The 260,369-nt window shown below is 40.6% G+C and overlaps 3 protein-coding genes across 9 annotated transcripts in view; 2 read left to right on the forward strand and 1 right to left on the reverse strand.

Moving 5' to 3' along the window:
- MOB3B (MOB kinase activator 3B) overlaps positions 1 to 61,612 on the forward strand; it is a 239,842-nt gene extending 178,230 nt beyond the window's left edge. For 3 of the 4 annotated variants that reach the window (XM_057548768.1, XM_057548767.1, XM_007176841.3), the window contains 2 exons: positions 1,050 to 1,252; positions 35,013 to 36,457. In XM_057548768.1, the coding sequence (XP_057404751.1) occupies positions 1,050 to 1,252; positions 35,013 to 35,042 (233 nt within the window). In that variant the 3' untranslated portion in view covers positions 35,043 to 36,457. Of the gene's footprint in view, positions 1 to 1,049; positions 1,253 to 35,012; positions 36,458 to 61,537 lie in introns of those variants that run through there. The other variant, XM_057548769.1, reaches the window with a different exon arrangement.
- A 12,295-nt stretch (positions 61,613 to 73,907) lies between these two features.
- Positions 73,908 to 120,670, forward strand: LOC103015293 (uncharacterized). 2 transcript variants are annotated; one of them, XM_007176996.2, is made up of 12 exons: positions 73,908 to 73,951; positions 75,526 to 75,753; positions 78,547 to 79,712; positions 80,145 to 80,234; positions 82,386 to 82,590; positions 83,057 to 83,175; positions 101,643 to 101,739; positions 107,202 to 107,302; positions 110,087 to 110,160; positions 111,933 to 112,048; positions 114,372 to 114,510; positions 117,476 to 120,670. In XM_007176996.2, exons 2-10 carry the CDS (start codon positions 75,573 to 75,575, stop codon positions 111,967 to 111,969), a joined length of 2,070 nt encoding a protein of 689 aa, XP_007177058.2. In that variant the 5' UTR covers positions 73,908 to 73,951; positions 75,526 to 75,572; the 3' UTR covers positions 111,970 to 112,048; positions 114,372 to 114,510; positions 117,476 to 120,670. The 2 variants fall into 2 exon arrangements, with proteins under 2 accessions (XP_007177058.2, XP_057404749.1); XM_057548766.1 differs by lacking the exons at positions 73,908 to 73,951; positions 107,202 to 107,302; positions 110,087 to 110,160; ... (1 more) ...; positions 114,372 to 114,510; positions 117,476 to 120,670 and adding an exon at positions 84,581 to 84,732 and having other exon boundaries at positions 75,187 to 75,753; positions 101,643 to 101,720.
- An 859-nt stretch (positions 120,671 to 121,529) lies between these two features.
- TEK (TEK receptor tyrosine kinase) lies at positions 121,530 to 224,772 on the reverse strand. 3 transcript variants are annotated; one of them, XM_007176836.3, is made up of 23 exons: positions 224,513 to 224,772; positions 181,195 to 181,506; positions 174,468 to 174,578; positions 173,435 to 173,587; positions 169,360 to 169,491; positions 168,744 to 168,884; positions 165,572 to 165,700; positions 162,338 to 162,489; positions 160,207 to 160,351; positions 155,296 to 155,457; positions 153,352 to 153,486; positions 149,324 to 149,611; positions 147,217 to 147,516; positions 139,003 to 139,157; positions 137,257 to 137,467; positions 134,792 to 134,902; positions 132,496 to 132,686; positions 131,826 to 131,939; positions 127,105 to 127,175; positions 126,089 to 126,129; positions 125,094 to 125,190; positions 123,433 to 123,532; positions 121,530 to 122,583 (listed from the first exon to the last, which is right to left on the reverse strand). In XM_007176836.3, the coding sequence occupies exons 1-23, from the start codon at positions 224,562 to 224,564 to the stop codon at positions 122,509 to 122,511; spliced, it is 3,378 nt and encodes a 1,125-aa protein (XP_007176898.1). In that variant the 5' UTR covers positions 224,565 to 224,772; the 3' UTR covers positions 121,530 to 122,508. The 3 variants fall into 3 exon arrangements, with proteins under 3 accessions (XP_007176898.1, XP_007176899.1, XP_007176900.1); XM_007176837.3 differs by lacking the exon at positions 153,352 to 153,486; XM_007176838.3 differs by lacking the exons at positions 153,352 to 153,486; positions 155,296 to 155,457.
- Positions 224,773 to 260,369: the final 35,597 nt, after the last annotated feature.

Genomic DNA, 260,369 nt, shown 5'->3' on the forward strand with positions numbered 1-260,369 from the left:
ATTTAACTTTGGAATCCTTGACGTCACTACTTAAGAACAGTGTAAATGCCAAGAGTTTAAGCAGTGTCTGAGAGGCAGAAAGGAAGTGGGCTTGGGATTCTATTTGTTGCTCTGACCAAGCTGGGAGTAGTGGTCATCAGACAGGAAATCTGGGTGATTCCTCTGCCCCCTCACCCAGTCTGTGTTATGAAGAACAACCCCCAACTCTTACCTTCCTCAAGGAGATGAGGTGACAATAAGTGTAATGTGAAGTTTCCATGAAGTTTTGTTGCATTTGCCCACCTCAAAAACAGTGTATCTCAGAAAAAGTTTGGATCAGAATTTGCAAACTGGTAGTCTGCAGGCCGAGTTATCCTGGGAAGATGTTTTGTTTTGACCTGCGGTATTTTTTCTTTTTTAAATGTCAGGTTAATTGCTATCATTTTAAAACTAGAACTCCAGATAGTTCATATAGAACCCCAGATTTCTGAATTATCTTGCGAAACCAGATCTCGCAGCCCCAGGCCTCTGTCGCCATCTGACCACCACTGACTGAGTTGTGCAGCGGCTGCTTCCTTTGATGAGAAAGAGCTTTCTAATTTGCTGCAGTCCTCACCGCTCCCTATTACTCTGTGTCAAGGAGTGCCAGTCTCCCTGGATCATCGCCCTCCTTCTACCAGTTTTCTTATATTAGAGATAAGAAGAAAAAGAACTTTCTTGGGCTCTAAAAAGTGGGAAAAGTAAAAAAGCAAGAAGGGAGAGTGCCTGTTTCTATCTAAAAATAAATATTTCTGCGTGTTTATCTGCACCAAAAAAGATATAACCAAAGAAACAAACCTGGCCCTCTTTGTTCATTTTTTTTGGTCTTTTCGTGGGTGTTGGTGTTTGAATTTAACACCGTTTTAGCCACTTTTTCAGACAATGTCCAATGCAGCTGCCCACACAGAGCCAGGCATCTGCAGGCTGGCCCAGAAGCCCGGGTCCAGGACTGTTCTCCAGCCTCACACGTGTGCTCGGGGCCTGCCAGAGCTTCCCCATCATGGCTTTGTTCCCTTTTTCCCTTTCTCTAGGTGTTCCCTTCCCGAAGAACTTCCTGCAGATCTGCAAGAAGATCCTATGCCGCCTCTTCCGGGTCTTCGTCCACGTCTACATCCACCACTTCGACCGGGTCATTGTGATGGGCGCGGAGGCCCACGTCAACACCTGCTACAAACACTTCTATTACTTCGTCACTGAGATGAACCTCATAGACCGCAAGGAGCTGGAGCCCTTGGTAAGTGTCACTGTGCAGTGGCGGCACCCAGCTTCCCCCAGGAGCTCAGCCACTTGTCACAGAACACTGCCTCGCCCGTGCAAACTGATGGCCAGCTCCTAACCAGAGGATTGCAGAGTTGAACAGGAGTTAGAGGTCAGCTAAAGGGCAGGAGATGCCAAGATGTGCACGGCCATCAAACAGAGGTCTTACATTTCTCCCTGGGATTGCCATGGTTTGGGCCAGAGGAAGTAGCTTTAATTCTCAGCTCCAAAACCAGTCACCTATTCACTTAACCCCTTAAATGGGCATCTTTGAGCTCTATGTCATCTCTTAGACTGTTTTCCAAAGAAGGTAAGAAACGTTTCTTCAGTCAGTGAATAAATGTTCAGCACCTACTGGGTGGCACCTGCTAGATACACAAAGTCAAGTTAAACTATTTTTGAGTAGCTTTTACTCCAGAGATATAGAGAGAGGTGGGCCCAAGATGAGAATACAGTATCATGGGGACTTTGCTTTTCATACTGAATCTCCTGCAATGCAGTTTTAATGGAATATATGAGAATCCAGAACACTTGGTTAAAAAACTTTACTATTATTGTTTAAGTGAGTGGGGAGTCCTTTCATTTGCTTTATAGGCTATCTTTACAGTAGGACTCAGACTGTGCTTTGGAAGTCAAGGGCCCCTAAAAACCCTACATCTTTTGTGACATATATCATACTATGGTACCCTCATCACAGCTATCCCTAGCAACTCTATCTAGTACCGTCTTATCCAGTATAATCAGTGCTTTATCGTAAAATCATGCTTTTTTCCTGAAACAGTTAAAAGTGGTAGTTTTGCTAAATATAAGTGACAGAGCAACTAAATTTCATCCAACTCCATTTGAACAATGGCCTGAGCACAGGGGCCAGACCGGTCTTTTGCTAGCCTGTCTTCCTTTCTCTTGATGTACATGTTTTTAAATTATAGGTTTTTAAAATTATTTATGTATGGTGAGGCCAACAGATCAAGAGATGACTGCCAAAGCAGCTCTACTCCAATAAAAATGAATTAAAAAAAAAAAAAGAGATGACTGCCATTGAAAAGAGAGTTTGTTTTACTCACAGATCCCAAGAGAAGGGGGTATACCACAGCATGAGGACCACATGGGGAAGGATGCAGACTGGTCAGGAAAAACACGGGCAGGAGCCTTTGTTGTGGTTTCCCTGGGAAGGAATGGGCGAGGCAGTGTAAGAAGGCTAAACATGGACTGATTTGAGTAATTTCAGCAGGTTCTGGGGCAGGGGGTCTGCCCCTAGCTGGTCACCTGGTGCTATGGTGATTAGGGCCAAGGGATTTTAGCCCTAAGAGTAAGAGGCCATAGCGGAGGTGGTTGGGGGAGTGGGTTCTGGATTGGTCGGTTTTTATTGATTGGTGAGTAAACAGCTCAGGGACGAGTTGTCTACTATCTCTAGAAATTGGTCAACCCTGGAAGGGGCCATCCCTCCATTTTCAGCAAGGCCCCAGATATTAAAGAATCAAAACACAAAAACCAAAAGACATGTTTAATACAGTAGAGTGCCTGTATCTGGCAAAGAAGATGTTGGGGAATTTTATATATCACCCTCAGAGTTTCTCAACTTGAAATCTATAATTACGCTTTGAGAATACACGGCAAAAAAACACATTTTTTCTGTGTGTCACTCAAGAGTTGTGGAACAAAGCAAGACTCGCTGGGTACAAGTGAGATATATCATTGGCTAAAGCATTTATTTTCTTGATGTTCTTTTGCAACCACTTTCTAGAAAGCTCTTGGCAAGAACTAAGTTGTCTCTGAATTCAGTTGGACGAGTAGTGTGGAAAGAAACTAAAACATATCATGGTGAGGTTTTGCTCATTTGTCTTGTATAAGGGCTGTTGTGGGTAAACAGAAAAGGTTGTGCAAACAGCAAAAGGGAGTTAAAGGCCTGAAAGGAGCTGATAAAGCTAATTTCAGAAAATGTTAAGGACAGAGTGGATAGGGGCAGGTGAACGAAGAGGGTGGAGAAAGCACTCTGATCTCCAGGAGAACATGGGTCCTGCTTCTGGGGAGTTTGGTTCAGTTGCTTTCAGTTGACATGTTCAGGTGGAGGGGAGACACCTTCCCTAAAGGTCCACTGGAAGGAAGAGGCTCTCCTCAGCACTCAAGTTTGGGTTTCTCTGAGTTAAAGGAGCAGAAACATCTGATGGAGAGAGCTGAATGTTCATTTCTTCTCTACGTACAGAAGCATGAAGGCCATTGTAGGACTAAGCCGAGTGTAAGTTAACAAGTAGAGAAAGCCTTCCTTTGCCGTCAGAGCACTCTCAGTTACAGCGGACCCTTGAACAACATGGGTTTGAACTGCACAGGTCCACTTATACGCTGTATACTGCATTACTGCACCATCCAAGTTTGGCTGAATCTGTGGATGCAGACCCGTAGATACAGAGGAAACTCAGTCATGGAGGGCCCAACTATAAATTATACTCAGATTGTCAATGGCATGGAGGGTCGGGGCCCCTTACCCCCATGTTGTTCAAGGGTCAACTGTATTTTCTACAACTGAAGAAGGGCCCCAGGGGTTCTAACACCTGGCAGTACCGGGAACTGACTTGAAGTCTGAGTCACAGAAAGGGCTGGAAAAACCCAGTTATTCTATCAATAGATAAGAGCCTGTTTCGGGGGATGGGGAACAAACTATGCTTGGATTAACCAGGAATTATAACAGTAGGTGTGAGCAAGAAGGGATATCATTTTTTTTCCCAGAAGCTTATAGTTCTTTAAATTTTGCTTGAAACAGCCTACCTTTATGTTTTGTTAATTTTAATTACAGGGAGATTAATTTCAATGCTTGTACATATTAATAACAAGTGCTTTTAATGCTTGACTGTCTGAAATTATGTATTCATTTTACACAAATCAAAACCTATAAAGTAACAGAAAAAGATATTGAGAATGTTTCTGAAGACAGTCATTATCTTAGCACAGTTCAATGTCCACTAAGAATATTGCACTGGTGGATTGTTATTACTGAAATGAGCACTTTCAACATTGAAAGTGCTGGAATACCTAACTTCCAAGTCTACTATTGCAGTGCTGTAGTATTAAAATCAGTCATATTATATCAAATCAATACATATGTATTTGATTTGCATATATCAAGTACCCTATATATGCAAGGCAAGTTACTCAGATGTTCTAATTGTATGAGAAAGATAAGCTTTTGAGAATTGACGAATGCAGTCTAAAAAAATATAAAATAATGACTGTCACTCATCTTTGGTCCTTGAAGGATGATGAAGAAGTCAGGCATTTGGCTTCCTGTTCTAGTACCTTCTTTAGAATCTAATGCAGCTAGGGGCCAGAAGGGCAGCACTTGTCAGGCCAGTTTCCTTTTGAGCATCAACAGCTCCAGAGTTGCTACACCTCCAGTGGGACATTCCCGATGTCATGCCTTGGGATTCCACAGTGTAGGATGCAGAAGCCCCACCTCACGTTTCTCTCCGCCATGTTCCCGCCACGCACAGCCATGCTCCTCAACCTGCCCTGTTACTTTTGTCTGATGTTGGCTGAGTGCCCAACACACTGGTTGTGTTGAGGGTACAGCACCCCACAAGGGCAGGAGACACAAGGCTCAGACTCTCTGGGTTCGAACCCTGGACCCTTCATTCACTAACTCGCGATTTCGAACAAGGTTTTTCAAAGCCTCATTTTACTCATTTGTAGGATAGGTATAATAATAGAATTGTAAAAACTAAATGGGTTAGTCATACGATAGGTGCTTAAGAAATGTGGGCTGTTAAATGAGATAACGAATGGACAGTGGCTGTCCTATAGTAAGCAGAGGTACCCTAATTCTCCCTTCCCCAGCTCCCATGGCCTTTTGCCATTTGGGGATCCCCTAGGTAGCCTTGTAGCAGATATAGTTCATTGTATTTGTATTAGTGTCTCCCACAGGATTGTCAACTCTTTGAGGGCTGGGAGTAAACGGGACATATGCTTGTATTGCCTATGTTGCCAAGTACCTAATAAATGCTTAGTGTGTTTTTTGAATCCGGAAGAGTACTTTGAGGATGATCCCCATTCAAAGGGATTACACACTAGTCATTCCTTCTTTGGTGCCACCTTCATCTCAGAACGTGCCTGCAGACCTCCACTTATCCACAGTTGGAAATAAAGCTTCATGCTATCGGATTAGCAGTAGAGATTAAAAGCAAAATAAGGTGCAGAGCAGTAAAGGGACGCATCCTCAGCCTCAGGCCTGACAGAGAAAGCTGGGACCCCGGCTCCGTCAGTTCCCTGCTCCAGATTCCAACTACATCACCTAGGAGGATGTTGAATGCTCTCACACTGTGTGTCCTGGTGGGCCAGGTGTACAGTGACCAAACCTCCCAGATTTAGCACAGAAGAATCCCATGTCTCGGGAAAACTCTGCTCCTGGCAAACGGGGACAGTTGGTCACCCTATCAGGCCTCTGAGGGGGGATACAGCTTGGAATTCAGAAGCTGGGAAGAGGTCACCCTGACAGCCCAGTGAGGAAGGCCAGCACGTCCATCTGTCCACAGGGTTTGCCTCATGGCTCCCGTTGGGACCTGCTGGTCAGCAGCAGCCTGGGAACCCAGAGAAATACATGATTTCATTTGGTCTCCAACAGGGAGGCGGAGGCTGGAGCATTGACAGACACAGACGTGACAAATGATCTATTTTTCATGTAAATGCAACAGCTGAAGATGACTTGAACTCGAGCAAGTTCACAGTTGGAGAAAATGAGCCCAAATGATAATTAGCAAATGGGCCAGGCCCTGATTGAATAAGCAGGCTGCTGTTGGCCCTGGGCAGCCTGGGAGTCAGCTGACAGAATGGAGCTAATCAGGATTATCATTAGCAAGCACAGAGAGCAGCAGTATTTTGTTAGCCTTTCACTAAAAACAAAAGCAGATTCAGAGGGCTGTTAGCGATACAGAAGCTGGCGAATAAAGAGCAGATGAGGGAGGAGGAGGAGGAGAGAGGTTGGCGAGGCAGGGGAGGAAAGACAGGAGAGTCCTTGTTCACCCTAAGGCACCTGCTGACCCCTGGGTGACCTTAGTCCAGCAGTTTCACCTTCTCTCTCCAGGGATCCATTTCCTTATTTCTAACAATGAAAGTGATTATACCATCACCTAGCTTGTAGAGGTGCTGCCATGAAACCAAATGTTAGCACAGGGCTGTTCGGTTACCTTATAGCAGGGCACTTGGGCCATAGGAGCTTTTTAATTAAGTCAGTGTTTCTCATTAGGGCTCCACACACCAGCTGCATCAGAATGTCCTGGAAGTGGTATTTTAAAATGTGTGTACCCGGGCCTCACCCTGGATACACCAAATCAGAATTATTGAGGTTAGTGCCTAGTACCAAGCACCCTCGGTCTGCATCTCAAACTTCAGTGTGCATATGAACCACCTTGGCATCTCGCCAAACTGCAGCTTCTGATTCAGTACCCCTGATTGCAGTGCAATTCATTTTGCTCCCAGGTGATGTCAATGCTGCTGGTTCCCAGACCACTCTCTCAGGGGCACGACTCTACATGACAATTACTCTCAAATTTGAAAATTACTATTGTTAGCACATCATCCCTTCTTCTTCTCTAGGATTGGGGGGTCAGCTCAGTGAGGTGGGAAAGTAAAGCAAAGAAGAAAAATCTACGGATCAGCACCGGCCAAGAGTATTCCTCAAAATGTCAGTCCCGAGTAATCAGTGAAAACAGTTTTTCTTTTCCTGATCAAATGAGTTTTCGAAATGCTACATCATCTCCACCCCTGAAGACTCACGATGGACAATCATAGATCAAAGGCCTTGCGAAGTCATCCAGTGAAGAAACGGGTTCGGTTTTGTGTAGCGCCCCCTGCCCCCCATTTAGCTGCGTTTGGCTGCTGAAATCTTTTTTCTTTTGTCATCACTCACTGACATCTTATGGAGATTGTGATCTGTGGAACAAAGCGGGGACAGTACTATTCAGCTCTGTGATGTGTTTCTGGATTTTGAGTTTTCCCTCCGTGCCTCCACCCCGGCCCCAGCCGTACACTCCCCACTGCTGCATGGGGTGAGGAAGAAAGAAGCCTTGGAGAGGGAGATGGGAAGGAAGTGAGACTCCTCATATGGGAGGGCTTCACGGAAAGAAAAGTAACTCAGCCTCGTTCATCTTCGCTCCTCAACCCCTCCCACTTCCCTGTATGACACCCCATCACTGAGTGTTTACCGTGTGCCTGGCATGCACACGTTTTCAAGAAATAAAGGTTAGCTCCATTTCTTGAGTTCCAGGTGTTCCCTTACATTCTTCACGTAAATTGTTTCCTCTGTTCCCCACACTTATTACCTTTACTTCAAACAGGTGTGGTGGGCAGTTTCTCAACCTCCCTCGTTATTCTCGTTACTGACATCTTATCACGCCCAAGCTTCCCCTCCTCCCCCAGTTTGTAGGCAGTGCCTGCTGGCTAATGATTGAGGTTCATGCACCAAATGATTTTAGGCTTCAGCACCAAAACCACTACTTGAAAAATGGGTACTTTAGGGCCAGATGGAAGAACAACAGTTTGCAGACCAAAGACTTGGAAAGCCTTGCCTCATAAAGACCCAGCACAGCCCATCTAAGCCCAGGTATATGATGACCTTGCGTTCCCATAGGAGGTGGCCAGGTCATGCCCACGCTTCCCTTGGAGACGCTTGGGTGAGTGCAGTAGCCAGGATTGGCCAGAGCAGGTCAGGACTGTGAAAAGAAGCAGAGCCTGTCACATGAGCCAGAGCTGCTCCCCCAAATAGCCAGCAATGAAGAGCCATTGTGGGGCTTTTGAAAGGATCTTTTCTTTTGAAACACCATCTGTGCAAAGGCCTCTGGGCTGCTTCTTGTCAGGCGGGTTCTTTCACTTCCAGCCAAATGGTTCCAACATGGACACAGGCATTGAAGAAGAAAGAGCTTCAGCCTGTGAGTCTGAAGCCTGGCAGTTTGGCCTTTACAAGGATGCTTCCACTATTATGTTACCACATTCGTTGTCTGATGCTGAGCAAGGCATTTAATATCTCTGGACCTCAGTCTTCCATATTATGAACAAGATCATATCAAGAGTCCCCCCAGCTTGACTTACTGAGACTATGATCTTTGACATGGTGTGTCAACAGCCTTATTGTCTTTGGTCCAAGGTGACTTTCCTTTTTGCTTAGTGAGGCCTTCATGAATTAAAGCCCACCATGCCAGCAGAGTGGGTATACCTGGCACAGAGGGTCGCTGGAGTTGAGTTTGCATTCGTGGGACTTTGTCAAATTAGGTGGTGTGTGTGTGTGTGTGTGTGTGTGTGTCTGTCTCCAGCATGGCATCAGCTGGGGGTGGTTGTTCAGGGCAACCAAAATGCCCAGGACTGAGTGGGAGAGCCTACCAGAGACCATTTTGGGAGCTTTGGCAGACATATTTTAAAGTGTCAATTTGAAAAATAGCAAAGGAATGTGGGATTATTTTCAATGAACTGCATTGTGCTGCGTTAGCGGGAATGGAGCAAAATCAGCTGCATGTCTTTGTGAGTTCTACTTATTCATCTTTTGCTGATGTCCAGTGAGCTTTTGCTTCTGGTTTGTACGATGGGAGATGATTGGTTTTTGTTTTGGGGTTTTGTTTTGTTTTTTAACTGGGTCAGGGGTGAGATGTGGTCTGCTTTATTTCAGGGCCTAAAATATAATCAATTAGAGTTGAATACGATGCCCACGGGAAAATCACAACACATAATATTAAGTAATAAAAACAAGATTCAAAACCGTATTGGAAAATCACTCTAATCATATGTCTGTCTATTAGTATGTCTACTAGACTCATCTAATCATAGATGAGAAAGGAAATATGGCAAAAAGAGTCAAGAGGGGCTTCCCTGGTGGCGCAGTGGTTGAGAGTCTGCCTGCTAATGCGGGGGACACGGGTTCGAGCCCTGGTCTGGGAGGATCCCACATGCCGCGGAGCGGCTGGGCCCGTGAGCCACAACTGCTGAGCCTGCGCGTCTGGAGCCTGTGCCCCGCAACGGGAGGGGCTGCGATAGTGAAAGGCCCGCGCACCGCGATGAAGAGCGGTCCCTGCACCGCGATGAAGAGTGGCCCCCACTTGCCGTAACTGGAGAAAGCCCTCGCACGAACCGAAGACCCAACACAGCCAAAAAAAAAAAAAAAAAAAAAAAAGAGTCAAGAGTAGTTCCCTCTTGGTGGAATTATGGGTGATACTTTTGTATATGTGTCTATTTGGACTTTTCAAGTTTTCTGTAACAAACATGCATCACTTTTATAATAATCAGAAAAATCAAACCTTATGCTTTAAAAGGCCTTACCAACAAAGACCAAAGCTAAACATGACAAGTGGCCTGTGTGCCCAGGACCAAGGGTTTTGAGTGAGCTCTTTCCTGTCTCTGGCCGTGCCCTCTCCTTCCCCTTCTCAGAGCTGTGGTGATAGAGATGCTCAGAGGAACAAGGTAGTCTGCAGGTGACAGAGATGCTCAGCGGAGCAAGGTGGTCCACAGGTGACAGGGATGCTCAGAGGAGCAAGGTGGTCCACAGGTGACAGAGATGCTCAGAGGAGCAAGGTGGTCCGCAGGTGACAGAGATGCTCAGAGGAGCAAGGTGGTCCGCAGGTGACAGAGATGCTCAGAGGAGCAAGGTGGTCCGCAGGTGACAGAGATGCTCAGAGGAGCAAGGTGGTCCGCAGGTGACAGAGGTGCTCAGCGGAGCAAGGTGGTCCGCAGGTGACAGAGGTGCTCAGAGGAGCAAGGTGGTCCGCGGGTGACAGAGATGCTCAGAGGAGCAAGGTGGTCCGCGGGTGACAGAGATGCTCAGAGGAGCAAGGTGGTCCGCGGGTGACAGAGGTGCTCAGAGGAGCAAGGTGGTCCGCGGGTGACAGAGATGCTCAGAGGAGCAAGGTGGTCCGCGGGTGACAGAGATGGTCAGAGCAGCAAGGTGGTCCGCAGGTGACAGAGATGCTCAGAGGAGCAAGGAGGTCCGCGGGTGACAGAGATGCTCAGAGGAGCAAGGTGGTCCGCAGGTGACAGAGATGCTCAGCGGAGCAAGGTGGTCCGCAGGTGACAGAGATGCTCAGAGGAGCAAGGTGGTCCGCAGGTGACAGAGGTGCTCAGCGGAGCAAGGTGGTCCGCAGGTGACAGAGATGCTCAGAGGAGCAAGGTGGTCCGCAGGTGACAGAGGTGCTCAGCGGAGCAAGGTGGTCCGCAGGTGACAGAGATGCTCAGAGGAGCAAGGTGGTCGGCAGGTGACAGAGGTGCTCAGAGGAACAGGCTAGCGTTGGTGCATCCCTTTTGTGAATGTAGTTGGAGGCGGATGTGCACAATCACATGGGCTAAACAATTAAGCTTTCCCTGGATATGGGGTGATCGCTCCTGGAGTGGGGAGTTCAGCATCTTTGTAAACACTGAGGTGATGTTATCTTTATAATAGGTAACACTTTTTTTTCATTTTGAAGCCTCTGTTTTAAGTGGGCAGATCTAAAGTACATGACGAAGTCTGTGGATCACTCACATGGAACGCATCCAGCCCTGCAGGGACAGGCTTTGTCTGGGCACCTCACTGCAGAGGGTACCATGATCTTGACTGACGGTTTTGGTTGGAGTTTCTCCCATCCAGATTCCTTTACCTAACTAGATCTGAAGAGATTCTTGTTTTTTTCTAACTTCAAGTTTCAAAAGAGAATAGGAAGGATTTATTGAAAAGAGATTAACCCATACCATAGAATGGTCTATATACAGTGTTTTTTAAAAAAAATAATTACTTATTTATTTATTTATTTTTGGCTGCATTGGGTCTTCGTTGCTGCGCACAGGCTTTCTCTAGTTGCAGCGAGCAGGGGCTACTCTTCGTTGCAGTGTGCGGGATTCTCATTGTGGTGAGCTTCTCTTGTTGCGGAGCACGGGCTTTACGCACGCAGGCTTCAGTAGTTGCGGCACATGGGCTCAGTAGTTGTGGCTTACAGGCTGTAGAGCTCAGGGTCAGTAGTTGTGGCACACGGGCTTAGTTGCTCCGCGGCATGTGGGATCCTCCCAGACCAGGGCTCAAACCTGTGTCCCCTGCATTGGCAGGCAGATTCTTAACCACTGCGCCACCTGGGAAGCCCTATATATAATTTATTAAACTTAAGCGTAAGTGTATGTACAATAACTACAAATAATTTTTAGCTGAAACTATGGTGTGGGTCTAGAGTTAATTCCAGTCCCTTCTTAGTAAGGCACTAGCAAAACTAAAGACCAGAAGTGACTAAGGAAAATGTTTCTGTCCTGGTCTCAGTCAGGTTCTTGTTTTATCATTTTTCTTCTCAGAGAGGACCATTCTCTTCTCCTATCCCCAGGGACCCATGCTTCATCCTCGTTTACACCACCTGTATCTCTGGATTGGTCATTCCTTTGTATGGGTGTTGATATTCTAATCACAACAAATTCTCAGTGTTTAGCTGCTTGGTTTAAATTTTTAAAGTACAGAATCTTAAAATATTAGTATATTTCAATAACTCTTACTTTTTCTGTTTGCTATTACATGTAATAGCAAACAGAGCTAGTACATGTAATTTGCTATTACATACCTCTAATTCATACATGTCAGATTATCTTCTAGTTCAGCAGGTACCCAATACGGCAGCCTGAGAATACCTAGATTTGCCAGCTACACTCTGCCTTCTTTCTTTACCTTTGCTGAGTGGGAATGGTTTGTAGACTGCTTCTGATTCTGATTGGAAGTGAGACATTTCTAGACCATTCAATAAATATTTATTATCTGCTGACCATGTGCTAGAAATCGGGGACCTTACTTTTCAAGGAATTCATTGGAAGTCTTCCTCTTACCCTGTCATTATTTCAGCATCCTCCAAAGTATTTTTCCCGGAATCTACTAGTTCTAGGGGATGTCAAAGGTATTATGTGAAAAAGGGGTTCCATGGTCAAATGACTAGGGGAGACAGTGAGTTAATAAAGCTATTCCAGTTTCTTTAGTACCCTGTCATGCATCCTAATCCCCCAAGCAAGATATAGAACATACAGATATATTTGATCAGGGAGTTCTTTCTTTCCAGAGCATTTTGTGGGTCTAAGCCTTTGAAACACCCTTTGAGAAATACTAACTAAACAGTCTTAAACAATCTACGTTCCGTATTATAAAGGCAGCCCTCTTCTAGCTTTCAAGAAAACTTGAGTTTAGTGTTAGGGTTAACTGAGGGTCTGTTAATAAGCATTTATTGAAAACCTACTATATGTCAGACGTGTGCTGAGTGTCAGTGTAAGATACATCTCCATTCTTCAAGAAGCTCATGGTTTTTAAGAATCCATGAAACCACATTAATTAGAGCTGCACTGTGCAATACAGTAGTCACTGGTTACCTGTGGCTATTTACATTTAAATTAATTAAAATTAAATAAAAAGTAAAATTAGTTTCTTAATCTTACTAGTCACATTTCAAGTGCTCAAAATCCACGTATGTCTAGTGGGTATTGTATTGGTTAGTGAGCCTCTCCATCATCATGCAATGTTCTGTCGGACACCACTGACTAAGAGGTTCTAGCCTCAAGTGTTACCTCCTACAATACTCTGTTAATACCCTGTCCCACCAATGGCTGCCAGATGTGTTCAGAATTGTCCCCCTGCTGCCTCAATGAGGCATTGCCATTTAGCTCTTTAAGCATCGATCATGGTCTGCTTCTCTTTGCTAGACCACTTCTCTCCCAGTTTACAGATGAACAGATAAAACTCAAAACTGTATGCTCAATGTTTCTCTCTAGGTCTCATGTCAGAATCTCCATCTCAGGAGCTGCTCAGTTCCTCAGGAATGCTCATAAACTACAAATCAATTACAAATCATAATTACACTTTACTGTGTCTGCATTTTTGGAAATTGCTGCAGAATGTCAGTCACAGCAGGAATTAATTTATCTTCGTGAGCATTTGAATAAACGTGTGAACAGTCAGTATGGCTTGATGCCCATATATAAGCCTGCCAAATTTTGTCTGCTATGAGTGGTCTAGACTAGTTCAAATTTCCCGGCAGACAAGAGTAGATTCTTTGTCAAATGAGTATTAGCTTGGGATTTGAATGCAGGAAGGTTTTACTTACTGAAATATAACAATATATCTTCTCTCACCACTCACCAGTCTTATCACAATAAAAGCATGAGGATAAGGTTATAGGCAGTCCTTATCCTAAGGACTTGTGTAGTCACTGTGTGGTCTTCAGGACACCTCTTACCATGAGATAATTTTGTGCATAAAGGTTAGCTATCCAAGCCACCAACAAGGCCAGTTAGGCCATAATGTCATACTAGAACACGGTACTAATCAGTATGAGTTTCATGAGGTTAGTGCTAGCAGATTCCTACTGTGTTATGAATCTGAGTGTAACTGGACCAGTAATTTAGAATAAATGCATACAGGTAGATCTGGATGAAGAGAGAGATGCAGATGACTTCAAAAGGGAGCTTCCTAGAGTTCCCTGAAAGCTCCATGTCCCTTCACCTCCAGGCTATAAGTACATGCCAGTCCCTCGGCCTCCACATCTCCTAAGTCCTGCTCGTCCTGCAAGCCTCCTCTCCCTCAGAGATGATGTCCCTTCACTATTCACCACGTTAGGTCCCTGCCGGCTGCTCCCAGAGCTCCCTGACCCTAAAGAGGGCAACCACGATGGAAGCTACAGTATCTCTAAGGCTTAGTGTCAGAAGTGACAAACCACCCTTCCACCACTTGCCATTCATCAGAAGTGAGTCACTAAGTCCAGCCCACACTGAAAGGGGAAGAAAATTAAGTTTTCTCTCTCTTGAAAAGAGGAATATCTAAGAATTTGTGGTACTTCCCTGGTGGCACAGTGGTTAAGAATCCACCTGCCAATGCAGGGAACACGGGTTCCAGCCCTGGTCCGGGAAGATCCCACATGCCACAGAGCAACTAAGCCTGTGCGCCACAACTACAGAGCCTGTGTTCTAGAGCCTGCAAGCCACAACTACTGAGCCTGCATGCCTAGAGCGCATGCTCTGCAACACAAGAAGCCACCGCAATGAGAAGCCCGCGCACCGCAACAAAGAGTAGCCCCTGCTCGCCACAACTAGAGAAAGCCTGCGCACAGCAACGAAGACCCAATGCAGCCAATAAATAAATTTATTTATTTATTTAAAAAAGAAAAGAATTTGTGGGCATACTACTATGTATAAAATAGATAACCAATGAGAACCTACTGTATAGCACAGGGAACTCTACTCAATTCTCTGTGGTGACCTAAATGGGAAGGAAATCTAAAAAACAGGGAATATATATATATATATATATATATATATATATATATATGTGTGTGTGTGTGTGTGTGTGTATATATACACACATATATATATATATATATATATATATACATATAGCTGATTCACTTTGCTATGCAGCAGAGACTAACACAACAGTGTAAAGTGACTATACTCCAATAAAAATTTTTTTAAAAATGGACATATTTTTAAACCACCACAGAGACCAACATTTTTTTAAACTGGTGATGTTTGTCTCTGACCCTTGAGTTTATATCCCTTTCTTCTCTCATTTCCCACATTCTGCAGCTCAGGTCTGCCACCTCCCTGACATGCTTCTTCCTCCAGAAATCACCTGCCTAGGTGAAAACTCCCCTTACCTCAGTGTGGTCACTTCCTCCTCACCTTCCTGGCCAAGCTCCTTGAAGAAGGCGATCTATCCAATGGTCTTTACTTTCTTTTTTTTTTTAATTTTATTTTTTTTTATAAATTTATTTGTTTTATTTATCTTTGGCTGCATTTGGTCTTCATTGCTGCGTGCGGGCTTCCTCTAGTTGCGGCGAGCGGGGGCTACTCTTTGTTGTGGTGCATGGGCTTCTCATTGTGGCAGCTTCTCTTGTTGCGGAGCACGGGCTCTAGGCGCGCAGGCTTCAGTAGTTGTGGCACGCGGGCTCGGTAGTTGTGGCTCGCGGGCTTTAGAGCACAGGCTCAGTAGTTGTGGTGCACGGGCTTAGTTGCTCCGCGGCATGTGGGATCTTCCCGGACCAGGGCTCGAACCCGTGTGCCCTGCATTGGCAGGCAGATTCTTAACTGCTGCGCCACCAGGGAAGCCCATGGTCTTTACTTTCTCACTTCCCTTTCAGTTTGTTCCGGAAACCTGCTCTTTCTCCGGAAGTAGTACCCAGAAGCCCTATGCACTTATTTTTGAAACAGAGAAGAAACAATGAACAATTTAATTCACTAATAATTCATGTTATGGATGAATCTTAAAAACATTGTGCTGAGCAAAAGAAAGCAGGCATAAAGTACATACTGTTTGATGCCATTTATATCAAATTCTAGAACAGTCTAAACTAATCCAGTGTTAGAAAGCAGATCAGTGGTTGCCTGGGCCAAGGGTGGGGTTGGGGGATTGACTGCAAAGGAGTAAAGAGGGAATTTTCTCAGAGGTGGTAGAAATATTACGTATCTTAATTGAGGTGGTTACCTGGAAGCATATGTCCATCAAAACTCATCAAACTGTGCATTTAAATAAAGCATTTTATTAAAAACCAAATATACCTTGATAAACTTTAAAGTATGCTTGGTAAATGCATCCCCAACATATTTTAAAAGCAACTTCAGTGTTTGCGAGAGCAATGTTTTGACAGGTCTTTGCTGAAAACTTTTGTCCTCCTGCTGCCTGGGTGGTTAACGAGACAAACCGAAGGGAAAAGTAGCAGCTTATCTCTAAGGGCCAATTAGAATATCGGCAGTTTTCAGTTGGTTGTAATAACAGAAGTGATTCATGTCACAAAGACAGGAGGCTCTCCCTCCCCTCTGGCAATCAGTTGTGAATGATTATAAACCACTCTGCCCTACAACCCTGGGGCCGGGTGGGGGGGAGGTGGATTTCAGAAAGCATCTCAATTCTCAGGCCCCACCTCAGACCTATTAAATCAGAATCTCCAAGGGTAGGGCCCAAGCAAAGTAAAGCTCTCCAGATGGCTCTCAGTTGACACCGTGGGTGAGCCCCAGTGAGATGGAGTATGGTGCTTCTCAAAAAAATTTTTTTTTTGCACAAGAACATCTGGGAAGCTCGTGGAGGATGTAAGTGCATGGATTCTACTACTGGAAATTCTGATTGAGTAATTCTTCTTGGGGGTCATGAATTTGCATTTTTAATAAGCTTCCGGGCAGTTCTGATGCAAGTGGTCCAGGGATCACACTTTGAAACTAACATTATCTGTTCCCAGATTTCTGGGCACAATTGGAGTTCAACAAGATGCCTTGGCTGAAAAGTGGCTCCTTCATCTTGGGTTTTTTAGATGGCATCTAGCCCTACTACTTTTGTTTGCTTAAGTCAGGCTTACTTATCCCCGCCCCATTCCTTCCCCCAGAATCAACCCCACACCCAGTACCCTGTCTAGACCATAATGGCATTTTTGTCACCCCTTACCGGCAGCAATCATCACCATACCCTAGAAACCTATCCCTCCAGACTTCACCTCTTCAGCCTGGCACCTCACCTGTGTTAGAGCCCCCATCACACAAGCCTGAGTGCTACTAGGGTCCTGTGCTCCAGCCACATGGCTAGGTGCTGGGGATACAGTCACAGGTCAGTCTTGGTCTTTGACATAAATCTTCTTATCTAGGTAGAGATATGAATGGTCTTAATTTTCCACTGGTCAAATGAGAGGGCTTAGCCAAGGTCCGTGGTCCTTAGCAACAGGTTCTGAGAACATGCTGGGTGAAGCCAGAGCCCAGTTCTGGGGCCTCACCTCCTCTTCAACCAAAGCTGCCACACTGCTGTCATTAATGGCTTTGGTGTAAGACTGCATTCCAAGAAATGGTTTCTGCTGCTAAAATAAGTTGTAAATCCACTGGATTAGGGAAGGCTTAGCTTTCCTTCCAGTTCTGGCACATTGTGGATCCAGAATGACATAGATTGTCACTGCCTTTCCCTTTACTTCATTTATTTCTAATAGTATAATTACTTTAAAACAGAGATTTATGGTAGTGATTTATGTCTATGTCTTATGAAAGTATTTCAGCATAGAAGAATGCTGTAAATGGTCTGTAATAACTGTATACTTTTAAAATTTGGTATGTTCAGCTTCTGAAGGTATAATAATAGGGAAATATTTTGGGTAAAGCTATGACCGAGGTGCTGTAGGAGATATGTTTATATATTACCTCATTTAATCTGCACACAGTCCTATGAGATAAATACTGTTTTGTTTTGTTTTGTTTTTAATTAATTAATTAATTTATTTATTTATTTTTATTTTTGGCTGTGTTGGGTCTTCGTTTCTGTGCGAGAGCTTTCTCCAGCTGCGGCAAGTGGGGGCCACTCTTCATCGCGGTGCGCGGGCCTCTCACCATCGCGGCCTCTCTTGTCGCGGAGCACAGGCTCCAGACGCACAGGCTCAGTAGTTGTGGCTCACAGGCCCAGTTGCTCCGCGGCATGTGGGATCTTCCCAGACCAGACCTCGAACCCGGGTCCCCTACCATTAGCAGGCAGACTCTCAACCACTGCGCCACCAGGGAAGCCCATAAATACTGTTTTTATCTCCACTCAAGAGAGAAGGAACGTCAGGCAAGGAGGTGAAGCAACTTGTCCAATGTCACACAGGTCTGGGGAGGCAGGGGTTGAACACATGCAGTCTGACTTCCAATCCCAGACACAGCCTCTGCTGAGGAAATCCATTCGAGGTGGCTTTTTTTTTTTTTTTTTTTTAATGTATTTATTTATTTTTGGCTGTGTTGGGTCTTCGTTTCTGTGCGAGGGCTTTCTCTAGTCGCGGCAAGGGGGGGCCACTCTTCATCGCGGTGCGCGGGCCTCTCACCATCGCGGCCTCTCTTGTCGCGGAGCACAGGCTCCAGACGCGCAGGCTGAGCAGTTGTGGCTCACGGGCCCAGCCGCTCCGCGGCATGTGGGATCTTCCCAGACCAGGGCTCGAACCCGTGTCCCCTGCATTGGCAGGCAGACTCTCAACCACTGCGCCACCAGGGAAGCCCTCGAGGTGGCTTTTTGCTTAAGGAGGACTCACTAACTCAAATGGGTTCTGATGATCTACAGCAGCTGGATGATTCCCAGGCTTCTGTCCATCTTTCAGCAGCATCCAGCTGTGAGGCCAATGTCACGATACCTCAGCTCTCTGAGCACGAGGAACGTGCTTTGCTGAATGACTCAAGTGAGATGACAGTGCATGAAGAGCTGGTGCTGAGTGTTGGCGCAGCTCAGAAGACACCACCCTTGCCTTAGGAAGTTTAATATCTCTAGATGACCCAAACCCAAAGCCTTCAGAGGCCGGGCAGGTAGCAAAGATGAGTTCACAAGCAGGTAGTGAGAAAAAGCAAGTTGTGGGAGGAGCCGCCATGCAACAGCCAGCTAATGGTTTCCCTGGAGGGTACAGGGTGTTGTGGAGGGTAAAAAGCCAGTGTTTCCAAATCAAAAGAACCTGGTGAACTCTCCAGGATTTAATTAGTTAATTTATTTATTTATTTATTTATTTATTTATGGCTGCGTTGGGTCTTCGTTGCTGCACGAGGGCTTTCTCTAGTTGCGGCGAGCGGGGTCTACTCTTCATTGAGGTGCGCAGGCTTCTCATTGCGGTGGCTTCTCTTGTTGCGGAGCACGGGCTCTAGGCGCGCAGGCTCAGTAGTTGTGGCTCGCGGGCTCTAGAGCGCAGGCTCAGTAGTTTCGGCACGTGGGCTTAGTTGCTCCGCGGCATGTGGGATCTTCCCGGACCAGGGCTCGAACCCGTGTCCCCTGCATTGGCAGGCGGATTCTTAACCACTGCGCCACCAGGGAAGTCCCTCGCCAGGATTTTAAACGGTGGCAACTGATTCGAACAGTTCTTGTATTTTATTTTATTTATTTTTATATCTGCAGACCTAATAAGCTCTTTCTAGGAGTGCCATTTGCCTAGGCGCCATAATTTTGCATTCCTGCCTTATATAGATTCTGCAGTGGGCAGGAGGGGTCTGGCCCATTACAACCTGGCAACACATCGGCAGTATCTGCACTTACAGAGTTATTTTTAGAGTTTTCCCTTATCTTGAAAGCCCAGCACTTCCAAGCATAGGAAGTGAAGCATCAGTGCGTGGGTGTGTGTGCATGCATGTGTGTGTGTGTGTGTGTGTGTGTGTGTTGGGGGGTGTACAGGGTTTGTCTGAAGCAGACGAGACAGTGGGCATTTGACTGAGTTGGTGTCAGCGTCACACCATGCTGCTCCAAGCTCCATCACCATGGCTGGTCTGCAGTAACTGCATTGCAGCAGGCACCAAGGACACAGAGCACATCTGTCCCTTTGTCGCAGGCTTCACTTGACATGACCAGTGTCATCTCCAGTTGGCATTTAGCTCATTGACTCCGTCGCTGCCAGGCCCGGGCCGTAAGCAGCTATTGTTATTGTATGTACTTATTCCAAACAGCAGAGCCTTCAGAAACCCCGCCATACACCACCTCAGCTCGGGGAACTGGCAGAAAGTCCCACAGTACTCACAGCACACACTCAAAGGATTTTATCTTATTAATCTTTGAAAAACATTGGCAAATGGACAGTAGTCAAATACGAAGTTTGCCCACATCTAACATAGGCTGGTTTTAGTTTTACGACCTAATGATTGAAGAGGAAGACTTTTTTTATTAAGGTTGGCACTCCTGCTCAGATCTCAATTCCATTTTTAGGATAAGGTTTCTATTGTGGTTTGCTGTTTTTTTTGGAGCTCGCTCTCTCCCTGGTGGGTACAACAGACTTTGTACGTACACGACAGGGGAATCTTAATAGGTGTTCACTGGGTGTGGTTTCTTTCCTTTGGTGTCACTGGTGAAAGATGTTAGAGCTCTAAGAGGTTCCCAGACATAGTTACTCCTTATTTTGATTTCTGTTGCTGGTGCAAGGGTGCTTGGTATTTTGCATTAATAGATTGAGATTATTCTACATAGAAGGACTCTTGAAAACATTTTTATTTCCAATATTGATAGCTATAACAGAGGGAATATAATTAATTGGACATAAATGTTTTCTTTTTTTTAGTTTATTTTTTATTGAAGTATAGTTGATTTTCAATGTTGTATTAGTTTCTGGTGTACAGCAAAGTGATTCAGTTATATATATATATAATATATGTATATTATATATATTGATATATTCTTTTTCATATTCTTTTCCATTATGGTTTATTACAGGATATTAAATATAGTTCCCTGTGCTATACAGTAGGACCTTGTTGTTTATCTATTTTATATATAGTGGTTTGTATCTGCTAATCCCAAACTTCTAATTTATACCCCTCCCCCCCTTTCCCCTTGGGTAACCATAAGTGTGTTTTCTATATCTGTGCGTCTGTTTCTGTTTCATAAATAAGTTCATTTGTGTCATATTTTAGATCCCACATATAAGTGATATATGGTATTTGTCTTTCTCTGTCCGGCTTACTTCACTTAGTATGATAATCTCTAGGTCCATCCATGCTGCTGCAAATGGCATTATTTCATTCTTTTTTTATGGCTGAGCAGTATTCCATTGTGTGTGTGTGTGTGTGTGTGTGTGTGTGTATACCACATCTTCTTTAGTCAGTGATCTGCTGATGAACACTTAGGTTGCTTCCACATCTTGGCTATCGTAAGTAGTGCTGCTATTAACACTGGGGTGCATGTATCCTTTCAAATTATAGTTTTCTCCACATATATGCCCAAGAGTTGGGTTGCTGGATATGGCAACTCTATTTTTAGTTTTTTGAGGAACCGTCATACTGTTTTCCATAGTGGCTGCACCGATTTATATTCCCACCAACAGTGTAGGAGGGTTCCCTTTTCTTCACACCTTCTGCAACATTTGTTATTTGTGGACTTTTTAATGATGGCCATTCTGACTGGTGTGAAGTGGTACCTCATTGTAGTTTTGCTTTGCATTTCTCTAATAACTAATGATGTTGAGCATCTTTTGACATGAATGTTTTCTTGAAAGCACACACACACACACACACTAATGCTCATTTTTTCCTGAAAAAGCTTCAAATCTTTCGAAACCCCTTCCCTGGGGATTTTTTATTTTCCATTTTCTTAATGGAATTGTCTATAAAAATCTTCCTTGAAGCTTTTGAAATTGTTTTTTTCTAAAACTGATATCTGTGGGGTCTTTTTTGTTGTTGTTTGGTTGGTTTTACTTTAAATTATGGTAAAATACACATAATATAAAGTTTACCATCGTAACTGTCTTCGAGTGTATAGTTCATGGGCATTAAGTAACCCACTTTGTTGTGCGACGCTTACCACCATCCATCTCCAGAAATCTCATCCTGATAGGTATGGTTTTTAATTTTTGTTTTATTTTATTTTGTTTTCACATATAAGCCAGGTCTTTAGGAGGTGCAGTAGAGGCCAGAAAGGGGAACAAAAAGTATTCAAAGGAAGAAGATATCTGCTTTCATTTCTCCTCAGCTGAAGCAGTGCTACTACCTACCACCTTTCAATACATTGGGCGACTTCCTCTTATACTGAGAGCAAAACACATTGTGAGAACAATAGCACATCATGACCTCTGTTGCTAAAATGTCTAAAATTGCAGCTTCATAATCAAATATCAAGACCAAGTGAGGAAGGAGCCCTAACAAGTAAAAATTACTTTATTCCTACAAAGCACATTCCCTTTATGTAAAATTCATGTTGTTTTCATGGTTCATTAATTGGGAATCTGAGAATAAGAAAAAAGCCCTTTTCCTCCTCTCGTACGCTGAAAGCCATCGAAGTTTAGTTATCAGGGAGGCAGGCACGTGCAGAGTTTACTCCATTCTTATTTCACGTGCGTTTTCTTTTTTTTTTTTAATTTTTATTGGAGTATAGTTGATTTACAATGTTGTGTTACTTTCTACTGTACAGCAAAGTGAATCAGTTATGCATATACATATATACACTCTTTTTTAGATTCTTTTCCCATATAGGTCATTATGGAGTATTGAGAAGAGTTCCCTGTGTTATACGGTAGGTCCTTATTAGTTATCTATTTTATATATAGTCTTACTGATGTAGCATAACTGCTGTCCCAGGATAGGAGAGATATTGGACTATTTATGGCCAGGTCGATTTTGGAAAGGCAGCTGGGGGACCGTTTATAACCACATGGGCTTTAAAACGATAGAGTCCCACTACTCGAGGTACCCATGGGGTGCAGACCAGCGCTAGCAAACTTTTTCTGAAAAGATCCAGATATTGAGTGTTTTGGCTTGTGGGCCACATCTACTCAGCTCCGCCATTGACATGGGAAAGCAGCCCTAGACAACACATAAACAGAGGGTGTCACTGGGTTCCAACTTCACCTTTACTGATGGGGATTGAAATTTAAATGTCATGTAATGTTCATGCCTCAGGAAGTATTACTCTTCTTTTGATTTTTTTTCAACTGTTTAAAAGTGTAAAAATCATTCTTAGCTTATGGGCCATACATAACAGGTGTGGACTGGATTTGGGCCAAGGACTGCAATTTCCAGGTCCCTGAAGTAGAGGAAAAACAGGATTCCAAGGCCAGTGGACAAGATGCCAATGACAGATACTGGTTAAAGTTCTCGCTCTGCCAAGTATTAACCATGTAACCTTGGGCACGTCGCTAACCTCTCCAAGTTTCAGTTTCTTCATAGGGGAAGCACAATGACCACCCCATAGAGATGAAAGTTACAAAGTGGGGCACAAAATGGTGATCAGGCCCTAAAGCTCTGAAGAGGCTACATTTCTGTCTTTGGGAGCTTGAGAACATGTTTCAGTTGGTGGTAGTCAAACTCCTAGCAATAGGTCTTGTTTTATTCAAATGAAAATTCAATTTGTTTCATGTTTATTTACCCCATCAACATAATACTTTGTTTCTACCAAAAGAATGAGATTGCTAAGAAACTACAAATTTCCTAAATCACAGGCTGACTGAGGAAGAAAAATCTCCGTATGTTTTCATCAGACACACAGTAGAGGTCTTATTAAGTGATGGCAAGCTCTGTCCTGTGGTGAATTCAGCCAGGCTGACCCTCTTCTATGGAATCCTTTGTTTTCCCCAGGGGAGGTCAATTCTTCCTCCAGGGACTCATGCCCTTGAACTTCAGGTCACACCCAAAATGACAAATGATGCTTCATCAGGGTGTTTTGAATGTCATCAAGAGCTGGACCCATTAAGCTTCTCTCAGGATAACTAAAAGTCTGTGCCTGCAGCCTAACCTAGATTGGGAATGCTTTCCCAGACTGTGCTCTTCCTTCCCCACCCCTGACCCCCATGAAAAGGCCAAGTGACAGAAGCAAATGGGGGAGAGTTCCTTACCTGCCTTCCCACAAACAATCCTCAAAGAGCCGGGCAACCCGAGAGGTGGGCACTGGGCCATGTTGAAATCTGTTCCATCCCTCCAAGGGCATGTGTGCATTGAGTTACCCGTGGCTCATCCCAAAATAAGGGGCTTAAGGAGCATCTACCAGAAACCAGTCCAGCTGTGCTGACAAATGCAGGGTATGGGAGGCAGGGAGTCAGACCCCTTATGGCTGTGTGGACCCCAAGCTAGGCTGTGGAGGAGGTGGGCAGGCAGAGGTGGAAAGGAGGAGGGAGAAGCAACGGACCACGAGAGAGGACCAATACTGTGTCTTGTTGGGTTAGAAGTAGCATCGCTTTGAGCAGAAATCAGGCTGGATCCATGCACTGCCATGGTCAAGTGCTAACGAACACGGCACCAGCGAGAGGGATGGGATGGGATGGGATGGGATGGGATGGGATGGGATGGGAGGGGATGGGAGGGGATGGGAGGGGGGAAGACATGGTTGGTAGATCTGCAGAGAAATCAGGATGTTAAAAAGAATGGAGTGGCAGATCGGGGGCTGGCAGCAGTCTGCTGAGTAGATCTTGAGAAATGCAGTGATGACGAAATGTTTTCAATTCATTCTCTTGCTTTCATGACACGCCATGAGGCAGCCCGCCGTGCGTCCGTATCCCATCTCCTGTGGTTAAAGGACAGAGCTTCAAAAATGTGCAGCTCTGCCCTTGTAAGAACAAGTGTAAATCAAGAGACTGAATGTGTTTACATAATGTGACTTATTTTTAATGTTTGCAGGATTTGGGAAAAGAAGAGCAGTTTGATTCTTGCATGAGTACGAATAAATATTCTCTGTGGGTGGCAGGTCTTTGTGTTTATCTATCCATACATGTGTATACATGTACTTGGGGGCGTGCATATGTGTGCACGCATTCACACATACACACACATGCACACACACACACACACACATACACACCCGCGTGGGGACCGCCCTCTGTGGCAGTGATGTGGGCTGCTGTTTAGGAACAGAATTAATCAAATAAATATTTTTCTTTCCTGTGTAGGGCGGTCTGGCCTGCCATGCTTCTATTTTTATTTCTTTTGGCTTATTGGCCACCCACATTCCTAAAAGAATGCAGAAAGAACATTTTTAATTTCTGTGTGATGGTTGGATCATGTGTATACTTAAATTTGGGAGAATTTTTTTAAATGTTTGTAGTCTGGCTGCCCTGCCTGCCTTAAAGGACTTCAGACTTGGGGATGCCAGCAAGGAAAGTCAGCAGCCCTGGCTGTGGGCCTCCCGTGGATGGCTCCACCGGTCATGGCCCTGTCCCGTCCACACTGCCCTCCCCCACCCCGGCGGCCAGGGCTGGCTTTGTATGGCTGCCAGCTCAAAGACTCAGCTGAAAGCACATGCAGATATGAGTGAAGATCTGTTCAGAGTGATGCCTTGGGCTATAGTAGACCGGCTAGGAAGACAGGTTTTCAAGTTTCAGCCTTGGCTACCCTAATGAACTGTGTGGCTTTGACCAAGGTACTTAACCCCAGTTCTGTCGTCTGTAAAATGAGGATAGTACCACTCACCCCATAAGACTGCTGTAAGGACTGAATGAAGCCATGAGTATAAAGCATTGAGCACAATCTGGCACATAGAAAGAAGGGCCGGAAGTGTAGCTACTGCTCTGTTAGCAACAAAATACACTTCTGTCGATTCGTTAAGGCTGGGGTACTACTGCCCCATCTTGCGCACTGCATCTTTTGTGACCTGGCACTGCTTCATTTATTCATTCATCAAGTTATTAATATGTATAAAGCGTGGTTCCAAAAATCATTTAAGGTGGCTGTTGTCAGTCTCCCCCTGGAATTCTTTCTCCGTCTAACAGACACAACGACGTTAAGAAAAAGAGTTTTTCAAAAATGTTCAGGCCAGGTGCGCGATTCTCGCCCAAGGCACCTGCTCTTCACTCCGTGGTCTGTCTGTTCTTTGGAACAGAAGCTTCCGGGCCCAGAAGCCCCGCCCACAGGATCACTGGGGAGCAGCCGCACCCTCAGGGCTTCGAGGCCCTGAGGGCAGAAGGAAGTGCTCTGCACCCAGGGGGCGGGGCGGGACCCCAGAGACTCCAGGGCGGCTCGCAAGTGAAGACCTCCAGCGATCTCCATCTCTGGAACCAGCTCTGAATGGTCCAGTTCACCCGAGGAGATTGCGCTGGGCTCGCGTTTTTGGGGAGCGTATTGGGTGGCCCTGCTGTAGGCGAAGGCCCGGTCATCCTCACTGGTTCTGCCCTGCGCGGTGGGCGGAACCGAGGGCTCCTTACAAAGTCCTGCCCTGGGAGGCCCCACCCATGGAATTACCTGCTCTTCCCCCCGCCCCCCCACCCCGCCCCCGCAATTGTCAAGGCACTTGGGAAAAGGTCAGTGTCATTTCCTCCGATAGGTGCAGCTTTGTGGATTCTAGAAAGCGAGAGGAGAAACACTGCAGCAGGGGAGAGCTGGTCTCCGCTGGGTGGGTGAGACGCATGGCCGCCCTGTACCCGAGGGTGGCAGGAGCTGCCCCCCTGTTTCTGCCTCCTGAAGACTAGCTGCCCCACAGGGATTGGGCAGGAGAGTGGCTGGGATGTTTTGTACTTGCGTCTTTGCTTTTCTTTTCTCCTCCTCTCTCTTGTTCCAGGGACTTCCCTGCAGCAAACAGCCTGATATTTTACTGGGCTCCCCCTTGAAGTGAAATACTGCCCTTCAGAGCTAAGGGAGACGCTATCTGAGGGAGAGCTAACTGCCAGGCCACGTTCTTAGCACCCAGCCCTGGGGCCCTCCGGGATCCTCTTTCTCTCCTTCCTTTTCCCCTGAGGCCTGTTCCCTTTCCCTGAGTGCTCTGTCTCCCGTCCGGAGACACTTACACAGAGCGTGAAAGGATGAACAGGTGTGTTCTGGGCAGGCTCAGGAAACGGGGCTCTCCGTGCAGAAACAAACAGAAGCAAGGTGTGTGCAAGGCTGGAGGGGGGCAGGTCCCAGAGTCCTGCAGTCACTTGAACTTGCTGAGACTTTTTCTGGTAGGAGCTGGAGGGAAGTGGAAACAAGTTTCGTGCGTTTTTGGATCTTCAGCAGCAGCTCTCCAGCCTGCGCTGCTGATGATACCAGCAGAGATTAGAGAGCGTAGGCCTTTGGCCTTGTCTACACGTTGGAATCACAAGGCAGCATGGTATCATGGGAAATTCTGAGTCCTCCAAACTGGATGATTTGAAGACAACAGCTGATTTTGATCCTCTTAGTCAAATACCTAGCACAACACCACTTCCTCCCTAAAACCACCCCTGCCGCTTCCTCGAGTCCTTCTGACACCGGTGTGGCCCTGCTTCTCACAGCGTCACGATGCTAGAAGAGTCCTCCTTGAACCCTTGCCCCTGCCTGCACTCAGGAATCACCCCATGTTGCCCCGTGCGGCTCAGCTGACCATCATAGCGTCCTCGCTGACGCCAGCTCGCTTTTCTTTTGGTTCTCATCCTCCTTTCTCCTCCAGGAGAACTGCCGTTTCCAAAGGGACTTGCTTTGCTACCCGTGGGTTAGATGCCGAGATGAGGAAATAGCAAGATATCTGCTTGACCTCTGGTGTAGAAAGATGGCCAGAGGGAAATGGTTATTGTCAGGAGCTGAGGACCCCAGGGGGCAGGTGGGTTAGGGGTAGTTCTGGTGAAATCCTAGCACAGGCCATCAGCAGCACTTTGTTTGGAATGGGGTGGTGGGGAGAGCAGACCCTTGAGAAATGGAATTTTCGAGATGGTCAACATTTTCTATCCACACACTTGTTAGGGGAGGGGAAAATAGCCAATAGCAAAAGAAACAAATGGATAATATGGATACAACTTGGAGGTTTTAAAGTCTTTAAGAAATGGAATTTGTAGGACGCAAGGCTGCGCAGAAAGTCATTTTTCTGACCTGGCTGCCAACCCCCCGGGGGCCTAACCATGTTGTCGGGAATGAAGAAGTCTTCTCAGTTACAGGGTTTACTCATATCCCATCCCCCCGGCCCAGCCAGAAATGTGGTCCCTGTAATTCACGCTGCAGTTCAAACCCACTTTCCCAAATCTGTCTTCATCTGAGAGGAGGCTGAGGAGAGGTGAGGTGTGGCCGTGCTCCAGCTTAGGGAGCTGCCGGGAACTGGGGGGCCCTAAGGCTGTGCGGCTGAGTGGTCGCAAAGAAGCACATTAGAAAAGGAACACCCCTCCCCCCGGGCCCCCCTCCCCCTCCCCCACGCCTTGGCCCTTTTTGGTGGACTCACCGTTTTCCTTTGTCTTTTTGGCAACTATCACCTTAACATAGCGCCTTTAAAATGTGTTGGTGAAGCTCCGTTACTGGAGAAGGAAAGTGTGTGTGTGTGTGTGTGTGTGTGTGTGTGTGTGTGTGTGTGTACCTATGCTCTGTTAGATGAGAGGCAGTTGATTGAATACTTCCCTCTTTGTGCCCGATCTAACGATATGCTGTGTGTTTCAAGCGACCCTGTTTTCATGGTGGCTGGTGGTGGGAGGGACCCGCTTACACAAAGGTCATTTTCACGAAGCGCTGGGCCCAGTGTTCTCATTCTTACCACACTGCTGCGCCTTCTATACCCACCTTCCTTTCATCTCTTTGTGTCCTGTTCTTCCTAAATCATTGCTTTATTTCCAATATTTCTTCCTCCCCTTTCTCCTTCTTGTTTCTCAGAATTAGCAGAAAATTGGTGAATTAAAAACAAGATATTGGCTTTAAAATGCTGTTGCTATAGCACTTCTATGCCCAATATATGTTAAAACACTAGAAAAACGAAGAACCTCAGTCCTTTTCTTTTATTTCTCCTCCCAGTGGAGTAATAGAAACAAGATGTTTTTTGTCTGCTTACTTGTTTTTGTCTTTGAGGCAACCAGATCTGACCCTTATCCTTCCACTTGCTAGCTGCGTGAACTTGGGCAAGTTACTTCAGTTCTCTGAGCCTCTGTTTCCTCATCTGTAAAGTAGAAGGAGCAATGCCTACTTCACAGAGTTTTGAGCAAGAAGTACACACAATAAATATAAGTGCCTCCACCATAGTAGGTATTCAGTTTGTATTTTCCTCTACCTCTCGTTTTACTGGGTCTTTAAGACCTAATAATCGTTCATCTTCATTGGATTTTCGTCTAATTAGCAGATATTTTTACAGCCCCTTGTATGTGGCAGGCCTTGTGCACCAGGGTCCAAACAGAAACAAGATATGGTTCATCTCTTCCAGAGCAATCTCTTGCTGGAACCAGGAATTAATAAAGTCTCATAGAACAACGTGAGAGGTACTGTGGGCACAAAGGGAAACCAGAAGAGGAGCACCTGAGACTCCTTGGGGACGGGGTGGGGAGGGTAGGAGATGGTGTTCCTGAGGGGGGAAAATGGTCAAGGGTCTCGAAGGATGCTGGAGTTGGGAGAAAGGTGTTTTGGGAAGAGAGGAGCAAAGGAAAGCATATATAGGGGCATTGCTATGGGTTCAACGGTAGAGAAGGAGAGTTGGGGAGTGACGGCTGAGTGACTGAGGAGTCCACACCAATGCTAGATGCTAGAGTTGGGACTTAGTTTGAAAGCTGTGGAGAGCCATTTAGGTTTTAGGTTTATGTGGAGGAGAGCCAGTAATGCAAGAGGTATTTTCCTGAAGCACACTGAGGTGACTCTAAGAAATCCTTGTGTACACAAGTTGCCTCTCTGAAATCAACATGGAGTGCAGAGTCCACAGGTCAGGAGTCCTGGCACTGCCATTTATCAGTGGTCCCACCTTTGGCCAGTCGCTTCCTCCCTCACGGCCGGGTCTTCACATCTCTGGAATGAAGGTGTTGGACTAGATCACATCCAGATGTCCTCCCAGCTTGAACAGTAGTCTGTGATCCTGTGATTTTGTCACTCCTTTTTGGAGCTCGTTTGGTAATTCCTAATGTTAACTTATTCATATGGTTATGCTAGCATGATGACTGACACCTAGCAGACATCACATTTCTTTCTTTATTCCATGTGAAAATTCGATTACTGGAACGTGTCATGGTATGGTGTAGTAAGCTGAGTCAGTTGGTTTCTTTGTAGTCTTGATCGGGTCAGAAATTATTTGCGTGACCTGGAATAAATCATTTTACTTCTCTGGACAATTTATTCTCTCCGTGGCCAGTTCTCAAAATGGCTACACTGAGAGATAAGAGTAAGATTTGACTCATAGAATTCACACAAGTTTGTTCCATGTATATTCAAACAAACAAACAAACAAAACTTTCAAATGCTAGCAAAGATCTCTATTTTAATTTTAAATGTTTTAGATCAGAAGTGGCTGAGTATCTTACGCAGAAGATATGCTGATTTCATCCACCACCACCATTCCCCACAAAGACTAGGCAAAATCATTTTAACTTCATTTCCAAAACTAACTATGATTTCAATGTGGAGATTTGGTCTACTTCTCTTTTTGTTTTTTAAATGACTGAAGCTTATTTTTTTAGGAAAAATTACATGTATATTAAAAATATCTAAAAAGCTAGAGAATATGTAAAAGGCAAATATCAGAAATAGAAAACATATATTATTCCATTCACCCAGAGGTAAACTTATCATGCTGGACTCATACTTTATATTTTTTCCTAATATAATTGGATCAAACGATACATACTGTTATGTGACTTGACCAAAATATCCCTCATCATATATTAATATATAACAAAGTTTTAAGGGTCTGTTCAGATTCAGGCAAGATGAAATGGTGAGTTCCAGTGCTGGTAGAAAGCAGTGTGATGCAGGTGTGTGCAAAGTGATGGAGGAACCCGGGAAGGGAGCTAATTAACCCTTTCTGATCTTGAAGGATATCAAAGTTTGCCAGGCATAGAAGGGCAGAAAGCATTTGCCAGATAGAAGAAACAGCCGATGAGAAGCTACTAGAAACGTTACAGACCAGGGCTGTTGGAGAACAGGGAGGAGTCTAGTTTGCCTGATGGGTGTGGTGAGTGGGCTGGGCTTCAACAGGAGGTGAGCAGGGTGGGTGGATCCAGTTAAGAACAGCTTTGTTTGCCAGGCTGCAGAGTGTGGACTTTGTTCTGCTGAGAGTCGGGAATCAGGGACTTTGCAGAATCAAGTTCTGCCTTACATTAAAGCAATGGTACCAACTGGGCACAACCAAAACCTGACTTTACTCTTTTCTTAAGAATGGATTTGGGGCTTCCCTGGTGGCGCAGTGGTTGAGAATCTGCCTGCTAATGCAGGGGACACGGGTTCGAGCCCTGGTCTGGGAAGATCCCACATGCCACGGAGCAGCTGGGCCCGTGAGCCACAATTGCTGAGCCTGCGCGTCTGGAGCCTGTGCCCCGCGACGGGAGGGGCCGCGATAGAGAAAGGCCCGCGCACCGCGATGAAGAGCGGTCCCCGCACCGCGATGAAGAGTGGCCCCCACTTGCCGCAACTGGAGAAGGCCCTCGCACGAACCGAAGACCCAACACAGCCAAAAATAGATAAATAAATAAATAAATAAATAAATAAATAAATAAATAAATAAATAAATAAAAGAAGTAACAGAAATCTGAATTCTCTCCTCCAATAAAAAAAAGTATATTCATTTAAAAAAAAAAAAAAAAAAGAATGGATTTTTAAAAATCTGGGTGCTTGCAAAGTCTTCATGTACAAGCTAAATACAGCCTTTAGGAACATTTCTCAGAAAATTCACACCACCTCTGCAGAAACCTCTTAAGCACCTGTTGGAGTTCTTTAGTGGACTTAATACATGGTGGGTTCAGATAACTCCTGCAATGGCAAATTCATCCCTAGAGAGCAAACTGCATAGGAGTCGTTTAAGCCACTCTCCCCGATAGGAAGGAACGTGTTTGGCCCTGCTGGATGCCTGCAGGAGGGCTCTGATGAAGAGGAAAGCCATGGAACCTAATATTGTCTGGTTTTTTTTTTTTTTTTTGGTTTGGGGTTTTTTTCTCAGAACCAGTTGGTTTTTAGCCAGCCCATTGGCGCCACCCAGTGGGAAATCGCTAGAATACAGCTGTGAAGGCTTGTAGGCTTTTGCAGGGCGGATCCAACTGAGACGTCCTTCCTCAAGTTTTAGATCTATTTCAACCATTCATTCCCTGTAAGAATGTTAAGAGGCCTCATAGTAAACAGTTTTTCTCCTGCATTTGAGGCTGCACGGTGTGGTGAGGAAAGCAGTGGTCCTGGCTTTTCACAGGCTAACTCAGTGGCTTTGCTTAAGTCCCATATCCTCTCTCAAACTTTTCCCTCTTCTGCTTTCCTTAAAAAAAAAAAAAAAGTCTTCCATATTTCTAGTGTCTGTAGTCTTTTAGTGGCATAATTGTTTTAGTATTTACCGATTGCACTTGTAACTCTAAGTGGCATCAGTCTGGATAAAGAAAAACTATCTCTTTGGCATTTTGAAAATTCAGGAACGATTGCAATTAATTGTTAATTAATATAAATCAATATCACTCAAATGCATATTCATAAGAATGTCTCAGAGGCTTTAAACCATGGTCATGTGGTGTAGTGGAAAGAGCTGGGCTTTGCATCCAGATAGACCTGAGTTTAGATCTCTACTTCTGCCACTTTCTGTGTGACTTTGATAAGTTATTCTCTGTCTCTGTGCCTGTTTCCTCATCAGACCAATGGGGATGGCAAAGCTTACTTCACAGGATCAGGGTAAGGGTTACATGAAGTGATATCTGGAGAGCCGTGAGGGACACCGAGACTAAACAACAGCAAACCTTTGTTTGATGGAAGCAACTGTTACCATTTAAGCTCGGCAGCTTACCGTTCACCGTACCTGTTCACCTTGAGCACATCACTTCTGCTCTGAGGCCTGGATTCCTCTTCTGTCAAAGTTTTACAGAGGCAATGATATTAATATAACCACCCAAAGCACCTGCAACTCGTAGGGGCTTAACAAATGCTAGTTCCTTTCTTTCTGTAATCCTGACCCATTGCAAATAATTATGAGAATTAGTTATAAAGGCAAAGCTGTCTTCATCCCATGATCTCTCCTTCACTCTCGTGCTCTCACTCTTTCAAACACACCCGCACACACCCGCGCGCGCACACACACACACACACACACACACACACACTTTGTATTCCCACCTAATTTTTCCCATCTCTGTCACAAAAAGTTAACCAAAAACACAAGAACCTTTGGAAGCTTGACAGAGGAACAGCAAATTCCTTTTCAGGTTGTCATCATCTATTTCCATCCCCCCACACCAGGTGCCTGGGTCCTTATTCAAATAGGTGTGCGCTTACCTGTCTCCCCGCCCCTGCGTCCCCATCCTGCCCTGGCCCCTCTGCTCCAGCCAGAGCAGCATCAGATCCCTGGCGGGCTCCACCTCGACTGTGCGTCCCTCCAGCCACAGCCCCACTTCTCCCGTCCCCCTTCTCCCACCCTCACCTGTCAGACTCCTCCTCCTCTAGGTTGTGGAGTCCATCTCCGTGGGTACGTTATCAGAGAAGTCCTCTCAAGGCTCTGCCTTCCCAGCACAAAGCTGCTGCCATGTTTGTGCTTCTGCAGAGATCAGGAAAGGGAATGAATGCATACTCTGTCCATGAATACTTTTTAACCTTCCCACTCACCTCAAGTAGGCCTCACTGGTCTGCTTCACAGATGAGGACACTGGGAGCCCATTCATTGCTGGATTACACAAACATTTTATCCACCATCACTTACCAGGCACTGGGGACACAGCACAGACCGCAGACACAGCCCTTTTCTCTGTGGGTCTTACAGGATCTTACAAGGCATGAATCCAGGAGGCAGGAATGAAACAGAAAGACTATCCTGGTTGTGAAGAAGGGTGCTATGAGAGAGCAGAAGAGGAGGTGATGCCCTCTCTTGGAGGTTCGGAAGGGTATCCCTAGAAAGGGGCCACTTCAGCTAAGACCCAAAGGCTCAGGGAGGTCACACAGGGTGGTAGTCAGGGCAGAGTGGGATGGGTGGATTGGGTTCTACCACGCGTCATCTCCTCCTCTAAATATTAACATTTATGTCATTGTATTCTATGTCGTTTTCTCCCTGATAGACTGTAGTTCCTTGAGAACATTGACCCGATCTCCCAGGCACCTGGTCTGTAGCACAAGTACTGAGCATAAGTAAATGGTCACTTAATTTTTCAATATATGTATCTCTACATAATTGCCTTACTTAATATTATAAGGGTGCAAAAGTACCTAGATTCTGTTCTGTACATTTGGTTATTTTTTTAACCAGCACATTGGTGTGGTTTTCTAACAGAGTCTCTGAGGAGCTGGCACGCCTCTTCTCAAGCTCCTCTTGCTCAGATGTTTCCTGTTGGATGGGGGGGGCGCTGGAGGGTGAGCGGGGGTCAGCGTGCAAGAGAGGTAGCAGCTGGCGTCAGCTCTGCAGCAGGTGGACCTCAGAAGCAGCTCATTCATCTCACTAAAATATATGAAACGTGTCCTCCTAAATGCCACAAGGCACAAGTCTCCTTCCCCAGCCTGCGATCCAGGACATTCCTGGGGATGAAAGAGGAGTTGCTGCCCCATGCCAGGCACTGTGACAGCGGTGGGGAATTCAGCGAGGGTTTCTTCTTCCTGACACCTTGGAGCTCACAAGTAGAGCCAACACACATGCCCATCGCCCGTGTGCGTGCATGCGCGCGCGCGCGCGCACACACACACACACACACACAGGTGTACAAACTGGCTCCTGGCACGCAGGCCTCCAGGTGGGCACAGGTGGAGGGCGTGGCTGATCCACAGTGGGAGGGGCGGGAGTGCCTGAAGGCCTCCCAGGCAGATGAGTCATCTTGCTGGAGTTGGGAAAATGAATGGCAATTAGCCAAGTAAAGAGAGCAGGGCGTGGTAGGAGCAGGCCACGGGCAAGGGTCTCGCCTGTGCAGAGACCCAGAGAAGGAGAACAGATGGCACATATGGGATCTATAAATGCCCACAAGAGCATTTATAGAAAGGCCAGCTGGTTGTGGTTGACTGTCAGGCACGTTGGGATAGTCTTCATTTCTATTAAGAAATGTCCTTCCTCCCACTTTTCTTGACTTGTACCTATCCTTCATTTTTTCATCTTTGATTGAAACTTAGGTAAAGAGAAATTGGGCTCTACTCTAAGAAAAACAGCCGTCTAAATCCAATTATCATATCAATCTGTAAGTGATACTCGACTCCTGATGGGGAGACAGCTGGGAGTGGTGGAGACTGGGGCAAACTGGAGAGTGTATTCTCCATCTGAAGAGGACAGCAATTCTCAACTCAGCTGCCCAGTGGCTCCAGATCTTGCAATTTTTCCAAAACACAGAGCAACCTGGATTTTTGGCAAGTTAGCTGAGGTTTTTAAACAGTGCTTTGATTTAAAAAAAAAAAAAAAAGCCTGTAGCCAGCGGAACACATCTGTATGCTGAGCCTTATTCCTGGGCCATGCTTGCAACCTCTTGTTTAAAGGCTCCAGAGGTTGCCAGGGTATTTTCAGAATCCTTCAACAAGTCATTGCTCTGCTTATAGTTACTCCTAACCATCCTTCTCCCCCTGCTTTCCAGAAAGAGATGACGAGCAGGATGTGTCACTAACGCCCCATCTTACCCTACGGAAGAAAGAGGAAAAGCTGTTTCCTCCTGGAGTCCCGGGCCGGCAGGAGAGAGACCTCCCTGGCTGAAAAGGCGCACCTACTTCCAGGAGCAGGCAAGCTGGAGACCAGCGGTGACTCCTGAGAGATGTTCCCCGCTCACTTCGTGTGCTCTTAACCCTCTGAGTGCTGCTAGCCGTGACCTGTGGACCTGGCCAGGAGAGAAGGACGGCCCCTCACCCATCCTGGAGGAAGGAAGCCTCTGCACTTACAGGCGTGTCGCAGTTCTGCCTGTGACCTGCCACCTAAGCTTTACTGGAATTCAGGTTTTGAGACTGAGATACTTAACTTGTACTTTTCCACTTACCTGTCTCGTCAGCCGGCTGCCTTTTCTGTAACGTGTTTTCTAAGTACCCAGTGAATTTTGGAACTCTGGATACACAGCCAGTTTTTCTCTAACAAGCCTTCCTGTGCGGTCCCTGCAGGCTCTGGCCCTGATGCCGTGGTCTTGGCTGGGAGGTCTGAGGCCCGTCCCACAGCATCAGTTGCAATTTCCCCCATAAGCAGTTTTACCAGGGACCACTCCATGGGGTGGCTTGTCTTGCCCCAGATAGGGTCTGCACACTTTCATTGCAGGGAAGAGACTGGTCTCTAGCCTAAGGCTAACTTAGTTACCAGTTCACCCTCAACAGAATGTGTTTTTTATAACCACACCATTCCTTGTCTCTTCCGTTCAAGATATTTTTTTTTCCCTGTTTCCGCGAAGAGAGAAATAAAAGGAAGTTATAAATGACCAAGAATGATCAGCAGATGCCCTGAGCCAAATTAGTGCAGTGTTTGTTCATTATTAAAGGGTGTGGTGGCTGTCTTCACACAATACTGAAATTTCAGTGAAAAAAAAAAAAAACAACAACAAAAGTACAATGGGTAATTTGGTGCCTGTAGCTGAAATGCCCAGCCCATTGATTCGTAATCTTCCCAGCCGGCCCTCTGAGCTTCTAGATCCAGCCGATGTTTTCTTCCCCTTCCTCCACGCTCTCCCTTCCTCTGCCCTATGATACTATGGCACAAAGTTAATTTCTGCCCAGATGATGCTTGTGCCACAGTTGCCAAGGTAACAGTGGAGCTGGAGCCAACTCTCTTCTCCCATCCTTCCCGGTGTTTCTATCCCAGTAGACAGAATCATTCTGTGCTACATCCTGCCTTTTGAAAGCTAAGTGACTTTTAGCTGAAGCAGCGTTGCCTTCTCTGATTCATTCGCAAAACCGTGGTGGTCCTGAGAGCCTGTGACTAGGGGGTGATGGTACTTCCAGGGAGCGTTTGAATTCGACAAAATAGCAGTTGGTGGAGGGATGTAGATAAGAATGTATTAGGGCATTTCAATGTAATACTGATTAAAGAATAACTCAACAACTCTGATTTTGTTTCATTGCATGTAATGTGTTAAAGCCATTTGGAGCTGCCGCGAGAGCCTAGAAAGGCATGAAGTCTTTCTTGGTCCAAACTGAGAAAGGGTCAACTGTCTGGGCACCATGGCATTCTGTGTTGACCTAACCCGGCAAACCAACCCTTGCTTTGTATCTCGTCAAAGTTGTCTCATGGAATCCAAGTGCTGCTACCTCTCTCCATATTATTGTGCTCTGATCAACAACAAACATACCTTTTTTGTTTTTTGTTTTTCTGCTTCCTAAGTAACTTTGAGAGGACAAGATAGGCAAAGATTTTTCTCAGCGTCATTTTTGGCTGAAAGGATATCTGACTGTCCTAAGGATCCAGAGATCAGACAAATGAGCCCGTCTTCCCGACCTATGCACGACGCAGTTAGTGCCACATGGGAGTGTTGAGCAGTGAGACAGAGAAATGACAGCATGAAGCCCAGGCCCTGGGAGGAACTCTGAAGCTCTGCACGATGGAAAAAACAGGAGTTTTGCATTAAAAAGTTCCTGCATTTCAATAATGCCTGATCAAGTAGGATGCTGGACTCTGAAGACTTTTGTTATGAAGTCTTTTGAAGGTTATTTTCTGTTAACTGTTCATGCATATTCAATTTCCACTCGATTAAAAAAAATCCAGATTTTTTTTAAACTTCTTGGAACAATTTCCTCCTGGTTATATTGCTTGCTGCACTAATCGGCACTTCTAGGATAAGTGCTGGCAAACCACTCTTACGTTTTAATTACAGACTGTTCCTATTCCCGCAGAACTTTGGCAAATTCTGAAGAAAATCATTACAGACGATCTTTTATCTCTTTGGCCTGACTACATCCTAAGTACCTCTCCTGGCAAATGGAGATCTGAGCTCCTGGCAGCCCTTCAGGCATCTCCTACTCTCTGGGTCTGAGATTGACATCTTGCTTCTTCCTCCTAACCTGGCTTGCTCTCCCTCTTTTCCCACTATTTTTTTTTTAGTTGAGTAATACATGTATCCATGATTTTCTTTTTTTTTTGAGAAATGTCAAAGTGGAAATTTCAAAAAGGAAAGATTACAGTGACATCCATATACCCTTAGTTGTCATTCTCTTTAGTTAATGGATTAGAGTCCTTCTTTTATGTATGTGTGAGGTGTGTGTGTGTGTGTGTATGTGCGTGCGCATGTGTATGTGGGTCTTTCACGACACTGACATTAGTAAAGAGTTCTGGCTGGTTTGTTTGTAGAATGTTCCACAATCTGGCATTTTTTTCTGATTGTTTCCTCATTATTAGATTCAGGTTAAACATTTTTTAGCAAGAATACTATGTCAGTGATGTTGTTTCTTTCCTTTTGCATCGTATCAGGAAGCATATAATGTCTAGTTGTCTCTTTTTATGATAAATATTAAGCTTGATCAGTGGGTTGAGGTGTTATCTGCCTGATCCATTCACTATTAAGTTCCGTAATTCATTATAAAGATCTGAAATTCAGTATGCATACATCTTATAGAGTGTGAGACTGTACATATGTGCTTTCCTTTCCTAATATTCACAAAGAGGTCCAGGATCTCCAAAAGATTACAGCCATTGCAGTTAGATGATATAGCAGTGACAGAGAATTCATCTTTTCCCATTTAACAGAAAGAAGAGGACACAAAAAGTTTCCCTCTGCAGGTAAAGCATGAGTATGCTGACTAATGAGAATTTGTGTAGTCCCTGAAGCCAGAGTTAAAATATATATAACTTTTTTTTCTCCCATCCTCAGTGACCTCCCATTCAGACCGATGGTTTATTTTAGAGAGCGTGCATTTTCATTGATGGTGATTGCCCAAGGGTGCAAAAATTGATTTGGGTGGGGAGGAAATCTTATATATTACACTGGGTCATGGCCTGACCATAGTACATATACAGATACGAAGTATGTATGTAGTATTAAAATTCTGTAGGGATAGGGAGATGATTAGGAATAAAATGTCTAAAAAGGCTCTTTAGGAGGGTGATAATTTTTAAAAATTGAGAAATACCCATCTGGAGTCAGTTTCTACTTCTGAGATTTCTCATTTTCTCTTCCTGGGTGTTTGCTCATTTCTGAGGGCCAGCATGAATGGAAGCAACTTCGAGAGATTTCTTAAGCTATTCCTTCTACCCTCCCAAACCACATCAGTAACATTCCAGGTGAAAAACCAATTCTCCTCTCAATGATCTTCAGGCACAGAAATTCTGCAGCAACCTCTGGTATAACCCACAGACCAGATTCCATCTGAAATCCTTCCATTCAACTTGAGCTAAACTATTATCTTTGCATTTCAGCTCACCTTTTCTAGTATCCTACATTAAGATCCAAAGACTGTATAAGTAAAAACATACTAAATGAGAGCTTTATTTGCACGTCCACTAAATATTTGAAGACTGTTACCAGTTGTCTTTCACCCTTCCTCCATTTATCATCTCCCAATGGCGGAATTCTCTTGGAAATCTTGTTGCCCCACTGCTAACATTTCTATACTTCAGCCTGAAACCTTCCCAAAGCTCTCCATGTCACTGTGCATTATGGATGTAACTAGCAGTGAACATTAAGAAATTACTGCATGCTTTCTCCAAACTATGTTGTGTCTTTGCTAACTCTTGACTTGATTTTATACACTTATAAATTTTCTTTTCTATTGTATTTGCCCACACTAAATCCTTATCTATATTCTGTTCCGCCATTTTGCTTTATCTTCTTGAGCTTCCTTCCTTCCTACCTTTAGCATTCCCTGTAAGATCACACTGAGTTATTTTGTTTTACTCCCCTCTTAAATTGGCAAAGCATTAGGGGACGTGGATAGAATTTCTCTTATCTGTTTGTGGTGATTATGTCATTCTGGTCATTAATGGAAGCACATCACTTCCTATGGTCTCTAAACTTACACCACTTCCACACCCTATGGGTATCACACTGTGAGAAAAAGAAATATCATAGGAAAAGTACAGCCACCAAGGAATGTGTACAAAGGCAAAATCACTAAAAGGAGTCTGATGTGTCACTTGGATAATACTGTTGTCCTTTGTGCTTTGATCATTTTAGTTCTTAATGAAATAGGTGATTCTCTCCTAGAGTTAGTGAAACAAAGCGTGTTTTGGAACTAATGGTTTTTTTTCCCCTGCTTTTAAAAATATATCAACAAAAAAACTTATAACAGGTTGTTTCCCTCTGGGCAGTTATTAATTCTGGGTAAGCATTTTTCAATGAATAAATAAGGAGTTTTGTAACTTTTAGAGGGAAGAGTCCATTTCTAATCTGACAGTTAAGCTGTTTTACTAGCTTTTAATGTTCTAATTTCAAAGTTTTTCAGTATCTTTTCTAATTGCATCAGAAAAAAGATTTAGCATATTTTTAGTTCCATTTGTGATTAAATTAAGGGTTTGGTTATAAGAACAGACTAACAATTAAGAAAAATTAAAATGCAAGATAAAACTAAAGGATATTTATGAAATCAGTTTTATGTGAGCTTAGGAATTCAAATGTTACAAATAAAAGACACATAACCATCTTCTATTTTGTCTTTTTTATGTGTTTGTTTTATTTCTTTAACAAGCATATTCTTCATCCTGCAACAAATAAATGAAAAGAAAGGTTAACTCTACAAAAAACTACTTCAAAATTTATTTTAGACCCCATGCACATCTTTGTATTTTAGCAGAAGTTCCTTTATTCTATTACAAATTTTCCCGGGAGGGTGTCACGCATATTGTGTAGCTTCTCAACAGATTAACGTTGTACATCTTTTTTCTTGCAGTAGGGTTCAGTATTAAGTTTGGTAACAACCTGGCATATAAAGGTAATAAGTCTAGATTATAGAAAAAGCTCATCAACCAGAGTAAACAAACCTGAGGTTTAATCTCAGGTTTGCCACTACCTTATTTGTATGACCTTGGGTAGTATATTTAATTGTTCTGTGCCTCAGATTTCTGAACTGCAACTGGGGTCCTAGATTTGTTCCTATGTAGCTTATACTTATTTTTGGACACTGATGTAAGATTAAAATATTAACATATTTGGAAAAGCAGAAATATGTAAATTCTATATACTTATATATTATTGATATTAGTACATTTACAGTCACTATGTAATAATTGTAAATGACTCCAAAAGTAGCCCCTGTTCCTAATAGCAACAATAGAATACTATGTCTGACAAAAGCTGTTTGTGACGAGGTGATTTCTAGACACAGGGCAGTGAGGAACGAGACTTCTAGAACTCAATCACACATATAAGGGTTTCTCTGTTTCTCAGTTCCACTGTCTGAAATGTATACCAAGAAGTGACAAAGAGGCGGGCTATGGACTGAATTTGTCCTGCAGGCATGTTTTGTTGGACCTACGTAGATTGTAGTTGTTGTTGTTTAACTAGCTACTGACATTTAAAAATTGGAAAATTTGACACATGAAAATCAGAATTTCTGGCTTCTCTTACAAAATCAGAAGATCTGGCCACACAAGGCTGTTGTTTCCAGGAATTGGCTGAGAAGTGGCTGACCCATTTTGATGGAGTCGTCTCTCTAATGTACCACTGTCCTCACCACTCCCTGTTGCCGCACAGACATATGGCTGGTTGTCAGTTACCACTGTCCTCTTACACTGGGATGCTTCACTCATGTATGTTTCTTGCCACTCCCCTAACGCATTTCAGGTCACAGCCCCTGCTTTACCATGTCTAGAGAGTCCCCTGAGGAAACCACTATTTTAATTTTCAAATGTATCCCCATACACATTGAATACCTGCTGTATTATTATATTCTCCCTAGTAACCTACATTGTATTAATGATAATTAATGGAAAACTGTCTTAGAAGACAATAAATTCAAACCAGATGCCTTCAATCCTTCCACCCAACAACAGCAAAAATTGATACTCCCATAAGAAGCTTGCTTCCCATGGAAGCTAAGCCGATCATTAAATCTATGCAATCTTTCAATATCCTAAATTCTTAAATTTCAACTTTGCTTCCAAGCAGACTTCATTGCTACATTGACCAAAATGATAAAGAACTGTCATTGGGAAGCAATCGTAGTGTCATTTATAACAATTACATATTTTATCTGATTTTTCTATTTCATTGTGAAGTAGATTTTAACAGAACACGTTATTTTAACGGAAACTTCTTGTTTTAATGCAGCATTCATCATCTAACTGAGTTTTCATGAAGACAAAAAAACAAACAAAAATTTCCAGTACTTAATAAATTAAAACCCCAATGAGGACATCCAATTCAAGCTAATTAAACTTTGATTGAGCTTATAAATATTACTGCATACTAGATTAAGTTGAATAACTGCTCCAGAGGAAATCGTATCATATAACTGAGATGTGACCTCACCTATAACCAAATCAGCAAAGGATAAGAGTGTAAGCATTTTCAAGAAATATATAGAACATAGAGGCACAAAGGTATCAACAGAATCCTATGTTTATTAACCCAGAAACAATATTTTGGATAACTGTTTCTCCATAACTGTGCATATAATGTCTCTACAATGATGTATTTAGTATTGCTAAAAACTACATGCTGACATCCATCCGTAAGAGGCAGCAGCATTTAGAAAAATCGTACATGGTGACTTGTTTATTTATCTAAAGGCTAATTATTTCACTTAGGGCAGAGATGCTGAGGTCTTTTAGACAGGATGAAGTTTGGTGGGAGAAGTTAACATTGGCGGGACATGAGGAGCTGGGCCGCCCACCCCTGCCCGGTCTGTGGATGAGAATATAGTCCCTTCTTTGCTCCAAACCTCAGATTAAAAGCCTCAGTTCCCCTCTCTCCCTCCACTCCTTGCTGGCGTCACACGTGCTGGTCACATTCACACTTACGGCCTCTGCGCTGGCTGTTCCCCTGCCTGCATGTTCCGCCCCCAAATACCCTCATGTCTAATTCCTTCTCCCCTCAAGTCTTTGTTTGAATGTCACCTTCTCACTGGGGCCTCTGCTGGTCACACCTGCCCACCAAGACCCACAGTCCCCCTTTCTCTGGTCAAATTTTCTTTCTCCCATAGCATCTATGTTGTGTAATTTATTTACTAGGTGTATTGTGTATTGTCTGTCTCCCCCAACTAGAATATAAATTCCATGTCATCAGGGATCTCTATTTTGTTGATTGATGTATACCTAGCACCTAGAAGAGAGTGTCTGGCACATAGTAGATGCTCAATAGACCTTTGATGAATGAATGAATGAATGAATGAATTCACATGGCAGACACGTGCCTAATTAAGATCTGCTATCAGAGAGAGATTAATTAACAGCAATGTATAATAATGATAATATTAGATGCTACTAACACCAGAAGTATACATTTGAGTGCATACTCTTAGCACACGCTAAGCGTTTGACTTGGATAATCTCATTTAATGGTCATGGTGACTCCATGAGGTGGGTTATCTATGTTTATCCCCATTTTAAAGTCAGAGTTACCTAAGTAATTTGCCTGAGGTCACAAGCAAGAAAGTGATGTCACACGGGGGTGCTCCAGAGCCCACACTCTGCACTAAAGGAATCACCCCCCCCCACCCCACCCCACCGCCATGAGGCATCAGGCTCTTCTCACATTGTCTTCCTCTCTGGAGATACCGGGGCCATGTCATGTAGCAGTTCAGCCTTCAGTTTCTTTCCTGGCCATTTGTTAACGTGATTGCAGCAGTGCTTCTGTGACCAGTCCAGCTGTGGTCAGAAAGCATTTCTATTCACAAGATGCTCATTCACAAATACAGAGTGGACCCTTAGTCAGAGATTAGGTGGGACAACAGATCTAATGGGGACACCAAGAAGGTCAGAGTAACTGGTCCACAGAGTGTTGAGTGGTGTGAAGCCAAGACCAGAGGCCACAGTGAGGTCCCTGAGTGGGCAGGGGACACAAGTCCAGGAGGAATCACCCAGGTTGGGAGCAGGGTGTTCCTATGATCAATTGAAATGGTACCTAAGAAACTTCTAGGTCTTGCTCCCTGCTGTGAAATGGGAAGAATAAAAGCATGCATTTCACTCCTCCTTAGAGGAAAACAAAAAGACTTTTAAGAATTAAAAAACAGGACTTCCCTGGTGGCGCAGTGGTTGGGAATCCGCCTGCCATTGCAGGGGATGCCGGTTCAAGCCCTGGTCCGGGAAGATCCCACGTGCCACAGGGCAACTGGGCCCATGTGCCACAACTACTGAAGCCCGTGCGCCTAGAGCCCGTGCTCTGCAACAAGAGAAGCCACCGCGATGAGAAGCCCGCACACCGCAACGAAGAGTAGCCCCCGCTCTCCGCAACTAGAGAAAGCCTGCGCGCAGCAACAAAGACCCAACACAGCCAAAAATAAATAAATTTATAAAAAGAATTAATAAACAGAAACACCCAAAGCAGAAGATTAGCTTTGACAATAAGAAATTTGAGAAACTATCACAGTTAATTTTTGCTGATTTTTCTTCTCTCTGAAAAAATTTATGCATTAGTTCTTCAGCCATAATGTAAAATATGTGGTTACATGAACTATTAGAAATATACAGCCGAGAGGCTAGAGCAACGAGCGGCTGAGGGATTTATTTATGCATGTATTCCATGGGCTAATTTAGAAATGAATAGGAAACACACTGAATTTGAAAAGCAGCCTCTATTCCATCCACCTGACTTATGCAGCTTCCTTTGAGGTCACCAGGAGTCGTGCAGAACATAAATGTTTACAAGTTCCTGGTTCTACTGGGAGATCTTTAATATGTCAGGACATAATGCTGGCCTATGTTTTAAGGCTGGATGAAATTAGTATGCTGCAATGAGATGAATGACTTTTACCTTCCCGTTCCTAGGGCTCCGTGGATATTATCTGTGAAACGATTCAATCTCCAAACATAGAGGCAGCATTTGTCAAAAGAGGAGTGAGTAGTGGGAGTATTTTTTTAATAGTAAATCATTAGATTCAGCAACTATTGAACCAAGTTAAAGAAAATTCATTCAAAAGGTGAGCCCCATTTCACACTCCCAGGAAGAATTTTTAACACATTTCCAACCTTAACATGGGCTTCCTGCGGTTGTGCAGATCACACCAGGTGTAGCTTTGGTATTAAGTACTAACAGGGCATTATCTAGACATTGAATTCAGTAAAACCCTGTGAGCATATGGATTTGGAATAAAAGAAATAAACAATTGCAAGTCTAGAAAGTTCCTAAGAGCTGTAAGCTGTAAGTTATTGCCATGTCAGCATTCAGAAACAAAGATTGTGCTGCCCTTGGGTTCATGGCATTGCATTGAAATTTGCGTTCTCTCTCCTAAGTGACTGAAAAAGGACTTCTGTGCGACTCAAATAGAGAAACATGAAAGGAAGGTACCCAAGCCCCTCACCCACTGCCAAGAAGAAGAGAAAATAAATGAGGGAATTTTTACATGAACATTCTCTGGTGCTCATAGATTCCTGTTACCGTGTGGGAAAGGACTAGAAACAGAACACATGGGTGTGCTGAGTGCTTTCAAGGGAGTTAGGAGGACATTTTTGGGGGAAGAAGGGCTAGGCATTAATTTACTGAGAATCTACTTTGTGCCAAGCACTGTGTTTGGTACTTGACCTATCTCCTCCCATCCCCTTCTCACAACTGTTCCCTGAGGGAAATATTGGTGACAGCAACCATCCTTAATCCGTTGCAGATGTGGTGACCGAGTGCAGTGGCTGGGGGGCTGGGATGAGCTCACCCAGGGACAGGCCTTGCTCTCATCCAGTGCTAGGCGTCGTGCCAAGCATTTTACTCTGATTATCTGAATTAATCCTCACTCCAGTCCTTGGGGTAGATACTATTGTTATTATTCCCATTTTACAGATGAGGAAACTGAGGTTGAGGAGCAAGAATCTTTTTCAAGGTCATGCAGCTGGTTAGTGGTGGAGCTGGGATCTGAACCCAGGCAGTCTGTCTCCAGACCCCCTGCTCTTCATCACTAGGTTAGATCGCTCCAACACACACACTTCAGCTATTAAAAAGTTATTCCTCCTTTTACCTTGTTCACTTGCTACCCTGGTGACAAAGTTTCTTTCACCATGAGGGTCAAAAAATTAGTCGCCCCTGAAAAGCCCAAAGGAATCTGGGGAAGCAGCAATGAGGAAGTTACACAGGTGAGAGGAATGCCTCCAGCACAGAACAGAAAGGGTGAATCTGATGGAAATGCCCCTGAAAGTTAAGATCGTCAAACTGACGGGTCAAAGGGAGGAAACAAGTGGGCTTAATGCCCACGCGGCTGACGATGCTCAGCCAGCTGCTGCCTGGGGGAGAAAACCTGGCTTCCAGTCTCTGCCAGCTTCAGAAGAGCAGCCAGGGGTACAGTCGCCCCTCTGATTCAGAGGGGTTCACACCTTCCAATTGTCCCCCAAACAGTTTCCTTTCTGATCAGACTTAGTCTTGCAGGGATGACTAGTACATACCAAGGAACAGGCAAGACTGGAAAATAGGGAAATTGAGCCCAAGTCATCAGGCGAGCCCCTCCCTGCTAGTGCTGAACGCTCTCAAGGGCCCTCCGTCAACATAGTAACCGACTCACAGATGCAGTCATCTTGCAGATTTCACTGGGGCGGGAGAATGGAAGCCTCAGCTCCTTTGCTTTGGGTTGGGTGCCCTCATCTGTCTTTGCTTTTTCCTATCCCTGGGTTCAGAAGCCCTTAGAGAAGAAATAATTTTCCCCATTTATGTGCAATCCTTCAGCATCCATCCTTGTACCAATCGTGTCTGATAACTACTAAGATGTGATTTGCCTTAAGGCCAGCTGGGGGAGATCTATGGACACGAAGGAGACATCTGATAACTACTAGATTTCAAATACAGCCAATCCGTGAATACAGAGTGGAGAAAGTAGCTATTTCCAATGGAAAGCTTGCCAAAACGGACTATGTAGTCTGGCTAGAAGAAAAGGAAAGTTTTTATTCAGAAAAATTGGAAAACCAACTGTGCCCTTTTCTCTACCACTCTTAGATTGTCCTGAAGGGGAGATTTATTTCAATGAGATTATGGAAAGACAAAATAGCAGATAAGATTCAGCAACTTAGGGGAAAGATTTGACCAAACTCTTATTAGAAAATTAAGGACTTCCCTGGCTGTCCAGCAGTTGAGAATCCGTGCTCCCACTGCAGGGGGCGCGGGTTTGATCGCTGGTCAGGGAACTAAGATCTTGCATGCCGCGCAGCGCAGCCTAAATTAATTAATTAATTAATCAATTAATTTAAGAAAAAGAAAATTAGCCTCAGAGACACAGAGGCCCCTCTTCCTCCGCTGGCACGGCCTCTGCCTGTCCTTAGGCTCCCCTTCCTCGTGCCCCAAACTCTACAAAAGCCAGGAGACACTCTCCTTGCCTCCAAATCCCCTCTCCCCTCCCACTCTTCACAAACTGAAGCCAGCCTGCTCTTTCTAAATCCCAGACCTGTGCCCCTTCCCCCCACCCCTCAGTGCTCTTCCCTGGCAGCCCACCGCCACCAGCAGGAACCAGACTCTTTAGCGAGGCCCTGAGGCAGGCTTCTCACAGGGTAGAAAGAATGACCAACAGCCCTTGCACTCATCCTCCGTTTTTTGGATTTCGTGGCCTAGGAAGTTTAAAATGCAACAACAGAGTGATTTAGGGATGCTCTCCTCACCATCTCTCCTCACCCTTATTTCATAGAAGAAAGGACATTTCAACGCCAAAAGAGGAGAAAGGGTAGATCTCAGAATAAAAGCCCATCCTTCAGGTTTCCCTAGCGTAGTGAAAGCGTCTACACCTGCAGCGGCCCGCTGGCTGATGCGCTGGGGTTGTAACGCAGGTGTTTTAAATAGCCACATGCTGTTTTTGTGAGTCTGTTTGGTGCTGATGGTGGCAGGTTTTCCTGGCGAGACCTGAATGCCTAGAGGCACTTGATTGCTTGGGTAGCACAACCTTTCAATGCCTGGCCACTCTGCCTGTGATCCTGCCAGCCTGACCGTCTGTAAGAAGGGGTACGGGGAGCCTGCTTTCCAGGACAGCCTGGGGACAAGCACACAGCCCGCCCTACCTGCTACCACTGCCTCCACGTGACCTGAAGGACAGAACTGCTGTGGCCGCCCCTAGAGGTGAGAAATGGCCCCCTTTCCCTGAGGCCCTCAAGATTACCAAGATTTCCTCACCCTCCCTTCCCTGCCACTAGCCCACGCCTGCCTAGAGGACCAAGAACTAGAATCAAGCCTCCTCTTTGGCTAAGGAGCCTCCCCACGCTCCAGCCACACCCCTAGGTGATCTCAGGTAGGAGACAGGCAGCAATAAAGATAGTTTGGGGGGCTTCCCTGGTGGCGCAGTGGTTGAGAATCTGCCTGCTAATGCAGGGGACACGGGTTCGAGCCCTGGTCTGGGAAGATCCCACATGCCGCGGAGCGGCTGGGCCCGTGAGCCACGGCTACTGAGCCTGCGCGTCTGGAGCCTGTGCCCCGCAACGGGAGGGGCCGCGATGGTGAAAGGCCCGCGCACCGCGATGAAGAGCGGTCCCCGCACCGCGATGAAGAGTGGCCCCCACTTGCCGTAGCCAGAGAAAGCCCTCGCACGAACCGAAGACCCAAGACAGCCAAAAATAAATAAATAAATAAATAAATAAATAAAATAAAGTAGCTATAAAGTGTATTTAAAAAAAAAAAAAAAAAAAAAAAAAAAAAAAAGATAGTTTGGGGGCTTCCCTGGTGGCTCAGTGGTTAAGAATCCACCTGCCAATGCAGGGGACACAGGTTCGAGCCCTGGTCCGGGAAGATCCCACATGCCACAGAGCAACTAAGCCCGTGCACCACAACTACTGAGCCTGCGCTCTAGAGCCCACGAGCCACAACTACTGAGCCCACGTGCCACAACTACTGAAGCCTGTGCACCTAGAGCCTGTGCTCCGCAACAAGAGAAGCCACCACAATGAGAAGCCCGCGCACCACAAAGAAAAGTAGCCCCCGCTCACCGCAACTAGAGAAAGCCCGCGTGCAGCAACAAAGACCCAATGCAGTCAAAAATAAATAAATAAATAAGTTTATTTTTAAAAAAAGGATAGTTTGCGTGCTAGCCAGAGTCTGGGTCTGGGTTTCTCTCTAAATGTTTCCAGAGGAACAATTATTTGCTCCATCCCTGGAACTGAATCCTTAATCAGAATAAAACTCATAGGATCTAAGCTGGATATTGAAGAAGTTGAGAGAGTAGAGGGCTGCCAGATACGGAGGAAGCAGAGAGGGCAGGAAATGAGAGAGTCCCATCGGGTGGAAGAACAAGGAGGGCAGGAGCATTTGAATTAGAGCATGGCCAGGAGAAAAGGTTGTGCTCAGAAAGTGATCTATTTGAATTTTTTTTTTTAATTTATTTTTGGCTGTATTGGGTCTTCGTTTCTGTGCGAGGGCTTTCTCCAGTTGCAGCGAGCGGGGGCCACTCTTCATCGCGGTGCGCGGGCCTCTCACTGTCGCGGCCTCTCTTGTTGCGGAGCACAGGCTCCAGACGCGCAGGCTCAGTAATTGTGGCTCATGGGCCTAGCCGCTCCGCGGCATGTGGGATCTTCCCGGACCGGGGCTCGAACCCGTGTCCCCTGCATTGGCAGGCAGATTCTCAACCACTGCGCCACCAGGGAAGCCCCGATCTGTTTGAATTTAAGGTTCCAATTTTATTTATTGCTGAATAACTAAATACACCAACACTTAAGTGATTTAAAAGCAACACCTCTCTTATCCTGTCTCATGATTTTGTGGGTCATGGATTCAGGCAGGGCTCAGCTGGGCAATTCTGCTCCACGCGATGGCAGTCTCTTGATGAGGTTCAGCTGGTGGCTGGGCTGATGGGTGGAGCCAAGATGGTGTCACTCAGGTGCCTGATGCTTTGCAGGGATGGCCAGAAGACTGGGCTCAGCTGGGCCCCTCTCCTTCTCCATGTAGTCTCAGGTCCTCACCATGGGTGGTCTCCAGTAAGGTACCCCTTACGTGGCAGCTCAGGCCTTCAAAGCTAACATTCCAAGAGACAGGAGTGAAACTGCCAGCCCCTTAAGGCCTGGGCCAAATTTTCCTATTAGTTCTAATACTTAGTAGACTCTTAAATTTTCTGAGTAAACCATCATGCCATCTGTGAATAATGACAGTTTTGTTTCTTCCTTTCCAATCCTTACATTTTCTATTTTGTTTTCTTGCCTTATTGCACTAAATAGCACCTCTGGTACAGGTTTAGTAGAAGCACCTACATATTTACAGTTTTATCTTTACAGAATATTTACCAATCTATGCTTTAGACCACAGGTTTAAGTGTGAAAAAAAAATCATGAAAGAACTAGGACAAAAAGGTTTATTTTTAAAATAACCTCAGAGTGGGGAGGGATAAACTAATTTAAATAAGAAATGGCATGGTACTGCTTACAAAAAAAAATAAATAGATATGAATTGAGGGGAGGGAGGGAAGATGGAAAGGGAAATAAATTAAAGAGTGGAGGAAGGTTGATTGGATGGAGCTTGTGGGATGACAAAGAAGAGAGTTATTTTAGGAGACACTAAAGGAGTGTTGGGGAGAAATTTGGATAAAGATTTTAAGGAAGTTTTACACTGTATTATATTATGTAGTATTTTGTATTCCCTTTCCGTGGCCTCTTTATGAGACTTCACTCAAGGCACACCTTACTTTACAAACTTCTAATAAGACATTAGACTTTACAACTAAGCTTTGTTTACTGTGTGCCAGTCTCTGTGCCAAGTGGTTTACATGCCATGTCTCATTCAGTGATTATAACAACTCCAGGAAGTGAGTGCCAGAATTTCCCCCACTTTACTGATGAAAAAACTGAGTCTCAAAGAGATGAAATATTTTGCTCAAGGTCAAACTGATAGTTAGTGAAGGAGCAGAGATGTGAACCCAGATCACCAGACTCAATGCCAGGACTCTTAACCACTATATATTTCTCCTGGTACTGGCCTTTTCATGGTACCAGAGAAAGGATATGGCAGCTTGTGAGTAGCTAGATGCTCATTCTGAGCTCCTGGAATGGAACCAGGACAAGGTAAGTGTTGACCAGGCTTTCCTGGAGGCAGCTGGCACACTATTCTGCAGTATTCATCTGGAGGAAGGGAATGCATTAATGTTAGTAGGAGTTTATAAAGTAAATTAATTCAGAGGCATGAGTGTTTGTCAGCAGGACACAGAAGAAAAGAACAGGAGACTGCAGAATATTGACCTCCTTGCAACCACACAAGTGAGGTGAGCCAAGAGCAGGCAGGAATCTAAGTAAGAGTAGAGCCTGAACTGAGCAAGTGCTCCCCTTGGTTGCCCTGACAATGGGACCTCCTTCCATTAAAATGTTATTATCATGTGGAAAGGCACATGCATACAAAGTAAACAGTAATTCGGTGCAGAGCAAAAGTGTCAGGGAGGAGTTTGGGAGGAGTCTGTGTAACAGATAGAGGATCAGACCTTAAGGGAAAGAATTTCACTTATGTATTAAAAAGTTGATGTTCTCAGGATGTCTTGGGTTCTGCAGACCTATTGTGCAGGATGCTGTCCATGTAAACAATAAGCTGTACACCTGCGGTTTTATGTTGCCTCACCTCTCCTGCCTGATGCCCTCTCTGTACGGAAGGACAACCCTAGGAAGCAGAGTGGGCAGGTCTATAAGAGCCATGCACCAGGGTCCATTTCCAGGCTCTCTTTGTTCCATTGGACAAAGGACAGGGCAGCACAATCCTACCGGGCCTGTAGCATGTTCTCCATGAGTTTTTGTTAGGATGGCCTTTTGCCAATATCCCCAACTTAGTCTCCAAATCACTCAGGCCTTCAGCTTATAAAATGGGTTGTTATAAGAAACAGTCCTATGAAATTCATTAATGAGCCTCACAGAAGTTTTTTTTTCAGCATTTATTTTAGCACCTACTATGTGCAAGGGTCTGGGGATACATCAGTAAATAAGATACACTGAGTCTCACAGAGCTTATATTCTAGCAAGGGGAGACTATCAGGAAACATTATTTGCATGCAAATAACTCCTTATGATCAGGATGAATCCTCCAAGGGTAAGCTCAAGCTCAAGGCACTATATAAGAACAGGAGAACCTGGATTTGGTTCAAGATGGTGGAGTAGAAGCACGTGTGCTCACTCCCTCTTGTGAGAGAACCGGAATCACAACTAACTGCTGAACAATCATGACAGGAAGACACTGGAACTCACCAAAAAAGATACCCCACATCCAAAGACAAAGGAGAAGCCACAAAGGAGAAGGTTGTCCTTCCATACAGTGAAGCCACAATGAGACAGTAGGAGGGGCACAATCACAATAAAATCAAATCCCATAACTGCTGGATGAGTGACTCACAAACTGGAGAACAATTGTACCACAGAAGTCCACCCACTGGAGTGAAGGTTCTGAGCCCCACGTCAGGCTTCCCAAACTGGGGTCCAGCAACAGGAGGAGGAATCCCCAGAGAATCAGACTTTGAAGGCGAGCAGGATTTGATTGCAGGACTTTGACAGGACTGGGGGAAACAGAGACTCCACTCTTGGAGGGCACACACAGAGTAGTGTGCACATCAGGACCCAGGGGGAAGGAGCAGTGACCCCATAGGAGACTGAACCAGACCTACCAGCTAGTGTTGGAGGGTCTCCTACAGAGGCAGGGGGTGTCTGTGGCTTGCCATGGGGACAAGGACACTGGCAGCAGAAGTTCTGGGAAGTACTCCTTGGCATGAGCCCTCCTGGAGTCCACCATTAGCCCCACCAAGGAGCCTTTAGCCTCCAGTGCTGAGTCGCCTCAGGCCAAACAACCCACAGGGAGGGAACTCAGCCCCACCCATCAGCAGACAAGTGGATTAAAGTTTTACTGAGCTCTGCCCACCAGAGCAACACCCAGCTCTACCCACCACCAGTCCCTCCCATCAGGAAGCTTGCACAAGCTTCTTAGATAGCCTCATCCACCAGAGGGCAGACAGCAGAAGCAAGAAGAACTACAATCCTGCAGTCTGTGGAATGAAAACCACACTCACAGAAAGATAGACAGAATGAAAAGGCAGAGGACTATGTACCAGATGAAGGGACAATATAAAACCCCAGAAAAAAAACTAAATGAAGTGGAGATAGGCAACCTTCCAGAAAAAGAATTCAGAATAATGATAGTGAAGATGATCCAGGACCTCGGAAGAAGAATGGAGGCAAAGATTGAAAAGATGCAAGAAATGTTTAACAAAGACCTAGAAGAATTACAGAACAAACACAGAGAGATGAACAATACAATAACTGAAATGAAAAATACACTAGAAGGAATCAATAGCAGAATAACTGAGGCAGAAGAACGGATAAGTGACCTGGAAGACAGAATGGTGGAATTCACTGCCATGGAACAGAATAAAGAAAAAAGAATGAAAAGAAATGAAGACAGCCTAAGAGACCTCTGGGACAGAATTAAATGCACCAACATTTGCATTATAGGGGTCCCAGAAGGAGAAGAGAGAGAGAAAGGACCTGAGAAAATATCTGAAGAGATTATAGTCAAAAACTTTCCTAACATGAGAAAGGAAATAGCCACCCAAGTCCAGGAAGCACAGAAAGTCTCAAACAGGATAAACCCAAGGAGAAACACACCAAGACACATAGTAATCAAACTGGCAAAAATTAAAGACAAAGAAAAATTATTAAAAGCAACAAGGGAAAAATGACAAATAACATAAAGAGGAATTCCCATAAGGTTAACAGCTCTATGCCCACTTTCTGGAGAGTTTTTATCATAAATGTCGTTGTATGGAGACACAAAAGACCCCGAATAGCCAAAACAATCTTGAGAAAGAAAAATGGAGCTGGAGGAATCAGGTTCCCTGACTTCAGACTATACTACAAAGCTACAGTAATCAAGACCGTATGTTACTGGCACAAAAACAGAAATTAGGTCAATGGAACAGGATAGAAACCCCAGAAATAAACCCACGTACATATGGTCACCTTATCTTTGATAAAGGAGGCAAGGATATACAATGGAGAAAAGGCAATCTCTTCAATAAATGGTGCTGAGAAAACTGGACAGCTACATGTAAAAGAATGAAATTAGAACACTCCCTAACAGCATACACAAAAATAAACTCAAAATGGATTAAAGACCTTAATGTTAGACCAGACACTACAAAACTCTTAGAGGAAAATATAGGAAGAACACTCTTTGACATAAATCACAGCAAGATCTTTTTTGGCCCACCTCCTTGAGTAATGGAAATAAAAACAAAAATAAGCAAATGGGACCTAATGAAACTTAAAAGCTTTTGAACAGCAAAGGAAACTATAAACAAGACAAAAAGACAACCCTCAGAATGGGAGAAAATATTTTCAAACGAATCAACCGACAAAGGCTTATCTGGAGCCAGCCAAGCAAATAGAAAGAAAAGAGCCCTCCAAGCAAAAGGGCCAGATGGAGAAAGACCCTCGGGCAGGAACAGGTTCTTTGAAGCACTGAAGGAACACTAGGGTGCCTGGGGCCCCGGGAGGGAGGTGGTGGGTGGCACAGACACAGCCGGAGAGGTAAGCAGGGGCCAGATCACACAGAAAATGAGCCTGTCTGATTCCAACACCAAGAATAGGGGTCCACCCTCTGAGAAATAGTTTCTTATTTCTCTCAACACCATGGGTCGTATAATTGACAAGATTCTCTTTTTTGTATTATCTCTTTCTATGAAGGATAGACCCAATTCTATGCCAACCTTGAACATGGTCATAGGACTTTACATTTTAAAGTTGCCTTTTAAAGCTGATTCCTGCTTAACTGAGTCCCTGAACTTGCTTTTCAATCTCCGCCACCCCATATTTTATTATTTTTATGTTATGCCATTATTTTCTGTACCTCTTATAAACTTCCTAAAATCCTTTCTGGGATAAGATGCGCTAAAGTTCACATAAAGTAAGTGTAAATATCATGGTAACTTGTTCATTGAGTCAGGCTTGGTCACTGCTCAAATTCCCGTTGCATTTGAAAGTGAACTTCACATTCTCACTTTTGTGGAGGGCAAATCATTTAACTTCAGTGTATGTTTAGAGGCCTCCAAGTTTTCATTCATTCTGGTGTCTTTATTTATTTATTTATTTATTTTTGGCTGTGTTGGGTCTTCGTTGTGGTGTGCGCACTTCTCACTGCGGTGGTTTCTCTTGTTGCGGAGCACGGGCTCTAGGCACATGGCTTCCATAGTTGTGGCTCACGGGCTTCAGTAGTTGTGGCTCATCAGCTTAGTTACTCTGCGGCATGTGGGATCTTCCTGGACAAGGGCTCAAACCCTTGTTCCCTGCATTGGCAGGTGGGTTCTCAACCACTGCACCACCAGGGAAACCCTATTCTGGTGTCTTTAATCTTTTTACTGTGTAAATTTCCCTTTAGAAGATGTGAAGATGGATCGTCACTTCAAGTTGAATGAGAAGATATAAGATTATATCTTATCTCTTATATAAGAAAGGAATTAGAGCAGGATTTGGGGCAAGGGTGACCATTGAGAAGAAAGAAAAAGATGACAGTGTTCAGAAGTTCTGAATGTTTCTGAGTCAACTAAATTTGAAAGTAGCTACATTGTCACTTCCCCCTTCATCTTCCTGAAAATTCCTACCCCAAAGCCTTAAGTAGGGTCACTCACAGTAGGATATGTGCCAAAGTGGGGTGGAGGGAGCCATGTGGCCCAGAATGTGGTGTCAGAGCTCAGGCAGGATGAGAAGGGCATCTGAGTAGGAGGAGGGATGCTCGGTTTGGAATATTGGAACTGAATCAGGATCAGGAGGGAATCCATGCAGGAGTGAGGTGGGAGAGGGGTAGCCTGGCATGGTGTATTGGAGCCCAGGTGAAATGAGGTGGGCATCTGTGTAGGAGGGCTGCCTACCATGAGGTGGCAGAGGCCAGTGGGGTGAGGAAGCCATCTATCTGGGAGAGCAGCCTGGCAGAGGGTGTCAGAGCCTGAGTGGGTTGTGAAGGGCATCTAGGCAGCGGGAGGGAGGTAGCAGCAATGGAAGGTTGATTCTTTACCACGGGGAGGAGGGGGAAGTTAATCAAACAAGTAAATATACTCCATTAAGTATAATGGAAGCCAGGTTTCTCACCATCAAAGAAGGGGGTTATAAATATGTAAACAGGTGTTGCTCTGAAATTAAAGGTAACTGTTTGAACCCAGGTTTTGTTATAGATAGATATAGAAGTAAATATAGATGTAAATATGTGTATGTATGTATATGCGTATATTACATACACATATACACTTGTACATACACTGTATTTCTGTCTCTGTCCACTGAGAGGACCTGACCACAGTGGTGTTCTGATTCAATGAACACATCTAGTGTCCACATCTTGGCATGTAGATACTATTGTCCCCTGAAAGGAACCAGGAATTCTTAGAGATGATGGTTGGTTCCACGGCTGGGGCTGGGAAAATCCAAGATGAGTGTGGAACAGTGAGTATCAAGCACCTGGAAATGTTCATATGCTTTAAGGTAGAAATTCCTCATTTAGGAAACTATCTAAATGAAATCATTATAAATGCTGAAAAAATTTTAGCCATAAATATGCTCATTACTTTACTGTGTGTAATAAGGAAAATTGGAAACAACCTAACCAACAATAAGGTAAATGACCCAAAAATGTAATAAATATTCACTGAATTGGATGTTATAGAGATATTAAAATTAAGTGTGTCAGAATGCTTATAATGTTAAATTATAAATACAACATCTAGATTCAGTATGAGGACAACTTCTCACTGAGATCTGGCTCTTCCCTGCAGCCTTCTAGAACCCCTTCTCCTATATCTCATGTACCCCAGTGTATATCAGTGCCTTGAAGTGTGGTTGGCATTCTTGCTCTTCAATATCTTGACTTTTGTGCTCTCAAAAACCACCTATCCTCCCAGGTTTATGCCATTTAACAATACCACTCTCTACCACCCTACCCACCACCATCATCTTTTGTCATTCTCTACACCAGCCTCATTCACGGAAGACCAAGGTACCACTCTCCCACAGTTCCTCTCATTTCCAAGTCTTACACGTCCTAGGGAGCTTCATTGGTCCCAGACAGCACATCATGGTCTCTCATTTTACTTAATTTACATCCCAACGCCAATGTTCTTCTTCCCTTCTAATCTAATTTAGCAATCTGAAGCCAGGCCCTTTGGACCTCGTTATGACACAGCACTGTGTTCAGCTTTGAAGTGTTACACTTCCAGACCCGACTGTAAATCAGTTTTTCCACTCTTTACTTAGCAGCCTCAATGTTCTTGTCCCTCTGTCCTAATGCAACCACTGTGTTATCCTGAATCTTTGGATAGCTGTTAATTAGCAACCTCCTTAAGACTTAGGTTAAGTGGCAGTTTTTAAATAGCAACCTAATTAAACAACTTCAGCCTGGCCAGATTCCATGCAGTCTTCCCTTGCCTCTTCTATTAAGTTGTGAATGAAAGATCTGGTTTTAAACCCAACGTTTTAATATCAACAGATATTTCTCTTTTACTACATGAGTCACCATGTTAGTAAAATACCCTTACTTCAATATTTCTATTTATCTAGAAGCTAAAAAAAGCTTTACCTTAATAAAAAAAATAAAATAATATAAATAAAAAGGATCTGGACCTGGGGAAAAAAAGCTCAGATACTCAAAATGATACACAAAAGTACACATTGATAATCAAGGTTCTCACTTAACCCAGAGGGCGCTATAAGTTCTTGACAGTCCCACAAAGAAAAGAGATTACATTCTGTTCAAAAGAACTTTCTTATATTTTATTGAAAGATTCTAGTTCTTTGAAAATTAGCAATCCTGAATGAAATGGTAACTTCTGTTTAGTTTGAGAGAGTCTGTTAAAGAGAACCTCAGTTCCCTAACCATTCCGATGAAGCGGAGTTCATTGTTCTTGGTTTTACAAAATTACAGTGATATAACCAATCATTTATTTTATTTTATGTCGTGTGTAAACTTACTATTTAGATTTAAGGAAAGTAATATTCAACTTAATATTTTAAGCAAGGTTTGAGGCTTATGTTCATGAATTGCAACAACTAATGTACGCTTTGTGGAACTATCTGCGTTTAATGGATTCTCTCGAAGATTAGGGTGACTCAACTGACAGTCTCTAAAATACGTTTGGGGTCATTTTACAACATGGTCTCATTTCTTAATGTCTGTGTGTCTTCTACTGCATCACTTTTTCTACTTATATTTACTTTCCTAGTAGGGTACTGGTGTGTTATGCCTCTTAAAAAGCTATGTATATGAAAATCTCACCAGCGCAAATCCTTTTAGGCATGAAAAAATTTTTTCTGTATAGAAAGTAAATAAATTCTTTATGAAGTAAATAAATTCAGGAATAAATTCAACCCAGTAAATGCCTCGAATATCTACTTGGTATGATATCTAATTTACTTATTTTCCAGATGAGGAAATTCAGGGTTAGAGAGATGATTTGCTCATGATCACATAGGTAGTAAGTGATGGAGCTAAGACCCAAATGTATTCCTTGTTACTCCTGGCCCAGTGCTCTTGTTGGAGAAGACACCAAAATGGAAGGGGCTTATAATCCAGACATGGTCAAGAAACAAGAAATAAAATAAAATCATAGATTAGAAAGTATATCTAATGACATCCTTGGTATTAGCAATGGATCCTTCTTAGGGCATCCTTCAAAGACATAAAATATAGTTTAATATATAGAAAGTAAATATATACTTTTTTTAAAGATAAGTTTTTACTCTATTGAGTAATAGAATATTTACATTCATGGAAATGATAACTATAGCCTAAAATGATGGTATCCAGTGAGGACACATCCAATTTTAGTTTCCATAATCTCTTCCCAAGAACCCAAAGAGTTTATCTAGTGTTTGCTTGCTAAGGCTGCCATAATGAAGTACCACAAACTGAGTGGCTTAAACAACAGAAATTTGCTGACTCACAGTTCTGGAGTCTAGACATCTGAGACCAAGGTGTTAGTAGTGTTGGTTCCTTCTGAGGGCTGTAAGGGAGAAACTGTCCTGTGCCTCTCTTCTAGCTTTTGGTATTTTCTTGGCAGTCTTCAGTGTTCCTTGATTTTTGCTGCATCATCCCCATCTCTGCCTTCATCTTCACATGGCATTCTCCCTGTGTGTGTGTGTGTGTGTGTCTGTCTGTCTATGTTCAACTTTCCCCTTTTTATAAGAATAGCAGTCATGTTGTATTAGGGGCCCACCCTACTTTAGTATGACTTCATCTTAACTAATTACATCTGCAGTGACCCCATCTCAAACCGGGTCACGTTCTGAGGTACTGGAGGCTTAGGACTTCAACATATGAACTTGGGGGTGGGGAGACACAGTTCAACCCATAACACTAGTGATATACTCTAGGAAGAGTACTGGTCATGGGACAAAGGAAAGTTAAAATCAATTTTTAAACAAATTTAGTTTCATAAAATTGAATGTTTAAAAAAAAAATCTACCAATTCACTCTACCAGTTCCATTACACGTAGAGAGGGTTTGTCACATCTGAAAATAAGAATAACTATTCTAGGAATATAAGAGGATTCTGCAGAGAGAACAACTGGTAATTCCACTGGCTGCCACCTCCTCCCCAACCCTGGAATTTCTGTCTTCTGCTAAGTTTCATCATGGCTGAGCTCCATCAGCCAAAGCTGTGCAGTGGTTCAGGGCAACCAGGGGCATGCTTGCTCCAAGTACCTCCCCTTTTCTATGTTGCACCCTGTTAGGGAGATGCCAAAGTAAAGGGCTCCAGAAGCCTGCTAGCTCTTTACTCACACCTCTTCTCCACTTCCCAGCACCCACGGAAGAATGGGCTGGAGGGCCTAAAAGAAAAACAGTACTATACACAGGACCACCTCCCTTTGGTTGACCAAGGCTGTGATCCTGACCATCTTTTCCTTTAGGATAAGTCCTTTAGGATAAGGCTGTGATCCTGACCATCTTTTCCTTTAGGATAAGTCCTGACCATCTTTTCCTTTAGGATATGTCCTGACCATCTTTTCCTTTAGGATACACAGGACCACCTCCCTTTGGTTGACCAAGGCTGTGATCCTGACCATCTTTTTCTTTCCTTCTCTGCTTCCTCTCACCCTCTTAAGCAATTAGACTCCTGCTGAGTTTACTCTTTAGTACCTCAGGTATGCCCAGTCAATGCCACACTGGCTGGACTTCATTTGTGAGCCGTCATTATACTGAAAAAACATTCGAGTCTTTTTAAACTCGTGCGCTTTTTCTCCTGATGCTTGTGTCATTTTAATTATGAATATTGTATAGAGCTGAGAGACTCCATCAATAATAATTCCAATTGAGGGAGGGGATGTTAGGTGATCCTTTAATATGCAGAGCAATATTGGTGGTATTGTCCATTTGATTTCTTGCCTTTATTGCTTATTATATGAGTTATTATATGAAAAAATGTATGGATAATATTATCCAGGCCTAAGTCCTCTTCTGATGGTTAGATAATTTTCTCAATCTGTATGATGTGAGGTAAAAGATGGGTTTCACTGATAAAATGTTTTTAGCAAAACAAATATTTTATATTCTATAAAGAATATAGGTCTTAAACCCCCCCAAAAGGATGTTTCAAAAACCTTTCCCCTAAAGAATTACAGTTAAGATAGCCCATGAACCACAATTTGCAGGGCATTTGGATTGAATTTTGGTATCTGATTAGTTTTTTAGGAGATACTTTGTAGTTATCCAAAAGAACATATGGTATTGTAAATGCTTTGAAAACCAAAAAGGTCTGTTCTCATCTTTCTATCAGCAATATTAATTGTTCTTTAAAATCCAGGAACCAATAATTTACATTACTTCATGAAAACATACCTCTTAATTTTCGAAGAAAATCTTATAGTGGTTTATTAAAAAAAAAAAAAACACCTAAAAACTATTGTAGGACCAAAGATAAAGACATCAGACTGAGTCACAAAGCTTTTGGAAATTCCTCCCCAGAATTCTGATCTCCATTTGGCAGTGACATCATAATGTCCCTGCTAGTTATAGGACCTGCTGGGCAACAGGAAGGAAACTCTGAGACACAGCAGAACACTGGATAAATCACGTCATTTTCCCAATGAATTTTATATTGTTTATTTTTTTATGTGGGGTTTTTCACCCAGAGATTAGTGGTACAGATCCCACCGATGAAGGTGAGCATTTAAAACTTTCATTGAAATAGCTGATAAGAAACATGATCCATTATCCTAGAAAATTGGTCCATAGCAATTTTTAAAAAAATTTTATTGAAGTATAGTTGATTTACAATGTGGTGTTAATTTCTGCTGTACAGCAAAGTGACTCAGTTATACACATATATATTCTTTTACATATTCTTTTCCATTATGGTTTATCATAGGATACTGAATATTGTTCCCTGTGCTATACAGTAGGACCTTGTTGTTTATCCATCCTATATACACTAGTTTGCATCTGCTAATCCCAAACTCCCAATCCTTCCCTCCCCAACCCCTTGGCAACCACAGTCTGTTCTCTATGTCTGTGAGTCTGTTTCTGTTTTGTAGATATGTTCATTTGTGGCATATTTTAGATTCCACATGTAACTGATATCATATGGTACTTGTCTTTCTCTGTCTGACTTACTTCACTTAGTATGATAATCTCTAGGTCTATCCATGTTGCTGCAAATGGCATTATTTCATGCTTTTTTATGGCTGAGTAATATTCCATTGTGTATATATACCACATCTTCTTTATCCATTCATATGTCAGTGGACATTTAGGTTGTTTCCATGTCTTGGCTATTGTAAATAGTGCTGCTGTGAACATAGGGGTGCATTCATCTTTTTGAATTATAGTTTTGTCTTGGTATATGCCCAGGAGTGGGATTGCTGGATCATATGGCAACTCTACTTTTAGTTTTTTGAGGAACCTCCATACTGTTCTCCATAGCAGTTTCACCAGTTTACATTCCCACCAACAGTGTAGGAGGGTTCCCTTTTCTCCACATCCTCTCCAACAATCCGTGGCAATTTCCTATAGGATGATATAAAGTTTATTGTTGGAAATATGGTCTAACTTAGATTTTAAATCTCTGACTCAAATCCTTTGTGAAAAAATGCAGTTAGAAAAAGAAAGTAGTCAAAGAAATCAACATATTTCTGATCTCTGGTCATACTTTTTTTCAGGGCCTGAGATGACGCCCTTACCTGAGCAGCCTGTGGCTGAACAACCGCATAAAGTGGAAGAAGAAAATAAGGAGAATACTCCTGCTAATGAGAAAACTGGCAATTATTATAAAGATACGAAACAATGTAAGCTTTTCAAGTTAATAGCAATACATATACAAAAGCTGATTAGACTGGTTTGATTTATTTTAACTCTAAAACTCCTATAATCTTTTTATTTCCTACTTACATTTTAACTTACCTTATAGACGTTTCAGTGTATGAGATGAAATCCTTATTTCCTACAACTTTTTCCATGAGGTGTTATGAAGTTTAATAAGATTCTCTTGGTAATTGTCTATAATTAACATAGGGTTTATCATAACAGTATGGTTATTTATTCACATTAGTAAAAATTGACCTAATTTTATGGTGAGTTAACCAAAATTTATTTGGAGGTGTGTGTCAGCTTTCTAGGGCTTTTTGAAACCAAGTACCACAAACTGGGGCTCAAAGCAAAAGAAATTTATTCTCTCACAGTTCTCACAGAAGCCAGAAATGCAAAATCAAAGTTTTGGCCATGCCAGCCTCTCTCCAAAGCCTCTAGGAGACTATCTTCCCTTGCATCTTTCAGCTTCTGGTAGCCCCAGGAGTTCCTTGGCTTGTAACAGCAGAATTCCAATCGCTGCATGTCTTCACAAGTTCTTTCTGTGTTTCCATGTCCAAATTTCCCTCTTCTCAATAAAGACACTGTTTTGGATTAGGAACCCACCTACTCGCATGTGACTTTGTCTTAACTAATTAAATCTTCAATGACTTAACTTCCAAATTAGGTCACATTCTGAGGCACTGAAGGTTAAGACTTCAACATAGCTTTTTGGGGCAAACAAAATTCAACCCATAACAAGATGACTTTGAGATGTTTGGAAGGTCCACTGAACTTCAATTTATTCACCATTCATCGTATGGGCTTTCTTTCCATGTCCTTACAAGGTCCACCATTCTAAAATGTGAAAAATTCATAAGAAACTCTTGTTAAAACTTAAATATAATTGAGATTAAATCTAATTATCCTGGAATCTTTAATAATATTAATCAAAGAAAAAATAGAAATACAATTAAGATATACACATATACATACACTCAAGTACTTTGAAAACTATAATACGTAAGTTGTATTTCTGTATGTTCTTTGATGAATCACTGTCCTCTTTTGTAGGTTAAAAAAATCCCTGATGCTCAGAGAGGTCAATTGCCAGGTTTCATAGCTACGAAGAAGCAGAGTCAGGAGTGGTGTCCAGTCTGTTCACCACAGGCTGCCTCTACTATATGCAAAATGATGCAGTTATTTCCTTTTCAGGATGTACCTCTGTTTTGAATTACCAGAGGGTAAATAAATCAAGAGCCTGATAATTACTTTGATTAAAGAAAAAAAATCTTTCTTACACACATACATATATATAAAACATAAATGGGATTATACTAAAGGATTGTATTATGACTTGCTTTTTTCATTTAATAACTCCAGAGCTCTTTTCACATCTACCTCATTATTTTTAATGGATATATACTATTCCATAAAATGATATGTTCCATAATTTATCCACTATCTTATTAAAGAATTAGATTATGTGCAGTTTTTTCCCTTGTACATTCTTCTCATGTACACTTGGGTGTATCTCTCTTTGGATAGATCCCTAATACTGGAATTTTTGAATCAAGGATAAATCTTTTAAACTATTGATAGATACCACAAATTGTACTCCAAAACTTATCTACCAATTTACATCCCCCAAGAATGTGCCACAATATCACATCACATACAATGAATATTGTTAATCATATTTTGTGAATAAGTGAGAATTTTTCGTTACTGTTTTAATTTGCACTCTGATTACTTGTGAAGCTGAGAAGTTTTCTCTGTATTTATTGGGCATTTTTATTTCTACTTCTGTGATTTACCTGTTCATATCCTTGGCCCATTTTTCTATTAGGTTGTATTTTCATTTGTTTGTAGGGGTTCTTTTTATATTTAGTATATTAATCTTTTCTCTACAGTAAAAGTAACAACTATTTTCTCCCAAGCTGTTGCTTATCTTTAAACTTATTTAGGTATCTTAATCACAGAGAAAAATTTAAATTTTATGAGATCAATTCTTGATTAATTTCTTCTTCATTTTGTATCTTATTTAGGTAGGCCTTATTCAATCCAAGATTTTAAATTATTTTCCAATTTTTGGATAATTTTATATTTTTGTTAAAACTCTTAGGTCTTAAATCCAATTATTTTTGTATATGGCATAAAATATGCATAAAACTTGACATTTTTCAAGGAGGATTGCCAGTTGTCTAACACTAGTTCCCTACTGATATGAAACTCACATTTAATATAATCTAAATTCCATTTGAAATTGGTCAGTTGCTACCTTTTTATTGTTTCTTTGATCTGTCTTTCCCTACAAAAATACCACAGTGTTTTCATTTTTATACTTTCATAACTCATAACGTGAATATTGAGCTGTCATTTCCTTTTATTTCTCCATAGATCTAGCCCAGAAATTCTTCAAAATTAATGGCAGTGTGTGTGTGTGTGTGTGTGTGTGTGTGTGTGTGTGTGTGTGTGCTGGGGAAATGAATATATATATTTATATACTAAACACACATATACTTTCATGTGTGTAAAACTTTCTGTCATTTCATGAGATTTTGGAAAGAGGAGACATGCATATGAATGTTCAGTCTGGCATCTTGATCCAATTTACTTTGACTCTGTTTGGGTGGGTATGTCCATTAGTTTTGAATTACAACCAGCCTCACTGACAACTCTTAAGAGCAGGATTCTTTATGTGCATATGTAAATGTGAATGTATTGGGGAGATCTTGATTGTTATTGAAGTATGTGCTTTTTAAGCTGAACTATTACAGTCTAACAGAAGGTTCAAGGGCAAGTGAATGCTTCTTACTTGGCTAAAATTTGACAATGTTAATACAAACAGTGATAATATTACACATCTACAAATCCTTTGGCACCTATTATGAACCTATATATGTTTTTTTGTAATTTCCTTAATAATTTCTTTTCAGAAAGAGTCAGTTAGCATAAGGATACTAGTTTGGCATTGTTCCCCATGAATTTTATTTTTGACCCTTGCCCCACTTGTTATTTTGTAGCTGAAGAATGTCTCAAATACTTTATTATTCTTTTCTTGGAATTAGTTAGTGCATATGTTTTAAGAAAAAAAAAATCTGGTGAGGAAAAATGTAAAAGGAACAAGAAGTGACTTAGCTAGCTGCTGAAAACTTTTTTTTTTTTTTTTTTTTTTAGCAATTTCATGTATCTTTATTTATTTATGGCTGTGTTGGGTCTTTGTTTCTGTGCGAGGGCTTTCTATAGTTGTGGCAAGCGGGGGCCACTCTTCATCGCGGTGCGCGGGCCTCTCATTATCGCGGCCTCTCTTGTTGCGGAGCACAGGCTCCAGACGCGCAGGCTCAGTAATTGTGGCACACGGGCCTAGTTGCTCCGCGGCATGTGGGATCTTCCCAGACCAGGGCTCGAACCCGTGTCCCCTGCATTGGCAGGCAGATTCTCAACCACTGCGCCACCAGGGAAGCCCCTGCTGAAAACTTTTGATCTTATGTTTTTAGATGTGTTTACAACGCAAAATCCAAATGGCACACAGTCTGAAATATCTGTGAGAGCAACAACTGACCTGAAGTTTTCTCTAAGAAACTGTAAGTACTGAAAGGCACCATTGCAAATATGAAGAACCCTTAAAGCAAGATTTCAAAATAGCACTACAGAGTATTGGGTAGGAAAAAGGTCTTGGTGGAGCTAATATCATAAGGGAGTCTTAGTTCCTAAAATAGGGAGACTCCACCATAGCCATTGCGCTGATAGATTCAGAAGGCAAGGATGTTCTTATATTTCTTAGCCTCATATTTTTGGTTTGTGTGGAAAGAAAAATGAAATAACTAAATTTAAGACTCTAGAAAATTGTTTTTTCTTAAGCCCACATTCTTACTTCTTTCTGCTTTGTACTTTCAGCTTCAAATGTTATTTCGTTTTTGCGTCTTTCCACCAAGTGTAACTATTGATAGATAAAACTGTTGCCAGCATGTGACTCTGGAGGCCATTAAAAGTCTCTAAAGTACATATACCACATCTTTCACCTTGAAGTGTCAATAGCTCATATCTATGAAAGACAAGAAGACAAGGAAAAGGGGAAGAAAATAAATAAGGCAAGAGAGCATATTTCTGGCTATGACAATATTCAATATTGGGAAAAGCCAGACTCAGCAATGCCTAATTATTAATAAAGCTACTTGACAATAATGAAATATTTTGAGCAATTCCAAAATTTGGGGTGTAAATGGATAGGGACATTTCAAGGGTATACATTAATTAGACAAACCTCTCATAGGAATTTTGCTTGCACACAGCAGACAACATCTTGAGCTGTTTGGGATAAGACACACAGAGCCAATTCTTAAACAGACCAGGTACCACAAATTCCCTTAGGAAACGGATTATTGAAGACCACAGGACCCATGGAAGAGATTCCAAAACCCTAAATTCTCTTCCTACAATTCAGGTCCCCAAAGGATTGTCAAAGTTGTATTGGGATAAGAAATTTTTGCCATTTTTAAAGGGGCCCTAACAGAGGGAGTCATGTGGACATGGCGGGGACATTCTGGAGGAGCAAGCTCCCCAAGGAGATGGAAATCTCCAGAAAAATTTTGACTAACAATTCTTTTAGTCCCTAAAACGATGAGAACAAGGCAGTAGTGAGACAATCCAGACATTTTTCTCCAAAATCAAGTCTGAGGGTTGCATAGCAAAGTTAAAGGATTACTTACCAATTGTTCCAGCCCTGCCTGAATCTGTGTCAACTCTGGTAACGGATTCTTTTTTCCATCCTTCCTTGCCAACAAGATACCTGTGCTGTTTGTAGGCTCAGTAGAAATCTTCCTAGAAGTGGGGTTGCCTGTACTTCATATGGAACTTTATTGACTCCTGTATGAAGCAATTTAACTGAAATTGCCAACTTCGTGGGGAGAACAATGGTCCCTCAGTCACAACTGTTCCCAAATACACTCTTGCTGACATACCTCCAGATGGACACATTGTAGACTGAGATATATACTAAATCAGGCCTGAAAATCCTTGATTTGTAGCCCCGAATCCTTAGGGCCAAAATTCTGTTTTGAGTAGTTAACATGCATGTGTTTCCAGTTTGCAAGGACACTGATGTTACAACTCTTTCATGTCACCACCCTGACCAGCAACCAACTTGTCCTGAAGTGACAGTATCACTTCAAGGCTTGTTCAGGGAGCCATGTGAAGCCAATGTCCCTCATCCAATAGATCTTCCGTACTGTCAAAGGAAGCCTGTGGCCCCACACTCCCAGTTTTTCCTCACTCTTGCAAATTATAGGCATATTAATCCCACCTCAGGCAGCCCATTATCACACAAACATCATTCTTCAAAGCCTTCCTCTTTCCCCTCCTTTAAGATATCTCAGGAAAATGTCAACATCTTTCTCTTTGTTTTTTTTTTTTGTTTCGATATTTTTTGTCTCCTTTTCTTCTACTTTTCTAGCTTAAAAAAATGCCTAATCACAAATGTTGAGTCAATATTTTTATATGCTGATAATCCATTATGCCTTTTCGTAGATAAACTCGTCAACGAAACAACGACATTACCACCTCCTGAAACAGTCAGCAATGAAGAAGAAAGTAAAGAACCTATTGAAAAAACTATTCACAGTATTAAAGTTACAACACTGTAGTCAGACCTGGAGCATATTATTATATGATTTAAAAATTTAACTTTCATTAATCTGAGTATTTCATAAAGTAATAACATGCTTAAAGAATTTGTACTACTACAATTTAAAGTCACTCTAAAATCTTTTAAATGGTAAAAAAATCTAAGACTCAATTTTCAGATTTACTTGACAAGTGATAGGAAGTGAACTCTTTTTAAAATACAACTTTATTTTAGTAAAATGTATTACATTTATATTTATATAAATATATATTTATCTAAAATATCATGTGTGTATAAATATATATTTATATAAATATAATTAATACATTTTAATATAATTTTAAAATAATGATGTAACAATCACATGCTTGAGAAATAAACTTGCCTCTGCTTAGAGTCAATTGTTGGTGTTTCCTAAGATTATTAATGGGGGAAAGTTCAGAGTGAGAGTTTACAAAATCAAAATTATCATTTTACTTTTTCTGACAAGAATATTGTTCCTTATAAAATACTTGTGAAAACATAACAACCCAGGATGGCTCTCCTCTAAGGTCTTGAAAGAGGAGTGGTCTAATTGAAGACAGTGGACTGTCATTACATGAAACCCTATGTTCTCCAGTTCATGCAATCCAAGTATGTTTCTCATATGATTACTCTAATATTATTCACTTTCTTGATATATTTAAATATAGAAATCTGATCATCCTGGTTGGCCCCTTCTTAAATACCTTCAGTAATTTTCTACTAGGTTTGGGGTCATATTCTAAGTTCTTAACCAGACATTCAAGTCTGAAATGATCTGACCATTGAAGAACTTGCCAGTCTCATCTCTGGTCACATTCCTCACCCACATTCTCCACTCCAGACTACCTGAAGCTCTCAGAGCTTACCGAACCTGCTTATGACACCTGAGTTTGCTCACAGTGGAATGACCTCTCTCTTACATAGTTTGTCTGGCAAACAATTTCTAGTCCTCTGAGCCTATATGGGAGCATCAGCTCCCTCTCAAAGTGTTTCTGGCTTTTGGAAGTTGAATTAGATCCCTCTGTGCATACCACCTGTGCATTGCTATGAAAGCCCTCATTACCCTGCAACATAATTAACAGGATTCTTGTCTGCCTCCCAAATTGAGAGTGTGTTCCTTGAGCATAAGACCTTGTTCATTTCTGTAACTTTAATGCCAACCACAGGGTCTGGCACATGATAGGAACTCAAGGTATAACTTTTAGATGACTAAAGTAACAAACGAATGAATGTTCTATCAAAAATTTACTGAAGCCAAATTACCTTATTTTGTTATCATGTTCTATTTTGTTTTTTAAACAGAACCAACCCAGAGTCCAAATGAGCCTGCATTTTGGACAATGTTAGCTAAAGGTAAACTCATAGTAGTTAGGTAACTGGGAAAATGTTTTGGTTTTCTGAAGTCTTCTGTAAGAAAGCCAAGATCAGTGTAAATTGTTCTAATACTAAGAATTAATAAGTCAACATTTTGCTGCCATCACCACATGTAATAGCAAATGCAAAACAAACCCAGAAAGCTGATCAGTGTCACACATTTTCTGATTCTCTCCCCCAAACTCTTATTTTCCTACAAATGTTGCAATCTAGTCATTTAATTTATGATTAAAAATGTTAAATAAGGCTCTTGCTCAATATAATCCCTCTTTGTATTTGGAGCAGTATGCACATGGAGAGGCATGAATGAATGCAAAGTATATATCAAAATATATGCATGCATAAAAGTAATATATAAATCATAAATGTACAATCATGCATGTATAAATGTAACATGCACAGCATTTGTATGTATGCATGTATAAATGTAACATGCATATCATCTATATATGCATACATGTATAAATATAATTCATGTATCACACACATATATGCATGTGTTATAAATGTGAAATACATACCGTATTCAATGGATCCTAACTTGCAGATTCTGTATTTGTGAGTTTACCTGTATCTAAAATTTATTTGGAACCCTCCACTTGCAGAACTTTCACAGTCATTTGTGGACACACACAGAGTAGCAAAAAAAATTTAATTGCCTGATCCTCTTGTTCCCAGCTGAGGTAGAACAAAGGACTTCTTTTTTCAGCTCTCATGCTTTAAACAAGTTCCTTTTTTTGTGGTCTACTTAGTGCTAGATGTTTCGCATTTTTGTGCTTTCTGTTGGCAATGTTGCTATTTTAAATGCCCCCCAAGTATAGTAGTACAATGCTGTTTAATGTTCCTAAACACAAGAAGACTGTGATGTACCTTAGGAGAAAAATGTGTGTATTATATAATCTTCATGTAGGTGTGAGTTCTAATGCTGTTGATTGTGAGCTCAATGTTAATGAATCAGCAGTATATACTAAATAAAGTGTCTCTAAACAGAAACACACACATAAAACAAGGTTAGATATTGATTGGTTGATGAAAATGTAGTGACCAGAGGCTCACAGGAACCTAACCCTGTATTTCCCTTAGGAACAATGACGGTTCAGTATTTACTAATTCAGTGCTCACATAGCTTAACTACCATGACTACCATGAACAATGAGAATAAACTGTATACACACACACATATACACACACAATAATTTTAATAAGTGAATTTTGTTTACCGTAACACCAATTTATTGTTTTAACAGCTATAAATGCAACCACCAGTGAGGACAACAAACGAGATCAATTTTTTCACCCAATTCCAAGTAAGAACAAAATACTTCAATTAAAGGGATACATAAATACTTTCACACATTTTAGTGTCTACACGGTGATACTGTTTTCCTCAGTACGGTATAGAATATGTAAGAAGGTAGCATGGTGGCCGACATCATACCAGAGAGGACATTTACAGTTTTAGGAAAGTTATGGTTCCTAAACAGTGTTCTTCAATGACCACATTGCAGATGACTATTTCCATCTCCCTGTTTTGTAACTTATATTCCTGAAACAGTAAACCAAATGGAGGAGTAGGCAAGTGAACAATATTTAGGATGCAGTTGTTTTAAATTGACAGACTTTTTTAGAGCAGTTTTAGGCTTATAGAAAAATTGAGTAGAAAGTACAAAGTTCTCATATATTCCTCCTGCTCAGTTTCCCCTGTTATTAATATCTTCCATTGGTGTGGTGCATTTTTTTTACAATTTATGAGCCAATTGCTATTGCTAATTTTTTTTTACAATTTATGAGCCAATTGCTATTGCTAATACATTGCTATTAACTAAACTTCATAGTTTACATTAGGGTCCACTCTTTGTGTTGTACAATTCTACAGGATTTTGACAAATGCATAATGTCTTGTGTCCACCATTACAATCATACCTAGTAGCTTCATTGACCTAAAAATCCCCTATGATCTACGTAGCCATCCCTCCCTTCCCCAACCCTTGGCAACTACTGATCTTTTCACTGTCTCTATAGTTTTGCCTTTTCCAGAAGGTCAAATCATTGGAAACATACAGTATGTATCCTTTTCAGATTGCCTTCTTTTGCTTAGTAATATGCATTTAAGATTCCTCCATGTCTTTTTGTGCCTTGATGGTTCACTTCTTTTCATCACTGAATAATATTCCATCATATGGATGTACCAGTTTGTTTATCCATTCACCTATTGAAGGACATCTTGACTGTTTCCAAATTTTGGCAATAATGAATAAAGCTGCTAGAAACATTCACGTGTAGGTTTTTGTGTAGTCATAAGTTTTCAACTCATTCGGGTAAATACCAAGGATCATGATTGCTGAATCATGTGGTAAGACTATGTTTAGATTTGTAAGAAACTACCAAACTGTCTTCCAAAGTGGCTATACCATTTTGTATTCCCACCAGCAAGGAATGAAAGAATTCCTGCTACTGAATGTAGTTTTTCATTAATGGATTAATTTTATTTATATGAGTAAAAGAACTCCTGACTTGATGGAAAATTTCATAACGAGGCAATATATTAATTTCCCCCAAACCTCTGTCCTACAAAAAGACATTGAAAAAGAAATAGCATCTGATAATACATGTAAGGCCTGTCACCTCAATTCTGTACTGGATTATTTGACAAGTACAGCCACCTGCCTTTCAGTGTGTCAAGAAAACAGAGTCAGTCTTCTTTGTTTAGAAAAGTGATATACAGTAATGACAAATGCTTTAGAAATATTTTGTCTTTTCAAGTAATTAAAATGAGCATCACTGATTTTCTATTACGTATTGAGCACATACTACACTATACATACATTATTATGTCAGCACTCACAGCAACTCCATGAAAGTTGGTATTATCTCCATTTTACAGATGAGGAAACTGAGGCTTAGAGAAAAAAATAAAGCTGTACAAACTGGTAATTAGCTTTTCTATAATTTCCAGTGGTTAGGAATTTCAAGCCCTTCTCTAGTTTTGACCACCACCTTGATAAACAAAATGTACTGTAAGCACTCCTATTTACAAACACCCTTTTAAGGAGTAGCAAATCAATTCAGGAGCACAGTCCATTTTAACATAATTTGTTTATTCCCAAAATAATCTGTCTCAAAGTCAAGATATCAGTCATTGACAACTGTGCACATTTCACTCCCCTTGGCCTAGGATTGCACTTGGACAATTACAAGTTTTTTAAATATCAGAGAGTTAGACATGGGAGCTTGTCATTGCTTATTACCAAAATATCATTACCTAGAAAATCATGAAAACCCTTGGAACTTTTGGGTGGGAGGAGGTTGGGGGAAAGGGGAGAAATAGCAACATGGTTATTTAAAGTCACCATTAAATGCCTACTAAGTCAGACATATATTCAGGAAGATATAAAATTTGGCAGTAAAGATATATTTTCATTACTTTAGTAAAAAGACTTTTGACGTTTCTGGATCCAGACATGATTTTTATTATATAATGTATTTTAGAAAGTTAACTAAATTTCCATTTCTTTAACATCAAGTACACTAGATTTGATCACAGTAATAAAATGGCAAATTCAGTTCTTTATTTTTTATAAATTTATTTAATTTTAGCTGTGTTGGGTCTTCGTTGCTGCACGCGGGCTTTCTCTAGTTGCGGTGAGCAGGGGTTACTCTTCATTGTGGTGTGCTGGCTTCTCATCGCAGTGGCTTCTGTTGTGGAGCACGGGCTCTAGGCGTGTGGGCTTCAGTAGCTGTGGCATGCAGGCTCAGTAGTTGTGGCTCGTGGACTCTAGAGCTCAGGCTCAGTAGTTGTGCTGCACAGGCTTAGTTGCTCCATGGCATGTGGGATCTTCCAGGACCAGGGCTCGAACCCATGTCCCCTGCATTTGCAGGCAGATTCTTAACCACTGTACCACCAGGGAAGCCCGCAAATTCAGTTCTTAAGACTTGTGGAGAAAGCATTGTAGTACATCATCCTTTTAGCTTAAAAGAAGGTCAATGCATGTCCCAACAGTAGAATTGCATCTTTCTCTCTTGAAGGACTAATCCCTTGTGTGTAATTTCATCATATTTTTAATAGTAATCTCTTCAGAGTCTTGAATTGATTTTTTTTTATTATTCAGGGAGGAAGTCTGATACATATTTTAACATCTGGTAACCTGGGTTTGATACAAAATTTTGCCACTTACTAGTTATGTACCAAGGGCAAATCCATAAACTTCTGTGATCCTGGAAAATGGAGCAAAGGACAGCTCCCCCAAGATTGCTGTGAAGGGGAAAGGTAAAAAAGTTAAGAGTACTTGGCCATAGGGAGTGGTCTATAGCCTTCTCCTTTGCATTGCATGAGGGTAGCAAGGAGAACTTGGTGAAGACTCCGGGTGGTGAAGGCTTCTCTTCAGTTGCTTTGCGATCCTTATTCCTCCAGGAAAACGTGCTGAACAGAGTCACTCTTTCCCATTGCATTTTCTTTCTTTCCTCTCAGACTCTGATCTGAATGCTACAGATGAAGACAACCTGGCAGAACTACAGGAAGCCAAATTAAAGTTAATGCTGGGCATCTTGTTGATGACCCTCTTCCATTTTGTCATCCTCTTGGCAATCTGTAGTGCCGTGCTGTACAAAATGAAGACAATGAAGTAAGTCTACAGACCTCTGGAGTCTTTAAAACACATGAGAGGAAACACCCACCCTCCTCTCTTTAGTAGAGTGCTAGGCAAACTTGACTCCCAAGTTTATAAGGTATTCATTTTGGCTCCATTTCCCCTATTTGGAAAGGATCATGGGGCTGTCTCTCAGGGAATATCCTACTTGAACTTTTCCCCAATATTTTAAATAGTCATCTAGAGATAAAAACAACCCTAGTCAATTGGAAAGGATATAGAGAATCTAGAAATGCATTCTTTTTTAATAGCCTTGAAACAAAAGGGCTATGAACTCTGTTCTAAATAGCACATCTGTGTAGGGTCTAACATTTTTCATTCATTTATATAGTGTTATAATAAATAGCTAATACATTGGACAGAATTCATATATCACTTTAAGATGCTTTTCTAAGCCAAGCTGCAAACGTACACAATTAAAAACAATTTTTGATGTATGTTTTTTTTTTCAGATATAAAAAAGCTTGTCAGAGTGGTGAATACTCTGTCAACCCAGAGCTGGCAACTGGTTCTTACTTTCATCCATCAGAAGGCGTATCAGATACATCTTTTTCTAAGATTGCTGAGAGCAGCACATTTTGGGGCACCACTTCTTCAGAATTAAGGAAATCAGACACAAGGTCAAAATCTAGGACAACGGACATGGTTTCCACAGGCTCAGATGAGACAGGCATGAATGATGAGTCAGACTTAATTCAGAGTGAGGAACAGAGAGAGGAACCCACTGATGAATAGACAACTTTAATTTTTTTGTCATAAAAAATATGTTGGTGACACTCATGTTATGATTTGGAAACTCTGCTGAGACCTTCAAATTTTCTGGTGTTTTAAAAGGAGGGCATAATCAATAAAAAATCTCTCAGCTATAAAAACTATTTAATGGAAAAAAATAGAAGGAAATAACTTAAGGTGTGGAAAACTTCATCAAGTAAAAATGATCCTGGAAAGTGACTTAAGGAAAGTATTCATTCGAGGCTGGTTCTTTTTAAAATGAGAACATTTAGTTTTTTACCTTACTTGGGGGCATTTTGAGGACTTTCAGGGTAATCACTACTAACTACGCCCCTCCCCGCCACCAAAGCAAAAAACAACACACCTGTTCATGTTTTACTGGCAAAACAGGTGTGCCGTATCAAGAGACAAAACTAGCACTAGAGACTCTTAGCATTCTTCAATTGTTTCCAAGTCATCAGGGTCCTCTCATAGGACAGTAAGATTTAGGACCTTCTAAAGTATCCATAACCATTTGAGATAACATTGTTTTTCAGAAGAAAAGAAAGGAAGGAGGGATCCCAGCATGTAATTTCCTAGAGGGGAATCCACGGACCCTGAATCTTTTAGAGCTGGAGGACCCTTCCTTCTCTCTTCCCCCAAGCACCCAGGCTCAGTATGTGCTATTGGAAGAAAAGCAAACATCTCAAAGACTAACTGAAGTTATCAGTGACTTATGAGCCTATCTATCCTAGGAGTATTTCAGTTTACAAAGAAGAACAATGGAATAGGGAACTGTTTCCCTTTTAGGAATCAGTTTCAACTGGAAGGATTTTAGGGACATATACCAGGTCATTTGTGGATATGTGTTGATGATGGGAAGGGGAAGAACTTGTCCTCCTAAATTCTCACCTACTTTATGCTAGGCACTTTGGTACATTACAGCACACTGAATTCTACTACCCTATGAAAGGCAAGTTTATTTTACAGATCAAGAAAGGAGAACTCGGGTAAGTCAGATACTTTGCCTAAGATCACCTGCTAGAGAGAGGCAAAGTTTAGATATGCTTCACAGCTGAGATTCTCTCCATGACCCATGAAGGTTAATAGCCAAACTTATAATAAGTCAAACGATGTTGTTTAGAGGCAAGGTAGGCATCCACAAGGCAGGAGATTCCTTAATCCAAGGGTCCTTTCAGCTCTTGGGAAATTGTTCTCCCTACCTGTAGGTTAGGTCTTTATGAACCTTCTTCCCCATGGAGGACAGACACACTACACTCACCTGACGCAGCCCTACCATTCGTTCTCTGGGTCATTCTCTCCCTCGTTATTTTCTCCCCTGACGCCAGCCCCGACCTCCCCATTGGCTGGGAAAGCTATGAAGCTCCGCCTTCGAGTAGCAACGGACTATATAAGGCGGTACCCTGGCTGGAGAAGAGGTGGTAGTGTGTGTGTGTTAAGCTTTGCTTGCTTTCTCCAACAGTGCACACGATTTTCGGAGCCAGAGGAGGTGGCCTTGAGCAGTAGCCCATGCTGCCCTCCGCGGGTTACTTTTGCCATTTTCCATGCCCTTTTGACAGCCCCGGGGGTCGGTGCCAGCGTTTGTGCTGCCACTTCAGGCACCGGGAAATGCGGTGGGAACTGAGTGAGGCAGCTCGTTGCAGCAGCTTGGAGGTGCTCGGAGTGCGGCGGAGCCATGTTGAATCCATGGGTGAGAAGAGGCTTGTGGGAAGAATGTCAGGTGGGCTTGGGGAGGGGTTGGCTGCCAACCGTTCCCACCTTTTTACTCCACCCACCCTTGGAAGGGACCACGAATTTTCTTGATTGGAAAGAGGTGTAAGGGTTGCTTTTGTCTCCAGTACTAACGTACTGTACCTTGAGAAAGTTACTCAATGTGGCTTTACTATGCCTAAAATGGCCAAAAGAGATGTTAACTATATATATATTTTTTTAAATTGGTTTCTCATCCTCAGTTGGCATAACTTGCAGATGCCATTGTAGGTATCGTTGTAAAGTGCAGTCATGGTATTGGGGGCGGGGCATGAAGAAGGTCAGGTAGTCCTTACTGAAGTTCACTTTCTTCTACCCCCTCCCCTAGTCTAGAAGTGAGGAGAGGGTCATACAGCCCAGGCTGGTGTGTATGTGTGTTGGGAGGGGGAGTGTCTTTTCATTTGTCCTCTGCTGACCCTTCATGCCATTACTAAACCTGGATTTCCTAAACAGGTTGTCTGGACCTCTGATGTGTTTGTTTCCTCTTAAAGGACAAAATTAAACCAGTTCCTTTTTAACTTGTTTCCCCCCATTCCGAAACACCCTTGCATTTCCTTTCTCTGATGCCCATAATCTGTCTCTTCCCCAGCCCTCAGAAAGGGCTGTTTACTCCCACCTACCTACTTAAGGGCAATTCCTATAGAGTGGCTATTATGGGCAAGAGGGAAACAAGCACTTGCCTTCGAACGAGGAACCAAGTTGTTAAGAGTTCCCAAGAGTAAATCTTCCCAGCATCGCACACCCAGGTTCAGGAGCCTTAAGGGCTAGTCCTTAGTCCCTCTTACTTCGCCCCTCCCACGTCAAGTGTGTTCGACATATACCGAGCAGTGAGGGTGCTATGCAAGATCCTGTTTGAGGACGTTCTCCGAGAGCCTTTTGGGTGGTCATACAGTTCCTGAAACCGTGGAGGGGGGGCGTCCCAGGGCCATTCGGGAAGATGGTTGGCTTAGGCTGGTCATCCGCAGAGAATCTCCGCCCCAGTAACAGGGAGCTCAGCTTCCAGGCCCGGCTCTACGTAGGTAGCCACCCCGCCCCCAAGGCTCCGGAGGGGGGGAGCGGGGCGGGGCCAAAGTCACGTGGCCAGGGAGGCAAGGGGAGGAGCGTGCTGTGGACCGGCGTGTGCGGACCGGTGATGCCAGCTCCTGGGAACGTGGGATCCTAGAAAGGCATGCACAGTAAGATGCACGTGCGTGGTCTTGTGTGGTTTTATCCTCGCTTCCTGTCACCCATCCCCAGTATGGAATTACTCTAAGGAGCTTTCTGTGCTCTGGGGAAAGGTGCTGGGTGGGGTGGGACCCCAGCTGTGGCGAAGAGGATTTACAAATCAGAAGGAGCTGTTTCCAGTCACCTGTAGCCTGAGCGAAGGTTATAAGTGTGCCTCAGACTTCAAAGTTTGCCCTCCAAATCTAGCCTCTGATGGAGCAAAAAAATTTTAGACTTATGACATGGAGAGAATGTACAGTTTTTTGTTTGTTTTGTTTTTTCAATAGCATCCCAACGCACTGCTTAAATAGCCTTTCCTGAATCATGGCAACCAGATAAAACCCAGCTTATGCCAAAATGCAGTTCTAGCTGGTTACCCAGAGTTTACTCCCCTTTCCAAGTTTATTTAAAAAGAAATTAGATCCATTTGTTTATGTTTGGAACATAGGGTAGTTCTCATTCTTGTGCCTGCTCTTCGCCTTTTTTCCTTCTCCCTCAAAATGTCCTACACCTGTGTTACACACATTGTTTTGGATTTCAATAGAGTTGATTTCTTAATAGAAAACAAATGATAAATTGAAAAGCTAGTGAGCCAGGAGAAAGCTCATTGTGTAAAGAGGAAGCACATGTGTGTTATCAAAACATGTAGGTTATCTAAAATAAATTCAGAGTTTTAACGAGTATAATTTGGACGACATCTCATATCCGAAATGTCTTGTTTGGGAGAAGAGAGAAGTATGTAAATTATCCCATAATTGACAGAGAAAAGTATATCTTGGAAAGAGGGAAGAGGTGGGGATTTCCTTAGTAAAAAGTCAGGAAGGAGCTGCCAGGTATTGTGAAGAGCCATGACTGCCAGCCTGACCTCTTGTTGCTGTCCTGGGTTTCCTCAGGAGTGTGGATCCAACAGGTCTGGAGTTTTATTTTTTTGATTTTTTTTTTAAGGTTTTTTAATGGTTGCTTGTGGAAGGGTGTGTTTTGCTTAATTTGGTGTTTGAGGCATTCTGTAGACTATCAGGGACCTTAGTGAGACTGTCAAGAACCACTAAATTAAGAAAAGACTAATGTTTTAAAAGAACTTTCTTATGACAGAGGAGATGTATTGGTGTGTGAGACTATGTACAGTTCTGTGTAAGAGGCATTCGACTATTTGAACTATTACCAAACTGTCACTGCTTGGTAAATAATAAGGTGAATAGTGTATATCCAAACCGTGTCATGTCTGACACAGTTTAATATGTATACACGTGGCCTATCCCACAGATGTATAGTTACTCTAGTAATAAGACACGAATGTACTTTAATCAGTCATGGGAATGAGCTAGACATTTGAAAGACTTAATCAGTGATAGCCATTGACATTCTCATTCCAGGAACTGACCTGTTAGTCAACAATTCCCTGCGTCTAAGGCTGGGTTTGGAAAAGTTAATGTCCTTGTGATAGGAAACTCATTGTCCAGGATATTCTGGAGTCCACATTTCATCTTAAGTGATGTTTAAAGATAAACTCATCTTCCATTAACAACACTAGGCACGACTACGGAAGAATTGGAAAGAATTAACAAAGAAATCGAGTCAGTCAAGGCTGAGGTTGCAGAAAAGCGGAAGAGGCTCTCCAGGTTTACTTTAGCACTTGAAGAGCTATCGCAAAGCCCCGTGGCCTCCTTGAGCGACACAAATGTGAGACAAGGTTTTCCTGAAAATAGCCTGCTCCCAAAAGAACAGTGGAATGAACCGTCAAAGAGCAAAGAGAGTCAGCCTAGAAAGTACGTGATGGACCACCGATGTCCAGCAACTGACCTTGAATATGATCCCTTGCTCAATTATTCTGCAGGGCTGCTTGGGGCATCTAAAGCAAAGCAGGGTGAGACTGACAGGCAGCACTTCTGGAAAAAATCTGTGGGTGGAAATTGCCACAAGTCCCTGGAGAGCCAAAGACCTTATGTTTCACCAATACGAATTAAAATAAATCTTCAAGATTCTGATGAAGATGACCTTGTAATGGATGTACCTCCAATCATTCCTACTTCTAAGAAATCTAAACCATTTAGAGGCTTTAAATATCAGAATATGGATGAAAAGATACAAGTATTGCCCCCGGAGGACAGAAATCTTCAGATCACTGGTATAGAAGAGGAAAAGATAGATGAAACCCAACTAACCACACAAACAGATGATGAAAGTAGCAAGTTAGAACCACCAAAATCACACATGAAAACCTCACTAGATACTAAAACTAACATAAACTTGTGTGGTGTTAAAAACCACATTTCTAAGATGGAAAGCTTCGATGGTGAGGAAAAGCATGTCTGTATTTCAGGAGAAAGTATAACTTGTGCACCTCTCAGTGACAAAGAAATACAGAAGGAAAGTCATAATGAAAGTTACCCAAAGAGCAGAAGACATGTAAAAACAATTGATGATACTCAAAAAGAAGAAACTGAATGGCGATATTCACCAAGCCAACTCCAGTTCTCTTATTCAGACGATCATGTGAAAGACAAAGTTCTGAGAGTACAAGACGACAGTCAAGACTTCACTACTTTTGAAGACAACAGATTAGTTGAATTTGATTTTGATAAGGAATGTACTGAAGATGACACTCCCTCTGACTCTGATGACACTGTGAAGGAATGTCTTCGAATTTTCAATAAGTTCACACGAAGCAAAGCTCATAAGGGAGAGACTGCTAAGCAGGTTGGTCACTTTTTAAAAAATCCTTTTCCTAAATCTAAAGGAGTTTCCCTTAAATATATATTCTCTATATTCTAAACTCTATAGAATATATATAACATCTATTATATGTATTTCTAATACTTATGATTAATAATGTATTAAAATAAGGCAAAACCTTGGTAATTGGCCAGCTATCATGTCTTGCAGACTTGACATTTTCCAGAGACCCTGGTATTATGTACAGTAACTTATAGTTGATTTCCCAAATTAGAGGTATCTTATAGGAACCTATGCATGTCAGATTATCCAAATTAAATTATTTTTTCTGAATTATTTTTTAACAATTTGCCTAGTATTTTGTAGCTTGGATTCCTGTGGATTCCTGTGGCTCAGGAAACATAAGTTTGCTTTTACTACACTGAAATTGGATAAGTCTTATCTTTTTCCCATTAGCCTTCAGGAAAGCAAATGGAATTAGATATGCAATATTACCAAAACATTTCTGGACCAAAAAGGAGAATTGCACACACTGCCAAGTTGGATGTGAGTCATTTTGTTTCTCTTTCTCTCCCACTTCCCACCCTCCCTGTCTCTCTCAGCAGTTTATGAAGTACCTACCTTGTCATTTCAAGCTTTAAGTATATTGCAGTACTTGTTATCCTATTATCCACTAGGGGTCACAAGTGGGCAGTCAATAAATGTATTGCCTACTTGTAAGCATTTTCTGAAACCTTCATTTTCCTCCCCCGTTATCTAACGTTTTCATTAAAAGAAGGTATGTTGTTTTTGTATAACCTTTTAACTATAAATTAATATGGTCAATCCTTATTATTTTCAGATTCTGTATTTGCAAATTTGCCTCTTCAGTAAAATTAATTTGTAACTTTAAAATCAAGACTCATGCTTTTGTGGTCCTCTGTACACAGGCGCAGTGGCAAAAAAAAAAAAAAAAACAAAAATTGAATTGAATCGCCTGACATGCACGTTCCCAACTAAGGTTGAACAAGGCAACACTGCCTTCTGTCATACTGTTAACCAAGGTCCTTACCTGAGTCTGTCTGGTGCTATGTTTTCTGCATTTTTGTGTGTTTTGTTGGTGATTTTGTTATTTAAAATGGTCCCCAAGTATATGCTGTCTAGTGTTCCTTGGCGCAAGAAGGCTGCGCTGTGCCTTACAGAGAAAATGTGTGTTAAACAACTTTGTTCAGGCACGAGTTATTAGTGCTGTTGACCACAAATTCAATGTTGATGAATCAGCAGTATATACTAAATGAAGTATCTTTAAACAGAAACACGCATATAACAAGGTTATGTATTCATTGGTTGATGAAACTGCTGTGACCAGATACTCACCTGCACCTAGGAGCAATGCTTCAGTATTTGCGAATTCATTGTTTGCGGGACTCTATAGAATTTAACTAGCGTGAGTAAGGGGAATTGACTGTAGTTATTCAAAGCAATTTGAACCTCTTGTAAATTTATATTATAAATGCTGAATTTCTTTTATGACATGTAAAGAAACTGTACAAACACTGCAGCAAGTATTATTCCTTTAACACTTTTGTGTTAAAAAGTGCTGTTTAACACAAACTTTATTTCTCTGCTCTAGTCTCTGTATTATTTTTACTTGGTACATACTGACAGCAGAATCTTCTGCATGGCATAAAAAGACTTTATGCTTCCAAGTCGCAGATAAGACCCTGAATTCCAGTTCTTAACAGAATAGTTGAACGTCCTTGAGCAAATTATTTAATTTCTCTGTTTCATTTTCCATATCCGTGAAATGGAGATAGTGAATACCTGCGCATCCCGGGGTCCGATATTATATTTACTAAACTAGATTCGCTCCCCTTCTCTCTTATGAAAAAAGTTTTTAGGAGGCTAACCTTGTTTCTCTTTAATTGCAAGTGGTGTGGTGTTTAGTTTTCACATTACTGTGCTATATAACTTCCCCCCAAATTCTTATATTTAAATGATTGTCGGTTTCATCAGCAATTTTTTAAAAATACATTCTCACAAATAGAAGTAACTGGACAAAAGAAGATAAAGATTTTTCTGATTTTAAAAATATGTTACCATATTGCCTTCTAGAAGGGTTGTGACAATTTACAGTCCTACACAGTGTTCCAGGGTTTTCTTCCCACAAACCTTACAAAAAATGGGTATTATCATTTTTTAAACCTGTAAATATGAGTGAAATTTTATTTCCTTATTTTATATTACATTTCTTTGGTTACTAGTGAAGCTGAACATTTTTTCGTATGTTCCCTTCTTTTCTCATAATGAACGTTGCTGTGGAGAAGTCTAATGCTAGCCTGCTACTTCTCCCTGTATGGGTCACCTGATACGTCTGCGAGGTTACCTAATGGATTCTTGTCTTAACTTTGAATTTCAATAACTTCAGTAGGATATGTCTTATTACCACTTCTACCTGCATACAAATGTCATTTTCTTATAAGATTTAATTTTCTTATTTCAAGAAAAAAATGTCTTAAATTATATGCTTAAATAGTTGTTCAGTTTTATTATTTCAGTTTATTTCTGGGAATATTCCAATTATGTGTGTATTGGACTACAGGTAGTATTGTGAATGTAGTCAATTCCAAAGAGCTTTTGTGCAAAAGGAAAGTGAAATTATCCATCTTATCCATTTTTAAAATCAGGATTTTTTTGTTTTATGTTGATGCTCTATAGGTTCCAACCAGTAAAGAGATCACTAGCCCATTCAGGGGACCAGTCCCATTAATTAGTCACACTGGAATCCTTCAGGCCCAGCAACAGGCAGTGCAGATAATGGCTGCCATTAAGGGTGGGCAGGCTTTTGTTGCTGACACTTCAGAACAGAAAAAAAATACATTTGCATGTCCATCCTCTCAGACCCAAAGGAAAGCCTCAGGAGGTATGAGAAAATCTTTTTTTTTTTAGTCACTTATTTAATAAATGGGGTTTTACCTTATTTTAAAAATGTTTCTTATGAAGTCCATATATTCCCAATTATAGTTAAGTCAATCACCTAGAGCTTTACATGAAATAATATGATTAGCATATCTAAATCATTTATATTGTTTATCTCTATATGCTAGGCAATAAATGGTAGTATTTTGCATGCATTCTTACATGGAGCAAGTTGCTTTATAAATTATTTAAATTTGTTCTAGGTTATACTGGAGTTGGTTATTGGGACCCTTTTGTGTTTGCATTTTCTTTTCTTCAAGAAAAAAAAATATATGTATATATATAGATCAAGCCTATAAATGAAGCGTTGTGAAATTTTGAGTTGATGATTGAAATAAACTCATCATCTGAGACTAATGACATTAAAATTTACCTTTTCCTTTTTCTCTCGTTCATTTTAAACTTCTTAGAAAATTCATGTACATCAGACAGCCTTCATGTGGATGTAGCTCTTTCAAAGGAAAATCCAACTGCAAAGCCAAACAGATCACACATTCCTGTGAAAAGTATTGCTTCTTTTCCTGTAAAGGTAGTATAAACTAAGTCTGAAGATCAGAATTTTATTTCTAATAACCATCATATCCTATCCATATATAGAGCCCCTTGGAGAGTGGGTATATTCTTCTCTCTGAAGACCCCTAATTCAGATAAATGCCAAACCTACTGAAGAGAAATTTCAACCTTTTTTGGTTACCCTTAGATATAGTTATTTTCATATTATCATGGGATGTGTGCCTGTGTGTCACTTTTGGTTAATTTGGTTTTCCTATCCTTGGAAACATTAGGCATTTTTTCAGACCTAAAATATCTGTAGCTATGATTAAGCTGCCTCAGATTTTTTCAGAGAAAAGTTTTACACTGGAATATGCCTTTCAAGCCACATCCAGTGAGGGGTGTATATGTGTATATATGTGAGAGAGACAGAGAGAGAGACCTTTAGAAAATAATGCCCACTAGTAATATGATAGTACAACCTTACCTCTTTAGTCAATTTTCCCCTACTTGTGGCAATGATTTTTTTTTTTTCTTTTTACCAAATATTCTTTAGCAGAAAACTACCGGTCAGTTTTAAGGCTTTGTCCCTCCCTAAAAGTGAGGTAGTTTAACTCATCCTAGAATTCTTAGTCTTTTTAAGTCCATCAAAAGGAATGCTCACCTTGTTTCTAGCTGGGATCGTTTTAATATTGAATATGCAAAGATTGTCATAAATTTAAGTCCAAACGTTTTTCTTAATGAAAAGGTAACTGAAAGGCATTGGGACATATATTTGTTTTAAGAATAGTAAACTGGGACTTCCCTGGTGATGCAGTGGTTAAGAATCCGCCTGCCAATGCAGGGTACACGGGTTCGAGCCCTGGTCCGGGAAGATCCCACATGCCGCGGAGCAACTAAGCCCATGTGCCACAACTACTGAAGCCTGTGTGCCTAGACCCCGTGCTCCACAACAAGAGAGGCCACCACAATCAGACGCCCGCGCACCGCAACAAAGAGTAGCCCCGCTCGCCGCAACTAGAGAAAGCCCGTGCACAGCAACGAATACCCTATGCAGCCAAAAATAAAAAAATAAATAAATTTATTTAAAAAAAAAAAAGAACAGTAAACTACACACCTTCCTATACGCTGATCAGAAGACCAAATCATGGTTCTAAGAATCTGGATGTGGAAACAGCAAAGGGATTAGATGAATAATCAGATCAGCCTTAATAATGGTGGACATACAGGCAGCTGTCCCACTTCTCCCTTTTGTGAGTGTAGATAATTTATGGCTTGCATTTATTCTACTTCTGATGAATTTAAAACTTGAAATTATTTTTAAATTTAATTTTGGATATAAAACTTACCTAAGATAGTTGTACTTTCATACACATAGTAGGAATGTTAAACAGAACACACATGTGTTCTTCTTTTCTCTAATCAATTTTATATTTAACAAGATGTTGAAACAAAGTGGCTCATCGGAAGAGGGCTGTAGGAGCATCAGAATCCTCGTCCAAAGTACCTGATGAAGTAAGACAACGCTCTGTCAAGCTCTTTTTTTGAGAACTATTTGAGAGTTTATAAAACAGAGGATGAGGCTTTTAACAAGGTCAGTACTAAATAATGTAATTTATCTGAAAACACACACACACACACACACACACACACACACACTCTTAGTAACTATTACTTTGACTAAAGAACTCATGGGGCACAACTAGCAAACAATTTTATTCAATTTCTTTCCACTACTTTTTTGAAGCCAGGCTGTGGACCTAGTTTTTTCCTCCCTCTTGAATGACTTTTCTGGTCTTGGTAATTTGTAAAAAGCACTCTGGTTACTTTTTTTTTTTTTTTTTAATAATTAAACTCTTTTTTTTTTAAAGAGCTCCTGTCTTATTTATTTATTTATTTATTTTGCTGTGTTGGGTCTTCGTTTCTATGCGAGGTCTTTCTCTAGTTGTGGCAAGCGGGGGCCACTCTTCATCGCGGTGCGCGGGCCTCTTCACTGTCGCGGCCTCTCTTGTTGCGGAGCACAGGCTCCAGATGCGCAGGCTCAGTAATTGTGGCTCACAGGCCCAGTTGCTTCGTGGCATGTGGGATCTTCCCAGACCAGGGCTCGAACCCGTGTCCCCTGCATTGGCAGGCAGATTCTCAACCACTGCGCCACCAGGGAAGCCCTCAAACTCTTTATGTTGGAGATTCATCAGTTTTTTTTAAATTAATTTATTATTATTTTTGGTTGTATTGGGTCTTTGTTGCTGCATGAGGGCTTTCTCTAGTTGCAGCGAGCAGGGGCTACTCTTCGTTGCAGTGCACGGGCTTCTCATTGTGGTGGCTTCTCTTGTTGTGGAGCACGGGCTCTAGGTGCACAGGCTTCAGTAGTTGTGGCACATGGGCTCAGTAGTTGTGGCTCGCGGACTCTAGAGCACAGGTTCAGTAGTTGTGGCACATGGGCTTAGTTGCTCCGTGGCATGTGGGATCTTCCCAGCCCAGGGATCGAACCTGTGTCCCCTGCATTGGCAGGCGAATTCTTAACCGCTGTGCCACTAGGTAAGCCCCTGGTTACTTTTAGTGGTAAAACTGTCTTAGTCAGTCCTGCGATTTCATATCAAAGCAAGTGGTTTATTAATCTGAGTTGTGTCTCCCCCTTTATGTACTGTCTAGTGAGCCACAGTCCCCACCACTCCCTATTCGGCACACCTGCTACACTCATTTATAAGCCATGCCTGGTTTCTTGGCAGCACCTGTACTTGCAGTTCCTACTCAAAACCTTTTTCCCAAATTGAAACCTTTCAAATAAGTGGCAATAGCTGTAGCTCTCACCCCATGCATATTTTCAAAATCCAATGTGGAGTGGTGAGGATGGTGGCTTACTAGATAGAATAAGTTCCATCTAAAGGTGGGCACATACCTCTCGCCTCCATCTGATTATTGCAGTTTGGAAATTCAAGTTCAAAATGTACAGATTTCTAATCTTCCAATAATTTTTATCTTTTTTTTTTTTTTTTAATTTTTTTTTTTTTTTTTTTTTTGGCTGCGTTGGGTCTTCGTTTCTTTTTTTTTTTTTTTAATTTTATAGCTACTTTATTTATTTATTTATTTATTTTTGGCTGTGTTGGGTCTTCGGTTCGTGCGAGGGCTTTCTCTGGTTACGGCAAGTGGGGGCCACTCTTCATCGCGGTGCGGGGACCGCTCTTCATCGCGGTGCGCGGGCCTTTCACTATCGCGGCCCCTCCCGTTGCGGGGCACAGGCTCCAGACGCGCAGGCTCAGTAGTTGTGGCTCACGGGCCCAGCTGCTCCGTGGCATGTGGGATCTTCCCAGACCAGGGCTCGAACCCGTGTCCCCTGCATTAGCAGGCAGATTCTCAACCACTGCGCCACCAGGGAAGCCCAATAATTTTTATCTTAAAATCTCTACTTAAAACACTGTTAGACAAACACATGTCTGAGCACTAGGTTTGGGCTTTGTGCTGCCCTTCCTCTGATTGAGGTGAATTCAGATGGCTCTGGAGGTTATTTTAAAAGACCATGGGTGGATGAAACAAGAGGCAGATCTCAGATCAACATGAAAAAGACCTTTGTTACTGATATGCTGTCCATAAAACAGATTCACAAAACAGTGAGCTGCCAGTTGCTAAAAGTGTTTGGGATATAAGCTAAATTGTCATCAGAACAGGAGATTCATGCATTAGGAGTGAGGAAGGATCAAGTTAAGAATTCTTTTTATTAACAGCTTTATTGAGATATGATTCACATACCCTACAATTCATCCATTTAACATATATAGTTCAGTAACTTTAGTATATTCACAGGGTTGTGTGATCACTGCCACAATTAATTTAAATACATTTCCATCGCCCCCAAAAGACACCCTTTACCCTTCATCTGCCATTCCCCCACTCCTCCATATCTCCCAGCCCTAGGAAACTACTAATTTACTCTCTATTTCTATTGATTTGCCTATTCTAGACATTTCATAAAAATGGAATCATATAATATGTGGTTCTTTTGTGACTGGCGTAATGTTTTCCCTTAGCATAATGTTGTCAAGGGTCATCCACGTTATAGCATGTGTCATTGCTGAGTAATACTCTGTTTTATGGATATACACATTTTATTTCTCCATTCGTTAGTTGATGGACATTTGGATTATTTCCATTTGGAGCTATTATGAATAACAAACATTTGTACAGAATGTTTATTTGTATTTGTGTACAAGTTTTTGTGTGGACAAATAGTTACATTACCCTTAAGCATATTTCTAGGAGTAAGATTACTGGGTTATATGCTAGCTCTACATTTAGCTTTTTGTGGAACTAACAAACTGTTTCCCAAAGTGACTATACCACTACATTCCCACCAACAACATACAGGGGTTCTGCTTTCTCCACATCCTTGTCATCACTTGTTATTGTCTGTCTTCTTTCTAGCCGTCCTAGTGGGTATGAAGTGGTAGCTCATTTGTAGTTTTGATTTGCATTTCCCTACCAACTAATGATGTTGAACATACTTTCATGTACCTGTTGGCCATTTGTATATCTTCTTGAAGAAATGTCTATTCAAATCCTTTGCCCATATTTTGGGTTATTTGTCTTCTTACTGTTGAGTTATAAGAGTTGTTTATGTATTCTGGATACAAATCTCTTAGATAAAACATTGGCAAATATTTTTTCTTTTCTGTGGGTTGTCTTCTCACTTTCTTGATGGTATCAGTTGCAGCACAAAGTTTTTCACCATGCTGTATTCCAATTTATTTTTCTTCTGTTGCTTGTGATTTTGGTATCATATGTAAGAAAACTAGGTCACAAAGAATTCTTTTTTTTTCCCTAAGAGATTGAAAGTTTTAGTTTTTACACTTAGGTGTATGATCTGTTTTGAGTTGAGTTTTGCATAATGTGTGAGGTAGGGGGTCCAACTTCATTCTTTTGAATGTGGATATCCAGTTATACCACCATTTGTTGAAAAAACTATTTTTCCTTATTTAATTTTTGTGTCACTTTTGTCAGAAATCAGTTGTAAATATAAGAGTAACTGACCATAAATTCTGAGCTCTGGTTCTCTTCCTTTGATCTCTATTTCTGTCCTCATGCCAGTACTACACAGTCTTAATTACTGTAGCGTTGTAGTAAGTATTGAAATTAGAAGTGTGAGTTCTTAAAATTTGTTCTTTTTCAAGAACGTTTTGGTCCCTGGCATATCCATATAACTTTTAGGATCAGCTTGTATTTTCTGCAAAAATATCAAGTTAGGATTTTGATAGAGATTGTTCTGAATCAGTAGATCAATTTGTGGAGTATTACCATTTAGCAATATTAAGTCTTGTGAGCCATGAACATGGGCTGTCTTTACATTTATTTAGATCTTTAAATCCTTTCAACAGTTTTTGTAGTTTTTCAGAGTACAAGTCTTGAACTACTTTTGTTAAACTTATTCCTAGGTATTTAAATCTTTTTAATGCTATTGTAAATGGAATTGTTTTTGTAATTTTATTTTCAAATTATTCTTTACAAGTGTGTAAAAATACAATTGATTTCTGATCTTGTATCTTGCAACTTTGCTGTACTTGTTTATTCTAATCATTTTTAGTGAGTTCCTTGGAAGTTTCTTTATAAAAGATTATATCTTCTATAAATAGAGTTTTATTTTTTCCTTTCCAATGTGCGTACTTTTATTTCACTTTTTTGCCTAATTTCTCTAGGCATAAACTCCAGTATGATATTGAATAGAAGTAATAAGAGGGGCCATGCTTATCTCTTTCCTCATTCTAGGAGAAAAACTTTCATTCTTTCTTCATTAAGTACAATAGTAACTGTGGGTTTTTTGTATATGTCCCTTCTCTTTCATCTAAATTTTCTAATTTATTGGCATATAGTTGTTCATAGTATTCCTTTATAATTCTTTTTATTTTTGCAAGTTCTATAATGATGTCTTCTTTCATTGATTTTATTTTTTTTATATATATATATTTATTTATTTATGGCTGCATTGGGTCTTTGTTGCTGTGTGTGGGCTTTCTCTAGTTGCAGTGAGCAGGGGCTACTCTTCATTGTGGTGCACAGGCTTCTCATTGCGGTGACATCTCTTGTTGCAGAGCACAGGCTCTAGGGCATATGGGCTTCAGTAGTTGTGGCACATGGGCTTAGTTGCTCTGTGGCATGTGGGATCTTCCCAGAGCAGGGCTCGAACCCATGTCTCCTGCATTGGCAGGTGTATTCTTAACCACTGCACCACCAGGAAAGCCCTCATTGATTTTAATAATTCGAGCCTTCTCTCTTTTTTCTTGGTCAGTCTAGCTAAAGTTTTATCTATTTGGTTGATCTTTTCAAAGAATGAAATTTTAGTTTTTTTGATTATCTCATTTTTAATTCTTTATCTTACTTATTTCCACTCTAATCTTTATTATTTGATTCCTTTTGCATTCTTTGGGTTTAGTTTCCCATTAAAATTCTAGTTGCTTAAGGTGGAAGGCAAATTTACTGATTTGAGATCTTTTTAATATAGCCATTTACAATATTAATTTTACTCTAAGCACTACTTTAGGTGCATCCTATATGTTTCATTATGTTGTGTTTCCATTTGCATTCATCTCAAAGAACTTTTAAGTTTCCCTTTTATTTTTTTAAGTTTTATTTTTTTATACATCTTTATTGGAGTATAATTGCTTCACAATGTTGTGTTTCTGCTGTACAACAAAGTGAATCAGCTGTATGCACACACATATCCCCATATCCCCTCCCTCGTGAGCCTCCCTCCCACCCTCCCTACCCCACCCCTCTAGGTGGTCACAAAGCACTGAGCTGATCTCCCTGTGCTATGCAGCAGCTTCCCACCAGCCATCCGTTTTACATTTGGTAGTGTATTTATGTCAGTGATACTCTCTCACTACATCCCAGCCTCCCATTCCCTGCTGTGTCCTCAAGTCTGTTCTCAATGTCTGCATCGTTATCCCTGCCCTACCACTAGGTTCATCAGTATCATTTTTCTAGATTCCATATATATGCGTTAGCATATCATATTTGTTTTTCTCTTCTGACTTACTTCACTCTGTATGACAGAGTCTAGGTCCGTCCACCTCACTACAAATAATTCAGTTTCATTCCTTTTTATGGCTGAGTGATATTCCATTGTATATATGTGCCATATCTTCTTTATCCATTCATCTGTCGATGGACATTTAGGTTGTTTCCATGTCCTGGCTATTGTAAATAGTGCTGCAGTGAACATTGTGGTACATGTCTCTTTTAAAATTATGGTTCTCTCAGGGTATATGCCCAGTAGTAGGATTGCTGGGTCATATGGTACTTCTATTTTTAGTTTTTTAAGGAATCACCATACTGTTCTCCATAGTGGCAGTATCAATTTACATTCCCACCAACAGTGCAGGAGGGTTCCCTTTTCTCCACACCCTCTCCAGCATTTATTGTTTCTAGATTTTTTGATGATGGCTATTCTGACCAGTGTGAGGTGATACCTCATTGTAGTTTTGATTTGCATTTCTCTAATGATTAGTGATGTTGAGCATCTTTTCATGTGTTTGTTGGCCATCTGTATGTCTTCTTTGGAGAAATGTCTATTTAGGTCTTCTGCCCATTTTTGGATTGGGTTGTTTGCTTTTCTGATATTGAACTGCATGAGCTGCTTGTATATTTTGGAGATTAATCCTCTGTCTGTTGCTTTATTTGCAAATATTTTCTCCCATTCTGAGGGTTGTCTTTTCTCTTGTTTAAGGTTGTTTTTATTTCCATTTCTCTAGGAGGTGGGTCAAAAAGGATCTTGCTGTGATTTATGTCATAGAGTGTTCTGCCTATGTTTTCCTCTAAGAGTTTTATAGTGTCTGGACTTACATTTAGGTCTTTAATCCATTTTGAGTTTATTTTACATGTAGCTGTCCAGTTTTCTCAGCACCACTTATTGAAGAGACTGTCTTTTCTCCATTGTATAGTCTTGCCTTCTTTATCAAATATAAGGTGACCATATGTGCGTGGGTTTATTTCTGGGCTTTCTATCCTGTTCCGTTGATCTGTATTTCTGTTTTTGTGCCAGTACCATATTGTCTTGATTACTGTAGCTTTGTAGTATAGTCTGAAGTCTGGGAGCCTGATTCCTCAAGCTCCGTTTTTTTCCCTCAAGATTGCTTTGGCTATTTGGGGTCTTTTTTGTTTCCATACAAATTGTAAAATTTTTTGTTCTAGTTCTGTGAAAAATGCCATTGGTAATTTGATAGGGATTGCATTGAATCTGTAGATTGCTTTGCGTAATATAGTCATTTTCACAATGTGGATTCTTCTAATCCAAGAACATGGTATATCTCTCCATCTGTTTGTATCGTCTTTGATTTCTTTCATCAGTGTCTTGTAGTTTTCTGAGTAAAGGTTTTTGCCACCTTAGGTAGGTTTATTCCTAGGCATTTTATTCTTTTTGTTGCAGTGGTAAATGGGAGTGTTTCCTTAATTTCTCTTTCTCATTTTCCATTGTTAGTGTATAGGAATGCAAAAGATTTCTGTGCATTAATTTTGTATCCTGCTACTTAACCAGTTCATCAATTAGTTCTAGTAGTTTTCTGCTGGCATCTTTAGGATTTTCTATGTACAGTATCATGTCATCTGCAAACAGTGACATCTTTACTTCTTTTCCAGTTTGGATTCCTTTTCTTTTTCTTCTCTGATGGCCATGGCTAAAACTTCCAAAACTATGTTAAATAATGGTGAGAGTGGATATCCTTGTCTTTTTCCTGATCTTAGAGGAAATGGTTTCAGTTTTCCACCATTGAGAATGATGTTAGCTGTGGGTTTGTTATATATGGCCTTTATTATGTTGAGGTAGGTTCCCTCTATTCACACTTTCTGGAGAGTTTTTTTTATCATAAATGGGTGTTGAATTTTGTCAGAAGCTTTTTCTGCATTTATTGAGATGATCATATGGATTTTATTCTTCAATTTGTTAATATGGTGTATCACATTGATTTGCATATATTGAAGAATTCTTTCATTCCTGGGATAAACCCCATTTGATCATGGTGTATGATCCTTTTAATGTGCTGTTGGATTCTGTTTGCTGGTATTTTGTTGAGGATTTTTGCATCCATATTCATCAGTGATATTGGCCTGTAATTTTTTTTGTGACATCATTGTCTGGTTTTGGTATCAGGGTGATGGTGGCCTCATAGAATGAGTTTGGGAGTGTTCCTCCCTCTGCTATATTTTGGAAGAGTTTGAAAGGGATAGGTGTTAGCTCCTCTCTAAATGTTTGATAGAATTCACCTGTGAAGCCATCTGGCCCTGAGCTTGTTTGTTGGAAGATTTTTAATCACAGTTTCAATTTCAGTGATTGTGATCTGTCTGCTCATATTTTCTATTTCTTCCTGGTTCAGTCTTGGAAGGTTGTACTTTTCTAAGAATTTGTCCGTTTCTTCCAGGTTGTCCATTTTATTGGCATAGAGTTGCTTGTAGTAGTCTCTCTCATGATTCTTGTATTTCTGCAGTGTCAGTTGTTACTTCTCCTTTTTCATTTCTAATTCTGTTGATTTGGGCCTTCTCCCTTTTTTCCTGATGAGTCTGGCTAATGGTTTGTCAATTTTCTTTATCTTCTCAAAGAACCAGCTTTTAGTTTTATTGATCTTTGCTGTCGTTTTCTTCATTTCTTTTTCATTTATTTCTGATCTGATCTTTATGATTTCTTTCTTCCTGCTAACTTTGGTTTTTTTTTAGTTCTTTAATTGCTTTAGGTTTAAGTTTAGGTTGTTTATTTGAGATTTTTCTTGTTTCTTGAGGTAGGATTGTATTGCTGTACATTTCCCTCTTAGAACTGCTTTTGCTGCATCCCATAGGTTTTGGGTCGTCATGTTTTCATTGTCATTTGTTTCTAGATATTTTTTGATTTCCTCTTTGATGTCGTCAGTGATCTCTTGGTTATTTAGTAACGTATTGTTTAGCCTCCATGTGTTTGTGTTTTTTACGTTTTTTTCCCCCTGTAATTAATTTCTAATCTCATAGCATTGTGGTCAGAAAAGATGCTTGATATGATTTCAGTTTTCTTAAATTTACTGAGGCTTGATTTGTGACCCAAGATGTGATCTATCCTGGAGAATGTTCCATGCACACTTGAGAAGAAAGTGTAATCTGCTGTTTTGGGATGGAATGTCCTATAAATATCAATTAAATCTATCTGGTCTCTTGTGTCATTTAAAGCTTGTGTTTCCTTACTAATTTTCTGTTTGGATGATCTGTCCATTGGTGTAAGTGAGGTGTTAAAGTCCCCACTATTATTATGTTACTGTCGATTTCCTCTTTTATAGCTGTTAGCAGTTGCCTTATGTATTGAGGTGCTCCTATGTTGGGTGCATATATATTTATAATTGTTATATCTTCTTCTTGGATTGATTCCTTGATCATTATGTAGTGTCCTTCCTTTTCTCTTGTAACATTCTTTATTTTAAAGTCTATTTTTATCTGATATGAGTATTGCTACTCCAGCTTTCTTTTGATTTCCATTTGCATGGAATATCTTTTTCCATCCCCTCACTTTCAGTCTGTATGTGTCCCTAGTTCTGAAGTGGGTCTCTTGTAGACAGCATATATATGGGTCTTGTTTTTGTATCCATTCAGCAAGCCTGTGTCTTTTGGTTGGAGCATTTAATCCATTCACATTTAAGGTAATTATTGATATGTATGTTCCTATTACCATTTTCTTAATTGTTTTGGGTTTGTTTTTGTAGGTCCTTTCCTTCTCTTGTGTTTCCCACTTAGAGAAGTTCCTTTAGCATTTGTTGTAGAGCTGGTTTGGTGGCGCTGAATTCTCTTAGCTTTTGCTTGTCTGTAAAGCTTTTGATTTCTCCATCGAATCTCAATGAGATCCTTGCTGGGTAGAGAAATCTTGGTTGTAGGTTCTTCCCTTTCATCACTTTAAGTGATGCCACTCCCTTCTGACTTGCAGAGTTTCTGCTGAAAAATCAGCTGATAACCTTATGGGGATTCCCTTGTATGTTATTTGTTGCTTTTCCCTTGCTGCTTTTAATATTTTTTCTTTGTATTTAATTTTTGATAGTTTGATTAATATATGTCTCAGTGTGTTTCTCCTTGGGTTTATCCTGTATGGGACTCTCTGCACTTCCTGGACTTGATTTTTTTTTTTTGATTCTTTTTTTTTTTTTGCTTTCACACACACACACACTGTATTTTATTTTTACAAGAGATAAATAAACTGACACCAAGCATTGTAAGTGGATGACCACAACCTGGACTTGATTGACTATTTCCTTTCCCATGTTAGGGAAGTTTTCGACTCTAATCTCTTAAGATATTTTCTCAGACCCCTTCTTTTTCTCTTCTTCTGGGACCCCTACAATTTGAATGTTGGTGCGTTTACTGTTGTCCCAGAGGTCTCTGAGACTTTACTCAATTCTTTTCATTCTTTGTTCTTTATTCTGCTCTGTGGCAGTTATTTCCACCATTCTATCTTCCAGGTCACTTATCCGTTCTTCTGCCTCAGTTATTCTGCTATTGATTCCTTCTAGAGTATTTTTAATTTCAGTTATTGTGTTGTTCATCACTGCTTGTTTGTTCTTTAGTTCATCTAGGTCCTTGTTAAATATATCTTGTATTTTCTCCATTCTATTTCCGAGATTTTGGATCATCTTTACTATCATTACTCTGAATTCTTTTTCTGGTTGACTGCCTATATCCTCTTCATTTGTTTGGTCTGTTGGGTTTTTACCTTGCTCCTTCATCTGCTGCATATTTCTGTGTCTTCTCATTTTGTTTAACTTACTGTGTTTGGGGTCTCCTTTCTGCAGGCTGCAGGGTCGTACTTCCTCTTACTTCTGTTGTCTGTGCCTAGTGGGTGAGCTTGGTTCAGTGGCTTATGTAGGCTCCCTGGTAGCGGGGACTGGAGCCTGTGTTCTGGCAGGTGAAGCTGGATCTTGTCCCTCTGATGGGCAGGGCCGCATCTGGTGGTGTGTTTTGTGGTCTCTTTGAGCTTAGTATGACTTTAGGTAGCCTGTCTGCTAATGGGTGGGGTTGTGTTCCTGTTTTGCTAGTTGTTTGCTGTGAGGTGTCCAGCACTGGAGTTTGCTGACCTTTGGGTGGAGCTGGGTCTTTGTGTTGAGATGGAGACCTCTGGGAGAGCACTCATTGATTAATATTCCATGGGGCTGGGAATTCTCTGGTGGTCTGATGTCCTGGACTTGGCTCTCCCACCCCCAAGGCTCTGGCCTGATCCCCGGCCAGACCACCAAGACCCTGCAAGCCACACGGTGTGGAAGAAAAGGAAGAAGAAAAACAAAATCAAAAAGAAAAAACAAACAGGAACCCAAACAAACAAACAGACAAAACCCCAAGACAAATGGTAAAAGCAAAGCTAAACAGACAAAATCACACAAAGAAACATATGCACAGGCACCCACAAAAAGAAAAAAGAAAAGAAGAAAAAGAGAAAATAAAGAAGAGAGCAACCAAACCAATAAACAAATCCAAAACCAAAACAAACACTAAAAACTAACAAAAACATAAAACCAGAAACAAATGAAATGCAGAAAGCAAACTAAAAAAGGCACTGAAAGCATAAAACAAACACAAAAACGATAAAAAAATGTAAAGACGAAAGATGAAAACAAAAGGAAAAAAATACAAAATGACAAAGTAGTAAAGTAAAAATAGAAAAATAGAAAATACAGTGAAAAATAAAAAGAAAACAAAGCAGAAGAAAGGAAAAAAACAAACACAAGGAAAAAACACAACATAATATAAAAGTACAGTAGAATTAGGTAAAAAAAGATAAATAAAATTATATTTAAAAAATAAAAGCATGAAAAGAAAAGTAAATTAAAAAGTAAAATTTAGAAAATAATAATAATAAAAGAACAACAGAACCAAAAAAAAAAAAAAGTAGTGATATTTTCCTGTGGCCTTAGTTGTCAGTGTCCTTGGCCGCACAGTGAGCCACAGCCAATCCCTGCCTCCCCAGGAAGCCCTCCGGTACCTCTAGATGGGTCTCTTGAACTGCTGTGGGCACTGTGGGGCCGCCTCAGACTCTGACCTGGCCTTAGTCCTGTGTGTACTTGTCCACAAAGTCCACAGTTGCCCCCAAAGTCCACAGCCTCAGTTGTGGGAACACTCATTGTCTATTCAGGTATTCCACAGATGCAGGGTTTACCCAGCCGATTGCGGGGATTTTATCCATTGCTCCTGCAGTTGCATGGGGATACTTCTGTTTCTTTTCTTTGGTCGCACTGCCCCTGGGGTTCAGCTTTGGTTTTGGCCCCGCCTCTGCATGTAGCTGCCTTCAGGCGTCTGTTCCCCACCCAGGCAAGAGGGGGCGAAAGCAGCAGCTGATTAGGGCTCACTTGCTTGCTCAGGCTGTGGGGGAGAGGGATATGGCAGTCATAATTGGGATGTGCGAGGAGTGCCTGCGGTGGCAGAGGCTGGCGTGAAGTTGCAAGAGCCTAAGGAGGCGTGCCATGCGTTCTCCCAGGGAAGTTGGCCCTGGTTCGCGGGACCCTCAGCAGTGGCGGGCTGCACAGGCTGCTGGGAAGTTGTGGGCAGGTACCTGCCTTGCACACAGGACCCTTGGTGGCAGTGGCAGCAGCCTCTGGGGTCCAAGATAACAGCTACGTCTCGCGCTCGTGCCTGTGTAGGCATTGCCCTACCATCTGTGAGCACACAGAGAGAGAAGCTCTTATGGCAGGGCTGCCCCTCTCCTCACGCACCCCACAACAAAGGTCTCCTGCTTCTCTGGCAGGCCCAGGTTTTTTCTCAGACTCCCTCCCGGCAGCTGTGGCACACTAGCCCCCCAAGGCTGTCCTCACACAGCCAACCCCAGTCCTCTCCCAGGGGTCTGACCTACAAAGCCCAAGCCTCAGCACCCAACTCCCACCTTTCCTTGCAAGTGAGCTGACAAGTGTCTCAGGCTGGTGAGTGCCGGTCAGCACTGATCCTCCATGTGGTAATCTGTCTGCTCAGCACTCCACACCTCTGTTGCTGCGCTCTCCTCCAAGGCTCTGAAGCTCCCCCATCCCGTCCCCACCAGTGAGGGGGCTTCCTAGTGTGTGGAAACTTTTCATCCTTCACAGCTCCCTTCCAGAGGGGCAGGTCCTGTCCCAATTTCATTGTCTCTTTTTTTCTTTTTTCTTTTGCCCTACCCAGTTACATGGGGATTTTCTCACCTTTTTGGAAGTCTAAGGCCCCCTACCACCATTCAGTAGTTGTTCTGTAGGCACTCTTCCACATGTAGATGTATTTTTGATGAATTTGTGGGGTGGAAGGTGATCTCCATGTCTTACTCCTCCGCCATCTTGCAGGTCTCTCCCCTAAGTTTCCCTTTTATTCCTTCTTTGACCTGTTCATTATTTAGGAATGTGTAATTCAATTTTCACATATTAATGAATTTCTAAAATATCCTGCTGTTGATTTATAATATAGTACCATTGTGGTCAGAGAACATACTTTGTATGATTTCAGTCCTTTTAAATTTATTGAGGATTGTTTTATGACCTAACATGGGATCTGCCCTAGAAAATGTTCCATGTGTACTTGAAAAGTATATGTATTCTGTTCTTGTTGTGTGGCGTGTTCAATAGATGTCTATTAGGTATAATCGCTTCATAGTGTTGTTGAAGTATTCCATTTTTTTCTTGATATTCTGACTTGTATCCATTATTGAAAGTGTGGTATTGAAGTTTCTGATTGTTGAATTGTTGTTTCTCCAATTCTATCAGTTTTTGCTTTGTGTATTTTGGTGCTCTGGTATAGGATGCATATTTGTTTATAGTCATTATCTCTTTCTGATAGATTAACACTCTTATCATTATAAAATGTCTTTGTCTCTGGTGACAACTTCTGTTTTAAAGATTATACTGTCTGATGTTAGTGCAGCCACTCCAACTATCTTTAATTAGTGCTTACAAAGTATCTCTCTTTTCTTCCTTTTGCTTTCAACCTATTTGGTCTTTGAATTTAGTGTGTGTCTTGTAGACGGCATACAGTTGACCCATATTTTCCCCCATTCTTCCAAATGTAAATGGAGTGTTTAATCCATTTACATTTAATGCAGTGACTAATAACTAATAAAGTAGGATTTATTGATACATCATCCATTTTGCAATGTGATTTTTATGTCTTGTGTCTTCTTATTTCCTTTACAATTATTGCTTTGTTTTGGGTTAAATATTTTCTAGTATACCATTTAAATGCCCATGTCATTTCTTTGACTATATCTTTTGAATTATTTTCTTAATGTTTATAGTAAGGATTACAGTTACCATCTTAATTTGTGACAATCTGGTTCAAACTAAAACTAACTTAATTTCAATAGTATTCAAAAATTTACTCCAGTATATTTCTTTCTACCCCTCCTTTATACCATTACTGTCATGTAAATTACATCGTTATATATTATAAAACCTGTAATTCAATTTTATAATTCTTGCTTTATGTTATTGTCTCTTAGATAGAAGAAGAAATAGATTACAAACAAATACATATTTATTCTCTTATATGTTTTCCTGTGAAGTTACATTTACCAGTGTTCTTTATTTCTTCATGTGGATTCAAATTACCATCTAGTGTCCTTCTCAGACTGAAGGAATCCCTTTAGCAATTCTTACAGGATAGATCTGCTAATGACAAATTCCCTCAGAATTTATCTGGGAATGTCTTCATTTCTCCTCCATTGTAAGGAAGAGTTTAGTTGAGTATAGAATTCTTGGCTAACAGTCTTTTTCTTTCAACACTTTGAGATGTCATTCCACTGTTTCCATGGTTTCTGATGAGAAATCAGCTTTTAATCTTATTAAAGATCCTTTGTACATAATGTCATTTTTCTCTTACTATTGATATTTTCAAGATTTTCTTTTTGTCTTTGACTTTCATCAGTTTGACTGTGACATGTCTAAGTGTGGCTCGCTGTAAATAAATTCTACTTGGAGTTTGTTGAGCTTCATGGATGTATGGGTTAATATTTTACATAATATTTGGGAAGTTTTTGGCAATTATTTCTTCAATATTTTTTCTGCTCCTTTCTCTTTCTCCTTTTCCTGTGAAACTCACATTATGTGTATGTAGGTATGTTTGATGGTGTCCCACAGGCATCTGAGGCTTTGTTCATTTTATCTTGCTCTTTTTTCTTCTCCTGAAGCTGAATAATCTCTATTGATCTATCTTTAGGTTCACTGATTATTTCTTCTGCTAGCTCGTATCTGTGGTTGAGCCCCTATGGTGCATTGTTCATGTAATTTTTGTACTTTTTAACTCCAGAACTTCAATTTTTTTTTCTATTTTTATTTCTCTTTATTGGTACTATCTATTTGATGAAACATCATTTTCACACTTTCCTTTAATTCTCTAGACATCATTCCATTAATTTTTTAAACATATTTTACAATAGCTGATTTAAAGTCTGTGTCTACTAAGTCCCAAATCTGGGCTTTCTCAGGAGCATTTTCTCTTGGCTGCTTTTTTTCTTCCTGTTAGTGGTATACTTTCCTGTTTCTTTACATATCTCATGACTTTTTGTAGAAAACTATACAGTTAAATAATGTATCATAGTAACTCTAGAGTCAGGTAGGTATTTATTTTGTTGCTAGGTTTTTGTAATTGCTTTTCTTATTGCTACTTACTTGCTTACTGATTTTTCTGAACTAATTCTCTAGATTCTGTATTGCTTCCAGTGTATGGACACTAAGTCCTCTGGTGGCATTTTTTTTTTTAAGTTCTTTTATTATTTATTTTAGGAGTCATCCTGTGTCAGTACAATTTAGTGGTCAGCCAATGACTGGTTAGAAAAGTTTCTTAAATGCCTTTTCTGTATGTCTTCCACCCTTTTTATCCCTTCCCACAAGAGGATCTATGTGAGAAGGCATGCCTTCAAACTTGTTGCAGTTTATACGACAGCCTTAGCTTTTACTTCTGTTTGTGCCGGGTTTCAAGGTCAGCCACTAGTGAGTTATTGGGAGCTCCTCTTTTCCCAGGTCCTTCTTGGGTCACCTCTTACGCCCTAAGAATATGTCAGAGCTTTTCAAAGTTTCAAAATCTAGTTCTCCAAGATTTCCTTTTAAATTCCTAGCCGGGTTCTTGTTTACCCACCTGAAATCATAGCCTTAGGTAGCTGCCATATTGTCACCCATTTACTATTGTTTTGATAGTACTCTGGGGATAGGTTTTTTTTTTTTTCCTCCCATGAGCTGAACTCTGAGTCCAATCAAATACCCACGACACTCTGGGAGTAGAGATTTTTCCAGGAAGCTGCTTATTCGGACAAAATACTGACTGTGCTCTGGGGATGATGCCTTTAATGTAGCTCTAAAAGAGTTCTGTCCTTTCTGTTGGCTATCAGGCTGCCAATTTTTTGCAGCTATGATGCCACTAAGCTGGGGAGAAAGGCGGGTAGGAATAGCCTCAAGCTAAAATGTTAGAGACACCACTGTCTTACCGAGGTTCAGTAGTTTCTCTTAGACAATTTTTAGTTTTTTTCTGTGGCTTTGGCTAATTTTCCGAGTTTTGAAATGGTTGGTTTTAGTTGTTTTGCCAGTATTTGTATTGTTTTTGTGGGACAGTTTGTGGAGGTTCTTGTCCTACCATTCCGGAAGTCTGTCTCCTCTAGGATTCTGTATAAGTTAAAGAATAATGGTAAAGCAAAGAAACAAAAAAGGAGCCTCTTAAAGAGAAATGTTACCCTTTTTCTTCCAGCTTTGTCTTTTTCTGTATCCCTGTCTTGTCTTCTGTACTGTCTTCCAACCTCCCTATGGCGTTCTCTCTGTGATGGTTTAGTGTAGTGAGGAGAGTCTTGGCTTCGGAACTTGGGCACACCTGGATTCCATTTCTAGCTCTGCAACAGTAAGCAAGATACTGACTTTCCTTCGGCCTCAGTTTTCTCATATAAATTGGTGATCCTCATAGAATCACAATAAAGATTAAATGAGAAAACTTTTAACGAGCTTATTCCAGACCTGTACATACTAGGTGCACAGTAAATTATTAATACACTATACAATTTATTACTCTTTATTTGGTTCTCTCATTTCATCCCTTTTTACTGACCTATCTTAATGAGTTTTGGTGTAAAAATAGTAATTAATGGGTTTAGGAAAGTAACTTATAGAAGAAAGATAAGCAAATTATTTAGCCACTTTGAGCCTTAGCGTCCTCACCTTTTAAATGAGAATACTAGTATGTGCCTCTATGTTAGGGCCTTGCTTTGAGAATCAAATGAGTTCATGACACTGTAGGCTTGTGAAGGCTTTGCACCATGCACTGTCTGCAAACGTACAGTGGTCTCTGGTTTGTGAAGATAAGTGTCTGGTTCTTGGATTAGATTCATGGGATTAAGTTTGCTTTTTTTTTCTTCTCAAAAAACATAAACATAGAATGTAAAATAAGTTGCTTATTATTTGTGGCACCATTTTTCCCCATCTTTTGAGTTAGATAAGTATTTTGCCATATTTATCCATTATGTAGCAAATGACATTTATTGTTCATAGACTTTGGATTTAATATTTTCATTTAACTATTCACTTTGTGATTTAGGCTAAAATAGAAGAAAAGGCCGTTTATGAATGCTGTAGCAGTCAAAATATGTATGTGAACATAGCAAGAAATACTCTGAAGAAGCTGAGAGACCAAGGTAATGTCTTTTCAATTAAGTGATGAGATAAAAAGTTGTGATTAACACCTGACACTGAATGTGTTTTCTTCATTAGCAGGGTTGTTTTTAGATATTCAGTGAAATGTATGTTTTAAATATTCTGTTGAGTCGAACATGCAGGCGGCATTGTTTGGTTGAAAGTAACAAGTTAGACTTGAACTTAGACATAAATATAACCTCACTGAGAGAGGTTATCCCTGATGTATTTAAATTTGATTTCTGGTTATAAAAGTAATTCACCTCCATGTGGAATAGTATCAGTACTTCTCAACTTTTTAAAAATCAGTATTGTCCCCCTAATAAACCTATTTTTTCTACCTCCTTCACCCCCAGTAAAATGAAGTACTGAGGGATAATATTTTATCAGTTAAATTGGGTTTTGTACAGCCACATACTATTGTAATATCTGATATTTTTTTCATTCCTCAAGAGCCAATTTTACTCCTCTGGGGGCAGCACCACCCCCATTGAGAATACATGGCATGAGTTCAAATAATACAGAAAAACATCTTTTAAAAAAACAGTCAAAGACAACTGTCTTCCAGATCTCTTATATAGACCCTCCTTTCCATGACTACAGAGATACATATAATATTCATGAATACAATCATTTTATATACAGTGTGTCTAACTTTTTTTACTCAGTAAGGTATCACAGAAGTCTTTTGTCAGTTAACCTGGAATCCATGTTCATATCTAGATCTGTATCATACTTTTTAAAGACTGCATGAAACTCTATTGCATAGAACCTATACTATAAATATTCCATTATATGGAACCTATAATATAGATGAACTGAATGCCTTTGGTTATTTAGATTGCTTACATTTTTTCTGAGTATAAATTCTGTGATAAATATGTGTGAGCATGTTAACACATTAACATTTACTTAAACCCGAGCATATGTATCTTTAGCATAAATTCCTGTACACAGAGAAGCTAGCAGAAAGGGTCTGCGTATTTAAAATTGGTAAATATTGTTTTTCTGTTTTTTTTTTTAATTTTTATTTATTTATTTATTTTTGGCTGCGTTGGGTCTTCATTGCTGCGCGAGGGCTTTTCTCTAGTTGCGGCAAGCGGGGGCTACTCTTTGTTGCAGTGCATGGGCTTATTGCGGTGGCTTCTCTTGTTGCAGAGCACAGGCCCTAGGCGCATGGGCTTCAGTAGTTGTGGTACGCAGGCTCAGTAGTTGTGGCTCATGGGCTCTAGAGCACAGGCTCAGTAGTTGTGGTGCACGGGCTTAGTTGCTCTGCGGCATGTGGGATCTTCCCAGACCAGGGCTCGAACCCGTGTCCCCTGCATTGGCAGGTGGATTCTTAACCACTGTGCCACCAGGGAAGCCCTGGTAAATATTGTTAACTACTCCAGAAAGGGTTTGTCCATTTACGTTGCCCACTAATGGTGGAGTATGTGGTTTTCCTCACACCCTGCCAAACTGTCTTATTTATCCTATTTCAGAGTGTGAAGGTATATTTAAAAAAAAGGTTATTTTAATATCTTTTATTACTACAAAGTTGAAGATGTTTATTTCTCTCTCTTTTAAAATTTGCTCTTTGTATCCTTCTGCCCCCCTTTATAAATAGTCCTATTCATTTGGGACAGCCTTTTACATATTCTCTTTTAATATACTGCAGGTATTTTCTTCAGTTTGTCACTTGCACGTCAGCCTTATTTATCCTTTTTTTTTTTTTTATAATATAGAGGTTATTTTCAAAGTGTAATCAATCTCTTTTTTATTGGCTTCTGGGTTTTGTGTCATGCTTTGAAAGTCTGTTCCATTCTCAAGAATGTAAAAACTGTTCATTTGTGATTCCTTTATGGCATTTTTTTAATGTACAGCACTTTAAGTAGACTTAAATACATGTATTAAAATATACGAGATCTCTTAGATTAGTATTTTCATGGCATTCTAGCTCCCCCCCCCCCTTTTTCTCATATTAAATATAGCACATAGAAATAGAACATGCAGGTCTAAGTACATATTTTAAATATTCCCAATGAAACTAGAAATGGTTTGCAAGCTGTTACAGTTGTGGTAAATGATGGTATAAAACTCAGTGACTCAAATTTAGACACACTCTATCCAGTAGTCAAAATGTATTAGTTTTAGCAAATGTGAAATCCTGTTCTTTTTAGTAGTTGAGTAGATATAACTTTTTCCCAGTTTGGAATTGGTTATGAAGATGTTTGCCCTCACAGGTTGGGTGGATGTTTTAAAATAAAAAGAAATATTTTATTATACTGTAGACCTTTTTATGTTCTGTATGTTTTTATGAAGTAGATAAAAATAGTTCATCTCAGGAGAAAAGTCCTTATATGTTTTAGATGTGTCTGGAAGCAGTAATAGCAATAAGACAACTAGATTGAAAAAGAATGAAAAGAAAAACGGTAAGCTTACTGTGATAACGAGAGGCCCTTGCAGTTGTGACCTTAAAGGGGAAGTAAATTTGGCAGACTGCAGCTATTAAACCGTTGTGTTTGTGAAGGATCAGCTGCATACTTTGTACACGTGCTATCCTTTTTAAAAACTTGTATAAATTGGAGATGAACAAATGGACTTTGATTTAAGTAATATTTGGATAGAATTCTCAACTTTTTCTTTTCTTTTGGTAGTTAACGTACGTCTAGTCAGCAAGAGTAGTTCTGCTCAAATTTTCAAACTCTACCTGCATTGGAATTACCTGGAAATCTTGTTAAGAATGCAGATTCTGATTCAGTAGGTCTGGGTACAGCCTCAAAGTCTGAATTTATAACAAGAAAGAAGGTAAAGAATTTGGTTGTATTTTGAATAAAACCAGATGGTTGTGCTTCTCTCTTTAAAAAAAAAAAAAAGCCTCATGTAAGAATTGAAACAACGTAGATGCTTTTAGAATCTCTTAATACTCCTCATAACAAAGAGTTTTTCGTTTTACAAAAGAGTTTGCTAAAGCATGTCTAGTAAGTTCTGCTAAAGTTTTTAATAATAAATTAGATAAACTTTCTCGAGAGCTCATTAGAGTGAGGGGATCTGGGACTGGGTTACTGGTGTTGGGAAGAGATCCTTGAGCTATTTTGCCCTTGTGAGAGTCATCAGGGTTCCCATTGTCTCCTGCTTGTAAGCTTTTGTACTTTTCTCATCTGAGTGAGTATTAAGAACTGTTATGCAAGATTTAGAACCAGAAGGCCTGGGTTTGTGTATCGACTGTGCTGTGTGACTTTGGTCATGTGTCCTTACTTTTCTGAGCCTCATCTAACTCATCTGTAAAAATGAAGTCAGTTCACTTGCCGTTCTGGCTTAATGTAAAGTTTAAATCAACATGCTTAGAACAGGTTTCGGCCTGCTTAATATGCACCAGCCATTACTGATATAATTCTTACTTTCCCATCTCTCACCCAAAGCTTAGGACATCACGTGGTCCAGGGAACAATATTGATTTGTTGTGGCTGTTATTGAAGGACACGAAGACTTGGATTCTTTTAGACTACTGTCTTACTTAATGTTAATCAGAATCCTAGCATTTCATATCTAAAAGGGTTAGTAGACTCTAACCTTACCACTACTTAAAAAGGAAAAAAAAGCAATTAAAATTTTATTGAACAGCTTTGCTTTTTCTTTTAGTGCTCACAGGAATTATTCTCTACAGACATCTTAAAGACTACCTTCTAACTGAAGAACAGTTCCGTGAAAATAACTACCCCCAACCCAACCCTGACAAACCATGAAATATTCTTTTAAACCCAGGCATGACAAAAACTCTTGTAAATGATCGAAAGTATATGGGTCCAGAAATTATCCTTTCTACACGCTAAGACTGGAGCCCTAAAAGTCCCAGTGTTCTGGGACTTCCCTGGTGGTCCAATGGCTAAGACTCCATGCTCCCAATGCAGGGGGACCCAGGTTTGATCCCTGGTCAGGGAACTAGAGCCCACATTCAGCAACTAAATCCCACGCTGCAACTGAAGATCCTGCATGCGACAATGAAGATCCCACGTGCCACAACTAAGACCCAGCGCAGCCAAATAAATAAATATGAAAAATAAATAAAAATAAAAGTCCCAGTGTTCTGACATTTTCTAATGGAAACAAGATTTGTGGCCAGCCATGGCCACAAATGATGGCCAGCATCATTAGGCTACAGGTAAAAGCATTGTTGCATTTCATTTTCTTTCCCTTTCCATTTCATTTTATTCCCAGTATCTAAGTGCTTTATTTATGTAATCAGTTTTATTAAATCTTCTTAGCAGCCATTTCAGGTAAGTACTGTTACCACCTGCATTTATACAAATGAAGAAACTAAGGTTCAGAGAGGTCAAATAATTTATCAAAGGTCACTCAGAAAATAAGTGGTAGAGCCAGGATTTGAACCCAAGGAGTCTGACTATGGAGCTTCTGCTTTTACCCCTAGACATATGTAGGCAGTGCTGTGTTCTGTATACTTCATACCCTTTCACTAGGAATTCTTATAAAAAGACTTACAATTAGTCTTACTATTTTGCATTTTCTCCAAATACTGGGCATAGTTAGTTAATATATTTATCCCACTCCCTCTCCCCCCAGAAAAGAGATAGCAAGAGAATATTTAACATTAACACAACTGTCAAATGTTAGGTCCATCAGAGTTTGAAATGCAGTTATAGAAATATTTTTCATTGGCTAGAAGATATTTAGCTTCATCTCTTGCATCTTTAGAACTTCTCTCTTGGGATTATTTTCGCCATTTGCTTTCCGTTCTTTAAATCCTCTCATTGGAAGGCAGTACACTTAACAGTTAAGAACCGGGGCTCTGAAGGAGAAACGCAAATCTGGGTCGGGGTGCTGGGTAAGTCATGAGTCACTCTCCCAGTGTCGGCTTCCCCACTCTGAATAATGAGATGATGGCAGCTGCCCCATCAGTAGCTATGAGAATCCGTTAAAATAGTGCATCCGAAGTGCTTGGTGCAGTGCCTGCCTCATCATCGCAGAACAGGCACCCAAATAAAAGAGCTGCTGTCATCATCGTCGTCAGAGCCAGTTTGAGGGTCATTAATAAAAACAAGTATTCATAAACGGGTCTAGTGAAAAGCCCAGATACACTCTCAGTGACAATAAACAAACAGATCACTATGTGTCTAAAAGGAAGACATGGGTCCTAATTCAGGAGTTACTATGTACTAGAGTAGATGACAGATCAAGTCGGTGACAGTCAACTTGTGGTGCTAAAACCACAATTACCTGGCGTTGGGCTGACTCTGGAAACAGGTGGGAGAACGCCTGTTTGAGCAGTGGCAGCCCTGATGCAGGAAGCAGCTCACCTGCACGTACTCCTTTGCATAACTCTGTTCCTTTTCCTGTTACTTCGAGATCACACTGAGTCTGTGCTCACGACAGGATCAGGAATGCAAAGGCAAGTCCCTGCATTCAGGTCCTCATTTCCGCCCCCCACATCTATTCATGAATGACTCTACTTCATGTTCTGTTTTAGCTTCTAGGAAGATGTGCTGTCGATGTGGGAAGATCTATGGCGTGACTCCTGCAGGCAAACACAGCAGCAGAGAGGAATGTCACTACCACTTTGGCCGACTGGTGAGTCATAAAGGCAAGTATCTGGTCGTTCCATTTCATTTACTTGATGAGCCGGTGCCAAAGCGGTGGGGAGAAAAGTGGAATAAAGTGTTCAGTTCAATGCGTATTTGTTAAATACGGTTCAGTAAAGAGAAACTGTATTGATTCAAAAGTTTCCATTACAAACACTTACTCCCGACCATCACTTCTTAACTTTGGAGCTCGCTGGCTCAAGAAGTATGGCTGTTGATGACTCTTCCACCTTTTGAAGACCTCAGGTCAATCAGCTACCTCCTGACTTCACCTGCTTTTCACAGGCCAGCATTAGAATGATTGCTTACGGCTTCAGTTCCTTGGCCCCTGCCCTGCACTGAGTGAGGATGAACACCTGCTTCCTCACCCCCAGCCCAGCCCCCATTTCTTCTCCAGCACAGTAAATTCCCTACAGTCCACTCAGATGCTTTTTTCCCTACTCAGAGCAAAAAACCTGGGTGCAATCATCACTGTCTCCCCTCAGTGCACCCTCCCCCCCCCCATTCAAGGCCTTTGTTTTGTTTTGTTTTTTCTTTTTTTCTGCCTATGCCAGCGCCCTTAGTTCCCCCACCAGGGATTGAATCCGGGCCACGGCATTGAGGCCACCGAGTCCTAACCACTGGACCACCAGGCAGCTCCCCGGTGCGCCCTTTCATCTCAGCTGTGTCCACGTCCCATTTGTTCCGTTACCTCCAAAGTGTCTCTTCTCCGCCTCTGCTGCCCCCCACCAGGGCCACAAGACCCTCATCCCCTTCCCAAGCTACTGCAGCACCCTCCCAGCCTTACACTCCCCCACCCCAAGCTACTCCTCACCCAACAGCCCCCTGAATAATTTTTAAATCACAGTTCTGTTTACATCACTCCCCTGCTTTAATGAAAATTCTTCAATAACTTTGTCAACCCTGCCGAATTTGGCCTCTGCCCCCTATCTTGTACCCTTTCCACAGTTTCCTTCCTATCACACTGGCCAACTTTCTGGAGCCTTCTAACCTGCCGTCTCCTCTCCTTTTCACGCGGCTGGTTCCTTCTCATCCTTAGGTCTCTGCTTAAATGTGACCTCCTCAAGGTTCTTTCGCGACCCCGTGATCTAAAATAGGTCCTCCCTCTTCTATCACAACCTTTGAGGGCCTTTGACTGTCACTGCCTTTGACAGCACCTAACTGCATTTTGTAATGATTTAGTGATTTATCCGCCATCTTCAAAAGACTGCAAGCTCTTGGAGGGACCGTCCATCTTTTTTTCTCCCGAATATCTCCCCGGCACTTAGCATGGTACCTAACGCATACAGGCTGTCAATATCTATTTGGATAGGTGGGTGAACAGATGAATTATTTATGTAGATATGGAAATGAATATGAAAGCTATTATAATAAATGCTATGAAGAAAATAAAGCAGGGCAGAGGAAGTAGAGAGGAACAGTGGATGTGATTGAATTATAGAATAAATATAAGAATAATGGATCAATAGTAAAGTAAATCAGACAAGTTTGACTTAAGTGTTTAGGGCTTAGTTTTAGTGGGTGGGGAGACTGTAAATTCCAAAAGGGAAGAAAAATAGGAAGACACTGAAGGAGAATAAAAGTAGCAGATTAACTACTCTGTGGCATAACTAGACAACACAGCATAATGAACAGAATGGGACTTTGGAGCCGGCGGACCTGAGATTTTGGGCTGTTTCACCACTTACTTTCTCTGAGACCTTGAGCAGGTTTCTGAAGCTCTCTGAGCTTTTGTTTCCACATTCATGGAATGAGCTTTGTGTGGCAGTTTAGTGAGCTGACGTGTCCAATTCCTGGCTTATAACAGATGCTCTATCCATACTGGTTCTCAGCCTCCCTTTCTCATCACAGGAGAAGGTAAAATAAAGCCATGAGATGTCAAGATTGGATGAGTAATATAAGGTTGGTTAAGCAAGAGTCTTCAGCCAGCCTGAGAAATCTGCATTTGATCAGCAATGTACAAGTGAAGCACTTCAGGAAAGTAATGTAATGAAAAATGTGCTTGAGGAAGATTAATCTGACCACATTTTATAGGAAAACTGGTGCAAAACCTACTGTAGGAAGAGGGGTTTATAGGGAACAGTTGGGAGAACATTACCTTGGGCCAGAGGGAAGAAGGGCTTGGGGTAGGTAAGGGTACAGGTGAGATGGAAGATGTGAGAGAGATAAAAGAGAGATGAAGGCTTAGGCTTGTTGCTGTGAAAATGTGCAAAGTGTCTGGCCAAGGAAGTGGAAGAAGAGGGTGTCAGGATTTCAGAGGTCCAGCCAAGGTGGGAGACAACATCTTTGTTACGGTCTCAGTCTGCGTAACTGGGTGATGTTGCTTGGGTCAGATGCAGGAAGGGAGAGGATGGTAGCTGGAGCCCATCATCCAGGGGCTTCAGCAAAGAGGGAAGGTCAGGGAGGAGAATATTTTGAAAGGATGGTTGAGGTAGAGTTAAAGCAGGATAAAGAAGTGACACCAGGAGAGGAGCTGAGGGTCCCGGCCGCGTTATGGAGAAGCAAAGGGAGGAAGGGGAGAAAGGCATTCAAGACACCGGTAATTATAATTCACCTTCAAAGTGCAGCCTCTGAGAACTCGGCTTCTAGGAGTCAGTGTTTCCTGTTTGTTACATAATAGCTAGAAAAGCAACATGCAGAGTTTTAGACTTTACATCAGATGGCTTGCATGGTGCAGTCTTAAAGATCCTTGTGGGTGAGACGCTCTGGGAGTTAGCCGCTCCGCCTTGTCAAGCTTGCTTGTTTTGATTTTTACTTTTCGTGTGGTTTGCAGTTCTTGGTGGCTCAGAAAGGCGGTACAGCTGTTGTGAAGGTGTCCTTGGATCCCCTGGGTGTCAGGTCGCCAAGGTAGGACTTGTTCCCCAGAATGCTGCTTGTTTCAGAACCAGAGTTGCTGCCTCCTGCGCAGACCTTGGGGATCCATAAGCTTTTGGTATAATCCACTAATTTTCAGTTGATGAAATTTTTATGAGCTTAGTTGCTCTTGCCAAGACATACAGTAACTTATTTGGCAGTGTTTGTTTCAGCTTCACGTTCATGACCAAAAAGAAAACCTAGAAGGCTTTGTGAAGACTTTTGTCAAGTTCCCACCCCGCAGCGGGAATCACGGTGTATTTGCTGTGAATTGTGAGGTTGTACATTGGTGGTATGTTTTGCCTTATTTATGCACGTGTAAGGAACGTTCCCAGGCTCTCTCTCTCAGTCCCACACAGCGCTGTGATGTTGTTCACACATTTTCAGATGAAGCAACTGAAGCTGAAAAGTTAAGTGACTTGGTGGGATACCTGCACTTGGTGATGGAGCCAGGAGTTGGCCTATGATCCTCTTTCTATTACTTATTAATTTTTCTTTATATATAATCACTGCTTGTCCTACTCATTACATTGCTGAGATTACATGGGTGGAAAATGTTATGAATACTACTGTTATCCCCCAAATCAGCATAAAAGCTTTAATTTTTAAGAAACTATTGTTTTTATAGAGACAGTAAAATATTTATAGGGAGTTATCTTCTTTCGTATGAGAATCAATACTAAACAGTAGGGGAAAAACAGAACTTGGAATCATGAGACCTCAGAAGCTCCACTGCTTATCAGGCAAGTCTCCCGGATGCTCCAATCTGTAAATTATGAGGTTAATAATAACCCGACAGTGATGGTGAGAATCAGATACACTAATATATGGCAAAGTGCTTTGTATGTGTCAAACACCATGTGAACAGTCATCTTTAACAAAAAATAGAATTAAATTTTTGTTCCCTGTGGCATATTTGGAAAGCAGATTTGTGGAGTTTAATTTTAATAAATATAGAAGGGAAGTGTTCAGTTTTTAAGCTTAGATTTTTAATTGCAGACAATGAAAGCTGCTTCTGGCTTAGATATCAAATATCATTACCATGTTGTCCTCTACTGTGCTATGTTTATATAAGCATAATATGGATTTTTCTTTTCATTCAACAATGTTTATAACTGCATTGTCCAATATGGTATCCACTAGCAAACAAACATGTTGGTATAGAGAACAGAATAGCAGTTACCAGAGAGGAAGCGGGGGAGGGCAAAATGGGTAAAGGGGGTCAACTGTATGGTGATGAATGAAAACAAAATTTTTGGTGGTGCAGCGTGCTGTAGTGTTTATAGAAGTCAAAATATAATGTTGTACACATGAAACTTATATAATGTTATAAAACAATGTTACCTCAATAAAATATTAAATTAAATTAAAAATTTAGTTCCTCAGTCATACTAACCATACTTCAAATACTCAATCCCCACTTGTGGCTGGTGGCTACCATATTGGATGGGACAGAAATAGACCATTTCATCTTCACAGAAGGTTCTTTTGGATAACACTGATCTCTAATGAAAATAATTGTAAAGCCTAAGTCAAGAAAATGAAATTATTTTTATTAGCAGAAATATTACCAACATTAAGGAAAAAATTAGAGCTTGGAACATCTTTTATATGACGGTCAGATCCACTCACTGGCTTTTGTTAGCAAAACTGAATGATAGGGTTAGATTGTATATTTCAGTTAGAAATATTCCTTTAAGATATCTAAGATGTTAAAATATGTTTGCCCAATATGATGTTTAAATTTAATATTTCCGTCTTTATAGTGCTATACAGCCAAAGGTTTGGAACTTACTCAAGTGACAGTGGTTGATCCCAGCCTCCAGGTGGTCTATGATACATTTGTGAAACCAGATGAAGAAGTCATTGACTATAACACTAGGTATGCATTATACACAGAGGTTTGTTTTTGAAATTATAGAACATTCAACATGTACTTTGAGTTTTAGCCTAGGTACTTTTATTGGATTCAACTTTAGAGCATGAGTTAACACTGTTTTCTTTTAATTAATTTGTTTATTCAAAAATATTCATGTTCTGTTGAGTACCTTGCTAAAATTATGCAGACACTGTATTAGGCCCTGGGTAACAACCCTAAATGAGAGATACGGCCTCAGCACTCATGGTGTTTACATGTTGGAGTGGTAGGTAGGAGGCTAGAGAGACAGACAAAAATATTGAGCAAGTTATTTTATTCATTCATTTATTCATTCAATCATTAATCAGTTTCTTCTGAAAATACCATACTATTCCCATTAGATGAAAATTTCTATAATCCTGTAGACATGTCGCTGAGTATACGTAGCTTTGATATGGCATACAGAACACTGGTTCAGTGCAAATTCTGTTTTATTATTAAAGTAGGACATGTTTCTGATCCAAATTCAATGCGAACTTGAGATAGTATGATATAGATGTGCCTTTAATTTTTAAAAACCTCATCTAAAACACCCAATAATATCATTGATTAATTGAATTGGATTTCCTAAAGGCATGTAAGCCATATGACATGACATATTTATATATTTATTTAAATATATCTATTTAAATGTAAAATAGAAGACATTGATCTTATTCTACAATGAATATTTAGAAGTGCTAATTACTGGTGTGATTGTATTTATTCAATTTTCCTTAAACAACAAATTCTCCAATGGTACTTAATATGACGTGTGTGTGTGTGTATACATGCACACATATATACATATATTTGTATATGTATATATGAACAAATATGACTTGATACACATACACGTGTATATTATATGCACTATATACTATAGTACATAGTTTATAGTATTATAGTATATATAGTATACATAATATATATTATATATGTGTATGTCCATAATTTTGGAGCACAGTAAGGCAAGGTGGTCAAGTGAATTAAAAGTTGTTGTGATAACTTTTGAGAATAATTATAAAGAATTCTGCTAAGAAGCATTTTTTAACCTAAATTTCCTCATGGTTCATAAAAATGGTTGTATACATAAAAACTCAGTAAAAGTTGCTGTTATCAGAAAATGCATTTTGTTACTAATCTCTCTCCTGACCTCATCTGATTTTTCTTCCTACTCATTTTGGCCATATCCTAATAGCCCCATCTATTTTATATTTTACTTCTTTTTTTTTACTTTATTGAGCTATAACTGACAAATAAAATCGTACTATATTTAAAGTTATTGTACTCTTATTGGTTCTTGTTCTTCCATGGGTTTAGTGGAATCTTTTCTAACTCCTTTTTGGAACAAGTCAGGAAATGCTTTGCTAATTACTGATACTCATAGCAGCAAAATGAGAACTGAAGGTCTTGCTTTAAAAATAAAAACTTGAATCTTAAAAGAAAAAGTCAGAAGGATTCAATGCATTGCATTCTTTTAAAATGGCTTTAAAATGAACCCAAGTACTCCATCCATGATCCTCTTAATTCAAATATTTGATTATGCGTCACGTTCCTTAACTAAGCCAGATGATGGAGCCAGGTATCTTTTGTTTCTTACAGGAGACAATAATATCAACATACAGCTTACGTTGAAAATACCTTTGCAGTATTTTTATCTCTTTTCTCCTAATTTGCAGTAAAGCACAGCAGTAGCCACGTTTCTGAACACTTATTTTTAGCATGTGCTTCATGAAAACCACTAGGATAGTCAGTTTTCTGCATGTATTTTCACTGTTTGCAGGTATTTTCATTGGGTCCTTATAAGCCATTAAGATTGGTAATTGACCCTACTTTACAGATGAGAAGACTGAAAGCAGAAGGCTAAGTAACTTGTTGAAAATCAAATATAATAAGTAAATGGCAGAGTCATAGCATAGTTCAAACTCAGGTTGTCTAGACTCTGCTTAGGGCTCCGTCTGCTTTTCCATGCTCCTCACATTTCATCTTTAGCTTGGCCTTAATGGGAGATAGACTACTTAACTGTAATTGACAAAACTCAGGTTATATAAAGATGAGAGTTCACAAAGGAACTTTATGAACTTGTAATAATGTCTCCCCCTGCCTTACACGATTGATCCAAATTATAAATTTTACTAGGTTATATCAATATAACCTAGTAAAGGGATAGTTGGCAGTCGTACAATAAGATCTTTGTTCTGTTCATCAAATGTTTGTCACATTGAGTCAGTAATGTGTTCTAACTATAACTGATGAAATCTACTTAGTTGTACTCTTACATGCACTTTGTCTCTTATTGGGATAGGTTTTCTGGTGTGGTTGAAGATGACTTGAAGGACACGAAAACCTCAATCCGTGATGTGCACGCCACCTTGTTGAACCTGTTCAGTGCTGACACTGTACTAATTGGACATAGCTTTGAACATAGTCTCTATGCACTTAAGGTAAAGAGTTAGAGGCTCATATTCTTACAAAACTCTACGTGTTAATGTGGTAGTCGTTATCATTGTGTTATCACTGATGCTTGATTTGCCCTTTTAGACAAAACAAGGTAAGAATCACTGTGCTGATGACTTTGTCCAACTCTTGTAAACCAGAAGCAGTATAAGATGCCCAAGTCATTTGGCTAAACAAGATCAGAAAGAAAGTCCATTATCAATTGTGATAAAACCAAAATCATTGTTTTGACGTGGTCTTAGATCATTGTCTTTAATATTCAAGTGGGTAAAACTACGTTTATCTAATAGGTTATTATAGTCACGTCCTGGAAGATACTTTTTCATATTAAGTCAGGTAGACTTATAAAGCCTACCTATAAGGTAGGCTCAAAATCAAATGGCATGTTCATTTTTCTTGGCATGATAGACTTGAAAATCTCCTCCTTAATACTCCAGGTTAAAATGGTCTGTTCTTTGCTCCATGTTCTAGAACAGGTGTCAGCACACTATGGTCCATGTTAGTCCCCTGTTTTTGCAAATATTTTTATTGGAACAGAGTCACCACACCCACTCATTGATGTATTTTCTATCGCTGCTTTCATACTACAGTGGCATTATTGAGTAGTTATAACAGAGGTGGTATGGCTTGCAAGCCTAAACTATTTATAACTTGGAAGAGAGAGTTTGGTGGCCACCCCAGATCTAGAACAGTGCTCTGCAACAGAACTCTCCATTCTACATGTTCACTATCCAATATGGTAGACACTAGCCACATGTGGCTAGTGAGCACTTAAAATGTGTCTAATGTGACTGAGAAAACTATTTTTTCATTTTGTTTACTTAATTTCAATAGTTACATGTGGCTGGTGGCTACCACATTGCACAGCGCAACTCTAGAGCTCTGGGGACCTTGACTATTCATTTCAGCCACCGCTAGGACTTACCTTCATGCCGAGAAGGGCTAGTTCTTCTTTAGTGTGAGAATGTAAGTAAGGCCATTTAATGTTCCTAAGTGAGTATTCACCTCTTTCCCTGCAAAGCTGGTACCATGGTATAGATAGTTGTTTCACACAGCACTGTTGTCTCTGCATGTGACAGATGAGACTGGAATGTGCTTCCTCCAGACCCCCACCAAAGTGTGAGCAAAGAGAGTTGGGGACGTAAGCTTTCTGGAAGAAAGCTCTTCACAGGGATGTCCTTCTGTCACCTCAGCGACAGCTTGTCTCAAACTCAGTTTCTCACCATGACTTTCCTGTCTCTCATTTTCCAGGAACTGTTCTATTTCACCTGTCTCCCAGACCAGAAAATTTGAAACCACTGTGTTTTTTTATTCCTTGTCATCAGTCTGTTTCTTTCACCCAGATTACTCGTAGATTTCTCTATTTTTCTCTGTTTCCCCCACCACCTTCTTTTATGTGCTCAGTATTCTGCAGCCAGGAACCAGTGTTTAGGAAGTGGCTGACACATTAAAAGTGAGAATTTAAAGCGTTTATGGATGGGGCGTAGTAGGTGCTAAACATTAAACTTCCAACCCCTTTCTTCTTTTTTTGTTTAAATAAATTTATTTTTTATTCATTTATTTAATTTTTGGCTGCATTGGTTCTTTGTTGCTGTGCGCAGGCTTTCTCTAGTTGCTGAGAGCAGGGGGCTACTCTTCGTTGCGGTGTGCAGGCTTCTCATTGCGGTGGCTTCTCCCATTGCGGAGCATGGGCTCTAGGCGCGTGGGCTTCAGTAGTTGTGGCATGTGGGCTCAGTAGTTGCGGCTTGCGGGCTCCAGAGCGCAGGCTCAGTAGTTGTGGCACACGGGCCCAGTTGCTCGGCGGCATGTGGGATCTTCCTGGACCAGGGCTCGAACCCGTGTCCCCTGCATTGGCAGGCAGACTCCCAACCAGTGTGCCACCTGGGAAGCCCCAACCCCTCTCTTCTTTTTTTTTATAAATTTATGTATTTATTTTATTATTTTTGGCTGTGTTGGGTCTTCGTTTCTGTGTGAGGACTTTCTCCAGTTGCAGCGAGCGGGGGCCACTCTTCATCACGGTGCGCGGGCCTCTCACTGTCACAGCCTCTCCCGTTGCGGAGCACAGGCTCCAGACGCACAGGCTCAGTAGTTGTGGCTCACGGGCCTAGCCGCTCCGCGGCATGTGGAATCTTCCCGGACCAGGGCACGAACCCGTGTCCCCTGCATTGGCAGGCAGATTCTCAACCACTGCGCCACCAGGGAAGCCCCCCCCCCCCACCTCTTCTTGATCAGTCTTTAAATTACTCTTGTCCTGAGGCTAATCTTCAACGCTATTTCAAAGTACAGCTCTTCTAACAAGGAATCCAAACTGGTACCTGACAGTCTAGGCTCTCAGTTATCTGACCCCTCTCTTATTGTATCACTATTTCCTACTTTATTAAATCTCAGGAAAAATTTATTCACCTTCTTCCATGTGTAAGCAGAGGGGATTTGGACCTAGATGGGACTAATCCTTGTCCATGCTCCTTCCCCAGGGACAGACAAACCACTGAAATGGGACTTGCACTAGAGTGAGGTGTGCCCGCACCTCTGCTGAGTCACAAGGTGGGAGGAGCCTGGTTCACCCTTTACCGCCCCCCACCCCGCCAGTAATTATTGGAACCGCTCTGAGCTCGTGCTGCCCCCTGGTGGTGCTCTCTTGGTAGGAAAGTGGACTTGGAAGTCAGGCTGCTGAGATTGGATTTCCTTCTACCCTGCTGACTCAGCTTAGGCAACTTCTTAACCTCTTGAAGCCTCAGTTTCCTTGGCTGTAAAAAGGGACAATAAAATACCTACCTTGCTAGGTTACTCTGCAGGTTGTAGTGAGATAATCCACGTGAAGTGCTTAGTGACTGGCCTGTTGTAACTGCTCATGTTACTTGCTTTTGTAGCATAGTTACTGCTGCTACAGTTACTGTTGCTGCCATCAGTTTCCTTATTCTTTGGGAAGAACGTCTAATTTTCATTTGACAGGTAATTCATACCTCAGTTGTGGACACAACAGTTATGTTTCCTCATCGGCTAGGCTTGCCTCACAAAAGACCCCTTAAAAGTCTAGTGGCCGACTACCTACGGAGAATCATTCAGGATGATGGTAAGAGCCTGCTTGTTCGTGATAAATATCGGGATCCTAAGTCTGACTTGAGTAAATCATGAGGTTCATGGTAAAGGTCTACTGTTTGAAATGCTTCCCTCTGGGTTCTCTTCTTGGGTAGAGAATCCTAAAGCTTCTGCTTAAGTAAAAAGTGTTCCATGCTCACTGCCTGGTATAGTCCTAGATGTTCCACAGGCATCAAAACAGCAATTCAACTGAGACTGGTGACCACATCATGGTTCAGCAAGTTGCCTGACCTTGGAATTCATGCATAAAACTTTTGTTGGTGTAGAGATCTAATTCCATTCTAAATTTTACTGTGTACCTCCTTTCAGATGTGATTTTCGTTAAGCCTAAAGAGATTCTAAAATTGATTGGGTCCAAGTTATCTCACCCAGGGTAAATAGTGTGTGTTGCGTAAGAAGAAGTATAGCTCAAATTCAATAGATTCATGCGTGCACTTGCTCTGTAGTGGATTGGTACAGAGGTTTTGCTGTCAGAACTTCTTTTCTTTTTGGTTTTTCTGATGAAAAATACCCAACATTAAACAAGTTAATCAAATACAACAAGTACACCCACCAACTATCCTGTTAGTGGCATTGTGATATGCACGAGATACGTGTCTGGCTTGGAATGGAGGTTAGTTACTCTGTACATTTCATGTATACCTATATAGGCCCCACTTTTGCACAAGAGGGAGAAGAAAGTTAATTTTGAGTATGTTAAAATTATGTTATAATGCTGTATGTTTCTACAGATGCTCCTCTGATCATGTCATTTATTGTACAAAATACAGATTTTACTTTATGGTCTTTACTCTTTCATTCTCTGTCTATTAGACACTAACCAATACCATCTTGCAGAGAATCTTTAATTTACATTATCTGCTTTGTTAAAAATATTCGTATCTCCAATTCCCAGAAAATGCTCTTATAAAATTTGTAATGTGTTCTACTGAAAACAATCTGCAACCATGGACACAAAAATATTTCACCTAACAACAAAAAATACCCTATGTAAAACAAAATCTTCTAAAAGTTATATAATACCACAGTTCTCTCAGAATAACACAAACAATAATATACCATTTTAGAAGTGTGGTCCATATGATTTTTCTCATTTAATCTCGGACATCATTTATTATTTTCACCAGAACTGTAGGCTTGATATTTTGGGTAGATTTCATCTACTTTTTAAAACCATGTCATTTTGTATCTAAGGTCACTCTTTGTCTAGAGAGGTGTACTTTTTCTAGCATCCCTTATTTCTGGCTTCTTGTCAGATCTCTGTCGTTCAGTGGTACCTGTCACTTTGTTGTTGTATCTCCCTGGAAACGAGGTTCATGGAGAAGGTACTGGTGTGCTATCCAGTCATAGCAATGTAGTGACCACATGACTGAGGACAGGTTACATAGAAAAAGGGAGATGCTTGTTCATCTGGATTTATGTAAAACATTTCTAAAGCAACCAGTAGGGGTTGTTCTAGGTATGAAATAATGAAATATTGATAAGTGGCCAGTGGTAATTTTGTTTCAAACTCAAGACTTCGTTTTGAGACCATCCGTGGGTAACATCACAGAGTTGTCTATGTCTAATGTGCTATTTTATACTCTATACTATTTGGAGGTCACGATTCAAGTGAAAATGCAATCGCCTGCATGGAACTGGTACTCTGGAAGGTAAAAGACGACCTGAAAGGAAAGAAGTAACCACTTAGCCCAAGAATATCTTAAACCTATGCATTGCTTCCGTGACTCCTTGGCCTCCACTGCTGGCAGTAGAGTTTGGTCTATAATGACATGAGGTTTCTCCACACTTTCAAAGAGAAGAGGAGAAGGAAAAGCACTGTTGAGGTCTATTTATTACATTTTAAATGTTGAATTTCCACAGTGATTTCTAAAGTTGTGACTGGGGAAGAGGGGGGGAAGGAATTAGGTTTTTTTGGAATTTGACTCATCTTCGTAGGCAGTGTACAGATAACAGTGGAAGATGGTTTGAAGTTGAAGTAATGGGTCCAGGACTTTCACAAAGGTCGTTTCTCAGGTTACTTAAATTCCTTTTACTCTCTAAATCATTTATACTGCTTGGAGATAGAAACATCTTTACCTAACAAAATTGTAAGCTTTCTTTAGATCATCTATATAGAAATAGAAGTGGAGATTTTCCTCACAAAATATATGGAACTAAATGTAAACTTTTCAGTGTACTATTAACATAAAAGTTCTGGTCATTTGGCTATTGTGTAATGTGTTTTTAATCTAACTGGTGTATTCTTACTTGATTTTGATATCAACAACTCACTGATTTTTTTCTTTTTTAAGGCAGTGTCCTATGGCTCTTCTAAACACGCTGAAATCTAATCTATGTACCCAGTACTGGAATCGTCTAATTCCTTTAAGGGGTTGGTTCTTTCCTTCTTAACTGCTTTTTGATAATGTGGAAACTGGCCCGTGGAAATGACATGACTTTATTCAACTTGACTATTGACCTTTGAGTAAGTATGAATCTTTATTATTAATGCTGTTAACATGCTACAAAACTACAAAGGTTTCTCTGCCAATGGTAGGGATGAGACCCAGAGCTGTCAATCGTATGGTCTCTGTGCCAGGAGTAAATTCAAGTTGATGGTGATGATGTGCCCTCAGTAAGAACACCTCAGGTTTGCTGCTTTGGTACTTTGAACTTACAAGTAAATCTTAAGTATCACTGAATTCCTTTTTCTTTTTTCTTTTTTTAAAAAAAATTATTTATTTTTTGCTGCATTGGGTCTTTGTTGCTGTGCGCGGGTTTTCTTTAGTTGCAGTAGGCAGGGACTACTCTTCGTTGCTTGCAGTGTGCAGGCTTCTCATTGCGGTGGCTTCTCTTGTTGCGGAGCATGGGCTCTCGGCGCGCAGGCTCAGTAGTTGTGGCGCACGGGCTTAGTTGCTCCACAGCCTGTGGGATCTTCCCAGACCAGGGCTCGAACCTGTGTCCCCTGCATTGGCAGGCGGATTCTTATCCACTGTGCCACCAGGGAAGTCCAGTTCCTTTTTCTTGATACCATAAGTACTTCCTTAGTCATCTCTTATACTTGACATGAAGTAAATTTGTAATGGTGTAAATTTTAAGTATTTTAAATATATGTAATCGAGAAGGTCAGGCTGTTATAGAAAAAGCAGCTGTTATTGTGTATTCCAAAGCCACATGCAAAATTTGAAGACATTATCTACATTTTTCAGATCATTCTTGTTCTTGTTCAGTTCCATGTACATGCAAACCAAGAGTTGTCAGGAGTATCTCCATGACATTTGGGTAAAAAACAAAAAGGAACTATTTGTGTATGTATGTGTATATATATATATATATATATATACACACACACATATATATACACACACATATATGTATATATATATGTATATATATATGTGTGTATATATATATATATATATATATATATGTATATATATTTGGACCTACTTTCAATGGCTCTTCATTCGAGCCCCTACTTAGTTGATGAAATAAATGCTGCGACAGCAGTCTTGCTTTTGTTGTGTCTCCACTGCATATGCTGTTGTGGATGAAGAGCGTTTGGGACAAATACAGTTTCCTGGTCATTGTTTCTGGTGCATAAAGTTGAGCAGATGGCAGGAATATGGAACATTATGCAGTATGGTGAACTACTAACATTGCAGCACAATTAAAAGGGATTCTAGTTCTAAGCCCTCAGTTCACATTGGAATACTACCTGAGGTGCAAGAAAACAGATTAGACAGTAGGATACTTCTGTAAGACATTTCTAATCTTGTGAGCTTGAGATATGTCCGGTGGCATATACCCACCAACTGCTCTCTGCATATTACCAGCAAGGTAGAGGATGATAATTTAAGGTGTTTTTCTCGAAAGTATAATACAGACGTTTGGCAATACCTATGAGACACATTCCTGGACAAAATGTGGGTAGGCAAGACATTTATTCACTTACTTACTATATGATCTCAGTGTAGCATGTGCCTACAATATAAACGGTAAACTCACAAATGATCAAAACTAAAACTTTTTACAATGTGCAATACAGGTAGGGATGTTAATCTGATATGATGTCACATGTCTCCCAAATATAACTAACTCCAAGCTTCCTATTTTAATTTCTTAATAAACACATCAATGTTATCAAAGAAACTAAAACTAAATCCTATTAATTTATCAAACTTATACTTCTCTCAAAGTTCTTAGGCTTCTAAGGAACGAGATTTAAATCTGTTTTTCAGTGTTAGCATTCTGGACCGACTTGTGGACTCTGGAAACACATGACAAAGTTGTCAAATTATGAAATGAAATTGGGGTGGCTTCTACAGGTGAGGGAGAAAATTTAGAGATAGAAGAAGCTCTTTTATATCGCTTAGGTACAGACTTAAATCCATGTCCTGTAAGAACTCATACATTTCCCCTACTTTTCTCACCTGTGCTATCAGGGTCAGGTTTACAGTATTTTCTTCTACACAGCAAAACATAACATCCAATATATAGGTAAATATCAAAAATATCAAAAATATCTGGGACAATAATGAGTTATGCACAATTAATGAATAATGTACAATTACAATACAGTAATTGTACTCTCACACTTTCCTGTAAAGTCCATGTTTTTAGAAAAATATATTATTGCATATGAAACCACAAACAGGCATTCTGATTCCAGCACATTCTTACTCAAAACAGTATATACAGTCCTAATAGAGTCAGAGGGTACTATAGATTCACACACAGGGGTCTTACGGTGAATGTCCCAGACAGACAGACAGCAATCTATATACACGTCCATATTCTATGTCACCTCTCTTGACAGAGGCTTGCTTGCTTGGCATCAAGTTCTCAAGGGTCTCTCATGCCGGTGAAGAGGAAACAGAATATACAGCTGAAGATGGTCTGTCCTAGGCTGCTTCTTCGGCAGAACAGTCGATTCCCGCGTAGGTAAACTTCTCATAAAGCGTGGTATTCACGTAGGTCTAGAAGAACAGGAGTGGTTCAGAGACACAAACTGGCTCAGTCCTGCCTCCGTCAGGGGCAGTTACAGTAATACCCTGGTTTCCTTAGCTTGTTTCAACTCAAATGGAGATACTTGGGGGGTATTTTTCTATCCTCATTCCCTCTGTTGTGTTTAACAACTTTCCTCCTGAAAAGCATCCCTTGACTTCTGCAAGTAAGATGGCTTCCTCTCACTTGTTTCAGTCTCCAGCTTCTCTTTCTCATGGTCTCTCACTGGTCCCTCCTGACGTGCCCCACATCCTCTCAGGCCCCTTCCTCTGTCTGCTTCTCATCTCCTGCTGTGTGACCTCACCCACATCTCTGGTTTAATTGCCAACTGGGTTTTGATGACGTTCAACATCTACTTCCCTAACCTAGATTTGTCTTTCGAACCTCAGATCTGTATAGTCAACTACTTTCTAGAAATTTTGATAGAATTCCTGACCCTCCCCATAGTAACCTGCAGCCCACGCTGTGTTGTCTACCTGCTGTTTGTCCTTGGGCAAGTCACTTTTCACCCTTCTAAGTCTGTTTCTTCCTCTATAAAATTAAAGGGTCAGGCTGTATGACTGATGAGATTTAAGATTCCTTCTAGCTCGAATAAGCCAGTTCTATATGTTGTTCTAGTGTGTGTGACTGTATCTTATATAGAAATCTTATTTCCTCCAAAATTGTAACTTCCTCAAAGTTGGGTCCACATCTTTTATGTCCCTATAGCACCTAAGGTCATGCTCAGGAGAACCTGTTGACTTGTATCAACTTTTTATTAACCACAATGGACACATGAGGAATTCCAATTAAAGAACCCCTGCTTTGATCTCCATACTCACCTTTCGTTCTTCTAACATCCTGTTTAAGGACACCAGGATCTGGGCAAATGAGGGCCTTTCATAAGGCTTCTCCCGCCAGCATTGTCTCATGAGATCATACCTTTGAAAACAGAGTGAAAGGGTTAAGTCTACAACTGTGCTTCAGGCCTGGGCACAGCCAGGTGTAGGGTACAGCAAAAAAGAGAACGTAGCCACCCAACGCATGGTCATCATGCTTAGCCAGCAAAAGACAAAAGTACGGCACCTAGGAAGGTTCTGTTAGGCCTCCCATCTCCCCATCCAAGTCCCCTTTCTTCTCCCAGTAGATCTAGTGCCTGCTTTAGGTACCACTGCCACGGGATCTTGGTCTCAGCTATTCTGATCATCTGGAAAGAACTGAGTTACATGTCTAGGGCAGCGTGTCCCTTGGAATACCACACCTCTCAAAATGTCAGTGTTTTATTTTTTTTAAATGGCCCCGTGCTCAAATAAATTTGCAAAATGCCACCCATCACATCTTCCTCTTAGGGATCGACCCAGGAAAATCTTGAGAAGTCGTTCCATTAAAAACAAGCAACCTTTTTAACCAGGTTTAACCTAGAAGCTTCCCAGGCATAACTGATCACAGAACTCTTGTGTCATTTACTTACATCAGCTCACACTTTCCACATAGTTTAGGAAGTGCTGGTCTAAGTCAGTACTTTCTCAAAGGTGGCCAGAACTACTTGTATTGTTAAAATGCAGATTCCTGCGACCCACCCTAGATGTACAGAATCATGTCTGGGAATGGGGCTCAAGATTTCACATGCTGACCAAGTGACTCAGCGGAACTGTAGAGCACAGAAGGCTCTCAACCATCAGCCTGGGGTGTTAGAGATTCTATCAATAGAACAGTTTGTACTTTAATAGAAGTTTCATAAGGGCTGAAAATATCACTCCTTATGGAATGAATCTCAAAAGGTGGAATTTTAGGGACTTTGTCCAATGATGGTTCAAGTACATCCAGGTTTTCCCAGGATGGTCTAGTTTTGTATCTCTTGTACCATAACAATAATAGCACCCTGTTTCACTCTTAGAAGTGGCTTGGTTTGGATGATAAGTTACTTGCTCAGCCTAGAGCCTTGCACTCTTCAAATCATGCCAGTTAGGCAGCAACTTACATTGGTTAGTTCTGGGAATGGCAACATCACTAAAGATAATCATTATTCCCCTGAGAGGAATACTTACTTATTCCTGGAAAGTAATCCTCACAGAAGTAAGATTTTACGAGGAAAAATCTGTCTTCCTTAATATAACAGCTCTGAAATCTCTATCCCCAACGTTAGTCTCAAGGTTTCATACATTTATTCATAGATAATTTCATGAATTTATTTCAGATCTTTTCTGCATTTGTTGCCCTTTCTCATTTCAACCTTAAGATTCAACCAAGAATCATCACCTTAAATTCCTCCTGGATTTCTATGCCTAGAAAGCTGTTATTCCCTGCCCATTGCATCACAGTCTTAGTTTCAAGAACCTCCTTGTTTCTGACTATCTGGGGTGTGCGTGTGTGTGTGCGTGTGTGTGTGTACATATAGGTAAACATATGTGTATGTATCAGATAGCTCCTTCATTAGAGTCAGTCCAAGAAAGGTACAGGGGGAAAGTTAGGATAAAATGGCCCCGGGTGAAGCCTGACTTACACCTCATCATCACAGTTTAGGGGCTTCTCCAATCTGTAGCCCTGGGGCAGCTTCTCGTAGAGTTCTGCACACGTCATCCCACAGTAAGGGGTGCCACCTGGAAGACAGGAAACGGTGCGCCCTAAGCCCCCTCGGATGCAGAAGGCAGCATCTCCTGCCCTGAGGCTATAGAGCCAAGGACCTGGGAGAAAGACGGGGTGTGTCAAGCGATGCTGAGTGCCCGGCGTGATCTTCCTCCGGAGCAAGCCTACCGCACGTCGCAGCAGGACTTCGGCTACAGACCGTGCTCCCGTGCGGCCGCTCCGTAGTGCAGAGATGCACCACGGTCTCCTTCCTTCCGGTGCTATTCCTCTTCCCCAGGTCTGTCTACACACAGCACGTCTATTGTGCCAATGACATGGATCTTTTTCCTAACTGGAAGTCTGTATTTATGTTACGCAATTCCTATTTTATCTATCAATGTTAATTAGAAAAGCAATACATGTTTATTGTGGAAAATACAAAAAATAATGCAGAAAAAGAACTACTTTCATTTAATCCTTCTGTGTAGTCCTCCCAGTTTTTTTCATGTGTAATATTTATAAAACTGGGATTATGGGAAATTTTTCTGGGTTTTGGCATGCACATTTTCACGTGGTGTTAAATGGCCTTAGAAAATGTGACTTTTCATAGCAGCATAGTATACTGTCTTCAAGCTGTAGAAGTAAACTTATGACAGCTCTGTGACATCTGTGCACAAGCAGAGACAACCCAGAATGAAGTTCTTGGCCACCAGGTTATTAGTATTAAATATGACATTAGACACAGGGCTTTCATAAAGAGAACCATGGGAATAAACACACTCAAGCATGGAAACCCGTAAGGTTCTTTTCCCAAGTGGCATCTGTTGGCACCGAGTACACATGTTACCCATGAAAGTAAACAGTAAAGGAGTCCGGGAGGGGCCCACTGCCTTTGCCTAGAGCCTCACCTGGTAGGTAGACATGGATACTCACCTAAGCTAACAATCTCCCATAGTAACACGCCATAGGACCATCTGCAGAGGGGCAAAAGAGAAACCAATAATCAGCACGCATGTTGCCCAGTCAACTTTCTGCCCAGAAAGCCAGGGCGACTGAGCCTAAGTCAGAAAAGGAAAAATTATATGTCTGTTTCCTAGGCTAGGGCCTTGCACACAGCATGCATTTATCTCCTCTCCGGCCAATGGAAGTCTTATAACAGGGAAACAGTGTTAGTTCTGCCAGAGCTCCCACTCGCTTTAGGTAGAGCATGCAAGGTGGAAAGCTGGAAAGCAGGAGATTCTAAGCCAGACAGACCTGTGTCAAATCCCATCTCTGCCACCTGATATTCGTGTGACCTGGAACAAGTGACTAGAACTCCCTCTTAGTGTATTCTTCCAAAAGTGGGGACACCAATTTCTTACTCAAAGTTATGCAGAGATGATGTGAGAGAACATATAAAGGCACACACTGAAGACACAGTAACACTCTGGGTCTCCGTTCTTCCTCCTGAAAAGAGGGAACCTGGGCAAGAGGGCTCAGGCCTCAATCCCATCCCTTCCATCCCCCCCCAGCCTGAGACTTGTCATGCAGGCTGCAAGCAGAGATGGTTCCCACTGTGTCTGTCTGCCTTCCATCCCTGCCACCTCTGACCCCCAGCAGCTACTGTGGGCCACCTCCTCTGATCTGGGTCCTTGTGCTGAGGTCAGTCTGGGGAGTGGAGCCATGGGAAGGCTGGGATGCCCTTTGCTCCTCTGGAGATGAGGAATTCACCACTTGAGGTCACTCCTCGACATGCAGAAAGAAACCCAAAGCCTGCCACCAGGGAAAACTGTCCCCTCTGGGGCTTCATTTAGTCTGTGATTTCCTGGGATTAGTGATTAGCTTTATTCCCCAGAGGGATACGATATTCCTGCTTCTCTTTAAAACCTCTTGTCAAATGGATATTTTTCTGGGACAAAAAAAAAAAAAAAAAAAAAAAAAATCCCTCAGCAGTGAGAGGCTTTACTTACACGTCACTGTTGGTTGTATACACGCTGTAATTTAGTGACTCGATCGCCATCCAGCGCACGGGGAGCCGTCCCTGGAGAGAACGAGGTGAGATGCCGCTTAGACCGGACAGGGCCCCTTCCCAAGGCTTGCCGCTGGCCTGAAGCTGGGGCTCACCCAAGTCCACGGGGGGGTCCCCAGACAGAAGGCGTGGCAGACTCAGGAACTGTTTTGCGCATGTCCCACCCACAAGTGTGCTTTTAAATTCAAAGACCTGCAAATTGTGTGAGTGTCCCACTTACCTCAAGGGGCCCCTACCACAGTCTCATATAAAGAAAAACAACGATGTGTGCACACGTGTGTGTGTGGATGTGTGTGTCCTTTCACTGGTCACTCAGTTATTCCCTTTGTGGCTGTCAGAGGCACTCAGAGGTCTGAAAGGAGAGACAGGCCTAGGAACTGAGAAGTAAGCTGTAATGCAGGAAAGGCTAAAGTGATGAGAGGAGACCGCATGTGCCTGGAGGGGATTGTGCAGGAGTTTCCAGAGGGGGGGGGAAACATGAGTTCGGTTCTGTAAGATGTGTAGGCACCGTCAGGTGGATGGGGGAGGAAAGAGCGTTTCAGGCCAAAGGGAAGAGTGTGCCTGTGACGCACAGAGGAGGTGAGGACTTCTAGCCAGAGCCACGTGCGTTGGGTTTGGAGACATGATGACAGACACTTGCCCACCCTTTGGGTGCCTGGCCCAGACTCCCTCCAGGTTTGCCCCATTTCTTGGCTTACTGAGTCCAGGCTGGGGAAAATGAGATGTGGACTGGAAAATGTGAAGTTTGACTTCTTTTTTTCCTAGTTTCCTCAAATTTGCTATGAATTTGGGTTCCTTTCCTCTTGACCCACCCCAGGAATACATGAACCCTACTGACAGATGGATCCCTCCTTCCCAGAGATCTGTCCAAGCTCTAACAGTGGCATTTCAGCTTACATTAGCCAGCGGGTGGGGCAAAATCAGCAGTATTTAGGGGATCTTTCTCAGCCCCCCTCAAAACCAGAGCAGGCATTCTCCCAGATTCCCATGAGACCAGCCCTGACCTGGATCCCAAGGATTATTCCTGAATGTGAAATTCTCTCCCAGTTCTTTATTTACTGGCACTATTTTGAAGCTCTTTCTGACCATAAATCCCAAATGGTTGTCCTGTACTTTAAGGTTTAAATATAAAAGTATCCTTTCTCAAAAAAGATCCATGGTTGCTAGGGGTGGGGTCGGGTTTGGGGTCTCAATAGGCAGAAAACAGGATTTTTAGGGCAGTGAAAATCTGTAAGATACCATAATGAAGGACATATGTCCTTATAAATTTCTCCAAACCCATAGAATGTACAACACCGGGAGTGAGCTTTGATGTAAACTATAAACTTTGGGTGATTATGGCATGTCAGTGCAGGTCCATTGGCTGTAACAAAGGTACCACTGTGGCAGAGGATGTTGATGATGGGGGAGGGTATGCATGTGTGGGGGAGGGAGTATATGGGAAATCGCTGTACCTTCCTCTCCATTTTGTTGTGAACCTAAAAGTGCTCTAAAAAAAATAGTCTTTTTTTAAAAAAGGATCCTTTCTCACATCTACATCTTCAGTGTTCTCCTCAACATCCACGCCTCCCTTCTCTCTATGTCCACCCCACCCCATCTGTCACCTGTTTTTCTCTCTTCCCCTTCACAGCTATGGAATGGAAAGAGTTGTCTACATTTCCTGTTTGGTCTTTGCTCTCATTTACTCCCAATCTGCTGACCTCTGACCTCGTACCTCCTAATGACTGATTTCCATGCGCACTTCTTCCTTGTTTTTTATTTGACTGCTTTTGGATCTGCCCACATGTGTCTGTCCCTACTGCTATCACCTTGGTGCAGGCCACCATCATATCCTGCCTGATGACAACCACCTCTCCACGGATCTCCCAGCCTCTAGTTTCACTCCCTAATGACCTGTTCTCCACATCACAATCACTCTAAATGGCAAGTACAACCATGTGGTTCCTTTCCTTAAAGTTCCTTAATGTCCCTGTTGTCACAAGATCCCCAATGTTTAGGTGAGTCCCCAAATCCTTAGCTGGCATCCAAAGCTCTTCAGGACCTTATCCCCACTTGCGTTTTAACTCCAACCTTGCCTTTTATTTTTTACTTCTTGCCTTCCACAAGCATACACTCTTTTCCATAGTTCCAATCACAGTGAACCTAACCATTTTGGAACTTTCCACTCCCTTGGAAAGTTCCAGCCTTGCATTTTAACTCTCCCTCTTTTCTGCATCACACTCCAGCCATATTGAATTACTTAATCCCCAAAGGTTCCATGCTTTCCTTTGCCTCTCGATTTTTATATATACCACATCCTCCAGGTCATCCACTTCATTCTTACATCTCCAATATCTATTTGACATTTACTGTAAAGCTGCAGTGTGCTTCCTCTGAGCTCCCATGGCACCTGCACTTTCCTCATCCTCAGCCTCATCCACTGTTACGATTGTTCATTATGTGTCTCTGAGCTCTTTGAAGGAGAACACTGTGTCTGAATTATATTATCCCCAAACCTAGCACAAGCATGAAACATTATAGTAATAAATAAGTCCATGCTGACGGGATCGATATATTAATCAATGATAGTAAAACCCCAAATCACTTAAGTACATTACTTTGCAACGCTTCCAGTATTAGAATCGCCTGGGGGGATTTAAAAAAAAAACTGATGCAGGATGCCCTCCCCAGAATAACTGAATCAGAATACCTAAGCCGTAGGACTCAGCATCTGTATTTTTTAAAATTTCCCCAGACGACTCTAGGTGCAATAGGAATTGAAAATCTCTGACTTAAATGATAGGCCAGAGAAAGTGGCTCCTCTGCCCTCTGGTGGTGTCTTGCTATACTGCACCCTTCTTGCAGGGAGCTTGGTCCTCTCCAATCCCTTCTCTTTTCTTCCCCTGCCCTCACCCTGTCCTTTTCCTCCCCAGACCCCATGCTGCCACTGCACACTTTGCCCTTCCACTGGGAGATAGACTTGGGCCCTACCAGTGCTTTGCCCCTCTAAGCACTCCTCCTAAGCTCCCCAAGATACAGAAATCCCTACCCTTTACGAAATGCCAAGCAAACCACCCTTAGCTTTGGGGGACTAAGGAAAGCAACCAAATGAGATGCATGGATGATGGGGCTAAACTGTGTTAACCTCTCTTTCCCCTCATCTGGGGCAAACCCCCACCCCACCCATGCCAGAGTGAAGGAAGGAGAGGGATTCTGTGATGGAGATAAGAGGATTCTAAGGAGGATGCTTCCAGAAGGAGTGGGGAGAGCTGGAGTAGATGCGTGAGTGGTGGTAGGTCCTGCTTCTTTAAGACCAGCCCAGCTCCTTCCCAGAGAAAAGTCTGCTTTGAATGGGGCAAATCTGAAGAGTTTAGGGAAAAAAAAAGATTGCCTGGAAACCAGCCCTCAGGGAGGCACCTCTGGCTTCCAAAAAGTGCTGATGTTAATAAGTATCCAGGACCAGGGGCATGGTGGTCTCTAAGAACCAAAGGAGACTAACTTCGAAACCGCATCCAAAAAGGGAGTGGAAAGTTCCAAAGTGGTTAGGTTCGCTGTGATTGTAACTATGAAAAAGAATGTATGCCTGTGGAAGGCAATAAGTAAAGAATAAAATAAATTCATCGTGTCCAGGTTGTGAACTGTGGACCATTTCCTCTTGAAAGCATTCTTGAGTATTATTTCTGTGCTATCTTGTCAGTAACTAAAATAAGTATATTGAAGAGAAAGGAAACCTGAGCTTGAAGATAAACACAGAAGCCTGAGCCTTGCTAGGAGGCAATTTGGTACCCACAAAAGTAAAAGGACCCTCTATATGTTATAAGAACTGGAGTCATCCCAAGAAGGCTGAGCCCAGGTAATGCTGGGAGAGCCAGGCCAGTGGAGTGGACCTACCCAACACGTGCAAAGACTACAGGGTGTGTCACCCCCAATGCCCTGCATTGCCCACCCGCTCAGGGAAAGCAGAGGGTGGTGGCATGTTGTCGGCACAGCACTAATGTCCAGGAATGTGGCACGTCCAGGGCTTTATGATTCTAGGGTGGACAAAAGTAGCAGAATGAGTCCAGCTTCTCTCTTCTAACACTGTGGTGAGGTTCTCCCGGGAGCTTGTATTTGAAGATAAAATGTGACTGTTTAGGAGACTAGGTATCATTAGGTGAAAGTGGATTTCATTGGGGCTTGAAGGGTGAGCAGAGAACTTTTGGCAAAGAGGGAAATCTTATATGAGCATTTAGAAGTTACGAGTTTCTCTCTAGAGCATCCTTGTGATTTAGGAACCTCATTAATTGATTTCCTTGATGTTTTAGAAAGTATATTAAGTGTCTTTTTCCCCCTCCTATGTTTGCTGTGCAAAAGGGGACTGTGGGAGCTCTCCAGAGGTTTCTGAGTGAGACCAGACCTCAGGGTCTGGGCTGGATGTAGACCTGAGTCCCTGCAGCACGAGGCTTGCACGTTCAATTACTTGGCCACATGTGACAGGGCCTTCTTCATTGGTAAATGTGGACCCTCCAGTCATTTTAGGAATCAAAAATGAGAAAGGATGTTTGCTGGGCCAGGGCATTATCCAATGGGGAAAATGGTCAGAGGCCTCAGTCGTCACAGAAAGATGGTATTCTAAGACAAACGACATCAGGAGAGAGAGGGGTGCCCCGGAAAGGATCTCATCAGCGTCTGTTCTGAACTTACCATCGTCTTTTTCACGTACACTTCTTGACCTCGGGACAATCCAAAATCGGCTATTTTGGCTACATAGTTTTCACCAACTAAAATGTTCCTGGCAGCCAGGTCCCTGTGAATAAACTGAAATTAAAAAAATAAAAAATCATGTATTTTCAGCATCGCATTTGCTTTTTCACTCCATTTTGTTTCTTGCCTAGGGGCAAGAGCTTTGCGAAACAGAGAGGTCAGTGTGAAAAGGGGTTTTCAAAAGTCACCAGAATCCAGTTCCCTTAAAGTTCCTCTCCTAAAGGCTCAGTGAGTGGATTCTGCCGAACGACCCACATGTCTCTGGAGGAGCAACCTGGAAGCAAAACCAGGTCATGAAATCTTCCAGTTGCCGTGAATGGCCTCTGCTACTGTGCATTATTTAGAGCCACACCAAGCTAAGATCGGTGAAGGCACCTCACCAAATGTACATGATGAGAGTCACTAGATAATCATACCGTCAGTTTTGGGCATTAATTTCTATATAAAGAGATGGAACATTAGCAAAGATATGAAAGTTAGAAGATTGTAAGAAGGAATTAAGGAAGAGAGAGGGACCAAAAAAAAAAAAAAATGTACAAACTTATCTAAACTTTGATTCCAGAGAGAATTTCAGAGGAAAGATGTCCAAAGCAAGGTCCTCAGGACGAACCTGTTTTTGGCTCAAGTAGTCCATTCCCCGGGCCACATCTGCTGCAAAGTGGAGGAGCTGCTGGGAGGACAGGGTGGAGGCGGTGCTGTTAGCGATGGCGAATGCGGGGTCCGTCTCCAGCACACGGCTCTTGCGCAGGAAGTCAAGGAGGTTGCCGTGGGGGGCGTACTCGATGGCCAGGTACAGGTAGCCTGTGCGGGAAGGGAGAGAGCACCACTTTATCAGTAGCCCTAAGCTGCCGTGATATTTCTGAGATGTGCTATGATCCTCGGGAGCCGCTTATAAACCTCTGTTTTATCGTAAAGTTACACATCTAGTGGTACCAACCTCGGTAATGCTGGGGCCAGGAGGAAGACAGGTGACATCATTCCTGCAATACTTAAAGTGCTTGCTCTCAGGGTTCCCCTCCCCACCCCTACCAAACAAAGAGGGCTTCCTGTCACCTACTCGGTGACACTAGTAGAATGAAATCAAAGCATTTGCTTCCAGACGAGCTAAGACAGCTAGCCCACATCACATTTTTTTATTCAATCAATATTGAATATCAAGAACCTAATATGAGCCAGGCATGTTATTCCAGTATGAATCTAGCTTTTCCTGAGGTTATTTTTTTTTAATCAAAAAACAATTATTAAATATCCATAACAGAAGGACCCACACCAGGTAACTTTCTCTCTCTCCTGCCTTCTGCTTCTCCCTAAAATCTGGAATAAGTCAGTGTATTGCTGAGTAGGTCACTAGTCAGCAGAGTCTAGTGTCAGGATTGCATTTTTGCTTACAGAAACCAGAAAACTCAACCTTTTAGGAAAAAAATAAAACAAAATAGTTCCTAGAGGAAACTGTGGTGCAGTGTCTTATTTTTATTCCAAATTGCTTTCTCCTTTTTCTTTTTTAATAAAATGTAATCTGCTTTGATAAAAACATTGATCTTTGGAGCCAATGAAAAGTAAGGTGGTTTTACTGTCTTTTAAAGGTGAATTATTTGGTTTTTTTTTTTTAATGTCGAATGAATTTAAACTTCAAAGATATTCTAAGAAAGTGAAATTCTCAAAAAAAAAAATAATCTTCTAGCACTGAATCCTGTTGTACTATAAGGAAAGATATACTTCAATTCTGGTATGAATGTGCTTTCTCGCTTCTTTACTGAATTATAAATTTTAAGAGCCAACCAATAATGTGACAGAGCAAAATTTTAAAAGATATATATTCTTCTGTCGTTGTCGATTTCTTTTTTTTTTTTTTTAACTTTCATTTACTGCTGTCCCATGCTGATTACTGTTCTCAGGAAATAGCTCAAAAATAAATGTCATTACTTCATTATTTAACCTAAGAGACATGATCTGGCTTTCAGAATTACACCCTTATTGGGTCACAGAATGATATACTGTTTGAAGTACCAGTATTTTTAGTTTAATAAATTGAGGAAAAGGAAGTAGTCTCTTTTCCATTGTTGGTATTTGTGCTGCAAAGTCAACAAGAGGTTGTCAAGTTTGTAAATAATTACTGTGTGGAGCTTTTTTGTTGGAGCAAATTTTTCCACGAGAAATTAAGATTAAGCATAGATTTAGACTTACAAACCCAGATAGCATGCGGAGGTAAAGCCATGAAAGATTTCTTGTTACCTACTCATTCACAGCTAATTACACACATTACAATAGGAAATACTCAATAAATACTTGAATTAATAATATAAGTTGAACTTAAGAGTATGTGTGGCATAGGATAGCTGTAAAACTTCAGTGTTATTGTACAGGACATTGTTTTGGATAAAAATAAAGTATTGATACTATTAGATATAAGCTTATTATTATTATTATAACCTAAGCATCACCAGTGCTTTCACATTACGGTAGATTAATGGCATTCACAGATTTAACATTCAGAATATAAGTTCCTTGGGTTTGGAGGAAAAATGAAAAGGTAGGCAACTAACAAGAACCAATCTGCTTCACTCTTCCTGGTGCTGAGGGCTGCCTCAATCCACTTAGTAGTAGCTGAGAAAACCTCTGGATTAGCAAAGGTGAAGGCATGTCGGAGCCGTGGATATTTTTGGGCAGTAATAGCTGAACCACATCAGAGGCCAAAAGATTCAGCCTTGGGATCTACCTTCAAAAAGATACTAAATCTCAGCACGATCTATTAATGGGACCAGACATTCAGACTGAAACTGCAACTTAAAAAAAAATAGATATCAATCTTAGATGACTGTGTTTCCTAATTTCAATACGGAATGTGCCTGTTTAAAAAAAAAAAAAAAAAGAAATCTGGCAGGAAAGCCAGGAAAAGAGCATCTTACCACGATGTTCACACGCTCCCAAGAGATTGATGATGTTTGGGTGGTGTCCAAGTTTACAAAGCACCTCCAGTTCCCCAGCGAAGTCCCTGTGGTCATCTTTGGAAGCATATTCTGGGAAGAAAGTAAAGAGTAGTGATCCCTTTCTGTTACACCTCTTCAGAAACAACTGTCCCCCCTCTGCTCTCCAGAACCTTCAGGTACACTCAGCCACCATTAGGTCTGGAAAACTGTGTAGAAATCAGAGATAACTATAATGCAGATGCTTCTTTATTGTTGGGGGGTGTCCTGTACGAAGTAGGATGTTTAGCTGCACCTCTGACCTGACCCACTAGATACCAGTAGCCCAACTGAAAATGTATCCAGAAATCACCAGATGTCCCCCCTGGGGGCAAAATCACCCCTGCTTGAGAACCACTGCTCTGAAGTTTTCCTGTTGAAGCTCTCAAATACCCAGGGAAATGATTTGGTCGAGACGGAGCTGCGTCCATTCTTAGACTCTGGCTCTCCCAGCTAACTCTACCGTCCAGAGACAAATATGCTCAGGAAGAAAAACAAAGTTGTAGTGAAACATCACCAGTAGTGTACACACCTTGCTTTATTATAATAACTTTACTTTTTCATAAACCAGTCCTACTGAAAAAACTCAAATCTCAATGACATTTTCATAGAAGTTGCTTGGTAGTCAGGAAACAGTTGCATTTCTTTCTGTTCCTTTCATTCCATCTGTCCGCTAGCACTTTGATCAGAGGGAGAACCACCAATCAGGCTGAAGAGAAAGCTCTTTGGCTGACGCACAACTGGCTGATCAGCCTTGAGTCGGTGACAGTATGCTATTATGGCTTTTTGAAGAAATAACATTGGGGGAAGGGGTGAGAAGGGAGCTGGTAGCCATGTGCATGCTTGAACATGCTTGGAAATTATGGGAATGTTTCATATGGGCTAAGGGTACCCATAAGGTTGACAAGTAGGCAATTCCAAGTCGAGGACCCTGTTTATACCACAGGGACCTGAGGGTCAATACCTTGGGAGCATTTAAAAAACAAAGCTCTTTACAATAAGGTTGTCAGTAGCTGCCCTCTTTGCATGCATGACTTTTCCTGCAAAAACTGTCTGCCCTGGTGCCCTGTTAAGCTATTCTACCTCTTCACATGGGCATGAGATAGACAATCAGCTCAGGTCAGATGCCAATAAAAACTGATGCTACAAAGTTCTGCACCCTCTCTCCTCTCACTATTTTTACTGCTTCCTAAAGCTCCCTGTAACTAAAGTAGCAAAATGAAAAAGGGATTTCTGGATGCTAAGCAAGGGGTGTGTGTGTGTGTGTGTGTGTGTGGTTTGAAACATTACTGTCTCTAAGCATAAATAATACTGTGTTTATTTTGTTTTGTTCATTTTCTGACATAGTGTTTTCTAGCAATGTGGAAAACAGTGAAGATTTTAAAAGATTTAGGGTTAATTGTCATCTTAGGCTTAATATTGCAATCAAAAAGAAGGAAGACCCATCAGCAACCTCAGAGAGTCCTTATTATGGAGCTGCCCAATGAAAGTAGTAATTACATTGCTGGCTCTAATACGCCACTTTCCAAGTCTGTGTGCTGTAAAAGCAACAGTGCAGCTTCGCAATCAAGTCATTTCTAAACTGCCATTTCACCCAGAAGAGAAGACAGCTAGTATTGCCAGGGAACAAGTCATTCTGCTTTCTCAGAAGATCTGATTAAATGGATAGGCCCCATGCAGTCTTTTTTGTTTGTTTGTTTTCTTTCCCCAAGCAGTCTTGAACACAACTGGAAAAGATCTAGTTCCTGTGACCATAGATCAAGGGTTTTCAAACTTGAGTGTACAGAAGAGCCACTGAGCAAGCTTAAAAACACAGATTTTTCACGCGCCATCCCAGAAATTAGAATATAGTAGAACCATGAGGGGGAGAAACCCAAGTAGATGCATTTCTAACAATATTTCTAGGAATGTTGACTCAGATAATCCATGAAGATAGTGGTTTGCCAAGTGTGGTCTCCCAAGCCTCAGAATCAGCATCACATGGGAACTAATTAGAAATCCAAGTTCTCTGGCCCTGCGCCAGACTTACTGTATCAGAAACTGTGGGGTGGAGCTGAAGAATCTGGTTTTTTTAACAAGGCTTCCAGGTGATTCGAATGCATGCTCAATTTTGAGAACCACTTGATTAAGAAAAAGAATGCTCCCCCAAAGTCAGCAGGGTATGACAGAGAATCTGTCTTCTCACATCCCAAGGAATCAGGACAGTGATACCTAAATAGCTTATGCCTTCATGTCTACATCCTGACCCTCAAAGGAAACATCACCTTCAGTTGCACATAACAGCTCTCTCTGACACCACGCCAATTTTTTGTTTGAAGAGTGTAAGACCTTAGAGGAAAGATTCAACAGTAAGTCAAGCTGTCGCCCCACCCTAGTAAAATGCTGACTTGAGCAGTCCAAGCACTGACCTTTCATTCTCTTGATGGCAGCGTCCATCCGTAACCCATCCTTCTTGATGCGAGCTTTCAGAACCTGGCCAAAATTACCCTCCCCAATCACATCTTGAAATTTGATGTCATTCCAGTCAAGCACTGGATAAATTGTAGGATCTGGGTTGTTTTTGGCCTTCCTGTTCAGGGCCAGAGTTCCTGAGTTGAATTGCACAGCTGGTTCTTCCCGCTAGAAAAATAATGGTTTTGTGTCAGGATTTTTCATAATTTTAAGGTACATAATACCTCCTGATTTGTACCCACACTGGGTGAAAAAAGAAATACTGTATCCAATTCTAGAATGAAAACGGAAATAGGGTTCATTGAACGGGCCCACTCAGATGAAGTGGCTGCCTATAGAGCTGCATGGGCACGATCACAGGCCTCAGTGGCAAAGCATGCCGCAATCAATTAGTTATGTCTGCAGAGGTGAGGGAGGGGAGGATAACAGCATGTATGCCACGACATAGCATATCCCTGAGTTAGTCACACTTGAGTTTCTACTCTGCTGTGGAATGAGCAGGTGTTGAGTTCTGATCTGGAAAAGAACTCAGAGATCTATCTGGGTCAGTCACAGGACACACCTCTGTGAGAGCTTTGTTTCCTAGAGTCATCTTGGTCTATTCTTGGCTCTTACTCACTCTCTCCCACTTGTCCTAAAGCTCAGAATCTCTCAAGCCCACTCTGGTGCAGACAGTGGCCCCAAGATGACTGATGCTTAGAGCAAAACCCAACAGGGCGTCTCCTTTTCTCCTGAGTTTCAATGGCTGCTGATGGTATCAGGACAAAGCATCAGTACCATGCTGCGCTCTAGCACTCTCTACCCCCTTGCTGGTCCTTCCTCTACAGGGACAGCCTGAGTTGAGCCAGCTCTGGCAAGGAGTTGGATTACAGAGCTTCCTTTGTTCTGTACTGAAGGGAATCTCAGGGACTCATGTACAGGAAGGTATACCTCATTTGGAATATGTAATTGTACTCAATGTTTCATATACAGAATCAATAAAGTTGGGTACAGATTAATTTTACAGAGCTTGAAACCACAAACTAGAGAAATGTTCAGGCTGTCATATAGCAAAGGACTCAAATGCGGTGCCTAGAGGTAAAGTATGATTTTCTAAACTTTTTACTGGTCAAAATTCCTAGATGAAAGAAAGAGGCCGTGCCAAGCACCATGAACTATGGCCGCAGACCGAAGGGTGCACAGGAATGGAGATACACACGTATATGTAATCCATGTATATCGGAGGGATAATAGAATTGAAAGAGATATTAGAAGTACAAAATGGAAACTGGAAACAGGGAAACGTGGAGAAAACTGGTCTAGTGCAAATCTTCATTACCTATCACTCTGAGGTCTGGTTACCCTTATGCCCTTCATTACCAAAAATCTTCAGTTCTTTATATTACAAGATTACCCTCGCTGGTGACTTATTACTAGTATGACTGTATTCTCTTTCTGATGGGGCAGTAGTCCTGCTTTAGGCTTGGTTTCCTGCATACTTATTAAGAACAACCTTTTCACTCTTAGAATTGTTCTGATTTGGACCAGAAATTATATAGTCATGCTATTTATCTCCCATTTCATAATGGAAGACAAAGAAAAGATGAAACTTGCCTAAGGGAAATACTTGCTTTACAGGTAAAATTTTTGACCCACATCTTTAAAATGAAGGTTCTGCATATATGTGGACTTGCACTTATTACTATTAGGAAGATGAGACATACCACGTTTTGGAAGGCTTGGGCCATTCTTCTTTGGACGTTTGCCCTCTTCAACTGCAACATGATCAGAAAGGCCAACAGCACCGTCAGGCAGGTCATTCCCGCTGAGCCAAGGATGGCGATCAGCAGCATCTTCCCGCCTCCGAGGTCTGCTGGGGCTGTGCCGGAGAACACAGGAGAAGGAGCAGGTTAGTCTAGGTAGAGAGAGAGGCCAAGACCATCTGCAGGAGAAGTCACAGTGTAATGGGAGTGTAATGGGAAAGTAATGGCAGCCTGAGCCCAGCCTGAGCCCTGCTAGGTGACCTTGGGCTACTCATTTATTTTCTGGAATTCAGTGGAGATGAGTCTGACTCACAGGGCTGTTATAAATTCAAAGAAATGTGCAAAAGTCCTTTTTAAATGGCAACATGCTAATCACTAATTGTTGTCCTTTGTTCAACGTTCACTTCCAAGTACAGGCCCAAGCAGATGAATATTATCGAGTAATAGTGAGAATGACTAACTAGATCTATGACTTTGGGTAAGTGACTAAACCACCCTGCACAATTTCACCACCTAGAAAAGCTTTAAAGCTCTGCAACGCTAAAGAGCATAGCGTCTGTAAGATATTTTGCTTTGGCTTTTTTCTTGTTTTAAAGAGCTGATGGAGGTTTTCTCACTAGGCATTCTGATCTGAAGTGCCAGATGCAAGGCCTCTGCATGAAGCACCCTGTGAACAACTGAAACTAGATGAAGCACAAAGGAAAACAAACAAAAAAAACAAGCTGCAAAACCTCTGAATAAAAAGCCTCTGCACCTCTAGCTCTTGTGGAGGTTGGCATCTTCAGTGGAGGCTCCTATGGCAGGAGGACCTTCAAGATGGTGGAGGAGTAAGACATAGAGATCACTTTCCTCCCCACAAATACATCAAAAATACATCTACATGTGGAACAACTCCTACAGAACACCTACTGAACGTTGGCAGAAGACCTCACACTTCCCAAAAGGCAAGAAAATCCCCCCCCATACCTGGCCACCTGGCTGACAGGGTCTTGGTGCTCTGGCCTGGTGTCAAACCTGAGCCTCTGAGGTGGGAGAGCCGAGTTCAGGACACTGGACCACCAGAGACCTCCTGGCCCCATGTAATATCAATTGGCAAGAGCTCTCCTAGAGATCTCCGTCTCAACACTAAGACCCAGCTCCACCCAACAGCCAACAAGCTCCAGTGCTGGATGCCCCATGCCAAACAACTAGCAAGACAGGAACACAACACAACCCATTAGCAGAGAGGCTGCCTAAAATCATACTAAGTTCACAGACACCACAAAACACACTGCTGGACGTGGCCCTGCCCAACAGAAAGACAAGGTCCAGCCTCATCCACCAGAGCACATGCACCAGTCCCCTACACCAGGAAACCTACACAAGCCATTGACCCAACCTCACCCACTGGGGGCAGACACCAAAAACAACGGGAACTACGAACCTGCAGCCTGTGAAAAGGAGACCCCAAATACAGTAAGTTAAGCAAAATGAGAAGACAGAGAAATATGCAACAAATGAAGGAGCAAGGTAAAAACCCACCATACCAAACAAATGAAGAGGAAATAGGCAGTCTACCTGAAAAAGAAGTCAGAGTAATGATAGTAAAGATGATCCAAAATCTTGGAAATAGAATGGAGAAAATACAAGAAACGTTTGACAAGGACCTAGAAGAACTAAAGGACAAACAAACAATGCTGAACAACACAATAAATGAAATTAAAAATACTCTAGAAGGAATCAATAGCACAATAACTGAGGCAGAAGAATGGATAAGTGACCTGCAAGATAAAATAGGGGAAATAACTACCACAGAGCAGAATAAAGAAAAAAGAATGAAAAGAATTGAGTGAAGTCTCAGAGACCTCTGGGACAACATTAAATGCACCAACATTCGAATTATAGGGGTCCCAGAAGAAGAAGAGAAAAAGAAAGGGTCTGAGAAAATATTTGAAAAGATTACAGTTGAAAACTTCCCTAACATGGGAAAGGAAATAGTCAATCAAGTCCAGGAAGTGCAGAGAGCCCCATACAGGATAAATCCAAGGAGAAACACGCCAAGACACATATTAAACAAACTATCAAAAATCAAATACAAAGAAAAATTATTAAACGCAGCAAGGGAAAAGCAACAAATAACATATGAGGGAATCCCCATAAGGTTAACAGCTGATCTTTCAGCAGAAACTCTGCAGGCCAGCAGGGAGTGGCAAGACATATTTAAGTGATGAAAGTGAAAAACCTACAACCAAGATTACTCTACCCAGCAAGGATCTCATTCAGATTCGACAGAGAAATTAAAACTTTTACAGACAAGCTAAAGCTAAGAGAATTCAGCACCAGCAAACCAGCTTTGCAACAAATGCTAAAGGAACTTCTCTAGGCAGGAAACACAAGAGAAGGAAAGACCTACAAAAACAAACTCAAAACAATTAAGAAAATGGTAATAGGAACATACATATCGATAATTAACTTAAATGTAAATGGATTAAATGCTCCAACCAAAAGACATAGACTGGCTGAATGGATACAAAAACAAGACCCATATATATGCTGTCTACAAGAGACCCACTTCAGACCTAGGGACACGTACAGACTGAAAGTGAGGGGATGGAAAAAGATATTCCATGCAAATGGAAATCAAAAGAAAGCTGGAGTAGAAATTCTCATATCAGACAAAATAGACTTTAAAGACTATTACAAGAGACAAAGAAGGATACTACATAATGATCAAGGGATCAATCCAAGAAGAAGATATAACAATTGTAAATATTTATGCATCCAACATAGGAGCACCTCAATACATAAGGCAAATGCTAACAGCCATAAAAGGGGAAATGGACAGTGACACAATAATAGTAGGGAACTTTAACACCCCACTTTCACCGATGGACAGATCATCCAAAACGAAAATAAATAAGGAAACACAAGCTTTAAATGACACATTAGACAAGATGCACTTAATTGATATTTATAAGAGATTCCATCCAAATAAAACAGAATACACTTTCTTTTCAAGGACTCATGGAACATTCTCCAGGATAGATTATATCTTGGGTCACAAGTCAAGCCTTGGTAAATTTAAGAAAATTGAAATCGTATCAAGTATCTTTTCTGACCACAATGCTATAAGACTAGATATCAATTACAGGGAAAAAAATGTAAAAAATACAAACATATGGAAGCTAAACAATACGCTACTAAATAACCAAGACATCACTGAAGAAATCAAAGAGGAAATCAAAATAAACCTAGAAACAAATGACAATGAAAACACAATGACCCAAAACCTATGGGATGCAGCAAAAGCAGTTCTAAGAAGGAAGTTTATAGCAATACAATACTACCTGAAGAAACAAAAAAAAAATCTCAAATAAACAACCTAATATTACAACTAAAGCAATTAGGGAAAGAAGAACAAAAAAACCTCAAAGTTAACAGAGGGAAAGAAATCATAAAAATCAAATCAGAAATAAATGAAAAAGAAATGAAGGAAACGATAGCAAAGATCAATAAAACTAAAAGCTGGGTCTTTGAGAAGATAAACAAAATTGATAAATCATTAGCCAGACTCATCAAGAAAAAAAGGGAGAAGACTCAAATCAACAGAATTAGAAATGAAAAAGAAGTAACAAGTGACACTGCAGAAATACAAAGGATCATGAGAGATTACTACAAGCAACTATGCAAATAAAATGGACAACCTGGAAGAAATGGACAAATTCTTAGAAAAGCACAATCTTCCGAGACTGAACCAGGAAGAAATAGAAAATATAAACAGACCAATCACAAGCACTGAAATTGAAACTGTGATTAAAAATCTTCCAACAAACAAAAGCCCAGGACCAGATGGCTTCACAGGCGAATTCTATCAAACATTTAGAGAAGAGCTAACACCTATCCTTCTCAAACTCTTCCAAAATATAGCAGAGGGAGGAACACTCCCAAACTCATTCTACGAGGCCACCATCACCCTGATACCAAAGCCAGACAAAGATGTCACAAAAAAAAGAAAACTACAGGCCAATATCACTGATGAACATAGATGCAAAAATCCTCAACAAAATACTAGCAAACAGAATCCAATAGCACATTAAAAGGATCATACACCATAATCAAGTGGGGTTTATCCCAGGAATGCAAGGATTCTTCAATATATGCAAATCAATCAATGTGATACACCATATTAACAAATTGAAGGAGAAAAACCATATGATCATCTCAATAGATGCAGAGAAAGCTTTTGACAAAATTCAACACCCATTTATGATAAAAACGCTCCATAAAGTAGGCATAGAGGGAACTTACCTCAACATAATAAAAGCCATATATGACAAACCCACAACCAACATCATTCTCAATGGTGAAAAACTGCAACCATTTCCTCTAAGATCAGGAACAAGACAAGGTTGCCCACTCTCACCACTATTATTCAACATTGTTTTGGAAGTTTTAGCCACAGCAATCAGAGAAGAAAAAGAAATAAAAGGAATCCAAATCAGAAAACAAGAAGTAAAGCTGTCACTGTTTGCAGATGACATGATACTATACATAGAGAATCCTAAAGATGCTCCCAGAAAACTACTAGAGCTGACCAATGAATTTGGTAAAGTTGCAGGATACAAAATTAATGCACAGAAATCTCTTGCATTTCTATACACTAATGATGAAAAATCTGAAAGGGAAATTCAGGAAACACTTCCATTTACCATTGCAACAAAAAGAATAAAATAAATAGGAATAAACCTACCTAAGAAGACAAAAGACCTGTATGCAGAAAACAATAAGACACTGATGAAAGAAATTAAAGATGATACAAACAGATGGAGAGATGTACCATGTTCTTTCATTGGAAGAATCAACATTGTGAAAATGACTATACTACCCAAAGCAATCTACAGATTCAGTGCAATTGCTATCAAACTACCACTGGCATTTTTCACAGAACTAGAACAAAAAATTTCACAATTTGTATGTAAACACAAAAGACCCCGAATAGCCAAAGCAATCTTGAGAAAGGAAAAAAGGAGCTGGAGCAATCAGGCTCCCTGACTTCAGACTATACTACAAAGCTACAGTAATCAAGACAGTATGGTACTGGCACAAAAACAGAAATATAGATCAATGGAACAGGATAGAAAGCCCAGAGATTAACCCATGCACATACGGTCACCTTATCTTTAATAAAGGAAGCAAGAGTATAAAATGGAGAAAAGACAGCCTCTTCAATAAGTGGCACTGGGAAAACTGGACAGGTACACATAAAAGAATGAAATTAGAACACTCCCTAACACCATACACAAAAATAAACTCAAAATGGATTAAAGACCTAAATGTAAGGCCAGACACTATCAAACTCTTAGAGGAAAACATAGGTAGAACACTCTATGACATAAATCACAGCAAGATTCTTTTTGACCCACCTCCTCGAGAAATGGAAATACAAACAAAAATAAACAAATGGGACCTAATGAAACTTAAAAGCTTTTGCACAGCAAAGGAAACCATAAACAAGACAAAAAGACAACCCTCAGAATGGGAGAAAATATTTGCAAATGAAGCAACTGACAAAGGATTCATCTCCAAAATATACAAGCAGCTCATGCAGCTCAATATCAAAAAAACAAACAACCCATTCCAAAAATGGGCAGAAGACCTAAGTAGACATTTCTACAAAGAAGATATACAGATTGCCAATAAATACATGAAAGGATGCTCAACATCACTAATCATTAGAGAAATGCAAAACAAAACTGCAGTGAGGTATCACCTCACACTGGTCAGAATAACCATCATCAAAAAATCTAGAAACAATAAATGCTGGAGAGGGTGTGGAGAAAAGGGAACCCTCTTGCACTGTTGGTGGGAATGTAAATTGATACAGCCACTATGGAGAACAGTATGGAGGTTCCTTAAAAAACTAAAAATAGATCTACCATATGACCCAGGAATATCACTACTGGGCATATACCCTGAGAAAACCATAATTCAAAAAGAGACATGTACCACAATGTTCACTGAAGCACTATTTACAATAGCCAGGACATGGAAGCAACCTAAGTGTCCATCAACAGATGAATGGATAAAGAAGATGTGGCACATATATACAATGGAATATTACTCAGCCATAAAAACAAACAAATTAGAGGCTGTCATACAGAGTGAAGTAAGTCAGAAAGAGAAAAACAAATACCATATGCTAACACATATATATGGAATCTAAAAAAAAAAAAAAATTGTTTTGATGAACCTAGGAGCAGGACAGGAATAAAGACGCAGACGTAGAGAATGGACTTGAGGACACGGGGAGGGGGAAGGGTAAGCTGGGGCGAAGTGAGAGAGTGGCATGGACATATATACACTACCAAATGTAAAATAGATAGCTAGTGGGAAGCAGCTGCATAGCACAGGGAGATCAGCTTGTTTGTGACCACCTAGAGGGGTGGGGTAGGGAGGGTGGGAGGGAGATGGAAGAGGGAGGAGATATGGGGATATATATATACATATAGCTGATTCACTTCATTATACAGCAGAAACTAACACAACATTGTAAAGCAATTATACTACAATAAAGATGTTAAAAAAAAAAGAGCTGATGGAGAAAACCTGAGGATACCAATGGGACAAGGAAAGAAGGAAGGAAAGAAGAAAGAGAGAGAAAAACCATTAAATTTTGGGCTCAGGTCAAAATAAACTATTAAAGACTATGGTATAACCCCTCCACTTCTCTCCCTTATTTAAATTCAAATAAAGATAAATTCAATGTATTTTTATGAGAAACAGCATGTAGAGCATGATGCTATCTTTTAACAATTATTCTTTTGTGATTAGCTACCTTTCTTCCTACCTCCGTTTTATACGTGCATAAAGAGATGTCTGAAATGGGATGATGAGGGTTTTTTAGTTTTGTTACATCTTGTCTTTAAATTTTTCTCTCTGTATTTTATTTATAGCTTGGATTTAGGGCCTGTAGATGTTTTACCAAAACACAAGTAACTATAGGAATTTTGCATTTATTAAGAGTGTCATGTGAAAACTATTGAATACAATTCTCTATAATTGGCAGACCCATCATTCCTTGCATATTTCAAACATGTTCCAAAGAATCAGCACTGAGAACAGGGCTTGCTTGATTTTATTTCTTAAGCCCTAGGTAGGCCTCAGGAGAACCAAGAAGTTTTTAGTGCTATAACATTTTCTGTAAAAATACTCTGGTCTGAATTATAAATTTGTAAAAATCACCATTTCCCTATAATGTCCCTCTAGCTACATTCCCTTGCACAAGCTGCAGAGCGCAGAGGGCGAGGAAGTGCAATTTCTGACAGACCTCAGAGGGAAGGCTCTCCAGGAGCTGCAGTTCTTCCCACCCCCGGGGTCCTTGTTCACTAATTACATTCAACAGGTTTTACCAATCACAAACACTGGAGAAGATTAAGAGGTACAACCCTCCAGTTATGAAATAAATAAGCCACGGGGATGTAATATACAGCATATGGAATATAGTCAATAATATTGTAATCACTTTATATGGAGACAGATGATTACTAGCCTTATTGTGGTGATCATGTCATAATATATGCAAATGTCAAATCACTATGTAGTGCTCTTGAAACTAACATAATATTGTACATTACATCAGCTATATTTCAATTTCAAAAAAATCTCAAACACTGGGCCTCGTGTGCTTGGAACTCTGAGGGATCTCTATCTCAAAGGGCTTATTGTCTCTGGAGTGGGGGTTAGCGGTGGACGTGGAGACATCATAACCTGGATCTGAAAAGTAAAAGAAAACTCGGACTAGCATAGTGTCATCCAAGCTAAAAGAGGGTTTGTTCTGAGAAAGAGTGGAGTGTGGTTCCTGGAGCGCCCACTGAAGCACCACGCAGGGCTGTCTCCACTAAGCTGGGTCCTCTGTCTTCCTTCTGCATGGAATCACATTCATGTCCCTCAGAGCTTCGATTGCTGGATGGGGAGTGCTGATGGGCTAAGTTCACCTAAGTTTTCATGATAGATAACAGATCAACGGGTTATCCTTCCAAGGGGCATTTGCATTCCAAGGACCTCTTTAGAGATGGTGACGCCTACCAGCCCATTATGTCACATGATGCGAATATGGGGTAAATATCGTAAGACAGTGGGGCTTTTCTGATACTCTGCAGAAATAATTCTATGTAAATACCTGTCCACTCTACCAACCTTGAGATTCAGAAAGAGTCATCAGTTCATGAGAAAAGGTTGGATTGCTTGACCCTATGTTGTTCTCTGCAAAGATGTCCACCTGGTAAGCTGTCTGGGGCTCTAGGCCCTTGAGCTGATACTGGGTGATGGTGGCATTCTTGATCTTCACATCAATGTGCTGGTCTTCATTCTTGCCCTGAACCTTGTAACGGATGATGATAGAAGAAATAGAATAGCCATCCAGGATTGTCCAAGAGATCACAGCTGAGGAGTCTGTGATGTTGGAAATCTTGATGTTTTCTGGTTGAGGAGGGAGAACTAGAAATTTAAAACAAACAAACAATACTTTACTTAAGATATATTACCATCTCTTTGATTATTATGCTTTTGAGAGAGAGTTAATGTATTTTACTTAAGATATACTACCATCTCTTTGATTATTATGCTTTTGAGAGAGAGTTAATGTCAGCTCATAAACCATGAATGGCTAGTAAGTGTTATCTCAGAGGGTAACTCCAATCAGTTGGTAGTGGACCCGACGCAGACTTGACAAGTGGCTGCAGACAGGAAAATGGCAACACACACACACCACATATTTGCCATCCTTACACTAAATTAAGACCTCGGAAAATCTGTTACTCCACAAACTGCTATTACACTGTTTTTGCTACTGAGGAAAACAGAAAAATGATGAGAGCTGACATTTATACAGGCCCTTCCATATAGTAACTCATTGACTCCTCATAACAATCTTACTGTAAGTATTGAGGCTCAGAGAGATTAAGTGACTTGGCTGAGGTCACACAGCTTTTAAGAAATAGATTCAAGTAGAAGAAATAAGATTCCTATTAGTCTGTAGTTAGCCACTGGCTCATAGGGCCTATCCTTATTAAGCACTTGTTAGAAAATATGTTAAGCACTTAGCAGACATATTCAAAAAGCAAGATGGAGAATATATATGCATATGCACACTTATGGATGTCCTTAATGTATTAAAATTATACAACACTGAATGGAAAGATACATAATAAACTCATAATTTTGGTTGTCTCTGGAGAGAGGGGGAGAGAATTAGATTGGGAATGATGGTTAAAGAGGATTTTGATATATCTGTATTGTGGAATTACTTCCACAAAAAGGCTGAAAGCAAATATGACAAAATGTTAAGAGTTGTTAATTCTGTGTGGTAGAAATGTAGGTTTTTGTTGTATTATTCTCTGCATTGTCCTATAACTTCTAAATGTCAGAATTTTTTAAAGATGAAGAAGACATCCCTAAACACAGACAAAACCGTTGAGATTTCCACATGTTATTGATACAAGAAGAGAGTGCCTGGAAAAACAAGAGCCAGTTTACACACCTGTTACTGGGGAGGTGGTAACTCAGCTGCAGAAAAGAACCTCAGACTTTGGGAGTTGACAAGAGACCACAGGATCCTAGCATAAGTGACGGTTGGTGTGACGCAGAAACACCTAGTCTTTCCAAGGACTCCAAAATGCACAGACAGTTCTAATGCAGTGAATCAAAATAGAGCTCTCTGGTTCATGATGAAAAAGCTTTCAATTCTACAAAGAAACCCTAGAAGTTCCAACTAATTTTTAATGACCAATATGAGATTGAGAGAAGCCTGAACTGAAGAATATTTTGAAAGAAAAGTTGTTTTATTACTCTCAAATATATACTGTAATGCCAAGAATTGTCTGTTTTGAAGATTTTTCAAGCAGAGTTCTTTGGCTTTTAAGATTAGATGAATTAGATGAATCATCATCTGTGTGCATATAGATACACAACAATCCTAAAAACTGTCATATAACAGATTCAACAAGCCCTAGAAAACCTTATTCATGTTATTAATTTACTTAATAAATAACTCTATAGAAAGGAAAGGTAAATTTTAGCACAGTCCTGCCTGAATTATCACAAATCCAAATACATGGAGTGTTCGTATATATTGCAGGTTGCTAAAATGATTTGATGTGTTGGTGGGGGGCACTAATGGGCCTCCATTCACAACTAACTACCTTTTATGGTTTCTAAGAAGCAGACTTGAAGTGACGGGAGCTAAGTCTAAACGGCAGCGGCCAAGTGTCATTCAGGCAAGGCTGGGGCATCATGAGGTACTTACTGTCGCTAAGGGTCCAAGCGATGAGATCTTCACTCCATTCCCCCTGGGCCTTGGTGTTGACTCTGGCTCGGACTATGTACTGCTCCCTGGGCTGTAAATTGTTAAGGAGCACTGAAGTCAAGTTGCCTGGCACTTTAATATTCTGCTGGTCACTATTCATTAGCACAGACCTCCTCTCAACTTCAACATAAAAGTCATCTTCTGAGCTTGGAAATATTGGTTGCCAGGTCAAATTTAGAGTGGTCTGACTTTTTGGTAGGAGACTGAGACCTCTTGGAGGAGGAAGACCTAGGAGAAACCAGAATAATCATTGTTTTTATATAGGGTGAAGGTAACAACAGCCCCAAAGGACAGCTTTATAGGATAACCTTGGCTCCTAGAATAATATACAGTTTCACAAGCTATCAAAGAAACACACGCTAGCAGCCATGTAATACTTAATTTTTTTTCCCTACCAGAATAGCAAAGCTTTAAAATATTCTAGTATGCAGCTTGAGTAATTGTAAGACAGGAATACAACCCCTTTGAAGGACAACTTGGGAATATTTTTCAAGAGCTCTAGAAATGATCATATACTTTGGGAATATAGTCTGACTACCAAGGATTTATCCTGAAGAAATAACTCAAAGGAAGCGAAAAGCTACGTGCATGAAGATGTCCATTACGACATTATTTATAAGAACAAACAATCATAAGAAACCAAAATGCTCAAAATAGGAAAATGCTTTAATAAATTATGATATAGCCATCCAAGGGATTAAAAGTTTATTGGAAAAAGTACAGAAGCCCCTCCAAAACTTATAACACACGAGAAAAAACTCTGCTTACCACTTGGTAAAAGTCAGGTCTACAATTGGTGAAAAAGGAAGGAAACTGATAAAAATGGAAACACTGGATCTGCCAAGGTTCTGGGGTTGTAGGTTCAGTGTTTCTGTTCCCATTTTGAGTAATATATTTTAATATATTAAATATATTAAGTAATATATTTTAAAGCAATTTCAGGGTTACTTCCCCTTAGCAAGGACAATTTCAGACATGACAACACTGTGATGGCCGGGCCAGGCCTCGCACTGCTCTGATCACATCAAGGTTTGGCTCTGACCACGTGCCGTGTGGCCATAATTACCCCCAAGAACCTGGGCTACCAGAGAGGTAACTGAATGGAAAGAGTATGGGTTTTGAAATCAAAGAGGCAGGAGCATGCCCCTTTAGTTTTGTGACCTTGGGAAAATTCATAACCTCTCTGAGTTCACATGTAGCATGAAATGAAAATACTCATCTTCCAGACTCAGGAGGAGAAATGAGATAGTGAAGGTGAAAATGCTTGGAAGGTGTTAGGGGCTCTATCAACATTTTCTCTCTCTCTTCCTTCCTTCCTTCATAAAATACATTGGGCCAATGGACAGTGGAGGAATCTGTAAATTTTCAGCTAATAGTAGTATATTGATATTTTAAACTTCAGATATAAAGTATTTTCAAAACATAGAATAGTGATCCTCTACTCATGCATTCTTGGTGGGGACATTATTGCCCCTAAGGGGGCAAAAATTGGTTCTTGGGGTATGAGAAAATTTTAGATAATGACAATTGTTTATGAAGGGCCACAATATATAAACAGATCTGTGGTATTACAATTCATGGCAGAAGAGACAGAGATTTTGTCTTAAGGACAAAACGATCTAAGAAGCTCTTTAGAGGGTGATAATTACAAAAATTAAAATAAGGTAAAGAATCTGAAAAAGAATGAATATACGTATAACAATCACTTTGCTGTGCACCTGAAACTAACACAACATTGTATATCAACTATATTCCAATAAAATGAAAAAAAAGTTTAAAAAAATAAAATAAAAAGTCGAGAAACTTGGTTAGAGGTGAGAGGAAGGGTCTGTTTCCACCCAATGGGAGAAGGACTCTCACTGGCCAGTTCTGACCACCTTAGATGAGGGAGAACCAGCAATCAGGTCCTGCCACCTGCTGGACATTATGCTACAGGTCTTATTGGTCTTTTCTCCAAAACCTTTGCAAATTGAGAGAGGTGATGTCACCTCCTTTTGCTCTTCTCTAAAGTTTAAGTTCCAAAATAAGCCACCTGGAGTGGGTAGGTAGGCTTACGATGACAGCAGACAGAGGGAGGACTGATGGTGTGCAGCAAACATGTAAACGTTCTAAGCCTGTGCCTGGTCCAGAGGAGCAACCGCATAAATGGTCATTTCCTTCCCTTTGGGAGCATGACTTACCCTTCACCCCTCCCAACCTGCCCTCTCTCTGCCGTGTGCTCAGAGTATGTTCTCTTCCCTCCCCTCCTGGCCTTCCCGGCCTTTATCACTCAACCAACACACTTATAAATAGTGCAGCTGCCAAATGAATTTAAAAACAAACATCAGCAAAATTCAAATGCTGGGAAAAGATGAACCTTCAAGAATTCCCTTCCCGCCCACCCCTGAGAACTACTTTGAAATATATTCCAAGACATCTCTAAATACATCCTGGCTGGAACATATTCTGAGAGCTGAAGACAGCACAGTATGGGTCTGTGAAGTGTTTTATGTTCTGTTCCATAAATACTTTCCATCTGAGTCAGATTATGGCCTTCCCCTTTTGATTCATCAGCACCGCTCTAAGAGAGAATTAACTACCATTTGCCTTTTAGCAGCAACCTGATGACATATTAGGGGGCCCCGTGGATCACAGTCATGGAGATTCCTTTATCCTCTAAGTCATATGTAGTCTCCAGTATTATTTTTGGTATTTACTACCTGGTGGGTTCCCAGGAAGCCATTCCTTACTTGTGCAATGCTTCTACAAGCATCAGAGTAGCTACTGAGTTTCATTTGGTTCTTTAAGGATGCTGCTGGTCAGATGAACACTAGGTGGGGAGTGTGGAGGGGAGAGTCTCTGTTAGGGATGCACAGCCCCTGCAGAAGAGCTTGATGCTCTTCCTAGCTTCTCACGAAATCATTCCATATCCTTCTGCTTTTAGTAAATGGACTAAAAATAGGAAAACTCATCAGCTGGGATAAGGACATCGTGCCTTTGGGCTCCCAGGTAAAAAATACCTGGATATTTTGTTTCTCCCAGGAGAAACAAAAAGATATCAAGTCTGAAGATCTAGTATGGCAATGTACCCGATACACTACCATGGGCAAGTTATTAACCACTCTGGGACTCTACTTTCTCCAGTTGCGGCGAGGGGGGGCTACTCTTCATTGCAGCGCATGGGCTTCTCATTGCGGTGGCTTTTCTTGTTGCGGAACGCGGGCTCTAGGCGTGCGGGCTTCAGTAGTTGTGGCACGTGGGCTCAGGAGTTGTGGCACGTGGGCTCAGTAGTTGTGGCACACGGCTTCAGTAGTTGTGGGTTGCAGGCTCTAGAACACAGGCTCAGTAGTTGTGGTGCACAGGCTTAGTTGCTCCACGGCATATGGGATCTTCCAGGACCAGGGCTCAAAGCTGTGTCCCCTGCATTGGCAGGCAGATTCTTAACCACTGCGCCATCAGGGAAGCCCAGAACTGCTGTTCTATAGGTAAAAGCCTTTCATTCTATTTAATGTTCTCACTATGTACGTGAATGACTTCGAAAAACTAGAAATTACTTTTTAAAGTAAATACACTGGGATTTCTGGAGTACATATGCGGCAAGAGCCTGTCTTGGGCCCTTAAGAAACAGGAAGCTGGTGGTAAAATTCGGGAGCCAAGACGGAGCACAGTTGCTGCTAAGTAAATCCCAACTCCCAAGGGATGTCCCTGCCTTCCTGAAGGGTCATCTGCTTCCTTCTCTGTCCCGGTGGATTGCTGCCGACACCCTCCCCCAGGGAGACAGACCAGGAGTGCAGCCCAAGTAAAGGACTGGTTTGGCTCCAAGTTGCTAGCCTTCCTGTCACTTTCCCACCCATTCAAAAGCAAACCCCTTCCACCACCATCCCACCCACCCACCCACCCACCACCGCCCTTCCTGGTCTTCCTTCCTCTTTCCCCTTCCTCCCCCACCCACCCAGCTCCTAAATAAATGCCTGTTTGCTTCAACTGACCGATAGAAGCTGTTGTGAACCGCCTCACGGGTCCAGGATGCCCTTCCCCGCCCTCTCCACGCCGGACCAGCTGCACGCAGAGCTCGTATTCTGTCCGAGGTTCCAAATAGTTGAGGGTAACAATCTCATTTGTCACTGAGAAGAGGGAAAGTTCAGGAAACTTAAGTTGGCAATCTTTTACATTCTTTAAACTGGAATGTTGTTATTGTGAGGTGAACTAATGTTTGGTTTTTAAAAATACAATGTCTGAGTAGAACAGAGAGGCAATCCCATCTTCAGGGCCTCAGTGTTCCCAATATAAGGAAAATAAGGCTTTTTCATGTAAGTATCTCTGCGCCACTTACACATTTCTGCTGTAGTGTTTTTGTCTTTTCATTTGTAGAGTAAAACCACGCAAATCTTCAACTATATGGAATACCAATCAGATTTAGGGGAAAAACTGAATTAGAATAATATAAAATAACTTCTGTTTTCAAGTACATACAGTGATGGCAATCAAGCTATCAAGAGAAGAGACTCTTTGAGGGTATGCTTACAATGACTAGACAGTGAATTTGTGATGGTCATGTCATAACAAATGAAGCGTTCTGAAGTACTTGAAAATAGATCCCATAAGCAAATGACATATGCTTCTTTTCTCCTTAGCTATTCTATTTTGCCACTTTGTTTCTCCGTGGATATTGCAAAGGTAGATTTTTGCCTTACCATATGATAAATTCCTAGTCGGTAAGAAAACATATTGGACTGTGTTTAAGGGTTTTTAGAAGACCACTTCGTAGATGTCCACAAAGAGATGATGGTTTATTAACACCATGTTTTTTTTAAAAAGCTGCTTTTTAAAAAGACCTAGCCATCGACAACAGAAACAGCAATCCAGCAAATCAGTCTTATGTTGCTGGGATTCTGAATTTTGGCTGAATCTTCAAAAGAATGTGAAGAGCTCAGTAATGATACCAAGACATTATTCAATATACCCAAATCAGCTAGTATTATTAAACCAAAAACCCTCTTTTTCTTCTCCTTTATTGTAACTTTGATTATCGACATCTCATGGGTAGAGGGCGCTTTTTAGGAAATCACAGGCATAGTGAGACTAAAGTGTTGGTGGAGGGATGCACATTCCCTACAAGCAGGACAGCGGCAGGTCTCGCTATAAGATGGTGCAATTAAGCAGCTGGCTCAATAGGTGATGCTCAGCTTTCTTTTTTAAAAAAATGTGACTTTTACATCATCATGTAACAAACAGAACTGTCATTTGTGTTTCAAAATAAATTTAACTTACAAATAAATAAATTTAACTGTTTTCATGAACTTTTGACATGTTATTACGTTTTGGGTTTTTTCTTTCAAAAAGTTGGGGGAGGGGCATGTACCTCTCTTTGCCCACATCCCCTCCTCTTCCTGCCACAGCCCAAACTTTCTGGTCCAAATTCCTCTCATAAACCTCTGTGAGTTAGGAGCCTGCAGGCAGGGCAAGACTCAAATACGATAAAGAATAAAGAACTTGATACAGCAGCAACAATCACCCCTCAGATGTAAGCAAATTAACTCTCTGCCTTACCAGCAGGCCCTGGACTTTCCTGTTACCATATTCATGGCATAAACTTGTATCTTTCACCATGACCAAGCAAGATAGAGTCAAAAAGGGATTAGAGATCCAGAGAAGCCTGGAAAGGAAATATTGATGCAGATAGTAACTCCTGACACAGGCCAGTTCTGTGTCCCATTTTACATCATGACTTCCAAAAAGATAGCCGCAGAACTCAGAGGACCACCCCGTGCCCCCCAACTCCTCCTTGAATACTCTGAAATGGAATCCACTGCTACAGCCCCTACCTTGGGGTAGAGGGTTGAGACTGGGAGAGAGGATTTCTATATTTGGGGGAAAATTTTTTTTTCCTGGTGCCCCATCTCCAGCTGGAGCCTTTCCTTTCCAAACCTTACCTTGAATATGCCGCCAAGCCTCATAATGATTAACAGGTTTGTAGAGAAGCTTCTTGGATTTGATTGGTCCATCCCCAAAGTAAGGCTCAGAGCTGATGTTGATGACAGCAAAGTTATGTCCGGTGTCAATCACGTTTGGGGCATTCAAGGGCTTTGGAAGAACTAAATAAAGTGTCAAGAATCAGATCAGTCCTTACACTTTGGGGTTTTACTGTGTTCTGAGATGGGGGTAGAGGATGAGTGCCTTTACACTCCCAACAAAGCCCTCTTAAAGTTCTCTGCTCAGATTCCGTGCAGTTACCGTCTCTGTGATCTCCTGGTTTGCTCTTGCCCCTCCAACTCACTACCCACAAAGTGCTTTCTTAAAATACGAGCACTCCTCTGCTCAAGACCTTTCAATGGGTTCCCACTACATTTGAATAAAATCTAAAATTCATACCATGACCTGCCAGGGACGATAGAGCCCCTGCCTCCTCTTCAGCTTCCTCGTTCCCTCACCTAATACCCTCCAGTCCCAGTGACCTTTCAGTTCATTCAACTAACAATGCACCAGGCTCCTTTCTGTCTCCGGTTCTTTGTTGAGGCTGTTCTCCTGCAAGGAATGCTGTAGACCTCCCACGATTCTGCAGTTAACTCTTACTCATCATTCATCTCTCAGCTCTCATGTGACTTCCTCACAGGGGCTATCCCAGAACCTTGGTTAGGCTCACGTGTCATACCCTTCCACAGAACTTTTTCCTTCACTGCAATTTATTATTCTTAGTGATTTGGTGTCATTATTGAATACCAGTCTTCCTACTAGACCACCAGACTAAGTCTGTCTTTCTGTCTGTCTGTCTGTCTCGCTCTGCTTAGAACAACATGAATTTATTCTCTTACAGCTCCGGAGGTCAGAAGTCAGACATGGGTCTCACCAGGCTAAGATTAAGGTGTTAACAAGGGCTGTGTTCCTTTCTGGAGGTCCCAAGGGAGAATTTGTTTCCTTCTTTTCAGCTTCTAAAAAACATCTGTATTCCTTGACTCATGGTCCCTTCCTCCATCTTCAAAGACAACAGAGTCATGTGTCTCTGACCCTTCTTCCATTGTGATATCTCTTTCTGACAGTCTTTAAAGACTCCTGTGATTAGAGTGGGTTCACCCAGATAATCCAGAATAATCTCCCCATCTCAAAGACCATGTATTCCCAATGGGACTGAAAGAGCACTCCCGACAAGGTGAAAATTGGTTCTTGGGGAAAGAAAAATTCTTGGATATTACAATGGTTTGTGGCCTTCCTAAGGACCACAGTATATAAACAGATTTATAGTATGTCCACAATATTAAGCAAGTTCTGGTTTGAAAAGGAAAGGACGTCTTGTCAGGCTGTCAGTACCCTCATTTATTCGATTGTAGAAGTAGCCCAACTAACTTTGTACTTGCTTTGAGTCTTATTGAACTCCCATGAATCAGAGGTCCACCAGAATCCTGTGCCCTGGGTCATCGAGAACACTTATGGGAAAGGGGTGGCCAAGAAAGAAGACAGATAGTGAGTCTATCTCTTCTGCTCATGTGCACACTCCATTGTGTCACTGGACTTCACTTACGAAATTCAAAGATAAAATTTCAAGTTGAAGACAATAGAACATTAAACCAAGTGCAGGGCCCTGTGTGGACAGGTCATAAGCCCATGAAGCCAGCCCTGCACATCACTCTTCCTGTATGAGAGGAGAGTTGCTGGGTCCAGCTCACATGCAAGGGGAAGGGATTACACAAGGTCATGAATTCCACAAGGCAGGGGTCATTAAGGGACATGTTAGATACTTCCTACCTCACCCAATATCATTTTTCTCTTTTGACTTGTTCCTTTCTCCCTTGCACTCTATAAACAGTACGTGTATTTGGAGACAGGGTCTTTAAAGAGGAAATTAAGTTACAATGAGGTCTACAGTCATTCCTAATCCAATATGACTGTTGTCCTTATAAGAAGATTAAATTAGAACACACACACAGAAGGAAGACCATGAGAAGATACAGGGAGAAGACAGCTGTCTACAAGCCAAGGAGCAAGGTCTCAGAAGAAACTAACTCTGCCAACACGCTGATCTCAGATCAAGGTGAGATTACCTTGATCATCTAGCCTCCAGAACATCGAGAAAATTAATTTCTGTTGTTTGAGCCACTCAGTCTAGGGTACTTTGCTACAGCAGCCCTAGCAAACTATTACATATGAATATAACACAATTTACTTATCCTTTCTAACATTGATGGATATTTGGGCTATTAGGAATAAAACTCCTCAGAACATTACTGAAGATTATTTGTTTTTAACATATGCACTCATTTCTTTTGAGCATAAACCTAGGTCTAGAATTATCAGGTCACAGGGTAGGTGTATGCTTAGCTTTAATATATATTGCCAGTTTTCCAAAGTGGTTGCTCCAGTATGTACTCTGGTAGTAAAGTCTAGTACAGTCAGCCTTCTGTATGCAGGTTCTGCATCTGCAGATTCAACCAAGAGCAGATCAACATTCAGGGGGAAAATTTTTTAAAATTTCAGAAAGTTCTAAAAAGCAAAACTTGAAATTTGCCATGTGCCAGCAACTATTTACAAAGTATTTACATTATAGTTACTATTTACATAGTATTTACATTGTATGAGGTGTTACAATAGTCCCCCTTATCTTCAGGTGATACATTCAAAGACCCCAGTGGATGCCTGAAACTGCAGACAGTACTAAACCCTATATACACTATGCTTTTTCCTATACATACATACCTATGGTAAAATTTAACTTATAAATTAGGCACAGTAAGGGAATATTCAAATTGCCAGCATCACATTATTAAGTTAAATAAAGGTTACTGGAACGTAAGCACTGTGATACCATGACAGAGGATATGGTAACTTAGACATCTTCTAAGTGACTAATGGGTGGCATGCACGAGACAAAGGGAGGAATCACATCCCCGGCAGGATGGAGTGGAACAGTGTAAGATTTCATCATGCTACTCAGAACAGTACACAATTTAAAACTTATGAATTGTTTATTTCTGGAATTTTCCATTTAATTTTTTGGGCTGCAGTTGACCGTGGGTAACTTAAACCATGGAAAGTGAAACCACAGATAAGGGGGGGAGGGACTATTGTTTAAGTAATCTAGAGATGATTCAAAGTATACAGGAGGATATGCGTAGGTTGAACGCAAATACTATGCCGTTTTATATAAGGGACTTGAGCATCAATGGAGTTTGGTATCCAAGGAGGTCCTAGAGCCAATCCCCTACAGATACTGAAGGGCAACTGTATCTCTCTATCTATTTTTTTTTAATACTATGATTAAAGACACTGCTTAATTTACCTAATGGCTATTTCCATTTTATATCAGTCAATATGACAGTGAAGAGGCATCAGTGACTTAGAACTAGAGAGGTTTCTGTGCACTGATGTTGCGTGCTGTGTCTTTTATTTAAAAAATAAAAATTAGAATCAGTACACTCTTCTGAATCTTAGCAACATGGTTTTTTACTTACTATTATTTACTTTCCATGGGAAGCAAACATTTCAAGAAGCTTAAAAATAGCATAATTTGTCTTGTCTGTATATCATTTCCTTTCTTCCAAGAACATGTATGATGTAAGAAATTATTTTGATCGTGTTAATGTTCTACTGAATAAAATAGATCCAGGATTTTCCAGTAATCCAAAAAAATATTAAAGATTCTGAGGTGTTTTACATGGGTTCTCAGGGCAGAGAATCCAACTCTATGAGGCTGTATTTATGCTACTACTGTTCTTGACCTTTTTTAAAAAAAATTATGTTCTGGGTGATTACATTCAGTTCATTTACAGAAATTACCTCTGGGATCACCCAAAGATTCCTAATCAGGTAGTGAAGTAGGTTACATACTAATCAGCTTCTGTTATCTTGCTTCCTTATCTGTAACACAAGAGTCTCAGAAAGCAAAATGATCTACAAAAGATGATGCAGGGTTTGGAGTCAAGACCAGGTTCAAAACTAACACTGGCTGTTTGCCAGATGTGTTATCTTAGACAAGTTACCTAAACCTTCTGAACCTGTTTCTTGAATGATAAAGTGGGGATAACAATACTACTGTACATAGTACTCATAAAAATTAGATAAGATGAATGAGCACTTAGCCCAGTGCCTTTCTAGAATATATACCACAGAGTTGTTAGGTGTTTTTGTCTAAATGGATTAAAAAGCAACTTCCAAATTTGAAATTCCTTGTTGTATCTCTGTACACCAACCAAGCTAACTTGGATTTACTTCCACTTTATTTCTTCCCTGCAAGCCTCAAAGGTACACACATCCACTTAGAATAACTCTGAATTTTGAAATACTAATTCATAGTAGGAAGAATATTCAGAACTCTGAATATGTGAGAAAACCATTCATGTTAATTGTATAGCATAGCCTGGGCTTCATATTAAGCGAGTAGTCCTCAAAATGAAGAGTCTCCAAATTATTCTCTACAGTGAATAGGAAGTCACGACAATGATAAAGTTAAACTTTTTACAAAATAAAATCACTACCAGACACTTTATGCCAGACACAATTCCACTATTTAACAAATCTTCGCAATAACCCTGAGTGGTAGATAAACTAAGCTGTGTTTACAAATAAAGAAAGGCTCAGAGAGGTCAAATTCATTTGCTCAAGGCCACACCCAAGTTTACTAGCTGTTAGCATGAAAATCAAACCCAGGGCTATGTAACTCCAAAGGTCATAAACCTAATCCCTCCTTTCCATTTTAATGCACATAATTTTTTTTTTAAGGCTTAGTATCCTGGAGAACATCCAAAAGGCATTTTGGTGGTCAGAGAGCATTTCTATTTAGAAGCAGCACCCAGTGATACATAAACACAGCACCATCAAGGTTACAAGCTCTTTCCCTGGAAAATGGACCTTACCTTTAACAGAAACGTTGAAAGGCTTTTCCACCATCCCAGCCACCGTGTTCACACTGCAAACCCAGACTCCTGAGTCAGGGGGCAGGATCCGGTGGATTGTGAACGTGGCCACTGAGAGATGACCCGTGTGGTTAAAGTCTTTTGGCTGGAAAGGTCAAAAAAAAAAAAAAAAAGCTTCTAGATAGGTATAAACACAAAGGTTCTTAACACTGACCCCATCGTATTGTTAAATAAAGAGTTTTCTAGGGGAGATTAAGAAGATCATTGCAATGCTTGTATAAGCACTGGCTTATTTCCAAAGCTATTGTAGTAGCCCTGAAAGTTTATGTTGGATTGATGCCTTCGCAGATCCTGCTGTTGTATTTGTGTGTTTGGGAGTGTGGGGCAAACACTTCCAAGCAAAAAGTCTAAGTCCTTCTAAACTGCTTCTGGTAACATTTGTTCCTTTCTGGTCCAATACAGAGATGGCTGGGTGAGAAGACAAAATGGCTCCTAAAGTGTTTGAGGGGCTGCCAAGTATGGTATTGTGGAAAAGGTCAGGGCTCCAAAGACACATGGACCTGAGTTCATATCCCAGCTCTGCCACTTTTGACCAATTCCTTAGTTACTTAACTTCACGCAGCCAGTTTCCACTTCTGCATAAAGGGGACAGGTAATGTAAAGTAAGATGTGTATAGTATGGTCAGCCCTCACTAGATGGTAGCTGTGACTTCCACTAAATCATGGATACGCCAACAAGATTTTGGAAGCTGTCAGTTGGCTTCTACTACTTAATGGATTGTTTGAGTGGAATCAGGGACATCTGATGTGTGAACATTCTACATATCCTACCCCCAAGAGGTCATTTGGATCTGCCTTCTGGTCAAGTTGATTTTCAGTCATCTTTGAGAGAAAAATAAGATAACTATTTCAAAACCTTAGATAAGAAAATACATCAATTTCCTGAAGATCACTTGTGACACAGAGAAATTTGAGGTAGTTCCTGTCTCTGCTGCATTTGGGATTGTTGGGACAGGGAAGGGAAACATATCGGAAAAGTAGCTTTTTCCTTTCCATCAAAGAAGAACACTGTGGTAGCACCCTAGCCAGTGGTAGACACCAACAGTGAGGACAAAGTGCAGAGGCAGAGACCCAAGGTATGTATTCAGACCTAAGGGATTCTGTGGATCATAGTTTCTGGATTGGAGGTGTGGGATCAGGTCTATCTAGAGTCAAATGGATTATGCTGAACTCTCCTCTGCTTTTTGTCAAAGCTAACAACACCCTAGCTTAGGAGGATGCAAGCCATGAATGGAATCTAGCCTTTAGCAGGGTGAGTGCTACACTGAAAATATCTAGTAGTATAAGGAGGTCAGATTAAGAATACAGCCACTATGAAGAACAGTAGGGAGGTTCCTTAGAAAACTAAAAATAGAGCTCCTGTATGATCCTGCAATCTCACTCCTGGGCATATATCTGGAGAAAACTACAATTCGAAAAGATACATGCACCCCAATGTTCATTGCAGCACTATTTACAGTAGCCAAGACATGGAAGCAACCTAAATGTCCACTGACAGATGAATGGGTAAAGAAGATGTGGTATATTTATACAATGGAATATTACTCAGCCATAAAAATAAATGAAATAATGCCATTCGCAGCAATATGGATGGACCTAGAGATTATCATAGTAAGTGATGTGAATCAGACAGAGAAATACAAATGTCATATGATATCCCTTATATGTGGAATCTAAAATATGACACAAATGAACTTATGTATGAAGCAGAAACAGACTCACAGACATAGAAAACAAACTTATGGTTTAGAAAACAAACTTATGGTTACCAAAGCGAAAAGGGGGAAGGGGAGGGATAAATAAGGAGTTTGAGACTAGCAGATACAAACTACTATATATGAAATAGATAAACAACAAGGATTTACTGTATAACACAGGGAACTACATTCAATATCTTGTAATAACTTATAATGGAAAAGAATCTGAAAGAAATATATATGTATAACTGAATTACTTTGCTGTACACCTGAAACTAACACAACATTGTAAAATCAACTATACTTCAATTTTTAAAAAGGCTATAATTTGTTCTACAAAAAAAAAAAAGGAAAAGAAAAAGAATAACTCTTACATGGAGCACTGTCCCATCGGGCTTCACCAGGGTCATTTCTTCATTAGCAGGTAGCGGCCAGCCAGATGCTTTGCAGATGGGGTTAAATTTACCACTGTTTACTTCTATGTGATCTGGCAAATCCTCTATCTTTGGGGTCATCCTTGGCATGCCTGAATGAAGGAAAGGGCACTGTGAAATCTAATCTTTAACACAGCAGAAATAGAAATAATAAAAGTAGCTACCGTTTAGTAAGTCATGCACTGGGCAAGAACTTGGCAAATAATATATTGTTTTATCATCACGTAATAAACTTGTGGGGTGGGTGCTATTGTGGTTCCCATTTTAAAGATGAGGAGACTGAGGCTCTGAGTTCAGGTTCAAGCTCAGATCTTTATGACTCCAGAATTCACACTCTTTGGCCATAATGATGTACTTTCTCAGTGGACCTAGGAGATACAGTCTCAATATTGAAAAACTCATCAGCACCACATCTCTGCAGATGTTACTGTCCGCTCCCTCTCTTGCTTTTTAAGGGAATTTGTTTTACAAAAACAAAAACTAGTTCTTCTTTCACTCTGCAAGCCCCCAATACTGCCGATCAACAATATATCAAGTTTTGACATCTGAGAGATGTCTCATTAATTGGGAAGTCTGCAAGTGGCCGATGATTAATTATATTCACATTTACATCGAAGAAGTAAACTGGAATAAAACTCCCCCAAATCAATTTCCCATCAATAGCCAAATAAAAAATACTGCTGCCAATATGGAAAGGGAAAAATGTCTCTGGTATCAACAAAGGTATCAGGAGCCCTTGCTTATTATCTGCAGAGTAGAGAATGAATAATCCTGAAATATAACAATTTTATTCTGAACTGTAAGGTCTTAGAGAATTTTGGACCGTGTGTAACTAAATGTAAGACATGACTGAAAAGAGTCCAACACTTAGTAGAGAATGTAGGAGACGGAGATGCACTTAAAGCAAATAAGGGAAACATTGGAAAAGTGACTTAGTCCTTTCCAGCAAAAAAGAACAACAGTCACCTACATGCTGTTCCATATCCGCGGTGGGTCAAGGTAAACACATCAGTATTGATATTTTATATTGATATCCTATTTCTCAGGCCTAGAAGGAAACAGGTAAAGTGTATGGAGCAGGAGGGGAAAAGATCTAAAAGCCACAAAGGTAATTCCTTGATATATCTGCAGACTCGGAGAGATTGTGATTAGAAAATTTGCCAGACTGTTCAGCCTATATAATTATTGCCATCGGAATTCTTCAAAGTGCTTTGACATTTTCAAACCATGTCTTTCCTTCACTCTCCCCCTGCAGTTTCTGCAGCTGGATGGGGGTGGAGGAACAGCTAGAGGGAGGAAGAGGGTATGAGGGAAAGGGAGCTGCTCCCCAAAAGCCCAGAACCTGGTTCTAAGTTTGAGATTCTCACACTTTTTGTAACATCAGCCTTAGAACAGAAAGGAGGAAGTGGAGCAGAAAATTCGAATCATTAAGTTTGTTCATTGCCCACTTTCAATCCATGTTCTGGCCCACAGCCTTTCCTTCCCTTCCTAGACCCTCCCAGATTCCCGCCCTGTAACAAAGTCCAAATGCTGGGGAAGAGGAGAAAGTATAAAGCTGACAAGCTAAAGCCTTTGAGAAAACAGTTGGTATTTCCCCACATATTTGTTCTGATTTTTAAAACTCACAGGCAGAAGACCATAAATGTCTTATTACTCTGAGTGTAGATTTCACTGGACATATGTTATTTATATTTGACTGAAAAAGTAATATATGTTTATTATTTTTAAATTTTGAAAATATGCTTCTTTGGATTTTAAAAAGTATATTCTAGGGTAAGCGTTAGCAAACCTTCTTGAAAGGACTAGATAAATACTTTCAGCTTTGCAAGCCATATGTTCTCTGTGGTAACTCCTCAACCCTGCTGTGTAAGAGCAACGTTACATGATATATTGTAAACAAATGGCACGGCTGTGTTCCAATAAATTTTTTTTTATGAGAACAGATAGATGGTGGGGCAATAAAAAGGAATGAGATACATACTGACATGTGCTACAATACAGATAAACCTCAAAAAAAGTATGGTAAGTGAGAAAAGCCAGCCACAAAAGACTATGTATTGTATGATGCCGTTTATAGAATAGGAAATGTCAAGAATAAGTAAATCTGTAAAGGCAGAGAATAAATTAATGGTTGCCAGGTGCTGGGAGGAGGAAGGAATGGGAGTTACTGCTAATAGGTACACACTTTCTTTTGGTAAAATGAAAACATTCTAGATTATGGTGATGGTCGCACAACTCTGTAAAAGCATTCAATTTTACGTTTTAAAGGGATGAACTTCATGGTATAAAAATTATACCTCAACAAAACTGTTTTAAAAAACAGTACACAAGGGACTTCCCTGGTGGCGCAGTGATTAAGAAACTGGCTGCCAATTCAGGGGACATGGGTTCGAGCCCTGGTCCGGGAAGATACCACGGGCTGCAGAGCAACTAAGCCCATGCGCCACAACTACTGAGCCTGAGCTCTAGAGCCCAGGAGCCACAACTACTGAGCCCGTGTGCCACAACTACTGAAGCCCACGTGCCTAGAGCCTGCGCACTGCAACCAGAGAAGCCACTGCAATGAGAAGCCCGCGCACCGCAACAAAGAGTAGCCCCTGCTCGCCGCCCATGCGCAGCAACAAAGACCCAACACAGCCAAAAATAAATAAATAAAATAAATAAATTTATTAAAAAAAATAGTACACCAGATTTGGTCTGTGGGTCAGAGTTTGCTGACCTCTGCTCTACGGTAATTCTGAACTAGAATTATTTAAAACTTCATTTTGAGGAAAATATTTTTCATTTTTTTTCCTTTCATTATATCTTTCTTTTTAAAAATATCTTTTATCCAACTCCCTTCCACGTAAGTCTTCCCCTGTTGTGGATATCCAGGGAAAAGGCTGGTCCTAGAGAAGAGAGCAAAAGAGGTAGGCAGAGTTCTCAGCTGGCCAGTTATCACCTAATGTGCTACAAAGAACACATGGTTTATTCCTTACTGGAAAGGCCAGTGTGACAGTCCATAGAAAAGATTCAGAAAGCTGTCCTTTAGAACATGGGATATATTCTTCCCTACTTCAGGATGGAAACAGAAGGAGTTTAAGAATCTTGGGCTAGTGGGGCAAGAATTATGCCAGAAAAGCTTGGTTCAGACATGCTGAACCTGGCCCTGACTACAGTGTTACCTTGCTTTACCTTCTTTCTCACACTGGAGCCCTTGGTGTCCCGGAGAGCAGAGGCATCCTTGGAACCGATCACACATCTCCCCATTGGTGCAACTGCACCTAAGCTTACAGTCTGGTCCATAATAACCAGGCTGGCATGCTGTAAACAAAGACATCAAAAACCAGCGTTAAGATAGGGAAGGAGGAAAACTCAGGCTATAGGTGGCTAGTTTTACTTTTTTTCTCCAAGCTACCAAGTAGTATTATTTATCTGAATTACCAAGAAGTTAAAGGGTTGAGGAATTCTGCTTCCAGGAGAGTTGAATAAGCTCCTACCAGGTCACCCTTCTCAAAAATAACAACTCTATTTTAAAAACAACTACCTGAAAGCACTGAAGAGTGATGGGAGGAGGGACAGAGGGGACCAGGCAGGTTCTGAGGGGAACTGAAATTTGGAAGATGGGAATGGTGTGCTCCCTATTTTTCAGCTTTTAGTCTAATGGTTGGTACAGTTGACATTATGTGGGGAAGCTAGAACTCCAAAGAAAACCTGTAGTCTTACTGACAGAGGAATCTTAGAGGACAGAGTCAAAGCAACTAGAGCCTCTGGAAAGTGAGAGGGAAAATCTAGAAAGGAAGAGCCAGAGGGAGGAAGTCCCAAATCTTTGGCTGACCCCAGAACCACACATGTTAAGTGCAGACTTGAAGCAACCCAGCTAAGGCTAAAAGGAATGAACTGAGTTTGAGTTGATGCCTGAGAGTCAGAGTTTGCAGTTTGAGTCATACCAAGCTGATTGCCTGATAGGACATAATGAAACAAAATCAACATTCTTCAGAGAAATGTGTCATATTCCAAGTCTCCTCAATGTAACATTCACAATGTCCAAAATACAATCAACATCAGAAGAAATGGAAAATTCTGACCCATTCTCAAGGGAAAAGAAAATCAACAGAGACCAACCTGGATGACCCAGATGTTGGAAATAGCAACTACAATAACTATGCTCAGTGAAGTAAAGGAAAATATGCTCACAACAAATGAAACAATTAGAAATCTCATCAGAGAAATATAAACTATAAAACATAACCAAAAAGGCATTCTAGAACTGAAAAACATAATATTTGAAATAAAGATTTCACTGTATGGATGTAGCAACAGAATGGAGATGACAGAAGAGTCAATGAACTTAAAGCTAGATCAATAGGTATTCAGTCTGAAGAATACAGATAGGGAAAAAGTTAGAAAAAAGTGATTGGAGCCTCAGAGACCTACGGGACAATATCAAAAGGTCTAACATACATGTAATTGTAGGTCCAAGGAAGGAGTCTGGGAGAACACTAAAATATCTCAGTTCATAAAATCTTAGTGATTTCTTGAGCCAGATGTGGGCTGGAATGTTAATAAAGGTACTCCTATAAATCTGGGTCTAGAGACATATTCACCATGAAGTTAATGAAGCTTATGTTCTAGACTCCTCACATGCATGTATCCCTTCTGGGCCCTAGCAAAGATTTCATATATGCACATGTTTTTTAAAATTTGTGTATGATTTTTTAATAGTCTTTAAGGAGGAACTGGATCTACCCCTACTCGGAGGCACATTTTACTTTAACGTGTACATTTCTGAGACCATGTGGGATTCCTCTACGGCTAAGGCTCCTTCAGTGTTCCACGGGGGACAGATATAGCACTTAGAGGGAACTGAGTGAGGTTTTGCAGGTAACTGAAGCTTACTTTTGTGTAACTCTCCTCTTTGTCCTCTTACTCTAAGCCCCTAGAGCTATGCTGTCCAGTAGGGTAGCTGCTAGCCATGGATGGCTATTGAGCACTTAAAATATGGCTAATCTGGGCTTCCCTGGTGGCGCAGTGGTTGAGAGTCTGCCTGCTAATGCAGGGGACACGGGTTCGAGCCCTGGTCTGGGAAGATCCCACATGCCGCAGAGCAACTAGGCCCGTGAGCCACAACTACTGAGCCTGCGCGTCTGGAGCCTGTGCTCCGCAACAAGAGAGGCCGCGATAGTGAGAGGCCCGCGCACCGCGATGAAGAGTGGCCCCCACTTGCCGCAACTAAAGAAAGCCCTTGCACGGAAACGAAGACCCAACACAGCCATAAATAATAAATAAATAAATAAATAAATAAATAAAGGGAAAAAGATGATTTAATTAAAAAAAAATGGCTAATCCAAATTGAGATTTCAAAGACTCAGTATGAAAAGAGGAATGTAAAACATCTCATTAATATTTTTTCTATTGATTACATGTTGCTATGGTAATATTTTTGATATATTGGGTTAACTGAAATATTACAATTATTTCAACTGAAATATTACAATTATTTCACCTGTTTCTCTTACTTTTTTAATGTGGATACTAGAATAATTTAAATTACATATGTGGTTTGTTTATATTTCTACTGAACTGCTCTGTCCTAGAGCATTGTTATCAAGTGGCTGGAGACCCCATCACGGCTCCCAGCAATGCCAGATGTGGAAAAAGCTGAATTTGTGAGGCAAATACTGAAACACCCTTGAGCTCTGCCTAATTCACCAGGTTAGCATTCATTAGGGAAGGTCTAGCATATTTGGCCACACGTTCATGTTAAGTTACTGTGTGATACTTGATGTGAAAATCTTATTGGAAAGTAGATGGGAAACATATACCTCTGAGCTTCACCAAATGGGAAAATATATATTAGAAAGGGTAGAAGGAATCTTCGTGTAGGTGAAGTTAGTATTGCTTGTGTAAAGTCCACGGAAGAGAAGACCTTAACTTCCTCAATTTTCAAATCCCAAATCCTACCTGGATCTGACCTAAAAGCAATGATATTTATGATGCACTGAAGATAACAAATCTTCTATGGGTTTCCAACTCAAAATGTGGTCTGAAAACCAAGAGCATCACCTCAAAGCTTGTTAGAAATGCAGACCCTCACGCCCCAGTCCAGACCTATGAAATCAGAATCTGTTTTAACAAGATCCCCAGGTGATGTGTATGAGAAGCACTTTCTATCAGGTCCAGAGTCTTAACGTGAAAGCATAATTAACTTTGGATGAAGATATCTTTGATTCAAAACCCTGTAATTCAGCAATAGACAGTTGAGTGAGCAGTCCAGGTATGTCCTACACGATGATTTCCAGCAAGCTGGATCTCCTTGGTATACCTGCAAGAACCTTTTCTCTTTAGGGGTGTGACTGGTGCCTACCTTCATTGCACTGCAGACCCTTCCAGCCTGTGGCACAGGAACACCCATAGGGGTCTGGGAGACAGAACACGTAGGACTTGCATCCCTCTGGTCCACTACACCTTTCTTTACAAGTTCTGCCAAACGTGTGCAGTTCACAAGCTGTGGGTGAGAAAAAGATGATTCAGAGGCAAATATGCAGCCCTTTGAAATGCAGGATTCTTCTTTTTAAGGGTCTCTCCTAGACCAGTGAACATAGAAAATAATACAATGTAAGCTGTGGAATTGTCAGTGTAAACACACGCTTATGGCCCATTTTATAGATAATGAAACTGCCTCACAGAGAGGACACTGCAGGCACAACACCCAGTAGTGCAGTTTGAGGACTGCACAAACCTAGGGAGTGGCGTTCACATCATAGATGTTGTAGATTTGTACACTTATTACAACTTTTCAGGGGTTGACAATAAAGAGCCTTTAAGAAAGGGCACCTTTTTTGCATTTACACAAAGGTACCATATGGGCTCACAGAGGCCATTTAGCTTCCATTCCCAACTGGGTCCAGATCTAAAATTCTAGATCCAGCAACAATGGCTTTTTACATCCACAGGTTACTCATCAAGCACTTTTGACTTACCCTTCTCACATGTTCTCCCCATGAACCCAGGAGGGCAAATGCATTCTCCGGTATCTTCGTGGCAGATCCCATTGTTCATGCAAGCAGTGCAGACACGGTTACATTCAGGTCCCCACTTCTGAGCTTCACATCCTTTTTTTAAGGAAAACAAGACTATGGTGAGTGGAGCACCTTCATTCCCCAAAGCTTTATTGAGCACCTGATACACGTTAGTCACGTGAGTGGGCACTGGTGAACGAAGATAAATAAAACACAATCTCTGCTCTCTAAAAGCTAAGAGTCCAATGTGGGAAACAGACATGTGATAGAAAATAATGATAACGACAAAGACAGAAGTACCTAATTCTGCCTTAGGGTTGGAATAGGGCATAAAGGAGGGCTTCTCAGAGGAGGTGGTATGTGAGTTGAATCTGCAGGACCCCCTAAGTGGCAAAGAAGATAAGGCTGGAGAGCGTGTTCTGGGCAAAGGCTAGGTCAGGAGGAAAACGTAGTATGTTTGGAGAGCTGCAGTTACGGTTAGAGACAAGAGCAGTGGTTTTCCAAGTGTGACCCCTGACGAGTAGCATCACTATTACCTGGGAATCTGTTGGAAATGCACATCCCAGACTCCCATCAATGACCTATTTACTGGATGAGAAACTCTGGAGGTAGCCTAGCAACCTATGCTTCACAAGTGTTTCAGATAATTCTGAGGCAGGCCAGAGTTTGGGAACCTCCAGTCTAAAGAATGTGGAGAATAACCCAAATGGGAAAAGAATTTGAAAAAGAATACATCCATGTATATATGTAACTGAATCACTTTGCCGTATACCTGAAACTAACACAACATTGTAAATAGTTCAATATAAAATAAAGATTAAAAAAAAATAAAGAATGTGGAGACAGAAGACGGCTAAAAGGGGAAGCAGGAGCTAGTAGCCCCCAAATATTTTTCAGGTAGAAAACATATAAGAAATGAAGCAAGATACAAAATTGACAGTACAAGAATGGTAAAATGCTTCTAGATTCGTGTTTCCTGGCTCTTTCTCTCCAGCACTTGGTGATTTCAGATTGTTATTTAGGATACCTTCTGATAAGGAAAGCTCAGGGGGAGTGGGGTAGGGTGACCGTTTGTGGTCAGGAATTTAGTTTAATTTTTCTTCTGAAAGGAACTAACGTCTTTGTCCCTGAATATTAGTCTCACGGTGGTAAACTTGGACCTGTGCCTACAGCTTATAATATTTTTGGCAAGAACTCCTAGTTATCAGTATTTTCTCTAAAATAATCAGGAAGACTGTCAACACAGACCCAGCCTTACAGGCAACCACTTAATAGATAAAGCTACAAAATGTCTCAAAGCTAATATTTACATGCCTTAATATATAAAGGGAAAAATACTTCTGCACAATTAGTGATTTCTTGAGAGCCAGACCACAGATTATCTTCACATGATGAAAACTAATGATGGCAGACACTGGAGATGAAAGGGGTTCTCCTGTTACGTTAAAGTATGTTTCTAACCCTGCACCGATCTGCAGACCTGTCCCAGCTTCACTCCTAATCCTGGGAAAGAGGAAGGGATTAAGCTCAAGGAAATATTTAAGGTGATCTCTTAGGGATGCAGAAGGCAGGAAAAGAGTTCCTTGATAAGCAACAAGTATGCAGTTAGGCTTCTGTTATTTTCTTCAAAAGCCTCATGGTTTTGTATTTTAGGAAACCATAGATCCGTGGCATACAGAGAGAAATCTTTTTTTTTTTTTTTTAAATGAAAGCTTCTTTCTTTCTTTCTTTCTTTCTTTTTGGCTGTGTTGGGTCTTCGTTTCTGTGCGAGGGCTTTCTCTAGTTGCGGCAAGCGGGGGCCACTCTTCATCGCGGTGCGCGGGCCTGTCACTATCGTGGCCTCTCTTGTTGCGGAGCACAGGCTCCAGACGCGCAGGCTCAGTAGTTGTGGCTCACGGGCCCAGTTGCTCCGTGGCATGTGGGATCTTCCCAGACCAGGGCTCGAACCCGTGTCCCCTGCATTGGCAGGCAGATTCTCAACTACTGCGCCACGAGGGAAGCCCCAGAGAGAAATCGTATAAACTTAATGTTTTCGATAAATCTTTTGCCATGGAGAGAATTTATGCCGAAAAGAAATCCTACACATATAACCAGTTTGATTTTTTTTTTTTTAAGAAATTCACGTTCTTTTATTTATTTATTTATTTATTTATTTATTTATGACTGTGTTGGGTCTTCGTTTCTGTGCGAGGGCTTTCTCTAGTTGCGGCAAGCGGGGGCCACTCTTCATTGCAGTGCGCGGGCCTCTCACTATCGTGGCCTCTCCTGTTGCGGAGCACAGGCTCCAGACGCGCAGGCTCAGTAGTTGTGGCTCACAGGCCCAGTCGCTCCATGGCATGTGGGATCTTCCCAGACCAGGGCTCGAACCCGTGTCCCCTGCATTGGCAGGCAGATTCTCAACCACTGCGCCACCAGGGAAGCCCCAAGCCCACCAGTTTGATTTTTAATACACATCTTTAAGCACTGACTATTCCTAGGGTTCAAATCTACCTGGAGAGATACCTTACAGTTATGAGAAATGGACAAATGCCTTCAACTGTACCTCATTTCTTAGTAAACATCAAAGAGGTCAAACGGAAGGAAGTACTTTTAAATAGGATGGTTGTGGCCCAACTCAAACTTTCTTAGAATGATTTTAGATATTAGCAGTGCTTCTCAGACAGTTTTATTGAAATAAGAGCCAAAGAGAATAAATGTGCTTCTGGCCATCTGAAAAGGAGACAACTTGGAGATCAAAATGTGTTTGAAGTCTTTTGCTTTATCTTAAAACTTCAGGGAAATTTAAAATTCTAATCTATGATAAGTCATGTATGTTTTGTCATTAAAAAAAAAAAAAGCTTTAAACCTTTTACCGTATATCAACATTTGATGTTTCTGATATTGCTGGAAAATCTGCCAATTTACCCGAGACTCTGAGTGCCCCTGGTACATGGTGCTATATCACACTGGAGAGACCATCTTAATGAAATGAATGCAAATTGTGTCCTTGCCATTCAGACTCTCCGAGAGTAGAGAGGAATGAAAGGGGATTTCACCTGCCCAAACTAGATGAATCACACTTTTCATATTTTCATCTGTTGTCATATCGCAGTATCTTTATCTATTTATGTATGTACCTGCTCCGCTTGGGAATTACCCAAGGGACGGTGATTCATCTTATTATCCTTGTATTCTCAACACCAACACAATGCCTGGCAGAGACTTATAATCAACACAGACTTGTTGCATGAATGAATGAATGCATAAACATAATGCAAAGCAAAATAAGTACTCTTCACAAGTTAGCGAAGCTAGTCATTAGAGGAATGACAGGGCATCCCTAGTACTTAGACCTGAAAGCCTGAACATTTAATATCATGAATACCTAACATAACCGGAGAAAATCCAGGGCAAATTTTTTGCTTTCTATAGATCAATTATTTGTAAAAACCACTGGTGACAGTTACTACCCACTTTGATAGTTATCATGGGGGAGAAGTTTTCACCAGTTCTAACTCTTGCATTTTTCAAACCTGAAAACAGAAATCACATTTGAGAGTTAAATGATCTGGAAAGTTGGGATTTACAGGAGACTTAATGTTTAACTAGATATTAGGCCAACCCAGAAGGCCCAACTCATCTCCCTGTAGCAGACACTTTTGGGGAGACTGTCGGGCTCACAGGGGTTACCATTCTGTATGTAGTACGTGGTTCCACCCTTTCTATAGCTCACTGGTCTAGGCGAGTAGACACCTGACACATGGCAGGCCAATCTGATTGTTCATCCTGAGAGTGCAACATTTAGAAGTAAAAGAAACATCACTGAAGCTAAGTTAGGGTAATGGTAGCATCCTAGAGAGAAAGTCCACCCTCCCTCCCCGGTGCTGAGCCCCAGATCTTCCCTGGAAGATCTTTTCTGGAATTTGCTTATCAGCTTTTCCATCAATTTTTTTAAGTCTTCAGTATACTTTCAACTAATCCCTGGTTTTTGCTTAAGTAGCCAGAGTCAGTTTCTGCTACTTCCAACGAAAAATCCTAACACCACACCATCACTTACTCCGGACTATTAGCCTGGTGAAGGCCGAGGTGAAGAGGTTTCCTCCTATGTACCTGGCCGAGTACACTCCAGCATCCTGGGGCTGAGCATGAGGCAGATGCACTTCTAAAATATCAGGTACTTCATGCCGGGGCACTGAATGGATGAAGGAACCTGTAAGGGAGAAAAGCGGAGAACAATGGGTCACACTCAAACACTCCTGTTTCCTTGTCTGCCCCCTCCACTTGATCAGCTTTCCCTGGCCTGATATAGAAAATGTGCTCTAGCATAGTAGATGGGGGGAGAAGAATGAAAAGGCTGAGCTATCGAATGCTCTCCCCAAAGTTGAGAAAAGTATGTTGTTGGAGCAGATAGGTTAGTCTATAGGATCTACCACCAAACACATGAAGGTGAGGGTAGCCTAAATTTCTCATCTTCTGCAGGGAGAGGCAAACCGACAAAGCTGGGGAAAACGTCAGGTAACCTTGCCAACTAATCAATTAAGAGATAACTAGAATCACTACTCCAACCTGTAAGTCATTCATCCACAGAACTCAGAAGAGTCCCCATCAATATTTCAGCGGCATCAGGCAACTGCCACCAGGTGGTGCCAAACCGTAGTCAGACCCAGACAGATTGGGGTTGCGCACTTGACCCCCAGAACCACTGCCAATTGGCTTTCCAGGCTCACTCTGGTCATTTGCTTAGCCTTGCAATCAAACAGCATCCCATTTTACATGGCAGAATTTGAGACCCCACGTATTACATCATGATGGGATTTTATTGTACGTTCATAGTTCATATTGTATATTTGTAAATATACAATGTAGGTACGTGCATTCATATATGTATAAACACCTCCACTTTAATTAACTTAAGTAACCAAACACGTGACCTAAGACAGCTTCTACCATAGAATCTGATTAGCTTGCATCATAGTAGCTTTACTTCAAACATCTGCCCCCAAGACTGCAATAAGATAATGACCCAGTATGTTTTATGCTATCTGATGTCTCACACAACAGTGTTGGAATGACACAAAACTCATACTCACCGTTTTTGTAAATCACTGCATCTTCTTCTTTAATCAATACCTTTTTGAAAGATATGTTCACATTATCTCCTCTGTCCACAGTCATAGTTAAAGTAGCTGGTAGGAAGGAAGCTTTTAAAAGAGAGAGAAAAAACAAATGAGAAAGTGAGGTTATATATCTTTTGAATCAGAAGATGAGGCCTATTACTTGGCAGGAGTCAGCTGGTTTTCATGAGAGCTTAGAGAGCTACCCTGTGAAGGCAGAAGATGCCTCTGAACCAGGCTCAGAAGGACCTGAGCTTTAGGTACATCTGCTTGTTTTCCTCAGCGCCTGCTGACCTGGGCACAGGGTCCTGAAAGACTCCCACACAGACACCGCGTGGTGCAGATAGTGACATGCGGCGGACCCAGAGGGAGAGTGGTGGAGATCAAAACACACCGTGAGCCCTGGAATTAGACAGTCCTGGGCTTAAGGCCACCCTCTGCCACTTACTGAACCTCTTTGACCCAGTTACTTCACCTCTGAAAATCTCAGCTTCCTCATCTGTAATTTAGGAGTAAAAGTATTTACCTTAAACGGTTGTTAGGAATAGTAAATGATGTATGCCAAACCCCTGGGTGCTTAGAAGAGGTCAGGATCCTTCCCAAACATAAACAAAGGCCACGCTGCTGTGGTGACACGTGCAGTGTGGCCATGAGTGGCAGGGACGGCAGGCGGGGGACCGCAGGGGCCACTTTCGGGGGCTCCCTCTCACCTGAGGAGGCGCTTCATTTAGCAATCTAACTGCTCTCTGCGACATGCCCTTAGGCTCCTGTGAGGACTATCTGACCATTTCAGGCTGTTGTTCCTCTCTCTGTGGTCTGTTTATATTTTCTGCTCCTTTGTGTGAAGATTGTTTAGCTGACCGTGGGACTTCTCGCTCAGCATTGTATTCTGAAAAGGAACCGAGATTCTCCACTCGGCTCAACTCCAGTGTGGCTTTACTTTTTCCCCATTCTGTGGCTTTTTATTATTTCAGACTTTGCACCTCTTTTTTTTTTTTTTTTTTTTTAAGGATTTTCTTATTTATTTATTTATTTATTTATTTATTTATTTATTTATTTATTTATTTTTGGCTGTGTTGGGTCTTCGGTTCGTGCGAGGGCTTTCTCCAGTTGCGGCAAGCGGGGGCCACTCTTCATCGCGGTGCGGGGACCGCTCTTCATCGCGGTGCGCGGGCCTTTCTCTATCGCGGCCCCTCCCGTCGCGGGGCACAGGCTCCAGACGCGCAGGCTCAGCAATTGTGGCTCACGGGCCCAGCTGCTCCGTGGCATGTGGGATCTTCCCAGACCAGGGCTCGAACCCGTGTCCCCTGCATTAGCAGGCAGATTCTCAACCACTGCGCCACCAGGGAAGCCCGACTTTGCACCTCTTAAGCTCCCTGTTTTGGGTGTCGGAACACAGTCACACCAGAGTTCCCCTGCCGCCCAACCGGCCACCTCCCGCACTCATGGCTCTAGGTGGATCGTTCTCTGCTGAGGACTAACAAAGGGCATCCACAAGCCAGCCTTGCACCTTGGGCTTCCTGATGACACAAGAGTCTGACTTGTACACAGTACGCATAGACTGATAATCATGTGACTCGACTGGATCATGAAAACAATAAGCCCCTATTGACCAGGCATTGTTCTAAGCACTTCACACATATTTAATTTTCGTAATATCTCTAGGAGATAGGTACTACAATTATCCTACTTTTACAAATGAGGAAATCAAGGTCCAGAGAAGTCAAGTAACCTGTTAAAGATTACACAGCAAGTTCACAGGAGAGCCAGGATTTGAAGAAGGTAGCTCAGCTCCAGAGGCCTTTCATAGGTGATATAACACCTTATTTTATAAATGAGATTGCTGAGGCCTAGGTTAGAAGATGACTTGCTTGAGATCATTTGGATTAATTAACTCACAGACCTTAACTACGAACACAATTCACTTATTCCTTAAGCAGTGGAGAAGAAAGTAGAAGGTAGTAAAAGTTATAAACAAAGGTGCTTCTCATGGATGAAAAATAATTGAGCTAAATTTCAGTTGTCTCCTTTAATTTAATGATAAATAAAAACTGAGAGTAATAATGTCATTTTATGTCCGTTGTTATTTTGTATAATTTCATAACAGCCCTGTGAAGACCAGATATCCACAGTCTGTCAGTGTGGAGATGGAGTTAAGGGTGACGAAGTCCCTTCCCAAGGCCTCCTAACAGTAAGTGTGAAAGTTGAGACACAAACTCAAGAGCTCCACACTTGTTCCAGACATCGGCCCTCCAGACTCATCCTGCTCCAGGCCTGGCATCCTTACCTCTCACTTCCAGCCATTCTGAACTGTACTCAGTCCCTCGAACAGATCACGTGATCACTCACGTCCAAGTCATGAACTTTCTCCCTGCTCCTCTGCTCCTTCCTTTCCCCTGTGTCTCACCAAGTCCTACTCATTCATCGGTCTCCATTTAGATGTCACTTTCTCCAGGGGCCTTACACAATCCTGGAATCCAGGTTAAGTGCCGTCATACTGCCTTCCATATACCCTGCCCTTCCCCATTACGGCCCCACTCATACTAGGCTGAGCATTCCAGGAGGGTAGGCTCATGGCGGTTTTGAAAAGCAGCCCAGGGATCAGACCCAAGTTTACCTTCCCAGGTCCAACACGGGAAACCACGTATATGAATGCTTCTAATTACAATAGTTATAAGACTTACCTATTAATATGAAATCATAATAGTCCTCATCAGATATGCATTTGGTAATGATTAAATTACATAGCAATGTAAAGAAAGTTGCTAGGGAGATGTCAGGCACATAATAAGTATTCAGGAAATGTTAACTTCATTGTGTTTCCCATGTGTGGCACAAATAGAGGTTTAAGAATACTTGTGGAATGAAAGAATAAATGAATGAATCTGATTTCAAATTTTCCTATTTTCCTCATACATTTAACATGCTCATTTGAGTTATTTAGATACAAATGGCTCCTCTCGGTCAACTTCACAAATCATGTTTGGGAAATTGGATGTTCTTAAAGCAAAGCCATTTCTCAAACTAAAAGAGGAAGAAAAGTAACCTAGGTTTCTTCCGATGGAACACTCTGTAATAGATCTTTGGATATGAAAACGTTCCAAACTTCATTTATACCTCCCTGCCCCCAGATGCAATGTGCAGGGAGGTTTGAAAAAACTGCTTTTGACTTTTTTGGATGATGCCATTGATAAAAATCCCTTTGGCCATTTGGAGTATGTGAGCCAATTTAAGCTGTGTTTTGGCACGTCTCAAATGGATTTTCCACTTCCTCCCCAGATGCACGAGTCAGCAGCAAGCAGGGATATAGTGATGTTTATCCTATCCTGCTGTGTCCCTAGGCAGGCACTCCTGAGTTCCCGTGGTTTTACCAGGGAATTAAGAGCGTCATGAAGACACAGTGTTGGAGATTTTCTTGACTCACCATAAAGGATATCACTTTCCTTGCACCATATTTCAGCCGTTGGATGGTCAACAAAAGAAAATCAGTTCAACAGCTTGAGTTGATGTTGTTATTCAAATACAGGAGAGAAAATACTTCCTATTTTTCTATTTTGTCTAAACCTCCACAATTATGTTAAAAGATGTTATTAACATTTTCCACAGTTGAGTAGTAAAATTAATAGTCCCGCTAAATTACTGCTCATTCCAAGGCACTAAATAATGACAATTACTGAACATTTACTGTGAGCCAGATAACGTTGGTGATTTCATTTGATTCTCAAATGTACGTGGTAAAGTCTCTATCCCCATTTATTTTTTCAAATGAGCAAACTATGATTTCAGGGAAGTAATTTGCGCTGGGTTATACCAGCGGTTGCAGAGCTAGGCTCAAACCCATGTCTGACTAACCTCCACTCCCGTATCTCTGTGCTCTAGGTTGCTTTTTGGGGTTTCAACTAGAGTTGTTGTACTTGATAAAACAAGTGCTCAGAATTGGGGTGGGTGGTTGAAGTAAGTGAGAGTGATATAGAGAGGGTAGTGCAGTAAATACAGACTCTGAAGCCAGACCGCTTGGCATTAAATCCTATTCCCACCATTTACAAACTGCTATTGTTATTATTATGTAAATTGTTCTGCAATGTCTCACTTTACAGCGAGATTTCAGGAACCTATCTACTGTGTCAATCAAATCTTACACTCATGGGAGCTGGCTTCTTGCGTATACCATCTTACTCTTATTTAAAACCTAAGATGCTTTTGAAGATATTATTATACCCATTTCACAGATGATGAAAAATGAGACCAATAGAAGTTGAATAACTTGCTTAAGGCCATACAGCTGGTAAGTGGTAGAGAAAGAATTAAACTCAGGTGAATGTGAGTCTAAAAGCCATCTTCTCTTCACTGTTCCTAACTATCCATGCCTATCTTAGCCTCATTTAACTGAACTTAAACTATGCTTTACCTGTGCTGACCTGGACTCTCACGTTGGAGGGATCATTACGGTTGGTTTTTGACTCCCAATATTCTGTTTTAATTTGCTCTACGGATTCTTATTTATACATTTTCAGGACAGCCCAGAAAGGGCACTTCTCATGTCAATCCTGTGAGACCACTGGGGCACAAATCTCAGATCATCTTCATTCAGAATGTGGACATATCAGCAGAAGGACATAACTCTTTACACAAGTCAGATCCCAAATGACACATGTGAAAAATAACAGAGCCGACTTTTCAGCCACGATAGCTTTGGCACACCTCACATCCCTTTGTTCAACCTCTCTTCCCTCACCAGAGAGCTGCATTCCTGGGAATTTCTGTTGTGCACTTTTCCCACTCGCCTGATGCCATTTAAAGGTGAATGTTATAGTTTTGCTAAGAGGGCCTTTTCCCTCATTTGTGATGAATAATGATTTTATCACTTTGATCTTAAAATGAGCTTGCTGCCTTCAAATTTTTAAATTACCGCCATTAGCAAATTCAAAGAAATATTTTCAGGTAGACCCCAGCTAAGGGCTGACTCTAACCCTTTGCTACTCAAAGTATGGTCCTCAGCCCAGGAACATCTTATCCCCTGGAACCTTGTTAGAAATGCAGAATCTCAGGACTCTCCCCAAGGATCTACTGACTCAGAGTCTGCATTTTAACAAGACCCTTAGGGTGATTTTATAAGCATTTTTAACCTTGAGGAGCAGTAATCTAAAAAACCTACAGACTCCTATATAAAAATCTGACAATCAGAAATGTGCAGAGGTGCATTATTTATCTGGATCAGTTTTACAATTAAAAATCAAATCCTAAAGAGCTCACAATGTCATTGTCTCATGAAATGACTCATCCTCAGTCCACAGTCTCGTGTGGTTATGATGATGTTAATTTGGTGAGGACCCCTTCATTTTAGTTATAACCAACCCAGAGAAAGGGACTGAGGGTGAGGGGCCAGATCATTTCCATCAGAACAAGGAGAGGTCATTTCTGCTGGAATCTGTACCTTCTTCCCAGTAGATAGCATCAAGAGCACCAGAAGTCTACCTGCCTGTCCAAACTTGGGAGCCTTAGGGCAGAACACAGTCATTAAATAATGTTTACAATGACATCTCCTCCAACTGCCATGAGTTTGGTGGACTGGCCTAAAGATACAGCTTAGGATCCACTTCTATTTTGGGAGAAAGGTTCCATCACATCACTGCTTTGTGAGGCATAGAAAGGAGTAGTACTCTTCCTTTGCAGAAGGCTCTCAAGGTCCTCCTTCAAAAATTCTGGTGTTCTGTGAGTTGGGCCTGGGTACTCAACTTCTAAAATTAAATCATGTAGCCTGAAAAAAAGGGCCCCAATTCTTCATCCCTCCCTGTAACCATACTCTTGGCCATGTAATTGTGTAATACCCTCCCATTCTGACTTTAGGCTCAGCTGTTTGACTTGCTTTGGGCGATAAAAGTGAGACAGAAGTGAGAGCATACAGTACTAAGACTAGGTTTCAGAAGCCTCGTGTGCTTCCGCTTGCTCTCTTGCACCCCTGCTGTCTCCATGAGAACAAATCTATATTAGCCTGCTAACAGATAAGTTACGTGGAACAGAGCCAAGGTAGCCCAACCAAGGCCAGCCTAATAAGCCTATAGCCAGCCAATAACCATACACATGAGAAAGCTGCCCAGTCAAGATCAGTAAAGCCACCTCATCAACCCAGCTGACTTAGACTCACAAGCTATGAATGCTTATCATTGTATGCCACCGTGGTTTTGGTTGTGTGTTACACAGCATTACTATGTCAATAGATAACCACGATATCAAGTAACTAATTAAATTGAGTTATTGAGAGATGTTTCCCTTAATTTTTTATTTCCACCATATTTTTCCTCTGAAAACATTAACTTCTGTTAAGAATACTCAGAGGCAAAGAAAACAAATAAGGAATCAAATGAAAAAATGAAAAATCAATGAGAAAGCTCAAAATAGCCCATAGTTTGGCGGTGGACACTTGTCTTCATTGCTGTGAATCATATTATATACACGTAACATGTTCATATCTCCATCAGGACCATGGAGCCCTTAGTAGAACATGTGATATATTTCATTTCATCTCATGAACTAGGCACAAGGTCTAGTGAAAGGATTGTATGTGAGGGAGTTGGACTAGATGATCTCTTATCTCTAATGCTCTCAGGCAGCTCATACCCAGCCTGAGTGAACAGCTGCCAAGACAAGAGGCAGGTGTGGGTCTCAGTGGACCTCACCTGCCCACAACCAAGGGGCATGTTACCTTGTTGGCGCATCTTCATGGTCCGTATCCTTATTGCCTCTCCTCGAACTCGCCCTTCACAGAAATAAGCACCATTGATTTTACTAGCCTTTTCTCTCTTCCAAACAACTTTTTTAGCCCATTCTCTGGTTGCGTCTTGAGTAACTTCCAGTGGATCCTGGTGCTGGTTCATTAAGGCTTCAAAGTCCCTTCCTATGATGATGGGCTCATGGGGGCGCCATCCAGAGGCAATGCAGGTGAGGGATGTCTCAGCGTCAGACACGAGAGGTAGGGAATTGATCAAGATCAGGTCCATGGCACCGTCCACTGTTGCTAAAAGGAAAAGAGGGAACATAATGTATGAGGAAGGTTATTAACATGGCCCCACAGGATAAGCTAGTGTTTACAAAGCCTTGTCTAAAAATAACTGTGTGAGCAGTCTTTCTAAAATGCTACTCTGATCATGTGCCTATCTTTCATTGGACAAAATCCAAAACTCTTTACCATGGCATCAAGACTCTTCATCACCTAGACCCTGCTAACCACTCCTGCCCCATTGCACGCCCTATCTGTAATGGACTATCAGTTATTCTCCATTCCCAAAACAAGATGTGCACTAGGTGTCTTTACGCATTACAGTGCCTGAGACATAGTTAAGTATTCAGTAAGTGTTTGCTGAATTGAGACAAATTCATGATAATGGCATTATTATCATTATCATGAACTGAATAAATATCATTATTTATCATTAATTATTGATCAATTAATGATAATGTGGTTCTACCCCAATAATAAAGTATTCTAAAGAAATATGTCAATGACATACACCATATGCTAACTTTATAGACTCTCATCATTATCAAAGTATTGCCTGATTCCACATTAAATTCCGCAAGGTAAGGGAGGGACTGAGTGAAGTCTACATTTCCCTCTGACCCTCATCTTTGAAATGAGCCTAGTAAGACCTGTCTTGCAGAATTCTTGTAAAGATTAAATGAGATAAACTACATAACCTGCCAAGCACTGTGTCTGCAATATACAGGGTACTCAATGACCATTATTTCATTTCTCTTTATTCTGTTTTCTGAACACCTAGCCCCAAATCTCAAATCTTCCCAAATGTAAAAACAAAATCCTACCTGACTTTTAAGATTTCCGAAGTCATAAAGCACATTTACAAAAAGAAAACCCTCTCATTTCACTTTCTCTCTCTCCCTCTCCCTCTTTCCCTTTCTCTTCTCATTTCCAAAGTTTCAAAGATAAGCAAATGGAATCTGTGCCTATTCTCTCCTCTTGGTGAATGTGGAAATACCAGGGATGGAGGTTGTTTCCTGGTTCCAGTGATGGTTGATTCTCAAGTCTACGTAAAATGATCAGGAGACTGGGAAGGTCAAGCACAGTGGGTGACGAGGGCTACTGGAGTCTCAGGGACCTTTATGTAGATGTAAAGTGATTCAAGTAGGTTCCATGTTATCTCATTTAATATTCATCAAATTCTCTCCTGGGAGTATGCGCCATTATCTCATTTTTTTTTTTTTTTTTTTTTGGCTGTGTTGGGTCTTCGGTTCGTGCGAGGGCTTTCTCTAGTTGCGGCAAGCGGGGGCCACTCTTCATCGCGGTGCGGGGACCGCTCTTCATCGCGGTGCGCGGGCCTTTCACTGTCGCGGCCCCTCCCGTTGCGGGGCACAGGCTCCAGACGCGCAGGCTCAGTAGTTGTGGCTCACGGGCCCAGCTGCTCCGCGGCATGTGGGATCCTCCCAGACCAGGGCTCGAACCCGTGTCCCCTGCACTAGCAGGCAGATTCTCAACCACTGCGCCACCAGGGAAGCCCTATCTCATTTTTAAATATAAAGAAATTAGGGCTTATAAGATTGAGTAGCTTATTCTATCTTCCACAGCTATTGAAGTCAGAGCTGGAATTCAAATTCTCACTGGTCTTTCAGTTCCTTAGCTATACCATGCCCTTTCCTACCTCAAAACCTTTGGACATGCTGATCCTTGTGCCTGGAATGCTCTTTTCCACTCTTTGCATGGCTAATTTCTCTCATCCTTTGGGGTCTTAGCTTAAATGCCTGTCTCATGGAGGTCTTCTTTACCTATCTTATCTACAATATCTACACACTCTCATCCCACCACCCTCAATTCAGCCTCCTATTTGTTTCCTTCATAAAGATTACCACAACCTGTGATTATTTTATCTGATCTCTCTCCTCCTAGATGATACATTCCATTAGGATGAGAATTGAAGCTGTTTTATTTGCATTGATTTACATAGGAATATTCTGCCTATTCTCAGCATATAGAGGACTCAATAAATATTTGTTGGCTAGATGGATGCATGGATGGACAGATGGACAAATTTTATACCAGATCTAACTCAATTTCACCAATTCACTTGGCTCCCACTTGTTGAAAAATGAGGTTAAAAATGAAAGTTCTCTTCTATTTACAATAGCCAAGACATGGAAACAACCTAAATGTCCATTGACAGATGAATGGATAAAGAAGATGTGATATATATATACACACACCCCATGGAATATTGCTCAGCCATAGAAAATGAAATAATGCCATTTGCAGCAACATGGATAGACCTAGACATTATCATATTAAGTGAAGTAAGTGAGAAAGAGACAAATACCATATGATATCACTTATATGTGGAATCTGAAATATGACCCAAATGAACCAGTCTATGAAACAGAAACAGACTTGTGGTTGCCAAGCGGGAGGGGCGGTGGGGAAGGGAAGGATTGGGAGTTTGGGGTTAGCAGCTGCAAACTATTATGTACAGGATGGATAAACAACTGCATAGCACAGGGAACTATATTCAATATCTTGTGATAAACCATAATGGAAAAGAATATGAAAAAGAATATATGTATGTATAACCGAATCACTTCGCTGTACAGCAGAAATTAACACAACATTGTAAACCAACTATACTTCAATAAAATTTTTTTAAAAAATGAAAGTGCTCTTCTGAGTCTAAACTGACCCCTTTGCCCATATTTACAAGACTGTTTTGATAATTACTGAGTTTATTGGGGGGGGGGAGCAAATGTTATGCTTTTACAAAATGCTATAGAAAGGTGATCAGTGGTTGCTGAGGGTTTGGAGCTGACTGGTATTCATTTACCAGACCTACTTATGCCAAGCACTGTGCCTGCCATGAAGTCCTCATACAATTTGTTTTCAATGGCATTTGCCAATGTTTGATGTATACAGTGATGTTTTGAGGATGATCCTATTAGGAGTTACATTTTTATCTGATTCACTAAGAAGAATTTCAAAGTCAAGTCTTAATGTAAGTAGGAGTTGGTGTTGCAATATTTTTCTTGTAATATTAACTCAGTACGCTGAGGGAAGAAATCTTGAGTAGAATGGGTTCCCAAGCCTGACCCTCAAACATCTATCTTGCTTCTAGCCTCATTGGTTTAACTTTAGGATTTCAAGAGAGGGAACAGAGGTTAGGATAAGAAAAGCATCACAAGAGAGAATGAGCTAGGAAACCTAGCCGTGGAATTACAGCCTCCAAAAATAACACCAGAGCACAGTTACCCGTCCACACACACACACACACACACACACATCCAGCCCTGCCTCTGAGTAAGCACCACCTCATCTCCCACACTCACTCCTTCCAGGCATGTTCCCAGAGAGAGTCATCAAGAGGAAGGAAACACTGTAATTCTTTCAGCTCCAGTGGGATCCACCCCCATTTCTAGGGCCAGCTGAGTGATTTGCCAAAACCAAGGGCTCTGCTCTGAACTCACCGAACTGCATTAGCACTGGCCGTGGTTTATTTAATGACTTTAGGAAATAATAGAAAAAGCAGTTGATTTGAAAAGACAACCACACTGCATCTGTAAATTATTTCTAGGTATGGGTCTAGTTTCTTTTTCCTTTTGTTCCTCCCAGCTCTCTCCCTTTACTTTCAGGGATAGAAAGGGAAACTGTATACTCTGAGAGTCTGGATTTGACTACACTTTGCTACCCTTATTCAGCAGGTCAGTTACAGGAAGCACTCTTCCACCCGTGAGTTCTCTGTCCTTTGTACTGCCACTTACAATAAAATATCAGAAGAATTTTGTACATGAGTTTTAGATACAGGAAGAAATACTTACCACGTTCCTGGAATGAATTTTAAAAATCATCTGTTTAGCTTTCCTAAAACAAGAATCAGTATTTGTTCTTGTTTGCATATGCCCCAGGGAATTTCTGGAAGGTGATACAGGAAGCTAAGAACAAGGGTGACCCATTAGGGGAGAATGAGGTCACTGGGGTGACGATGACGGGAGGAACACTTTTCACTGTACACGTAATGTATACAATGCTCTTGAACCACTGGAATATTATCTACACATAAAAATTAAATGTAAAAAAGTAAATGTTGGGGCTTCCCTGGTGGCGCAGTGGTTGAGAATCTGCCTGCCAATGCAGGGCATATGGGTTCGGGCCCTGGTCTGGGAAGATCCCACATGCCACGGAACAACTAGGCCCGTGAATGCAGGGGACACGGGTTCGAGCCCTGGTCTGGGAAGATCCCACATGCCGCGGAGCAACTGGGCCCGTGAGCCACAATTACTGAGCCTGTGCATCTGGAGCCTGTGCTCCGCAACAAGAGAGGCCGCGATAATGAGAGGCCCACGCACCGCAATGAAGAGTGGCCCCCACTTGCCGCAGCTAGAGAAAGCCCTCACACAGAAACGAAGACCCAACACAGCCATAAATAAATAAAATAAATAAATAAAGATACATGAAATTGCTAAAATTAAAAAAAAAAAAGTAAATGTTAACTGCTCTTCCCTTAAAAAGGTGCACTTGTAAGGGAATCTAGAGCCAGAAAAATATATATGTCTCTCATCATTTATCCCTACACTCACTCCAAATCTTTTTGGATCACATCCATATAACGCATTTTTTTTTTTCTCTCAACTTTGGACTAGTAATAGAAAATGTGACATCACTCCACAATGCTGAAAAAAAAATTGATTAAAATAAAATTTAAGAAAAGGGAGGAGGAGAGTGGCCCAACTTCACCTTTCAAAGAGAAGAGAGAAGCAGACGCCCTACTGCCACAGGTACAATTGTAGCCTGTGGCTTCTCAAAAGGGTTCTGCTACTGGCACAATGACAGGTGTAACTGCTACTGTGACTGATGCTACCCAGGGATCTGCTATTGGTGACATATTCCTGAGAACAAATGCCAAGAGACAGAGCCCACCTGGGCTTGCACAGCTATCCGTCCCCAAACCAGCACCTTTTCTTCCACTACAAAACTATCCTCTCCAAGTCCTGTCGCAGACAGGTTTTGAGTTGTTTCACTACAACCACAGCCAGAAGAGCTTGGATCAAATTCATTAATCAGTTCAATTCACACTTCTAACATCAAGACTAAGAGTCTGCTGTAAGTAAGATGCATATGGAATTTCATACCTCTTAACGTGTTTTGGGGATTGATATTATTTTTCCTCAGCAAAGATCTCACACAAACACTTTTCAATATTTGCATAAAAGTGTGTCTTGTTTGTAAGGAGATACTGGCCAATGTAGCACGGCATGCATCGGGTTAACAAATGACTGTTCATCACAGTTGAAGCATAACAATATCCTACAACATTGTTCTGCTCATTATGTTTTCTGTGTGCTGTACGGAACAGCATCTAACATTTCGCAGTAACATTTTCTCACTAAATCTCATTGTGGTGAACACAAAATGCTGCTTAAATCTTCTTTTTGTGTATAGATTTTCTTTTTTTTTTAATTTTAGTAATTTTTTTTCTTTTTTTTTTTGGCTTCATTGGGTCTTAGTTGTGGTGCGCGGGATCTTCATGGAGGCGCGCAGGCTTCTCTCTAGTTGGGGTGCGCAGGCTTCTCTTTAGTTGTGGTGTGTGGGTTTTCTCTCTCTCATTGAGGGGCGCCAGCTCAGTAGTTGCGGTGCATGGACTTAGTTGCCCTGCGGCATGTGGGATCTTAGTTCCCTAACCAGGGATCAAACCCACGTCCCCTGCATTGGAAGGTGAATTCTTTACCACTGGAGCACCAGGGAAGTCCCTGCATATAGATTTTCTTATACTCACTATTGCTTCTGTAAAAATATAATAACACCCCCTGAGGAAACGTAAAAATAAGAGAAATCCCCTAAGAAAGAACACAGAAAATGGACCAGGTGTGGCTGACAGGGACCAAAAATAAAACGGAGTCAGGCAGTCACGACAGACCTGGGACTGAGTCACGTAACTCTTTCTTAGAAAAACCACAAAAAAATTCCCTATAAGGACTTCTGATTCTGCTAAAGTCCTACCTGGAAAAGCCCCTAATGAGAAGCTTGGATGACAGCCAATGATCTAAAACTTGTGGTCAGGCTTCAAGGGCCATCCAGTTCCCTTATGACTCTCCCAACCATGGCTTCTGCAGCGTCCCTGGTTTGCAAACCTTGAGGACAACAAAACTGTCCTTTTGCTTCAAGATAATCCTGATTCTTTCCTGGGATTGATTTCTAATTTAGGATGACACTTTGAATAATGACCCATCATCTAAGACATGGAAATATCTTTCTTTAAAAACAGTCATAGAAAGGACTGTGGACCTAAATCTACACCCATGTAATAGAACCAAACTGAATTAGAAATGAGAGGCACAGTCATGCTTTTCAAACTGTGTTTCAAGGAGTTGTTATTTCTCATTTTCTAAAAAAGGTATTCCAGAACTTTCTGAGAGCGGCGGAGGTGAAATTAACAGAGCGTATTCCAGATGTCCCCACACACATACACACTCTCACTGAGCAGCTCAACTTTCATCTGTTTGTTTTGTATTTCGGCTCCACATAAATTTTCATTTGGGAGAAAGGAATTTGCTTAAATAAAACATAAAAGCTCAAAGGTCATCACTTTTAACAATTTTACTTTTACAGATGAAGAAAATGAAAGGTTAAATGAATAAATATCAATGAAAATACATGCCCCTGCCTCACAAGGTGCTGACTCCAATTAGTCTGCTGTGCCCCTCCACCCACATTCAAGTTTAGCACAGCTGCAGAGGCAAGTTCTGATTAACACAGCTCCCCAACCTTTGAAGCACTTGCCAGCTAAGAGGAAAAAGCAGGTTAAATTACTGCAAAGTGGGGCTATTCCCTTGTGCTTCTTATTACCTCAGAATTGTGGTGTTGGGTGGAGTTTCACTAATACGTGTTTGGAATAAGGTATCACATCTTCGGAACGACTGTCTGTATGATTTCTTGGAAGTTTGGTATTGACTATGTTTCAAATTTTTCCAAAGTGTCCTTGGTTGTCTCACCTTCGTAACAGCAGCAGATTATCTTAGAGTTCTAAATATGTAAAATGACAATGAGCACTACCTTGGCCAAAAGTATTTTTGAAATCAGGGGATTGGCAATGAACTGATAAGGTCTTGGCCAAAAGCATTTCTGAAATCAAGGCCCTGACAATGAGCAAAGAAGCAAAGACATCCCCAAAACTATCCAAGATTATTTGGTGGAACTGTTTGGATTTTAGTTTAGTGATTTTTTTATGGTGTCCAGAAAAGGAGAATTCTCTTCAGTTTAAAAAAAAAAAACTCATTAAATTATTTATATGTCTACTCATCCATTAACAAATTTATTGAGCACCTCCCATGTGCTAAGGTACTGTATTTGACCCTGGAGACACAACAATGAATAAAACAGATCTGATCTCAACCCGTACGTAACTTACAGGCAAATGTGGAAGACAGACATGGCAAACCAATCACATAAATAAATATAACACTGGAACCATGATAGGTACCATGAGAGAGAATTATAAGGTGCTATGGGATAGCATAACAGTGAACTTAATCAAACTTGGCTGGTGTGGAGAAATGGTTTATGAATCAGGTAAGGCTCCCTGAGGAAGCGACATTTGGCCTGAAGGAGAGTTGCAATTACCAGGACAAAGCGAAAGGGATATGAGAAGAGAGTCAGGAAAGTTTTCCCCCAAAGGGTAACTACTGAGCAGGATTTTGAAGAATGAGTAAGTGTTTAATAGGACTCACCACTAGAATGTTCTCTCTTGGTTAATGTCAACATCCTAAAGTTGACACTAATTTCTTTTTATTGGATTCTAAGAACTACTGGCACCATTTCTATGTGTCAACTCTATGTGAAAGTATTTTTCGCATCTCCTCTCCCTTCTTGTGTCCCCAGAAGAAATCCTGTTCCCAGGCATGTTTCCAATATTTTAATCTTTTGTTTGTTTGTTTGTTTCCAGGATACTTTTATGTATGTAATAAGTCTCTGAGCAATAATTTCATCCTCAAATTTCCTTCCAAGAAGATAGTGGGCAATTAACGAGAAGATACCAACATGCACAAGCCTGGAAATAACCAAAGGAAGTTGCTAACTTTTTACATGCACGGTTGGGAGTTAGACAAGGACACCCTTGATATGACTAGGCTGGGTCTCTCTAACAACAAACTGCTCTCACTCAGGAGTTGCGCCACGCCTGTCTGCCCCAAGGGCATGCCCATTTCCCATCCCCGCCTCCCTGACAAACAGGACCCTCGTCCGCCTGCTGGAGGAGACAGCATCCCACCCCACCTGCTCCGTGAACGCCAGAAATTTTCCATCCAGGATAAATACCGCATGTTCTAGTTAGAACATCAGAATTGCCACCAGTCAGTTAGCAAGCAAGTTTTTATTTTATACAGGAGTAGACACGGCATCCACAGAATAAGACTTCACTAAACGCCCAGCACATACGCACACTTACATGCAAAACTCCATTTCTGTAAGGTGGGGCTGGAGGAGGCATGGTACCATCAAATCAAGGATTGTTTAAACTGGAAAAGACCTTAGAGATTGCCTGGTGCAAGCCTCACACTTTATAAAGGGCAAACTGAGGCCCATGGCAAAGAGACTGCCCAGTGGTCACGCAAAGGCTAATGGCAAAGCCAGCCCTCAAGTGTGAACTTCTCCCCAGGGCCTTTTCTGTCACCCCAGGGTAGCAGGGTAAATGGACAAACCTCTAATGTGAGGGAATTTGGAATGTTCATCATTTTGACAGGATGGTACCTGAAGAATCCTGGAGCCTGGCAGAAACTGGGCCAAGAGAGAAAAGACATTGAGGAGAGGCAGCCAAAAAGCTGGGAAGGGTACAGGACAGAGAGAGTGGGACTTCCCAGAAATGAGGTTTGCCCACCTCATAAATCCCCCCAAGCCTTACAATGCTGCCTTATAATCTTTCCTATCATTTCGCCCCGAGAGAGGGATGCTCTCTAATTCAATCGTATTCGTCCATTGCCAGCAAATTTATCTGGTGTCAGAGGAATCCATCTGTGGAGCCAGACCACCTTCTCCTTCTGGGTTCTTCTGCTTCAATCACTTGCCAAGTTCCCTTCTCCCTTCTGCTGCCAAAAGATGTGCACAGACGTACACACTCACTCCCACAACCAAATATCTCTATCGTCCAAGACGGAATTCAACAAGCTCTTTAACTACTAAGTTCCCTGTTCTCCAGATCCCAATAAGGAAGGCAATTTGGGTTGATTTGCTTGCACGAAAAAAGAGAATAAGAATAGCTTAAAGTGACAACTCTGAGAACGATCAGAAGAGCAAACCAAAGAAGTGAGTCTGTAGTGGGAGAAGTTCAGGACCATGATCGTTTCTGAGAAGAGAATGACAAAGAAAGAGGGCTAGCGTTCTCAGCAGGCTTCAGATTATACCATGTCGGGAAGAAAGCTAACATTGTTTATTATAGACTATGTAATAGGTCCTATGCAAGGTGTCTTACAAACTTTGTGTGCTTGAATTCTTTGTGCCCTTGAAGGAAGGGATTTATATTCCATTTTATAGGTTAAAAAAAGAAACTCACAGATGTTCTGTAATATGCCCAGCAACAGACAAATAGAATTTGAACCCATGTCTCACTAAGTTTCATTACCAGTCACAATGCTTCACTCTAAACACCACAAGAGAATTCTATTTTGCCCTTTGTCCACTATTGTATCTCTAACAATTAGCACAGTGCCTGGCATATAACAGCTATTCAATAAGCGCTGATGAAGGAATAAACAAATAAATGATTAAATAAATAAATATGCAAGCAAGCAAGCCTGGCCTTCGATGAGTGAATTTATTTAATAAGCACTTACTTAATAAGTACTATGAGCTGGGCCCTATGCTGCCTTCTGTGGATGAAGAAAAGAATAAAATATGGTTTCTGCCTTCAAGAAGCTTACAGTCTGGTCATCCAAAGGCATGAATATACACAAATCCATAAAGGAAAACATTGACAGATTGCACTATAGAAAACGCCAAAATCTTTTATAAAATAAATAGCCAACTGCAGTAGATTGAAATATAATGGTCACAAAAATTTGCATTTCCTTCCATTGAGAAGTGAAATCTACTTCTTTACCCCTTGAATCTAGGCTTGGCCATGAGACTATCCTTGATCAATGAAACATTAGCAAATGTGACAAAAACAGAGGCTTTAAAAGTGTTTTTCCCCTGGGCCTGCCCCCTCCTACTGCTTTATGGGACCCTGAGACCACCATGAGAAAAAGCCCAGACTAATCCACTGGAGGATGAGATACCACATGATACAGACATGAGCCATTCCAGCTGAGGCCCAATAGACCAACTGCCAGATATGTGCATTAACCATCCTAGACCATCCAGCCCCAGCCAAGCCATCAGCTGACTACAAAGATGAGCCAATCCAACCTAGATCAAAGAACTTTGCAGCTGACCCACAGAATCTAAGATATAATAAATGTTTGCTGTTTCACCATTACGTTTTCAGATGACTTGTTACTCAACAAAAATTAACTGATACAATAATTACCATATGAAATTATAATTAACTTGACTACAAATCCAAAACACAAACTAAAAGGACATCTCATTATTTGTCTATCAAATTAACTAACAATAGAGAGGGTCATAATATCCAGTGCTAGCAGATAAACGGGAAGGTCTACACCGTTGGTGTAATTGATAAAAAGGCCAAATGGGAAAAATATTGTTTTAGATAAAACTTAAAGAGTTAATATGTATAATATATAAGTAAATTCTATAAATTAATAAATCAGTAGTAATTCACAGAGGAAGATACACAAATAGGCAACTGTAGTAAATTGGAAAAAATGGTCACGATATTTCCAATATTCCTTGGAAATGCATTTCTGGGACATGCTTGCAAATCTACAGTTGTAAAGTTACATAAACGCTAACCCTAATTCATCACTTATTATATGTCAGGTACTTTTCCATGTGTGTAACATGTAATAACTTAATCCTCGTAGAACCTTATAGAATAGGCACTATGATTATCTTCATTTTACAGAAAAGGAGACTAAGACTAAAAGAGGTTAAATACTTGGTCGTTGTCATACAAGTAATTAGTGGTAGAACTGAGATTCATATTTAGGCAGACTGATTTCAAAACCCACTCTTTTAATGATTAAACTATACACATATTACACCGGTTCATATCAAAAATGTATCTTCTAATAATTCAGTGAAGAAAGTTTAGTCTTTTCAACAATAGTGTCAGAACAACTGGACATCCATATGCCAAAAAAAAAAAAAGAACCCTAAACTAAAACCTCCCACCTTGTACAAAAATTAAATGAAAATGGATCACGTAAAATGTAAAAATATAAAACTTTTGGGATATGGGAGAAAAATCTTCATGATGTTGGAGTTAGGCAGCGAGTTGTTAGCTATGACACCAAAAGTGTGATCTGTAAAGAAAAACGTTGATAAATTGGATTTTATCAAGATTTCAAACTTTGATCTATGAAAGACACTGTTAAAATCAAAATATAAACTACAGACTAGGAGAAAACATAGCTGACAAACAACTTACATCCAGAATATATCTTAAAACTCTCAAAACTTAACAGTAAGAAAACAAACAATTCAATTTTTTTAATGCGCAAAATATTAGAGACACTTCACCAAAGAAGATATGTGGATGGCAAATAAGTACACAGAAAGATGGTCAGTATCATTATCCACTAGGCAAATGCTAATTAACACCATGTGAGATACCACTGCACACCTATTAGAAAGACTCAGAAAAACCCTGACAATACCAAGTGCTAGCTAGAATGTGTAGCAACTGTAACTCAATCACTGCTGGTGGTATGTAAAATGGATGGTCCAGTCTCTGTGGAAAATGGTTTAATCTTTTTTTTATAAAGTTAAATATACATTTATCACATCACCCGGCAATCCCACTCCTATGTATTTACCCTACAGAAATGAAAATTTCTGTTCATACAGTGAATGTTTATAGCAGCTCCATTTATTCATAATCACCCCAAACTGGAGAAACCCAAATGTTCTTCAACAGACAAATGCATAAACAGCCGTTGTACATCCAGACAACGGAATACTACTCAGAAATAAAAAGGGGTAGACTATTAATACTTGCAACAATATGGCATTATGCTGAGTAAAAGAACCAATACAAAAAGGCTACATACTGTATGAATGCATTTATATAACATTCTGGAAAAGGTAAGCCTATAAGGACGAAGAACAGATGAGTGGTTGCCAGGGATTAGGAGTAGGAGAGATTTGACTAAAAAGGGCAGCACAAAAAAGACTTTAGGGGGTGATGGAATTGTTCTCTATTCTAACGTGGTGGTAGTTGCATTAAAACTCATAAAGCTGTACACACAACATAAATTAACTGTATATTAATTTTTAAAATTATAGTAAAAAGATATCTTCCATAATTACCAATAAAAATATGCAAAAATACAGCAAGAATATTCACTGCAGCCTACAGCCTCAACTGGAAACAACACAAAGTTCATGAATGGGAGCATGGCTAAATAAATGATGGTTCATACATTTAATTGAATATTATGTTTGCATGGAATTATACCTTTGATACATTAAGTGAAGAAAAGATGCAGAACAGTATGTTTGATCTCATTTTTGTCAAAATATTGAGAAAAACCTAGAAGTCACACACCAGTAGTGGTACTTCTGGCTAATGAAATTGCCAGGCTTAGGGATCAGGGGTGTGGTGAGGAGGAAGGCAGATGTTCACTTATTGTTTTACATATTTAGTATTGTCTATCTTTTGTAATATTAAAATGAAGACTTTTATTTATTATTAAAACACATGCAACTAATCAATCTAATGGCAGTTTTTTGCTTAATTATTGACACATCTGTCTCCTTCCTTAGACAGTGAGCTCCCTGAAGAAAAGACCTCTATTTTGTTCATCTCTAGCTCCTAGCACCAAGCACTGTGTTTGACAGACTGTGCATATTTTTAATATATTTAAGATGAATTTGAAGAATTCAACAGTAATTGAAAGTAGAACATCTTTTTTTTTCTTTTTGGAATTTTAATTATAAGTCCAAGAATGCTCTTTTGACTACATTTTGATATAAATTTTCTTGAAAAGATCTTTGTTTACTGACTCTTTTTTTAAATTAATTTTTATTGGAGTATAGTTGATTTACAATGTTGTGTTAGTTTCAGGTGTACAGCAAAGTGAATCAGTTATACATATACATATATCCACTCTTTTTTGGATTCTTTTCCTATATTGGTCATTACAGAGTATTGAGTAGAGTTCCCTGTGCTATACAGTAGGTTCTTATTAGTTATCTATTTTATATATAGTGAAAATAGTACATCTTAAACCCAGGTGATGATTCTGTGAATTGTTATTTGCCTGGCACCATCAACAGGATAGTGGAGTAGTTAAGAGCTTTGGTCTTGACGTTCTATCTCATTTTCCTCATCTGTAAAGTGGGAGAATAACCTCTAAATCATTGACTTTTTAAAATATTTATTTATTTATTTTGGGCTGTGTTGGGTCTTCGTTGCTGCACGCGGTCTTTCTCTAGTTGCGGCAAGCGGGGGCTACTCTTTGGTGCGGTGCGCAGGCTTCTCACTGTGGTGGCTTCTCTTGTTGCAGAGCACGGGCTCTAGACACGTGAGCTTCAGTAGTTGTGGCACGCAGGTTCAGTAGTTGTGTCTCACAGGCTCTAGAGCACAGGCTCATTAGTTGTGGCACACGGGCTTAGTTGCTCCGCGGCGTGTGGGATCTTCCCGGGCCAGGGATCAAACCCATGTCCTCTGCATTGGCAGGTGGATTCTTAACCACTGCACCACCAGGGAAGCCCTAAATCATTGACATTTGTGTAAAGGGCTATTTGTATTAGCATGACATGAAGCCAGTTTGATCAAGTGAATCTGTATGAAAATATGGTCTGTGTTAGCCCCAGAGGAAGGGTTTTTATTTTATTTTGTTTAATTTTTAAGTCCTCTTGGAGCTAAGGCACCCACAGAAGGAAGAACCTCTAATGGCTTTGTGTCCTGCTGTGTGACCACCCTCCCACACACTTCAAACCCACATGAGCAGGAAACAGGCTGATCATGAGCTAAGGAAGATTCCCTGTGTTTCCTTCTAAAATCCTTTGATTGTTGCCCCCTTTCTTACAGGACTGACCTTAACAGGAAACCAAATCTCTGCACATGCAAGTGATTCTGGAAAAGCAGTTTCACAACCAGCTTGGTGGTGTGGAGGGAGCCTTGGAGAGAGAGATGAGGGGGCTACTGAGAGATGGACACAAGCCGTCACTCCATGGGCCTCTGCCAACTAACCTTCGGCAAGACCACTGACCTAGCCCAAAGGCCTCCTGCTGTGTCCCTGGACCAGAGAACCTTCCTTACATTTTCTTCCTCGTCTTTAAAAGTGAGAACTAGGGACTTCCCTGGTGGCGCAGTGGTTAAGAATCCGCCTGCCAATGCAGGGGACATGGGTCCGAGCCCTGGTCCAGAAAGATGCCGCGGAGCAACTAAGCCCGTGCGCCACAACTACTGAGCCTGCGCTCTAGAGCCCGCGAGCCACAACTACTGAGCCTGCGCTCTAGAGCCCGTGCTCCGCAACAAGAGAAGCCACCACGATGAGAAGCCCGCGCACCGCAACGAAGAGTAGCCCCCGCTCGCCGCAACTAGAGAAAGCCTGAGTCCAGCAACAAAGACCCAACGCAGCCAAAAATAAATTAAATAAATAAATAAATACACTTATTAAAAAATAAATAAAAGTGAGAACTATACTCCAATAAAAATTTTTTTTAAAAAGTGACTCTCTGCACAGTCTATAGTTCTTACACTTTGCTTCACTTTACTCTTAGAGCAGGACAGTAGCTCTGCATTCTGAAGCATCACCCCCACCACTGACTAACCAATGGGGTCACGATCTTAACTCAGTAGTGAAAGAGGGCTCAGAGACCCTCTAGCCTCATTTCATTAAGTTTAGGAATTCCTTTATTACACTTCTGGAATCTGTTGTCCTCTGGGCATTACCTGAATTATTTCTGTGATTGGAACTCTCCTATTTGGGAAGCAGCTTGTGTGGTCATATTCCTTCCCCTCCACCAAAAAAAGAAAAAAAAAAATTCTTGCATACTTCCAAACTACAGATGCATTTGCCAGGTAGAATTCCAACTATAAAATTTATGTCAGTTTTTCCCCTATGGAACTGCAGGCCTGAATGTCTCAAGAGGTGCTAATCTATGTGTCTTTGTTAAGAGAGGCTTCTTGAGAAACCCTGAGTATCATACTTAGTGTCATCTCCTTGGGCCGCAGTGGCAATGACATCATTTCAAACATGTTGGGAGCTCTCCTCAAGGAATCGTCCTTGGAATCTGCACAAGCCATACTCCTTATCTGCATTGCATGAGCCCTCCTCTAATGCTTCCTTTATTTCCACGTCAACTGGCGAACACTTGCTTAGCCTCCAAGGCTTGGCTCATGCTCTCTCACACCCTAGGGAGCCTCCCAGATGCCACAGGGCAGAGGCTGTTGTCTTACAGACTGCACAGATATCCAGTAGGCATGGCAGTGTGACAGGCCACGATCCTACATACAGCAGCTGCCTGGGAGTTTATCATTCATGGCTCAGGAAAACAGCTTCTCCTTTATCTTCCCAAGTAGACAATCTAAGATCGACTGAGACTTTTCTGGCAGCAAGGAGACAGAGCCTGTCTGTGCAGTCACTTGAGGGAAAACAGTCCAAAAACATGAAAGCCAAGAGGGAATTTCATTACATGTTTGAGTCAGATACTCTTGGCATGGTCTGGGTCCATCTTCAAGTCAAAGTTAGTATAAAATGTAAACGTCATCGGGTAAGAGTCTCACTTTCTAAGCCCAAGACACGCTCCGTTTCTTCTCTTCATTGTGACAAGGGGTGCCCTTGGCCAGCTGCTCTCCAACCTCCTCCACCCAGCTCTGGGACCATGGAGGTTACCTGTGACCCACTGGGTTCAGCTACGAGGGGGCTCCAGATGGAGACAGGAGGGTGGTAGGCGAGTGTGATCAGGGTGTTTATTCTCCCAGGTCTCCACCGCCCCACTGAGCCATCTACAGAAGCCACAACCTGGTGGGGAGTCTTCTCATGCCACTGCTCTATCAGGGTTTGAGAACCACTCCTTTCCCTTGTACCTTCAGGTCTACACTCTCTTCAAGAATCGCTCATGTTTCAGTCGTTCCCTTTATGTAAATGAACTTTTGTGTTGACGTCTGAGAATTAACCAGATAAAATCATGCTTCCTGTGTCTTGGCAGGGAGACAGGAGCCCAGCTTGGTACCTGCTCCCCCGACCCTTGACACAGCTCCTCAGGCACCTCCCTAGACAGGCTATTCCTTTAAGAAGCACAGTTCACAAATCACTGCTATCAAGTATTTGCTAGTTCTGCTTTTCAATAGCAGTGTGTCAGTTACACATAAATAATTCCTAAAATTATTAATCATAATATAAGAGCTATAAATTATTAAGTACCTACCACCTTGTGGATACTTTAAATACATTGTTGTACCTCATTTTCACAATGACCATATGAATTAGTCATTTATATCTCATATCACAGATGAGGAAACCAACTTAGACAAAATAAGCAACAGTGATGACTAAATGAGATCTTAAATGTAAAACATCCGGAACAGTGTTAGAACTCATGTCTTCCTTTTCCTTGATAGAGAGCTTGACACAGTAGGTTCTTCATATGTATGTACTGTTTGACTGAGTATACATTTATCTTAGTACCTTGATCATCCCCGTAGAAAAGTGTAAGCCTATGAATCTTAAATAGCAGTTTTCCTTTGGATCTAATTTCCCATTCGTCCTCCTTGCCAAGACTCAGCAAGTGGCCATGGCCTTAGCCCAGAGATTATAGCTTGACCAGCACTATGGAAGACTCCATTTCCGTTTTCACAGTGATCTCACCAACTCCCAAGACTTCAGTTATCACCTGTTCCAAGTCTTGGTCTCTAGCTCCAACCTCTTCCCAGCTATAAAACACATTATAAACAGGCCTCCTGCTCACCTAGGTAGGCGTCTCAACTGCGATATGTCTAGAATGAACTCGGCATCTTCCCCTCTCTTCACCTTCTCTCTCTCCTGATCTCTTAAGTCTCCACCTTTCTAACCACAGATGCTTGAAAACTCTGAGTTATTGTCAACAACTATCTCTCCCTCACTGTTTACATCCAATCACCATATTCTGCCCATTCTAGCTCAGTACTATCTCTTACATTCAACTCCTTTTCACACCCTCATTCTCTCTCACTTGAACTCCTGCAAAATTTTGGTGCCATTGTCTCTTTAGCCCCAAATGCTCTACAGGTTTTCCTTTCCTAGCCGTTGATGACATTGTTCCTTCTGCTGAGGATGACCTTCCCTACATATATTTATCTGTTCAAGTCCAATCTCTTCCAAGATTCAATTCAAATTTCAATGGTAATAGGAATTTATGTTCTATTATTTTGCACAGTTCAAAAAATAAAGCTCAAATTGGCAGACTGTTGTAACTGAAAATTCAAACCCACTACACCTGTTTTTTGCAGTGAACAAAATTAAAGAAAACGAAGGAATTTAAGATACACCAAATGTGAGGTGATATTTAACTAACTACATCGTGAAATGGAAATGTATATCTTAATAATGAAGTCTGGATCTCAGCTTTAAAATGACATCTGACTAGCACCTTTGATGTAGCCTTTCTCAACTTTCCCCTAAAGACATGGGGGAAAAAAAAAAGAGAGAGAGATTTGCAAATACCTACAGTGCTAACCAAGATTGTCAATCTACCTATTGTCAGCACCTAGTAACCACAAAGACCAATAGGATTAGATAGGGAAAATGAATTTTCATTGTTAAAATATTTTTAATGTCAGAAATTCCTCTTAAAATTAAAAATATATGCTGTAGGGCTTCCCTGGTGGCGCAGTGGTTGAGAATCTGCCTGCCAATGCAGGGGACACGGGTTCGAGCCCTGGTCTGGGAAGATCCCACATGCCGCGGAGCAACTAGGCCCGTGAGCCACAATTACTGAGCCTGCGCGTCTGGAGCCTGTGCTCTGCAACAAGAGAGGCCGCGATAATGAGAGGCCCGCGCACCGCAATGAAGAGTGGCCCTCACTTGCCGCAGCTAGAGAAAGCCCTTGCAAAGAAACAAAGACCCAACACAGCCATAAATAAATAAATAAATAAATAAATAAACCCAAAGTTTAAAAAAATATATATATATATGCTGTAAAAAGTAACTTGGGGGGCTTCCCTGGTGGCGCAGTGGTTGAGAATCTGCCTGCTAATGCAGGGGACACGGGTTCGAGCCCTGGTCTGGGAAGATCCCACATGCCACGGAGCAGCTGGGCCCGTGAGCCACAATTGCTGAGCCTGCACGTCTGGAGCCTGTGCCCCGCGACGGGAGGGGCCGCGATGGAGAAAGGCCCGCGCACCGCGATGAAGAGCGGTCCCCGCACCGCGATGAAGAGTGGCCCCCGCTTGCCGCAACTGGAGAAAGCCCTCGCACGAACCGAAGACCCAACACAGCCAAAAATAAATAAATAAATAAATAAAATCAAGTAAAACTTTAAAAAAAAAAAAAAAAAAAAGTAACTTGGATCTTAAATTCCAGATTAAGGTAGCAAAGAATTTGAAGGGAAAAGGAAGGAGGAGAGAAAGTTAACATGTGCTGAGTTCCTCACTGATACACTGATGTTCAAAGTATGGTTTCATTATGTACTGTTATAAACAGAGAAGTATAAGTTAAAGAGTGTTTTTGAAAAACATAAGGATAAACCACTAATAAAATAAAAAACAGGATGCATACGTCAAAAATGACTAGAGAAAATAAATGTAAACAAAATGTAGACCAAGTAAGCAAATGACAGGAAAAAATAAAAGACTAAAAGGAAACAGCAGGAAAGTATAAAAAAATCAAAGTACAAAACCAATGTCAGAAGTTAAGATTAAACATATTATCTGTGATTTAAAGATATTTAAAATCACCTATAGAATGACAAATACTCTCAGAAAAAATGAAACCTTCCAAGATGATGCTTAAAACAAAACCTTGAAAACAAAGATATGGGCAAAGAACTTATCAAGAAATGAAAAGAAAAAAACATGATGAAAGAGAAGAAAACAAAGGTAACAATATTAGTTTCAGACAAGTGGATAGAAGGCATGGAATGGGATAAAACCTATGACACACACTGATAAAAAGTAAAGTCCATAATGAAAACATAGTAGTTATGCATCATTGTGCTATAAATCATATAGAATCAAATACAGAAAAAAACTGGTAAAAGCAAGAAGAATGTGAGGAAAGCACAATAGTTCTGTGCTTTATACCTCTCTCAAATTTTGACTAATGAAGTTGACTAAAAATCAAACTACAATTTAGCAATAATTAGACATATGTGTAGTTACATATGTATCTTTCAGATATATATAACCCTATACATTAAAATACAGAATTCGCCTTTTTTTCCCCAATCACTCCTGCAGTACTTATCAAAATTGAGTATATCCAATGGAGCAACATATTTAATAGGAGTGAGAGCTCTAAAGATCAGTGGCAAAGGTAAAAATTGTGTATACATGGCACTACTCTTGACAATCCTTTAAATCGGTCATGAAGGATAATGTGGAAGTATATCTTCTGTGCACAAATATAACAGCTAGGTTTTCCTCCAGCCCTGGGACAGATCACTGTTGCTTTGGATAAGAACCAGATAAAGCAGTTGGCTGGTATTCAGGAACCAGGAAGCACAAAAAGTATTTACCTCCAAACATGGGGGTCACAACTGGAGCATGAGAAGCCCCAGAACAGGGACCAAGCTGTCTATGAAGTGAAAGGGCAACTGAAATCACATGCACTATTTTATATTTGTAGATCTTTTAGACCAAACAGGTATAGTTGAACCTGCTTAACTTAAGCTTGGCATGGCTCAGAGGTGATATTCAAAATATTTAGCAACCTGGGCCCATGAACACTGATCTGGGTAGCAGAAAAGGTTCTGAAAGACCCTGATGGGCCAGACATTAACACTTTAGTTGCTGAATTGTGAAGCGGTCCAGAGGTCCTGAGGGAGTGACCTAGGCAGTGAAAGTAGCAGGTCAAGGGGAACTTAGGAGACCCAAGCAGCAGTTATTTACCAGATGGCACAGAATTATTTCATTCTTCTAACAGCTGGTACAGATGAACCAGTACAACACAGTGGACTATCAGCCCTGCTGTAACTCATGCTATCCTAGACACACACACACACACACACACACACACACACACACACACACACACAAACTCAGTGAAGTCCAACAAAGGGAAACTGTCTTTGCAATAATCCCAAATCACAACAAAACAATCCCACACCACACACAATAAATCAAGTTTAACAACATATCATTGAACAACAACAAAAAAGAAAATCAACCCGCTAAAAATCATAAAGCAGTATTCTAAATAATCATTAATTCTCAAAAAAAAAAAACTAAAAAGCACATGATTTGTTAAGAACCCTACTTTCAAAACTGCTACAATGAGTCCAAAACTACTTTTGGAGACAAATTTATAGCTTTAAATACTTTTCTTGTTAATGAGTATTTAAAAAAACAAGAAAGGTACTCAGCCAACATTTGTGAAAGAACTAACAAGACTTAAAGTCAGGGAGAAAGAAAAAAATAAAGCTAAATAAGAATATTAATAAACTTAAAAATAGAAAAATGAGAATTCCGAGAGCTGGTCCTTGGTGTGGGTAAAATTTACAACAGCAAGCCTCTGAAATCTATTTAGAAACTAAAACTGAGAGTAAAACGAGAAGTAAAATAGCTCTTGTGGAAAAGATGCTTTAAATCATAAGAAAATCTCATGTATAATTCTCAGCCAATAAATTTGAAAAAATATATATATAATGATTAGGAAATATAAATTCTTAAACTCAAAATGATGAAGCCTGAATTATCTCATCAAAAATTCACAGGGCTAGCTGGTTTTGCTGATGAGTTTATGTAATATAAAAAAAAAATTTTTTAATAGAAAGCTACCAATTCTTTTAAGCTAGTAAAATCGTATTACCTAACATAAAATAAATAGCTGAGAAAAGAAAACTACTCCTTATCTCACTTGTGAAAAAGCAAAAAATCCCAAATAAAATATTAGCAAATCAGTTCAGCAGTTTATTAAATGAATCTTCTATAGATACTGTGGGTTTATCCTCAGAAGGCAAGAATGGTTTAGTGTATCACAATTGCCTGAGGATATCACTTATTACTTAACAGCCCAACGTGAAATGTATAGGACTTATATGAAAATATCTATGAAATTTTACCAAAGATAAAAAAGATTTAAAGACATGGAGAGCTGTTCTGTATCCTTCAGTGGAAAAGCACAATCTTGGAAAGATGATAATTCTTCCTAAATTAATTTATAAATTTAACATAAACCCAATGAGTGACACAAAGGAAAAGAGAAGAAGAAAAGATAAAGGCCAAGCAGTATGATGGGCAGCTGAAGCGCTTTAATAAATAGGCTAGTGTGATATTCGTGGTGGAGTTGTTTGGATTGCCACAGTGCAAACCTCATCTTATTCTCAACTCAGGAGTTAAGTGCGTTATACTCACAATGCCTTATCTGTCTGCATGTCTCTGTGTTTGTGATTGTGTCCGTCTGTACCTGTGTGTCTGTCTGCATGCAGAAAAAATTGTTGCCATTTTTATTTTTAATTGAAGTAAAAGGCTGAGCTACGTGTCGAGGCTGACACCAAGTTCAACGGAGACCACACGTGTAGAAGTGAGCAAGGGAATGCATGCATTTACTTAAATCAAAACTGAAGCCAGAGCTCAGTGTAGGAGGTAACCATGGGAATGTAAGTGCACTGGGAATTCCAGGGGAAACCTGGAGGAGGGCATTTGAATTCCCCAGGGAGAGATATAAAATTCAATCTTATCTAGAAAATGTTAACGGTGGCTATCTCTGGATGGTGGTATATTGTATACACAAAGTTAAAAGATAAACATTTAAAAAATTGAATTCTTTGAAAGGAAAGCAAGTGATTTGCGCTCTACACACTAAGCCTTGGATTTACGGTAGTGTCTTTCATCATACTGAGGTGTCAAAACTGCCTTCTGTGTGTCCATATGCCCTGCACAGGGTTATATTTATCTCAGAACAGATCACATTGCAGTGGAGCGCCGGGAAGCTTAGCATGGCTGAGCAGCAGAGAGATGCAGTGTGTGGTCAGAGGCTAGGGAATCAATCACCTTGGGTGTGAACCCCAGATCTGCCACGTATTACTTGTATAATACAGGACCATATACAAACTACGTAGCCTTCTGTGCCTCAGGTTGGTCATCTGTAAAATGGAGGTGATAATACTTACCTCTAAGCACTTCACTGAGGATGAATAAATGTAGAGCTCTACACACTATGAAAAAATCTTTTGTAAATTTTATGAATGATGTGTGTGGCAAATAGTGGAACAGTCAATAAACAGTGATGATAATGATGATGATTTATGATTCTCTAAAGTTGTGGGACTAATGAAGAGAAATGGGGTTTGCTCCTCTGCAAAGCAGTCACAACTGTATCCTCCTGAGGTGTGACCCTGCCTGCAGAGCTAATCACCGGGAAAAGCTAACATTTTTAGTATTATTTTCATCTTATATCCAAAGAAAACATGGTCCCGAGAGTGAGCTAATGAATACTACCCAGCACAATAATGGTGGAGTAGGACAAGTATCCTTTTTAAAATTTATTTCCCATCCTTTTTTCCATGTAGTAACACACCAGAGAAGCAACACAAACATGGGCAAGAAATGAGCTCAGTTAGCCTGATTGGTCTCTGGACGCTGGGAACTACATTCCATCTAAGTCCTGGCATTCTGGGCTGCACTGCTAAAGCTTCCATCCTCTTAATTTGTTAGCTCTTCAAATGGACTTGACTTCTAGTAGAGGCCATAAAATTTTAATCTGTGGTTTCTTTAATGATGAAATCTGACTCCATCTAAAAATGACACACATTTATAGTCTAAAGTCATCAGTGGGAAACAAGATTTACCACGTGTTCTACAAACTGAAGTCCAAAATCCCTGGATTCAGAATTTTAAAATGTGACTAATCTGCTAAAGTCCTAGGTTTCAAATAGAATTCTTGATTCTCCTAATTTTGGCTCCTAGAGGAGTCAAAAATTGGATTAAACTGACTTTAGTTCTTAGACTGTAGAATGTACAATGTAGTCAAAGGAAGCCAGAATGTTTGCTCTATTGTGTGTAGTTGAAATTAAAACTTGATTGCTGAGGCTAGTGTGGCTAATTTCATTCAAAATTTTAACATTTGAAAGGGAGGAACACTCCAATGGTCAACTTAAAAAGAAATAACCACACATTCAATAGTCTCCCCCAGGCGTCTTCAGGTTTTTCTTTTCTTTTTTTTCTTGGTCCTGCCACAAGGCTTGCGGGATCTTAGTACTCTGACCAGAGATCGAACCCGGACCCCCTGCAGTGGAAGCGCCCTAACCACTGGACCTCCAAGGGAATTCCCAAACTTCAGGTTTATAGGCAGTAAATCTCACAGAGTAAATGAGACGATGTTAACTCTCTAATTCAAGTACACATAATATTAATATCCATGCAATAACAGTTCATCCACCCAAAACTCTGCCCTCTAGCAAACAAACTTCAACGTAACACTGACAAAAATCAATGTTATAAAGTTCATGACTTAAGATGCATCGCTTTTACTCCTAGAAGAGTCTCAAACCTCCATTCAACACCTTACCAGCCTTTACATAGGCATGATTATCCTGTTTCCAGTCTACAGCAAATAGAAGAAACAAACTAGCTTGCCACGGCTCATACTTCAGTTTCAAAAACTGTACTTTGAGCCACTACTGATTTAGCCAATAATTCCTCATACAGGATACCCGTCTATCACTCCCAGCTCTGGGCTGTTTTGCCAGAGCAAATCCTACAACTTATGCCAGCGGTTCCCTGAAGTGCTTTTGTTTAAGCAAAGACATACTTTTAACGAATGTCATATCATAGAGAAGATAATATGTGAACCAAATAGAGTAGAGTTACTCTGGGTGAAGTTGGGGCAAAGTAGAGGCGTGGGGCCCGGAGACGGACAGGCAAAGTCCGCACCCTCACCAGCTACGGCAGCCGCGTGGCACCTCCTTGGAACACCCAGAGCTCTATTACACAAGTGTGGAAGCCACTGGCCTACAGTCTAGCGGGAGATTTGTAGAAAATCAGACATACTCAGGTAATTAGTTTTGATATAAATACCAAAGAGCAGCAATAAGCTGAGAACACTGGCTCTCGGCTTTGGACATGTCACATGGCCACTAAAATTACAAAGGAAGCCATGGTGGAAGATTGTGGAGAGCAGTGAAGGGCTGCATCCCTCAGCTTACTCAATCTCATTTGACTGTGGCTCCCAAGGTTGATAAGGAAGATAGTGACGGGAGAGCTAAAGACAGAGCCAGAAGTCACACCACGTTGAAAGATGCCCTTTGACACCAGGCATTCTTGGACATTCCCAACTGTTTCATGACCCTAAAAACAAGCCATGACTCTTTTCTCTATTAACAAATAATAGCTTTTCTTTACTAACAAAGAGTGTGTGTATGACACTCAAATCCCACTTCTGGTACTTAAACCCTCATCCCTCACACTTCCCTGAATCCTCACTCCATCTCTCAGGGTTAAGTCAAGAAATGAGAAGAGGTCCAGGGATAAGAGGAAAGTATTTGTTTCAGACATTACTTGATTGTAATGTGGCAGCATCAGAAGACTTGGATTAGCTCTGTGACTTCACTTTCCATGGGGTCTCTTCTGGCTTATAGTCAATGATCCCATGGTTGAGACCTTTATTTTTCTCTTTCAGTTCCCATGACAAAAGGGAACTTGCACAACTGGGTTTATGTTTAAAGACGATAATTAACAGATGTTAAAACCAAACAATCAAATCTGTCTCTCTGTCTCTGTGTATATATACAAACACACATATATACATACATATATATATATATATATATATATATATATACACAGAGAGAGAGAGAGATGATATGTATCTTATATCATTAAGAAGTGTGTTGAGTTAACTATAGTGGATGGATTTTTTAAATGTTTTTCTGTGTACCCAAATTTTTCTACATGAACATGAATTATTTTTGTGATCAGAAAAATATTCATCTTTAAGGAAGCTAAAGCAAATGCCATAATTTGGAATAACTACCCAGAGTTTTAATCTGTATAGTAGTTTTTATTCACAAACTTTAAAAATCAACTGAATACTGTGAAAGAAACATTTCTCATCGTCTTTCCTGGCCTTATTTCAATAAGCCATCTGCATGTCCCAATAAAAATGTCCAAGGAAGAGATTTTTTTCTGGAATCCCTTTTCTGTAATAACTCGGCATTAATTAACATCTTTACAGTCATAAACATTTTATGACTCAAAATAGATTTCAGTCCTGATAAATATGGGTCCTTTTATATTTATTTTTACCCTGTTAGGTGATAACAATTTAATAATAAAAATCAACAGAGTATCTCTAAAACCACAAAAATAATATATTTAATGGTCCTTTAGACCATTCAGAATATAAATTACTTTAAAATATATCTCCTTATTATGAAATCCTTCTAAAAATACCAGATCAGGGCTATCCAAACATAGTGAGAAAGGAGAAATGGTTAGAAAGGAACATTGTTACTCTTGTTAACATTTTGATATATATCCTTTCTTTTTTCCCCAGAACATATATAAAGAGAAATTGCAGAAAGCAACATATATAATTTTTTTGTATGGTAAAAACCAAATACAATTTCTTACCTTGAATTTTTACTTAATCCGATGATAATATTTTAGATCTTATTACAACATTTTGCTTTACAGTGCCACATTTCTATCTAAAAAGCTACAGTGTATGAGAGTGAACATTTAACCAACCCCAGCCATGTATTATTAAGTATTCTCTTTTATTTTTTAAACTTTGCTAAGTTGATATACAAAAATAGCATCTTACTTTGATTTTATTTTAATTTAGAGGGTGAACTTTTTCACATGCTTATTAGCCATTTGTATTTCCTCCTTTTGCGAATTATTTGCTCCTCTCTTTTTTCTATTGATGTTTTGATATTTTTCTATCAATTCCAATAAGCTTCTTTTATGGAAATATTTTCATCTCTTATACACCATATTTGTTGCAAGTATTTTTCTTTTGTTCTTTGCCTTTTAATTTTGCTTATTGTTGGATTAACAGTTTACATATTTATGAAGCTATATGTATTGATTTCTATTTTTGTGGTTTCTTCCATTGTTTTTAAACTTAAAAAAGCCTTTCCCATATGAAAAGTCAATAAATATTCACTTCCATCTTCTTCTTTTGATGGCTTGATTTTTTTTACATTTACTCTTTAATCCATTTGGAATTTGGTATACGGTAACAGATGGGTTTTTTAAACAATTCTTTTTTTCCAAACAGAAAACTAATTTTCCCAGAGCTATTATTCCTTTCCCCACTGATTTGTGTCCTTTATAGGATATTAAAATTTTATATAGGGCTTCCCTGGTGGCTCAGTGGTTAAGAATCCACCTGCCAATGCAGGGGATACGGGTTCGAGCCCTGGTCCAGGAAGATCCCACATGCCGCGGAGCAACTAAGCCCGCGAGCCACAACTACTGAGCCTGCGCTCTAGCGCCTGCGAGCCACAACTACTGAAGCCCGCGTGTCTAGAGCCCGTGCTCCGCAACAAGAGAAGTCACCACAGTGAGAAGCCTGCGCACCACAACCAAGAGTAGCCCCTGCTCGCCGCAACTAGAGAAAGCCTGCGTGCAGCAACGAAGATCCAACGCAGCCAAACATAAATAAATAAAAATAAATAAATTTATTAAAAAAAAATTTATATAAACTCAGATTTGGTTCTGGCCTATCCAGACTGTTGATTTGTGTGCTTATACCCTTGGACTGTACCCCACTGTTATTACACTATTATACTCTGCCTTAAGATCTAGTAGAGCTATTCCCAAGACATTATTCTCTTTTTTTCCCCAGAACTTTCTCAACTATTCCTCCTGTTCATTCTTCATGATAAAATTCATAATTATTTTGTTAAGTTTTGAAAACAATCTTTTTTTTTTAAATGCTACCTTATATTTATTGTATGTATCATTTACAGGCATCTTCACAAATAGTTCCATTTGGCCCTCAAACTCAGGGTAGACCAGTATACGGTAACCCCATTTTTTAAAAAAAATTTTTATTGGAGTATAGTTGATTTAAAATGTTGTGTTAGTTTCTGCTGTACAGCAAAGTGAATCAGTTATACATATACATATATCCACTCTTTTGTAGGTTCTAGAAAACAGTATCTTTTGATGAGAATTATTAGGAAGAAATGTTTAGAACTTAATGTGATGAACATTGCAAAACCTTGCTGTGAAATATATAAGAAAACTATAGTAATTAACATTACATATCAATTTTGTGGAAGAAAACATGACAAAAATGTATCTTTTCCCCAAATCATCAGATTAGCAGAAATCTATTCATTTATTGAATACCCACTGTGGCTACAACCTGGAGTAGGCTCTTTAAAAACTGCAGAAACCATGAATCATACGTCCACAACGAGAAAATCCGTATTCTGTCAGGAATGACCGGCAGGGGCAGTGTTAGGGAGTGGTAACTCATCTGGGACCTTGTACTTCTTTATTGCTTGTGCCAAAATATGGAGGAAATATTTTACTGGATGAACACTTGGATAATCCCCTTGGAGTAGGGAATGGAGGGTAGTAAAAACTCCCGAAAGCCAGGCTTGAGTAACAATACAGGGCCTCTGCTAAGATTCCAGAAGAGAAGGGGCCAGACGGCTAGCTGGCTGTGGTTTTGCAGTGGTGTATGCAACCGGCAGTGAAAGTGGAATTGCCTGGAAGAATAGAGGCAGAGGGAGGCAGGGAGGAGAAACGAGGAGGCTGGGAGCTGGAGAGGAATTTAGACGGAGGACCAGAGAGTCATCTGCTCATGAATTTACTATTCCGCACACTAGACAACACAAATCATCTTCTCCTTTGACCCACCAAAAGCTCTTTGTTACTTGCTGATCGACAAAGTTGGATCGTTTCAGGACTTTGTTTGGCGTCTCAGAGTGCTGAGTCTTGCTTCTAAACGGATGCAGGTGAGAGAAGGCTTGAGGCCATCCAGTCAAATCTGGGCTACATGGTACAGTGCTGGAGGGGCAGAAATCCTGCCACCCACGAGCTGGTCTGGCTGAGCTGGCTGCACCCAGCCGCACGGTTCCATCCCGTCACGCCTCCGCCTCTACTGCCTGCTGTCAGAAACGCCCTTCTGCGTTTGAAAGTCTGATTCCAGTCAGAGGACCCTGATTGCCCCAGACTGAATCTGTGCTTGCTTTCTCTCCTGTGCTTCCCCTGTACTTCCACGGAAATGTTATTGCAGTTTGAGCCGTTTAGGCATTTGTATCAACCGTGGATCCTCATCATTTGTTGATTCCACATCTGTGAATTTGCCTATAATTTATTTACAACCTCGAAATCAATACTCTCGGTGCCCTCCCAGTCACTTGAACACATGTGCAGAGCAGGGAAAACCCTGAGTCCTCAGATACATCTGTTCCAGACTGAGGTGAAACCACGCATCACTCTCCTGGGCTCTCATACTGTAAACCAGTGTCCTTTGGATGGTATATTTGGTGCCACTTTTTCACATTTTTGTGCTTTTTTTGGCAAAAGAAACAAACGCAAAACTGGGTTATGTATTGATCAGGTGACAAAAATGTTGTAACTAGTAGAAATCTAACCCAGTTTTGCTGGTTTACAGAATACAACTACTACGAATAACGAGAATCTACTATATGTCTATCTGCAGCCCACATCCCAACAGGAACCTCCATAGCAGCACGGACTTTATATTTGCTGACCTAGGGTTGGGCAAAGAGTAGGAGCTCAAAAAATATTAAAGACTAGAATGGGTTAGGAAGAAATGAGATAGGTTGAAATGGGATGGAATGGAACATAGCAATGTTTATACAGCATCTTGGAGACAGGATGCGCCTAGGAGCAATAGTTAGTGGCATAGGGATACAGAAGAAATAACGGTAGCTAATATTCATTGAGCGTTTTTTATGAACCTGCACTTGGCTAAGCATTTGACCTACTTGTATCATGTAATCCTCACAACTTTTTAGTGCGGTAGCATTATTATCCCCCTTCCACAGGAAGGTGAAAATGACTTGCCTGAGGTCACATAGCTATCACATTGCTGAATGGGGCTCCAGCCCAGATTCACCTGCCCCCAGAGTCGGTGCTCATAACACCACCCAGTCAAGATGAAAGATGGGCTTGGTGAGAGTTCTAAACCATGAGTTCCATCAGATAGTGACCTCTAGGAGAGGAAGAGGGCCTCTAGCAGAAGTTAGCCTGAGTCACTGGCTCTCCCAGCCTTCCTGGGAAGACAGTGATGCAATTAATGGTGATTTTTTTTTCCTCCAGCTGGCAAAAACACTGTTTTTTGCTTGATTCCAGAAGCAGCTGGCAGAATTCATGTATTACTCACGATGGAATTACACTCTGCTGATGGTTTATGTACTCTAGAGTCAGGCAGTGGTCAGGGCTGTGTCTAGGACTGTTGTGAGATTAGTACAGGCCTCTGAATATGGCTGAGCTTCTGCAGCTGTTGTGTGTTTCTGGCTCCAGTTCCACACCTCTTGGCAGATGGTTTGTGTGAAAAGGTCTGCTGACTCTGGGTGTGAGATACACAGGGTGAAGGGGGCTGGGAGAACCAAGCAGCACAAAACCAGCCCACGCTGCCTTTTAAGCACTTATAAGCAAAAGAAAGGAATTTATAGATGAGTGATTTGGAGGATCTTCAGAAAGTCACTCCTTTGAGCCCTTCTGCTAGTGGAGAATGGCTGATGCTGAGCCAGTTTATCAAGTCAACCCTAACCCTTCCATAGCTGCTCCGGTGGCAAACACCCCAAATATCCTCCATCACCCATGGATGGTGATGGGTGGATGGATAAAATTAGTAACAATCTTAATATTTACCTAGTGTTTAAGTATTGTTCTAAATGGTTTACATGAACTAATTCATTTAATCCCCACCCCCTCCCGAAAAAATCCCAAGAGGTAAGTGCTATTATGATGCTGATTTTACAGGTGAAGTCAAGTAACTTGCACCACAGCACAAAGCTAGTAGCGGCTGTAGTAGATCGAATTGTTGGCCCCAACTCTTCAGCCCTCTTTGTATCGAACCCTTGCTTTGGCCTCATCATGGGCAGAGTGTAATTCCCGGACCTCGACTTTGGGTATGACAGTGTGTTGGTTCACAGCCTAGACCTTAAGAAGACACTTGCTGTTTTGTTTCTAATGGTGATGTGTTTCTAACATCACCATTAGAACAACATCCCCTGGGCTGATCCAAGAAGGCTGAGATACATGTGAGCAGAGTCACCCAGACAACCCACATACCTACAGCAAGAAGCAGAGCTGCACCAGCTGTTGCAATCTGAAGCAGAACCTCAGAGCTGTGCTCAGCACAGATGAGGCGAGCCGCGAATCACACAACGACTTCTGAGGGATAATAAATGTTGGTTGAGCCACTAGGTTTTGGGAGTAGTTTGTTACACAGCAATAGCTAACCAATTCAATGATAAAACTGGAATGCAAGCCCAGGCAGTCTGACCAAACAGTACATGCATTAAGCTCTAATTTATATTGCCTTCCACACGCTCTGTTAAAGTGAAGAGACAGCCTCTAATGAGCTGAGTGAGCTTGCGCAAAGCGCTGAACTCCCTGGGCCTCAGTGTTGGCATCTATAAAATGAGCAGGTTGAATCAAACCAGCATTTCTTAAGGTATCAAACATTAGCTCCATGTGATACTCAAAAAAAGGGGGGGGGGGGGAATTCAGCGATTCTCCTGGAATTAGTATTATGCGAAGACAACTCAATAACACTGAACTAGATCATCTTTTGAGTCTTTGACCATTCTTATATTCCTCATTCCAGGTAACAGTGTGTGGCACCTCCATGTACCTCCATTACCATGTATTTGTGAAATTAAAATAATTATCTAATTCAGGCAACTTGGGGACAGCATCCATGGGAAGGAGAGAATGTCTGTGATGGAAGAGGTTTTTCTCTACTTCCTTCAAACCTCGGCATATTTTCCCAGCACCCTGAACCAACAATGGCAGAGAAGACCTCACCCCTTCTCCTACCAAATCACCCTAGAATCAGGCTTACAGAAAAGCACATGGAAACAGGAAGCTGCCGTGACATGGGACATCTCTCAGAAAGGAATCTATGCTTATTTACTCCACTTCCTCACCTCGCCCTTACTCTTCAACCCAAGCCCTGCCCATCCACTGAAAATGCCTTGCAACAATACCTAATTGCCAAATTCTCTAGTCTCTCTCCTTACCCTGGCTCCTGCCTCTGTAAATTTTTACGTAGTTGAAACTCCCTCGTCCTTTGGTTTATCTCTTAGAACGCCTTCAGTTTCCTCTTCCTCCACCCACATCACCCCTTGACAGAGGTGTTCCCAGAACCACCCTCTCTCCTCTTGGGCAATGTCATTCCCTCACACAGCTTCATCCTATATCCTGACAACTCTCATAACTGACTCTGGCCCTGCCCACTCAGCCAACCTCAAACCAAGTTACCTTCTTCCCAGCCCACCTCCCTAGCTTTATTCCTTGTACCCTAGAGGGTAGCCACATAGAACCACTGCACAAACATTTCTTAAACTTTTTATTCCTCATTTTTCATGCTTTTTCCTCTGCCCAGAATACCTTTCCTCCTCACTTCTGCTCCTGCTTTTCCACAAAGCGTAATTCTGCTCATCCTTCTCAAATGTCACCCTCTTAGTGAGACCCCTGTTCTCTTCCAGAATGACTCCCTCCAGCCTCGATGCTTCCAACATGCACTGTCTGCCTCTAACAGAGCAGAGCTTCTTACCCACCAGACTAAAAGCCACCTGAAGTCAGAGCCCTCTCTTAACCATGCTTGTAACTCTAATGCCCAGCAGATTCCCAGAATATGGAAAGAGCTCAGTAAATGTTAACTTGAATGAATGCATATAACTGACCTATCCATTCCTCTACTTTGGGCATGACCTACTATTTTGCAGGCTGACTACTGGGCCTTTTTTGAGGAACACTCAGTATGCCCAACGTGTAAACTAGGTCTTGTCTGTAATTTATTAATAAATGTCCACTTTCCAGGTTTCCTGAGAAGAGCAATATTAGAGTCCAAGACAGTCTTTTGAGACAGGTTGAGCATCAAGAGACTCTCTTCCACTTAGTCCATGTCACTAGGATCATATTAATTATGTGCCCAAATTACTTTTCTATTTTTTATTTGAACACACACACACACAAAACAGAGTTCTAAAAAGGATTGGCTCTCTCATTCAGTTAGAGCGGTGTCTCTTAAACTGCACTGATGAATACATCATTTTCATGATTCTTGCTGAGTCTACAGGAGACTTGTACAATTATTCTATTAACCATTCTCTTTAAATTAACTCATCTTTTTTTTCCTTAGCCTCAAATAATGCCAAAATACTCATTAAATTACATGATTGATATGATACATACACACATACATCTATATATACAAATAAGTTTTATAATTAAAAATGTTCTTCCAAGCACCATATTAAATCATCTTTCAGGCCAGCAGTAGTATATGTAGCACACTTAGGAAAGCACTAGGTCAGAACATTTAATCCAATGCAAAACTATTTATTAAAGCATTTCTCTTACTGATATGTCAAACACAGACCATAGCTTAGTGGGCAAACCATCAAGTAAACTGTAAATTGTAATTTAATATTCTAAGTACTATGGCAGAGACAAGCACAAGGGTACATGTATCCAACACCTCTTGGGCACCGATGCAAATCTTCCCCATTCCAGGTCTTGCTTCAGCTGCTTCTGCAGCCTCAGCTGAGCAGGCCTCCACAAGCTTTGAGCAGGTGTAATATCAAAGTAGCTCACACTGAGCCCATGGGAGGATATCTCACTTCCTCCCTTGGGACTTTCTCTGGCACAACAGCATAGGACCCCAGCAGTAGCTTATCAGCTTCTTGCATCTATATGACCCTTGAATAAAGGGGAGGAGAGCAATGTATGAATGCCCTTCAGTCTCATTTCATAAGGCTCCTCAAAAGGTCTGGAGCACCAGGCATTTGAGGCAGTGGCCAACGTGATAACACATGCTTGTACACTTCCATTCCCCTAGTCCCTCACTCTTGCTCCCTGGGATCACTTCCCAATAATCTACCTGCACATATGCCTTTGCCTCAGTCCACGGGGTTTTTTTGTTTGTTTTTGGTGGAATTCAGGCTAAGGCAGGGACCTAATCCATGCAAGAAGGTTAGGGAAGACTTCTTAGAAGAAATGACACTTGTTATAAATCTCAAAGCATGAATAAGTCAGGTGAAGAAAAGAAAGTGAAGAGGATATTCTGGGCAGAAGGGACAGTGTACACAAAGGCCTGGATGCATGAAGGTGTAGTTTTAGAAACTGCAAAGATCCTGGAATGACTGGAATATACCCCCAGTGTAGCCTGAGGGGTTAAGAATCACAAGAGCCTGGTGAGGTAGGCAAGACTGGCTCCTGAAAAGTTGCTGACCACAACCAACTACCACCGCCACCCTGCTCTTTGATTCTGGAGTGGTAGCAATGAATAGCAAAATAGGTGGGTGTTTAAATCAACTCTGGAAGATTAGAAAGTACTTTCCAGATTCAAGAGGTGCTGGACACAAAGAGAAATTGAGACTAAGAGGAGGAGGAATTAAAGGCAAGATGGTGGTGAAATACAGGCAGAGCTATGATCACACACACATGCACATACACACATGCACTCCAGGATGGGTCCAAAAATTCAATAATGGGCTTGGTCTGAAGTGAACCATACTGCACTGGGAATTGACAATGCCACAGAAAATTTTCAAGAACTAGGAATTAATAGGTTTGGAATAAATGAGGTGGGAACAATCTAGGGCAAAGTATCCTAGAGCCTCTGTTTAGTCAAGACCTGAGAAAACAGGAAATTGGGGGCTGGCAGGAGAAAAGTCGGGAGCACCATCCTGCCAGCTGGTAGGGCCATGGGAAGGAATTCCCTCACCTGCACTCCAGATTTTTAGCAAAAACCCAAGAATGCACAGCTCTAAGTTTTTCTCTCTTTGTTCCTGAGACAAGGCCAGGCTTAGGGTACCAATGCTGAGTTATCCCAAGGGAAGCCAGGGAGCTCCATCTGGCATAGAATACGAGTTACCTGCCCTCATGGATGGAGACGTGTTTTGAAAAGACTGGCATAAAGTGACATAAGATCCTCCAGCTTTGTTTAGAAGTAAACAATTTAAGAACATCTGATTTTTATTGAGTGCTCATCATGTACCCACACCCTACTAAATAATTTTAAGTAGTATCTTTTAAAATCTTCCCCTAAAACTACACAAATAAGTACTGTTAGCAGTCTCATTTTCTGGAAACCAGCCTGAGATGACCATGAAACACTAGTTGGAACACAGTGAAGTGTTTGAAAGAGCCCAGGATTTGGGTTCAGGTCATTCTCAGTTTAACTCTTTTTTTTTTTAATTAATAAATTAATTAACTTATTTTTGGCTGCATTTGGTCTTTGTTGCTGTGCATGGGCTTTCTCTAGTTGCGGCGAGCAGGGGCTACTCTTCGTTGTGGTGCACAGCCTTCTCACTGTGGTGGCTTCTCTTGTTGCGGAGCTTGGGCTCTAGGCACACAGGCTTCAGTAGTTATGGCTTGCAGGCTCTAGAGAGCAGGCTCAGTAGTTGTGTCACACAGGCTTAGTTGCTCCGCGGCATGTGGGATCTTCCCAGACCAGGGCTCAAACCCGTGTCTCCTGCACTGGCAGGTGGATTCTTAATCGCTGTGCCACCAGGGAAGCCCTCAGTTTAATTCTTGCCACCGTCATTCCTACTGAGATCATGTGGTCACTCAGGACTATTCATTTTCAAGAGACAGAAAACAACTCAAAATAGCACAAGCAAATAAAGGCAACTGGCTCCCATAACTCGAAGGGGCAGGGATGGGTCTCCGATCTAAAAACATTGGATCCAGGGCTCAGATAACTTCAGAGTGCCTGTCTGGGTTCTGTTCTCTCTGTCTCTGTCATCATTCTCTCCTATCAAAGACTAGCTTCAAGGGCCAAGGGAAGCTGGCGGCTCCAGGTAAACAGTGTCCTCACTGAAGAAAGAGAACACCTTGCTCATAAATTCCCAGAGAAGAGTCTATCTGGCCCTACTGGGTCATGCACCCTCCATCTGAACCAACCACTGTCTTCAGATGGACAGTACACTCTGAGCAGTGATTGGCAGTCCCATCAATGGAGGGAAAGCATGGTGGCTTTTGAAAAATAGGAATGTTAGGCAGTCCCAAATAATGAACGTCCACAACATTTTAACCTTGGTCAAGTCACAACCTTTGTGAGCCTCAGTTTCACCATCTATTTTTAAAACAAAACAAATAATAATACCTATTGTGTGAGATTGTTGTGAGATATTAAAAATCATATTAGGACTTCCCTGGCAGTCCAGTGGTCAAGGCCCCATGCTTTCACTGCAGGGGGCACAGGTTCAATCCCTGGTTGGGGAACTGAGATCCTGAACGCTGTGCGGTGCGGCCAAAAATAATAATAACAAAAATTAAAATAAAATAAAAAAGAAGAATTTTGAAAAATCATATTAAACACTTGGCACATAGCGACATTCGGCCGATGGTAGCCATTTTTGCTATTCCTGGTACTATTATTGTTTTGCAGTTGTTTTTGACACAGGGATCAGAATTCGAAGCCCATCCCAGATTCCCAGATGTCTAAAGCACTCCTGTCCCCAGGGTGGAGTCCCCTTTGGCTCTGGAGCCAGACGCCTTGCAAAACCCAGGCCCTGTGTGCCAAGGTTAAGTTGGTTCACCATCTGACGGCCGCGGAGCAGCGAGTGCCTTCCCAGCCCCAGCAATGTCAATACTGCCTTCCTGACTCCGCCTATTGTATCTGGAGGAAAGTGGCCGAGCATTGTCTTCCAGCGCTCCCCCCAGGAAGCATGATATCACCCTCTAACAAAAGCGGGAAAGCTGACAGATCTGCTGAGATGGGTGTGACCACCACACACACCTCACTGGTCAAGCCCTGGGCAGGCAGAGCAAACAGCAGCCGCCCACATGCCCCTCAGCTGGCTGCCTCATGGGCTCCTTTTGCTCATCTTTAGGTTTTCTCCCTCTCTTTGTTCCGTGCGTGCGTGCGCAGCATGTTAGACATGGCACCACTAGGCAGTGGAACGCACCCCCTCTAATCAACAGATGTGTTGAAAAGAGTCAGGACTCTGCCCATCCGGCAGATCCATGTCTCCACACCGGCCCCTGCAGCCTTCGGGAAGAAACACAGGGAGAAGGACGGTCCTGAAGGGACAAAAGGAGGACAAAAGGGAGAAGGATGGTCCTGAAGGGACAAAAGGAGGACAAAAGGGAGAAGGATGGTCCTGAAGGGACAAAAGGGGGAAGGATGTAGAGGAAAGCAGACAAGGCTCAATCTAAAAAACATTCTGCACGTGTGATGCGAGTTGAGGAATAGTCTGGCTAGACCGGTGGGAATTGGGTTATCAGTTTAAAATTCCAGAAATAAGGGAGGCAACTTTAGACATTCCCTTTCTTGAAGGCTGGGAGTGATGCTAGCTGATCTTCTGACATCCTTCCAGCTCTGGCACGGTAATGCTGTCAGTGCAGCTGGCTCTCTGTAAAATAACACACCTGCAGTCTGGCGCCCCCATGCCAAGCCCAGAGGCTGTCACTCTGCTATCCCCATCTTTAAACTTTCTCCTTCCTTAGCTACCACAACACCAATTCTCTGAAATCCCAGGGAAGGAATCTGATTGGGTTTGCCTCTCCTGGCAACTCCCTGACTGCTTCTTCATAGAACCCTTGGCCATCTGCTCTTTCTCTTCCTTTCGCATAAGTCTTGGTATACAACCCATGCCTTTGCTTACCATAAACAAAGATTTCTATGTTTCAATCCCTTGCCCGACCCTCTTCTTCTGAGCTTCAGACCCAGACAGCCAAATTTTGCTAAATATCCACCTTTAACATGGAAATTCAAAATCAACATGTACAAAATAATTATTTGCTTCATGCCAGCCTGTCACCAAGCAGTTCCTCCTGCCATGTTTCCCAACACAGAGAATGGCAGCACCATTACCCAAACCAGAAGCCGGGAGCAATGCTTATGCACCCCACTTCCCACAACCTCCAATATATAACCAATTATCAGTCCCTACAGTTTCAATTCCTAAACACTTTCAAACCCCTTCTTCATCTAAGCCTCCCTGCCTGGAGTGTTGGGAAGCCAAAGTGGTCCAGGTCTAAGTCTCTGCCATGTCAATACATGCTTCACACTATTATCAGAGTGAATTTTCCAAGACATAAATCAGACATGATAGAACAAACACCAAACTAAATTTCCACGTGTACAGAAAGAGGTACAAATGACTTAAAATGGCCTATGAGGCCCTTCCTGATCTGAACCCAACCTCAATTCACTACCTCCTCCTTACATTCCAGACTTAACTTCCCTGAGCTTGCCCAGCTATTTCACACCACCTGCTCCCTCTGATGGGAAGTTCTTTCTTCTCTTTTCCTTTTTATCTACTTCGTTTTAAAATCATTTGGCTATGAGTAACTCATAACTACACTAGCCATAATTTTTGGCAATATTCATTATTATTTAGGAGTTCTTGCAAAGTGAGGAAAATCTATCCTACAGATTATTTTTGATACTAAATTTTATTCATACTAAATTTAGCAATTAATGAAGTTGACATTATGTTTTTAGCCATTTATGTTTAATTTGGATTTTAAAGTTGTTTTTATTATTGAAGCCAATAAACATTTTTATAGCTCTTGAAAAGCTAGATTTTGATATACCCCTACTACATTATTTATCATAGCATCTTACAATTTATATGCCTATAGTCATCCTTCCTACTAAGATGTGAGTTTAGCAAGGGGAAAAAATAATTCATCCTTTTTTGCATTCCTGGTATCCAGTACAGTACTTGGTGCAAAGTAAGTCCTCAGTATGTCTTCATTGATTGAAATGATAGTTAAGTGAATGAATGAATGAATGAATGAAAGGTGGGCAATAACTCAATAAATGTCTATTGAATAAAACTATGTGTATCTTTAAAGTAATATTCAACAATCATACAATACCTAATATTATGTAAAATCTTGTTAAACCCGCTTTCGTGAGTATATCTTTTATGTTTCACACCTAAGGGAAAAAAGGGATTTTCTTTTGACCTTATTTACATCAAATATTTAACATAAGCCAACCGTTTAAGATATGAGTGAATACTACTTGCAATATATATGAAATTGATTATTATTGTTATCCTTTCAATGTTTAAAAGCCCTTTGTACAACAACAAGCAATTTGCCTCTTTCTTTCAGGTCTGCCATGGTATACCAAAAGTTTCTTACTATGGCATATTAAACTCCATGCACTACGGAGAATAAGAAGTAAATAATATCTGTTGTCAACAATGTTAGAGGTTAACTGGGCTAAATCTATGTGTCTAAAGCCCAAAGGCACAGCCTGTGTGGGAAGGGAACTCAGAATTAGGGGAAGAACACGAGGAAAAGTTGGCCTAGGCAAACTGAGTTTAATTTTGTTTGCAGAGTGAACATGGTGGATGTCATTTCCAAATGGATAGAACAGCATGAACAAGAGCCAAGGGGAAAGTATGCATAGATGGTGGAGATGGGCCTGGTTGAAGTAGAAGAGCCATGAGCAGGGATAGGTGAGGGAAAGCACTGGAGAGTAGGCCAAGTGTTCTGGCTTGTCAAGTGGGGAGAGATCAGCACAAAATTTGAGACACTGGCTTATGTTGAAGTCTTTTAGGAGAATGCTTCTCTGAGTAGTAAGTGACTCCCTACACCTGGAAAAGATTAGACTGGTCTTGAATGAGCCCAATTGTCCTCATAGCAACACTTTTCTTTTGATTACACTAGCTTCACTTACTAAGAGAGTTCTTACTGGCTGAGTACTTTACATGCATTATCACACTTGATGCTTATAACAACTCTGGGAAAAAAGTATTCTCAAATGTAAAAGATGAGAAAACTGTGCTTTAGAACAATCAAATAACTGGCCCATGGTCATCCAATTTGAGCTTAATCCCAGGTGTGTGACTTCACAATCCATGCTCTTAACTCCTCCTGCCTTCTTGATGAGATCCACCTCAGCCTCATAGAGCAGTGTCTTCAAAAGTGAGTCATAATAGCGCAAGTGCATGTGGTTTTTCTTCTCCTAAGGCATGTTAACTGAGTTACAATTCAGCATAAAGTGACCATATCTGGGTCCACATTCAGAAAACAAACTCAGTTTGATTTCAGTGGGCAAAGATCTTGGTGGCTCTTCTGAACATTTGTCTACCTGCTAAGTGGTCAGTGAGGAGCCAAAGGTAGTGAAATGAAAAGGATTTTCTTTTCACATTCCTAAAGACTATCGATCACCCAACCCATGCCTGAACCCTCTCCAGTGTGGGAACTCACTCCCCAGGGGGATAGTGATCCAGTTTTTAGAAGGTTTCCATCAACAAAGCCAAACTCTGTCTTTTGTGCAACTCCCTCCACCCCTGGATCCCAGACCTGACAAAATACAGTGTCAATCTATGGTGTCTGCTATGTGGAAACCCATGAAAATGCTGCTCCTTCATCTCTTCTCTCCTGACTAAATGTTCCCACATGACAAAGTTTCTAAAGCACTTACCTTCCCATTTGCCTACTATGTTTGCTGTCAAATTGTTCAGTGTCTTCAGTGTTTAATGGATGTGCTTTGAGCAGCAGATTGAAGTGATTACCATCTCTAATTCTGACCTTATATTTTTACTGTGCAAACGGTTACAGCTTATGTATTACGTTTTTAGCAAGTAAAGCATGTGTTGGCGCCTATAAATTGGCTCCCTGCAATTCAACAAATTTTGTGTATCACCAAAACTTGGATGTCATTCACTAGAACTCTCAGCAAACCAGGTCTCTCTCACATTGAACATACGTCATCTATTTATTGAATCCAAATGCATAACTTGACATTTATCTCTTTTGACATTTATCTATCTTTTGGGTTTGGTTCACCCTTCCAGCCTAGACAAATCTATTTGAATCCTGATTCTGTGCTCTTACCAATAAGCCATCTACAGGGAATAAGCTGGTGACAAAATCACACACATATCTTTTTAGGAATAGAGCTCCAGGAGATGAATTGATAATGTCAGAAAAAACTGGATCCCACCCATCTGAATCCCCCAGAGGATATAGCATAATCTTCTGAGATGAAATTAGAAGAGTTCTTCCCTCCTGGAGAGATGTCTTAGAAGGACTAGACTCTTGAAGGAAGCTCTCCCAGGGTAAGGCTGAAAGGGAAATGCTGAGAGCTCCCAACAAAAACAATGTTTAGGAGGGAGCATCTGTGAAGAGAGCAAAACTCCTCCTTCTGAGAATAATTCCCAGGTGTGTCTCTGTTCCCAGCTTCTACGCCTCCACCCTTGATTACTCAGACTTGATAACTAGCCTTCTAAGACCAACCCTAATCAGGAGGTTCCATCTGGGACCACTTCCCTGACCTTATAACTGAATTTCCTCTACCACTCCAGACAAGATACTCACTATCTCTGAACCCAGGTTGTTACTTAAAATGTCAAATGAGACATGAAAGAGGCATGAAGGCATGCTACTAGAGGCTTCCCATTGGATCATTGTTGATCACAAAGGACATATTATGATAAAGCAGAAAGAGTGATTAGTTTTATTTTGTTTTTCTCTTTGGGAGAGCAGCCTGGTTTGGTGAGAATGGGAGAGTAGGGAAAATCTAGTATGTTTCTTAGAACTTGTTTCTAAGCTGGTATTGGCCATGATCTGCTATTGGGAGGGGAATCTACCAGAATCTAGGTGGATTTGAGGGAAGCCTTCTAAAAACTACATACCCCCTCCAACCCTTTTATGGGTTAGCATCTACCACCCAGAGTCACCTTCATTGAGGCAAATGTGATATATTTTCAGTTTTATTTGTTCAGAAAAAAGGAATGACGAACAACCCACTAGACTAGAGAGAGAAATCCATAAGTCATGAGCCCCTTGCTCCATTACTGTAGTCTACCAGTGGAGTTTGGTTTGAAGAATGGGATCCTATGCCTGTAGACATAATCATGCTGAATTCTTGTTGTTGCAATTATCAGGCCTTCAGTTTTCATATTCATGGAGGCTTAGATGGAAAATCTAAGTTAGGATTTAGCACAACAGACCTACTCCAGAAACCAACCTTGCTGGTGTTACCCTTCCTTTCAACAAGAGCACGAAACCCCTCTCTTTGGGCTTCACCCTGCTTAAGTTAGTGCTGTGCTTTTGGTTTAGACACAGAGTAACTATTTTGCCACATAACTTTTTTGTTTGATTTTATGACATCTTTTCTAAGCCTATATTGCAAAGTGCCATAACACGGTCACTATGGGGAAAAAAGATGAATTAAAACAGAATGCGTGTGTATATTATTTAACCTAAAAAGTATCTCAGAGCAGCTGTGGACCCCTGGGCTTTGCATGACTATAATCCCTGATGTAGAAGCAGTTCCAGATTTCATGTTACTAATAAATGTCACACAGAAAAAAAGCAAACCGAAAATGGAATTATGATAACTATTTGGCTTAAAGATGCATATTGTTGGAGAAATCAACGTTATTTCTACATGAATATAAAGAATTTCTACATAAATACTGAAACTATCTCATAATCTTTCATTTTCAGCAGTTTACACATTCTTAGTCTTAAAATATTATTAAATCCTCAATATAATTGATCACTGAAAACAAACTGAAGAGCTGTAAACAAACATGCAATTCTGTTATCTTATTGGATTAATTTTTTGAATATTTAATAATATAATATTGCAAACATATGAAAAATATAAAATAATTAGCAGATACTTATGTATACTTGGATCAAATTCTACTAATATAATATAGCCCACACCATTAAGTTCAGTAAATTTTCCCAAATTCATTTCCTATATCAATTCTATTTTCATTACAATAATTCAAATGCTTTCAAACTGAAGGGGAGAGATTGATGGCCATTATAGTTGTTATTTGTATTTCGTGATTTGATACCACTTTCATAGATATCCCATAGGGTGAGTGAACTATAAGCCACGCCGCCATCTAGAGAATCTGAACAACAGACAACCTAAATCTAAGAACATTCAAGCCAACCATTCCTTAAACCCACAATAGGTTTTGTTACTCTCCTGTGCCCAGTGATCTGGGTAATTGCCTAAACTTTCATTTCATTGGGCCAATAAAAACTTTACAAATTACTGTGTGCCAAATATTTTTTAAATAAAACAAAAATTATATAGCCCTAATCTCCCTGACCCCAACTATAAGATAAAAACCAAAAAGCCTAGCGTTTGACTGCTTTGATTAAAATAGGATACAAATATGAAATCTTTATAGAAAAGTATTTTTGTTCTCATTTAAAAATGACAATCTGTACAATGCCTTATGTGGGTCCGAATCATTCTCAGCATGAATTTGATTTTTTTTTAATGACTGAAGATTTTCTTTGAAGCAGGTAAAGCCAGGTCTCTTTTTCTACAGAGTAAGGAAACAATCTAGAATGAGGAACAGTAAAATAATGCACTATGGTAAGTGTGTCTCTTCAAATAAAGTGACCTAGTCAGTCCTCACAGAGTCTGTGGTAACACAGCGGGCAATAATCCAGAAGAGAAACTCTAGAAAAATCAGTTCATGCCACAAGGACTTTCCACGTCAATCCTTACATATATTAAACGGAGACTCATGGAGAAACAGTCCCTGTGCCACAGCTGCCCCTTGTTAACCAGCACTAAGCGTTGGTGAGAGAGCCCAGAATCACTAACTCTGTTAAAAATATTTTTTTAAAGATAATAAAGCCAAACCTTACCAGAAAGGAGCAAGCTGACTCCATAGAGAACTAAGCCGGCTAAAGAATCCATGCTTCCCCAAATCTCTCCATCCAGTTTCCACAGATGTGCATGAGGTCCCAAGGATCCTTTCAAACACTCAGAGGTTTGTGACTTTCCATTCGCATGTCCTACTAGGTCTTGTTTACAACTCAGAGGCAAGAAGGAACAGCACAGAAGCGGGCTGTAACAGTCTCATTTCTGTCTGAGCACAGGGAGTTTTAAGTTCCTTTTTCCTGTTTCCTTTGTAGATTAGGATGGGAAAAGCTGTATCTTAAAGGCATTTGGTATCAGCAAGGCTGGGGGCACTGTAAGCCCTATCCATCTTGCAATTCATCAAAACACTTATCTATTGCAGTTGCTTCTGCTGCTGCTTTTGCTGCTGTTGGAGGGATAGAGGAATTTTAGTTGGAAGTGTGGGTCCTGGTCAGCACTTTCAGAAACAATAGGGGTATCCTCTCCTAGGCGGGAAACTGAGAATAACAAGCCCTCCACCTATGTATGGTATGCGCTGATGACTGGCCCTTCTCAGCCCTCTAACAGCTCTCCCGAGTCTACTTGGGAGCCCTGACAGAAGGGGCTTTTGGGTGTGGGGAGTAGTTTTGGCTTTTGTTTTCTTGTTTTAACCCACATGGTTTGAATTGGGAAGAGAAGTTTTCGTGATGAGAGAACACAACCCCTAAAAACAATTAATTTGGGTAATTAACAGTGAGGTCAATGCTCACTGTGGCCACAGAGACCAGAGTCCAAAATTGTTAGCCTGTTTTCTTACACACAGATGGCTTATCTTTTGGCCAAGAGCCCAAAGATATCCATGCTACTGGCCATCGTGTTAATTTTTTATTAACAATTCATCTGAAGATGATCTAATTTCTTAAAGAATTGGCAGAGAAGGGTTTTAGTAATACTAAGAGGAATTTTGTGGTTACTGGCCAACTTACCTTCAGAAGAAAATTGTATCCAAAATTTTAAAAATAACCTGTATAAAAACCAAATACTATAAGTGATTAGATTGGGATAAAAATATTATTCCTAAGAGCAGAGAGAGTACATAGGCCAAAAGGAAAATAACCATTGGGGTAACCATGCCTACAATGAGATCAGAGACCCTAAATTTATCCAGATGACAATTTCACCAAAATACGAATTCTGACTTTAACATAGAAAGCCGATACCTCAGTCATCGCCTCACCTTCATGCCGGAGGAAAGAGTTGTCTGATCCTTTTCCCTACTCACCACAGGAAAAGGCAGATGCTGCTAGCCTTGCCTGATTTCTGTCCCAGGTTTTATTTATCACATCAGCGATGATCTCAAGAACCAATTGATGTTTCCAGGCAGCTGGGGTAGAAAAGCTCAGGCTGTGTTTTCAAGCAGACCTGGGTTCAAATACTGGCTCAGCCATGTGTGGTCTGAGACAAGTTACTGAAACTGTGAGTCTCAGTTTCAACAGTTATAAAATGACGATAATCTCTCCATCAAGGGCATTTTTGAGAGGATTAAATGAGGTTTAAAAATCCGTAAAAACGTCTGGCACTGTGTCTAATTCATAGAAGGCTTTCATTAATTGTGTTAACGTATTCACTTCCTTTCGTCTTTCCATTCTGTCTCTGATTTCAGTCCTAAAAGCCTCCTCCAGAATGCCATTCTCTATTCCTATGAGATGGTTTCAAGTTTGGCATCGTAAAGAACCAGACTAGGAGTCAGGGATTCTGGGTTCTAGTTCTAGTTCTGCCATGATCTGCCTGTGAGGCTTTGGACCATTCACTTCCCATCTCTAGGCCACTGTTTCCTCAACTGTAAAGTGAAGGATTTAGACTGGATATGACTAATTTCCCTTCTGATTGTAACACCTCATAGCCTAAATGACTAAGCTGTCCGACTCTCAGCATCTCCAGGTTGATTCCTAGGACCTTTCATCTGGGCAGTTCAAAGAAGATGCTAGCTTTGTATCTCCGTCACTGTGAAAGCCTGAGGGGGTCACCAAAGTGCTCTACTTAAGCACATTGTATCTGGGACTTTGTGAGGTCCACCGGCCCCAGGCCATGCGGAGCAGCAGTGGAAGACCTTGGAAACAAACCAACCCCAGGGCACCTGCCTTCCCAGGCACAGCTTCTCCTGTTTGTGCTTGATGGGCACACAAGGAAGCCGTCATTGCTCTCACTCCCTCCTGTTTGCTGGTTCTTGTGGGCTGAATGTGTTGCTACCTTGCGTCCTTTCCTGTGCTGCCTGCCTCTGTTATTCACAAAAGCAGTCCAGCTTCATCCTTCCACATCATCCAGAATGATCTCCTCTTACCCAGAACTGTGAGTCAGGTTCTTCCTCCCTCCATTATCCAGGTTGAGTGACTCAATTTCACTCTTCTCTCTGTAATCCAGAAATATTGCTCAGTTTATTTCTTCATTATCCCAAAGATCTATGTAGCTTAACTTCATCTTCCAGGATCCAGAAATATTATTCCATGTAATCCTTTTCACTTTTATCCAGAATATTGACGCCATATAATAAGTACTGCTGGATTTCCTGAGCCTATGATTATACAGCTAGTCAAAAGGCTAAGCAACTTTCCTGTGGGAGGTCTGAATCTTTGGCATGTAAATTCCAGGTGTAAAGTGAAGATAACTTGTGGACAAAAGTGTCCAGACATGCTCTGCTCCAGCTTTCTGCCCTATGGATCTTAGAACATGGAGAACCTATTGAGGAACAACAATATGAGCTTCACTACCAAGTGCAGGGCCAATAGGTCGGCAGAGCTGATTGGCAACAGGTTGGGAAGTTGCACAACTGGATGGCATGCCAGGATTTCCAAGGGAAGGGAGAGGCCATTTCCATGTCTGGACAGGACTTTCCCCAATACATAATGTATTAAGGAAATACCACACACTTGGACATGGCCACAACCCTTCTCTACAAAGCTGGTTGTGGCCATCATCAGGGCATCTTCATCCCCTGAAGAGCCTTGTTGGGGACCATATGGATCAGCTCTCTATCCTCAGCAGCTCCATCCACCCAGAAATATTGAAAGGCTCTTCCCATTCTTGCCTGATTAACACCTAGTTATCTTCTGGGTCTCAGTTTCAGAAAGGTCTTCCCTGACCTATTCAATCCAAATCAGGTCTTCCCTGTTATTCCATCCCAACACCTTGTCCTTTTTTTCCACAGTACTAATCACAATTGGTAATCATATATTTGTGTCTTCATCTTTTTAATGTCTCTTATCCCCCAGCTGACTGATATCTTCATGAGGCAGGAAACATATCTAATTTATTCACCACTGAATTCCCAGATCTGACCACAGTGCCTGGAAGGTCATAGTATGTCTTGAATAGATACTTAATGAATTAAGAAATGAATGAACAGACTCCCATCGTTACTTATATACTCATACCTTGAAAAGGCTTTGGAGTCAGGCAAACCTAGATTACATGTTATAGCTGTAATTTACTCTCTGTATGACCTGGGCAATTTAATTCACATCTCTGAACCTCAGATGCCCCATCTTTAAAATGGAAGACAATAATGCCTAATTCATGAGATAATATATACATAGTATCTGGCACAAGTACATATTTAATAAAGGCTTTCTATGGGTTTCTTCCCCATCTACAACCACCACACTACCCCTGGATTGTTATATAGAGCTATTTGCAATGAGGAAACAAGGTCCCACACAGGCTAAGTAACTTGCTCAGCTGTGGGTAGCAGAGGGCGTATCAGAATCCTGGTCTCTTGGCCTCCAATTTTTGCAAATTGGCTCTTTTTTTCATAGTTCATCTTTAGACCACAATGTACAAAAAAGTAGATAAAGAGAAATGTAGCAAACATCACAAACACCAACAGGGTATGCCCAGACCTTAGGAAAGTATTTGAAATGAAACTTTCCAGATAATGGAAAAGTTTGATGACACTGATAAATGCAGACATTTATCATTGTGCTTCCGGAATAGTGGTAATAATATCAGGATCTGTGGGCACCCCACTGCCATGCTCCAGGGAAGTGAAAGGGGCTTCCTCGTTAGTCAAGCTTACTCAGCTTACTTTAATTTGATTTTTCCAGACACACTTATAGCAGCACAAAAAAGAAAACCAAACCAATACACAAGCAAACAAAATATGCAAAGAAACAGGGCACTTGGCTGATATTTCATTTTCTAGTCTCTGCCTTTTGTACTTAATATGTGAAAAAAACATCTATAGAAAACATTGAAAGTCTTTGAGATGGATTAATCAAAATAGCAATGGATAAATTAAAAATGTGAACAGGTGTGGAAAATAACTTATACAATGTCTCTATAAGCTGGTATCACATGTCTAGTGGTCACTATCACAAATATGTCACAAGTCTTAGATGCATATCCTTTGGCCCAGAAAATCCACTTTTATGATATAACCCAAGCCCAAATAAAAGATGTGCCCAACATTTATGCATGAGGGCATTACAGAAGTATTGTTGATAATAATCAAAACCTGGAAACAATCTAAATAGGCAACAAAAATGGATTATTAATATAAATCATGGTACACAGTGAAATCCCAGACAAATGTCAAAATGTTGTGATGGAAGCATACTGACATGGAAAGATGTAAGGATGTTTATGCTGTATTATTGATTGGGAAGAACAACAGTTTGGACATCATGAAATTTATACACATGCATACATTCTCTCTCTCTATATATATATATATGTATATTTATATATTATATACTTATATATGTATAAAATATACAACAAAATGTTAAAAGTTACTATTTCTGGGTTATTGAAAAACTGATCATTTTTATTTTCTTTATAATTTCTATAATTTCAACATTATGGAAATGAATATATATGTACAAATGAAGATGATTAGGGGGAAATCCTTGAGACAGTGGACCCAGGGGAGTAGGATGTACCTTCAAACACCCATTGGCAAATACGAAACAGAATGCAGGTGAACCACAGCCTCCAGGAGGTGAGCAAACAGGGTGGGGTGTTGACTTCTGGCAGTGCAGCACTGGCGTTCTGCCTTTTGCAGGGCGGTGGGCACTGAAGCTCCAGAGTCATCACATCTGTCTTCTTAAGGACTTTCGTGAACTTTTTTCGTGAAACCACTGCACCTAACAGTGGCTAGCAGAAGAGGAAGGGTCATCAACAATTAAGTCCTGGTCTTCAGCCAGAACACCACAGTTAAAGTGGCAACACCCACTCTGGTCTGGAGCGGAGTTGATGGCCATGGAAAATACCTGACCCTCTCTGAACCCCATTTACTCTAAACCATTTTTTTTAGCATCGAAGTGGCAAGCACTGTACTAATTGTTGTAGGAAGAGACACATAGAGAAGATGTGGTCTCTGCTCTTGAAGCTCACAATTATACAATCCCAGCCATAGTGACAATGCATCAAAACAGGAAAAGTTAAATAACAAAATCAGACACTGTGTGGTTAGATACCAAAGGGTGGTACTGGCAGTAAAAGTTGTAGTAGTCTTTGCTTTGGGATCCTTTAGGCCATGAGGCACCAATTCTCACGGCTTTTTTTTTTCTTTTTTTTCTTCTCCTGATATTTCCTTGGCACATATGGCATCTTTCCAGATAGACTATAAGCCCCTTAGGCAGGGACTCAGGTCTTTTAAATTTGTTGAGGTTTGTTTTATGGCCCAGAATATGGTGTATTTGGTGAGTGTTCCATGTGCACTTGAAAAGAATATGTATTCTACTCTTGGTGGTTGAATTATTCCAAAAATTAGAGTTAGGTCCAGTTGGTTCATAGCGTTGTTTAGGTCCTCTATATCCCTACTGATTTCTTTTCTACCTGTTATGTCAGTTTCTGAAAGCAGAATGTTAAAGGTTCCAACTATAATTATGGATTTGTATTTATGCTTTAAATTCCATCAATTTTTCTTCACGTATTTTAAAGGTTATTTGTTAGGTTCATTCATATTTAGGATTGCATGTGTCTTTGTAAATTGACTCACTTATCTTTATTTAATTAATATCTATCTCTATCTCTGATAATATTGTTCTGAAGTCTACTTTGATATTATGGTAATTTTTGAAATTTATCAGAGTAGACTTATTCTCTGTTCTTCACAGTTACTTCATTATTCATAGCTCTGCCCTAAAAGGCCCATACAGAAGAAGGAAATCTTGAGCTAGGTACTGAAAGCTAAGGTGTTTACCAGGTGAATCATGACAATGGCATGGAGGAAGGCAGGACAGGCATTTCTGACAAATGGACCAGTAGTCTGAGCCAAAACATGAAGGTATAAAATACTATACCATGTTAGGGGAAATGTAATGTTGAGCAAGGCTGAAATAAGGCTGAGAAAGGGCTTAGCCTGAGACAAGGTGCATTAAACAAACTGGGTCCAGGTTTGATATACCCTACTAAGGTCTATAACAAAGGGAAATAGAAGGTTTTAAATCAAGGAGTGCTATGACTAAATTTTCATTTTAGGACGATCACTCTGAGAGCAATACACGTGTTACATTTGCAGAGATTAAAGCCACGAAAACTCATGATAGATGACTATTGCAGAGTGGTATTTAAAGGTCATAAGTCTGAATTAAGGCTATAATCGCATCAGAAGTAGAAAGAAGGACAAGTGTTAAAGTGATAGAAATATTAATTTTAATGACTGTTTGGGGTTGACCCAGAGGGAGGAGACTAGGGTAAGTCCAAGGTTGCTGTTTTGTATAACAATATGAACCTGGTAGTACTCACTGTGAAAGGGCCACAGGACATGAAGCTCTTTTGTGGGGAAATACAAAAAATTCCATATAGAATTCTATTATAGATACATGGGCTTGGATTGGGTATGGGATAGCCAAGTCCAGATAGATGCTTAGTTTGCAGTGGATACATTGGTATGAAACTCATGAGAGAAATCTGAGCATTGCCATGGGGATTAATGAGCTCACCCAGATGGCATGCAGAGCAGCCTGGACCACAAGGAGTAGATGGAGAAAGGAGAGTGAGCAGAGGAGTGTGAAAGGCAGGACCCTGAGAGGCAGCAAGGGAGTTTTTTGCAATGACTCTAGCAAAGTCTTGTCGATCTGCCTTACAATTCCTTGTTTACCTTCTAGGCTAAGAGTTCTTCAGAGGCAAGGACCATGTCTTAGTCATCTTTGTGTCTCCAGTATTTAGCACAGTGCTTCACTCACAGATACTTAATGAAGTTTTGGTAAATGAATACAGAAGGGCCCATGTTTCAGAGAACAGTCTGACCATTCAAAACAAAACCAGTGCAAATGTTCTTAGAGGGTTGGTGGTAAAGTAGTTACCAAATTGTCTCTGATTCAATCCAGATACACATCATAGAAACCAATTTTTAAGGAGTTGGTAGAAAAGCGGGAAGTATGGGGCTTTAGAATCGCCAACCTAGGACTCAACACAGACCCCACACACTAGCTGTTTCACCTTGGGCTAACTCAGTTCTCTGAAGTTTAGTTTCCTCATCTGCTAAATGGGGGAAGGTAGGGGAGGGGCCTCTCTTTGGAAATAACATTTAATTTGTGTAAAGCATCTAGCGTAATGCCTGAAAATGATGATAGGTATCATCATCATCATCAGATATAACCCACACTTTTTACAGGTTTAAAAACATCAACAACCACATGTGACAACTGTAGAAAAAGTTGAATTGGCCTCTACTGGGAAATAAATCTACCATGCTTCATTGTAGAAAACTGTCTGCCCATCTTTCTCTTATACTAGACTTTGGGCTCCCTGAGAACAGGAATCACGTCATATGCATCTCCAGCAGCTATTTTTACAAAGGTTTATAGAGTTGAAACATGAAATACAAAGCCTTTAAACTATTCAGGAGACATTCCAGTTTGGAGAAATTTATTTTGATACCTTTATTTGAAAACCAAATAAAGGTAGTTTAACTAGTTCCTACATAAGCAGAAGTTTGTTCAGTTCAGTGCCATTAGCACTGATGGGTTAAATGTCCAGGAAAAGGTCTCTGAAAAGTCTGTTTTTTGCATATAAGATTTATAATGTCCACATATATGTGTCCATAGATGAAACTGAAGTTATCCACACCAGGCCAGTCAGGAATACAGGCATCTCACTGTAAAATAACTAAATGGTAATTCTTTGACTTCTAAAACTGCCTGCAAAATTGCTAGACACTCAGGCCCAAATCTCTCCCTCTGCTTCCTTGGGGATAAAGTAGTGGGGTCATGAGGTACTCTCTGATGCCTGGCATTGCCCCATGGAAGGCCCCTGCCCTTTGTGACTCATGACTACTCATCAGTTCTGTATTGTGAACTCTTGGCGTGGCCTGCCGTACCCTGCAGGAGCCATCCTGCCAACCTCTCTGGTTTTATAGGAGCCGCCCTCCCCTTGCCCTCTGCACTTGGGCACAATGGCCTCCTCACTGTTCCTGGAACATTCTAAACTCATAGCCCCACAAGCCATTCCCCCCTTGGGGCCTTTATAATAAGTTTTCCCTTTGTCTTGAAAGCTCTTTCTCTTAATCACTTCAGTGAAATGGGAAAGAGATGGAGAAAGAGAACAAAATTAGCCTTACATTGTGTATCATCTCTTCAGTCACACCCACCCACTGAGATAGCCATCATAGTCCTTGTCAGATACAGAAACAAACAAAAAAAATTGTAATGAGGAATTTAACAAAACAACTCAAAATAGAAACTAATTTTTTTCTTTTTTTAAGTAAGGGGGTCTTTTTTCCCTGCACTTGGCAAAATACTCTTTAAGTCAGGGACATAAGAGTCTGTCTGTGCTATAAATTTCTTGACACCGGAAAGCGCATATTTGAAATGACTTCTGAAACTGGCATTCCAACATCACATTAAGTTAATAATATTAATTGATGATAATTGTCTATACTTTAACTTGGCTTAAAGGACAGAAAATCCAAAGCAGGAAAAACTCCTGTTTAATCAAAAACTTATTTAATCATGTATATATGTTTAATTTAAAATGTAGATACATATTAATAATACCTACAGACCCACGGACAATTCATGCTATGGCAGATTTAACCAACCTAGACTGTCTGTAAGTTGAACAGGCAAGGTTCTCCCCAGTACAGCACAGCATATTGTTAAGAGGGCAAGGCTCAAGATCAGAAAAACAAGCATAAAGGACTAAGCCTACCATTTCCTAGTATGTTACACTAGATATTTAAGCCTCTGCTTCCTTATCTGTAACAGCAGTTTGAAAGTACTCCCCTTATGAGGTTGTTATAAAGATTGTATGAGATAATGTATATACAATGCTTAGCACAATGCCTGGGATAGAGTATATACAAAATAAATATTACTATTAATATTCTTAAAGCTTTAAAAAGGAAGTTAATAGCCATCATTTATATGAAGCTTGAAATAATGTATCTCAGTGATTGATTTTAAAGATGAAGCAATTAATATAAGTAATTGTGCATATAATTTTTAAGTGATCACAAGAGAAAAGAACCATCATAAATAATTCAAGTATACTTCTGTTTTCATTTATTCCCAAACATAATGTTTTACTCAAGTGTGGCTTATGCCTTGATTGCCTCTTTTAGAAACAGGAAATGTTTGTTAAACCTCATTCTCCTCAAAACATCAAACAAAAAACTTCAATAGGCAAATAGAATTGAAAATGAATTTCCAGTTTAGAGATGGTGAACTAATCATATGCAGAACTACTCCTCCCTCTCAAAATCATTAAAATAGAGTAAATGAATTCTTCAAGGATATAAAGCCAACCAGCCAAAGAAAATGGGAGAGAAGGCAGAAACCACAAAATTTCAGAAGCTGGAAAACTGTTGAGCCAGAGTTACCTGATATAACAAGCACAGAAATGTTACTGCTTAGCGATTGGTGGAGGGGAAAGCAATATACACTGCAGAACCTCTAGAAGATGGTAAGTTAGTGACTACCTATACCTCTGGAAGTGGGGATAAGGTGGAATTAAGGACTAGTTGAATGTATATTTAAAAGCCAGTTAGACAAAATGAGATCCCACTTCACACACACTAGAGTGGCTATAATGGAAAAGTCAGATAATAACAAGTATTGTCTAGAATGTGGAGAATCGGAACACTTGTACACTGCTGGTGATTATGTAAATGGTGCAGCCACTTTGGAAAACAGGCAGACAGTTCTTTAAAGGGTTAACTGCAGCGTTACCATGTGACCCAGCAATTCTACTCCTAGGTATATACCCAAGAGAAATAAAAACCTGTCCATATAAAAACTTGTACATGATTATTCATAGCAGCATTATCTATAATAGCCAAAAAGTAGAAACAACCCCAAACCATGAACTGACAAATGAATAAATAAAATATGATATATCCATACAATGGAATTTTCTGGCAAAAAAAAAAAAAATGAAGTACTGATACATGCTACAACATGCATAGACCTTGAAAACATTATGCTGAATGAAAGAACTGAGTCACAAAATACCACATATTGTATGAATCCATTTATATGACATGTCCAGACTGGGCAGATCCATAGAAAAATAAAGTAGATTAGTGGTTGTCTAGGTCTGGGGTAGTGGGGGCAGTGGAGGATGAGAGGAATGGTGGGGCAGGTGACTGCTAAGGACTCAGGCTTGTTTATGAGTTGATGAAAACATTCTAAAATTGATGTGGTGCAATGGAATATTACTCAGCCATGAAAATGAAATGATGCCATTTGCAGCAACATGGATGAACCTAGAGATTATCATACTAAGTGAAGTAAGTCAGAAAGATAAAGATGAATACCATATGATATCACTTATCTGTGGAATCTAAAATATGACACAAATGAATTTATTTATGAAAGATGCACAGACATAGAAAACAAACTTATGGTTACCAAAGGGGAAAGGGGGTGGGGGAGGGATAAAGTAGGAGTTTGGGATTATCAGATACAAACTATTATATATAAAACAGATAAATAACAAGGTCCTACTGTATAGTATAGGGAACTATATTCAATGTCTTGTAATAAACCATAATGGAAAAGAATATGAAAAAATATATATATGTAACTGAATCACTTTGCTGTATACCAGAAACTAACCCAACATTGTAAATCAACTATACTTCAAATAAATAAATAAATGAAATGAAATTGATGTGGTGATGGTTGCACAACTCTGCGAATATAATAAAGACCATTGAATCATACACTTTAAATAGGTGAATTGTACAGTACATAGATATCTCAATAAAGCTGTTCCAAAAAAACCCCCAAAAACCCACACAACAGTTAGATCCTTGACGCATTTCTTCTTGCTCTCCACACAGTGGAGTAAACATACCTTTTCCACCACATAGAAGACTGGGGCAGGGGTGTCAAAGAGGTCTTTTTCTCTGGAGGAGGTATAAAAGAGAGGTACTCTGGACCATACAGTTGTAGACAGCAGGTAGGATTAAGCTAAAGTTCTGAACTGAATTTAGACCTTGGGCTTTCTTCGCCCATTGTCTCACAGAAGGCTGGCAAAAGTTTATTCTCCACACAGGAGTTCAGCAGATCTCTGGGCATTCTGACCAGCCCTAGTGAATAAGTCTGAAGATGTTGATATTTCTCCAACAGATATATCAGTAGGGCACCTCCGACAAAACCATTCCGCTAGTTTTGCTGCACAGAAGCGCAACACACTGAACTCATGCTCAGAGCTTCCAGTCAGTTTTTTGATGTCCCACTCTTAAACAGACAGCCAGGACAAACAGATATTTGCAGAAAGCCTTTAATGTAAAAGTACAGGCCTACAGAAAGGCCAGAAGAAAAGCAACTTGGCAGAAACAGAGACTACTAAGGAAGAAAGAAATGGCAAAAATTTTTAAAGGATTATATTAATATCAGAAATATATATGGATAAAGAAGATGTGTTTTACATATATATATATATATATATATATATATATATATATATATATATATATATATAGGAATACTACTCAGCCATAAAAAAGAAAGAAATTTTGCCACTTGCAACAACATGGGTGGACTTGGCGGGTATTATGCTAAGTGAAATAAGTCAGACAGACAAAGGCAAATACTGTACAATATTACTTATATGTGGAATCTAAAAAATACAACAAACTAGTGAATATAACAAAAAAGAAGCAGATTCACAGATATATAGAACAAACTAGTGGTTACCAGTGGGGAGAAGGGTCGGGGGAGAAATACAGGAGTAGGGAATTAAGAGATACAAACTACTATGTATAAAATAAGCTGTATGGATATATTGTACAACATGGAGAACATAACCAAGATTTTATAATAACTATAAATGGAGTATAACCTTTAAAAATTGTGAATCACTATATTGTACACCTGTAACATTGTATTGTATATCAACTATATTTCAATAAAAAAGAAATATATGAAAAGATATTGCATGCATGAAGCAAGAGCAGGATGCTATTTTTTAAACATTCAGATACATCCATACAGTGGAATACTATTAAGTGATAAAAAGGAGGAGCTCTCAAGCCACATAAAGATATGGACGAATCTTAAATGCATAATTACTAAATTAAAAAGCCAGTCTTTTTTTTTTTTTTTTTTAAGGTACAATTACATTTATTTTTCTTACACAGTCTATGTCTGAGTCAGTCATCATGAAAGGTTATTGGAAAGTATACCTTCTATGGGGACTAGTTTAGTGATCAGAAAATTATGTGTTTCTTGCCAAATAGGCTTGCTCCTTCCTCCCTCCCTCCATCCCTCCCTCCTTTCCTTCCTTCCTACCTTTCTTCCTTCCTTTTCTTTCTTTATCAAAGCAATTCCCTCAAATATTTCATAGTTTTCTAGACTGTGGACCTTTGCTCAGTACCAATTTCTATACCCCTAGTTCTTTTCATGGGTCTTTAGCCTGAAAAAGCCAGTCTTAAAAGGCTATATACTATATGATTACAATCATATGACATTCTGGAAAGGGCAAAACTGTAGAGATAGTTAAAAGATCAGTGGTTTCCAGGGGTTTGGAGAGAGTGATGAATATGTGTAGCACAGGGGATTTTTAGGGCAGTGAAACTATCCCATATGATATAGTAATGGTAGATATATGACATTGTGCATTTGTCAAACCCATAGAACTTTACTGAACCAAGAGTGAACCTTACTGTATGCAAATTTTAAAAAATTGTTTAGAAGGCCAGGGGATCTCAGAATGTATAAAGAATGTAACAAAAGAATCCAACTGCATTACAATTGTATGAAACAACCTCACATAAGGAAGTGGGGAAAAAGGAGTCTCCTTACTATTTTTGTCCCAGTATTCCAGACATTTGATCATGGAATTCTATTAATGTATAAAGTTAGAACACTTTTTCAAGTGACATCTCCAAGTAGATACCGAAATACTCTAATAAAAATGACAGGGGTAGTTACAATATGCTTCCTTTGACAAAGAAAGAAACCTGCTTTCTTCATAGGGTATCCTTAATTTCTGAGAACAAGTTAAGAAGTCCATTTTTTAAAAATTTTCATAAAATAGCTGTTGACAAAAAAGAAAGAAAAAAGACATTTAAACCATAACACAGGCCAGGCACTTACATATATGTTATCTTATTCAATTTTCCACAACCTTAAGAAATAGGAATTTCCATTCCCATTTTACAAAGAAACATTACATAAAGTCCTAGATCTCAGAGTATATAGTAGACTTTTAATGAGTTTACAGGAAGTAAATAAGAGAACGAATAATTTAAGCACGAGTCATGCATGGAAAACAAATAGTTTATTATACATTGCTAAGGGTGGAAATACATAATGAATTTAAGTATTGTTATTACAGAAATTTCAATTATTGTTTAATTTTCACTGAAATATTCAGATACGGTTTCAGTGAGAGGATGAGACTTGAGTTGGGCTTTGAAGTGTGGCTAGAAAATACATAACGGACATGGGGAGGAGGACATTTCAGGTGGAGGCAGCTAGAGGCAGCCAGGAACATGGTTGTGGAGAGAGTCAAGTGGATTGAAGCACTTTCCTAGGAGCCTTTCAACTCTAATTTTTTTTTTAAAAAACTACAATATATACAAGCTATGCAATCTATGTCTACTAATTTTATGGCTCTCTTAAAGCTAACATTTAACTTTCTTCAATATGTCAACAAACATGGAAACATTATCAGATAAATCATTAAGTCAAAAAATGTAAAAACAAGGAGACTGATGCAGATAAGTTGCTAAAATTTTCCAAGACAACACACATGGTAAGTGGCAGAGTTGGGGTATGAACAGATGTTTCTGGTTTCTGAGTTCTATATTCTTTTGACCTACATGGCTTGATTCCTCATGTACAAATGAGGAACTGAAGTCTGGAGAGGTTATATTACATAAAATTTATTAGAGTTAATTCAGTGAGGTTTTCCTGTTCTGATTTCTCTAAAAATACAGATAGAATAACAGAATACAAAATATAAATAGAACCCAGTTAATAGGCTTTGTCATACAGAAAAGGAGTCAAAAGCAGAGGAGCAGGTTAGGAAGATAATTTGTTTGATTTGTGTTGAATTTGAGTTGTTACTAGATAAGCTTTGGATGTCTAGGCACCCTTCTTAAAAAATCCTCCAAATTATGGGAAGAACCACTTGGAGTTTTGTCAGATCTTGTACAACTGTTTGTATATATGTTTGCTTATTCTAATCCCAAAGATTCTTTTTCTCCTCCAGTTATGCAACCAAGCTGTGAATCGCCCCTTTGACAGTTAGGTATTAGGTGTGTGCATTTCCTTGGCTTGATAGTTTAAACTACCCTCTAATCATTACCCTCTTTGAAGATTTAGACTTAAAAGAAGAGATATGGTACTTCTTAGCCACTCCCACTCTGTGAGATATGCCTGGTTGTACCTTCACTCCTTTCTCTTCAGTTCAGTGGAAACCTGATGAAGACCAGGCCTAGAGCTTATCCAAACCTAGAGCTGACGAAGAAAGACAATCCTAACGGTACTGCAAAAGAATATTATATATCCTGCCCCTGACTTTTTGCAGGAACAGAGTAAGAATCTCTCCCCTTTTTCATGAACATATTACCCACTTAATTTGAGTTGTTATATTTTTTAAAAACTGTAAAATTGAGTCTGTTTAGTCCTTTAAAAAGTTGACAAATTTCTCAGTAAAATATACATAAATATTTTCCAGAATGCTCTCATCTTAAGTACAACAATAATGCAAGAAGCAAGAAAACGAAAAGTGATAAGAAATTAAGGTAGTATTCTCGTTACCTAAGTTTCTCAATGTGTTGAGAAAGCAAGCTAAGAATACTTCGACAAAATTATATTGAAAACTATATATTCATGTTTAATGAAACATATTTGTAGGAGTGTTTGATTTATTCTTGAAATAATTTAAATTTTATATCTCCTTTGTTTCAAATTTCATCTTCATGCTATCCTTTGTCATTAGCTCACTTGACCATGAATTAATCAGGCTCTTTTCCTGTTGATATGTAGGAAAGAGGTTTTACAGTTTTAAGTTTTTACCATTTTGACCTTTTTAGCCAATTTTCATCTTTCTATCATATTTTTAAAGTAAATGTGCAAATTAAGTATATAAATATTTCTTACTTATTATATATCTACTGTGCACAGAACTCACATTTCCTCATGGAAATTACTAAAGGAGAAATTTTCAAAATGCTAACTAGTGTCTATTAGTGTTCTTCCCATTAACAGGAACAGTTTGATAAATTTATCAAGATGTTTTTCATTCCAATAAGTAAATGATGGTATTTTATTCTACTCCCTACAAAGATGCACTATAAATTTAGTGAACTGAACAATTAACTTTGAACTTCTTGAGGGACTTGATAGCATCATCTAAACTTTCACAAGATAGACTATCTTCTTACCAGAGGAAATTAGTGAAAAATGTTTAAGTGTTATATTTCAGCATTCTGTACACCACATTTAGCCAAAAGAATACGAAGCCACTGAACTTGCAAGAAAAAGTGTGTAACAGCCATACGACCGTGTATTACCAGGATGCTCAGACATCCTGTTTTAGGACAGCACACTTATGGAGGGGAAAGTCACCTATTGATGAAAGTAAACTTGGAAGGATTTCTATTTCAGTATCCTTTCTTCTTCAAGTCTCCTGCTCCCTGCCCCCATCCCCTACCCAACTCTACTTCCCAATTACAGTAATTAAAAAAGGAGGACATATCCCAATGGAATGCTTCTTTTGTTTGAAACTTCCTTACCAGAAGTTTGTTCTTTTTTTAAAAAAAGATGTCACATTTATTGCTACAAAACTACTATGTACAAGTGCCATTTTCTGTAAAAGTGACACAAAATGTTTTTACATTTCTTACTGTTGGTAGAAAAGATTTGTCAATATCTATTAAAATTAAAAATAAACATGTCCTCCAACCTAGCAATCCTCCTGGGAATCTGTCCCAAAGAAATAAACACATCAGTAGATAAAGACATATAAATATGTTTATTGTAGCATAATTTGTAGTGCCAGAAATGGAAACAAAATGAATGCTCAGAAGTTAGGGGATTGCTGAATACATAATGTTATATCTAAATCATAGAATATTGTGTTGCCATTAAAATATGAGTTCACATTATACCCAAGTGAATTGTTCCTCTGGGTATTGCTGGGTGAGAAAAGCAACATGCTTGAGAATATGGTCTCATTTTTAAAATTAATAATCAAAAAACCCTGTATTTGCATAGGTATATAAGTATATTATGAATAGTTTGCACAGAATTGGATAAATCAAGAGAAAAAAATGGATGGATACATATTAGGCTATTAACACGGGCTACTATGGGAACGGGGTGTAAAGCGGCTCAAGAGGGGGGAGAGAGATATTTAAAAAAAAACTTCACTATGAAAACATGTATATGATCACATTTATGCATTATCTAAAATGTTATGTATATTTATATAAATGTATCAGTAAAGTAATGAACTTCTAAAAATAAAAAGCTTAGTCAATATTGCTTGAAATTTGCACAAATCTATAATAATTCATCAATGAAAACTAGAAGTCAAGACAAGAAGTAAATCATCTAAGGCAATTTGTTCTTACAGTGAAAAAGTATTCCTTAGTACATTATAACCAGACTGTAGTCTTAAAATGCCATTAAAAGTTAAAATCTCTGTATTTACATTATATAACATCTGGGAATATATAATAACTTCCATTTAATAATATTAACTGTTACTATTTATTGAGCACTTTGGTGGCAGGCACTGTGCAGATGCTTTACTGTATCAGTTCATTTCATCTATATGCTATAAAGACGACATTGTTTTCCTTATTTTGCAGTTGCTAAAATTAGAGAAAATTAGAGAAGGTAGGTGGTCGTGGGTTACCCTAACAAGTGGCAGACCCAGGATTAAAACCCGGATTTGACTACCTCCAGAACCCATGCTCTTAACCACTATTCTATATGTGTTCCCCATTGTTCTGAAACCAGATTTCCTCTGTATTGTAACCCTTTCTTCTCCTGGAAAGGCTGTTGTAGTGATATCCCAATCTTCTTAGCTGATATAAGTCTGGTTGTAGGGCTTCTATGATATGCAGTATATCTGGAAAGAAGGAAACCCCATCAAGAAAAATGGTATGATGAATGCTGCTTACCTAGTTTTGTTCACTATGCAACACTTTTTTTTTTTTTACTATCTAACACTGAGCATAAGTTTCTTAATTCAGAATTTTATGATAATGACAAAAACAACAAACCATTTATCAAACAATATCTGTTGAGAACCTACCATATACAGAGCAATATTCTAAGCATTATTGAGAATGGGTCCATGTTCTATTATATACCAATATATACTACAAACTGTACAGAATTATGGTAAGGTCATTGTTTCATTTTGTTAATAAAAACCTAAGTGTGCACTAGCATTGTTCAAGGCACTGGTGGGTACCACAGTAAAAAAGACAAAGTCCTGTCTGTTATGAAGCTCAAATTCTAGTTGGGTTGGAGTAGGGTAGCGGGGGGTGGGGGGAATTAATCAAACACTGAAGAACATATCATGAAGAGATAAAAACATACGTGCCGGGAAGAGAATTAAACAGGATGATGTAAATAGAGTGTTGCCGGGCGGGAGGAGGGGGCGGTGTGTTTGACTGGGTGATCAGAAAAGGCTTCCCCAAGATCATGAAGAACAGATTTGTGGGTCAAGGCAAAATGTTTAGCAGTGGGAGGTCACTGGAGGTTTTAAGCAGGGGAAGACTGTGATCTAACTTGTGTTTTAAAAATATTACTTTAGGGGCTTCCCTGGTGGCGCAGTGATTAAGAGTCCCCCTGCCAATGCAGGGGACACAGGTTCGAGCCCTGGTCTGGGAAGATCCCACATGCCGCAGAGCAACTAAGCCCGTGCGCCACAACTACTGAGCCCGTGTGCCACAACTACTGAAGCCCATGCGCCTAGAGCCTGTGCTCCGCAACAAGAGAAGCCACCGCAGTGAGAAGCCCGTGCACCACAAAGAAGAGGAGCCCCCGCTCGCCGCAACTAGAGAAAGCCCACGCGCAGCAACGAAGACCCAACACAGCCAAAAATAGAAAAATATAAAGCAACCTAAACATCAATCAGTAGCAAAACTGAAGAGTAGGTTGTATTTTATTCATACAGTGGAATACAATACACAGCAATTAAAATGAATAAACAAGATTTGTAAGAATCAACATGGATAGCTTTCAACAAAGTAATGTTCAGTCAAAAAAAAGGTGCAGAATGATAGCTTGTATATAGATGTTTTAAGCATACAAACAATTCTATATTTTGTTTATAAACACATATATCGAGTAAAGGTATAAAAACAGCCTTGAAGGACAAACACCAAATTTAAGGTGGTGATTAGTTCTGGGCTATGGGGCTGAAGAAAGAAACAAAGATGACATCACAATACATGTAATACCTATTTTTATCATATTTAAATGTCATTCATATGTAAAGACATAATATTAATAACTTACTAATTCCAGGTGGTGAGTACACTAGCATTTGTTGTAAAATTCTTTGATTTACTGAGTTTTAAATTTTTTTCAATAAAATCAAAAGCATTAACATGGCTGCTCTTAAAGAATGGATTGTAGAGAGGCAAGGGACCTTAACTTTTGCTTAGACCCTAACTGAACAAAGTTAAGGTCTAACTAAAACATGATGGTGGCTTGAACTGGGATTATAATAAAAGAAATGAAAATAAATAGAATAAACAGGTGATATTTTGGAGATAAAGTTTTAGAAGCTGCTGTTAAATTGAATATAAAGGTTAAGGGAAATAAAGGAATGAAGGATGTCTCCTTTTTTAAAAAAAAAAAATTTATTTATTTGGCTGCGCTGGGTCTTAGGTGCGGCATGTGGGATCTAGTTTCCTGACCAGGGCTCGAACCCGGGCCCCCTGCATTGGGAGCGTGGTGTCTTAACCGCTGGACCACCATGGAAGTCCTTGAAGGATGTCTCTTAATTTTAAATCTGTTTTTGCATGTAGACTTACTTCCTACTTGGAGTTTAATTTTGTTGGGCAAAAACATAGATAGTATGAAACTACCTGTGCAGTTCCATTAAATATCACTTATAGTCACTTGAGATAGTTACTGGTTAATTATTTCAGGCATAAAGGTAAGAAAAGTATACTTCCACATTTGGTTGGGAGGTGCTCTACTCCCAAGTAATGCAAAGGCAGCACATTAACAGAACTTGGTTGGTACGTGCCATATGTCTAGCTAACTGTGCTTTTTGATTCCCTTGAGCTCAACCTTCCCTTCATTTGGACCAGAACTTCTCCCAAGTTGCCCATGGCAGTAACTAGATCTTCTTCAGCTCTCTAGTTACCTGTGTTGTAGTGGCAGTACCAAAGAGTAGCTTAAGGGGAAGCTTTTGAATTCCACCCCCAATCTATATCACTATTTCCCAAATAAACAGTGTGCTTGCTAGTCAAATACAGCTTTAAGACAAGTCTCCTAGCCACACTTTCAATGAAATTACAATCCTTAAGGTCCTCTCATACAGACATTCTGGAGCCAATGTGAGACTAAACAGTCCTGGGTTATTCTGGGATGTTGGTCAGAACACGGCATTTAGGCTAGAGATGGATCCTAGGGACAGAAGCTGTGATATTCACTTATGCCTTTAATCACTTTAGAAATTGATTATCCATAAAGTTTGAGAAAGTTGATATGAAATAGATGAGATGTCTTGAAGAACCCCTGGAGGTTTTACTTGAATGCCTCAGGAAAAACATATTTTGTGGTAGTAAAGGGTTCATGAACTTGGCAGTTGGGTTTACAAAGAGATACTTACTTTAATTTTCCAGTATCAGCCAGTATTGACATTTACCAGGAAAAGTTATCATCACATGAACTTGCATTGTTTGTTTATTCCTCCATTAGGATGTAAGTTCCATCTGGGCAGAAATTTTGTTGGTCTTGTTCACTTCTTTATTCAATAAGCATTAGTTGAATGAATTTGATAAATGAAAACAGGCAGCCTTACTTGCTGGTATGGTTGGCTTTATATATACAGATATGTTTTGCTTTCCTCATATGATGGACTTCACACCATTAGAAGTTCCTGCTATTGGCAATGAAATTATGACAAATAAGTATGAGGATGGAAACTATAATTGGTGAAAAAGTAATTGCAGAGGGTTGTGGCATATGTTGCATAAATCACGGCCGTAGTGAATTACCACAAGCTTAATGGCCTACAGCAACACAAATTTATTATCTTACAGTTCTGGAAGTCAGAAGTCTGAGACGTCTTAGGTTTAAATCCTTGTAGAGGCCCTGGGGAGATTCTGTTTCCTTTCTTTCCCCAGCTTCCAGAGGCTGCCTGCATTTCTTGGCTCATAGATCCTTCCTCCACCTTCAAAGTACATCATTCCAACATTTGCTTCTAACCCTCATGTTTTATTTCTCTGGCTTTGACCTTCTTGCCTCCCTTTTAAAGGGAGGTTTGTGATTTCACTGGGTCCATCCAGATAATCCAGAATAATCTTCCCATCTCAATCCTTAATTACACTTGCAATGTCTCTTTTGCCATGTAAGGTAACATATTCACAGGTTCTGGGGATTAGGAAATCAAAATCTTAATTCTGTGTACCACAGCTACTTAGAAATCTTACTTGCATTGAAGTTTTCACTCTTTGCTCATTCACTGTGTTGTTGCTTCCGTGTAAAAAACTGAAAAATTTTGAAAAGTTTAGAGGTACACAGCAGAGTTTTACCCTGAATAAACAAAATTGGAAATTTATTTCCATCTCAACCAAGAAGACCTGATTATTTTTTATTTTAGATGGGAGCAGGGGGAACACTACTTCTTTTATCAATTATTTCAATAGATCGTAATATGACTTATAAACAATGATTTTCAAACAGTAAGACTAATCCTCACCTCACCCCCATTCCTCACCTTCCAAACGTACTGAAATCTGCTTTTCCGTTAAATTCAGATGTGTGTTGAGCTTCAAAGCAGCAAACTTGGTAGGGCAGGCTCCTAGCTGAAGGATGTTGCCTTTAAACATTTTTATAGTTTTTTTTTTTTTGGAATTGTCTTTAAAGACAGTTCACCAGACACACAGGAAAATGTGGCTCGTTATTTTAAGGTCACAAGGTACTTCGCCTACTCTGTCTTCTTCCCTTCCCCATTGTTTTAATACACTTGCCTTCATCCTCAGTCTTTCCTCTGCTGATACTAGTGCCAGAAATCTGTGAGGTTGAGAGGAAGGCCTGGGGAGCCAGAGTGTGGCTGGGAAGGGGGCAGGGAGAGCTTCATGCAGAGCTCAAGAGGTAGCAGACTGCAATGTAAGTTTATTTGTGTAACCCAGCCGATTTCACACACTATTAAATAACAATATTTGATAATTTGCTAAGTGTCAAAAAAATCATGTTGTTAAAATAAATCCCTATTGAGAACTGTCTATAACTTCATCTAAACTTTTTTTGTTCCCAATGTAAATATTATTTTAAATAAAAGGTATACTTAGTCAAACAGACTATGTCCCCCATTTTCCAAGTGCATCTCCACACAGCTTAAAATGACCGACAATTGTACCAGCTGTACAGGTGCTCTAAGTCTGTACCAGACTCCATTATCCCTTCACTTTTACTTTTTTTGGTATACATTCTCAGAGAAGCAATGGTCATTTTATTTAAAAAAAATTCTGCCGGGGCTTCCCTGGTGGCGCAGTGGTTGAGAGTCTGCCTGCCAATGCAGGGGATACGGGTTCAAGCCCTGGTCTGGGAAGATCCCACATGCCGCGGAGCAACTGGGCCCGTGAGCCACAACTGCTGAGCCTGGGCGTCTGGAGCCTGTGCTCCGCAATAAGAGAGGTCACGACGGTGAGAGGCCCGTGCACCGTGATGAAGAGTGGCCCCCACTTGCCACAACTGGAGAAAGCCCTCGCACAGAAACGAAGACCCAACACAGCCAAAAAAAAAATTAAAAAATAAATAAATAAATAAATTAATTAAAAAAAAAATTCTGCCTAGAAATAAACAAATCATTGACCCTAGAAAAAAGGCTAGCAAATGGGAGCCTAAATGATGTCTCAACAGCTGCTCCCTCAACCACAGTAAAAGAGAAGACAGAATCAATTGCTGAGATGTCAAAAGTATGATAACAGAAAAGCTATCAAAATTCTTACGAATTCCAAAGATCCACAAAAAAGAACTCTTTTTGACTTACATTTACAGAAGGGCAAGTTTTGTACCTGTTTTTTTCCCAAGTGGTGTAACCATCTATCTATCTATCCATCCATCCATCATCAAAATATCCCAAGAGGGCACAGTTACAGAAAGACAGAGAAGATGAAAAGGCAGAGGGCTATGTACCAGATGAAGGAACAAGAAAAAACCCCAGAAAAACAACTAAATGAAGTGGAGATAGGCAACCTTCCAGAAAAAGAATTCAGAATAATGATAGTGAAGATGATCCAGGACCTCGGAATAAGAATGGAGGCAAAGATTGAGAAGATGCAAGAAATGATTAACAAAGACCTAGAAGAATTAAAGAACAAACAAACAGAGATGACCAATACAATAACTGAAATGAAAACTACACTAGAAGGAATCAATAGCAGAATAACTGAGGCAGAAGAACGGATAAGTGACCTGGAAGACAGAATGGTGGAATTCACTGCTGCGGAACAGACTAAAGAAAAAAGAATGAAAAGAAATGAAGACAGCCTAAGAGACCTCTGGGACAACATTAAACGCAACAACATTCGCATTATAGGGGTCCCAGAAGGAGAAGAGAGAGAGAAAGGACCAGAGAAAATATTTGAAGAGATTATAGTCGAAAACTTCCCTAACATGGGAAAGGAAATAGCCACCCAAGTCCAGGAAGCGCAGAGAGTCCCATACAGAATAAACCCAAGGAGAAACACGCCGAGACACATAGTAATCAAAGTGGCAAAAATTAAAGACAAAGAAAAATTACTGAAAGCAGCAAGGGAAAAACGACAAATAACATACAAGGGAACTCCCATAAGGTTAACAGCTGATTTCTCAGCAGAAACTCTGCAAGCCAGAAGGGAGTGGCATGATATACTTAAAGTGATGAAAGGGAAGAACCTACAACCAAGATTACTCTACCCGGCAAGGATCTCATTCAGATTCGATGGAGAAATCAAAAGCTTTACAGACAAGCAAAAGCTAAGAGAATTCAGCACCACCAAACCAGCTCTACAACAAATGCTAAAGGAACTTCTCTAAGTGGGAAACACAAGAGAAGAAAAGGACCTACAAAAACAAACCCAAAACAATTAAGAAAATGGTCATAGGAACATACATATCGATAATTACCTTAAATGTGAATGGATTAAATGCCCCAACCAAAAGACATAGACTGGCTGAATGGATACAAAAACAAGACCCATATATATGCTGTCTACAAGAGACCCACTTCAGACCTAGGGACACATACAGACTGAAAGTGAGGGGATGGAAAAAGATATTCCATGCAAATGGAAATCAAAAGAAAGCTGGAGTAGCTATACTCATATCAGATAAAATAGACTTTAAAATAAAGAATGTTACAAGAGACAAGGAAGGACACTACATAATGATCCAGGGATCAATCCAAGAAGAAGATATAACAATTATAAATATATATGCACCCAACACAGGAGCACCTCAATACATAAGGCAACTGCTAACAGCTATAAAAGAGGAAATCGACAGTAACACAATAATAGTGGGGGACTTTAACACCTCACTTACACCAATGGACAGATCATCCAAAATGAAAATAAATAAGGAAACACAAGCTTTAAATGACACAATAGACCAGATAGATTTAATTGATAGATATAGGACATTCCATCCAAAAACGGCAGATTACACGTTCTTCTCAAGTGCGCACGGAACATTCTCCAGGATAGATCACATCTTGGGTCACAAATCAAGCCTCAGTAAATTTAAGAAAATTGAAATCATATCAAGCATCTTTTCTGACCACAACGCTATGAGATTAGAAATGAATTACAGGGAAAAAAACGTAAAAAAGACAAACACATGGAGGCTAAACAATACGTTACTAAATAACCAAGAGATCACTGAAGAAATCAAACAGGAAATTAAAAAATACCTAGAGACAAATGACAATGAAAACACGACGACCCAAAACCTATGGGATGCAGCAAAAGCGGTTCTAAGAGGGAAGTTTATAGCTATACAAGCCTACCTAAAGAAACAAGAAAAATCTCAAGTAAACAATCTAACCTTACACCTAAAGAAACTAGAGAAAGAAGAACAAACAAAACCCAAAGTTAGCAGAAGGAAAGAAATCATAAAGATCAGAGCAGAAATAAATGAAATAGAAACAAAGAAAACAATAGCAAAGATCAATAAAACTAAAAGTTGGTTCTTTGAGAAGATAAACAAAATTGATAAGCCATTAGCCAGACTCATCAAGAAAAAGAGGGAGAGGACTCAAATCAATAAAATCAGAAACGAAAAAGGAGAAGTTACAACAGACACCGCAGAAATACAAAACATACTAAGAGACTACTACAAGCAACTTTATGCCAATAAAATGGACAACCTGGAAGAAATGGACAAATTCTTAGAAAGGTATAACCTTCCAAGACTGAATAAGGAAGAAACAGAAAATATCAACAGACCAATCACAAGTAATGAAATTGAAACTGTGATTAAAAATCTTCCAACAAACAAAAGTCCAGGACCAGATGGCTTCACAGGTGAATTCTATCAAACATTTAGAGAAGAGCTAACACCCATCCTTCTCAAACTCTTCCAAAAAATTGCAGAAGAAGGAACACTCCCAAACTCATTCTATGAGGCCACCATCACCCTGATACCAAAACCAGACAAAGACACTACAAAAAAAGAAAATTACAGACCAATATCACTGATGAATATAGATGCAAAAATCCTCAACAAAATACTAGCAAACAGAATCCAACAACACATTAAAAGGATCATACACCACGATCAAGTGGGATTTATCCCAGGGATGCAAGGATTCTTCAATATACGCAAATCAATCAATGTGATACACCATATTAACAAATTGAAGAATAAAAACCATATGATCATCTCAATAGATGCAGAAAAAGCTTTTGACAAAATTCAACACCCATTTCTGATAAAAACTCTCCAGAAAGTGGGCATAGAGGGAACCTACCTCAACATAATAAAGGCCATATATGACAAACCCACAGCAAACATCATTCTCAATGGTGAAAAACTGAAAGCATTTCCTCTAAGATCAGGAACGAGACAAGGATGTCCACTCTCACCACTATTATTCAACATAGTTCTGGAAGTCCTAGCCACGGCAATCAGAGAAGAAAAAGAAATAAAAGGAATACAAATTGGAAAAGAAGAAGTAAAACTGTCACTGTTTGCGGATGACATGATACTATACATAGAGGATCCTAAAACTGCCACCAGAAAACTGCTAGAGCTAATTAATGAATATGGTAAAGTTGCAGGTTACAAAATTAATGCACAGAAATCTCTTGCATTCCTATACACTAATGATGAAAAATCTGAAAGAGAAATTATGGAAACACTCCCATTTACCATTGCAACAAAAAAAATAAAATACCTAGGAATAAACCTACCTAGGGAGACAAAAGACCTGTATGCAGAAAACTATAAGACACTGATGAAAGAAATTAAAGATGATACAAATAGATGGAGAGATATACCATGTTCTTGGATTGGAAGAATCAACATTGTGAAAATGAGTATACTACCCAAAGCAATCTACAGATTCAATGCAATCCCTATCAAATTACCAATGGCATTTTTTACGGAGCTAGAACAAATCATCTTAAAATTTGTATGGAGACACAAAAGACCCCGAATAGCCAAAGCAGTCTTGAGGCAAAAAAATGGAGCTGGAGGAATCAGACTCCCTGACTTCAGACTATACTACAAAGCTACAGTAATCAAGACAATATGGTACTGGCACAAAAACAGAAACATAGATCAATGGAACAAGATGGAAAGCCCAGAGATTAACCCACGCACCTATGGTCAACTAATCTATGACAAAGGAGGCAAAGATATACAATGGAGAAAAGACAGTCTCTTCAATAAGTGGTGCTGGGAAAACTGGACAGCTACATGTAAAAGAATGAAATTAGAATACTCCCTAACACCATACACAAAAATAAACTCAAAATGGATTAGAGACCTAAATATAAGACTGGACACTATAAAACTCTTAGAGGAAAACATAGGAAGAACACTCTTTGACATAAATCTCAGCAAGATCTTTTTTGATCCACCTCCTAGAGTAATGGAAATAAAAACAAAAATAAACAAGTGGGACCTAATGAAACTACAAAGCTTTTGCACAGCAAAGGAAACCATAAACAAGACAAAAAGACAACCCTCAGAATGGGAGAAAATATTTGCAAATGAATCAACTGACAAAGGATTAATCTCCAAAATATATAAACAGCTCATTCAGCTCAATATCAAAGAAACAAACACCCCAATCCAAAAATGGGCAGAAGACCTAAATAGACATTTCTCCAAAGAAGACATACAGACGGCCACGAAGCACATGAAAAGATGCTCAACATCACTAATTATTAGAGAAATGCAAATCAAAACTACAAGGAGGTATCACCTCACTCCTGTTAGAATGGGCATCATCAGAAAATCTACAAACAACAAATGCTGGAGAGGGTGTGGAGAAAAGGGAACCCTCTTGCACTGTTGGTGGGAATGTAAATTGATACAGCCACTATGGAGAACAATATGGAGGTTCCTTAAAAAACTAAAAATAGAATTACCATATGACCCAGCAATCCCACTACTGGGCATATACCCAGAGAAAACCGTAATTCAAAAGGACACATGCACCCGAATGTTCATTGCAGCACTATTTACAATAGCCAGGTCATGGAAGCAACCTAAATGCCCATCAACAGACGAATGGATAAAGAAGTTGTGGTACATATATACAATGGAATATTACTCAGCCATAAAAAGGAACGAAATTGAGTCATTTGTTGAGACGTGGATGGATCTAGAGACTGTCATACAGAGTGAAGTAAGTCAGAAAGAGAAAAACAAATATCGTATATTAATGCATGTATGTGGAACCTAGAAAAATGGTACAGATGAGCCAGTTTGCAGGGCAGAAGTTGAGACACAGATGTAGAGAATGGACATATGGACACCAAGGGGGGAAAACTGCGGTGAGGTGGGGATGGTGGTGTGCTGAATTGGGCGATTGGGATTGACATGTATACACTGATGTGTATAAAACTGATGCCTAATAAGAACCTGCAGTATAAAAAAACAAACAAAACAACTAATACTAAACTTTCATTGGGTTATTTGTATGGAAATATGTTAATATAAATGTTTCAGACATTACATGAAATTTCTAAAAATGTTATATTTGTATTTGTATGGAAATATGTATGGAAATATGTTAATATAAATGTTTCAGACATTACATGAAATTTCTAAAAATCTTATATTTGTATTTGTATGGAAATATGTATGGAAATATGTTAATATAAAAAAAAAAAATATCCCAAGAGGAACAGAAACCTGGCCTGTCTTTGAATAAGCTTCAAAAAGCTGTCCTTGGATTACAATAGTGGTGCTAGGGAGGAAGAACATAATTTTTGACATTTCTGCTTCTCAACAGAAATCCAAGAGAATGTTCAAAGGGCTCTTGAGTAACGAGAGTTGTCCCACAACTACTATGCACCCTCATTTAAAACAAAATAATAATGAGTAATTTTATTGAGTCACTTCCACATTAACCAGACTTTTAGTCTAGATTTATATATGGTTCCCTTTTCTTAGTGTTCTTTTTTTAAAGTGAGATATAATTAACATATCATAAAATCCATTTAAAGTGTACAATTATATGATTTTTAAAAATATTCAGAGTTGTGCAAACATCCCTTCAATCAATTTTACAACATTTTCATCAGCCGCAAATAAACACTGTACCTTTAGTTATTACCCACTCAACTCTCTCCCATCCCATCCCTAGGCAACCAATAATCTACTTTCTGTCTCTATGGATTTGTCTATTCTGAATATTTCATATAAATAGAATCATAAAATATGTAGCCTTCTTGAATGGTTTCTTTCACTCAGCATGTTTTCAAGATTTATGCATATTGTTGCATATATTAGTACTACACTTTTTTTTTTTTTAAAGCTTACTAAGTGCCAGGCCATTTTATTTATTTATTTATTTTAATTTATTTTATTTATGGCTGCATTGGGTCTCCTCTGCTGTGTGCGGGCCTTCTCTAGTTGCGGTGAGTAGCCACTCTTCGTTGCAGTGCGCGGGCTTCTCATTGTGGTGGCTTCTCTTGTTGTGGAGCATGGGCTCTAGGTGCATGGGCTTCAGTAGTTGTGGCACACGGGCTCAGTAGTTGTGGCTCATGGGCTCTAGAGCTCAGGCTCAGTAGTTGTGGCTCACGGGCTTAGTTGCTCCGCGGCATGTGGGATCTTCCCGGACCAGTGATCGAACCCGTGTCCCCTGCACTGGCAGGTGGCTTCTGAACCACTGTGCCACCAGGGAAGCCCCTACACTTCTTTTTATGGCTGAATAATGTTCCATTGTGTATATTTATACACCACATTTTATTCATCCATTCATCAGTTGATGGATATTTGGGTTGTATCCACTTTTAGACTATTATGAATAATGCTGCTAAGAACATTTGTATACAAGTTTTTGTGTGAATGTATGTTTTCAACTCTCCCGGGTACATATACCTAGGAGTGGAACTGTTCGGTCACATGGTAACTCTACATTTACCATTTTAAGACACTTTCAAACTGCTTTCCAAAGCGACTCTCATGCCTTCTCAATTTGGCTTAGTGTAACCCACCCAAACTAATTCAATTCAATAAGCATTCACTGTGAGCTTATGTGCCAAGTGGTCCACTTGGCAGAGAGGATGCAGATGACTAAGACATCATCCCTGTCTGCAGGGAGCTCACAGCCTGGTGAAAGACCTCATAGTTTAGTAGAAATGAGTGAGAAGTTCTTCCTACCACCTGGTGCCTACCTTAAAGAGAGAAGAAAATACTTGTGGCCCAATAGTACCAGATGAGGATAAGATGCTCAAATGACTGCAATACTTTACAATAACAATAGCATTCAGGGAATGTTTAATAATGGGATTTTTGTTGTTTTCATTGCTGCTACTGTGGCTTTTTTTACCTTTAGATGAGGCCACAACTGAACTCATTAGTTGTACTAAAATTTATCTACATCTAGTGACACTTTAGAAGTCTATGGGAAATAAGTAGTCATGATCCAATTTTCAATATATAGTTATCTTAATCACAAAATCATTATCAAAGTATGAAATCAGCCTGACACATAGGACTCTTTTTGAGATAATTCCAATAGCCAAGAAGAAAGAATTCAATTTGGCAAGCTAAAATTCTCTAAGCCTCTTGTAGAAGCAGAAGAGATGCCTGGGGAAAAGAATGAAGAGTAGACAAAAAGGTAGAAGAATTAAGTGAAAATGATGTCACAAAATGCAAAGGAAGACAGTTTCAAGAAGGTAGTGGTTACTAATTTTAAACCCTACACAGAACTTTTACTGGAATAAAACCTAAGAGTCCACTAACTTTAGTAATTAAGATAGCAATCCCACTACTGGGCATATAACCTGAGAAAACCAGAATTCAAAAAGAGTCATGTACCACAATGTTCATTGCAGCACTACTTACAATAGCCAGGACATGGAAGCAACCTAAGTGTCCATCGACAGATGAATGGATAAAGAAGAGGTGGCACATATATACAATGGAATATTACTCAGGCATAAAGAGAAACGAAATTGAGTTATTTGTAGTGAGGTGGATGGACCTAGAGTCTGTCATACAGAGTGAAGTAAGTCAGAAAGAGAAAAACAAATACCGTATGCTAACACATATATATGGAATCTAAACAAACAAACAAACAAAAAAATGGTTCTGAAGAACCTAGGGGCAGGACAGGAATAAATACGCAGATGTAGAGAATGGACTTGAGGACATGGGGAGGGGGAAGGGTAAGCTGGGGCGATGTGAGAGAGTGGCATGGACATATATACACTACCAAATGTAAAATAGATAGCTAGTGGGAAGCAGCCACATAGCACAGGGAGATCAGCTCGGTGCTTTGTGTCCACCTAGAGGGGTGGGATAGGGAGGGTGGGAGGGAGACACAAGAGGGAAGAGATATGGGAATGTATGTATACATATAGCTGATTCACTTTGTTATACAGCAAAAACTAACACAACATTGTAAAGCAATTATACTCCAATAAAGATGTTAAAAAAAAAGATAGCATTGGTTACGTTAATAAAAGCAATTTCAGTGGAGTAGAGGGAGTAGTGTTTGGAAAAAAGCTTGGGGTATGAAGTAAACTAGTCTTTTAAGAACTTCAAATGTGAAAATAATGGAAGATGAATGTGTTTCTGCACTGAGAGGATGAAATCAATGGAGGAAAGGCTAAAGCCATAGGAGGAAGGGGATGAAAGATAGAAAATAAAGGAAGATTCATAAGGAATCTGGACTGGATATGATGAGCACCAGTGTAGGAACTAGTCTTGAACAGAGAGGGGCCTTCTAGAAAGACTTAGAAACTATGCTTCTAAGACATGCTTCTGAGAAGGGGCAATTATGCTTCTGAGAGGGAAGGATGGGTACTGATGCAGATGTTTGCATGCAGGTAGTGGTACAAGTGAAAGGAATATAGTAACTACTACTTTATTTATATAGTATTTTATACACTAACGTAATTTCACACATATTAGATGCATGTGAGTCTCATAATAACCCTGGAAATAGGCTCAGGGAGACTGAATGAGTTGCCCAAAATCCTTCAGCTAGTGAGCTGCATGGGTGCTTCTGCAAACTCCAAGTCCCATGCCTTTTCCATTATGCTGCCTTCCTCAATAATTATGTACAAGCAGAAGAGAAAGGTGGTGAAGGAAAGATCCACAGGAAGTGTATGACTAGCTTGGGTTATATGAAGGGGTATTATTGCTTCTAGTAAGTGAGGAAGATCTTTGCAGACAGCTGCTTCAGTGAGGAAAGTTGAAGAAATGACTAATTATACTTATATGGTGGATGCTTTTAGCACCATGGATGAAACAGGGATAAAGTCAGATGACAGGACAAAGGGTCTGACCCGTGTGGCAGTCAAAATTCCAGCGATTTTTCCTTACTGAGGTGCGATGTGTTAGTGCTAAATCTCCTCTCCAGTCTGCATTTGGAAATGTCCTTTCTGTTTACATTTCTGAGGCTGTGACCACATAATGTTAAAACATTAGCTTGGTATGGAATTTCAGACAATCAATCCAATATACTCTTTAAAAAATTCTTTTCATCAGGTCATACCTTAATACTTACTGAGAAGATAATTAAGAGATATGGCTTGTTGAGGTTATTGTTTAGGCAGAGGGATGGCAGTGCACAGTGAGGTCATGAAATTTCTTAGGAATCAAAAGTCTGACAAATCAGAGTATGTGATAAGGAAAACCTGTCCTGGAAATCTAATCTGTGCTCAATAAAAAGATACTGGATCACAGAAACTTTGAATGTTTATTTTATGGAGGCCTTCTATCATTTTTTTTGGCTGACGTGGGGGCACCTTAGAGATAATAGTGGTGAGTGGTTTTGTAAGAAGCTTGCTTATCTATTACCTGACACTTCTTTCAATTAGCTGTTTCTTAGGGTCTCTTATGGATACGTCTTATGGTCTAACTGGCTACCTCAAGTGTGCCACAGGAAAAGGAAACAAGGCAACGGGACTTTTACAGTTTCACTAGCCCCCCTTCTCTGACTTTGATATTTCTGGCAGAAAAAGGAACTGAGCCAAGGAACACCTTCAAGGCTAGAGGCCCCCAGGAAGGTAGGGCCAATTGGTAGTAAATGTCCATGTGGCCTTCTGATAACCACCATGAACAAGGGACAGAGCCTATGTGGCTTATAAAGGCAAGAGCTCTAGTACACTGCAGGGATTTAGGTTTCAACCATCCATCTACTGTTTGGCACTTTTGTTATTTCCTCCCAAGGGATGCTTGCTTTTCTCTGTAGGCTACATGGGAAGTTAGAGAGGCTGGAAAAGCAATTTTCTCTTCCTCTCCTTCTTAACCATTTCCCCTAATCCTGAGACACAAGGTCCCTGCTTTGTCCTTGGCTGGGGCGGGGATGGAGTGGTAATGGTTGGCCTCTAAGGTGGCCCTCCCTCACTCCAGTAAACTGAGGGAAAGTTCATTTTAACAAGAAGCTGTTTAAAGATTGAAAGAGGCTTTTAAAAATGAACTATGGTTTCCTTTGATAAAAAAAAAAATTCAGGTTGAGCTTATGGACTGTATCAAATATTTTCACCTTCAGCGTTGGTGGTATAGTGATGAGCATAGCTGCCTTCCAAATATTTTCACCGTCATGTCAGTCGAGACTTCCTCTAATAGGGTGAGTTTATCTGTTGAAAGTGACAACACAGAAATAATATTTCAGTTTGGCTAGTAGCAGTTCTTTCTTGACCCTATGCCAAATACAATTCTAATCAATTAAGTTTGCTTTCTTCCATGGTATTACTATGTTGTTATCATGGTAAGAATACCGTTTTACAAAAAGATTTTGAAATAAAACAAGTTAATTTTGAAAATCTCATTTTAGTTTTTATATTTTTCTTGTGAAATGCTCATCTAGTGTGTCTAAGCCTCTTTTAGGTAGGAGACAACTCAAATCCTTCTGACTCATGCTTCCTCCAAACTCTCTTCTGCACTGGACTCTCCAATGGGTGTTATTTTCCCTCCCATGACACAGCTTCTCCTTATGTGTAATCACTCTGACCTAGAGGAGGATAAAGTGACCAGGCAGAACAGCCTTGTTTACTGACTAGGTTATTTATACACAGGTTATTCCTATGCCCCTTAAGGTTATACAGTCAGGTTTCAGAGCAGCAATTCATTACAATATGTTATGAGAGAAGATATTGAGGCAGCAAAGTATAATCTATTATCTTCTAAATATAAGCAGTAAGCATTAAGCTTTTGTTATTACAAAGTTATAATGAATAAATATTTTTAATGGAGTTTTTAAAATCATATTTTTTCTCTTTTTTGGTATGAAAACACATTCTGCATTGTGCTTTCTTGATTAAAACACAAGGTTTCTAGTTGTAGTAATGGAGGCAGTTTGGTTTACTTTAAAAAACTAAAACAAATGAGGTAGTGCAACGTCAACCTGGATAATGCAGGTGGTGGTGAGAGTGCAGGAAAACAAGCACTCTTGCACACTGCTAAGCACGCCACCTTTCTGAGAGCCTTTTGTGTCAAAAGCCTTGGACCCTGCATACTCTTTGACTCAATCCTATGAGTTAAGCACTACTACTTCATTATATAGATGAAGAAACTGAAATTCAGAGACTAACTTCCCAAGGTCACATGACAAGTTAGTAGTGGAGCTGTGATTCAAACTCAGTTACCTTAGTCAAAGCTTACACTTAACCCCACCCCTCAAACTTCATTCAATAACATGGCGTTTGTTTTCAGAAAGTATTCCTATAATAAAATAGTACGCAGCAATTTAACATGTTGTTGTACATGAATATATAATGACACGAACAAATGCTTGCAAAACTATAAATAGCAAAAGTAAGTTTAAGAACAGTATGATATTAATTTTATTAAAAATACGTAAGTATATAATGAAAAATAGATATGAGTGACAAGACATATAGATGCACATCTAGAGACTAGTGTGATCAGAAGTAATTTATTTTCTTCATTTTGTTTATCTGTCTTTCCTAACTTTTCTACCTTTGTATTAAAACCGGTCTTTTTAAAGATGTTTAATCTCAGTTCTCAAACTATGAATCTGCAATTTAAAGACACAACCTGCTTTTATTTAAAAAGGTACTCTCTAGTAGTCCATCTTGATTTCTTCTTACTTCAAGCCTAAACATTCTAATTTATTAAGGTTGTTTATGCTGGAATCATATAGCTAAAGGAAAGAACAACAGAGAAATTGGGCAGGGGGACAGCAAGAACCCCTGGAGCTTCTATTATCTTCTATCTTCTTTCATCTCCAGTGTGAACAGCACTACTCCATGCTCTAATCCTCTCACCCTGCCTGAATTCTACACATTAACAAGAAACCAGAATATGGTCCAAATCAGGGACTCCCATTAGTGAAAAAGAGTATAAAGAACTCATGTTTATTTACTGATAAAGATAAGGACGGGAAAAACAAAGACTTGCTAACTTTCCCATGTTGATCTTCATTAGTAAGACTATTCAGCATGTTTGTTCAGTCTGCAGCTTCTTTCCACATGACTTACAAGGTGTTATTTTAACAGGAATGAAACTCACTGAGCAATGTGACTGACTGAGGAAGAGCCGGTTCATGCAGATAGTAGCCTCCAGGTCTATCCTAGCAGAGAGAATATTCTTGTCGGATTTGTTGAAAAGCTCTGAGAGGAAGGAAGAGACATTAGTCAAGAATTTCCCTCAGATAACACGTTTTAGTTTAAAGAAATCCTGCTCAATTATGTTCCCCAAATATCATATATGAGTAATTTAGAATGGAAGTTGAGAACCTTGCTTTTTTCAAGAAATTTTCAAATTTTTTTTCTGCCGAACTTCTCATTGTTATAATGCAAATGCATATATTTAATGAATAGGCAATTTTCCTCCTACTTCCTTTCTGGGTAAAGACTGGTTCAGTTCTAGTTCAATGACTACAGAGTTGTCTTAACTATCATATGTCCTTTCTACAAGTTAAAGTACTAACTGTATATATGACTTTATTCAAATATTTATTGCATGTCTAAGTATTATATGTACATCACAGATAATTTTGAGAACATATCAGAAAGTTCAACGAAGATTAAAAGATCCACAATCCCACTACTCAGAAAAAAAGACTCTAATATTAATAGTATATACTCTTCTTGAACTTACTGCACATTAGCACATTAAGGGTTCTGAGCAGTCAAGAAGAAAGAAAACAGTTTACCTTTGTTTCAAATAATGTTTCCCAAATTCCTTTCACTATGAATCCTTTGGTGGTATAACACTTATTAAAAATCTGAGGAACTCAGGATCTGAAGGACACACTTTATAAATGCCACCTAAATGAATTTATCACTGTGCAAGATCTTCAGCCATACTAGTAACTCAGAATTAATCAAACTCAAAAATGTTCACCCCTCTACCTAAACTCACACAGAACTAAAGTTGAATAATTTAATGATAAATATTTACTTCAAGAAAGCAACATGCGTGGGTATTTTTATCGTATATAAATTGTATCTCAATAAAGCCTTTTAAAAAAGAAACTAATATGCTTGTGTTTCATGAATACTGACAAGAAGAATAGCTTGATGAACATGAGATCAGAGCAAAGGAAGGATAGTTTTAAGGAATATTTTATGCCGGCCAAGGTGAC

The sequence above is a fragment of the Balaenoptera acutorostrata genome, chromosome 6 (genome assembly GCF_949987535.1).
Source record: "Balaenoptera acutorostrata chromosome 6, mBalAcu1.1, whole genome shotgun sequence".
Classification (NCBI taxonomy): Eukaryota; Metazoa; Chordata; class Mammalia; order Artiodactyla; family Balaenopteridae; genus Balaenoptera; species Balaenoptera acutorostrata.

Excerpts from the sequence above, each read along its gene's own strand:
- TEK (XM_007176836.3), bottom strand. The coding sequence starts at position 224,564 with ATGGATTCTTTAGCCGGCTTAGTTCTCTATGGAGTCAGCTTGCTCCTT. Across the intron at positions 169,492-173,434 it reads CACCAGGCTAATAGTCCGGA|GATGTGAAGCTCAGAAGTGG; the intron begins GTAAGTGATGGT and ends CCTTAAAAAAAG. Across the intron at positions 149,612-153,351 it reads GTTCACAACAGCTTCTATCG|GTCTTCCTCCTCCAAGAGGT; the intron begins GTCAGTTGAAGC and ends GGTTTCTCCTAG.
- LOC103015293 (XM_007176996.2), top strand. The coding sequence starts at position 75,573 with ATGCTGCCCTCCGCGGGTTACTTTTGCCATTTTCCATGCCCTTTTGAC. Across the intron at positions 82,591-83,056 it reads CCAAAGGAAAGCCTCAGGAG|AAAATTCATGTACATCAGAC; the intron begins GTATGAGAAAAT and ends TAAACTTCTTAG. Across the intron at positions 107,303-110,086 it reads ACTACCACTTTGGCCGACTG|TTCTTGGTGGCTCAGAAAGG; the intron begins GTGAGTCATAAA and ends TGTGGTTTGCAG.